Source organism: Bufo gargarizans, chromosome 6 (assembly GCF_014858855.1).
Source record: "Bufo gargarizans isolate SCDJY-AF-19 chromosome 6, ASM1485885v1, whole genome shotgun sequence".
Lineage (NCBI taxonomy): Eukaryota > Metazoa > Chordata > Amphibia > Anura > Bufonidae > Bufo > Bufo gargarizans.
Window position 1 is genome coordinate 349,030,149 of NC_058085.1, and position 248,064 is coordinate 349,278,212.

The following is a 248,064-nucleotide window of genomic DNA, read 5'->3' on the forward strand; positions in this document are numbered from 1 at the left end:
ATACACAGTATAATGAGGTTACAGGGTGGCCTAGGATACATCCCGAACCCTTATATGAAACTCTACTATAATACAACACATATATATATATAATGCTATGAGGTTACAGAATGTCTTTTGGATTTTCATCCCGATCCTCATAGGAAACAGTATGTCCATACAGTCTCTGGCTTCAGGACTTTGTTGGAGCTAAGTCCTGAGCCTCCTACGATTGACTTCATGAAGCTCTGTCTGGTTCTGGTTTAGTTGGTCCGCAAGTCTCTTGACCCTCCTGTAGATTAGACACAGTCCCGTGTACATGATGATTACCAGAACCAGAAGAACTATCACCGGATGTATCAATAGGTTAAAGAAGGATGTTGCCTTGGGACTGTAGCCGAACAGACTTTCCCACCAGGAAACTTTGGAGTCCTTGTCCAAGGCGGTAGTGATTGCCGTTATTTTGTTCTTGTCGTGCGTCAGTTGGATGGTGGCCCGTTTCTCAGTTTCTCAAAGATTCTGAAGTATTTCGTCTTCTTGGCTGAAGTCTAGCAGGAGGTGTTTGCGCTCTATCCCAAAACCAAGAGGAATCCTCTGGAGTTTCACCGGAACGTCAGGGCGGATGTCGAGTCTCTTCTCCGGGGTGATTGGTGTCCTTCCTTGTAGTTCTGCGACATCTAAACCTAGGACAGGACTAAGGGTGAAATACGCTCCAGGGAGGAGTTCTCCTCTCTCGGTGCAATTAGTCCCATAAATGGTATAAGACATATTTTGCCTTTGGTACCAGCACCAATACCTTTGTCCTAAATATCTAGGGGAGGAGGGTATTGGGCTGGCCTTCATCTCACAGGACCCCTCGGTGCTCCAACATTGGTGTCTTAACACTCGTTCCTGACTACCCTGACAGAGGATGGCATCCTCTTTCTTCCAGCATCCCTCTGTGTCTAACAGATAAGGATGGCCTCCCTCATAGGTTAGAACGTCCGAGGGGAGCTGTGGATGAAGCACCGTCTGGTTATTTATGACAATCCCTAGGTTAACTGCACTGTAACCCTGTCTAAGATGACCAGATACAGGAGCCAATGATGAAGCAGTGCAAGTAAGATTCCTACAGCCAAGCCACTGTACTACCCACCAGTTGGTGTGATTGGCTGCAAAAGGAGATATAAGAGGACTTACCCGTTGGCGGAGGTTAAATGGGAAGTGGCCGCCGTACAATGATGATACAATATGTTTAAGGTTGCCCGAGAGTTCACTTTGGACTTGCGTACACGCCAGAGAGAGCTGAGCTCTATCCTGTTCCTCCAAGAGACCCACAACTAACCTTCTAAACTTCTCCTGTAATGCAGAAGATAGAGAGGTAGTGGCACCTATGTGCGAATGCTGCAAACCCTCTAAGACGTGGTTTACATCAAGCTGGGTCTCGAATCCTTCTCCGGCGTGTCGCGCAACATCCCCAAGTTTACCTCTCAGGACTTCCATGTCCATAGTGTTCAGGGCGCCCACTCCCAATGCACCTCCGCCTAGTCCCATGGCTATCAGATCTGTTCTTCCCCTTTGATTCCTGTGTATGAGATCGTCCTTTCTTACCTCTTGCCCCGCCTCTATCCAACCTCTTATCATGTCAATTTGGTTCCTCACAAATTCCCCACATCTGTGATCCCATTGGTCGACTCGGAAGTCATCTACGGAAATTCTCCAGGTAAATAGGACGAATTTTGTCCCTGTGATGATCTTCCCTGGGGATGACAGTTGAGGAGCTATAGGATCTGCCAATTGATGGATAGGGGCGTTGCAAGAGTCTAAATACATTTTTACAGGTTGGAGACCTGTTGCTTCATAGGGGATCCTCACCACTGTTACACAAACTTGTCCTCAACCTCTGAACGGATACCATTGGTCACTTTTCCTACGGGTTTGGATTTAGATAGTGTAACGGAACGCCTGGCACCCCGACCGGGTACCTCCGTCGATAGATGCTCCTAGTGCTTTCCGAGGACTCCAAGCACTCCACTTGACACCGTACGCCCTGCAGACCCCACGAACCGCCGTAGCTTGGTTGGGGTCTCACCGTCCTCCACCCACGCTGGACCTACGACAAGGTTCCAGGCTCCAGTGGGTGAACCTCTCCTACAGCCAGAGAGCAGGAACAGCTCTTACAAGAGCTAGTAGTTATGCAGGGGGAGTATAGCAAATCTTCAGCGTATAGCAATCCCCCAGTTTGATCAGTTATCCAAACACCAGTCTCAACATGATGAAGGATAAAACAGGAACACTTTATTGAGGGCTACCCGCCCGTATTTATGCAGGTCCCCATCTGGTGGACACGCCCACAGGGGACCAGAATGGAGACTGCGACACACCGAACAGATACAACACAATCCCCACAATGCATCATGGTTTCCTCCTCTCTGCCCCAGAGACAACCGAGGAATAATCCAATTATCTCTCAGGACAAAGGGGAGATCGCCAATACACATGTGGGGACAACAGGACAGACATCACCATTTAAACACACAATGTCACACCCTCCCAGCAACCACAGATATTTAACATATTCCCAGATAGCTCAAGTCTGAGTGCATATCATTAGGCGAATGGCACTCAGACCACACGAATACAATTAAACTAGCCATCTGGGTACCCTCACATAACAAAATACAATTCAAAAGACAGATTTAAGCTGTGCAGCCAGGCCTGTCTTCTTTAAAGTTAGTATGAGCCATAATCCTGAGGCAGGAGGCTGGCAACCAGCCCCCTCCAAAACACCGTGGCGAGGTTGGTTTCGTCACACATCTCCCCCTTCCAGGGAAGACTAACCAGATACCTGACCTCACGGTCAGTACCTGCGTTAGTCTGGCAGTCCAACCACAACCCCATACTGGCTCTGTTCTGTATGTCGCCAGCTGTTGAGTGGGCATCTGCGACTCCTTGCTGCCTTGTGGTTCTCCAGCTTGGAGCTGTAGGTACTTGGTGGGCAGAGGCCGACTGCGCTCTGCCCAGATGCCAGCTCTTCCGCGGGGGTAGCCTGTGGAAAGTCCGGCTCTGAAGAAGAGGGTAGGGGAGGGCAGAGGCCGACTGCGCTCTGCCCAGATGCCAGCTCTTCCACTGGGGTAGCCGGTGGGGAGTCCGGCTCTGGAGAAGAGGATAGGGGAGGGCAGAGGCCGACTGCACTCTGCCCAGATGCCAGCACTTCGGCTGGGGTAGCCTGTGGGATGTCCGGCTCTGGAGAAGAGGATAGAGTAGGGCAGAGGCCGGCTGCGCTCTGCCCTGATGCCAGCTCTTCCGCTGGGAAGAAATGAGTGGGTAGCGCAGGCTCATCCCCTGCCCCCAGAACTCTGTTGGGAAGTAGCTGGGAAGGGGAGGGCTCGCTTACCTCCTCCTCCTGGTATCCCTGCGGAGATGGATGGGGATCTGGACCGACTGTCCAGCATCCCTGTAGGACTGGCACCGAGCCCGCGGTCTCATCTGCGCCCATGCAGAGGGGCTTGTGTTCCCCTTTCACCGGTATCTCCGGCTGCTGGTGGAAGGTGAGGCCGGTTGCCTCTCCTCCCCAGGACTCTGGTTGCTGTAAGGCAGAGGGACCCCGCATCTCCTCCCCCTGGAACTCAGGTTGCCGCTGGGGAGAGAGACCGGTTGTCTCCTCTCCCTGTGATATGCACTGCCGCTGGAGATCTGGGTAGGCGGCCCAGCATCCCTGTAGGGCCAGTAGAGAGACCTCGGTCCCATCTCCACCTGCCATCTGTGGGTCCTCCCAGGACCAGTCTGTGAGGTCCCTCAACATTTGCGAGTCAGGATCACCTGCGTCCACACCTGGCAACTCTGGCTGCTGCTGAGGGTCTGGGCCAGCATCCCAGCATCCCGGTGGAGAGCCCTCGGTCCCGTCTCCACCTGCCTGTTGTGGTTCCTCACAGGACCAGTCTATGAGGACCCCTACCTCTGTAGCTGGTACTGAAGCAGGGGATACTTCAGTCGGGTCTTCCCAGCTGTAGGGTTGTATGTCTGGGGCTGCCACCCAGCTCTCTGGCAGTGTATATTGGGACCGAATTGAGCTGAAGAGGTATTGGTAATCCTGCTCCAGCTCCCACTCCTTTGTCACTAGAGATGCCAGGTCTTGTCTCACCTCTCTCGCTGTAGCCCAATCATGCATAGCCTCCCTGTAGTCATAGATATCCCAGAACTGGGACCCTCCAGCATCTCCGAACTCCGGTTCTGCAAAGGCCTCAAACAACAGGCCAGGGCCATCATAATCCTCACCCTCGGGTCTGTCATGCTCAGCCATCCAGGGAGAGTGCCGAATCACATACCACCAGAGTGCCTGGTAGGCGTCATCTAGCCAAAGCTCCTTCCATACCAGGCTCTCCAGTTCTGTCACCCACTCATTCAGGGGCTCCTCTCCCAGAAGGGGCATTCGCAGGGCCACTCGCATCCGCAACTGCTGCTCCTCACTGGGGAGACACTCGCCCCGCCGACGCTGTACATCTTCCAGGGACTCGTGCCAGACGCCTTTCCGGACTGCATCTCTCCAGTCCGGGTCATCATCCTCCTCGTAGTGGAACGCTGTTCGAAGACTAGCCGATTCCATCCTGCTGTAGCCAGGGGCGCTGTACGGATACTAGCGTTGCCCTCAATATACTCCACGAACGGTGTCTCCGAGCTGCTTCTCCTCACACTAGGACGCCATCCCAATGCTTGCCACCACTGTAACGGAACGCCTGGCACCCCGACCGGGTACCTCCATCGATAGATGCTCCTAGTGCTTTCCGAGGACTCCAAGCACTCCACTTGACACCGTACGCCCTGCAGACCCCACGAACCGCCGTAGCTTGGTTGGGGTCTCACCGTCCTCCACCCACGCTGGACCTACGACAAGGCTCCAGGCTCCAGTGGGTGAACCTCTCCTACAGCCAGAGAGCAGGAACAGCTCTTACAAGAGCTAGTAGTTATGCAGGGGGAGTATAGAAAATCTTCAGCGTATAGCAATCCCCCAGTTTGATCAGTTATCCAAACACCAGTCTCAACATGATGAAGGATAAAACAGGAACACTTTATTGAGGGCTACCCGCCCGTATTTATGCAGGTCCCCATCTGGTGGACACGCCCACAGGGGACCAGAATGGAGACTGCGACACACCGAACAGATACAACACAATCCCCACAATGCATCATGGTTTCCTCCTCTCTGCCCCAGAGACAACCGAGGAATAATCCAATTATCTCTCAGGACAAAGGGGAGATCGCCAATACACATGTGGGGACAACAGGACAGACATCACCATTTAAACACACAATGTCACACCCTCCCAGCAACCACAGATATTTAACATATTCCCAGATAGCTCAAGTCTGAGTGCATATCATTAGGCGAATGGCACTCAGACCACACGAATACAATTAAACTAGCCATCTGGGTACCCTCACATAACAAATACAATTCAAAAGACAGATTTAAGCTGTGCAGCCGGCCTGTCTTCTTTAAAGTTAGTATGGGCCATAATCCTGAGGCAGGAGGCTGGCAACCAGCCCCCTCCAAAACACCGTGGCGAGGTTGGTTTCGTCACAGATAGATAGACCCATTGTGTAGCACCCTTCATCTACTGCCTCGCAAAAAGGCCATCTAAACGAACCATCTATATTGATGTCAAAGTTAATATCCCTGCCACTGGGGTCTTTCCAATCGGAAGACACATACCTACCCCGGTATTCCTCATTCATAGGGGTACCGTCCATCCATACATCCACTGTAGGGGTATCCACCCCATTACACACTAAATCCCAACTCCAGGGATTAGTGTCCAAGGTTACCATCTGGGTATCTTGTTCCCAGTGGGCATAGGTGACGAAATAATATCCAGTCACCTCCTGAACACAATTGTCTCTCATGATGATCATAAAAGACCGTATGGATGGAGATCCCTTTAACTGAGCATACCTGAGATCCTTGGCATCTGTCCGTACTTTTAAAATGGTGGCTCGGTAAAAGCCTTCCAGTTTTACCGGACCACTCTGGTCATTCCATAGGGCCTGGCCAGAGTTACTGCAGTTTAACTTTATCATCATTATACTGGTTCGTATGTAATCTGTGGACACATGTCCCTGAACCTAACTGGATTCCCTAGTGATAATCATCTGGGAATCTCTTAACCCCTTAAGGACCGGGCTCATTTTCACCTTAAGGACCAGGCCATTTTTTGCAAATCTGACCAGTGTCACTTAAAGTGGTGATAACTTTAAAACGCTTTGACTTATCCAGGCCATTCTGAGATTGTTTTTTCGTCACATATTGTACTTCATGATACTAGTAAAAAAAAGTCAAAAAAATTAATTTTTTTGCATAATAAAATACCTAATTTACCAAAAATTTGGAAAAATTAGCAAATTTCAAAGTTTCAGTTTCTCTACTTCTGTAATACATAGTAATACCCCAAAAAATTGTGATGACTTAACATTCCCCATATGTCTACTTCATGTTTGAATTATTTTGGGAATGATATTTTATTTTTTGGGGATGTTACAAGGCTTAGAAGTTTAGAAGCAAATCTTGAAATTTTTCAGAAATTTACAAAAACCCAATTTTTAGGGACCACTACAGCTCTGAAGTCACTTTGCGAGGCTTACATAATAGAAACCGCCCAAAAATGACCCCATTCTATAAACTACACCCCTCAAGGTATTCAAAACTGATTTTACAAACTCCGTTAACCCTTTAGGTGTTGCACAAGAGTTATTGGCAAATGGGGATGAAATTTGAGAATTTCATTTTTTTGCCTAATTTTCCATTTTAACCCATTTTTTCCACTAACAAAGCAAGGGTTAACAGCCAAACAAGACTGTATCTTTATTGCCCTGACTCTGCTGTTTACAGAAACACCCCATATGTGGCCATAAACTACTGTACGGCCACACAGCGGGGCGTAGAGTGAAAGGTGCGCCGTATGGTTTTTGGAAGCCAGATTTTGCTGGACAGTTTTTTTGACACCATGTCCCATTTGAAGCCCCCTGATGCACCCCTAGAGTAGAAACTCCATAAAAGTGACCCCATCTAAGAAACTACACCCCTCAAGGTATTCAAAACTGATTTTACAAACTCCGTTAACCCTTTAGGTGTTGCACAAGAGTTATTGGCAAATGGGGATGAAATTTGAGAATTTCATTTTTTTGCCTAATTTTCCATTTTAACCCATTTTTTCCACTAACAAAGCAAGGGTTAGCAGCCAAACAAGACTGTATCTTTATTGCCCTGACTCTACTGTTTACAGAAACACCCCATATGTGGCCATAAACTACTGTACGGCCACACAGCGGGGCGTAGAGTGAAAGGTGCGCCGTATGGTTTTTGGAAGCCAGATTGTGCTGGACAGTTTTTTTGACACCATGTCCCATTTGAAGCCCCCCTGATGCCCCCCTAGAGTAGAAACTCCATAAAAGTGACCCCATCTAAGAAACTACACCCCTCAAGGTATTCAAAACTGATTTTACAAACTTTGTTAACCCTTTAGGTGTTGCACAAGATTCAATGGAAAATAGAGATATAATTTCAAAATTTCACTTTTTTGGCAGATTTTCCATTTTAATATTTTTTTTCCAGTAACAAAGCAAGGGTTAACAGCCAAACAAAACTCATTATTTATGGCCCTGATTCTGTAGTTTACAGAAACACCCCATATGTGGTCGTAAACTACTGTACGGGCACACGGCAGGGCGCAGAAGGAAAGGAATGCCATACGGTTTTTGGAAGGCAGATTTTGCTGGACTGGTTTTTTGACACCATGTCCCATTTGGAGCCCCCCTGATGCCCCCCTAGAGTAGAAACTCCATAAAAGTGACCCCATCTAAGAAACTACACCCCTCAAGGTATTCAAAACTGATTTTACAAACTTTGTTAACCCTTTAGGTGTTGCACAAGATTCAATGGAAAATAGAGATACAATTTCAAAATTTCACTTTTTTGGCAGATTTTCCATTTTAATATTTTTTTTCCTGTAACAAAGCAAGGGTTAACAGCCAAACAAAACTCATTATTTATGGCCCTGATTCTGTAGTTTACAGAAACACCCCATATGTGGTCCTAAACTACTGTACGGGCACACGGCAGGGTGCAGAAGAAAAGGAATGCCATACGGTTTTTGGAAGGCAGATTTTGCTGGACTGGTTTTTTGACACCATGTCCCATTTGAAGCCCCCCTGATGCACCCCTAGAGTAGAAACTCCAAAAAAAGTGACCCCATTTTAGAAAGTACGGAATAGGGTGGCAGTATTGTTGGTACTAGTTTAGGGTACATATGATTTTTGGTTGCTCTATATTACACTTTTTGTGCGGCAAGGTAACAAGAAATAGCTTTTTTGGCATGTTTTTTTTTTTGTTATTTACAACATTCATCTGACAGGTTAGATCACGTGGTAATTTTATAGAGCAGGTTGTCACGGACGCGGCGATACCTAATATGTATACAATTATTTTTATTTATGTAAGTTTTATACAATAACTTCATTTTGAAAACCAAAAAATTGTTTAGTGTCTCCATAGTCTAAGAGCCATAGTTTTTTCAGTTTTTGGGTGATTATCTTGAGTAGGGTCTAATTTTTTGCGGGGTGAGATGACAGCTTGATTGGCACTATTTTGGGGTGCATATGACTTTTTGATCGCTTGCTATTACACTTTTTGTGACGTAAGATGGCAAAAAATTGCTTTTTTTACACAGTTTTTTTTTTTTTTTTTTTACGGTGGTCATCTGAGGGGTTAGGTCATGTGATATTTATATAGAGCCGGTCGATACGGACGCGGCGATACCTAATATGTATACTTTATTTTTATTTATGTACATTTTACACAATGATTTTATTTTTGAAACCAAAAAAAATCATGTTTTAGTGTTTCCATAGTCTAAGAGCCATAGTTTTTTCAGTTTTTGGGCGATTATCTTGAGTAGGGTCTCATTTTTTGCGGGATGAGATGACGGTTTGATTGGTACTATTTTGGCGTACATGCGACTTTTTTGATCACTTTTATTACCTTTTTTGGGAAGTAAGGTGGGCAAAATTTCAATTTTCTCATAGTTTTTATTTTTATGGCGTTCACTGTGCGGGGAAAGTAACATGACCATTTTATAGATCAGGTCGTTACGGACGCGGCGATACCTAATATGTGTAGTGTATTTTATTTTTTTAATTTTTATTCAGTGATAAATGTTTTTTTTTTTATCTTAACTTTTTTCACTTTTTATTAGATTTTTTTGACCCAGACCCACTTGGTTCTTGAAGATCCAGTGGGTCTGATGTCTGTAAAATACAGAACAGAACCTATATAGGGTTCTGCACTGTATTTTACTTACACTGAACAGATCTATGCTTTCAGCACAGATCTGTTCAGCACCATGGACAGCAGGACGCCTGATCAGGCGTCCTGTTGCCATGGGAACCTTCCCCGTCTGCTCAGTTATGGTCAGAACTGCGCAGACGGGGAAGGGTAAGGACGGGGTTCTGGGGGGGCTGTCTGGGGGCTCTCTCCTTCTCCCATCGGGGGGCTGCAAAGGCACAGCAGCCCCCCGATCGGAGAGGGAGGGAGCTCCCTCTTACTGTTAACCTTTTCCATACAGCGGTCCGTACGGACCGCTGTATGGAAAGGGTTATACGGCTGACATCGCATCAACGATGTCAGCCGTTTATACCAGGGTGCCAGCAATGTGCTGGCACCCTGGTATACCCACTGTACACCAACGATTATGCAATGGGAGGCGGGCGGGGGATCGCGATCCCGCCTGCCGCACCGCCCGCCTCCCGCAACGCCCCCACTGCATGCGACACCCCCCCTGCACCTCCCGCCGCCATCAAATCATACAGGGGTGCAGGGGGGGGTTAACAATATTGATTTCGGGCACTCTGAAGTTTCTGATCCCCGCGGTCAGGGACCGCGGGGATCAGAAACGGCAAAAAGCGCAGCAAACCGCAGGTCTGAATTGACCTGCGGTTTTCTGCGATCGCCGATACGGGGGGGTCAAATGACCCCCCCCTGCGTTGTTACGGGATGCCGGCTGAATGATTTCAGCCGAAATCCCGTTCCGATTAACCCCCGCGGCGCCGGAGTTACGGTTTTAAGTCAGGACGTACCGGTACGTCCTCGGTCCTTAAGGACTCGGGAAATAGGGCGTACCGGTACGTCCTCGGTCCTTAAGGGGTTAACATACAAAAAGCTTTTAGGGTGCCCTTTACCGGAATGGGTCTGTCAAAATATGTCCTTACCCTCAGCCCATCTTGGCTATCCCTCCTTATGAAGGTAGCTTTAACCCCTTAGGGACACAGCCTTTTTACACCTTAGGACCAGGCCATTTTTTGCAAATCTGACCAGTGTCACTTTAAGTGCTCATAACTTTAAAACGCTTTGACTTATCCAGGCCGTTCTGAGATTGTTTTTTCGTCACATATTGTACTTCATGACACTGGTGAAATGAAGTCAAAAAAATATTTTTTTTTGCACCAAAAAATACCTAATTTAACAAATTTTTGGAAAAATTAGCAAATTTCAAAGTTTCAGTTTCTCTACTTCTGTAATACATAGTAATACCCCCAAAAATTGTGATGACTTTACATTCCCCATATGTCTACTTTATGTTTGAATTGTTTTGGGAATGATATTTTATTTTTTGGGGATGTTATAAGGCTTAGAAGTTTAGAAGCAAATTTTGAAATTTTTCAGAAATCTTCAAAATCCCACTTTTTATGGACCAGTTCAGGTTTGAAGTCATATTGTGAGGCTTAGATAATAGAAACCTCCCAAAAATGACCCCATCTAAGAAACTACACCCCTCAAGGTATTCAAAACTGATTTTACATACGTCGTTAACCCTTTAGGTGTTGCACAAGAGTTATTGGCAAATGGGGAAGAAATTTGAGAATTTCATTTTTTTGTCTAATTTTCCATTTTAACCCATTTTTTCCACTAACAAAGCAAGGGTTAACAGCCAAACAAGACTGTATCTTTATTGCCCTGACTCTGCCGTTTACAGAAACACCCAATATGTGGCCGTAAACTACTGTACGGCCGCACAGCGGGGCGTAGAGTGAAAGGTGCGCCGTATGGTTTTTGGAAGGCTGATTTTTATGGACTGGTTTATTTACACCATGTCCCATTTGAAGACCCCTGATGCACCCCTAGAGTAGAAACTCCCTAAAAGTGACCCCATCTAAGAAACTACACCCCTCAAGGTATTCAAAACTGATTTTACATTCGTCGTTAACCCTTTAGGTGTTGCGCAAGAGTTATTGGCAAATGGGGATGAAATTGGAAAATTTCATTTTTTTGTCTAATTTTCCATTTTAACCCATTTTTTCCACTAACAAATCAAGGGTTAACAGCCAAACAAGACTGTATCTTTATTACCCTGACTCTGCCGTTTACAGAAACACCCAATATGTGGCCGTAAACTACTGTACGGCCACACAGCGGGGCATAGAGTGAAAGGTGCGCCGTTTGGTTTTTGGAGGGCTGATTTTTATGGACTGGTTTATTTACACCATGTCCCATTTGAAGACCCCTGATGCACCCCTAGAGTAGAAACTCCCTAAAAGTGACCCCATCTAAGAAACTACACCCCTCAAGGTATTCAAAACTGATTTTACATTCGTCGTTAACCCTTTAGGTGTTGCGCAAGAGTTATTGGCAAATGGGGATGAAATTGGAAAATTTCATTTTTTTGCCTTATTTTCCATTTTAACCCATGTTTTCTACTAACAAAGCAAGGGTTAACAGCCAAACAAGACTGTATCTTTATTACCCTGACTCTGCCGTTTACAGAAATACCCAATATGTGGCCGTACACTACTGTACGGCCACACAGCGGGGCGTAGAGTGAAAGGTGCGCCGTTTGGTTTTTGGAGGGCTGATTTTTATGGACTGGTTTATTTACACCATGTCCCATTTGAAGACCCCTGATGCACCCCTAGAGTAGAAACTCCCTAAAAGTGACCCCATCTAAGAAACTACACCCCTCAAGGTATTCAAAACTGATTTTACATTCGTCGTTAACCCTTTAGGTGTTGCGCAAGAGTTATTGGCAAATGGGGATGAAATTGGAAAATTTCATTTTTTTGCCTTATTTTCCATTTTAACCCATGTTTTCTACTAACAAAGCAAGGGTTAACAGCCAAACAAGACTGTATCTTTATTACCCTGACTCTGCCGTTTACAGAAATACCCAATATGTGGCCGTACACTACTGTACGGCCACACAGCGGGGCGTAGAGTGAAAGGTGCGCCGTTTGGTTTTTGGAGGGCTGATTTTTATGGACTGGTTTATTTACACCATGTCCCATTTGAAGACCCCTGATGCACCCCTAGAGTAGAAACTCCCTAAAAGTGACCCCATCTAAGAAACTACACCCCTCAAGGTATTCAAAACTGATTTTACATTCGTCGTTAACCCTTTAGGTGTTGCGCAAGAGTTATTGGCAAATGGGGATGAAATTTGCAAATTTCATTTTTTTGTCTAATTTTCCATTTTAACCCATTTTTTCCACTAACAAATCAAGGGTTAACAGCCAAACAAGACTGTATCTTTATTACCCTGACTCTGCCGTTTACAAAAACACCCAATATGTGGCCGTAAACTACTGTACGGCCACACAGCGGGGCATAGAGTGAAAGGTGCGCCGTTTGGTTTTTGGAGGGCTGATTTTTATGGACTGGTTTATTTACACCATGTCCCATTTGAAGACCCCTGATGCACCCCTAGAGTAGAAACTCCCTAAAAGTGACCCCATCTAAGAAACTACACCCCTCAAGGTATTCAAAACTGATTTTACATTCGTCGTTAACCCTTTAGGTGTTGCGCAAGAGTTATTGGCAAATGGGGATGAAATTGGAAAATTTCATTTTTTTGCCTTATTTTCCATTTTAACCCATGTTTTCTACTAACAAAGCAAGGGTTAACAGCCAAACAAGACTGTATCTTTATTACCCTGACTCTGCCGTTTACAGAAATACCCAATATGTGGCCGTACACTACTGTACGGCCACACAGCGGGGCGTAGAGTGAAAGGTGCGCCGTTTGGTTTTTGGAGGGCTGATTTTTATGGACCGGTTTATTTACACCGTGTCCTGTTTCAACCCCCCTGATGCACCCCTGGAGTCGAAACTCCCTAAAAGTGACCCCATTTTGGAAACTACGGGATAAGGTGGCATTTTTTGGGGGAGTATTTTTAGGGTAAATATAATTTTTGGTTGCTCTATATTACATTTTTGTGAGGTAAGGTTACCAAAAATTGAAATTCTGATATTTCATCTCCATTTGCCATTAACTGTTGAGGAACACCTAAAGGGTTAATAAAGTTTGTATAATCATTTTTGAATACCTTGAGGGGTGTAGTTTCTTAGATGGGGTCAATTTTAGGGAGTTTTTACTCTAGGGGGGCATCAGGGGGGCTCCAAAAGGGATATGGTGTCAATAAAAAAGGCCATCAAAATCGGCCTTCCAGAAACCATGTCGGTCCTTTCCTTTTGCAGCCTCCCTTTTACGGATACAGCAGTTTACGACCACAAATGTGGCGTTTCTGTAAACTGCAGTATCAGGGTAATAAATTTTAACTTTTGTTTGGTTGTTAACCCTTGTTTTCTTACCGGAAAAAACGGACTGAAATGGAAAAGTGCCAAAAATAGCGGTTTTGGCACCGTTTTTTTGTTTTTTTTTAACCGTGTTAATCTGGGTAGTTAGGTCATGGGATATTGTTATAGAGGAGATTCTTACGGACACGGCAATATCTAATAAGTCTACTTTTTTTTACAATTATTTAGGTTTTTGACTATATTATCTTTTTTGATACAACTTTTTTTTTTGGGTATCTCTAAAGTCTAAGTGTAATTTTTTTAATTTTCTTTTAGCCAATTATCTTATGTGGGGGCTCATTTTTTGCGGGATGAGCGGACGGTTTTATTGGCACTATTTTGGGGGCTATATGACTTTTTGATCGCTTGCTATGAAACTTTTTGTTATGTAAGGTGACAAAAAAAAATTTTTTGCACCTATTTTTTATTTTATTTTTTTACTGTGTTAATCTGGGGGGTTGGGTCATGGGGTATTTTTATAGAGGAGATTCTTACGGACGTGGCGATACCTAATAAGTCAACTTTTTTTTTACAATAATTTAGGTTTTAGACTATATTATCCTTTTTGATACCCTAAAAAAAAAATTGTATCTCTAAAGTCTAAGAGTCATTTTCAAATTTTTTTTTTATCTGATTATCTTATGTGGGGGCTCATTTTTTGCGGGATGAGATGACGGTTGTATTGGCACTAATTTGGGGGCTATATGACTTTTTGATGGCTTGCTATTAAACTTTTTATTATGTAAGGTGACAAAAAAAAACTTTTTTTGCACCTTTTTTTTTTTTCTGGACCGTGTTAATCTGGGGGGTTAGGTCATGGGGCATTTTTATAGAGGAGATTATTACAGACGCGGCAATACCTATGTCTACTTTTAATAAATTATTTTAGTTTTTTTGGGTGTCTCAAGTCTGAGAACCATTTTTTTTTTTATCCCATGTCAGTCCTAAATTGGGATATAAATTTAGTACTCCATGGAAGTGTGATACTCCCTGAAGCAACCGTCAATGCAGAGGCCCGGATGATCGGGGCATGTGTCGCACTGAGTAGTCGTGTCCTTCCGTATCCCCCTCCTGCGACACACTCTGCACTTTTTTTGGGTTCGTCCCTTCTTTCCAGTATGGGGGACCACACCTGGAAAGTGTTGGCCAGGGACGATCCGGGCGCCTACAGTTCCCGAGGTACTCCGGCCTGCTCTTTCCCGGTCCGAAAAGATCAGGGCCTTGAGGACTGCCTCATAGAACTGCAGGAATGTCCCTGTGCTGCCAGCGCTTCGGGATAGTACAAAAGAGTTGTACATGGCAACCTGCACCAAGTAGACCGCAACTTTTTTGTACCATGCCCGGGTTTTGCGCATGGCGTTATATGGCTTGAGGACTTGATCCGAGAGATCAACTCCTCCCATATACCGATTGTAGGCGACGATACAATCGGGCTTGAGGACCGTTGCCGCGGTACCTCGCACAGGGACAGGGGTGATGCCGTTACCATGAATTGTGGACAGCATAAGGACATCCCTCTTGTCCTTATACCTGACCAGCAACAGGTTTCCAGTGGTAAGGGCACGGGTCTCACCCCTGGGGATGGGTACCTGGAGGGGGTGGGCAGGGAGGCCGCGTTGATTTTTCCGCACGGTCCCACAAGCGGACGTGGATCTGGCGGCAAGGGACTGGAACAAGGGGATACTGGTATAAAAGTTATCCACGTACAAGTGGTAACCCTTATCCAGCAGTGGGTACATAAGGTCCCACACGAGTTTCCCGGTAACACCCAGAGTGGGGGGACATTCTGGTGGTTGAATCCGGGAATCTCGCCCCTCGTACACACGAAATTTGTAAGTGTACCCTGAGGTACTCTCACAAATTTTGTATAGCTTCACGCCATACCTCGCCCGCTTGGAAGGCACATACTGGCGGAAAATGAGTCTCCCCTTGAACGCAATGAGAGACTCATCAACCACGACCTCCCTTCCAGGTACATAGGCCTCCATGAATTTGGCCCCAAAGTGATCGATGACCGGCCGTATCTTGTACAGACGGTCATGGGCAGGATCACCTCGGGGTGGACATGCTGCATTATCGGAATAATGCAGACATTTCCTGATGGCCTCAAACCGGGAGCGTGTCATAACCGTACTGTAAAGTGGGGTCTGATATAGGACGTCCCCACTCCAGTACAGCCTGGCACTGGGTTTCTTGACCAGGCCCATATGCAGCACGAGGCCCCAAAATGTCCTCATTTCGGCTGCACTGACCGGCGTCCAGCCACCGGGCCTGGCCAAAAAGGAGCCCGGGTGTTGAGCGACGAACTGTTGGGCGTACAGATTCGTCTGCTCCACCATCAGATTTACCAGTGAGTCACTGAAAAAATGACAAAAAAAGTCATATTCAGTGTAGCCCACTGTGGAAATCTGGATTCCTGATTGGCCTACAAAATCAGGAATCACGGGCTCGTATCGCTCTGGGCTACACCAGACAAGTTCACCGGCAGGGTGCTCCGGTGGATTTAACTGGTGGGCCGGGAAACCAGTACGAGCCCCAGAGCTGCTCGTACTAGTGTGGGCCACAGGGTCCCTAACATGGCGGTCCCCTTGCTCCGCCTGGCGGCGTCTCCGCCGCCTTGGGGGCTCATCATCATCGCTAGATGATGAGGAGGATGCGGATGACAACAGGAATGTGGGGTCATCCTCATCCTCACTGGGACTCTCGGACTCGGAGGCAAGCTGGGCGTATGCCTCCTCGGCCGAGAACGTCCGGCGGGCCATAGGGGAGTGTGTGTCTGCGTGTATATGTGCGTGTGTGTAACTCTTTATTTGGTGTGCGTGTGTGAGGGGGCACGGGTGTTCACGAACTCACCCTAAAACTAACAGAAAAAATAAAATAAAACTAACTAAAAAAAGGGCAAAAAAGTGAGGAAAAAAAATTCAAAACTGCTGATCAACCGTCCGAAGTTGATCAGCGGTGGGGTGTGCGATGCGCTTACAGTGGCCGGACGCTAAGTGCCGGTCACAGTCAGCGAACTCAAAAAAAAAAAAAAAAAAAAAAAAAAAAAGCACCCCAAAAAAGGTGGGGGGGGGGGGGAGGCAAGTGGCAGGGGGAGGGGGGCAAGTGGCAGCACCCCTGGGGGGTCTAGGGTCACACAGCTGTGCTGTGGACCCCAGACACCCTAACTAGGGTGATGCAATAAAAAGTAAAAAAAAACTAACTTTCCCTTTTTTTTCCCTGCCTAACCCAAACTTTCCCTATGCTGTCCCTATGTACCTGATGGGGTGCTGGGGCACAGATCGGGTCCTGGGGGCACAGATCAGGGGTGCTGGCAGCGATGGCGGACACAAGCAGGCAGCTCCTCTCTCCTCCGGCGCTGGAACACAAAAGGAGGAGGAGAGGGGCGCCTGCCTCTTTTGAATCTGCCGCCGCACCGCCCCCTGACCAATCAGAAAGCGATCCTGAGTGGTGATGTCACCATCACCACTCAGGATCGCTGGATGGTGATTGGTGGAGTGAAATCACACCACCATCACCATCCTGTTCCGGGTTATCGGGTCTTCAGAGACCCGAATAACCCGGAAACGCAGAAAACCGCAGGTCTGAATTGACCTGCGGTTTTTTGCGATCGCATACATGGGGGGGTCACCGGACCCCCCGACGCATTTGCCCCAAGGGCCTGCTCAATGATTTGAGCAGGCACGGGGTTCCGATCGCCGCCGGCCGCGCGGCGGTGATTGAAAATGCACAGGGCGTACATGTACGCCCTGTGTCCTTAAGTACCAGGGCACAAGGGCGTACCTGTACGCCCTGTGTCCTTAAGGGGTTAAGGATATACCAGCCACTATACTCTGCACCCGTGACATCTTCGGGACTCAGAACCCCCTCCTTGGTACACAACACTGTGGTAGTGTTGGCTTCCACTTGTTTGTAAGGATGCAAGTGAGGGTCCCTAGACACCCATCTGAAGGATCTCATAGGAGTAGGGTCAGAGTCCCGAAAATGTCTGAATTCTTTGAGGCAGAGGGCATGTAAATCATGTTGTATGGCAGACACATTCTCCACAGGGGTATAATGTTGAATTACACCTTGGGCGAAACTCTCCCTCTGGAAACCATACAGATACCACTGTCCTGGTGTAAAGGAAAAGTTCTCGTATGGTTTCAGGATTTTGCCCTCCAAACATTCCACCATTAAAAGGCCGGGTTTATTCATAGATATGTCAGCCATATCATTATTAACTCCCAGGCCCTCCCCCGAAGAGGTTGAGCCTGCCATCATCATGCTTACCACCAGTGCCACAAGTTGGGGATATGCCATGTTCAGAAGATTTCTATATCTTTTCAGGCTAGTCGTAACCTTGGTGAGTCTCCCTCCCGTGATCTGTTAATTCAATGTGAATGTAATTAGTTTCATGGATCCACCCTCAACCCACCAAAACCTCCCCCCCCCCCCGGTCACCCAACTCTGCGAGGGTTATGTTATTGAATTGGGGAGGCTCGGGTGGCCTTGGCCTGGTCGATATGGATCCATAAAACTCCCTGCCGCCTATGTGACTTTTTCTTGGTCGTCATCGGCCTTTGCACCTTTAGCATGGTGTCACCCATTACTTCAAGGACCTGATAGGGTCCTTCCCAGTTTGCATCCCAGGGGCTGGCCCGACGGAAGATTTTCACCATCACCAGCTCTCCTACAGAGGGCATTGGCGTTTCCCCCTGTAGATACGGTCTGTGTAGCCGTATTGCTGCATGAGGCAATAACTCCTTCAGGTTTAGTTGTACCTGTTGGAGAAACAGGTCTCTGGCGATGGCGTTCTTCACTGGTTCTGACACTAGGGGTTCATTGGGCAGGCATAGGGGCATTTTGCGTCCGGTCATTAGTTCGAACGGGGTGATACCGATACTGGTAGCCTCGGTAGCTCGGATTCCCATTAGCACGGCTGGCAGAGAGGTTACCCATGAGGAACCTTTCTCCAGTAGTGCTTTAGAAAGTCGTGTTTTTATGGTCCGGTTCATCCGCTCCACGATGCCCGCAGACTGAGGGTGGTAAGGCACATGAAACCTTTGCTTTATGTCTAAAAGACCACAAAGCGCTTTCATTACCTTACCCGTGAAATGGGTCCCTCTGTTTGACTCTATCAATCTGGGGATACCCCATCGTGACAGAACCTGTTCCCAGAGAACACGGGCAGTGGTTGTAGCCGAATCGTTAACCGTGGGGATGGCTTCTACCCACTTAGAGAAGACATCCACTACCACCAGTGCGTAACGATAGTTACGACTTCCTGTTGGTAAAGGTCCTATAAAATCTATTTGTAGTGCGGACCACGGACCATCTGCAGGAGGAACTCGCTGCAACACCGGCTTCAGGGCTGACACCCTTGGGTTAACCTGAGCACATACCAGGCACTGTTGTGTTACTTCCTCTACTGTGTTGGACATTCCCGGCCAGTATAATTTGTCTCTCAGGAGAGACAAGAGCTTATCCCGGCCCAGGTGTCCAAACAGTTGGTGGTTCAATCTGGTTAGCTATGCTTGCAGATGCTGTGGAACCACGGGAAGAGGAAGTTGCTGTGTACCGGTATCATAACACAGGATCCCTTGCTGTATTGACCAGGGATGCTGTGGAGATGTGAGGTGTGTCATTAGAAAAGGATCTTTTGCTTGTTCCTCCTCAAATGACACCGGGCCTTTACTCAGGTTGGTACGAACTGCAATCTGGTAGGCAGGTAGCGGCTCAGTGTCTGTTTCCTGAAGTATCCCAGATACTGCTGCTAGTTTGGCCAATTCATCCGCCTTGTTGTTACCTAGCGTCAAAGGCTCATCCCCTTTCTGATGCGCAGGGATTTTTATGATGGCTGCTTCCGCCGTGTGTGCCATGCCCCATTCTCAAAGTTCTTTCAGGACCAACAAATGAGCCAGAGGTTTGTTTTGGCTATCCACAAATCCTCGTCTTTTCCATGTGTCCAGGTGCAGGGTGAGAGAACGAACTACATATGAACTGTCGCTATATATAGTTCGTTTTCCTGGGGGTTGAAGAAGCAAGGCTTCCTTGACCGCCTCCAGTTCCGCCCGCTGTGCCGACATGTGACCTGGTAACTTGACAAGATTCTGGGTACCTGTGGTCTCATCCAGCACAGCAAAACCTGTGACATAGGTCCCATCCATGAAAAATCGAGAGCCATCAACAAAGATGACTCTGTCTCCTGGATGTTTATCAATCCTGAAAATTAGTGGCGCGTTGATATGCGCTGGTTGGCCACAGTCATGTTCGGTGCCAGCTAGGTTCAGTAACTGGGACAGAACATACTTGGCTTTGTGGTTCACCTGCAGACTCCGGCCACTGAGATCCATAATCCACCTCCCGAATCTATGTTGGGAGACTCCAGGGAGTGTATCACGGAGCAGGAGGGCCAATGGAGAGTGTGGAGTCTGCAAAGTGAGGGGCCTGAAGCCTACAATATGCTCGGTGGTTTTAACGGCATAGTGTATGGCTGCCAGTTGTTTGGCACACTCATCGAACCCTCGTTCAACAGGCGAAAGTAACCTGGAGAAGTATCCCAGTGGTCTAGTGTCATACCCTATCTGCTGTAGGAGGACCGCTGAGATAGACTCCGTCCCTGCATGTGCCTGTATGGCTATTTCCCCTTCAGGATGGGGGGTGGCCAATACAGGGGCAGAGGAGAGGTCCCTTTTCAAAGTAGAAAAGGCTTCTTCCTGTGTATCAGACCAACCTTTGATTGAAGGGTCTTCTCCTCTGAGGAGTTCATAGAGGGGTTTTGCTTTGGCAGCAAAATCCTCTATGAATTCCCTCATGAAATTAGCAACTCCCAGGAATTTTCTCAAATCCTGTAGAGTGCCCGGCCTAGGTAACTTTACCATGGCTTCCACTCTGGCTGCCACGATTCCTTTGGCTCCAAAATAAATTTGGACTCCAAGGACTTTTCGCATTCCGGCCGTGAAAATGCACTCAGAAAGGCCGCCAATGCCTGGTGAAAATACGTGGGACTACTGTGGAACCCCTGGGGGAGTACACCGAACATGTACTGTTTGTCCCCTACTGTAAAGGCAAAATTGTACCTACAGTTTTCAGTGAGTACAATTGAGAAGAACCCATTGGCAACATTTATGGTTGAGAATATGCGACTTTTGCCGCTTATTATGGTCATGATGTCGGGAGTCTGTGCCACCACTGGAGCGGACATTGGGGTGTATTTGTTGAGGACTCGGAGGTCTATGGTGGGCCTCCATGCATTGGTGTCCTTTTTCTTTACTGGCCAGAGGGCATTGTTGCATTTAGAATTGCCCTCTATGACCACCCCCCTAGTTTTCAATTCTTGGACGGTGTCCAAAATTGAATGGGTGGCTTCTGGCGGAAAGCGGTATTGGCGTTGAGGTGGAGGGTCGGGACCTTGTATGTCCACCTGAACTCCAATCAGTCTGCCACAATCGTTTTTTCCCTGGGCCCACAGATCAGGGTACTCATACACAATAGGCTCAAGGTCTGGATTATGCGAGATCTCAGGCCATTTGTGTTCAAGTACTTCAGTAGAGTCATCTACTGTTGGCAATGGTGGTCCCAGAAACTGGCGTTGGATGATCAACACCTTGGATTGTCTGGGACCCTTCCATACAATACTATTGGCCAGATCTAGGATCCACCCATTTTGTGTCATTACGTCGGTTCCAATAATGTTGTCAGAACCGGGGTAATACCACCTGGGGATCCTAAGGGTCGTGTGACTAGTAATCTGGACAATTACTTCCTCTATTCTGTGGGCCTTCACCCCCCATTGTTGGTGGTCAAATCCGATCACCACACACTGAGGGCTGTTGGGATGTAAATCGTGTTTGACATTGGTAATGGAAATTTCCGCACCAGTGTCAAGCATGATTTCGGCGTCCTGATTTTTGATTTTGGCTTTTATGTGGGGTCTCCCTGAAGAATCCAGTATGATGGGACATACTGGCGCCAGATCTTTAGGGATCCCTGATCTTCAATCAATTTCTACCAGACTCCCAGTAGGTACCTGTGAGGTACATACTGCCACTTGTGGGTTCTTACTATAGACCCTTAGTGTGGATTCCAGGGATTCCACACTCCTTACCGAACGCGCTGGGTCTTTCACAACAGCCACACGTTTTGGTGTCTGGACCTGTGAATGTCCCAGATATTCCCCCACTGGTTTGGCATAATTAGGTTTCATCTTGAAACCGTTATTATTGCCCGTTCTCTCAGGATTTGTCCTGTTATTAAGTGACCATTGTGGACAATTCCTCTTTATGTGCCCGTATTGTAAACATAGGAAGCATCGAATGCCTCCTATCCTTTCCAATGGCAGGGCCGTGGGGCGTATAGCTGAATTACCTTTTGTGTGCTGTACCTGTTCATCTTGAGATGTATCGTGTACAGGCGCACGCTCCGTCACTTTGACGGATTTCTTATTGAGCAGTGTATCCTGTCTGCACTGCTCAATAATCATAGCAGCATCCGTGAGGGATGGCTCCCTGGCTGCGCTCAACCGGATTGCAGTGTCAAGGTATGGGAATTTCTCCACAAACATACGTATCATACCCTGTGGAATTCCGATACCGTGATCCTTTGTAACCCTTCTATACATGGCTTCAAACCGACTACACATAGACAAAGGTTCGTCATGTATAGTGGGTTTGAACTTGGACAGGATATCTGGAGTGACGTCCCAATGGCCCGTTGCCAGTCTCATGAGTATGGAGAGACGTTCCTCCTTGTCATAAAACTGTCCATTCATGGGTTGCGTCCTCCCCGTTACCTCATACCTTTAGTTTAGGTGTGTAGGTAACCATAACTTGAATAACTCCATGCGATATTCGTGAGCCACTGAATACTTGTTACAGTGACCCTCGAAGATATCACATGAAGTAAACGGATCTACACTGGGATCATATTTTGTGATCTCCTTGCAAATCCGTAACAGGAAGTTTATCCTTTCCGTACTGGAATGTTAGGATAAAAATCTTCCTGTCTTTCCGGACACGTTGGTGGATTGGAAGTGGTAAATGGCCAACCACTTTCCTCTCTCCAATCGTTGTCCTGTTCCTGGACTCGGTTGCTACCCCTATTCTCCCTGGGTGTTTGGGTGAAAGGTAGCGTCCGTTCCACCTGTCCCCTGGTGTCTACTGCGTCGGGTGTTTGATCAGACCTTGGCACAGTCGCCGCTGTCTCCCAATGTGCTATTCCCGAAACACAAACCTGTTTCGTGGGCAACATGCTGTTAGCACCAGGCCGTGACAGATTCGAGATGACCTGCTGCAAATCGGCAATGGTTTGCGTTTTTGCCGCCAGGTCCTCTCGAAGTTGAACAATCATGTTATCCATAGATACCGTATTGTTCCTGAACTGATTTATCTCAGTGTACAGTCTGAGCAGTTCCTTATCCATGTCAGAGTAGAAACTCTCCTTGTCCGAGAGTCTAGACTCTAACATGCAAATCTCCCTGCCCCTCTCAACCGTACACTGGGACTTCTCTTGTAGTTGTGTTTGTAATGTGTGTAACTGTTTAATGTTCTCAACACAACAATTGCAGTGAAAGTTTGCAGTGTTGGAAACTTCCTCTGCCTTTGTTGTAGTGTTAAGTGTTTCAAGATGTTCCGGCTTCCAAATGATATCCTCAAAGGTGTGAACCAATTTTGCTAACATTTGGAGCTGTTTTTTGGTTTTTTTAACCTCTTCAGGACACATGACGTACCGGTACGTCATGATGTCCTGGTACTTAAGGACACACGACGTACCGGTACGTCATGTGTTGTTCCGATCACTGCCGCCCGGCTGGCAGTGATCGGAACAAGGTGCCTGCTCAAATCATTGAGCAGGCACCTAGGCTAAATGCGCGGGGGGGTCCCGTGACCCCCCCATGTCGGCGATCGTAACAAACCGCAGGTCAATTCAGACCTGCGGTTTGATGCGCTTTTTGCCGTTTCTGATCCCCGCGGTGCGGGAGGCGTCTAGTGGGTATACCAGGGTGCCAGCACATTGCTGGCACCCTGGTATAAACGGCTGACATCATTGATGCGATATCAGCCGTTTAACCCTTTCCATACAGCGGTCCGTACGGACCGCTGTATGGAAAAGGTTAACAGCGCAGGGAGCTCCCTCCCTCTCCGATCGGGGGGCTGCTGTGCCTTTGCAGCCCCCCGATGAGAGGGAGAGAGTCCCCAGGCAGCCCCCCGAAGCCCCGTCCTTACCCTTCCCCGTCTGCGAAGTTGTGGCAGACGGGGAAGGTTCCCATGGCAACAGGACGCCTGCTCAGACGTCCAGCTGTCCATGGTGCTGAACAGATCTATGCTAAAGACATAGATCTGTTCAGTGTAAGTAAAATACAGTACAGTACAATATATTGTACTGTACTGTATTATACAGACATCAGACCCACTGGATCCTCAAGAACCAAGTGGGTCTGGGTAAAAAAAAGTGAAAAAAAAAGTAAAAATCAAAAAACACATTTATCGCATGATTAAAAATGAAAAAAATAAAATTCCTTACACATGTTTGGTATCGCCGCGTCCGTAACGACCTGATCTATAAAATGGTCATGTTACTTTACCCGAACGGTGAACGCCATAAAAATAAAAAATTAAAAACTATGATGAAATTGAAATTTTGCCCACCTTACTTCCCCAAAAAAGGTTATAAAAGTGATCAAAAAAGTCGCATGTACACCAAAATTGTAACAATCAAACCGTCATCTCATCCTGCAAAAAATGAGACCCTACTTAAGATAATCGCCCAAAAACTGAAAAAGCTATGGCTCTTAGACTATGTAAACACTAAAACATCATTTTTTTGGTTTCAAAAATGAAATCATTGTGTAAAACTTACATAAATTTAAAAAAAGTATACATATTAGGTATTGCCGCGTCCGTATCGACCGGCTCTATAAAAATATCACATGACCTAACCCCCAGATGACCACCGTAAAAAAATAAAAATAAAAACGGTGTAAAAAAGCAATTTTTTGTCATCTTATGTCACAAAAAGTGTAATAGCAAGCGATCAAAAAATCATATGCACCCCAAAATAGTGCCAATCAAACCATCATCTCATCCCACAAAAAAGGAGACCCTACTTAAGATAATCGCCCAAAAACTGAAAAAGCTATGGCTCTTAGACTATGTAAACACTAAAACATCATTTTTTTGGTTTAAAAAATGAAATCATTGTGTAAAACTTACATAAATTTAAAAAAAGTATACATATTAGGTATTGCCGCGTCCGTATCGACCGGCTCTATAAAAATATCACATGACCTAACCCCCCAGATGACCACCGTAAAAAAATAAAAATAAAAACGGTGTAAAAAAGCAATTTTTTGTCATCTTATGTCACAAAAAGTGTAATAGCAAGCGATCAAAAAATCATATGCACCCCAAAATAGTGCCAATCAAACCATCATCTCATCCCACAAAAAATGAGACCCTACTTAAGATAATCGCCCAAAAACTGAAAAAACTATTGCTCTTAGACTATGGAGAAACTAACATTTTTTTTGTTTTAAAAATGAAATCATTGTGTAAAACTTACATAAATAAAAAAAATTGTATACATATTAGGTATCGCCGCGTCCGTGACAACCTGCTCTATAAAATTACCACATGATCTAACCTGTCAGATGAATGTTGTAAATAACAAAAAAATAAACTGTGCCAAAAAGGTATTTCTTGTTACCTTGCCGCACAAAAAGTGTAATATAGAGCAACCAAAAATCATATGTACCCTAAACTAGTACCAACAAAACTGCCACCCTATCCCATAGTTTCTAAAATGGGGTCACTTTTTTAGAGTTTCTACTCTAGGGGTGCATCAGGGGAGCTCCAAATGGGACATGGTGTCAAAAAAACAGTCCAGCAAAATCTGGCTTCCAAAAACCATATGGCGCACCTTTCACTCTACGCCCCGCTGTGTGGCCGTACAGTAGTTTACGGCCACATATGGGGTGTTTCTGTAAACGGCAGAGTCAGGGCAATAAAGATACAGTCTTGTTTGGCTGTTAACCCTTGCTTTGTTAGTGGCAAAAATGGGTTAAAATGGAAAATTAGGCAAAAAAATGAAATTCTAAAATTTCATCCCCATTTGCCAATAACTCTTGTGCAACACCTAAAGGGTTAAAGAAGTTTGTAAAATCAGTTTTGAATACCTTGAGGGGTGTAGTTTCTTAGATGGGGTCACTTTTATGGAGTTTCTACTCTAGGGTTGCATCAGGGGGCTTCAAATGGGACATGGTGTCAAAAAACCAGTCCAGCAAAACCTGCCTTCCAAAAACCATATGGCGCACCTTTCACTCTACGCCCCGCTGTGTGGCCGTACAGTAGTTTACGGCCACATATAGGGTGTTTCTGTAAACGGCAGAGTCAGGGCAATAAAGATACAGTCTTGTTTGGCTGTTAACCCTTGCTTTGGTAGTGGAAAAAATTGGTTAAAATGGAAAATTAGGCAAAAAAATTAAATTCTCAAATTTCATCCCCATTTGCCAATAACTCTTGTGCAACACCTAAAGGGTTAACGAAGTTTGTAAAATCAGTTTTGAATACCTTGAGGGGTGTAGTTTATAGAATGGGGTCATTTTTGGGTGAGTGTCATGAAGTACAATGTGTGACGAAAAAACAATCTCAGAACGGCCTGGATAAGTCAAAGCGTTTTAAAGTTATCAGCACTTAAAGTGACACTGGTCAGATTTGCAAAAAATGGCCTGGTCCTAAGGTGTAAAAAGGCTGTGTCCCTAAGGGGTTAAACATTCTGCGTTTAATGCAGAGTTTATCATGAGCGTATGCCTGGTCCAATAAAGTGGACCATAGCAGCTCAGTGGATTTGTACGTGGTGGGGATGATGGGGTTGTATGTGCTATGTTTGCTGAGGTGTTGCAGTGTGGAGAAGTTCATACTTACTTTTTGGCGAGAGGCCATCTTCATTGGTGTCGTTGTTCGTTGTACTGTGTTGCTGCGTGGAGGAGGTCCTTCAATATTCGGAACGTCTTCTCCCGACCAGCCAGACAACTTTTGCTTTAATTATGATGGTTCTCTCTTCAGTTCAGCGTGTAAGGGAATCAGAAAATATTAATATACAAAAATCAGAAAAGATTTTAGATTCTCTGCTGTAGAGATTGCTCTGTGTCTAGTTCTGATTTGAGAAAAACCTCTCTACCTGTCCGAACCTTCAGGCTATGGATGCTCAGAATCCACTGACCGCGTCCTTCCTACCTGATATTTCACAGTGTAAGCGATTTCTCTCCCCAAAACCAAACACAGATACAAACTCCCAGCAGTGGGCCTGGCTCGCCAATGTTAAAGGGGATATTAATTACTGATATTTATGCCAATCTCAATAATTAATATTCATAAATAGGCGTAATCGTCTTATGATAACTCCGCCTATTTATGCCTTAATGAGTAACAAATCACTGCTGATTGCCTTACGCTAATCACCAACTACCCTAACTGCATGCGCCTTACTGACTACTGCTAGTAATCACACGTTACACAATAGGTACAAATGACACAGTATTTATTAATCCTTACAGAATACACAGGTAATACAGTGCCAACAATATACTACCTCTACTGCGGCGATTCCTTGCAAATATAAAGGAATTATTATGTTTATAACTATATCTATCTATAACAAGTGGATAGATATATATTGTTATAACAGCGCACTACAATATAGATACACACACTAATACAATACACTAACACGGTTTTAACTACACTAACACAGTCCCAAATCCACCCCAAAATCTATCTATAATTAATGACAATACACATTCATACACTTTAACAGCAGCCCACCTGGACGAGCCCATAGACAAGGGCTAATATATATATATGTATATATGTCAAGGCATATATACATATATATTTAAATATGACACTTCCCTCAACAGAAGTATTGTATACTGTCGGCTCTGCTTCACTTTTCAGAGAGGACAAGCTTATTGAAGACAGTCAGCAGCTACTGCCTAGCCCAAATTTGGAGGAGAGATCCTCTGCTTCCTTCTTTACCGCGGACAAGTAGCAACGATGAGTCACATGGGAGCAGGTGTTCTGAATGGTTGGGGATGCGGCCATGAGCCTTGTGATGGTGACATCAGTGACGTGCAGACAGTAGTGGATGATGATGTAGCTGATCGCATGTGGGAGCTGAGTGAAGAGGGGGTTCATCATCATTATCAAGGAATGAGAGTGGCAGTTTGCCTGTGAGACAGCAGCAGGGAGGCAATGTGCGGCTCAGCCAGCAGGGTCTAAGCGTGAATGTGAGCCAGGAGAGTGGAAGCAGTGTGAGATCTGGAACAAAACGTGGCCAGGGTTGACCTTCTGCTACTCAGGAGCGTATCTGTCAGGAAACAAATAGCGGCTGTCAGCACGGAGTAGTGGGGGTAAAAAGCCATACTCACTTTTTATCAAGTCGCCGAAGGACGTCAGTGGGGCCGTATGTATAATCTGTGGGCAGAAGTTAAAGTGTGGCCAGGGTGCCCTGCGTCAACACATGGAGTGTCACCATGAAGTCGTCTGGGAAACCAGCGGTGCTAATGTTGTGGTTCAGCCTGAGACATCTCCTACCGGTCTGCACCCCTTTTCCAGCAGTCAAGGCTCTACCACCTCAGCAGAAGGTAGCTGTTTTTCCTTCCCATCATCTACTGGTCCTGATGCTCCTCCTCCTCCTCTTAACTCATTTCGCCAGCAGTTGATCACCGAGTCGATTGCAAAAAAGCAACAGCACGCATGCTCTCATCCAACGATGCAGAAGCTGAATGTGCTCCTGGCCAAGTTGCTGTTACTACAATCCCTCCCTTTCCATGTGGTTTCTGTCCTTTAAGGCCCACTGGGTAAATGTGGTTCCTGCCCAGGGACACCAGCAGCTTAGCTAGGTGATGGCAATACCATCTCTGCATTCTCAAGCTGTGATTCCTGTGCCAATGTCCTCCTCTGTCTCCTCTTCCTCAAACTTGTCCTCAGCATTGAATGTAGGCCCTGTTTGGAGTGGTCCTCCAGCATGCCACCTATGTAGAGCACAGAGGTGTCACGCTGTTCTGTGCCTGACCTGCCTGAGTCACACTGGAGAGGAACTGCCCCCCGTCCTTCAACAAGAAATCGAATCCTGGCTACCTCCTTGCCAATAGAAGATCGGAACCATAGTCACTGATAACGGGAAGAACATTCTGAAGGCAATGTGTCAAGGAGGGCTGACCCATGCACCCTGCGCACATCTTTAATCTGGTTGTAAAGTGGTTTCTGAAGTCTTCCACCCAACTGGAAGACATCTTGAAAATGGCCAGGAAACTTTGCATGCACTTCAGCCACTCTTACCCTGCAAAACATGCCCTCCTTGAGCTGCAAAGACAGACTGGTTTTCCCCAACATCATCTCATATGCGATGGTTCCACACGTTGCAACTCCACCCTCCACATGTTGGACCGACTATATGAGCAGAGGAAGGTTGTGAACAATTTCTTGATGATGCAGGTGGACAGGAGTACTCTCCTGTGTAACTTTGATGTTAGCCAGTCGTAGCTCGTGCGTGACACCTGCCATTTGCTCAGGCCCTTTGAGGAGACCACTTTATTTGTCAGCTGCCAGGACTACGCCAGGATCAATAATGTCATTCCACTCCTTCTGTCCTGGAGCAGATGCTGATAAATATGGCTGGCCAGGGGACAGGAGATGTGTGCCTACATCTCATGAACTAGAGGAGGAGGAGGAGGATGAGGAGAAGGATGTTCACACACAAGAAATCTGGACAAGTGACAGGAGAGGAGCATGAGATGATGGAGGGCGATGAGGAAGACCAGGAAGATGACCCCGACACACTGTGGCAGTATGCAGTGGAAATGGGGGCAGGGAGTCCCTCTGATTCCCTTGGGCAAATGGCCAGATGCATGCGAAGCATGCTGAGTTGCATGTGTAGTTACAGCCACATTATACCTATTTTGCAGAGGAATGACTACAGGTTCTCCACCATGTTAGACCCTCGCTACCGGTCCAAAATGGTTATCTTTTTTCCACCTGCTGAGAGGGAGGATGAACTCAACTACTATCGAGACATCCTATGTAGTCAGTTGGTCGCTGCCTATGTGAGCCATTGCCCTTCCTCATGAAAGTCTGACCGAGAAACCCTCTGCACTCACGCTACACTTCCATGACTTTTGGAGGGGGGGGGGGGGGGGCAGGAGCAGCACCAGCTCCATCAGCAGCAACTTAAGTCTTGAATCTCTAATGAGCACTTTTCTTCACCCACCTATTGAAGAAACCACCCAGCAGCAGCAGTACATGGAGCAGAACATGTACCAGCAGGTGGTGGCATACTTGGAGTGTACTCTGTCAGATCCAAGATCCCCTGGACTACTGGGCAGCCAAACTTGAATTGCAGCCGCAACAAGTTGAGTTTGCCCTGGGCGAGCTTTCCTGCCCAACCAGTAGTGTGGCATCAGAGTGGGTGTTTAGTGCAGTGGGAGGCATAGTTACTCCAAAGAGAAAATCACCTTTCAACAGAAATGTTGAGAGGCATGGATCAGCCAGGATTTCCACACACCAGTGCCTGATGCATCAGACTAGATCATTCTGGCAACCACACCAAAACATTGTGAAAAATGGCCCATTACTCTGGCCACGTGCTTTATTATTCTGATGCTGCCATCTGTCTGATGCGACACACCTGCTGCCATCTTCTCCTACTGCCACCATCTTGAGCTGTTACTGTCGCTGCTCTTTCCACCCGCACCACTCTGTGACGGGGCCACTATGTTGACCCCTTATGCTGTTGCCACTTTCACCACTCTCTGACTGGGCCACTATGATGACTCCTCATGCTGTTGGCACCCTTACCACTCTGTGACTGGGCCACTATGTTGACTCCTCATGCTGTTGCCACCCTCACCACTCTCTGACTGGGCCACTATGATGACTCCTCATGCTGTTGGCACCCTTACCACTCTGTGACTGGACCACTGTGTTGACTACTCTTGCTGTTGCCACTCTCACCACTCTGTGACGGGGCTACTAGTGTCACTGTTTGGCGTTGTTGACATCACAGTTTATTTTGACGTTCTCCTGATCTGTCAGAAGAACTGAAAAATCAAAACCACAACAGATCCTTACTTTTGAGTATCCATAAGGCCTCTATCCCACAGTCAGTGTTTTGCATCAGGATTTTCTCATGATTTGAAAGCCAAAAGCAGTAGAGGGTCCATAACACAGAAGACATGCAAGTACTTCCTTGACATCATCACTATTTTGGACCCACTTCTGTTTTTTTTTTTACCTTACCAATACTGATCAATTATTTATAGTGGAGTTTGAGTGGGTAACACAATAGCTTATATGTCAATCAATGTGGACACACCAACAACAGTGAGATGAAAGTGCTCTTTTCCAATCTGGTAGAATCAGTGTGTTAACACACCAGGTTGTCTAGCAATCTATGTGGAAACAGCAGACCATGTTAAAAGAGATTTTTCTATAGTAGAATCTTGGGCCACTGCACGGTTAAGTACATTATACCCGACACTAACATTGACCTGTAAGGCTAAATTCACACTTCAGTTATTTGGTCAGTTACAGTAATTCCAGCACTTACTGCATAGTGAGCCAAAATCAGAAGCCAATCCTACTCTCAAATAAGATATGAAAAGATCTGCCCGGTTCTGTATTTTGGACCCATAAATGACCAAATAAGTGAAGGGTGAACTGAGCCTAATAGGGACACACGCTAATGCACGCACATCCATATACTGTATGTGACCTGCCTGGCATACTGATGCACAGTAACTGTTTTACTACCAGAAAGGACTAGCTATGCATGTTGCTGCAATACACATTGAAGTACATTTTTGGGGAAAATTCTGTGAAACATCTGAATCAAATTTTTTAAAACTTTGCTCATCTCTAATCCTCACATTACCACAGTCTGTCCTGTCCATCCCCTCTGTACTTCATGTCTTCTCATGAACTCCATTCCTACAGAGATTCAGCTTAAGATCTTATCAGCTGTATTCAGGTTCATAATCCCTGACAAGCAGAGCAGAGAGGAGGATGAGACAGCTCTTTGGCTCATAGTTCTGAAGTAACTTCTGTGTGATTAGGACAGGTCTTGTGTGTACTAATAGGACGGCAGCCATTTTATTTCTCCTACTGATTGCTCCCTGGACAAAACAAGCCATTATAACTAATGAAAGGTATTTGGGAATATATTTAGGATAAAGTAATATTTAGATATTTTCATTTTCTTAATTCCCAAAGAACCCCTTTAAGCTCCATTATCCATTTCTGTAACTGGTGGCCATATCTGGATAACAGACGGCAGGAAGGATGTTATGGCATATTTGGAGTCAGAATTGTCTTATATTACAGAGAACACATTGATCTTAGATCTTTTGGATATAACTGTAAATATTTTATTTATTTAGGTTTTCTACAATGGATCCAGAATGGATCTTCTTTACTGAAGACTGTAGTCCTCTCATCATTACGGTCACATTATAGTGATCCATCGTCTTTAATTTTTGGATTCTGTGCCTGGAATAAAAGTGAGTATGTCAGAGCCATCTTATGAAACAGAAAAAAAATTCCTTATGTTATTCCTCATCATCAAGACGTCAGGTTTTATCTCAATCACATTATAACTTATTCATCCTAAATTCTCCAAACTTGTATTTGACCACAAAATGTATTTTTCATCAGCAGAAAAGAAGTCAGTGGGCCTCATATATCAAAACGGTCTTTGCTGCCCATAGGAACCAATCACTGCTCAGCTTTCATTCTTTAAACTGCTCTGGTAAAATGAAAGATGGGCTCTGATTGGTTGCTATTGACAACAAGACAAGTTTTCTTTTTGACAGTTTTGGTAAGTCTGCCCAAATGGTATCAGCAACTGACAATAACTAGCTGACAATATTGACTAATACAAAATATAATGTACAGTAAATTTACCTCAGAAATAGTCTCAATTTATACCTTGAGAGACATATTGGCCCTGATTTACTAATTCTAAAGATGGCGTAAGCTTAGACAAGTTGTCCAGGCCTGCACTAGATTTATCACAGGGGCTTAGACTGGATGATAAGTTTGGTGCAGGGACATACACTTTTCTCCAACCAAATACTAAATGTATTTCTATAGTGAATATGACGTAAAAATTAAGCAATTCTGCTTAATTTCCAGGGCTTACAACTTCCCTGTATTTCAGTAGTAGTGGTCGTGCTTGCACACTATAGGAAAAAGTGGGAGCCTATGCGCGTTCTCACAGTCAGAGAGGCCAGAGCTTTTTTTCTATAGTGTGAAAGCACAACCATCGCTTGTGGATTGCAGGATGGATTGTAAGTGCCTTGTATTCACTATCCCAGATAGTAAGGATAACCTGCCACAAACTTGTGGCAGGATTAAATTGTAAGTCTTGTTAACTTGCTGCAAACATTCTCTGGCAAGTTGTACACTTGCAGAGAACTTGCAGCACAAGTTCTAGTTGACACTTTTTCAACTTGCAGCAAATTTGCTTGGAAAGTCTCTAGCAAGAGCAAAGTTGCAGTAGCGAGTCTACAGCAAGAGCTCTGCAAGTCTCAGTGAGTTTTGCAAGTCTACGGCAAGAGCCCTGCAAGTCTACGGCAAGAGCCCTGCAAGTCTACGGCAAGAGCCCTGCAAGTCTACGGCAAGAGCCGTGCAATTCTACGGCAAGAGCCCTGCAATTCTACGGCAAGAGCCCTGCAATTCTATGGCAAGAGCCCTGCAATTCTACGGCAAGAGTTTTGTACCTCTCAGTTTTTATAGGGCCTATTCACTAAAAAGTAAAGAGGTGAATGTCAGGTGAACTGCAAAATCCAGCCCAAAGTGACTGAAGTAGAAGAAATAATCTTCTATTCAAATATTCAACCTACTTTGGCCCATATTTTTCCATTTCTCTGACAATTCACCTGGATTCACTGAGTGCCTTGAGATAGAACTGATCTAAATAAAAATTATCATTAAAACATAATAAAATCAATACATAACACTGCATTATATCTTACAAACTTTTTTTATTATGTTGAACAGTTAACAAAACATGAAAAATAATTTTTACTAAACCAATACTAACATGGTACAAATAGGTACAATAAAATGGTAAAAATAGATAATTTCTGTCCTATCGGCTTGATTTTGGAACTGGCCTGGTAAAATAAAAACAAAAACAATTATTACATATCACCAAAATTCTTTTCTACAGCTAAACAGTACTATCTAACAGTAGCGCAATTTTTGTTTTACATAAGTATTTTAATCAATAGACACATTAACTCTTAGATGCAACTAGTACATGATTAGGAAATTGGCAGTCCTAAAGGAGAACTATGGCATTAGGGCTTTTCCACATAGTTCTCCTTAGGGTAACGGGAGGACACAAACTAGCGTCCTCCTGTCACCCTAAGCTCAGTATACAGCAAGCTACAGCTCTCGGTATACTGAGATGCCACATTATACCGCAGAGACGCTACAGCTAAAGCGGATCCTGACAATTATGTCTGGATCCGCCCATCTGCGTGAGTGACAACTGGTTCTGTCAATCAAGAGGCAGAGTTAGCTATACCCGCCCCCTCCCCCGTCCTTTCCGCCAGTCAGTGCTGAAGGATCGGAGCAGGGAGGGGGGAACCCAGTCCCTCCCCTGTCACAGCAGAGAGCCCATTTCCTGATCTACTGAGCCAACCTGTGACAGTCCCATTGTCATAGGTCGTCTAAAACTATAAGGAGGGTGAAAATTAGTCACCTCATAGTTCTTCTTTAAATTAGCTAAGAGGGGCTGGGATCCTAATAATATCCACTTTGGCCTCAAAACTCATCTTGGTTCATGCTCTACTCTTCACTTAGAGCAGTGGTTCTCAACCCAATAGTAGGTCGCAACCCAAAGTTGAGGGCAGGGCTGCCTGAGACAAAAATAGGTTTGGATATTTTGAAGTAAGCAGGCCAATCACATGGCCCCCAACAGTCCCCACCTGGTCACAATCTGAGGGCAGGGCCAAACAGCACAATCAAGGAGCAGGGCCATTCGCCTAAAGCGGCCGACTAATTACAGGGGACTCTATATATACACAGTATATATAGTGTTGACTCTATAGTTGGCGCATATAGTAGTGGCTCTATAGGGGACAAGCAAGTATAGGATAAATATGGGTCCTTGACGCATATAGTAGTGGCTCTATAGGGGACAAGCAAGTATAGGATAAATATGGGTCCATGGTGTATAAATGAGTGTTAAGTAAGCAGCAACCCTTGAAAACGAAATATTATAATATTACCACTATATTAATATTACTAATTTCTACAATGGTGTTACTTAGTATTTGTTGCCTCCAAAGCTGGCTAGTTATTTTTGACTGGCAAAGCCTGTCCTCAAAATCATAGGTGGACTGTTCAGTTGAGGTCTAGCCTAGCAAACCTACAATGGGTTTCCAAGAGTGGAAGTGAAAAAGTAGAGAGCGGTAACAACCTTGATGCTATGTTCATGATCAGCCATACTTTGAGCCTTCTAGCACCCTCAGCCATGCCCAATACCAGCCCCGGGGACGTGTACTACCTGAAGAGCCTGCAGCCTGATCTGGAGCAGCAGCACCCCAAGCAGCACCAACATTTCCTCCTCATATCCTGCCCACCTCCATCTTATATTCTGGCCCCTGTGTGTCTCCTAAGTCAGCCCCATGTCCCCTCAGTCTGGTCCCTGTGTCTCCCCTCAGACTGCCCCCCCCCCCCCGCATCTCATTTACTCCAGGAGTAACTGGTATCCGGTGATTTATGTCAAGTCAAGCACAGTGTCCCGCACAGTGTTTCCCGATCGGTTTAGATGGAGGTCTGATGTCCGCCGCTGGTATTGGGCTTGAGTGGCTCTTCTCTTTGTCTGCTCTGTGGCTCCAGTTATCTGAGAGCACAGAGCAGGCCATTTTGGCATAGCAGGCAGGGTCGATCAAAATCAGGATGATTGAGTAGTGACGGGACCTGCCCCCAGGGCAAGTGCCCGGTATGCCCAATGGCCAGCCCAGCCCTGGTTGAGTTGGTCACCAGTGGTTTGTGCTGTGCTTACTGAGAGCCCCTTCAGCCTCCTGCTAGAGCAGCAGTATCAGTACTCTGGCTGCGCGGCAGCTGGGGAGGATCGGAGAGAGAGGGGAGCAGGCGGATATTGTACACTACATCGTTATATCGGGAGTGGCATGAGTGAGTGTCAGCACTATATAGTTGTGTGTACATAGAGCACACTATATGAGCCCACACCAGCCACCAGATAGCTCACACTTGCCTTTTTGCTGCATAGCAGGGGACCACAAACCACAGACTGGATACGGAACAAGTAGCTGGTCCTTCCAGACCACAATTGCCAGTGACACCCAGGGTCCTCCTCTGTTCCCCACTGAGCACAGGAGGATGGAACAGTAGCTTTCGTCCTCTCCAGCCATAGCCAACTCCCCCTCACATGCCTCTCAAAGCAGCTCCCATGCGATTAATGCACTCTACTGCACGCCTCATGCACTACTTTTTTTTTAACCTCTTCACACTGAAATGGATGGTATTGCAATACCATGCATTGAGGTTGAACACATTGCCCTTAGGAGGTTCATTTGAGGTGCCAGGAGTCAACATAACGGAGCACTCTCATGGGGACAACCAACGCCAATGCAACTCCAATGTGGACAACAAATTATTATGTGCCCCATATAAAAATTGGCTGCCCCCTTTTGCAATTATTTAAGGGAGCACACTGATGGTTACAGCTAATGTAAGCTGGCACTCTGATGTGGACAACTAATTATTGAAAGGGGGGTGTGCATACTGATTGCACCTAGAAGGGCGGTGAGGTGGAGTCCGTGCGCTATGCACTCTCACTCCTAACCCTCACCCTTGCATTGAAAGGAGGGATGAGTAAGTGTTGTCATTCTTTGACAGAACGTGTGTTACTGCCAGGATCAGCAAGTGAAAATCCAATTCGAAATCATGCTAAACTCTCAAGCATTTTAAAATAGGAAATACAGGCCCTGAAGTAAATTTTATTTAAAACGAATGCAATAGGCATCAACTGCTCTACATACAACAGCTTTTCTACTGTACAGGCCCTTGGTGCCCTAGGGCACATCTTGGTGCACATTTTCCTGACCCTATTCTACACTGCGGCACAGTGTCTGACGAAGGTATTCTTGCCGAAAATGTTCACATGCTTTATGGCTGCATGTTAAGCCACATGTGCTAAAATAAAATAACACTTCTGATCAATTTCAAAATATCTTGGTGTGATTTATTACAAGGGACACCAGTTCTGCAATATGGAAGGCTGCAAGGAGAGTTGGACTCCTGCTGCCTTACTGAGATTGCCTTTCACAGTGCAGAGCAAGCTGGGAGCGATAGTGCACTGAGCTGATGGGATAAGCAGAATTTGTGCAGCCTGTGGGGGCTATAAGTGCCCACATGCCACTGGTTGAAAGAACAGCTGGAGCAGAGAAGGGTGCCTTGTTCAGCCTGCCATCATTCCTGTGCAGCATTCTAGTACTGAAAAGGTAGTAGTGTTAGTGTAGGGTCCTGCTCAAAAGAGTATACCTTGTCCTGCTGGCAGACTTCATACAAACCGGATTCCCAAAAAGTTGGGACACTATACAAATTGTGAATAAAAACTGAATGCAATGATGTGGAGGTGCCAACTTCTAATATTTTATTCAGAATAGAACATAAATCACGGAACAAAAGTTTAAACTGAGAAAATGTACCATTTTAAGGGGAAAATATATTGAATCAGAATTTCATGGTGTCAACAAATCCCCAAAAAGTTGGGACAAGGCCATTTTCACCACTGTGTGGCATCTCCCCTTCTTCTTACAACACTCAACAGACGTCTGGGGACCGAGGAGACCAGTTTCTCAAGTTTAGAAACAGGAATGCTCTCCCATTCTTGTCTAATACAGGCCTCTAACTGTTCAATAGTCTTGGGCCTTCTTTGTTGCACCTTCCTCTTTATGATGCGCCAAATGTTCTCTATAGGTGAAAGATCTGGACTGCAGACTGGCCATTTCAGTACCCGGATCCTTCTCCTACGCAGCCATGATGTTGTGATTGATGCAGAATGTGGTCTGGCATTATCTTGTTGAAAAATGCAGGGTCTTCCCTGAAAGAGATGACGTCTGGATGGGAGCATATGTTGTTCTAGAACCTGAATATATTTTTCTGCATTGATGGTGCCGTTCCAGACATGCAAGCTGCCCATGCCACACGCACTCATGCAACCCCATACCATCAGAGATGCAGGCTTCTGAGCTGAGCGTTGATAACAACTTGGGTTGTCCTTGTCCTCTTTGGTCCGGATGACATGGCGTCCCAGATTTCCAAAAAGAACTTCAAATCGTGACTCGTCTGACCACAGAACAGTCTTCCATTTTGCCACACTCCATTATAAATGATCCCTGGCCCAGTGAAAACGCCTGAGCTTGTGGATCTTGCTTAGAAATGGCTTCTTCTTTGCACTGTAGAGTTTCAGCTGGCAACGGCGGATGGCACGGTGGATTGTGTTCACTGAATGGTTTCTGGAAGGATTCCTGAGCCCATGCTGTGATTTCCTTTACAGTAGCATTCCTGTTTGTGGTGCAGTGTCATTTAAGGTTCCGGAGATCACGGGCATCCAGTATGGTTTTACGGCCTTGACCCTTACGCACAGAGATTGTTCCAGATTCTCTGAATCTTCGGATGATGTTATGCACAGTTGATGATGATAGATGCAAAGTCTTTGCAATTTTTCGCTGGGTAACACCTTTCTGATATTGCTCCACTATCTTTCTGCGCAACATTGTGGGAATTGGTGATCCTCTACCCATCTTGGCTTCTGAGAGACACTGCCACTCTGAGAAGCTCTTTTTATACCCAATCATGTTGCCAATTGACCTAATTAGTGTTAATTGGTCTTCCAGCTCTTCGTTATGCTCAAATTTACTTTTTCCAGCCTCTTATTGCTACTTGTCCCAACTTTTTGGGGATTTGTTGACACCATGAAATTCTGATTCAACATATTTTTCCCTTAAAATGGTACATTTTCTCAGTTTAAACTTTTGTTCCGTGATTTATGTTCCATTCTGAATAAAATATTAGAAGTTGGCACCTCCACATCATTGCATTCAGTTTTTATTCACAATTTGTTTAGTGTCCCAACTTTTTTGGAATCCGGTTTGTACTACAATGCTTGGATCTTGGATCTGTAATAATACATAGCTCTTTTAGAATAGGACAGTTTTCTCAGATGGGAAGCATGTCCCGTCAACAGGGCTGGCTCCAGGTTCATGTGGGCCTTTGGGCGATAAATCCAAGTGGGCCCCCTTGAGGCATTTTTTTACATTTACATGTCCCCCTGTGGCTCCCTCACGGTATAATGACCCCCAGTGGCCACAATACAGTATAATGACCACTGGTGGCCCCTCACACAGTATAATAACCCTCCAATGCCCCCTCCTACACACAGTATTTATTTTTATTTTTTTCTTATAATTTTCCTTTAATTAATATATCAAAACATTACAGAATAGAAAAACAGAATACAGTTTCCCCCCCCCAACCCCCCCCCCCCCCCCTGCCTGTGGTGCGTCAAAATAGAACCCCTATAAATAAAACAGTTTGACCTCAACTAATCAATCCTCCAACCACCCCATATCTTAATCCACTGATCCTCAGCTTCCCTCTGTTTGTACATAATTTTCTCATAATTTTTTACCTTATCAATTAAGTTTATCCATGTATTTATATCTGGAGTGAATCGAGCAAACCAGGTCCGACTGACCAAGACTCTAGCCAACATCAATATTCTGCTCAGGAAGATCTTTTGATACTTGTGATTATTTAATTTGGAAAGATCATTAAGCACAAATACTTGTGGTTCAAAAGGGATTCGAACTTTTAGTTTATACATAATACGATTATTAATATTATTCCAGTAGTTTATAAGTTCTGGACAAGTCCATATCATATGAAGAAAGTCCGCTCCTACAGAGTCGCATTTAGGGCAGTTAGACGTGTCTCTTAACCCACATTTATTCATCCATAGGGGAGTGATATATAATCTATGGCAAATATAAAATTGTATTAGAACATGGTTGAAGTTCTGGGATAGTGAAACTAAGTTAACAAAAATATTCTCCCACCCTTCTATTTGTAAGTTCGGACAATCCACCTCCCACGCTTTTTGTCCTGGTGACTGTGTATCACTAAACCGTGCCTTAAGTAATAACTTATATATATTTGAAATTTTTATTCTAGACAGTGTACCCCCTACCCAATCATTCAAAAAAGATGAATTATCTATATTCAACACCCGTTTATCATCCAAACTGGATAGTACTGAGCGCAATTGAAAATACCTAAACCATGAAAGGTTTCTTATATTATGTGTCATCTCTATAAATGGTTTAATTTCTCTATCTTTAACTACCTGTGAGATATACAGAATTTTATTCTTCTGCCAAAATGTGTCAGCTGCAATATCATCTAGCCTTTGTAAATATAAATTATGCCAGAGGGGCGTAAATGTAAGTGAACCCTTAACCTTCAACCATGTCCTAGTTGTAGCCCACACTTTCAGGAGTAATTTTATAGTCTCTCTGTAGCCTCGCTCATAACTCTTCAATAGACCAGATTCCAACAAGGTAAAAATGTTATTGTGGGCATACCTAGTTACCAACTTCCCTAGCAATGCACTGTTCTCTGATTCATAGCACCTCAATAGCTGGGCTGCAATAAAGTACCCTTTAAAGTAAGGGAGATTTAGACCCCCACACTCCACTGGTTTGTACAAATATTCCAGCTTTATTCGAACTCGCTTTCTTCCCCATATTAAATCATTAATTATTCTTTCCATGAGTTTAAAATATTTATCTTGTATCCAAATAGGTGTATTCCTGAGCACGTAAAGAAATTGTGGTAGTATCACCATTTTAACTAGTGAGACTCGGTCAGCTCTGGATAGGGGAAGTCTCAGTCAGATCCCTATTTTAGCTCTAGTCTTTACCATTATGGGGATCAAATTAAGTTGTACAAAATTTTCAACCCGAGGCGATATAGTCAAACCCAAGTATTGAAAAGTATCAACAATGTCCAACTGTGTCACAAGAACCTCTTTCTGTGGCAGGGGGTCTATTGGCATCAAACTGGTCTTGGCCCAGTTTATAAGAAGACCAGACACCTCACCAAATGTTTTAACCATTTGAATAATCCTAGGAAGAGTAATTTCCGTATTGTCTATAAAAAACAAAACATCATCTGCATATAATGAGATACGGTCTTGTATTCCTAACGTACCAAATCCTTTAACCTGATCATCTGCCTGATGGCCATCGCAAGGGGTTCGATATAAATATCGAATAACAAGGGGGATAATGGGCAGCCCTGCCGCGTACCTCTATTTAAATCAATACTACTACTCAGGATTCCATTAAGACTCAATTTTGCCCTTGGAGATCTGTACAGTAACCTAAGAGTACGTATAAACTTTTCCCCAAAGCCCATCCTTGCGAGAACCTTCCAGAGGAAGCGCCACTCCACCCTGTCAAAGGCCTTGGAGGCATCCAATGACAGGATGGAGCGAGTGGTCCCCCCAGGGGCCTGAATATTAGAGAAAAGCCAATGTAAATTATGATGTGTGCCCTTGTTCTGAATAAAGCCACTCTGATCCGGATGGACAATAGAGGAAATGACCCTAGAAAGCCTTGTAGCCAGGACCCTCGCAAGAAGCTTTACATCTGCATTAAGCAGTGAGATTGGTCTATAAGATTCTAAATCTAAAGGGTCCTTGCCTTTTTTTGGAATTAATATTATTATAGCCTCTATCATTGAATCTGGCAGCTTCCCATCCTTCATTGATTCAGCAAAGACCTCCAGCAGTCTTGGAAGAATACAATCCCTATATTTACTATAAAATTCATATGGAAGCCCATCTGAACCAGGAGTGGAGTTCTCCTACACACAGTATAATGACCCCACAGTGGCCCTCCATTCAGAATAATAACCCCCAGTCACCCCCACACTGGGAGTTATACTGTATAGGGATCATTATACTAAATGGGGGCACTGGGGGTCAATATACTGTGTAAGGGGCCTGCACAATCTAATGATCCCCTAGTGGCCCCCTCACATACCTATCATTGCTGGAGCCCATGGGAGCCGGCGGTCCTGTCATTCACTAACCTCCTCTCCTCTGGCCCACTGCAGCAGTGAGACACATGTCACAACGTCACCGCTGGGCCGGGCCTGGAGGAGAGAAGGAGCTGTGCAGTGATGTAGCTAGAACTGACTGGTCCCCACAGAAAATTTTAGCAGCCCCCCTCCCAGTGTGTTCACATCATGTTTTTCATATTGGTTTTATGTATACAATGTGCATCACTCCAGGCATGTGTTAATGTATATATTTTTGTCAAAAATGTCATGTGAACCCAGTCCTAGTGTCAGAATAAGCCCCAGTACACAGCGGAGGGGAGGCCACCATGTACTGACAGAGCGCTGCCTGGTCATGGTGGTCAGGGGTGAGGACTGTGTCCCAAGGATCATTTATCTACTGGGAAATACAAGGCACAGTATAATACACTAGAATTATAAGATATGAAGAGATTAGCCCTACCCCCGAATAATAATACAATTAGGGGGCATTTATTATACAGAAATACGTCTATGTTAGGCGTATTTTTTAAACAAATTGAGGAGCAAAGGTCCTTAGCACCGCAATTTGCATATTTTTCCTGTTCATGCATCAGGTCTAATAAAGCGTTGTGGGCAGGGAAAGGGATGCAGTTATGGCCATCCAGTTATTGGATACCACCGCCATACAGTGATAACACCGCCATAGGGGCACTGTACAGGGTGTGTTAAGAGGGCACAATGCAGGGTATAAATGGACACAGTACAAGGTAAGGGGCACAGTACAGGGTGGGGGGCACAGTCACATGACCCTGTGACATTAGAAGGTTGAGATGCCCCCATAATAACAGGCATAGTAGTGAGACAGGGGCACGGGGCCCTGGATGCACAGGAAGGGTGGACACAGCAAGTAGGTGGAAGGGGCCCTGAGGGGGATTCATATAAGAAGTAGGGGCAGGAGGTCTGTGCAGGGCAGCAATAGGAGACAGGAAGGTGCAAGCTGCAGTCTCTCTCCTCAGACAGCACGCTGCAGTCTCTCTCCTCAGACAGCACGCTGCAGTCTCTCTCCTCAGACCACACGCTGCAGTCTCTCTCCTCAGACAGCACGCTGCAGTCTCTCTCCTCAGACAGCACGCTGCAGTCTCTCTCCTCAGACAGCACGCTGCAGTCTCTCTCCTCAGACAGCACGCTGCAGTCTCTCTCCTCAGACAGCACGCTGCAGTCTCTCTCCTCAGACAGCACGCTGCAGTCTCTCTCCTCAGACAGCACGCTGCAGTCTCTCTCCTCAGACAGCACGCTGCAGTCTCTCTCCTCAGACAGCACGCTGCAGTCTCTCTCCTCAGACAGCACGCTGCAGTCTCTCTCCTCAGACAGCACGCTGCAGTCTCTCTCCTCAGACAGCACGCTGCAGTCTCTCTCCTCAGACAGCACGCTGCAGTCTCTCGCCTCAGACCACACGCTGCAGTCTCTCTCCTCAGACCGCACGCTGCAGTCTCTCGCCTCAGACCGCACGCTGCAGTCTCTCGCCTCAGACTGCACGCTGCAGTCTCTCGCCTCAGACAGCACGCTGCAGTCTCTCTCCTCAGACAGCACGCTGCAGTCTCTCTCCTCAGACTGCACGCTGCAGTCTCTCTCCTCAGACAGCACGCTGCAGTCTCTCTCCTCAGACAGCACGCTGCAGTCTCTCGCCTCAGACAGCACGCTGCAGTCTCTCGCCTCAGACAGCACGCTGCAGTCTCTCGCCTCAGACAGCACGCTGCAGTCTCTCGCCTCAGACAGCACGCTGCAGTCTCTCTCCTCAGACAGCACGCTGCAGTCTCTCTCCTCAGACAGCACTCTGCAGTCTCTCGCCTCAGACAGCACGCTGCAGTCTCTCGCCTCAGACAGCACGCTGCAGTCTCTCGCCTCAGACAGCACGCTGCAGTCTCTCGCCTCAGACTGCACGCTGCAGTTTCTCTCCTCAGACAGCACGCTGCAGTCTCTCTCCTCAGACCCCACGCTGCAGTCTCTCTCCTCAGACAGCACGCTGCAGTCTCTCTCCTCAGACAGCACGCTGCAGTCTCTCTCCTCAGACAGCACGCTGCAGTCTCTCTCCTCAGACAGCACGCTGCAGTCTCTCGCCTCAGACAGCACGCTGCAGTCTCTCGCCTCAGACAGCACGCTGCAGTCTCTCGCCTCAGACAGCACGCTGCAGTCTCTCGCCTCAGACAGCACGCTGCAGTCTCTCTCCTCAGACAGCACGCTGCAGTCTCTCTCCTCAGACAGCACGCTGCAGTCTCTCGCCTCAGACAGCACGCTGCAGTCTCTCTCCTCAGACAGCACGCTGCAGTCTCTCTCCTCAGACAGCACGCTGCAGTCTCTCGCCTCAGACAGCACGCTGCAGTCTCTCTCCTCAGACAGCACGCTGCAGTCTCTCTCCTCAGACAGCACGCTGCAGTCTCTCGCCTCAGACAGCACGCTGCAGTCTCTCGCCTCAGACAGCAGTTCTGTATAGAGGGGGGGTGTCTGAGTCTATCATATCATGCTTAGTAAATCCATGATTTCTACCTCACTGAACTTTATATCAGACCTCAGTTTCCACTCATCTTACCTCACACCACTGCCAAAGTTAATGTAAAATGGCTGCCAAGACCAATGAAAGAAAAATCTTACAGCAGGAAGCATGGAAAGAATATTCAGCCACAGTGACCCCTGTGGTGGGATGACTATTGCACACATAACTTAACGAGAACTTGCAGCAAGTTTGCAAAAGCAGGTTAATCTAGAGACTTGCAGAGCAGACTTGCTGCAAGTTTGCAACATACTTGTGAAGCTTGGCAAGTCTGGCAATAGCTTAGCAAGTCATTTTCAAACTTGCAGCACAATTACTTGCTATCTGGGATATGTCTCCATGATAGATTATATTTGCTGAAGTGAGACAACCCCTTTAACCGCTTGCCGTCGCGCTAACGCCGAAAGGCGTCATCGCGGCGGCTCTCCCAGGTCACACTAACGCCAATAGGCGTCATCTCGCGAGACGCGAGATTTCCTGTGAACGCGCGCACTCAGGCGCGCGCGCTCACAGGAACGGAAGGTAAGCGAGTGGATCTCCAGCATGCCAGCGGCGATCGCTCGCTGGCAGGCTGGAGATCCGAATTTTTTAACCCCTAACAGGTATATTAGACGCTGTTTTCATAACAGCGTCTAATATACCTCCTACCTGGTCCTCTGGTGGTCCCTTTTGTTAGGATCGACCACCAGAGGACTCAGGTAGGTCAGTACAGTCGCACCAAACACTACACTACACCCCCCCCCCCCCGTCACTTATTAACCCCTTATAAACCCCTGATCACCCATGATCACCCCATATAAACTCCCTGATCACCCCCCTGTCATTGATCACCGCCCTGTCATTGATCACCCCCCTGTCAGGCTCCGTTCAGACATCCGTATGATTTTTACGGATCCACGGATACATGGATCGGATCCGCAAAAAGCATACGGACGTCTGAATGGAGCCTTACAGGGGGGTGATCAATGACAGGCGGGTGATCACCCATATACACTCCCTGATCACCCCCTGTCATTGATCACTCCCCTGTAAGGCTCCATTCAGACGTCCGCATGATTTTTACGGATCCATGGATACATGGATCGGATCCGCAAAACACATGCGGACGTCTGAATGGAGCCTTACAGGGGGTGATCAATGACAGGCGGGTGATCACCCATATACACTCCCTGATCACCCCCCTGTCATTGATAACCCCCCTGTAAGGCTCCATTCAGACGTCCGCATGCGTTTTGTGGATCCGATCCATGTATCCATGGATCCGTAAAAAATCATGCGGATGTCTGAATGGAGCCTTACAGGGGGGGTGATCCGTGACAGGGGGGTGATCACCCTGATTACCCTGATCACCCCCTGTCATTGATAACCCCCCTGTAAGGCTCCATTCAGATGTCAGCATGCGTTTTGTGGATCCGATCCATGTATCCATGGATCCGTAAAAAATCACGCGGATGTCTTAATGGAGCCTTACAGGGGGGGTGATCAGGGACAGGGGGGTGATTACCCTGATTACCCTGATCACCCCCTGTCATTGATAACCCCCCTGTAAGGCTCCATTCAGACGTCCGCATGCGTTTTGTGGATCCGATCCATGTATCCATGGATCCGTAAAAAATCATGCGGATGTCTCAATGGAGCCTTACAGGGGGGGTGATCAGTGACAGGGGGGTGATCACCCTGATTACCCTGATCACCCCCTGTCATTGATAACCCCCCTGTAAGGCTCCATACAGACGTCCGCATGCGTTTTGTGGATCCGATACATGTATCCATGGATCCGTAAAAAATCATGCGGATGTCTGAATGGAGCCTTACAGGGGGGGTGATCAGTGACAGGGGGGTGATTACCCTGATCACCCCCTGTCATTGATAACCCCCCTGTAAGGCTCCATTCAGACGTCCGCATATGTTTTGTGGATCCGATCCATGTATCCATGGATCCGTAAAAAATCATGCGGATGTCTGAATGGAGCCTTACAGGGGGGGTGATCAGTGACAGGGGGGTGATCACCCTGATTACCCCCTGTCATTGATAACCCCCCTGTAAGGCTCCATTCAGACGTCCGCATGCGTTCTGTGGATCCGATACATGTATCCATGGATCCGTAAAAAATCATGCGGATGTCTGAATGGAGCCTTACAGGGGGGGTGATCAATGACAGGGGGGTGATCAGGGAGTCTATATGGGTGATCACCCCCCTGTCATTGATAACCCCCCTGTCATTGATCACCCCCCCCCACCCCCCTGGTAAGGCTCCATTCAGACATTTTTTTTGGCACAAGTTAGCGGAAATTTTTTGTTTGTTTTGTGTTTATTTTTCTTACAAAGTCTCATATTCCACTAACTTGTGTCAAAAAATAAAATCTCACATGGACGCACCGCACCCCTCACGGAATCCAAATGCGTAAACATTTTTAGACATTTATATTCCAGACTTCTTCTCACGCTTTAGGGCCCCTAAAAAGCCAGGGCAGTATAAATACCCCACATGTGACCCCATTTCGGAAAGAAGACACCCCAAGGTATTCCGTGAGGGGCATATTGAGTCCATGAAAGATTTAAATTTTTGTCCTAAGTTAGCGGAAAGTGAGACTTTGTGAGAAAAAAAACAAAAAAAAATCAATATCCGCTAACTTATGCAAAAAAAAAAAAATTCTAGGAACTCGCCATGCCCCTCATTGAATACCTTGGGGTGTCTTCTTTCCAAAGTGGGGTCACATGTGGGGTATTTATACTGCCCTGGCTTTTTAGGGGCCCGAAAGTGTGAGAAGAAGTCTGGGATCCAAATGTCTAAAAATGCCCTCCTAAAAGGAATTTGGGCCCCTTTGCGCATCTAGGCAGCAAAAAAGTGTCACACATGTGGTATCGCCGCACTCAGGAGAAGTTGGGGAATGTGTTTTGGGGTGTCATTTTACATATACCCATGCTGGGTGAGAGAAATATCTTGGTCAAATGCCAACTTTGTATAAAAAAATGGGAAAAGTTGTCTTTTGCCAAGATATTTCTCTCCCCCAGCATGGGTATATGTAAAATGACACCCCAAAACACATTGCCCAACTTCTCCTGAGTACGGCGATACCAGATGTGTCACACTTTTTTGATGCCAAGGTGGGCAAAGGGGCGCATATTCCAAAGTGCACCTTTCGGATTTCACCGGCCATTTTTTACAGATTTTGATTGCAAAGTTCTTCTCACACATTTGGGCCCCTAAATTGCCAGGGCAGTATAACTACGCCACAAGTGACCCCATTTTGGAAAGAAGACACCCCAAGGTATTCCGTGAGGGGCACGGCGAGTTCCTAGAATTTTTTATTTTTTGTCACAAGTTAGCGGAAAATGATGATTTTTCTTTTTTTTTCTTTTTTCCTTACAAAGTCTCATATTCCACTAACTTGCGACAAAAAATAAAAAATTCTAGGAACTCGCCATGCCCCTCACGGAATACCTTGGGGTGTCTTCTTTCCAAAATGGGGTCACTTGTGGCGTAGTTATACTGCCCTGGCAATTTAGGGGCCCAAATGTGTGAGAAGAACTTTGCAATCAAAATGTGTAAAAAATGGCCTGCAAAATCCGAAAGGTGCACTTTGGAATATGTGCCCCTTTGCCCACCTTGGCAGCAAAAAAGTGTGACACATCTGGTATCGCCGTACTCAGGAGAAGTTGGGGAATGTGTTTTGGGGTGTCATTTTACATATACCCATGCTGGGTGAGAGAAATATCTTGGCAAAAGACAACTTTTCCCATTTTTTTATACAAAGTTGGCATTTGACCAAGATATTTTTCTCACCCAGCATGGGTATATGTAAAATGACACCCCAAAACACATTCCCCAACTTCTCCTGAGTACAGCGATACCAGATGTGTCACACTTTTTTGCTGCCAAGGTGGGCAAAGGGGCACATATTCCAAAGTGCACCTTTTGGATTTCACCGGTCATTTTTTACACATTTTGATTTCAAACTACTTCTCACACATTTGGGCCCCTAAATTGCCAGGGCAGTATAACTACCCCACAAGTGACCCCATTTTGGAAAGAAGACACCCCAAGGTATTCCGTGAGGGGCATGGCAAGTTTTTAGAATTTTTTATTTTTTGTCGCAAGTTAGTGGAATATGAGACTTTGTAAGAAAAAATAAAAAAAATAAAATCATCATCATTTTCCGCTAACTTGTGACAAAAAATAAAAAGTTCTATGAACTCACTATGCCCATCAGCGAATACCTTAGGGTGTCTACTTTCCGAAATGGGGTCATTTGTGGGGGTTTTCTACTGTCTAGGCATTGTAGAACCTCAGGAATCATGACAGGTGCTCAGAAAGTCAGAGCTGTTTCAAAAAGCGGAAATTCACATTTTTGTACCATAGTTTGCAAATGCTATAACTTTACCCAAACCATTTTTTTTTTGCCCAAACATTTTTTTTTTATCAAAGACATGTAGAACAATAAATTTGGCGAAAAATGTATATATGGATGTCGTTTTTTTTGCAAAATTTTACAGCTGAAAGTGAAAAATGTCATTTTTTTGCAAAAAAATCGTTAAATTTCGATTAATAACAAAAAAAGTAAAAATGTCAGCGGCAATGAAATACCACCAAATGAAAGCTCTATTAGTGAGAAGAAAAGGAGGTAAAATTCATTTGGGTGGTAAGTTGCATTACCGAGCAATAAACCGCTAAAGTTGTGGAGTGCCGATTTGTAAAAAAGGGCCTGGTCACTAGGGGGGTATAAACCTGTGGTCCTTAAGTGGTTAAGTAAAAACGAAACAAAACAAAACTTCTATATTCTTCTTTTGCTACCGTACCTTGATTTGTGTTACTTTTGTCTTCTCCGCTGCAAGGGGAATTGTATTCTGTAACTGCATGTTCATCTGAAATATAAGAAAGTATTAAAAACAGAAACTTGACCACTTTGTAAATGCAAAAAAGATTTAAGCTTCTATCAATGTAATATCACATTGCTGGTATGCACCAAGAACCAGTAAGGGCGGGTTACCCTTTGCGTTATGGAATTCCGTTATAGGGTTCCGTTATAGCAGTTATAATGAAATATAATGGAATTTTAAGACAGAAGGTAAAACAGAAGTCTTTAAGAGGCATTCCATTTTGCTCCTGTCAATCAAGACTATTTTTTCTGTTATGTATAACGGAACAAAACTGAACCGTTATTTGTGGCCATAGACATGTATTAAAGGCTTCCGTTTTGCATTCTGTCCTAAAATTCAGTTTTATTCCATTATAACAGAATTCTATAGCGCAAATGCGAACCCGCCCTTACTTGTTAAATATCCATATTGAGTGATCAAACTTTATAATGGGGCATAATTGTACAATATTGTTCACTGCTGCTTTGTTATAGGAGCATAATAACAAAAAGAATGATCCTGATCTATCAAAAGGCAAACACTAGCACCGCCTTTACGAACTCCGCTGACTTTAATGGAGTTTATTAGGATGGAATTTTATGGGAAAAAATAGTGCATCATGCTGTGCTACTCTGTTCAGCTTTATGTGCGGAACCCATGACAGAGACTCCTAGCCTACGACACAGATGTGGACACAGCCGAAGAAGAAGCTTGAGATGAGGAATATTATTTTCTGTTTAAAGAGGGCCTGTCACTTCTGACATGTCTGTTTTGTCTTCCCAAAAATATATCTATTCTGGAGCAAACTCTACACTACTCACAAAAAAGTAACGATATTTGGCTTTCGTGTGAAATTTATGGAAAGCGTAAAAAGTTCTCGCTACAGTGATATTATATCATGAAAGTAGGGCATTTAAGTAGAAGCAGCAATAGTGATTTCCTCATCTCAAACAATTTATTGAAACAAAAGCCAAAAACAGTGATGGGTATACCCCCACAAACAATGTCAATGTCTCAAAACTTGTCATAGGGCCTTGAGCATCAATTACAGCTTGGCAATGATGTCTCATGCTGTTCACAAGTCGACTTATTGTCTGCTGAGGCATGGCATCCCTCTCTTCTTGAAGGGTGGCCCTGGGGAACAGAGTTACAAGCCTCTACACGGCGACTCAGCTGATCCCATAGGTTTTCAATGCGATTTAGGTCTGGAGAAAGTGCAGGCCACTCCATTTGAGGTACCCGAATCTCCAGCAGCCGTTCCCTAATGATGCGACCTCGAGGAGGTGGCGCATTGTCCTACATAAAGGTTAAATTAGGCCTGTGTTGTTGATGCAGAGGCACAATGACTGGATTAATGAGGTTATTCAAGTAGTATTGGCTTGTCACTGTACCAAAGTGTAGGGCAGTTCTGTATTGACTAGACACACCTGCCCACACTGCAACACCATCACCACCAAAGGCTCGTCTGGTGACAACAGTGGCTGATTCATATCGCTCTCCTTAATGTCTCCAACATCGTTGGTGGCCATCATTTCTGCTCAGCATGTATCAAATTTCGCGTGAACAGCACAGAGGTCCACTGGTCCCTCTTCCAGCATAGATGTTTTCTGGCCCATGCAAGACGATGACGTCTGTGTCTGATGGTGTGGTCAGGTACGCTTGCAGGTCATCTAGCAAGCAGACCATGCTGATATAGATGGTTTCGAATGGTCTGACGTGACACTTGAGTGTCTCTTAGTGTTGATCGAGCACTAAAGTGCTTGTGTGCTCTACCGAGCACAATGGAAGTCAATGGGAGAACCCCCTGCACCCCCTGCTCAGAAGAGAAGAGAGTGTCTGGTTCACAAAAAAAAGTTAAAAATTGCACTGTTCATGAGTAGTGTAGATTGCGAATATTCTAATCGCGAATTTTTATAGCGAATTTTCCATGCAAATAGTTTTTCAGCTGAAAAACAAGGCAGATTCTGCTCATTTGCATGTCTTTCCCATATGCCCATATTTATGCAAATGAGTTTACATGACAAAACTGTATAGAAAGGTTATTCAATATTATGTTAGGATAATCAGAAAACTGTTTGTCACCCTAATGATATTGATCTAGGTGCGCAGGTCCACCCAAGCCATCCAACAGATATGAAGCAGCTTTGAGGCTTATTGGCTCTCAGTCAGATGAGAGCTGGTTTGGAATGTCTCATAGTGCACAAGGCTGCCATTGTAAGGTATGCTGACTGTATCTGTCTCATGGATAGATTGGGCACATACCTGGCTTTTGGCATATAGCCTTTGTGTGGTTGTCTATTGTATGTCATAGGTAATGGGAGTTCAAGATGCATCCAGCCATTCTCCTAATGCTGTTTCCAAACCATTTTGATGGGGTTTCCATCAATTTCTAGCCTTTTTTTATGAACCAGACACCCTCTCTTCTTCAGCGCAGGGGGTGCCTGGTTTGCTGCTCGGGTCTCCTATTGACTTTCATTGTATTAAATTGTACTTGAGTACACGCAGTATTCGGCCAAACACTGCGATGTGCTCGCTCGATACTAGTGCCTCTCACTTCCATTAAATGTGCTTGGAGTTGTGTGACATTTATCATCCGGTTCTGCAGGGTATTGTTCGCAATGAAGCGGTCATCGGTGTGGGATGGGGCCAAAGGACGTTTACTTCTATGCCTTTATGAGACTTTTCCAGTCTCTCTATGTATCTTTGTTACAACCTGCTGAAGATACTCTGTGACACTCTAAGGCCCCTTTCACACGGGCGAGTTTTCCGTGCGGGTGCGATGCGTGCGGTGAACGTATTGCACCCGCACTGAATCCTGACCCATTAATTTCTATGGGGCTGTGCACATGAGCGGTGATTTTCACGCATCACTTGTGCGTTGAGTAAAAATCACACCATGCTCTATATTGTGCGATTTTCACGAGACGCAGGCCCCATAGAAGTGATTGGGGTGCGTGAAAATTGCATAGCATCCGCAAGCAAGTGCGGATGCGGCGCGATTTTCACGCACGGTTGCTAGGAGACGATCGGGATGGAGACCTGATCATTATTATTTTCCCTTATAACATGGTTATAAGGGAAAATAATAGCATTCTGAATACAGAATGCATAGTAAACTAGCGCTGGAGGGGTTAAAAAAATAATTAAAAATAATTTAACTCACCTTAGTCCACGTGAATCACCATGGTAAAAGATCATGTGACGTACCATGTGATGACCGGAGTGACGTCATCAAAGATCCTTTACCTGTATTTAATGCTCACCACAGGTCCTATTCAACAAAGGAGGCACAAGGAGATGCCGGGCTTCGCGATCACGTGGACTAAGGTGAGTTAAATTTTATTTTATTTTTTTAACCCCTCCAGCGCTAGTTTACTATGCATTCTGTATTCAGAATGCTATTATTTTCCCTTATAACCATGTTATAAGGGAAAATAATACAATCTACGGAACACTGATCCCAAACCCGAACTTCTGTGAAGAAGTTCGGGTACCAAACGGGCGCGATTTTTTTCACGCGAGTGCAAAACGCAATACAATGTTTACCCTCGCTCAGAAAAATCACGGGTGTTCCCGCAACGCACCCGCCTCTTATCCGGGCCAAAAATATGACGCCCGTGTGAAAGAGGCCTAAGGCTACTTTCACACTTGCGGCAGAGTGATCCGGCAAGCAGTTCTGTCGCCGGCATGATGATCCAGCAATCTGCATGCAAACGGACAGCATTTGTAGACGGATCTGGATGCAGATCCGTCTTAGAAATGCATTGCAAGAACGGATCCGTCTCTCTTGATGTCATCTGGAGAAACGGATCTGTTATATATTTTTTCACATTTTTACCGGTCTGCGCAGACCAGAAGGACGGATCCGGGATTGCGCTATTTTTAATGCCGGATCCGGCACTAATACACTTTAATGTAAATTAATGTTGGATCCGGCATTCCAGCAACTGATCCGGAGTCTTGGACGGAGATAATACAGCATGCTGCGGTATTTCCTCCGTCCAAAACGCTGTTCAGTGACTGAACTGAAGACATCCTGATGCACCCTGAACGGATTTCTCTCCATTCAGAATGCATGGGGATAAAACTGATCAGTTATTTTCCGGTATTGAGCCCCTAGGAAGGAACTCAGTGCCGGAAAAGAAAAACGCTAGTGTGAAAGTACCCTAAGCTCAGTGGCCACTTCTGTCTGAGAACATCCTGCTTGAAGCCTCGCAATGATGAGGTACTGTTGATCAATTGTTAGGTGCTGTCTTGGTCTCATGATGACAAAATGTAAACAGCATGATGAGGAGGACTGTTTAAATACCAATTCTAATTGAACCAGGATTCATGGATCAAACACATGTTGTGAACTTTACCATTAGCTCCTTGTTAGAGAACAGCAAGTTGTGCAAAAAGTACTGAAACATTGAACAGTTGGACATGTGTATTCAAATGTTTAGGGAAGGTCAACTGTAAAGGTTAGAGTGCATTTTAGGTTCATCCTAAAATTTCACCCACAAGCCAAATATTCATAACTTTTTGTGAGTAGTGTACATTGTCTTGTACTTATTATTTCTGCTAAAAGTTTATGTATTTTCTAGGTATGAGCGAACCCGAACTGTATAGTTCGGGTTCGTACCGAATTTTGGGGTGTCCGTGACACGGACCCGAACCCGGACATTTTCGTAAAAGTCCGGGTTTGAGTTCGGTGTTCGTCGCTTTCTTGGCGCTTTTTAAAAAAGGCTGCAAAGCAGCCAATCAACAAGCGTCATACTACTTGCCCCAAGAGGCCATCACAGCCATGCCTACTATTGGCATGGCTGTGATTGGCCAGTGCAGCATGTGACCCAGCCTCTATTTAAGCTGGAGTCACGTAGCGCCGCCCGTCACTCTGCTCTGATCAGTATAGGGAGAGGTTGCAGCTGCGACGTTATGGCGATATTAGGCAGTGATTAACTCCTCCAAAAGACTTCATTCAGTGATCGATCTGCAGCTGTGGATGATTGAACTGCTGCTATTCAATTGCTCACTGTTTTTAGGCTGCCCAGAGAGTTTTTCATTCACTTTTTTCTGGGGTGATCGGCGGCCATTTTGTGTCTTGTGGTGCGCCAGCACAAGCTGCAACCAAGTACATTTAACCATCAATAGTGTGGCTATTTTTTAGCTATATCCTACATCAGGATGAAGCTGTCACACCAAGTGCATTTAACCATCAATAATGTGGTTATTTTTTGGCCATATACTACATCAGGGGCAAGCTGTCACCAAGTGCATTTAACCCTCAATAGTGTGGTTGTTTTTTGGCTATATCCTACATCAGGGTGAAGCTGTCACACCAAGTGCATTTAACCATCAATAGTGTGGTTATTTTTTGGCCATATACTACATCAGGGGCAAGCTGTCACCAAGTGCATTTAACCCTCAATAGTGTGGTTGTTTTTGGCTATATCCTACATCAGGGTCAAGCTGTCACACCAAGTGCATTTAACCATCAATAGTGTGGTTATTTTTTGGCCATATCCCAGTCTAATTCTGACTGTAAACGTATACCTGTCACCCAGCGCCTAAATACTAGGCCTCAAATTTATAGTCAGCTAAATCTGTGGTTATCGCTGTGGCTGGGCAAGTTATTTAGTGTCCGTCAAAGCACAGTTTTTGTTCTGGGTTGAAATACAATTCCCAATTTAGCAATTCTCTAAATTAGTGGTTTCTGCTGTATCAGGCCTACTTTAAATCCATCCCTAAAAGGGTATATCAGAATCAAGGTGCTGATAGGGTCATTCTCAATAACTTGACACACACGCTACTGTGCATATCCCAGTCTAATTCTGTCCATAAACGTACACCTGTCGCCCAGCGCCTAAATAATAGGTCTCAAATTTATAGTCAGCTAAATCTGTGGTTATTGCTGTGGCTGGGCAAGTTATTTAGTGTCCGTCAAAGCACAGTTTTTGTTCTGGGTTGAAATACAATTCCCAATTTAGCAATTCTCTAAATTAGTGGTTTCTGCTGTATCAGGCCTACTTTAAATCCATCCCTAAAAGGGTATATCAGAATCAAGGTGCTGATAGGGTCATTCTCAATAACTTGACACACACGCTACTGTGCATATCCCAATCTAATACTGTCCGTAAACGTACACCTGTCACCCAGTGCCTAAATACTAGGCCTCAAATTCATAGTCAGCTAAATCTGTGGTTACTGCTGTGCCTGTATTAGTGTAATACGGTACCTAAATAGATAGGCAGATAGTGTTAGGTGTCTGTAAAAAAGGCCTGAATTTGAATTCAATACATTGGGCCAAATAATATTTTTGTTGTTGTGGTGAACGATAACAATGAGGAAAACATCTAGTAAGGGACGCAGACGTGGACATGGTCGTGGTGGTGTTAGTGGACCCTCTGGTGCTGGGAGAGGACGTGGCCGTTCTGCCACATCCACACGTCCTAGTGTACCAACTACCTCAGGTCCCAGTAGCCGCCAGAATTTACAGCGATATTTGGTGAGGCCCAATGCCGTTCTAAGGATGGTAAGGCCTGAGCAGGTACAGGCATTAGTCAATTGGGTGGCCGACAGTGGATCCAGCACGTTCACATTATCTCCCACCCAGTTTCTGCAGAAAGCGCACAGATGGAGCCTGAAAACCAACCCCATCAGTCTGTCACATCACCCCCATGCATATCAGGGAAACTGTCTGAGCCTCAAGGTATGCAGCAGTCTCTTATGCTGTTTGAAGACTCTGCTGGCAGGGTTTCCCAAGGGCATCCACCTAGCCCTTCCCCAGCGGTGGAAGACATAGAATGCACTGACGCACAACCACTTATGTTTCCTGATGATGAGGACATGGGAATACCACCTCAGCACGTCTCTGATGATGACGAAACACAGGTGCCAACTGCTGCGTCTTTCTGCAGTGTGCAGACTGAACAGGAGGTCAGGGATGAAGACTGGGTGGAAGACGATGCAGGGGACGATGAGGTCCTAGACCTCACATGGAATGAAGGTCGTGCCACTGACTTTCACAGTTCGGAGGAAGAGGCAGTGGTGAGACCGAGCCAACAGCGTAGCAAAAGAGGGAGCAGTGGGCAAAAGCAGAACACCCGCCGCCAAGAGACTCCGCCTGCTACTGACCGCCGCCATCTGGGACCGAGCACCCCAAAGTCAGCTTCAAGGAGTTCCCTGGCATGGCACTTCTTCAAACAATGTGCTGACGACAAGACCCGAGTGGTTTGCACGCTGTGCCATCAGAGCCTGAAGCGAGGCATTAACATTCTGAACCTTAGCACAACCTGCATGACCAGGCACCTGCATGCAAAGCATGAACTGCAGTGGAGTAAACACCTTAAAACCAAGGAAGTCACTCAGGCTCCCCCTGCTACCTCTTCTGCTGCTGCCGCCTCGGCCTCTTCTGCTGCTGCCGCCTCGGCCTCTTCTGCTGCTGCCACCTCGGCCTCTTCCTCCGCCTCTGGAGGAACGTTGGCACCTGCCGCCCAGCAAACAGGGGATGTACCACCAATAGGGATGAGCGAACTCGAACTGTATAGTTCGGGTTCGTACCGAATTTTGGGGTGTCCGTGACACGGACCCGAACCCGGACATTTTCGTAAAAGTCCGGGTTCGGGTTCGGTGTTCGTCGCTTTCTTGGCGCTTTTGTGACGCTTTCTTGGCGCTTTTTGAAAGGCTGCAAAGCAGCCAATCAACAAGCGTCATACTACTTGCCCCAAGAGGCCGTCACAGCCATGCCTACTATTGGCATGGCTGTGATTGGCCAGAGCACCATGTGACCCAGCCTCTATTTAAGCTGGAGTCACATAGCGCCGCCCCGTCACTCTGCTCTGATTAGCGTAGGGAGAGGTTGCAGCTGCGACAGTAGGGCGAGATTAGGCAGATTAACTCCTCCAAAGGACTTGATTAACTGATCGATCTGCAGCTGTGGATCATTGAGCTGCTGATCCTCAATTGCTCACTGTTTTTAGGCTGCCCAGACCGTTTGTCAGTCACATTTTTATGGGGTGATCGGCGGCCATTTTGTGTCTTGTGCGGTGCTGCGACCAAGTGCATCCAAGCTGCGACCAAGTGCATATAACCCTCAATGGTGTGGTTGTTTTTTGGCTAAAGCCTACATCAGGGTGAAGCTGTCACACCAAGTGCATTTAACCAGCAATAGTCTGTTCATTTTTTGGCCATATACTAAATCAGGGGCAAGCTGCGCCTGTCACCAAGTGCATTTAACCCTCAATGGTGTGGTTGTTTTTTGGCTAAAGCCTACATCAGGGTGAAGCTGTCACACCAAGTGCATTTAACCAGCAATAGTCTGTTCATTTTTTGGCCATATACTAAATCAGGGGCAAGCTGCGCCTGTCACCAAGTGCATTTAACCCTCAATGGTGTGGTTGTTTTTTGGCTAAAGCCTACATCAGGGTGAAGCTGTCACACCAAGTGCATTTAACCAGCAATAGTCTGTTCATTTTTTGGCCATATACTACATCAGGGGCAAGCTGCGCCCGTCACCAAGTGCATTTAACCCTCAGTAGTGTGGTTGGTCAAGCTGTGACACCAAGTGCATTTAACCAGAGCTATTTGAAATCTATCCCTAAAAGGGTATATAATATTCAAGGTGCACATTGGGTCATTCAGAATAACTTCACACACACCCGCTACTGTGTATTTCCAAGTCTAATTCTGTCACTAAACCCATACCTGTCACCCAGCGCCTAAATACTAGGCCTCAAATTTATATCCCGCTAAATCTCTCGTTAACGCTGTCCTGTTGTAGCTGGGAAAGTTATTTAGTGTCCGTCAAAGCACATTTTTTGTTCTGGGTTGAAATACAATTCCCAATTTAGCAATTTCATAATTTAGTGGTTTCTGCTATATCAGAGCTATTTGAAATCTATCCCTAAAAGGGTATATAATATTCAAGGTGCACATAGGGTCATTCAGAATAACTTCACACACACGCTTCTGTGCATTTCCAAGTCTAATTCTGTCACTAAATCCATACCGGTCACCCAGCGCCTAAATACTAGGCCTCAAATTTATATCCCGCTAAATCTCTCGTTACCGCTGTCCTGTTGTAGCTGGGAAAGTTATTTAGTGTCCGTCAAAGCACATTTTTTGTTCTGGGTTGAAATACAATTCCCAATTTAGCAATTTCATAATTTAGTGGTTTCTGCTATATCAGAGCTATTTGAAATCTATCCCTAAAAGGGTATATAATATTCAAGGTGCACATTGGGTCATTCAGAATAACTTCACACACACCCGCTACTGTGTATTTCCAAGTCTAATTCTGTCACTAAACCCATACCTGTCACCCAGCGCCTAAATACTAGGCCTCAAATTTATATCCTGCTAAATCTCTCGTTACCGCTGTCCTGTTGTAGCTGGGAAAGTTATTTAGTGTCCGTCAAAGCACATTTTTTGTTCTGGGTTGAAATACAATTCCCAATTTAGCAATTTCATAATTTAGTGGTTTCTGCTATATCAGAGCTATTTGAAATCTATCCCTAAAAGGGTATATAATATTCAAGGTGCACATTGGGTCATTCAGAATAACTTCACACACACCCGCTACTGTGTATTTCCAAGTCTAATTCTGTCACTAAACCCATACCTGTCACCCAGCGCCTAAATACTAGGCCTCAAATTTATATCCTGCTAAATCTCTCGTTACCGCTGTACTGTTGTTGCTGGGCAAGATATTTAGTGTCCGTCAAAGCACATTTTTTGTTCTGGGTTGAAGTACAATTCCCAATTTAGCAATTTCATAATTTAGTGGTTTCTGCTATATCAGAGCTATTTGAAATCTATCCCAAAAAGGGTATATAATATTCAAGGTGCACATAGGGTCATTCAGAATAACTTCACACACACGCTTCTGTGCATTTCCAAGTCTAATTCTGTCACTAAATCCATACCGGTCACCCAGCGCCTAAATACTAGGCCTCAAATTTATATCCCGCTAAATCTCTCGTTACCGCTGTCCTGTTGTAGCTGGGAAAGTTATTTAGTGTCCGTCAAAGCACATTTTTTGTTCTGGGTTGAAATACAATTCCCAATTTAGCAATTTCATAATTTAGTGGTTTCTGCTATATCAGAGCTATTTGAAATCTATCCCTAAAAGGGTATATAATATTCAAGGTGCACATTGGGTCATTCAGAATAACTTCACACACACCCGCTACTGTGTATTTCCAAGTCTAATTCTGTCACTAAACCCATACCTGTCACCCAGCGCCTAAATACTAGGCCTCAAATTTATATCCCGCTAAATCTCTCGTTACCGCTGTCCTGTTGTAGCTGGGAAAGTTATTTAGTGTCCGTCAAAGCACATTTTTTGTTCTGGGTTGAAGTACAATTCCCAATTTAGCAATTTCATAATTTAGTGGTTTCTGCTATATCAGAGCTATTTGAAATCTATCCCAAAAAGGGTATATAATATTCAAGGTGCACATAGGGTCATTCAGAATAACTTCACACACACGCTTCTGTGCATTTCCAAGTCTAATTCTGTCACTAAATCCATACCGGTCACCCAGCGCCTAAATACTAGGCCTCAAATTTATATCCCGCTAAATCTCTCGTTACCGCTGTCCTGTTGTAGCTGGGAAAGTTATTTAGTGTCCGTCAAAGCACATTTTTTGTTCTGGGTTGAAGTACAATTCCCAATTTAGCAATTTCATAATTTAGTGGTTTCTGCTATATCAGAGCTATTTGAAATCTATCCCAAAAAGGGTATATAATATTCAAGGTGCACATAGGGTCATTCAGAATAACTTCACACACACGCTACTGTGCATTTCCAAGTCTAATTCTGTTAGTAAATCCATACCGGTCACCCAGCGCCTAAATACTAGGCCTCAAATTTATATCCCGCTGAATTTGAATACAATACATTGGGCCAAATAATATATTTGTTGTTGTGGTGAACCATAACAATGAGAAAAACATCTAGTAAGGGACGCGGACGTGGACATGGTCGTGGTGGTGTTAGTGGACCCTCTGGTGCTGGGAGAGGACGTGGCCGTTCTGCCACATCCACACGTCCTAGTGTACCAACTACCTCAGGTCCCAGTAGCCGCCAGAATTTACAGCGATATATGGTGGGGCCCAATGCCGTTCTAAGGATGGTAAGGCCTGAGCAGGTACAGGCATTAGTCAATTGGGTGGCCGACAGTGGATCCAGCACGTTCACATTATCTCCCACCCAGTCTTCTGCAGAAAGCGCACAGATGGCGCCTAAAAACCAACCCCATCAGTCTGTCACATCACCCCCATGCATACCAGGGAAACTGTCTCAGCCTCAAGTTATGCAGCAGTCTCTTATGCTGTTTGAAGACTCCGCTGGCAGGGTTTCCCAAGGGCATCCACCTAGCCCTTCCCCAGCGGTGAAAGACATAGAATGCACTGACGCACAACCACTTATGTTTCCTGATGATGAGGACATGGGAATACCACCTCAGCATGTCTCTGATGATGACGAAACACAGGTGCCAACTGCTGCGTCTTTCTGCAGTGTGCAGACTGAACAGGAGGTCAGGGATCAAGACTGGGTGGAAGACGATGCAGGGGACGATGAGGTCCTAGACCCCACATGGAATGAAGGTCGTGCCACTGACTTTCACAGTTCGGAGGAAGAGGCAGTGGTGAGACCGAGCCAACAGCGTAGCAAAAGAGGGAGCAGTGGGCAAAAGCAGAACACCCGCCGCCAAGAGACTCCGCCTGCTACTGACCGCCGCCATCTGGGACCGAGCACCCCAAAGGCAGCTTCAAGGAGTTCCCTGGCATGGCAATTCTTCAAACAATGTGCTGACGACAAGACCCGAGTGGTTTGCACGCTGTGCCATCAGAGCCTGAAGCGAGGCATTAACGTTCTGAACCTGAGCACAACCTGCATGACCAGGCACCTGCATGCAAAGCATGAACTGCAGTGGAGTAAACACCTTAAAACCAAGGAAGTCACTCAGGCTCCCCCTGCTACCTCTTCTGCTGCTGCCGCCTCGGCCTATTCTGCTGCTGCCGCCTCGGCCTCTTCCTCCGCCTCTGGAGGAACGTTGGCACCTGCCGTCCAGCAAACAGGGGATGTACCACCAACACCACCACCACCACCTCCGTCACCAAGCGTCTCAACCATGTCACACGCCAGCGTTCAGCTCTCCATCTCACAAACATTTGATAGAAAGCGTAAATTCCCACCTAGCCACCCTCGATCCCTGGCCCTGAATGCCAGCATTTCTAAACTACTGGCCTATGAAATGCTGTAATTTAGGCTGGTGGACACAGACAGCTTCAAACAGCTCATGTCGCTTGCTGTCCCACAGTATGTTGTTCCCAGCCGGCACTACTTCTCCAAGAGAGCCGTGCCTTCCCTGCACAACCAAGTATCCGATAAAATCAAGTGTGCACTGCGCAACGCCATCTGTAGCAAGGTCCACCTAACCACAGATACGTGGACCAGTAAGCACGGCCAGGGACGCTATATCTCCCTAACTGCACACTGGGTAAATGTAGTGGCAGCTGGGCCCCAGGCGGAGAGCTGTTTGGCGCACGTCCTTCCGCTGCCAAGGATCGCAGGGCAACATTCTTTGCCTCCTGTTGCCACCTCCTCCTTCTCGGCTTCCTCCTCCTCTTCTTCCACCTGCTCATCCAGTCAGCCACACACCTTCACCACCAACTTCAGCACAGCCCGGGGTAAACGTCAGCAGGCCATTCTGAAACTCATATGTTTGGGGGACAGGCCCCACACCGCACAGGAGTTGTGGCGGGGTATTGAACAACAGACCGACGAGTGGTTGCTGCCGGTGAGCCTCAAGCCCGGCCTGGTGGTGTGTGATAATGGGCGAAATCTCGTTGCAGCTCTGGGACTAGCCAATTTGACGCACATCCCTTGCTTGGCGCATGTGCTGAATTTGGTGGTGCAGAAGTTCATTCACAACTACCCCGACATGTCAGAGCTGCTGCATAAAGTGCGGGCCGTCTGTTCGCGCTTCCGGCGTTCACATCCTGCTGCTGCTCGCCTGTCTGCGCTACAGCGTAACTTCGGCCTTCCTGCTCACCGCCTCATATGCGACGTGCCCACCAGGTGGAACTCCACCTTGCACATGCTGGACAGACTGTGCGAGCAGCAGCAGGCCATAGTGGAGTTTCAGCTGCAGCACGCACGGGTCAGTCGCACTACAGAACAGCACCACTTCACCACCAATGACTGGGCCTCCATGCGAGACCTGTGTGCCCTGTTGCGCTGTTTTGAGTACTCCACCAACATGGCCAGTGGCGATGACACCGTTATCAGCGTTACAATACCACTTCTATGTCTCCTTGAGAAAACACTTAGGGCGATGATGGAAGAGGAGGTGGCCCAGGAGGAGGAGGAGGAGGAGGAAGAGGGGTCATTTTTAGCACTTTCAGGCCAGTCTCTTCGAAGTGACTCAGAGGGAGGTTTTTTGCAACAGCAGAGGCCAGGTACAAATGTGGCCAGCCAGGGCCCACTACTGGAGGACGAGGAGGACGAGGATGAGGAGGAGGTGGAGGAGGATGAGGATGAAGCATGGTCACAGCGGGGTGGCACCCAACGCAGCTCGGGTCCATCACTGGTGCGTGGCTGGGGGGAAAGGCAGGACGATGACGATACGCCTCCCACAGAGGACAGCTTGTCCTTACCCCTGGGCAGCCTGGCACACATGAGCGACTACATGCTGCAGTGCCTGCGCAACGACAGCAGAGTTGCCCACATTTTAACCTGTGCGGACTACTGGGTTGCCACCCTGCTGGATCCACGCTACAAAGACAATGTGCCCACCTTACTTCCTGCACTGGAGCGTGATAGGAAGATGCGCGAGTACAAGCGCACGTTGGTAGACGCGCTACTGAGAGCATTCCCAAATGTCACAGGGGAACAAGTGGAAGCCCAAGGCCAAGGCAGAGGAGGAGCAAGAGGTCGCCAAGGCAGCTGTGTCACGGCCAGCTCCTCTGAGGGCAGGGTTAGCATGGCAGAGATGTGGAAAACTTTTGTCAACACGCCACAGCTAACTGCACCACCACCTGATACGCAACGTGTTAGCAGGAGGCAACATTTCACTAACATGGTGGAACAGTACGTGTGCACACCCCTCCACGTACTGACTGATGGTTCGGCCCCATTCAACTTCTGGGTCTCTAAATTGTCCACGTGGCCAGAGCTAGCCTTTTATGCCTTGGAGGTGCTGGCCTGCCCGGCAGCCAGCGTTTTGTCTGAACGTGTATTCAGCATGGCAGGAGGCGTCATTACAGACAAACGCAGCTGCCTGTCTACAGCCAATGTGGACAAGCTGACATTCATAAAAATGAACCAGGCATGGATCCCACGGGACCTGTCCATCCCTTGTGCAGATTAGACATTAACTACCTCCCCTTAACCATATATTATTGTACTCCAGGGCACTTCCTAATTCAATCCTATTTTTATTTTCATTTTACCATTATATTGCGGGGCAACCCAAAGTTGAATGAACCTCTCCTCTGTCTGGGTGCCGGGGCCTAAATATCTGACAATGGACTGTTCCAGTGTTGGGTGAAGGTGAAGCCTGATTCTCTGCTATGACATGCAGACTGATTCTCTGCTGACATGAAGCCAGATTCTCTGTTACGGGACCTCTCTCCTCTGCCTGGGTGCCTGGGCCTAAATATCTGACAATGGACTGTTCCAGTGTTGGGTGACGTGAAGCCTGATTCTCTGCTATGATATGAAGACTGATTCTCTGCTGACATGAAGCCAGATTCTCTGTTACGGGACCTCTCTCCTCTGCCTGGGTGCCGGGGCCTAAATTTATGACAATGGACTGTTATAGTGCTGGGTGACGTGAAGCATGATTCTCTGCTATGATATGAAGACTGATTCTCTGCTGACATGAAGCCAGATTCTCTGTTACGGGACCTCTCTCCTCTGCCTGGATGCCTGGGCCTAAATTTCTGACAATGGACTGTTCCAGTGTAGGGTGACGTGAAGCCTGATTCTCTGCTATGATATGAAGACTGATTCTCTGCTGACATGAAGCCAGATTCTCTGTTACGGGACCTCTCTCCTCTGCCTGGGTGCCGGGGCCTAAATTTATGACAATGGACTGTTATAGTGCTGGGTGACGTGAAGCATGATTCTCTGCTATGATATGAAGACTGATTCTCTGCTGACATGAAGCCAGATTCTCTGTTACGGGACCTCTCTCCTCTGCCTGGGTGCCGGGGCCTAAATTTATGACAATGGACTGTTATAGTGCTGGGTGACGTGAAGCATGATTCTCTGCTATGATATGAAGACTGATTCTCTGCTGACATGAAGCCAGATTCTCTGTTACGGGACCTCTCTCCTCTGCCTGGTTACCTGGGTCTAAATATCTGACAATGGACTGTTCCAATGTTGGGTGACGTGAAGCATGATTCTCTGCTATGATATGAAAACTGATTCTCTGCTGACATGAAGTCAGATTCTCTGTTACGGGACCTCTCTCCTCTGCCTGGGTGCCGGGGCCTAAATTTATGACAATGGACTGTTATAGTGCTGGGTGACGTGAAGCATGATTCTCTGCTATGATATGAAGACTGATTCTCTGCTGACATGAAGCCAGATTCTCTGTTACGGGACCTCTCTCCTCTGCCTGGGTGCCTGGGCCTAAATATCTGACAATGGACTGTTCCAGTGTTGGGTGACGTGAAGCATGATTCTCTGCTATGATATGAAGACTGATTCTCTGCTGACATGAAGCCAGATTCTCTGTTACGGGACCTCTCTCCTCTGCCTGGTTGCCTGGGCCTTAATATCTGACAATGGACTGTTCCAATGTTGGGTGACATGAAGCATGATTCTCTGCTATGATATGAAGACTGATTCTCTGCTGACATAAAGCCAGATTCTCTGTTACGGGACCTCTCTCCTCTGCCTGGGTGCCTGGGCCTAAATATCTGACAATGGACTGTTATAGTGCTGGGTGACGTGAAGCATGATTCTCTGCTATGATATGAAGACTGATTCTCTGCTGACATGAAGCCAGATTCTCTGTTGCGGGACCTCTCTCCTCTGCCTGGGTGCCGGGGGCTAAATTTATGACAATGGACTGTTATAGTGCTGGGTGACGTGAAGCATGATTCTCTGCTATGATATGAAGACTGATTCTCTGCTGATATGAAGCCAGATTCTCTGTTACGGGACCTCTCTCCTCTGCCTGAGTGCCTGGGCCTAAATATCTGACAATGGACTGTTCCAGTGTTGGGTGACGTGAAGCTTGATTCTCTGCTATGATATGAAGACTGACTCTCTGCTGACATAAAGCCAGATTCTTTGTTACCGGACCTCTCTCCTCTGCCTGGGTCTAAATATCTGACAATGGACTGTTCCAGTGTTGGGTGACGTGAAGCATGATTCTCTGCTATGATATGAAGACTGATTCTCTGCTGACATGAAGCCAGATTCTCTGTTACGGGACCTCTCTCCTCTGCCTGGTTGCCTGGGCCTAAATATCTGACAATGGACTGTTCCAATGTTGGGTGACGTGAAGCATGATTCTCTGCTATGATATGAAGACTGATTCTCTGCTGACATGAAGCCAGATTCTCTGTTACGGGACCTCTCTCCTCTGCCTGGGTGCCGGGGCCTAAATTTATGACAATGGACTGTTATAGTGCTGGGTGACATGAAGCATGATTCTCTGCTATGATATGAAGACTGATTCTCTGCTGACATGAAGCCAGATTCTCTGTTACGGGGCCTCTCTCCTCTGCCTGGGTGCCTGGGCCTAAATATCTGACAATGGACTGTTCCAATGTTGGGTGACGTGAAGCATGATTCTCTGCTATGATATGAAGACTGATTCTCTGCTGACATGAAGCCAGATTCTCTGTTACGGGACCTCTCTCCTCTGCCTGGGTGCCGGGGCCTAAATTTATGACAATGGACTGTTACAGTGCTGGGTGACGTGAAGCATGATTCTCTGCTATGGGACCTCTCTCCAATTGATATTGGTTAATTTTTATTTATTTTATTTTTATTTTAATTAATTTCCCTATCCACATGTGCAGTCTCTTTGCTCTGTTCTAGGCAGAGGAATGAATATTGCTCTGTGCAGGCACCAACTCCAATGCAACCACACTGCTGACCATGACTACTTAACCACTGGCTAATTCTTTCCACCGTTTTATATACACATCTTACCAGTCTCGTAGTAATCGTAGATCTTCATTATGGCTGGTTTCAGGTCCTTTACTTTAATATCTTGTTCAATGAAGAATGAAAGGTTGATAGAATCCTGCCCCAGCTACAAGGAAGAAAAGGATGCAGCTGTGAACATGGCTGACCATCAGTGATGTACCTACCATAGAGACAGACCATGGGACTGCTATGAAGCTCAGAAGGAGGGGGGCCCTGCACTAAACTTCTTCTCCCATTGGTATATTCACTGCATTTGAAATTCTACAGTGTTCATTGTAACTGTATTAAATCCTATGATCTGAGCTCCCCCTAGTGGTGGCCACAGACAGCCAACTTTGTAATGGAATGGAAGCAGGACATTCATTAGGCTACTTTCACACCAGCTTTTTTGCTGGATCCTTCATGGATCAGCAAAAACACTTCTGTCATGATAATACAACCGTCTGCATCCGTTATGAATGAATCCAGTTGTATTATCAATGACGGATCTGTCTCTAAAACCATTGTAAGTCAATGGGGGACGGATCTGTTTTCTTTTGTGTCAGAATAAACGGATCCGTCTCCATTCACTTACATTGTGTAGTCTTGCTCTGCATCCCAGGATGCACTCAAAAACGCAGCTTGCAGCGCTTTTGTGTGCGTCATGGGAACACAATATTCCGTTCTCTTCAGTTTAGTTTTGCCCTATTGACAATGAATGGGGACAAAACGCAAGCGTTATCCCCCGCTATTGAGACCCTATGACAGATGTCAGAAGCAGAAAGGGAAAACACTGGTGTGAAAGTAGCCTAAATGTATTATGTGAGTTTTTGGAAAAAATATGGTGGTCAGAATAAGAGTCATATTTATGAAGCACGTATTCCACTTTTTCTGACATTAAAGTCAGATAAAGCAGGTAAAGCAGAGTGTGGCTATAATTCTTTTTTTTCTATAAAAAATTTTAAAAAATTGTTAACTCATCAGAAATCTGGGAAGTCATACTTTATGTTTCATATTGCATGGGAGGGTTTGATGTATGTGTACTGGGAAATTGGGTGGGACAGGAAGACCCAGACTAAGTTTTGACCACGGTGAAAGAGAAAAGTAACAGTTATTAGAAGACAGACAAGCATTACTGTAATTGGCCTATAAAGTAATCAAAATGTCTGTGATCTAACCTCCTCCAGATACAGGGTCACCATATCCATCTGGATGTCACTTCTCTTTATCAAGTTCTCCTCCAACTGTGAAAAAAGAAGGCAGCAGATATAAGTCTAGGCGATGATTAAAGAGGAGCAAATCTTGACCAGGCAGTGCAAATGTCATCACACCTGGTCCTGTCAATCAAAGTGCAGAGGGTGCGGCAGTTGCAGAGAGAGCAGAGCCTCTAGGTGTAATGGTAACGCCCCCTTTGCTCCTAGAAGCTCATTTGCATATAATAAAACATCATTTTTCTCAGCAATGCGGACACATAAGAACATGGGACCAACACAGACGTCTTCAGCTGCCAAGCACACAGGTAACAGGTCAGCCAGTGTCATAGGTACAAAACTGCTGACAGATGCATTTACATTTTCAAAATGTGAATCTCCAACTGATCAATGTATTTGTCTCTTGTTATGATATCATTGGAGACTAGTAGGGTCTAAAACTGACCACACAAATTAGGTGAACCTGCAAATTTGACAGGATTGCTAATGGATATGTGAGAGGAGCGGATAGTCCTCTGATATCGACTATTATGGAAAAGAAGGATCAGCCATGCTGGAATTCAACATAAGCGGGGTCAGAGACAGCTTATTCCACTCTCCCCATGTTCGGACAATATAAGGAGTCGGGAGAAATAGGTGAATTAGCTCATTTGGCAAACAGCCTTCTTTATACGGATGTACAGTATACAGCTTTACATGGCTTCTACTGTGCTTCCTTATGCAGGCAAATTTATAGGAAGTCATACAATTTTTTTCCTGTGGGATTCTGTGTGAAATCTGATGAAGCCACATGAATGCGTAAGAATTTTTCATGAAAAACTTTGGCATGGTCCATCGGACTATATCTATACAGATGTGTTCTCCCTAAAAGCATTTCTTCTAGAGAAGACTGTCTCAGAGGCTGTGTACTAAATAATCCATCAAGCCTCCGTGCACTGTTGAACATGTTGTTTGCATGAGCTCCTAAAGGGTTGGTCCAGGTTTTATTTTTTAAAGGGCTTTTCTGGGATTTACTGTACATATTGATGACTTCATAACAGGTCATCAATATGAGATTGATGGGTGTCCAACTCCTGGCACCTCCACCAATCAGCTGTTTGTGGTAGCCGCGGTGCTCACCGGAGCTCACCGCGGCGCCGTCCATTTGATATCGGCTGTGCTTCGTATCACAGTTCGCCCCCATTCACTTTGAAGCTGTGCCTAGGCCATGTGACTGATGATCACTGGCCTAGGAAGAGACCTAAGCTCTCCAGGACCACCGCAGCCTCTTCCTACAGCTGATTGGCTGATTGGAGTCAGACCTTGACGATCTCATGCTGATGAGGATAGGCCATCAATATGTAAATCTCAGAGAACTCCTTTAAATCCCCTGTGTCTGGAATACCTGTGGAGAAATCCAACTGGAATGGAGAAGCAGGGAGCGGGTGAATAAGGCTTTCTCCATAGGTATTTCAGGCAGGGGGCCAAATAAAAAAAATAAAAAATTGGGCAACCTCTTTAAGCTACTGTAATACTCATGTTGAGGTAAGTGACAATGAGAGGTGTGAAAGATGAACTTACTTTTCTCACTGAGCTCTTTAGTGGAATGTATCCAGACAACATCTTCACATCAATAACAACCATATTGGATTTTTGCCTAGAACCTGTATATCTACAGTAAAATGAAAAATACAAAAAAGTAACCACAAGGTCATTAATATCAAAGCGACAAACGTAAGTGTAGAAAAATGATTGTATGACTTAGCACAGGGGCGTAGCTATAGGGGAAGCAGGGGAATTGGCCCCTTCAGGGCTCCTTTGACAGTATTATACAATGACATTATATACAGTAACACTATAGGAAACAGGATGAAGCGGCTGCTGGGCCTCGTCTGATAAGCCACAGGAGTGAGGGTTGCAAAGTTGTAGGGCGGGGGGGGGGGGGCAGTCATTTCTAGTTAAGCCACTGACTTAGCATATACATGTATAGCACAGTAGATGACACTCACCGAGCAGTGATTGTGAGCTCCAGTTTTGTCATTGATTCTTCTGCACATTCATTTGATTGAACCTCCACTTTAATTGCAAAGGTTTCTTCTTGTCTAGGTGGAGGAACGTTGTATCTCAGGACTGTCTGTGAGATTAGGAAATTGAGTTTAGATAAATGTACAGTATGTGGTAGATCAATACCGAAGAACTTGACAAAAATTCTACTTACTTGTACATAGACACAACCGCTTCCTGAAGATGTCACCGTATACTCTCCAGGTACTGTTGGCAGCGATGTACTCTGCAGAAGTAGCCTGTTATTGTTATTTACGCGGAACTGCTTCATAAATTCTGTCTTGGATGATACTGTCACAGTCACATCTCCTTTGTCACTGAAGGTGGCCTCTGCATACTTGGCCAATGCCTGAAGAGCCACCACTGTGTCCTGTAGAGAAAAAGTACTATGTTGACATTTGGTGAAAAGTTATTATATGTTTCTTTAAGTTGAATGGGTGTATACTGTACTTTTGGAAAAAAGTTTGTCATGAGATTGACATTTATAGGTCTCCATTATTTAAATGGCTTACCCTACAAAAATTAATGTAATGAAAAGTACATTTCAAATGAAGTATTATTGTAATAGGTTTTTGTATGTACATTACACTTTCCTCTCTGGTAGCGCCCCCTGCTGTTTCTCCTGTGTCTAACATTCTGGTCCACCTTCAGTTGGAGGACTGACATGCTCAGTATCTTCCCTGCTCCCTTACTTAGTGAAGCAGGCCAAATCCCTTTCATTCAATTTTAAATTCATGAGAATTTATGGCTATATCTCTCTCTAGACAGTGGAGAAGGAAATGGTAGGTCATTGGATACGCTAGAGCTCTTTATCAGTAAATTCGCTGGAGCTGGCGATAAAAGGGTTAACAAAAAATGACTTCAATGCACTCTTGGAAGGTGCTTGGCTGTCTCATAGTGATGAACTGCTGCTCACCCACAGAAAGGGAAGAAACAAAGCACAGCATATGAGAACCGATAAGGCTGACAATTACACTGGAGAGAAACATTTTTTGCATTGCTGTAGTTAAAATAATGCTGTGCAGTACTTCTGATGTCTCTTTTTTTTTTTTTATAGGATAACCCCTTTAAGGATGACTTGTCCATTACCTTCCTGCATAGTGTGGCAGATGTATCAATGGTTTTACTCTTGCAAAATATAGTGTAACCATATTTTGAAATTGCTTTGGAAAATGTGGGGAAATATAAAGTTCCTTTAAATTGGAGTCATGCAGTGTGCCAGCGACCCAATGCATAAGGGGTTAAAATGTCTCTTTTAACCTGTGTAATGTGTATGGTCTACCCTGAAGACTGTGAATAGAATTAACAGACCCATGAGAACAGTTTGTAGGTGGCGCTGCTCTACCCATTCCCTCCTTCGAGGGGTTGCAACTTAGGCTAGGTTCACACCTGAGTGTTTTACAGCGCGTTCCTACGCGCTGTAAAACGCTCAACAGGCAAAAACCAATGTTTCCCTATGGGCATGGTTCTCACCTGAGCGTTTTACAGAGCGTACGAACGCGCTATGAAATGCCCTACGCCCAAGAAGTACAGGAGCTTCATTGGGGCGTATTGTCGCGGGTAACACCTCTGTTTTTCATTGTACGCCTCTGTGGTCAATAGCAAGAATGTGCGTACGACGCGCGTTTCCAAAATACAAAAACGCCCCAAAATACGCCTCAGAAATGCTCGATATAAATGCCTGTAAACAGCGCTTATCGAATACGCTCAGGTGTGAACCCCGCCCAGGGCCGGTGCTACCATAAGGCAGACCAAGCGGCCGCCTTAGGGCGCACCCTGGGGGAGGGCGGAAAAATGTGACATGGAGGGGGAGAAATGTGACATGGGGGTCTGATGTCTGACATGGGGGTCTGATCTGAGGTCTGATTAACATTGGGGGTCTGATTGGGGCTGTGAGCTGAGGTCTGATTAACATTGGGAGTCTGATTGCTGGTCTGACCTGAGGTGTAACGGAAAATATTTTTTTCCTTTTATCCTCCTCTAAAACCTAGGTGCGTCTTAGAGGGCAAAAAATATGGTCCTTAAACCAGCCATTGTCTAAAGCAGAGAAAAGATACCAGGACCACAGAGAGGAGAAGCGTGGGGGGGGCGCCAAAATGTAGCTTCGCTTGTGTTGGCAAAAATCCTTGCATCGGCCCTGACCCCGCCTTAGTGAATTAATTAGAGCAGTGTGAGTGAGACAGAGAAAACATAGAAGCAACAGGGCAGCCATGGGAAGTGAGACCAGCGAGCTAAGGGATTTAACTGAGACAGAGCCCGATACCAGCCTCTGAGCGAGCAAGTGAGACATATCCTGGAGTGTATACAGCCATAAAGGAGAGGTGCATGATGAAGACTATAGAGTGTTGTGCTGCATTTAAAGAAGAAAGAGAGAGATTTAAGAGAGAGCTATTGCACCCCTTTGGTGGAAATATGAGAGAAAGTGCAGATATATTGCAGGATTGACTCATAGAGATAACAATCGGTCTGTTATTTCCATATTTGCAGTCCCCAGGAATTGAGACATTTAGATCTGCCAATCTGTGAATAATCAAGGTTGAACCTACTGCTGTGTAATGAGACAGTGGATCCACTGTGCCAACTAACCGGTTCGACTTTAGGCTGAACCTAAGGCCATTAGGTTCCTCCTGGTATTCACAAACCCCTGTATAGGGATGTGGACTTTGCTGTAGCAACCATCCACTACCTCCTGGGATAGTCCTGACAGGTGACCTATGGGGGTGACGGACTCCAGTGCAAGCACTGGGAACTCAGGATAGCAAAAATGCAGGGAAACGCAGCAGCAGTCTGAGGGGCAATAACTAGAACTTTAAACAGTTTTTTTGGGATTCAGGCAGTACACTGAAAATGTAGATGAGGTAGATGACACAGGATAGGCTTGAGGGCATGGTAGGGGTGCAAGGCGCAGGCAGGCTGGGCACTTGACAGGAGCACAGACAGGGCAGACAGGCTGGGAACTGAACTGAAACACGAACAGAACTGAACAGGAAGCGTGGGAGCACACAGACAGGATGGGTACAGGACTGGAACAGGGTAGAAACACAGGCAGGAATAATGCAGGATAAACACAAGCAAATCACAGAAGTACTAGACTATGATACACCATCGCAACTTGTAGAGGACATGGGTGAACAGGGCACTGGGTGGCATGGTGAGTGATGTGGTGTCTGCATAACACTGTGAGAACAACATGTATTTGTACTTTGCCAACCTCTTCGGTAAAGAACTGTTATTTTTTGTAAAGTCCTTTATCTGCTGTAAAGTCCTTTAGAGTCTACCTGACTTGCCACCTAACACCTACACCAACGGCACCCCAAACCATCCCCAAGCAGGAGACAGTCACCAGGGTGTGCTCTGAGCGGAAGAAAGGCTGTGCCCCTTCCTTCACTGTGTGTGCTCTGCCCAGCGAGAACCAGAGAACGATCACCCCCGTGAGTACTACTACTACCATCCTACACCACAGCCACCACTTCTATCCTCTGCACCCCAACGCATCCCCTGCGGGCCACTGATCACCACACTCATTTACCATTAATGTCCATCAATTTCCAATGTGGCCATATTGATCAATGTGTCCTCAAGGCCATGGATGGAAATATACTGGTGCCATTGGCACACTGTGTGTCAGGATTAATACATGTCCCATATGATAATCATTTATTAACATGCATTGTCATGGATGAACTTTAGTAAGTTTTACTTATATCATTACTTTAATCATTATAGGAATTGTAAATCTCAATAAATCCCAGTTTTAGATGGGTTTCTTCATTAATTCAGACGTAGTTTGTTGGTGATGGTACAGAGGGAAAGGGAACCACAGGAAGTTGACATGTCAGTATTCAGAAGGTAACATGGAAAAAATCAGGGAATACAATCTGACCAGACAGTACAGGATGTTACAATGTTGGTAATTACTATGTAGAAACCTCAATGGAAATAGCAGACTCTTTTTATAACTGTGTCATAGTAAAACATAATAACTTCTATACCTGTGTAGAAGAAAATCCTCCATATGGATTCTGTTGTTTGCTCAACCAATTTACAATCTCTGAGCCTTTGACTAAATCTTGAGTTGGACCAGAAAGGACGGCTAGGAGCACATATGAGGTCATCTCCACCTCTGCTGATGGAGCTCGGGACCAGTATGAGTCTTCAGACTGAGGTTTGGACAAACGTTCCCAATGCTGCTCACGATCTATTAATAATAAATTGTTAGTATGTAGGGAAATATTGTCTTCATAACACCTTGCTGACCATCTCTAAAAATTGTCAACGTGAATACATTTTACCAAGAATATAAAATGTGCTCAAACAACATACAGTATGTACAAAACAAGTATAGACAGATAAACCTAAGGCTACTTTCACACTAGCGTTTTTGGTGGATCCGGCAGGGATCAGCATAAACACTTCGGTCACTGATAATACAACCATCTGCATCTGTTATGAATGGATCCGGTTGTATTATCTTTAACATAGCAAGGGTGGCTCTGTCATGAACACCATTAAAAGTTCAATGGGGGACGGATCCGTGTTCTATTGTGTCAGAGAAAACGTGTTCTGTCCCCATTGACTTGCATTGTGGATCACGCCGGATCCGTTCTGCTCCGCATCCCATGATGGAAAGAAAACTGCAGCATACAGTGGTTTGTTCTCCGGTATGGGAACGCAACTAAATTGTCAATGTGGGACAAAACATTGTCAATGGGGACAAAACGGAAGCGTTTTTCTCTGGTATTGAGATCCTATGGCGGATCTCAATACCGGAAAAGAGAAACGCTAGTGTGAAAGTAGCCTAAGATATGATAATGTGGTGTTTGTAAGGACTAAATTCGTTTTTTAAATTTAAGTCATCTGTGGCTAATGAAACATTTCCATTCGGGAGATATTCACATTGGAATATACATAATTTCATGTTCTCAATTAACCCCATACCAAATATTGGGTGTAGTTTGCATTTTGCTGATGAGGGTACTGAATGCATAACTCTTTGTAAAAGGATAAAGAAGAGGAAGGTAAAGAAGGACAGGAATGGTGGTTATATATGGTAAAAGTAAGATAAATAATTAAAATTAATTAAAAAAAACAATATAAATAAAATTACTATTTTAAATCTAAGTAAAACATATTAAAATACATAATTAAAATACAATAAATAAATAATACACATGCAATAAATAATATACAATAAGCAAAATAAATGAATAAAATAAATAAACTATATACAATACTAAAAATGAATAATTAAAAAATAAATAAGTATAATAATATAATATAATTAAAATATAATACAATAAATAATATAAATTCAATACATATATAAAACAAATACATAATTGACATAAACTAAAATAAATAAATAAAATAACTAAGAATAAATAAGCAAGTAAATAGGGGAAAAAAATGAAGTAAATGAAATAAAAACAACATTTTAAAGCAATTTAAAATGTATAAATAAAATAATAATTGTTAGTGATTGCAATTAAGTCATGAGACCACCTTTATTTTCAAAAGAATGAATGTTAAAACAATTCATAGTTTCCTGTACCTATTTACTATGTGCCCTGACTGAAAGCCACATATAGATAATCAAGAAAATAAAATGCCCCCTAAAAATTTTACCCTATTTTTATTTTACTATGTTATGAGGACATTAGTGTCCTGATGTCTTGGCATAATTACCCATTTTTTGCAATTACTAAAAAAATATAAAATCTATACATTTAATTTAGCCTCTATTTCTGATGGGATTTGAACTCTACAACCTTCTACATTACAGCCCAGAATGTTAACCACTACACTATAGATCTGCATGGCTAGTTACTTAAAAAAAATAAAAAAAATTTGACTTCTGCTGTATAGGAATACTTACTATCGAGCACACGCGATATTCGGCCTGAGCATACTCGCCCAACACTACTAACTATATATTTTTTAAGTGAGATGGACTAATATAATACACGCGGACCTAGAGCTCGTGGGGCTATTATTCTCACAGCATTGATCTGCACTGCTTTTTAATTATTATTTTCCATATTCATGTATTGTATGTCTTTTTGGATATGACGCAATAAAGAAGGTCTTTGTATTACATGTGTGGTCCCAGATAGTGATACTATATTCCTTTCTCAGCTCTGTACTCATAACCAGGGCTGCCATCAGGGGGGTACAGCCGATACCCCAGTAAGAAGCCCAGACCCTGGGGGGGGCCCGGGCAGTTCCAATGTTCATTTGTCAGTGACTTCAGTTGAACTTTATTGCATCGCTAGAGGGGGCAATTGATTATTCCTTGCTAGTGATGTCCAGTTCATGAGCGAATCATTCATTTGAATCGATTCAGTTCACTGAACCGGAGGAGTCGATTCCTCTGACCGAGCCGATCCGAGTGAAGCCGCTCAGTCTGAGTCAGTGAGTCACAGCACACAATAGCAGAGCCGCTGGCAGCAGGGAGGGGAGGGGCTCGGGAGGAGTGTAATCTGATCCTAGAGTGGAAGCTGCTTCTGCCAGCCCCTCCCCTCCCCGCCCACCAACCAATCAGACCTGAGTCAGTGAGTCACAGCACACAATAGCAGAGCCGCTGGCAGCAGGGAGGGGAGGGACTCGGGAGGAGTGTAATCTGATCCTAGAATGGAAGCTGCTTCTGCCAGCCCCTCCCCTCCCCGCCCACCAACCAATCAGAGCTGAGGCAAGGCAAGCACTAGTCATCCACAGATTCCTCATAACAGTGTGTCATCCACAGATCCCCCATAACAGTGTGTCATCCACAGATTCCTCATAACAGTGTGTCATCCACAGATTCCTCATAACAGTGTGTCATCCACAGATTCCTCATAACAGTGTCATCCACAGATTCCTCATAACAGTGCGTCATCCAGAGATTCCTCATAACAGTGTGTCATCCACAGATTCCCCCATAACAGTGTGTCATCCACAGATTCCCCCATAACAGTGTGTCATCCACAAATCCCCCATAACAGTGTCATCCACAGATCCTCCATAGCAGTGTCATCCACAGATTCCCCCATAACAGTGTCATCCACAGATTCCCCCATAACAGTGTCATCCACAGATTCCCCCATAACAGTGTGTCACCCACAGATCCCCCATAACAGTGTGTCATCCACAAATCCCCCATAGCAGTGTCATCCACAGATCCCCATAACAGTGTGTCACGGCTGAGGATGGGGAAAAATCCTCAGCCTTGCGATGCCAGATGATGTTATGGCTCCTCGGCCAGGACAACAGGATTAGGGAGCAGGTCACCTCCTACAGCGTCCCTAACCTGACCCTAACTCCTATCTGCATGGGCCGACCTTAAAGGTAGGAGGACCCATGCACAGGAACCTAGGAGCCCTGACTTACCCTCCGTCCGGTCCCTAGCTAGGAGTCAGGGTAAGACAACCTACTCCTTCTAGGCACGGAGGAGCAGGAGTCTCAATGGCCAAGCTGCTGGAAAAGGGGGGACATAAACAGCTCTATGGATATGGCAGGTGAACAAGGAGTTCCACCTACCTGCCACCGCCTTGCTGACTGGATCCCTGTGTTGGCAAGGGGAAGATCACAACGCATCCACACACAGGGACCCAGATCCATAGCTGCACAAAATCACATGGGAAACATCAAATAGACATCACACATAACTGGACATAAACTTAAATGTGACATAATGGTTATGACCACAGTGGTGGCTCTCACTGGCAGGTAGAAAATACAGGAGGCTGCTCCAGCAAAGCATGGCTGAAGCAACCTCCAGACCAGGGAAAACAGTGAGGCTTTATAGGCCAAGAAGCCACACCCCACAGTCGGACACACCCAGTGACACACACACTGGGAAGGGAGTTAACACTTCCAGCACCAGAGAAGGGAAACACACATTAAAGGGAAAGTGTCCAACTCACTAACACACACTGTGGCTGTTGCCGCAGGCAACGACATGGGTGGCACTCATGTCCTGGGAGTCAGCCCGAAGGCCGGGACACTGCCACCACATGTACATCATACCAAACGTTGCCACGGGCAGCCACACTGAAAAGATGTCCGTGTGCAGCAAACATAAAACACAGTGCACACCAGACATACAAAAGTGCATACACACACAACTCCAAGGGAACCGCACACATCACTGTTGTCCGCGGCAACCGCACTTGAGGCAAACAACAGCATGCCTCAAGCTGCAGTTGAAACAACAACCCAAACCGCGGGCAACTGTATGCGGCTCCCAAGGAGTCACGGCCATAACCGCGGCCGTGACACAGTGTCATCCACAGATTCCTCATAACAGTGCGTCATCCAGAGATTCCTCATAACAGTGTGTCATCCACAGATTCCCCCATAAAAGTGTGTCATCCACAGATTCCCCCATAACAGTGTCATCCACAGATTCCCCCATAACAGTGTGACATCCACAGATTCCCCCATAACAGTGTGTCATCCACAGATCCCCCATAACAGTGTGTCATCCACAGATCCCCCATAACAGTGTCATCCACAGATCCCCCATAACAGTGTGTCATCCACAGATTCCCCCATAACAGTGTGTCATCCACAGATTCCCCCATAACAGTGTGTCATCCACAGATTCCCCCATAACAGTGTGTCATCCACAGATTCCCCCATAACAGTGTGTCATCCACAGATTTCCCCATAACAGTGTGTCATCCACAGATTCCCCCATAACAGTGTGTCATCCACAGATTCCCCCATAACAGTGTGTCATCCACAGATCCCCCATAACAGTGTGTCATCCACAGATCCCCCATAACAGTGTCATCCACAGATCCCCCATAACAGTGTGTCATCCACAGATTCCCCCATAACAGTGTGTCATCCACAGATTCCCCCATAACAGTGTGTCATCCACAGATTCCCCCATAACAGTGTGTCATCCACAGATTCCCCCATAACAGTGTGTCATCCACAGATTTCCCCATAACAGTGTGTCATCCACAGATTCCCCCATAACAGTGTGTCATCCACAGATCCCCCATAACAGTGTGTCATCCACAGATTCCCCCATAACAGTGTGTCATCCACAGATCCCCCATAACAGTGTGTTATCCACAGATTTCCACATAACAGTGTGTCATCCACAGATCCCCCATAACAGTGTGTCATCCACAGATTCCCCCATAACAGTGTGTCATCCACAGATCCCCCATAACAGTGTGTCATCCACAGATCCCCCATAACATTGTGTCATCCACAGATCCCCCATAACAGTGTGTCATCCACAGATCCCCCATAGCTGTGTCATCCACAGATTCCCCCATAACAGTGTGTCATCCACAGATTCCTCATAACAGTGTGTCATCCACAGATCCCCCATAACATTGTGTCATCCACAGATCCCCCATAACAGTGTGTCATCCACAGATCCCCCATAGCTGTGTCATCCACAGATTCCCCCATAACAGTGTCATCCACAGATTCCCCCATAACAGTGTGTCATCCACAGATCCCCCATAACAGTGTCATCCACAGATTCCCCCATAACAGTGTGTCATCCACAGATTCCCCCATAACAGTGTGTCATCCACAGATTCCCCCATAACAGTGTGTCATCCACAGATCCCCCATAACAGTGTGTCATCCACAGATTCCCCCATAACAGTGTGTCATCCACAGATTCCCCCATAACAGTGTGTCATCCACAGATCCCCCATAACTGTGTCATCCACAGATCCCCCCATAACAGTGTGTCATCCACAGATCCCCCATAACTGTGTGATCCACAGATCCCCCCATAACAGTGTGTCATCCACAGATCCCCCATAACTGTGTCATCCACAGATTCCCCCATAACAGTGTGTCATCCACAGATCCCCCATAACTGTGTCATCCACAGATTCCCCCATAACAGTGTCATCCACAGATTTCCCCATAACAGTGTGTCATCCACAGATTTCCCCATAACAGTGTGTCATCCACAGATTTCCCCATAACAGTGTGTCATCCACATATTCCCCCCATAAGAGTAAGTCCTCCACAGATTCCCCCCATAACAGTACATCATCCACAGATCCCCCCATAACACTAACAGTAAACCTTGTGCTTTTTTTTTTTTTTAATGTGCCAGGGGAAGATTGCGAGGGCAGATTAGAACAGGTAGTGTAGTTAGTGTTAGTGGAGGGTCCTGCTTAAAAGAGTCTACCTTGTCATGGTAGCAGGCTTCATATTATTTGGTCAAAAATGAATTCCTTATTGAAATCACTGATTATCACTTTTTACTGTCTTTGTAGTTGTAAAAAAATTATGAAATTGGGGGTACGTCCTTGGGGGTGGAGTCAGGACGGATTCTAAAGGGGCGGGGTAGGAGGGGGGGCCCAGGCCTTGAGCTGTGTAAGGGGCCCCAAAATTTCTGATGGCAGCCCTGCTCATAACACCACTATTCAAGCCACTATTCCTTGGCCAGCATATTTAAATGCACAACTAGGACAGGAATCAAAATTTTGGCCACCAGATAATAGAAAGTTTAAAGGGAATGTGTGATCAGAAAATGACCTGCTGTTTAAATCACTTTTTTATGTTAAACATATTTTTAAATAATTTTTGATGATATTTTTAATTTTCCATAGCAATTTTTATATTTAAACAAAAACAAAAAAATCCTGTTTTTGCACTGGACACTATGTCTAATAATAGGCGCCTTTTGGTCTGTACAGATCACTTTACTGCAGTTAACTCATTTAATCCTGCCTGTAATGATATCTCCTCTGTTTTACAGGCTGATGATCGTCAGACTTAAATATTGTGCAAACATTCATGCAGTCGTGGTTTAATGCTATGACCTTATGTCTTTTCTTGGCATGTCGCAGCCATAAATTGTGGCCTCTGACCATGCCTGACCATGCCAAATTCAGCTGATAAAAAAAAAAAATCCCCTTTGCTAGGGTTCATCAGTCCGCTTCTGAGGTTTCTGTAGCTGGGTCTGAGCAGCACCCATATGCATATCACTTACTTCTTCTCACAACTTGTGCCTCAAGTTTGTCCATCATCGCCTCCCTGAGCTTCGTGTCTCCAGACAAAGTAAAGGCATAGGCCAACAGAGCCTGGCTGTATACATTAGTGACAGTCTCAGCTGCTGTCCTCAGGCAGGACACAGCATCTCTGACCATAGGATCCTGAAAGACAAGTGTTTAGCTTATTAGGGTATGCCGGTGACATGACTAGATCATATTTTAATAGCCAATAGTACATTTCCTCTTTCACCATATATTATCCATTTAATTTAGAATAAGTCTTGACTATCATGGTTTTTATATTGTCAAGCTGATTAGGATATGGGGCTGGCGGGAATAGAGGTTCTTCAGATCTCATAGCTGTTGTTTGTGATTCTCAATGATTCTGTCGTCATTTCTGTAATAATATCCAATAGCCATATTTCCAGTGAATAAAGTCTGACAATATGACAAGATCCAGGTGGCCTATGGAGACTTACAGGCTATTCTCCATGGGAAAAAATTATCAAAATTAGCTCTCCTTCAGAAGGAAGAAAACAATGTCATATCAGCCAAACCAGAGAAGGCTGCTTCAGGGATCTTACCACTCATCAGTACATCTCATCTGGGGCGAGAACCCAGAAACAGCTGTCTACGGCTGTCAAATAGCTGTCGAATAGGTAAGGGTCCCATCTATGGGAGCCAAACACACCCTGAGAATGGAGGAACCAAGAAGTGAGCAAATGGAAATATGTTTGGAAGTCCCACAGAGCTCAAAAGACCTCAAAAGGCTACCTCTCCATGTAGACTCCTTTGTGTGGGGCTGTCTGCCTTGGCATATAGGTGGTTAGAAGAGACGTTTATGAGAAGACAAGTATTTATATCCAATTAAAATCATAATTCCACCCTCAATTGTAATCTGCGTTTCTAAGATTGGTGGAAAGAAAAAGGTTTGGTACCGTGTTAGCCAGTAGTGAGAAGTATTGATGCTCTCCAAAAGAGAAACAATTAATAAAATAAATTTGACCTTTTAATTGCTAACTAAAATAAATGATGGTATAAGGCAAGCTTTTGTGACTCTGAAGTCCCTTATTTAGGCCAGAAATGATGGAAAACATCTAAATGCCTGCCACATCTTCTAAATATCCACCAACTCAACAAAGATATTTAATGATTTGCACCCATTACCTCTATTAATACTCCAGCCTCCAGCAGAGCTATGGTAACATACGTAGAGAGTGAGACTTCATCTGTTACTCCCCCCTGGAAGAAAACAAAGTATTCTGCATGAAACCACATTTACCAGCGAGGTATAGAAGATAACAGAAGAAACTACTCAAAGTGCAACATTTTCCGGCTAGGTTTACTGCTGCTAAAGCTCCAATTTATAGCATATGTTGAAATATAACAATGTATAAAAAGTTAATTCCACTCCTTCTTCTATATCAGTGGTGGCGAACCTATGGCACAGGTGCCAGAGGCAGCACTCAGAGCCCTCTCTGTGGGCACCCACGCCCTGGAAAAAGTCTATGGTGTCCCAATATGTCTTAGACTTTTCCTGCCATTCATCAGCACAGGGCGCACTATGAACAGCACAGGCAACGCATTAAATGTAGGCAGGATATTATGGCTTAATAATAAAGTACATGGAAGATATACTATATTCGTATTCAGGTTAAAGGGAACCTATCACCGGGATTTTGGCTAGCTCGCACATCCGCAATACCCAGTCCCCATAGCTCTGTGTGCTTTTATTGTTAAAAAAACGATTTGATACATATGCAAATTTAACCTGAGATGAGTCCTGTACGTGAGATGAGTCAGGGACAGGACTCATCTCAGCAGGAGAAATGCTAGCACAGGCTTCCAGTATCCGTAGTTTCAGGTGCTGCACAGCATATGCTGTGAAGATACGAGATGTGCAGCACCTGAAACTACGGATACTGGAAGCCTGTGCTAGCATTTCTCCTGCGGTGTTGCTATCAGTGTGTGAAGAGTGGGAGAAGAGGGTTGCATTGACAATCCAACACAATGGGCAGCACATTGAACACATTTTATAAGTGGTCAGAAACTTGTAAATAACTCATGAAAGAAAAAAAGTTACGTTAAAACCAAGCACACCATTGTTTTTCTTGTGAAATTCCCAATAAGTTTGATGTGTCACATGACCCTCTTCCTATTGAAAAAAACAAAGGTTGGATTCAAAATAGCCGACTTCAAAATGGTCACCATGGTCACCACCCATCTTGAAAAGTTTCCCCCTCACATATACTAATGTGCCACAAACAGGAAGTTAATATCACCAACCATTTCCATTTTATTAAGGTGTATCCATATAAATGGCCCACCCTGTATAATAGATGCTACATGATCACACATATCACCACTATACCTTCATAGCGTTATTAAAAAGTCGTCCTACACTCCTAAAGCAGCCATTGACTTGTTGGTTTTTCTTCAGCCAGGAGAAAGAATGTTTAAGGTGGTTTTCATCTATGAAGATGTATGGCCGAGCCTTACTGAAGGACTTCACTACAAAGGCAGTCAACCTGAAAGGAAATAAATATAGAGTAAAAAAAAAGACAACGAAAAATATTCTACAGTTTTCAAAGCTCCTGGATCTGAATACTTTTGTAATTGCATTTAATTAAAAATTTTGCATAGCCACTGAGTTATTCAATAAAATGTATCTGTGTAGTTTTTTTCTTATTTCTTTCACCTGCTCACTGAGATGGCCGCACATGCTCAGTTTCATCCTTCAACTGCCTCCTGAGCTGTGATAGGGAGAGCTGAGACACGCCCCCTGAGCTGTGATAGGGAGAGCTGAGACACGCCCCCTGAGCTGTGATAGGGAGAGCTGAGACACGCCCCCTTAGTTGCAGCAGAACAGACACTCCCCTTGAGCTGCCAGCTTGATATAAATCTAGCAGAGCAATGAATGGGGAGATCTCTGGATCCACGTGAGGTACAGGGCTGGTTCTGGCTTTGCAAACAAGATATTGTCATGTACTATGTGATGCCTGATTTTCATTTTTTACATTAAAGGAGTATTCTCATTTTAATGATCATACCTTATTTCATTAAGTATGTGCCAATGATCATTTTTGCCAATATAAACTATTATTAAATTTCTACCTTTCTAGGCCAAATATTGTGGATTGCACCCCAGTGTTTGATTTGGTCTCCCCTAGAAACGTCCACCTCCTCTGGAGCGAGTCCCTGGGCCGCGCTCGCGCATAAGCTCCTCTTCTTTCTTCTTGCCTGCCGCTCAGTTATCACATGAGCGCGCACGCAGCCCAATGCCGCGCATGCCCAGAGTGTTGCCGCTTCACAAACAGAGCCGGCGCATGCTCTGTATGCAGCGGCCGTAGAGGGAGAGAATGGTGGAGGAGGAGGGGAGCTGTCAGCCTTCAGCAGAGCAGCCCCGATCAGTGAATGGTGAGGAGAACGGGGCTCAGTGAATGGTGAGAATGGGCTGTGCTGCTCTGTGTAACTGTGCCAACCCCCCTTTCAGGTGGTGGAGGAGGAGGAGGAGGGGAGCTGTCAGCGTTCAGCAGCGCAGCCAGGGTCAGTGAATGGTGAGAACGGGCTGTGCTGCTCTGTGTAACTGTGCTGACCCCCCACCTTCAGGAGGAGGAGGAGGTCAGCTGTCAGCGTTCAGCAGAGCAGCCGGGATCAGTGAATGGTGAGGAGAATGGGCTGCTCTGCTGTGGATAACTGTGCCGACCCCCCCTCCCTTTCAGTTTCATGGTTGGCCGAGTGAAACCCCATGCTGGCAGCTGATGTCAGCTGTTAACCCCTTCCATCCCATGGTCCGTAGGGACCGCTGTATGGAAGAGGTTAACAGGCATGGAGCTGCCTCCCCCATCAGGCGCTGCGCTGCTGTGTAAGCCCCGATGGTTACCATGGCAACCGGACGCCTTCACAGGGATCCGGCTTGCCATGGCATAAAGAGTAGTTTCACACTTGCGGCAGGATGGATTCGTTCCGCCTGCTATTTAGCCGGACCGCCGCTCCGTCCCCATTGACTATAATGGGGACGGGAGCGGAGCCCCGGCAGTGCGCGGCGAGAGGCCGCCGGACGAAAAGTACTGAAGGTCCAACTTTTTCGTCCGGCGGCCTCTCACAGCGAACTGCCGTGCTGCGCCGGAGCTCCGCCCTCCTCCCCATTATAGTCAATAGGGACGGAGAGGCGGCACGGCGAAATAGCGGCAGGAGGGATCCGGCAGGCTGTCCTGCCGCTAGTATGAAAGTACACTAAGCCTAATCAGGCTCTTGCTAGGAAGAAAGGAGCCTGACCAGGCTAAGTGTAATAGAAAATACACTGCAGTACACTATACAGTGTACTGCATTGTATTATAGAGGCATCAGACCCACTGGATCTTCAAGAACCAAGTGGGTCTGATTAAAAAAATAAAATAAAAAAAATATTAAATAAAAAATAAAGTGTTTTATAAATAATAAAATAAAATAAAGGTTTCACATGTAAAAAAAAAAATCCGAGGTAATTAAAAAATTTTAAAAATAGAAACAAATAAATAAAATAGACATATTAGGTATCACCGCGTCTGTAAAAATCATCTCTATAAAAATATCCCATGAACTAACCCGTCAGATGAACACTGTAAAAAAATAAAAATAAAAGCAATGCCAAAAAAGCCATTTTTGTCACCTTACATCACAAAAAGTGCAACGCCAAGTGATCAAAAAGGCGTATGTCCCACAATTTGGTACCAATAAAACCGTCACCTCATCCCGCAAAAAATTAGCCCCTACATAAGAAAATCGCTAAAAAAAAAGAAACTATAGAACAAGGAGATATTAAAATTGTATTTTTTTTGTTTCAAAAATGCTATTATTATGTTAAAGTGAAATAAATGAAAAAAGTATACATATTAGGTATCACCGTGTCCGAAACAACCTGCTCTATAAAAATATCACATGACCTAACCCCTCAGTTGAACACCATAAAAAAAACTGTGCCAAAAAGCCATTTTTTGTCACCTTACATCACAAAAGTGTAATACCATGCGATCAGCGTATGCCCCCCAAATTAGTACCAATCAAACAGTTATCCCATATTGGAAAAAATTTATGCAGCGCGGAATCTGGATCCAGCTGCGCATAGAGGGGGTGTGCATTGGAGCGATCGGAGGAGAGTGCAGGGACACGGGGACAATTTTATTTAGTGGCAGGACTGTATTGAAAGCTGTTCAGCGACAGTGCTTGTGGGGGAGGGGGAAGACAGATGTAGCAAAGCTGTATGTGCTTGGGGGAGAGATAAATAGACAGATGTAGCAGGCTGTATGTGCTTGGAGGAGAGATAAATAGAGAGATGTAGCAGGCTGTATGTGCTTGGGGGAGAGATCAATAGACAGATGTAGCAGAGCTGAATATGCGGCAGTTCAGACAAAGTGTTGTTGGAATAGAGAAACACACTGATGTAGCAGTGCTGAATATGCCGCAGATCTGACACAGTGCTGGATGGAATAGAGAAACACACTGATGTAGCAGAGCTGTATATGTGGCAGTTCAGACAAAGTGTTGTTGGAATAGAGAAACACAACGGATGTAGCAGAGCTGAATATGCAGCAGTTCAGACAAAGTGTTGTTGGAATAGAGAAACACACTGATATAGCAGAGCTGAATATGCCGCAGATCTGACACAGTGCTGGATGGAATAGAGAAACACACTGATGTAGCAGAGCTGTATATGTGGAAGTTCAGACAAAGTGTTGTTGAAATAGAGAAACACAACTGATGTACTAGGACTGAATATGCCGCAGATCTGACACAGTGCTGGATGGAATAGAGAAACACACTGATGTAGCAGTGCTGTATATGCCGCAGATCTGACACAGTGCTGGATGAAATAGAGAAACACACTGATGTAGCAGAGCTGTATATACCGCAGATCTAACACAGTGCTGGTTGGGGAGGAGAAGATAGATGTAGCAGAGCTATATATGCATCTATACTGATAAAAGGTCTATGGTTTATACACAACTGTAGTAGAGCTGTATTGGAAAAAATCTGCATCAGTGCTGGTCGGTGGGGGATGGTCATGTTTTATGGGAGTCAAAAGAACAGATCATATGGCTACTGGCTGACATGCTTGTGGGCTAATGTATAGTAGTGAATTATTGTTTTGCTGCACAGAATGGATTTGTAAAAGATAAGACAGGTTCTATGTGTAAAACTGTATTAGACTGCAGGACAGTGACCTTTTACTGTGTAAATAAACTGACCAGTGCTCTCTGAATGACATTCCCCAGCAGGGGGAGGGGCCTCACACTCTGCAGGCTGCTACACTGATGACTCATACATTTCACATGAACTAGCACGCAGGACTCAGCTCTCAGTGTGATGTCATAAGGAGGCGTGGCCGGCCTTCACTCTAGCTGCCTAAGCCCGCCCAGCCTTAGCAGCAGAAAACCAGGAAGTTAATTCTGCTGTAACTGCAGCTCTGGCTGATTTAGCAAGATGGGAATACCCCTTTAATCATGGGATAACCCCTTTAAGTTGAGCTCCTTCAAAAAAAAAACCTTGATGAAGTTGAAATGTTGGTCTGTTACACATTTAAAGGCTATATAAACCTTTTTTTTTTATTATTATTATTGTATTGTATTAATTTAGAGCTAAAAATATTTTTTTTAATTGGTCTTTATTAAAAATGTTGAGCCCCTTTCTCTATTTAACCTTGAGATTCTCTAGTACCAGGCTCTGTATTTTTACTGTTTCCCATCAGGCAGCTCAGCTGACGGCTCCTTATCTCTAATCTCTGACCTTATAAACACTCATTATAGGTCAATTCTTTTCTGACTTATAAGAATATGGCTTAAACAAGTGTTTATGACCTTTTAGTAATTTAGAGATAAGGTTTATTTGATGACCAGCACAAAGTGAAAGTACAATTTACATAGCCAGATACGGTTAACCCTTCGTGATAGAATGGCTGAAAAGTTTTTGAAATGAGCAATTGAAAAAACTATTTTTAGCCCAAAATGAGTAAAATAGAATCATAAAAAAAATTGCCCCCTAAGGTGTACATAGCATTTAAATGCTCTCATTTTCTGACCAATTTTCGTAAGAGTCATTGATAAGATAAATTACATTTCAATCTATTGGTTGTATAAAAGAAAATGGCAGCTATAAAATACCCACGCAGCCAGTGATAAAGAACCCTAAATCAAAATAATTGTGAAAACAGAGTTCTTGGTCAGTTGACTTACTTTGAGCACCAATGCCATTGTCTACATTCTTACCAGGTGTTTCCACTGCTATCACTTTTCCCAAACGCACTGTATGATCCATCATCACGTTTATAAGTCAGTTCTCTCTGATATCCTAAATGGAATTACAGTTTAAAAAAAAAAAAAATCTAATTTCAAAATATGGAGCAGAAGTAGCCAATTCTACAATGTATACAACACAGGACAATTGAAGAATAAAATATGATAATTGTCTTCCGTTAAAGAGGATTGTTTTTGGGCTAAAGCTGATATTATGATAGGACATGTAAAGAGGAGTGACCTCCTCCAAACATGATCACGACTCAGGACATGATCAGAACTAAGTATTGTAATTTCTTGTTTGAACTGTTTTTAAAGAGTAACTAAACTTTTGTATACATTTTTGTGAACATGTCCCATAACAGTTTTTGTAATATAGTTTATTCATGTTTTTTGTAATTTTAATACACTTTACCCCCCAAAGCGCACTTTTCGTAGTTCACTTAAAATCTACTTCTCTGTACACCACTGACTGCTGAGTAGTGTATGGAGTACACATTTTATCAATGGGGTCGCAGCTGCAGGGAGTATGGGCAGGACGGAGCGGGCTCCTGCTTCTGCCTGCTTTGTTAAGCTAAAAGTCCTGCATGTCAGCTTTTACCTTAGCGGAGCAGGCAGAAGCAGAAGCCCACTCCGCTCAGCTAATCCTGGCATAGTACATGGTTACAGGGTACTTATGTGCTATGCCAGGATTTAATAAACCTCCGCGGGGCACAGGCAGGAGCAGCAATACGCTCTCCTGCCCGTACTCCCTGCGCTGCGGCCCCATTGACAAAATGTGTACTCCGTACTCTGGACACATGTTGTCTGTCACTCTTGACAATTAAGGCTACTTCCACACCGGTGGCACTACAATTCGGCTGCCTGTTTCGGCAGACGAAGCCGGGAATCGGCCGTACACAAACCTGAGCATGCAACAGTTTGTGTTCGTGCAATTCTCAGCATTTTTGTTGGAATGCAGCCGAATCTCCACCGGACCCCATATACTTAGTGGGGCCTGAGAGCATTCCGGTTGCATCCAGCAGTGCCGGATCCGGAGAATTCTGACAGGCTGTGTTCTGCCAGACAGCCTACCAGAATTCAAGTGTGGAAAGCAGCCTAAGAGTTGTATGATGTGCACTTATCTATATTACTATGGCCATCTTCATGGATACAACATCTAAAGGTAACTATATAAATTCAGTCACTCACCGCTCTCCAGAAACCTAGTAGCTTTGTTTTTAATTTCACTATTTAGTTGATGAGTCTTCTCCAGATACTGAAGAATAAAAATGTTGGGGGCAAATAAGACCATGTTCTGTTCACCACATCCATATGGCATGGCCAGAAGACGGTCCAAATTTTGCATTGCCGTGCCCATTAGATCTCCTGTTGGAATTCAACTGGTGGTTAAAGGGTTCTCTAGACTACAAAAATATACCTGAAGTAACCTAAACAAAACTATACTTACTTTAATATGGTCTCCTAAAATCCCCCCATACTGATCTCTAAGACCATGACCATGTTTTATAATAAAGGATTTATCCAGGAAAAGATATTTATGACTTATCCTCAGGATAGTCATCAGTATCAGATCTGTGGGGTAGCAACACCCGGAACCCCCGACGATCAACTGCTAGAAGAGGCCTTGAGCACCTCAGCCTCTTCCTACAGTAGGTCAGTTACATCACTGTACATTGGTCATGAGGCCTAGTTGCAGCTCAGTCCCATTGATGAAAATGGAGCTGAGCTGCAATACCAAGCTCTGGCACTATACAATGTATGACACTGCTCTTGGAAAGCTGTTGGGGGCCTGCATCGCTCACCAGAGGTGCCAGGACTTGGACCCCCGCTGATGTGATATTGATGACCTATCCCAGAAGATCAGTCATGCAGCCCTCCTCTGTCTGGTTGTAAGACAAGTGGCTGCAGCAGGACCCTCTCCCTCTACCCTGCCTACAGGAGGATAAATAGATGGTTTAGCCCCACCCCTTTTCTAACCCTCTCTTCCTCAACTGACCATCAGCCAAAGATGGAACAGATCAGGAAGAGATTAACACCAATGTTCTCTGTAGCATTTATTCAAAACTGATGTGATAATGATGACCTATCCTAAGGATAAGTCATCATTATCTTTTCCAGGATAACCCCATTAACTCTACAGTAGACTAAAAACCCCATTCCAACAATTCCAACTGGGACCTCCATTATGGTGCCAAGTTTTCAATCCTGGATTGTAAAGTCTGAGATATGTTTCTTCCCCAACACCCTCCCATGAACCTTAGACCAATTCCCTAACCCCAAATTTGCCACTACTACAGTCTCTCTAGAAAGGTCAATCCTGCCCGCTATAGCTGATGGGATAGAGCCACTGATGTTTTGTTTATCTAAAGTTCACAAATTAAATTATTCCTATTATTTGGGTATTGTAATTCAGTTTTACCAATTACTACAATGTTGGCTCTTTCAGAATCCTTCAGAATGTTTTCAGGAATCTTCAATGAAATCTCTTCCACTTTAGAATCATCTAGGACAAGAGGAGAAATATAATGTATGAAATAACACACAGCAATGATGGCCAAAACTATAACCATAATTGAGGCGAACATGTAACCTAAATTACATGGGTTTCCTTGCTTGACTTGACTAAGTGGTATGTTTCGTCGGATGCTATGCTGCTTCTAGGGTAGAATAGATCTGTACCTGCAGCACTTGATGGAGCTTGGTATGGCAGCACATGGAGGCCATGCAGCGAGGCCCTGTGGTGCCAGTGTAGAGGATGGGAATGGCCCCGATGAAGTGTTGTGTCCTGGTAAACTCCCTCAGGCCATCACTCCCTGGGGTCTGTTGCAGTGAAAGCTATGGTACTCAAGAAAGAGGCCAGAGTTAACTGTAACAGGTCTGGGGTGCTACATCAGGAGCTATTTAACTTCTGAATGCTGCCATTTAGGCTATGTGGATTTCTGTACATATATGTTTTGGTGGAAAAACAAAGTCATTAATGTAATTAAGTTTCCATTTTTACCTTCTCCTCGACTGCACAGTAGAGCGCTGTATGATTTCTCCTCCATTAGTCCCCCTGGCTGAACAAAACACAAACATACATCTCATAAGAAGAAGATAAAACATGTCTTTACATTTAGCATAGGCCACATGTAAGCTGGCCATACAAGTGAGATAGTTGTTGGCCAAATGCTGCACCTCTGTCACCCAAGAACAAAAGGATTGGGCAGTTTAAAGCCAACATGCTTGATCCTTATGTCCCCCAACATCAGCTGTCGGGTGAGAGTTAGAAGGATCCCACAGACATTAGATGTTCAGCGTGTTCAGCCACATAGATCTAATGTGCATGGGCAGCTTTAGGGATTACACACATGGCTAGATGACGGATCTCCATATTTTGACTTTGGAGACTGTCGAGAAAAAATTGATCATGCTTCTTCACATTCCATTTTAAGGAAGCGTTGCCTTTAGGGGAGTAAACAGTACCTCATGGAGGCTTTATGTGCAGGTTAGGACATTGTCATGAAATAGCATAAAATGTTTCAAACCATGAAACTAACCTGAACAAGCAATGGCTTTACCACCGTATCGATGCTTCCCTGTTTCGGGACAATAGGGACCTCATTTTGGCATAAATCTTGTGTGTCCAGAGCTTCTGTTGTTACAGTGACGTTCACATGCCCTGAATATAGCAATAAAAATAACATTGTAAGTAAAACAAGAGGGAATCTCATATCTGGATAGCAGGACTGGCAGTACTCTGGTACCCAACGTGATACTTTATACTATTAGTTCTCTTCTATATGATCTTAAAGTTTACAAATGATCATACAATTATAATCAGACGGAATAGCGCTCAAATTACCGTGCCAGCGGCAGTGCCACACAAAGCAAATGTCATCTTGCTGTGTTTAAAAATACCGGCATGCAGTGACCAATTAATAGCTTCTTATATAAAATAATCTTATTTATAATAAATATATGAAGAAATCTTCCTCCTTGTCCCAGGAGATCAGTCATGCAGCCCTCCTCTGTCTGGTTGTAAGACAAGTGGCTGCAGCAGGACCCTCTCCCTCTACCCTGCCTACAGGAGGATAAATAGATGGTTAAGCCCCACCCCTTTTCTAACCCTCTCTTCCTCAACTGACCACCAGCCAAAGATGGAACAGATCAGCAAGAGATTAACACCAATGTTCTCTGTAGCATTTATTCAAAACTGTTTGGGTAAGAACCATGCATAAAACCCTGCAGACTGACAAACAGTGGGGTAGCTATCTCTCTTATGTTCTGTATCAGTAAAGTTTTTTTTTGTGGATCCTAGATATTGATGATCTATCCTCAGGATAGGTCATCAATCTGACACCCGACACCCCAAACTATTGGCTGCTATCAGGTGCCAAAATCCCCCCCCCCCCCCACAGCAGACAAAGCCGGAAGTAGACAGCTACAATATATAACATTAAACAACTTAGGAACATATTCTGAATAATAATATTTTTTATGTTTCTAGTCACTTCTATTTCCTGGATGTAAGTTCCCATATGCTCTGTGCATTGAATACCAAGCTCCACCATATAAAGAGTGCTCCTGGATGGTTGGCGGGAGTGCGCCCTTACAGGTTCTTTTGATGAAGCAAAACTATGGCTAACAGAGGAACGTACAGTTCCCACCTCTGAGATAGAGACGGTTGGTGAATAAAACTCTGCTTATTGTGAAGACATTGAGTGCCACGGTCTTCTCTCCATCTCCTAATCTCTTGGAACTCGACGGGCTAGGGTTCAACACTGTGGGCACTGCCACAGATTGTATCTACTAAAAGTAAATTAGTAAGTGGTGCTGTCTCTACCTCAAACTATTTTTTGTCGTACAGTTTCCACCTCTGGGAGAACTGCAAACTAGAGATAAAGGAAAACGGCTAAACATGACACATAGAAGTCATATAGTGGCCAGAAATCATGTTATTTCTCATGCATAGGCACTATGCGATTGAATAATGCAGAGTTTGTTGAGAGGTTAGGTAAGCTTTAACTGTATGAATGCATGAAGAAGCAGACCAACAGCAGAGTAACTATACAGTCAGTTCTGACCATTTTAAACCATCTTTGCTGAGTTCCTAGTCCATGCTGCATGGATCCCTGTGTTTGCAGCAGCAGGAATTTACAAGGTGGAGCTGCTCTCAGGACGCCCAATTAAGATTCTGAGATAGTTGAAAATGAAAACAATGTTCTTTTGAAATGTCCTTATTTGAATTTATTAGTTTAGTAATGAATATTTTAATGTGATTGGTTTTAGTTACCATGTCCGCATATTTATGGTGAAATATTAAACACTCTGCTTCCTATATTATACCTAATTGCATTTAAAGCAATAAGCTGTTTGTTAAGATCTTTTGAAACTGCTAGAAATTAAAGGACTATTATCCTGTCACGGGCAGCGGATGTGAACCCACTGTGCAACGGACTGGCTGTACCTTGGAGGGGTATGACTAAGCGGCTACCTGTTTTTTTCTAGAGCCTATGATGGTGAGGATAGACTTGGCCGTTAGGGTAGTTGCCAGGTACCACTCCAGGGCGGTCCCAGAGTCAGTAGCAGCTGGTCCAGGCAAACCAGGAGGTACCTGCAAAGGTACCGACAGTACATTCGTGGTTAGACAGGCAGGGTCGTTACCAGGAGCGACAAAGACAGGAACTGGAGGAAGAGGCAGAGACAAAGTCGAGAAAAGCAATGGATCAGGGCAGGCGGAACAGGAACGAAGTCAGACAATCCGGGTCGGCAACAGGAGGAGCGATGCAAGCAGGCAGGGATGAGACGAAGAGCGTAGTCTAGGAACGAGGCACGTAGTCAGGAACACAAGTGGTAACAAGCTCAATTGCACAGGATAGGACCTTGAGGCGCTTGAGTAGAGGGCTGAGCCAATTAAATACCTCCAGGAGAGCCGGGGTAGGTCAATGGAATCACCTGACACAACACAGCCCCGTCCAAGGAGTGATGCATACAGCAGCATTTTGTGACCGATATTGTTTAATTAGACCTATAAACAGCCTATACCTATGTACAGCCTACAACTATATATTGCAGTACATAGGTGTAGACTGTATATAGATATAGGCTGTATATAGGTATAGGCATATCTATCTAGCTACCTATCTCATATCTATCTATCCCACAGGGGTTATATTGTTCGGCACGGTGTAACCTCCAAACATTTGCTGTACAGTATACATTATAATCCCTGTAACATGCTATACAATACACATTATAATCCATACACCATGCCGTTCAATATACAGTATAACGCTGCCTTCCCTGCGATAATCACTCCTTAAGCAGCCTCCGGAAGTTGAAGCACTGTGTGCAGTGAGCGCTTACTTCCGGCGGCTGCTTCATAAGTGATTATCGCAGGAAAGGCAGGTTAGTAAGTGTACCGGAGCATGAGATTTCAAAGAAAATCATGAATATACATATTATTTTAACTCCTAAGACGCCTGTGGCCACCGGGGGAGCACGGGAGGCAGAAGCACAGCGCCCGCACAGCCTGTCTCCCCTATTCAAATAGAAGATGGATGGCCCTTGGCAACGCCCACTTCTGAGAGCGCTGCTAAGGGCCATTTCAGCCACAGTTTACTACAAAAATTAAACGTTTTGGCTAAATAAAGTATATTACAAAAATGTTATCTATCACTTGCCCTACACTTTAGCAAAAAATAAAATAAAAACTTTAAATGGCAGTTACACTTTAAGCTTTACATGAATACGGTATACTTTACAGCTGTGTGCGGTTATGTACATGTACATACCTCCTATGAATGGTAGGGGAGGTAGTGGGGGGGGGGGTGTTGGCAGGTTGGGGGGGGCCACGGGGGGGGGGCCCATGGATTAGTTTCGCACCATGGATTGGGTGTACGACAATGGCTGTTACAGTACCCCCCCCTTACGCCCCCTCTTCTTAAGTCCACGGTGAGACAGAAAACGATGAAGATCCGGAGCCTGAATGTTCTCCTGCTGCTCCCAGGACCCCTCCTCTGGACCTAATCCCTTCCAGTCCACAAGATAATAGGTCCTCCTTTCCCGCTTCTTAACGTCCACTATGTCCTCGTCAACATTCTCAGCCACTGGAATAGGTCTAGAAGGAGCCTTTGAGAAGCGGTTAAGGACCACTGGTTAAAGCAACGACACAAGGAAAGCCTTGGGAATGCGTAGCGAAAGAGGCAGGCGCAACTTGTATGCCACCTCGTTGATCTTCTTCAAGACTTCAAATGGTCCAAGGAATCTCGGAGAAAACTTTAAACTGGGGACTCTTAAGCAGATGTGTTTGGAGGAAAGCCATATCTTTTCCCCAGAGGAGAACTAAGGTGGTTTCCTTCATCTCTTGTGCACATTGGTCTTCATGCGGATCACTGCTTTATCGATGCAGGCCTTGGTGTTACTCCAAATCATCAATAAATCTCTGAAGGAAGAGTCAGCAGCAGGAACCACGGCAGATACAGAAACAGGAAGAGGAGTACGGTGGTGTTGACCATAGACAACAAAGAATGGCGAGGATCCAGTAGACTCACTAGTGTGGTTGTTGTAGGAGAACTCTGCCCAAGTGTCATGGTCTTACCTTCTGGCTGTTCTCCTTCGTTTGACATGTGCTGGCGGCCATCTTGGTTTCTGGGTTTCTTGTAGCCTCCCACCCTGCGGCTTCTCCTTCCCACTGGGAGGAGCTGGATGCCTAGCTCATATATATAGGAGGTCTGTGGCTTCAGTTCCCTGCTTGGTCCTCCTGTGTTCACATGCTTCCAAGACTGCTGCTGCTTCTGGTTCCTGATCCTGGCTTCGTCTGACTACCCTGCTGGTTCCTGATCCTAGCTTCGTCTGACTACCCTGCTGGTTCCTGATCTTGGCTTCGTCTGACTACCCTGCTGGTTCCTGATCCAGGCCTCGTCTGACTACCCTGCTGGTTCCTGATCCTGGCTTCGTCTGACTACCCTTCTGGTCCCTGACCTCTGGCTTCGCAAGACCCTGCTTCGGTTTAGCCATCCGTTTGGACTTTTGCCTCACAGCTTGATTTTCAATAAAGCCTTCTTATTTCCACTTATCTCTTGTTGTACGTCTGGTTCATGGTTCCATGACATTAGGACCAAGCCATGAATTCTGACGGTACAGGGCCATCCTCGCTACCTACGCTGGTTGCCAGACTTGATCAGCAGGATCACCTGTTGGGTCGGTTCGCTGTGGCGTTGCAAACCCTGCTTGAACGCACGGCTCATTTAGCTTCCGTTGCCGATGGGTCGGTTGTCGCTCCTGGGCCCGCTCCTACTGCCGCTCCGGTTGTTGCGCCAGAGTCTACCCCGACACCTGTTGCTGCGCCTGCGGTGTTTCGGGGTATGACCGGTTCTGCCCCCCTTCCACAGCGCTTTGGGGGAGAGCCAAACCAGTGCCGAGGTTTCCTTAACCAGGTGGGCATTTATTTCGAGTTGCTGCCACATGCCTTTCCCACTGAGAGATCAAAGGTGGGCTTCTTGATCTCGCTGCTCTCGGACAAGGCCTTGGCCTGGGCCAGCCCTTTATGGTAGAACAACAATCCGGTGGTTGCCGAGTTTTCCGGTTTTGTTGCTTCTCTTCGGAAGGTATTCGATGTGCCGGCTCGTGCCGCCTCTGCTGCGAAGCTCCTTATGTCCATCAGACAGGGTTCACGATCCATAGCTGAGTACGCCATTGAGTTTCGTACTCTGGCAGCAGAGGTGGGCTGGAATAATGAGGCTCTGGTCGCTGCTTTCTCTCATGGTCTCTCGGATGCCTTGAAGGATGAGGTTGCAGCTAAGGACCTACCAGTGGAGCTTGAGTCTCTTATTTCTTTCCTGATTTTGATTGACACCAGACTCAGGGAGAGACCTTCTTTTAAGGAGAGCCTGCGGAGGCCTTCTAACAGATTGGCGCCTACGTTTGCTGTCCCACCCGTGCCTCCCTCTCCTCCCACGCCTCCTGGGGATGACTTGTCTGGGGGTGAACCCATGCAGCTGGGGTTTGCTCGCCTGTCCGAGGGGGAGAGGGCACTCCGGAGACGCGAGGGCCGATGCATGTACTGTGGTCTCGGTGGGCATTTTTGGTTGGCATGCCCGAACCGTCCGGGAAACGCTCGCACCTGAGATCCTGCCGGGGGCAGATCTTGGGTGGAGTCTCCTCGTCCCCGGTTTCCCGTGTTGACAAACCACTGATTACTGTTGTCCTCTCCTGGGCCGGGGCCTCGGTGACGACCCAGGCGTTGGTGGACTCTGGTGCTGGTGGTTTGTTCATTGATAGCGTGTTCGCTGCCGCTAATTCCATTCCTCTGCAGCCTCGAGGTTCCCCACTGGCTCTTGAGGCGATAGACGGCAGACCCCTTCTGCCGCCACACGTGACTCATGAGACCCTTCCAGTGGGGATGGCCATTGGTGCCGTTCACAGAGAGTCGGTCTGTCTCCAGGTTATTTCGTCTCCACACTACTCGGTGGTCCTGGGGTACCCCTGGCTCCAGAAGCATAATCCGACTTTCGATTGGAGATCGGCCGAGATCCTCTCGTGGTCACCGCAGTGTGGGGCCAGTTGCATACATGGGTCTGTCAAGTTGCTTTGTACTTCCTCGGACTCTCTGTTGCCTCCTGAATACGAGGAGTACCGGGATGTATTCGATAAGGTGCGTGCGGTTGCCCTACCTCCGCACCGCCCATACGATTGTGCCATAGAGTTACAATCTGGTGCCGTTCCTCCTCGTGGCAAAGTCTATCCACTGTCAGTAGCGGAGAATGAGGCCATGGAGGAGTACGTGAGGGAGGCACTTTCACGCGGACACATTCGCAAATCCTCGTCCCCGGCAGGGGCTGGATTTTTCTTTGTGAAAAAGAAGGGCGGTGAGTTGAGGCCTTGCATCGATTACAGGGGTCTCAATCGCATCACGATCAAGAACGCTTACCCGATACCATTGATTTCCGAGCTGTTCGATCGCCTCAAAGGGGCCACGGTCTTTACCAAACTCGACCTGAGGGCGGCATATAACCTGGTAAGGATCAAGGCGGGCGATGAGTGGAAGACCGCGTTTAACACCAGGACCGGTCATTATGAATCCTTGGTTATGCCCTTTGGGTTGTGCAATGCGCCCGCAGTCTTCCAGGAATTCATCAACGATGTTTTCCGTGACCTGTTGCAGCAATGTGTGGTGGTCTATTTGGATGACATCTTGGTATATTCTGAATCCATGGAGGTCCACATTCTGGATGTCAGACGAGTGTTGCAACGGTTACGAGAGAACAAGCTGTTCGGTAAGCTTGAGAAATGCGAATTTCACCGATCCCAGGTAACCTTCTTAGGTTACATCATTTCCGCTGAGGGGTTCTCCATGGATCCTGAGAAGGTTTCGGCTGTCTTACAGTGGCCCCAGCCCAGTGGTCTTCGTGCCCTGCAGCGCTTTTTGGGCTTCGCCAATTATTATCGGAAGTTCATCAGGGACTTTTCCATGCTAGCCAAGCCTCTCACGGATCTGACCAGGAGGGGCAGTAATCCCCAGGTCTGGCCGCTCGAGGCCATCCGAGCTTTTGAGGCTCTAAAGTCCGCCTTTGTGTCGGCTCCGATTCTGTCGCACCCCAACCCTGGGTTGCCTTTTGTCCTCGAGGTGGACGCGTCTGAGACGGGAGTAGGCGCCCTTCTGTCTCAGCGTAGAACACCAGAGGGTCCTCTGCTTCCTTGTGGGTTTTACTCCCGGAAACTGTCGTCCGCGGAGTGCAACTATCAGATTGGTGACAGGGAGTTATTGGCCATCGTGCAGGCCCTTAAAGAATGGAGGCACTTGCTCGAGGGCTCGGTGGTTCCGGTTCTCATCCTGACGGACCACAAGAATCTGACCTACCTCTCTGAGGCCAAGAGATTGACACCACGTCAGGCCAGATGGGCTCTGTTCTTGTCACGTTTTAATTACGTGGTCTCCTACCTACCCGGTTCCAAGAACATCAGAGCGGATGCCTTATCACGGCAGTACTCCGAGCTGTCCGGGGAGGAGTCGATTCCGACTTCAGTCATACCTCCGAATCAGATCCTGGCCGCCATTCGCACCAGCCTGACTTCTCCCCTGGGTGTGCAGATTTTGGCGGCTCAATCTGGTGCTCCCTCTGGGAGACCCAACGGCAGATGTTTTGTGCCTGAGGAGTTGCGCACTCGGTTGTTGCGAACCTACCATAACTCCAAGGCCGCGGGGCATCCTGGAAAGAATCAGCTGTCCTGGGCTGTTTCACGTCTGTTCTGGTGGCCTTCTCTACGTTCCGACATCGCCGAATATGTAGCGGCATGCTCTGTTTGTGCCCAGAGCAAGTCCCCTCGGCACCGTCCGTTGGGCCTTTTGCAACCCATAGCCACCGGGGAGCGTCCATGGTCACACCTGGGGAACGATTTCATTGTGGACCTCCCTGCATCCCGAGGCCATACGGTCATTCTCATGATTGTGGATCGGTTTTCCAAAATGTGCCACTGTGTTCCTCTCAAGAAGTTACCCTCTGCACAAGAGTTGGCCACGATTTTTGCCAGGGAGGTCTTCCGGTTGCATGGTTTGCCCAGGGAGATTGTGTCGGATCGGGGGAGTCAGTTTGTGTCCAGGTTCTGGCGCTCCTTTTGCTCCCAGTTGGGGATTCACCTCTCTTTCTCCTCGGCCTACCACCCTCAGTCCAATGGGGCCGCAGAACGATCCAATCAGGCCTTGGAGCAATTCCTTCGTTGCTATGTCTCCGATCACCAAGACAATTGGGTTGATCTCCTGCCGTGGGCTGAGTTTGCCAGGAACACGGCGGTGAACTCTTCCTCTGGGACGTCTCCCTTCATGGCCAATTATGGGTTCCAACCTGCCGTGTTACCGGAGGTATTCTCTCCCCAGGATATTCCGGCTGTGGAGGATCACCTTTCCGTTCTACGTGCTTCTTGGGTACAGATCCAGAGGTCCCTTGAGGTCTCTGCTCAGCGCCAGAGACTCCAGGCTGATCGCAGACGAGCGCCCGCTCCTTCCTACCAGGTCGGAGACCGCGTATGGTTGTCCACCCGCAACCTCAACCTTCGAGTGCCTACTCCCAAGCTGGCGCCTCGCTTTGTTGGTCCCTTCCGAGTGCTTCGCAGGGTAAACCCGGTAGCCTATGCCCTTGCGCTTCCTCCTGGCATGCGGATCTCCAACGTGTTTCACGTCTCCCTGTTGAAGCCACTGGTGTGTAATCGTTTCACTTCCTCGGTTCCTCGGCCTCGTCCGGTCCAAGTGGGCAATCGTGAGGAGTATGAGGTGAGCAATATCCTGGACTCGCGCCTGGTCCGCGGTCGGGTGCAGTTTTTGGTCCATTGGCGTGGTTATGGTCCAGAGGAGCGTTCCTGGGTTTCCTCCGCAGATGTCCATGCTCCTGCCTTGCTCCGAGCCTTCCACGCACGCTTCCCTCAGAAACCGTTCCTTACTCCGCGGAGGAGGGGCCCTTGAGGGGGAGGTACTGTCATGGTCTTACCTTCTGGCTGTTCTCCTTCGTTTGACATGTGCTGGCGGCCATCTTGGTTTCTGGGTTTCTTGTAGCCTCCCACCCTGCGGCTTCTCCTTCCCACTGGGAGGAGCTGGATGCCTAGCTCATATATATAGGAGGTCTGTGGCTTCAGTTCCCTGCTTGGTCCTCCTGTGTTCACATGCTTCCAAGACTGCTGCTGCTTCTGGTTCCTGATCCTGGCTTCGTCTGACTACCCTGCTGGTTCCTGATCCTGGCTTCGTCTGACTACCCTGCTGGTTCCTGATCTTGGCTTCGTCTGACTACCCTGCTGGTTCCTGATCCAGGCCTCGTCTGACTACCCTGCTGGTTCCTGATCCTGGCTTCGTCTGACTACCCTTCTGGTCCCTGACCTCTGGCTTCGCAAGACCCTGCTTCGGTTTAGCCATCCGTTTGGACTTTTGCCTCACAGCTTGATTTTCAATAAAGCCTTCTTATTTCCACTTATCTCTTGTTGTACGTCTGGTTCATGGTTCCATGACACCAAGGTAATAGTGATACCCAGTTGTTGTAACATAGTAACACATAGTACATAAGGCCGAAAAAAGACATTTGTCCATCCAGTTCGGCCTGTTATCCTGCAAGTTGATCCAGAGGAAGGCAAAAAAAAAAGAAAAACCTGTGAGGTAGAAGCCAATTTTCTCCACTTTAGGGGAATATAAAATTCCTTCCCGACTCCAATCAGAATAACTCCCTGGATCAACGACCCCTCTCTAGTAGCTATAGCCTGTAGTATTATTACGCTCCAGAAATACATCCAGGCCCCTCTTGAATTCCTTTATTGTACTCACCATCACTACCTCCTCAGGCAGAGAGTTCCAGAGTCTCACTGCTCTGACCGTAAAGAATCCTTTTCTATGTTTGTGTACAAACCTTCTTTCCTCCAGACGCAGAGGATGTCCCCTCGTCACAGTCACAGTCTTGGGGATAAATAGCTGATGGGATAGATCTCTGTACTGACCCCTGATATATTTATACATATTAATTAGATCTCCCCTCAGTCGTCTTTTTTCTAAAGTGAATAACCCTAATTTTGATAATCTTTCAGGGTACTGTAGTTGCCCCATTCCAGTTATTACTTTAGATGCCCTCCTCTGGACCTTCTCCAGCTCTGCTATGTCTGCCTTGTTTACAGGAGCCCAGAACTGTACACAGTACTCCATGTGTGGTCTGACTAGTGATTTGTAAAGTGGCAGGACTATGTTCTTATCACGGGAATCTATGCCCCTTCTGATGCAACCCATTATCTTGTTGGCCTTGGCAGCAGCTGCCTGACACTGGTTTTTGCAGCTTAGTTTGCTGTTTATTAAAATTCCTAGATCCTTTTCCATGTCAGTGTTACCAAGTGTTTTACCATTTAGTATGTACGGGTGACTTGCATTTTTCCTTCCCATGTGCATAACTTTACATTTATCAGTGTTAAACCTCATCTGCCACTTATCTGCCCAAGCCTCCAATCTATCCAGATCCCTCTGTAGTAGTATACTGTCCTCATCAGTGTAAATTACTTTACACAGTTTAGTGTCATCAGCGAAAATTGACACTTTACTATGCAAACCTTCTACAAGATCATTAATAAATATATTGAAGAGAATAGGGCCCAATACTGACCCCTGAGGTACCCCACTAGTGACAGTGACCCAATCTGAGTGTGTACCGTTAATAACCACCCTCTGTTTTCTATCACTGAGCCAGTTACTTACCCACATACAGATGTTTTCTCCCAGTCCGAGCATTCTCATTTTATATACTAACCTTTTATGTGGTACAGTGTCAAATGCCTTGGAGAAGTCCAGATATACGACATCCATTGATTCACCGCTGTCAAGTCTAGAACTTACCTCCTCATAGAAACTGATTAAATTAGTCTGACATGACCGATCCCTCACAAAGCCATGCTGATATGGCGTTATCTGCTTATTTCTGTTGAGATGCTCTAATATAGCATCTCTCAGAAAACCTTCAAACAGTTTACCCACAACAGATGTTAAACTTACCGGCCTATAGTTTCCAGGCTCTGTTTTTGGCCCCTTTTTGAATATTGGCACCACATGCGCCATGCGCCAATCCTGTGGGACATTCCCTGTCAGTATAGAGTCTGCAAATATCAGAAATAAGGGTCTGGCTATGACATTACTTAATTCCTTTAGGATACGGGGGTGTATGTCATCCGGTCCTGGCGATTTGTCTATTTTAATCTTTTTAAGTCGCTGATGTACTTCTTCCTGGGTCAGACAGGACACTTTTAATGGGGAATTTATTTTTGCATTCTGCATGTCATCTGACAATTTATTTTCCTCAGTGAATACATTGGAGAAAAAAATATTTAACAGCTTTGCTTTCTCCTCATCGCTCTCTGCGACTTCCCCCTCATTACTCTTTAAAGGACCGACACCTTCAGATTTATACTTTTTAACATTTATATAATTGAAGAACATTTTAGAGTTAGTTTTACTCTCTTTGGCAATTAATCTCTCGGTCTCTAGTTTGGCCGCTTTTATTTGTTTTTTACATGTTCTATTTTTTTCCTTATAGTTTTTCAGTGCTTCCGTGCTCCCCTCCTGTTTCAGTGAATGATATGCTTTCTTTTTGTCATTTATTGCTTTCTTTACAGTTCTGTTTATCCACATTGGTTTCTTTTTGTTCCTTAACCTTTTATTACCATACGGTATGTACCTCTCACAATGAGATATTAGAATGTTTTTAAAGATATCCCATTTTGTGGCTGTATTTTTATTTTTGAGGACTTTGTCCCAGTTAGTTTGGCCTATGGCCTCTCTTAGTTGGCTAAATTTAGCTTTTTTGAAGTTTGGTATTTTTGTTCCTCCCTGTAGAAACGCTCTTTTGAATGATAATTGGAAGATTATTACTTTATGGTCACTATTTCCCAAGTGTCCCCCAACCTGCACGTCTGTTATTCTGTCGGGCCTATTGGTTAATACTAAGTCCAGTATGGCCGTCCCTCTAGTCGGGTCCTGAACCAGTTGGGAGAGGTAATTGTCTTTGGTTATTGCCAAGAACCTGTTTCCCTTATGAGATATACAAGTTTCAGTTTCCCAGTCTATATCTGGGTAGTTGAAGTCCCCCATAATAACCACCTCATTATGATTTGCCGCCTCGTCTATCTCGTTTAGTAGTAGATTTTCTGTGGACTCTGGTATATTAGGTGGTTTATAGTAAACTCCTAAAAGTAATTTATTGTTGTTTTTAGCTCCATGTATCTCTACCCACAGTGACTCCACATGTTCATGTCCCTCACTTATATCTTCGCGGAGTGTGGGCTTTAGACCGGACTTTACATAAAGGCAGACCCCTCCCCCTCTCCGGTTTTGACGATCCTTTCTAAGCAGACTGTAACCTTGTACATTAACCGCCCAGTCATAGCTATCATCCAGCCATGTCTCAGTTATTCCCACTATGTCATAGTCCTCCTCACACATCACTAATTCCAGTTCACCAGTTTTATTAGTCAAGCTTCTGGCATTAGTATACATACATTTGAGAGGTTTATGTATATTTTTTACCCTACACCTTTCCTTCTGAACTGTTCTAGTCCCTCCTTCCATTCCATTGTGTTGCGTTGAAACAAAATGTCGAAGGTAGTTCTCCAATATCTGATTAACCAGCTCTACTTGCTCGTTGGTTTGGGGTTGATAACCGGAAGATAGGTCAAGATTTATTTCAAGGAGACGACAGAGGGCTCTCCAGAGCTTGGACGTAAATTGAACTCCTCGATCGGAAACAATATGTCCAGGCAAGCCATGTAGACGAAATATATGTTTTATGAACAGCTTGCCGAGTTCCGCAGCCGAGGGTAATCCAGTCAATGGAACGAAGTGCGCCATCTTGGAGAAGCGGTCCACAATCGCCCAATTCACAGTACATTCAGCTGGAGAAGGCAGATCAGTAATAAAGTCCATGGCAATGTGTTGCCATGGAGCATCAGGAATGGGTAGAGGTAGCAACAGGCCTGGAAATTTTATTTTGAGCACAGACAATGCAGGCTGAAACATAGTCACGTACGTCTTTGGATAATGTGGGCCACCAGTAGTGGTGAGACAGTAGTTCAGTAGTCTTGCGGATTCCGGGATGACCGGCCAGTTTGGAGTTGTGTCCCCATGACAGAATGCTTTTCCTTTTGGCAGAGGGTACGAATATTCTCCTGGGAGAAATGTCTCTTCTCAGGACAGGAGCCACCGTGATGAAGCGAGCAGGATCTATCATGTATTGAGGCTCCTCCTGCTGGTCAGAAAAATCTAAAGATCGGAAAAGAGCACCTGCCTTGATGTTTTTCTCAGCCGGGCGGAAGTGTAACTCAAAGTTAAAATGGGAGAAGAAAAGTGCCCACCTGGCTTGGCCAGGGTTCAGACACTGAGCTGTCTGCAGGTACGTGAGATTCTTGGGGTCAGTGAAAATAATTAATTGATCCTGTGCTCCTTTCAATAGATAACACCACTCCTGCATGGTGAGTTTTATGGCCAGGAGCTCTCTGTCCCCAATACAGTAGTTCCTCTTGGCGGGAGAGAAGAGCTTGAAGGAAAATCCACAAGTGAACATCTTGCCCTTGGAATTCTTTTGCAGTAAGACCGCACCAGCTCCTATGGAAGAGGCGTCCACTTCTATAAAGAATTGGTGGGAGACATCGGGATATCACAGAATAAGTGCAGATGCAAAGGAGCTCTTTAATTGGACAAAAGCGGCCTATGCCTCAGGAGGCCAGTCTTCGGCATTCGCCCCTTTTCGAGTAAGAGTGGATATCAGAGACGTTAGGGAGGAAAAGTTCAGAATATACTGCCGATAAAAATTGGCAAATCCTAGGAAGCACTGTATAGCGTGCAGCCCCTGTGGACAAGGCCAGTTCTTTACCGCATTCAGTTTTACAGGATCCATCTGTAATCCAGCATCCGAGATGATGTATCCAATAAATTGTACTGTCATTTTCTCGAAGGTGCATTTCTCGAGTTTGGCATAGACTCTATTCTCCCTCAGGCGCTGTAAGATGTGTCGTACATGCATTCGATGAGTGGCCAAGTCTGGAGAGTAGACAGTATATCATCCAGATACACAATCACGCAGGTATAGAGCAGGTCCTGAAATAACGCAGCAGGAGCATTGCATAAACCGAAGGGCATGACGAGGTACTCATAGTGTCCATTACGAGTGTTGAAAGTGGTCTTCCACTCATCACCTTTTTGAATGCGGACCAGATTATATGCGCTGCGCAGGTCAAGTTTGGTGAAGAATCTAGCTCCATATCTAGAGGATATCGGTTTTTCACTGTGATCTTATTCAGACCTCGATAATCGATACAGAGACGCAAAAAAAAAACCCGGCCCCGGCTGGTGAAGTGGACTTACGAATAAACCCCCTTTCAAGATTCTCCTTGATGTTGTCGGTCATTGCCTGAGTCTTTAGGAGTGAGAGTGGGTAGACTCGACCACTAGAAGGGGTAGCACCGGGAAGAAGATCGGACAGTCATATAGACGATGAGGAGGAAGAGTCTCAGCATCCTTTTTACTAAAGACGTCCAAGTAGCTGGCATATTGCTGCGGTAGCTCAAGCAGGTCTACTGGTACCGTAGGCGGCGAGGCCGGTCAGACCTCCACTAAGCAGGTGGAGTGACAAGATGATCCCCATCGCAGAATCTCACCAATTCATTCACCAATTGTGTCTTCATTCACCAATTGTGTCAGTCCACAATTGGTGAATGAAGACGTAGCCAGGGTAGCCCAAGAATAATGGGATTCATAGAGACTGGCAGGACATAGAAAGAGATCAGCTCTGAGTGCAGAACCCCTATTTGTAGTTTGAGAGGCACAGTAACAGTGAGTACTGGTTCAGGAAGAGGTAGTCCATTTACTGAAACCACTGACAAAGGCCTCTCCAGCCGGATGGCGGGAAGCTGATACTGATTAACCAGCGCTTGTTGAATGAAGTTACCGGCTGACCTAGAGTCCATGAATGCCGGCACGGATAGCGTAACTCTCTTGTAAGAGAGAGTCACCGGAATGGAAAGTTTCGGAGAGGACTTCTCCTGGTCTAGAACCACCTCTCCAACTGATCCTAGACAATGACGTTTCCCGGCCTCTGAGGAGAGTTACGCAAAAATAGACCTTGCCTCCACAATAAAGACATAGATTCTCCGCCTTGCCACGTAGATGCTCTGGGTCAGTTAAATGAAGGCGCTCAATCTGCATGGGATCTGTTCAGGAGGAATGGATGCTATTGGAAGGACCATCCCAGAACAACTCCAGTTGAGCCTCATCATTCCACGCAAGTTTAGCCGCTAGGGTACAGGAACTGGATGGCGTACTGACCCACAGACGCGGATCCTTGATGTAGATGTAGCAGAGCTGAGGCAGCGGAGGACGTACAACCCGGCTCCTCAAAGATCATCCGGAAGGTAGTCAAGAACGACTGCAGATTAGTCGTCTCTGGACCTACACATTCTGAAATAGGATTTGCCCACACGAGGGCCTCATCAGACAGCAGCGATATGATGAAGGCAACCTTGGACCCTTCCGTGGGAAACCTCTGCCCATGTAACTCGAAGTTGCTAATAGTGTTGAGCGAGCATACTTGGCCGAATCCCAGTTCGGCCCGAGCATCGCTATGCTCGGAACATGGCGGTACTCGGCTGAGTGCATGTGCTTGAGCGCAATGCTCGAGTCTCCTTGCCGCACAATTCGTGGCTGCTAAGCAGCCAATAAACGTGCAGGTAAGTACTGCCCTCACTGTAATGCCAGTAGCCATGTTGGCTACTGGCATTACAGTGATTGGCTGGCCAGAACGATTCATTGGGTGCTATATAGCACCCGCTGACGCGTGTTCGGCTCATTCTAAGTCAGGGAGAGCTGGGGATAGGAAGGGACAGAGAGTGTAGGGAGTGTAATCAAATATTATAAGTGTACAAAAACGTTTCAGAGACCCAAAAGTCCTTATAAGGACTATTGTATGTGACAGCAGCAATATATTTTTGTAGCACAACCTGCGCTAAATTGCTCAGTGTTAGGGAGAGCTGTGCAAAGAAAGTGACAGACAGTGTAGGGGGTGTAATAGAAAGATTTTTATACAAAAAACTTTTCAGAGACCCAAAAGTCCTTTTAAGGCCCCCTGCACACGGCCGTGTTTCACAGCCGTGTGCGGGCCGTGGAACCGCGGCCTGGATCCCTCCTGAGAGCAGGAGCGCAGGGCGTCACTGGTTGCTATGACGCCGTGCGCTCCCTGCTGCCGGCACAGTACAGTAATACACTGGTATAGATCGTACCAGTGTATTACTGTATTGCGGCGGCAGCAGGGAGCGCACGGCGTCATAGCAACCAGTGACGCCGTGCGCTCCTGCTCTCAGGAGGGATCCAGGCCGCGGTTCCACGGCCCGCACACGGCTGTGAAACACGGCCGTGTGCAGGGGGCCTAAGGACTATTGTGTGTGACAGCAGCTATATATTTTTAATATATAGTGTAATAGTCCACTGCGGACAGTTAAATTGTCCGCGCCACATCTCCTGTTTAAAGTGTGCGCATCCCTAAAATATCAGTGACATCCAGTGCACTTTTTCGTAGACGGTGTTTGCTGCGGACTGTTAAATTATCCGCACCACATCTCCTGTTTAAAGTGTGCACATCCCTAAAATATCAGTGACATCCAGTACACTTTTTTCGTAGACAGTGTTCGCTGCGGACTGTTAAATTATCCGCACCACATCTCCTGTTTAAAGTGTGCACATCCCTAAAATATCAGTGACATCCTGTACACTTTTTCCGTAGACAGTGTCCGCTGCGGACAGTTAAATAATCCGTGCTACATCTCCTGTTTAAAGTGTGCGCATCCCTAAAATATCAGTGACATCAAGTGCAGTTTATCCTTAGACGGTGTCCACTGCGGACAGTTAAATTATCCGCGCCACTTCTCCTTTGTAAAGTGTGCGCATCCCTAAAATATCAATGACATCCAGATCACTTTTTCCGTAGATGGTGTCTGCTTCTGACAGTGACCTGACCAGGCCCAGATCTGCTGTGTAACGTGTGCGCTTATAACATTTTTCTCTGACATAAAATAACATTTTTCAATAGACGGTGTACGCTGCGGACAGTTAAATTATCCTCGCCACATCTCCTTTTTAAAGTGTGCGCATCCCTAAACTATCTGACATCCAATGTCCTTTTTCCATAGACGGTGTCTACTGAGGACAGCGATATTACCTGCGCTACATCTCCTGTATAACGTTAACGCATCCGAAATATCAGCGAAATTCATTCAGTGCAATTTTTTATTAGCCGGTGGTGACAGCGACATTACTTGCGCTATACCTCCTGTATAATGTGTGCGCATCCTAAATATCAGTGACATTCATTCAGTTACATTTGGTGGCAGCAGCGACATTACAAGCACTTTTGGCCAGGGACGCTACATTTCCCTGACAGCACACTGGGTGAACGTTGTGGAGGCCATGAGCGAGTCGTACCCTGGGATGGAACAGCACAGGTGCTACCGACTCCAAGGATTGCGGGCCCTACTTCCATCAGAGTTTCCGCCGCCACCTATGTTAGTGGCTGAAACCTCCCTTCTCCTCTTCCGTCTCCTCCTCCACTTCCACCTCTGAATTATTACCTTGCAGCACCAGTCAGCCATCGGTCAGTAGCTGGAAGCAGTGTAGCACTGCAGTGAGAAAGCAGCAACAGGCCGTGCTGAAACTTATTTACTTAGGTGACAAACAGCACACCGCCGCAGAGCTGTGGCAGGGGATAAGGGACCAGACTGAGTTGTGGCTCTCGTCCACAAATTTTTTTAAATGGTCAGCTCGGCAGCAGGCCCTCGTCCACAATTTTTTTTAGATGGTCAGCCTGGCAGCAGGGCCTCACCTACAATCTTTTACAGGGTCAGCTCACCTCCTGATGACGACAGCAAAGTCTTGCCTGTTGGTACTCTGGCACACATGGCTGACTTCATGTTAGGCTGCCTTTCCCACGACCTGCACGGTATACGCATTTTACACAACACGGATTACTAATTGTTCACCCTTTGCGGCCCCCAGATACAAAGAGAACTTATTATCTCCAATTCCTCTGGTGGAGAGGACAAGCAAAACGGTGCTATACCAGAAGGTCCTTGTGGAAAAATTGCTCCACATTTTAAAGGGCTGACATACAGTGTATTTTTTGCGTAGACGCTGCGAACAGTGTCATTACCTTTGGTACCTCTCCTGTATAACGTTTCCTCATCCTACATAACAGTGACATTCCCTGTAATTTTTTATTACTCATTCCAATAACAGGGCCTCTTAAGAGTTCTGTATTGTTATTTATCGTCACTACCTCCCCGAGTTGGTAGTGTGTAATTTGCCAGCACCCCCCCCCCCTCCCTTTGCCTTCCTTGGATGTGGTAGCCGTTTCTCAGGCTCCCTCTCCGGAATCGAACAGTGATTCCCCGTTATTCATGATCACCATGTTAGGCACATAAAAGAACATTGAAAGTTGATAGGGAGACATCCAAATGGATCATCGGCGTCATGGGGATGTGCGATCAGGCAGAAGTTATCTAGAGTCAACAAAGCGGCAGCAGGCCCTTACCCATAATGTTTGCGACGGTCAGCTCACCTGCAGGTCCTCAACCATATTTTTTTTCGATGGTCAGCTAAGCAGCAGGCACTCTCCCATAAAAGTCTGGTCAACACAATCCTCACCGCCGGGGGTCATGTAACTAATTAGCACGGAGGAGTCTCGTTGGTTGGGTGAGGTTTGACGTGTTGAGTCGAATTAAGCCGCAGGCTCCATCCTGGTGGTGCCCCCCTGTCAATTAGTTTAAGTTTCAGCTTTGCAACCATACTCCCCCGGAGCCAAAACATTCTTGGCAAATGCTTTTACAGTGGTTTGTCTTGTGGCGGTCCACGAATTTCACCTCTAGCGGCGCAATACGGATGCCACCGGCCGTCCTTCTTAATCATGGCCCCAGTTCCAAAAATCAACAACATTTTTGGCTTAACTTGCCCTTTATATACAAGTAAATATACAGGAAAGAATGTTTCCTATACATTTTTCCTCAAAAATCAATTTTTTTCTTCGGTTTGGTGCGTATTATTGTCAGTCTGTAAAAGTGGCGTACTATTTGGACAACATCGTTCCCAGCAGCGACCTATGAGGCCAAGATGCATCCAAAACATCCTCCCCATGCTGTTCCAGAACCATTTTGGTGGCGTTTCCATCAATTTCTGACATTTTCCTATGAACCAGACACCCTCCCCTCTTCAGAGCAGGGGGTATCTGGCTTAATGCTCAGGTTCTTCCATTGACTTCTATTATACTCGGGTGCTCGGTCGAGCACCCGAGCCCCCGAGCACCAGAGCATTACGGTGCTCCATCAACACTACTAACTTTTAATTTTTAAATTTTAAATAATCAGCAGGCACTCACCATCTGTATTTCACACATATATAACACATTTATTATTTAAAATATTAAAATAATAAAAATCTTAAAAATGATGGATAACAATATACATTAATTTGTGGATAACAATATACATTAATTTGTACACACAATATAGAATATTAATATATTAATATGTATAATGGATAATTGCAATAGAGTCAATTTAGAAAAATTCGAGTAAATATTCCAATAAAACGATCGATTAAATAGTCAGATAAAAAAATCGGATAAATAATGGAATAGCTAGCAGAGAAATGTCCATACAATATTTCTTATAATTTTCGAATAATATACGAATATATCTTTAGAAATTCGCTGAATATATTTGTCTTCTTATTCATATAGGCAGTCCAAAAGTATTCCAATGTTAAATCAGTTGTAGAATGTTCAATTATTCAGTCCTCCATATATTGCCTTAATTTATACCATATGAGATCTGATATTCACAATAAAATACTGCAGTTATATAGTTCATCAGTGGGTGATTTTCGAATTAATAGTTTGATATAAATAATCTTATTATAAAATTCGCTTGTGCTTGCTGTGGAGGCGTCCCTCTCACAGTTAAGCTAACTCACCCAGGTCTACAGCTCTTGTCTTATATGGTGTGCTGATTTCCTTCAGCTGTCAGCATCTCATGGTATCAAATGGAAAAAAGATGAAGTTGTTGGAGGTCTTGTATAGTCCTTACTTTTTCGATTCTTTGATCCTTAATCCTGCAGGATAGTATGATTTATAGTTTGGTTCCTTTAATCCGCCAATCCGCCAGACGCGTTTCGAGGTGACCTCACCTCTTCCTCAGTGGCAATAAGAAACCTTCTAGTTAGCTTAACTGTGAGAGGGACGCCTCCACAGCAAGCACAATCAAATTTTATAATAAGATTATTTATATCAAACTATTAATTCGAAAATCACCCACTGATGAACTATATAACTGCAGTATTTTATTGTGAATATCAGATCTCATATGGTATAAATTAAGGCAATATATGGAGGACTGAATAATTGAACATTCTGCAACTGATTTAACATTGGAATACTTTTGGACTGCCTATATGAATAAGAAGACAAATATATTCAGCGAATTTCTAAAGATATATTCGTATATTATTCGAAAATTATAAGAAATATCGTATGGACATTTCTCTGCTAGCTATTCCATTATTTATCCGATTTTTTTATCTGACTATTTAATCGATCGTTTTATTGGAATATTTACTCGAATTTTTCTAAATTGACTCTATTGCAATTATCCATTATACATATTAATATATTAATATTCTATATTGTGTGTACAAATTAATGTATATTGTTATCCACAAATTAATGTATATTGTTATCCATCATTTTTAAGATTTTTATTATTTTAATATTTTAAATAATAAATGTGTTATATATGTGTGAAATACAGATGGTGAGTGCCTGCTGATTATTTAAAATTTACTTACTGGTTGAGAGATTGGGTGAATCACTTACAGCAGAGCACCATCACCGTGGTATCAAATAGAGTGAGCCGCTATAATTTACAATTTAAGTATATAACACTACTAACTAACTAATAACACTGCTGTCTCTCTCAGATCTGCAAAATACTGCATACAAGGGCTGCTGGGCAGGTTGCTATATACTAAAGGGGTAGGCAACTTTCCTATTGGTTGCTAGGGATATTGCTAAGCTCAGACAAAGACATTGCAGCCTTGTCATTGGCCCACAAGCAAGAAGGGAGGTTACTGAAAAAATCTAGAATATTCAAAATTACAAATATATATCACTATTTTCTAAATATTTGCAAATTCTCGAAGTGCCGTCATTCGCAATTAATATTCGTGATTTGAGTATTTGCGCCCAACACTATGAGAGACGGTATCCAAGGGAGCAGCAACATTTTGCATAATCAGCATCAATAAGTCTTGTCATTCACTGCATCAATACGTCTTGTCATTCACTGCTTAAATTCCTGTAAGAGATCATGACAGTGGTCTTGGGATGACCAGCGGGGTCCATGACCTCAGAGTACTGTCACGGGCAGCGGATGTGAACCCACTGTGCTACGGACTGGCTGTACCCTGGAGGGGCATGACTAAGCAGCTCCCTGGTTTTCGCTAGAGCCTCTGATGGTAAGGATAGACTTTGCCATTAGGGTAGTTGCCAGGTACCACTCCAGGGCAGTCCCAGAGTCAGTAGCAGCTGGCCCAGGCGAACCAGGAGATACCTGCAAAGGTACCAACAGTACAGGCGTGGTTAGACAGGCAGGGTCGTTACCAGGAGCGACAAAGTTACCTCTTGCTGTAAGATCTGGCGCGTGCGCACAGGGCTCTGCCTGATGTGCCCGTGCCGACTTCTCGATTTGGCTTTTTAAAGCGAAGTGCGCATGCGCCGGCACTTCGCTCAACCCAGGTATGACCTGCACTCTGGCGCGAGCCTCTCAGAGCCCTGTGCGCACGCGCGAGATCTTACAGGAGGAGGAGGGGGGAGGGAGCGAGAGCGAGAGGCGGCACAGAGGATTAGGAGGCGGTGCAGGAGTCTGGAAAGGCGGCGCTGGGCACGAACGGCGGCGGGTGCGGCCGGCACCTTGCATCCCTTGACATCCCCTTGGGCACCTTATTTCTTTGAGTGACAGGTTAGTAAAACCTGTTTTTTTTAGCAAAATAAGGCTACGGATCACATTTAGAAGCCCACATTAGGAATCCTGATGAGGCCCTGAACATCAGCATATGTTTAGCTGACAGGGATGAAACCTGGTGACAGAATCCCTTTAAATTAGAGTACATGTTCACTTTTCATTCTTACAGGGATAGAGTTAAATGTTCAAATTCTGTCTGCTTGCATCTGCCACTAGTAGGAGGTAACCGCATATGAATTTATTCAGCTGCCGTTCAAGCTGTAAAAATCAGTGCGCATTGAGCTCCACCTAGTGGCAGTTGCAGGCTATCCGAATATTAAAAGTAAGACTGACTATTGGGGCTTGTTCACATAACGGATCTCTATGCAGATTTTGCATTCAAATCCATGCTGAATATTCCACCTATGGAGTCACTGTGGGTAGAAATACATGGAGGCAAAACAATAATACTATAAGGAGTTTATTATAAACTCCCTAATATACTAGAGTCCACAGAAAACTAAACAAGATAGAACGAGGCGGCAGATCATAATGAGGTCGTTATTATGGGGGACTTCAACTATCCAGATATAGACTGGGAAACTGAAACCTGTATATCTCATAAAGGAAACAGGTTCTTGGCAATAACCAAAGACAATTACCTTTCGTCGACCAGGCTAAGGCCTTACAGAACCGGTTCTTGGACAGGGGATATCCCAATAAGGTCCTTAAACAAGCCTATCAAACTGCACTAACAGCAAGTCGCCCCGACCTCCTAGTACCTAAAATCAGAAAGGAGGAGACGGAAAAGAAGATCCGCCTTATTGCGACTTACGATGACGCGTCAGGGCAAATCAGGGATGTCCTCCGAAAACACTGGCCTGTCCTATTGATGGACCCTGAGATCAACAAAGTAATTTTTAATTACCCACAAATTACTTTTAGGAGAGGGAGCAGCCTAAAAGATATGCTGGTGCACAGCCACTACACCCCGGCGACACAAGCAGCGACGTGGCTGGATCGCAAGATCAGTGGCTGCTATAGGTGTAGTGGCTGTGTAGCTTGCAAGATTCTACAGAGCAGTAAGACCTTCCACAGCTCGAATTTAGATAAGTCCTTCATTATCAAGGACTTTATCAATTGCCGCACACGCGGTGTCATATACAAGATCACATGCGTGTGCGGACTCGAATACATCGGCAAAACCAAGAGGGAGTTGCGTAGACGCCTAGGAGAACACCTGGGCGATATCACGAACGAACGCGACACCCCAGTGGCCCGACATGTTAATGAACACCATGGTGGAGATTTGAACTGCATCCAAGCCATTGGAATCGATAAAATCCCACCACCAATACGTGGCGGTGATTGGGACCGTCTCCTACTTCAAAGAGAAGCACGTTGGACTTTCCAATTGGACACGGTATCCCCCAAAGGTTTGAATGAGTCCCTCCACTTTGGCTGCTTCCTTTAAAGAATACCCCTTTAATCTGCTGTTTTTTATATAGATTTAATTATAAATATATATCTAAAACTGCCTCACCCTGCCCCATTAAATTTCGGCTGCATGGGAGACATGGGATGCAATACCCATTAATTGCTTGGTGTCACTGTATGCCGACTACTGTTAAAAAATGAAATCAACAAGACCGCAATAAATACCACTAAATAATTCATGTTGTATACCCACATCAGGGTTTTTGAGTGAATATGTTGGACACGTGTTCCGCTGCCCACAGATCCACTCCTATGCGGAGCTTATATATCGATACGCCCGTATATACGGACAAGGAAACACATATTTCCATGTTTTGTTCATATTCCTATATTCGTAGGTTCATATTGTGCGCCTGCATAACATATACTAATCTGTCCGGCGCTCAATGTATACTCTATCTTTCTTATTTTTCTGCATGTCGCTGGTAGCAGTATCTGACTAACGACATGTAAATAAAACAACAGCACCTTTTTTAATGCAGCCCCATTGTGGGAGTAAAGTCATCAGTACGATGGTCTGCTGATACAATAAATATAAATATTGACCTATGGAGGCTGCATACTGGAATTCAATAATTATCTTCATGCATTATGGCCTGAATATATCATTTCAGGCACTAATGCGATGATATTGAGAATGTAATGTATACGTACTATTGCGCATGCCCAGCGTCCATTCGGCGTGTGGGCATGAGACGCAAAGTAAGGGCAAAACGTCATCACCGCCCGCCGCCGCACTAAGGAAAGGGCTGACGTCATTACGGCGTGCGACGTGCCGATATCCCGGCGCGAACCTTCAAAAGAGCGGACGCATACACCTCCAGACCAGGTAAGACATATGCCTGCGGCACCAACCTGTGCACTACAAGAGGACAAGGGGCGCTTTCATCTGTCCCCCTTCTCTATCTTTATTGCGGCTGTGCACCTATCTGTGCGCTCCACTTTACACTGTGGCTGTGCACGTACCTGTGCGCTCCACCTCAGTGACAGAAGGGAGGAACCCTTATTTTACCGGTTTCCTCTCCTTCATTCCCGTTGCCGGTTGCACACCCACCTGTGCGCCTTATTCTATAGGAGAGCCACCATCTCTGGTGACCCTCTTTTTCTATTTTCCGGCCCTTAGAAATTATATCCCCTGATGAGGGGAGGGGTGTAGTCCCCTACCCCAGAAACGTGCATGTAGGGATCCCTGTAGGGCCTTTTTAGGGACCACAATTCCAGGGCTAGGTTCCAGACGGGGGCCCAATTAGTGGGACACCCCGTGGCTAGTCTTGGAGGCTTATTGTAGGGCTGTGAGGGCCAATTAGGGATAGAAAAAAGGAAAAAAGGAAAAATCATCGTTTTTATTCCCTCTACATACCCTCCAACTGCCGAGAAGGACCACCCTGCCTGATTAAGACATAAAAGAACACAGGTGCCTGGAGTACATCTCACCTGTACGGTAGGACACCTGGTGGTGTGTCTTTTTCTTTTCAAGCGGTGCCGCCGTGCACCTATATGCTGTGGATGTATGAGTGTGCAAGATATAACACCGATATATACATACATCCATGTCATTATTTTTGTTGTGTTTGTCGTTGTGCATATAGTCCTTTGTTGTTTAACATTTGTTATATGTCCACCCTGATGTATCAGATATTGGTGCCTGTGTGTACCAAATCCGACAACTTGTGGCTTGAATACTGATGTATACCACTCTACAGTCATGTGAAAAAATTAGGACACCCTTTGAAAGCATGTGGTTTTTTGTAACATTTTTAATAAAAGGTTATTTCACCTCCGTTTCAACAATACAGAGAGATTAAAGTAATCCGACTAAACAAAGAAAACTGAAGAAAAGTCTTTTCAAGATCTTCTGTAAATGTCATTCTACAAAAATGCCTATTCTAACTGAGGAAAAAGATAGGACACCCTTGCCCCTAATAGCGAGTGTTACCTCCTTTGGCTGAAATAACTGCAGTGAGACGGTTCTTGTAGCCATCTACCAGTCTTCGACATCGGTCTGAGGAAATTTTACCCCACTCCTCAATGCAGAACTTTTTCAGCTGTGAGATGTTTGAGGGGTTTCTTGCACGTACAGCCCTTTTCAAGTCACCCCACAGCATCTCAATGGGATTCAAATCTGGACTTTGACTTGGCCATTCCAGGACTCTCCATTTCTTCTTTTTCAGCCAATCTTTGGTTGATTTACTAGTATGTTTTGGGTCATTGTCATGTTGCATGGTCCAGTTCCGCTTCAGCTTTAATTTTCTAACTGATGGTCTCACATGTTCTTCAAGCACCTTCTGATACACAGTAGAATTCATCGTGGATTCTATGATGGTGAGCTGACCAGGTCCTGCTGCAGCAAAGCAGCCCCAAACCATGACACTTCCACCTCCATGCTTCACAGTTGGTATGAGGTTCTTTTCTTGGAATGCTGTGTTTGGTTTACGCCAAACATGTCCTCTGCTGTTGTGTCCAAATAATTCAATTTTGGACTCATCTGTCCAAAGAACATTATTCCAGAAGTCCTGGTCTTTGTCAACTTTATCTTTGGCAAATGTCAGTCTGGCCTCGATGTTTCTCTTGGAAAACAAAGGTTTCCTCCTTGCACACCTCCCATGCAAGTTAAACTTGTACAGTCTCTTTCTGATTGTAGATGACACTTTAGGGTTTTTGGAGACCTCTTTTAGCATCTTGCGGTCTGCTCTTGGGGTGAACTTGCTGGGGCGACCAGTCCTGGGCATGTTGGCAGTTGTTTTGAAAGCCCTCCACTTGTAGACTATCTTCCGGACAGTGGAATGGCTGATTTCAAAATCTTTTGAGATCTTTTTAAATCCCTTCCCAGACTCATAGGCTGCTACAATCTTTTTTCTGAAGTCCTCTGACAGCTCTTTTGCTCTCACCATGGTGCTCACTCTCACTTCAACAGTCAGGAGCACACCAAACTAAATGTCTGAGGTTTAAATAGGGCAAGCCTCATTCAACATGCAGAGTAACGATCTACTAATTATGTGCACCTGGTGTGATATACCTGTGTGAGATCTGAGCCAATTTAAGAGGGAATACATGTGAGGGTGTCCTATCTTTTTCCTCAGTTAGAATAGGCATTTTTGTAGAATGACATTTACAGAAGATCTTGAAAAGACTTTTCTTCAGTTTTCTTTGTTTAGTTGGATTACTTTAATCTCTCTGTATTGTTGAAACGGAGATGAAATAACCTTTTATCAAAAATGTTACAAAAAACCACATGCTTTCAAAGGGTGTCCTAATTTTTTCACATGACTGTAATTGTCTAGACCTTTAATATCACGTGTGGAATACATCAGTCATTTCACATTTTCTGCCCTTGTGGACTTCTCAGTATTGCTCTCAGTACAAATCCCGTTATTGTGGGATACTGCGATTAATCTAAGATTACCTACCCCTTTATTTTCACCTTGAGGAACAAAATCTCATTTATCTTATAAGAGCTATAATAAAAGCTAAGTTTTAAATCTATCCAGATCACTAAAATACGATTTCAAAGTTTATTATAAACTCCCTAATATACTAGAGTCCACAGAAAACTAAACAAGATAGAACGAGGCGGCAGATCATAATGAGGTCGTTATTATGGGGGACTTCAACTATCCAGATATAGACTGGGAAACTGAAACCTGTATATCTCATAAAGGAAACAGGTTCTTGGCAATAACCAAAGACAATTACCTTTCCCAACTGGTTCAGGACCCGACTAGAGGAACGGCCATACTGGACTTAGTATTAACCAATAGATCTGACAGAACAACAGATGTGCAGGTTGGGGGACACCTTGGAAATAGTGACCATAAAGTAATAACCTTCCAAATGTCATTCAAAACAGTGTTTCTTCAGGGAGGAACAAAAATACCAAACTTCATAAAAGCTAAATTTAGCCAACTAAGAGAGGCCATAGGCCTAACTAACTGGGACAAAGTCCTCAAAAATAAAAATATAGTCAAAAATTTGATATTTTTAAAAGCATCCTAAAATCTAATTGTGGGAATAAAAGGTTAAGGAACAAGAAAAAACGAATGTGAATAAATAGAAGTGTAAAGAAAGTAATAAATGACAAAAAGAAAGCATTTAAATCACTAAAACAGGAGAAATCTGACAATAAATGGTTTTAACGCAAATAACACCAAATGTGAACGGCGTGTATTTTTCTCTTTTTCTATAGAAATATGACAAGAAGCGCTTTTAGCGCAAATAACACCAAATATGAACAGTGCCTATTTTTCTCGTATTGTACTGAACTGACAATAAATGTTTTTAGAGCACATAACACTAAATGTGAACAGCATCTATTTTTCTCGTACTGTACTATAATAGGGCACTAAACGCTTTCACCATATATACTGTAGCTGCAGAAGTGAACAGAGTATACAGTATATTTCTCTTTTTCCACAGATATAAGCTACTAAAGGCTTTTCAACGTAACACTTGCACCCCTACAACAATTTGCTGGAATGACAGAGCTGTATAATGGCTATTTGGTTCCCAAATAATCTTTCCCTGCACTTGTAAATCATATTTTTTCCCAATGATGTTTTCTGTATGACTCTCCCTAGCCCCTGCAATGTCACGATGCTGTGAAATGATTCCTCCCTATCCTTATCGTGCACTTATAAAGCGCTTTATTTTTCACTATGTTTTCTTTATCACTCTCCCTAGCGCCTGAAACGTCTGTTCCTGCACTTAGATAATGTGAAATGATTCCTCCGTATCCTTATCGTGCACTTAGAAAACGCTTTTTTTTTTTTTTTTTACAATGAGGTTTTATTTCACTCTCTCTAGCACCTGCATAAACGTCTCTGTCCCTGAACAAAGTACGATGGTGAATGGCAGAATCTAAGATGGCCGCCGTATTTATAGGTCTGTGACATCACCGGGCTGGCTGGCTGCTGATTGGCTGCATGCATGGCAATATGGGTCATCCCGCCTTTCCAGAGTTCCTTGCCCCATGTCCTTACACGTGTAGCCGCCATTTTAGCCACCATTGTAGCCGCCATGTTAGGAAAAATTGCGATTCGTTACCACGAAGCGAGAGGAAATTTGCATTCGTTCAGAATTTTTCCTGAAATTCAGAGCTAATTAGACTTTGTCCGCTTCGATTTGCTCATATCTACCTAAAATGTTCTTCAATTACTGTATATAAATGGTAAAAAGTATAAATCTGAAGGTGTCGGCCCTCTACAGAGTAATGAGGGGGGAGTTGCAGAGAGCGATGAGGAGACAGCAAAGCTATTAAATATTTTTTCCTCCACTGTATTCACTGAGGAAAAAAAAAAGTAAATTCCACATTAAAAGTGCCCTGTCTGATCCAGGAAGAAGTACAGCTGCATCTAAGAAAGATTAAAATAGACAAATCGCAAGTACCAGATGGCATACACCCCTGTATCCTAAGAGAATTAAGTAAGTAATGTCATAGCCAGACCCTTCTTTCTAATATTTAAGGACGCTATACTGACAGGGAGTGTTCCACAGGATTGGCGCATAGCAAATGTAGTGCCAATATTAAAAAAGGGTCCAAAAACAGAGCCCAGAAACTATAGGCCGGTAAGTTGAACATCTGTTGTGGGTAAACCGTTTGAAGGTTTTCTAAGAGATGTTAACTTGGAGTACCTCAATGAAAATAAGCAAATTGTCACAAGCAGACAGCTGAGAAGCTCTGACAGAGGCCTTGCAGAACCTCCCCCTTGAATTCTCTTTGTTGTGCTGTTCAGTTCCTCATCTCGTTAGCCTCTCTCAGCTGTCATGGAGTTGAACTGATTGCATCTCTTTAAATGCCGCCCTATAATGCATTACTGGGCGGCTTATATTACTTCCTGGAGTGTGTCTGCATGCTGATCTATTTCCCAGTCTGCTTCAAGATAAGTGTTACTTTCATTTGTGATTTTATGTTTGCTGGATCCCAGGTGACCCTGACTCCCTCCGTGTCTAGAGTAGGGAGCCGGTGGTCGTGTCCCCTCACTATTGTAGGGTGTTCAGGGGTTATATAGTCGAGGTTCGTGGATATGCAAACCTCCACCTCTGGGATCTTTGCATAGGCTGAGCTGAGTCAGGGAGAGTGCCAGGTCTTATGCAGGGGTCTCCCCTTTCTTCCTTAGCTTTGGATCCAGTGAGACATATATACATTTTGCATTGTCTTGTTTCCTGTACACCTTCCGTGACATTATAAGCCGCCAAAACCGTCTCAAGCCTGGATCCGGTTTCACTTTTGGCTGAACGCCTTCAGGGTCTTTCTTTGGAGGTAGCTGATCTCCGCAGGACTTTTTCTCAGCTTCAAGTGACCGGTTCAGCTGGCGTTCATGGAGTTTGTTCTGAGCCTAAGATCTCGCTCCCGGATACGTTTTCCGGGGGTAGTGAGAATTTTGTGCGTTTTAGAGAGGCTTGCAAACTCCATTTTCGCCTTCTTCCCCATTCTTCTGGTGATGAGGAACGGAGGGTGGGGATCATTATATCGCTGCTCAGGGGTAACGCTCAGTCCTGGGCCTTTTCGCTGCCGGAGGGGGCACGGCCCCTCCGTTCAGTGGATGAATTCTTTTTAGCCCTGGGTCAGATATATGATGATCCGGATCGTATTGCTCTGGCTGAGTCTAGACTACGTCTATTATGCCAGGGTAAACAATCCGCAGAGATATACTGCTCAGAATTTCGGAGATGGGCAGCTGATACTGGTTGGAATGATGCTGCACTCCGAAGTCAATTTTGCCATGGTCTTTCAGAGGGATTGAAAGATGCATTTGCCTTTCATGAAAGGCCTATTTCCTTGAACTCTGCTATGTCTCAGGCCGTTCGTATTAACAGGCGTCTTAGAGAGAGAGGAGAGATCACTCCTTCCTGTCATACTCAGTCCCAGGACACTGCAGCGGTCCAACCCTGTGCGCAGGGGTCTCAGTCGCTGTCAGCCCCTTCTGAGCAGGAGCCCATGCAGCTGGGGTTGATTGCTTCTGACAATAGAAGATTCAGCCCGCATGGGAGGGTTTGTTTTTGTTGTGGAGGTATAAATCATTTGGCAAATGTTTGTCCCTCTAGGAGATTCAGGCAGTTCTCTGGGTGTAATAAAGAAACAAAGAGGAAAAAATCTTTTAAAAATGTTCCGTCTGTTACTATTGGCAGGGTTGAGGCGGAAATTGAAGGTTTTCCGTTTGCTTGTAGTTCCCGTTTTGTCCTGCCTGCTAGGGTGGCGCTAGAGAGCAAGAGCATTTATTTGTGAGATTTTTGTGGATAGTGGAGCAGCGGTCAATCTCATTGATAGTCAATTTGCAATAACTCATGGTTTCCAGGTGTGCACTTTGGGAAAGGATATTCCTGTGTTTGCTATTGATTCCGCTCCACTTTCTCAGAAATCATTAAAGGGCATAGTTCACAATATCCGTTTAATTGTGAATGATGCTCATGTTGAGGATGTCTCATGTTTCGTCCTTAGCGGTTTGCCTTCCCCTCTAGTGTTAGGGCTACCCTGGCTCACTAAACATAATCCCACCATTGATTGGCAAGCGAGGCAAATAAATGGTTGGAGTGACTTTTGCTGAGAGAATTGCCTCACGACATCTGTTTCGGAGGTTGCTACTAAGACTGTACCATCTTTTCTCTCTGAATTTTCGGATGTTTTCTCTAAGAGTGGAGTTCAGGATTTGCCCCCGCACAGGGAGTACGATTGCCCTATTAATCTCATCCCAGGCGCCAAGCTGCCTAAATCTCGTTTATACAATCTTTCCCAACCTGAAAGGATCGCTATGCGTGCTTATATCTCTGAGAGTCTGAGAAAAGGACACATACGACCCTCGAAGTCACCTGTTGCCGCTGGTTTTTTCTTTGTTAAAAAAAAAGATGGTTCTTTAAGACCATGTCTGGATTTCAGGGAGCTGAACAGTATCACTATTCGTGATCCTTATCCGCTTCCTCTGATCCCGGACCTGTTTAACCAGGTTGTTGGGGCTAAAGTCTTTTCCAAATTAGATCTAAGAGGGGCATACAACCTGGTCAGGGTCAGAGAAGGGGACGAATGGAAGATGGCCTTCAATACCCCTGAGGGCCATTTTGAGAATTTGGTTATGCCTTTTGGTTTGATGAATGCTCCAGCCGTTTTTCAGCATTTCGTGAACAGCATTTTTTATCATTTGATGGGAAAATTTGTATTAGTGTATTTGGATGACATTTTGATTTTTTCTCCTGATTTCAAGACTCATAAGGAACATTTACGTCAGGTCTTGCTCATCCTGCGGGAGAATAAATTATATGCGAAACTGGAAAAATGTGTGTTTGCGGTTCCAGAAATTCAATTTCTGGGGTTTCTTCTCTCCGCTTCTGGTTTTCGCATGGACCCCGAGAAGGTCCGCGCTGTACTTGAGTGGGAGCTTCCTGAGAATCAGAAAGCGCTAATGCGGTTTTTGGGCTTTGCCAATTATTACAGGAAGTTTATTTTGAATTATTCCTCTATTGTTAAACCACTCACTGATATGACCAGAAAGGGGGTAGATTTTTCTTCTTGGTCAGTAGAGGCGCGCAAGGCTTTTTCTAATATCAAGGAGAGTTTTGCTTCCGCTCCCATCTTGGTGCAACCTGATATTTCTTTACCCTTCATAGTTGAGGTTGATGCTTCTGAGGTGGGTGTGGGGGCGGTCTTGTCTCAGGGTTCCTCTCCTGCCAAATGGTGACCGTGTGCCTTTTTCTCGAAAAAACTCTCCTCCGCAGAGAGAAATTACGATGTGGGAGATAGGGAATTGTTGTCCATCAAGTTGGCTTTTGAGGAATGGCGCCATTGGCTAGTGGGAGCCAGACACCCTATTACCGTATTTACTGACCATAAAAATCTGGCCTATTTGGAGTCAGCCAAGCGTCTGAACCCGAGACAGGCCAGACGGTCTTTGTTCTTTTCTAGGTTTAATTTTGTGGTCACGTTCCGCCCTGGAGTTAAGAATGTGAAGGCAGATGCCCTGTCACGTTGTTTTCCAGGAGGCGGGAATTTTGAAGACCCGGGTCCCATTTTGGCTGAAGGTGTGGTGGTCTCTGCTCTCTTTCCTGAATTGGAGGCAGAGGTGCAGGCAGCCCAGTCAGAGGCTCCTGATCTTTGTCCTCCTGGGAGGTTGTTTGTGCCTCTCGCTTTAAGACACAAGATTTTTAAGGAACACCACGATACGGTCCTTGCTGGGCACCCGGGGGCAAGAGCCACACTGGATCTCATCGCTCGGAGATTCTGGTGGCCTGCGCTTCGTAAGTCGGTGGAGGGTTTTGTGGCAGCCTGCGAGACTTGCGCTCGTGCCAAAGTCCCTCATTCACGGCCATCAGGTCCTCTCCTTCCCTTACCCATTCCTTCCCGTCCTTGGACACATCTGTCCATGGACTTTATAACGGACCTGCCTCGTTCCTCGGGGAAGACTGTGATTCTGGTGGTGGTGGACCGTTTTAGCAAAATGGTGCATTTCATCCCTTTTCCTGGTTTGCCCAATGCTAAGACGCTGGCGCAGGCATTTATTGATCACATTGTCAAATTGCACGGTATTCCTTCAGACATAGTCTCTGATAGGGGTACGCAGTTTGTTTCCAGATTCTGGAAGGCTTTCTGTTCTCGCTTGGGGGTTCGGTTGTCATTCTCTTCTGCTTTCCACCCGCAGTCGAATGGCCAGACAGAGCGCGTCAATCAGAATCTGGAGACATATCTGCGCTGTTTTGTGGCGGAGAATCAAGAGGATTGGTGTTCTTTTTTGTCCCTTGCTGAGTTTGCTTTAAATAACCGTCGTCAGGAGTCCTCTGATAAGTCACCATTTTTTGGTGCATATGGGTTTCATCCGCAGTTTGGGACTTTCTCGGGAGAGGGGTCTTCTGGTTTACCTGACGAGGACAGATTCTCCTCGTCTTTGTCATCTATTTGGCAAAAGATTCAGGATAATCTAAAGAGCATGAGTGAGAGATATAAGCGTGTGGCGGATAAGAGACGTGTGCCTGGTCCGGACCTGAATGTTGGTGATCTGGTGTGGTTGTCTACCAAGAATATCAAATTGAAGGTTCCCTCCTGGAAGTTGGGTCCTAGGTTTATTGGGCCTTACAAAGTCCTGTCTGTCATCAATCCTGTTGCCTACCGTCTTGATCTTCCTCAGACTTGGAAGATCCATAATGTTTTTCATAAGTCCTTATTGAAACCTTATGTTCAACCCATTGTACCCTCGCCTTTGCCTCCTCCTCCGATTATGGTTGATGGGAGTCTTGAATTTCAGGTCTCTAGGATTGTGGATTCTCGTCTTGTCCGCGGTTCTCTTCAGTACCTTGTTCATTGGGAGGGTTATGGTCCTGAGGAGAGGATGTGGGTCCCTGTGACGGACATTAAGGCCTCTCGTCTCATCAGGGCTTTCCATAGGTCCCATCCTGAGAAGGTGGGCTCTGAGTGTCCGGAGTCCACTCGTAGAGGGAGGGGTACTGTCACAACCAGACAGCTGAGAAGCTCTGACAGAGGCCTTGCAGAACCTCCCCCTTGAATTCTCTTTGTTGTGCTGTTCAGTTCCTCATCTCGTTAGCCTCTCTCAGCTGTCATGGAGTTGAACTGATTGCATCTCTTTAAATGCCGCCCCATAATGCATTACTGGGCGGCTTATATTACTTCCTGGAGTGTGTCTGCATGCTGATCTATTTCCCAGTCTGCTTCAAGATAAGTGTTACTTTCATTTGTGATTTTATGTTTGCTGGATCCCAGGTGACCCTGACTCCCTCCGTGTCTAGAGTAGGGAGCCGGTGGTCGTGTCCCCTCACTATTGTAGGGTGTTCAGGGGTTATATAGTCGAGGTTCGTGGATATGCAAACCTCCACCTCTGGGATCTTTGCATAGGCTGAGCTGAGTCAGGGAGAGTGCCAGGTCTTATGCAGGGGTCTCCCCTTTCTTCCTTAGCTTTGGATCCAGTGAGACATATATACATTTTGCATTGTCTTGTTTCCTGTACACCTTCCGTGACACAAATAATGCCATATCAGCATGGCTTCATGAGGGATCGGTCATGTCAAACTAATTTTATTCAGTTTCTATGAGGAGGTAAGTTCTAGACTTGACAGTGGCGAATCAATGGATGTCGTATATCTGTACTTTTCCAAAGCATTTGACACTGTACCACATAAAAGGTTAGTATATAAAATGAAAATTCTTGGACTGGGAGAAAATGTCTGTATGTGGGTAAGTAACTGGCTCAGTGATAAAAAACAGAGGGGGGTTATTAATGGTACACACTCAAATTGGGTCACTGTCACTAGTCGAGTACCTCAGGGGTCAGTATTGGGCCCTATTCTCTTCAATATATTTATTAATGATCTTGTAGAAGGCTTGCACAGTAAAATATTAATTTTTGCAGATGACACCTAAATTGTGTAAAGTAATTAACACTGAAGGATAGATTAGAGGCTTGGGCAGAGAAGTGCCAGATGAGGTTTAACACTGACAAATGTAAGGTTATGTACATGGGAAGGAATAATGCAAGTCACCCGTACATATTAAATGGTAAAAACACTTGGTAACACTGACATGGAAAAGGACCTAGGAATTTTAGTGAACAGCAAACTATGCTGTAGAAACCAGTATCAGACAGCTGCTGCCAAGGCCAATAAGATAAAGGGTTGCATCAAAGGGGCATAGATGCCCGTAATGAGAACATAGTCATACCACTTTACAAATCGCTAGTCAGACCACACATGGAGTACTGTGTACAGTTCTGGGCTCCTGTGAACAAGGCAGACATAGCAGAGCTGGAGAGGGTTCAGAGGAGGGCAACTAAAGTAATAACTGGAATGGGTGGACTACAGTACCCTGAAAGATTATCAGAATTAGGGTTATTCACTTTAGAAAAAAGACTGAGGGGAGATCTAATAACTATGTATAAATATATCAGGGGTCAGTACAGAGATCTCTCCCATCATCTATTTATCCCCAGGAAAGTGACTGTGACGAGGGGACATCCTCTGCGTCTGGAGGAAAGAAGGTTTGTACACAAACATAGAAGAGAATTCTTTACAGTAAGAGCAGTGAGACTATGGAACTCTCTGCCTGAGGAGGTGGTGACAGTGAGTACAATAAAATAATTCAAGAGGGGCCTGGATGTATTTCTGGAGTGTAATACTTTTACAGGCTATAGCTACTAGAGAGGGGTCGTTAATCCAGGGAGTTATTCTGATTGCCTGATTGGAGGAGGGAAGGAATTTATCCCCCTAAAATTAGGAAAATTGGCTTCTACCTCACAGTTTTTTTTTGCCTTCCTCTGGATCAAGGCCGAACTATATGGACAGATGTCTTTTTTCGGCCATATAAACTATGTAACTATTTTACTATGTATTGTCAATGGGAATCTTTGGGGCTGTTCATACGGCCGCTGATAATTATTTGTACGCAGATTTTCAACATGTCCCTCCTTGGTGGTTTCCACATGGAGACTGCTTGCAAACCATGGTAGGTCACAATGGGTTCATTGAATGGGGATTACGGACAAGCGACATTCAAAATGCATTTTTTCCTGTGCATATTTTGCCATGTGAACGTGCCCCTAGAATGAAATCAACAGACTTCAGTGCCTAGGAATGTTTTGGCAAGGCCTGATTGCAGTGGCATGGTCTGCCTCTTTGGTACTATAGATTTGTCACGGATATCGGATGCTAAGGAATTTGCAATTTGTTTTTGTTTTTAGATGTAATTGCAGTAGTCTTAGTCTTTAGGGTACAACCACACGGTCAGGATTCCTGATGCAGGTTTGAAAGCCAAAATCAGGAGTGGATCATAAAAGTAGAGAAAGTTTAAAGGATGGACACAACTTCTCTCTTTTTGAATTCTCTCCTGGTTTGGGCTTTCAAAACTGCATCAGAAAACCTGACCATGAGAAAATAATCTGCAATTTAGAACATTACCCAGTTTGGAGGCTTTAAGGTTCCAGTAGAAGGTTTTGCTCTCATCTACACAGAGGCAGCTGCTATATTGGCAGTCATCACATGGCCTCTCTTCCAACTCTGCAGATGGTATAAGTGTAGTCCTAACCTGTCAATAAGAAAACATACTCTGAAAATAAATTGAATTAGACTATAAACAGTTTATTATGCTACTTTTTATGGAGTTTAGAATTTGAGAGGTATATATATAATTGATAACACATACAGTACAGACCAAAAGTTTGGACACACCTTCTCATTTAAAGAGTTTTCTTTATTTTCATGACTATGAACATTGTAGATTCACACTGAAGGCATCAAAACTATCAATTAACACATGTGGAATTATATACATAACAAAAAAGTGTGAAACAACTGAAAATATGTTATATTCTAGGTTCTTCAAAGTAGCCACCTTTTGCTTTGATTACTGCTTTGCACACTCTTGGCATTCTCTTGATGAGCTTCAAGAGGTAGTCACCTGAAATGGTCTTCCAACAGTCTTGAAGGAGTTCCCAGAGATGCTTAGCACTTGTTGGCCCTTTTGCCTTCACTCTGCGGTCCAGCTTACCCCAAACCATCTCAATTGGGTTCAGGTCCGGTGACTGTGGAGGCCAGGTCATCTGGCGCAGCACCCCATCACTCTCCTTCATGGTCAAATAGCCCTTACACAGCCTGGAGGTGTGTTTAGGGTCATTGTACTGTTGAAAAATAAATGATGGTCCAACTAAACGCAAACTGGATGGAATAGCATGCCGCTGCAAGATGCTGTGGTAGCCATGCTGGTTCAGTATGCCTTCAATTTTGAATAAATCCCCAACAGTGTCACCAGCAAAGCACCCCCACACCATTACACCTCCTCCTCCATGTTTCACGGTGGGAACCAGGCATGTAGAGTCCATCCGTTCACCTTTTCTGCGTCGCACAAAGACACGGTGGTTGGAACCAAAGATCTCAAATTTGGACTCATCAGACCAAAGCACAGATTTCCACTGGTCTAATGTCCATTCCTTGTGTTCTTTAGCCCAAGCAAGTCTCTTCTGCTTGTTGCCTGTCCTTAGCAGTGGTTTCCTAGCAGATATTCTACCATGAAGGCCTGATTCACACAGTCTCCTCTTAACAGTTGTTCTAGAGATGTGTCTGCTGCTAGAACTCTGTGTGGAATTGACCTGGTCTCTAATCTGAGCTGCTGTTAACCTGCGATTTCTGAGGCTGGTGACTCGGATGAGCTTATCCTCCGCAGCAGAGGTGACTCTTGGTCTTCCTTTCCTGGGGCGGTCCGCATGTGAGCCAGTTTCTTTGTGGCGCTTGAGGGTTTTTGTGACTGCACTTGGGGACACTTTCAAAGTTTTCCCAATTTTTCGCACTGACTGACCTTAATTTCTTAAAGTAATGATGGCCACTCGTTTTTCTTTACTTAGCTGCTTTTTTCTTGCCATAATACAAATTATAACATTCTATTCAGTAGGACTATCAGCTGTGTATCCACCTGACTTCTCCACAACGCAACTGATGGTCCCAACCCCATTTATAAGGCAAAAATCCCACTTATTAAACCTGACAAGGCACACCTGTGAAGTGAAAACCATTTCAGGTGACTACCTCTTGAAGCTCATCAAGAGAATGCCAAGAGTGTGCAAAGCAGTAATCAAAGCAAAAGGTGGCTACTTTGAAGTACCTAGAATATGACATATTTTCCGTTGTTTCACACTTTTTTGTTATGTATATAATTCCACATGTGTTAATTGATAGTTTTGATGCCTTCAGTGTGAATCTACAATTTTCATAGTCATGAAAATAAAGAAAACTCTTTGAATGAGAAGGTGTGTCCAAACTTTTGGTCTGTACTGTACATTATCCCTGTACCATGACATTACTGTGTGTTTGTTATCCCTGTACTGTGACATCACTGTGTTTATTATCCCTGTACTGTGACATCACTATGTTTATTATCTCCATATTGAAACATTACTGCATTTTCCCTATATATGACACCATTGTATTTGTTATCACTGTACCATGACATCACTATTTGTTAGAAATGTAAGGGGTTACCCCACTCCTGGCACCCGCATTGCTTCTGATTTCCGCACGGCTGCCGCTGTATCTCTCCGTCGTGCAGATCAAAACATCCAGCGAAAGGGGATCAGCCAATAGCAAGACGCGACGGGTATAAGCCTCACTAGCATCGCAGGTGACGCTAGGGAGGTTCGTTCTCGTCGCGGCCTGCTATTGGCTGCTCCCCCCATTGCAGGATGTTTTGATCCGTGTGACGGGGAGATGCAGCGACGGCCGTGCAGCGATCAGGAGCAATGCGGGTGCTGGGGAGCTGGGTAAGTATAACTTATATGAGGAGCCCAGGCATTAGGGGGGTCATTATAGGAGTTGGATAACCCCTTTAATGCCAAAAATGTGCTCCCCAATGGAGCTATAGGCATCTGTCTACTCCACCCGCCTCTCTTCCTAGCCACAATAATGGCAATGCTCCTTCCAGCAGCATTTATAAACATTAAACCTGCTGCTTATTATTATATGACAGAACATGTTGGTTTTTACCTTTATACACTGTTTCAAATAGTTAAAAACTGTGGATTTAAGAGTGAAAGTTTCTCCTCTGATCACTGAATATGGCAAAGTGATGTCCACAAAGAAAGGTTGGAAAACTCGAAAAGGTACAGGCGAAGCAAGCCCAAAACCTCCAGGACCCGTACAAAAAGCCCCACCATGCCAGTCCGTGATGGTGTCAGGAGCTGTGTCATGGAGAATGCCAATCCCAGAGTCCCTAATCCAAGCAGATTGGAAAGAAATAACAGGAAATTATTCTTGTAGAAATAAGTAAAGGGCTAAAGTGTGAATTATTCTCAGGGGCATAAACAGAAATAATAGGGCTCCATAGTAGAGCTCAGTGTGGACTCCCCTCCCCCCCTGCACCAAGTTTTGTATATATGAAGGAAACACTCCCAGAGTTTTTCATAGAGTGCAAAGTTTCGGACAATTACAAAACAAACACAAATACATAAACAAATAAATAATTGCAATATACAGTCACTCTCTATCTCACCCATTTTACCTGAAGTGGAGCATGTTATTCATAAATATGGAGCTCATTCTGAACACCATTTTTCTCAATGTATTTGCACCATACAACGGGCATAAATACATGGATCAATATCCCCCATTCAGCTCCATACATTACACTTACATCTTACTCCACGTTTACATATGTCCAAAGTCACTTTTGGCTAAGTCAGATTTATTAATGGTCCTTTAAGGCCTCATGCACACGACCCGTTGTTTTATTCCATGTCCGTTGTGCTGTTTTTCGTGATTTTCTGCGGACCCATTGACTTTCAATGGGTCAGTTGAAAACTCGGCTAATGCACCGTTTGCCATCCGCGTCCGTGATCCGTGGTTCCAGTCCATCAAAAAAATATAACCTGTCCTATTATTTTAGCGGAAAACTGTTCGCGGACCCATTCAAGTCAATTGGACCGCTAAAAAACACAGAGGCACACAAGATTGTAATCCGCGTCCGTTTTTTTCCTATCATTTGCATGGCAAACCTGTCTTAGACTTTTTTTTTTACTTTCCTTTATGTCTGGTGGTCCTCCAAAAATCAAGGAAGACACACGGAAACAAAAACGGAAACGGATCACGGAACAACGGAACCCCATTTTGCGGAACGGAACACAACAACGTTCGTGTGCATGAGCCCTAATACTGTGATAAATGTGGTTTGACGGTAGCAGTTTATCCCTCAGTAAGCGGCTTTACAAAAGTCTCACGTCTTTAATAAAAAAAGTTGCATGTTCTATTAAAAAGTCGCATAAGATAAACATGGTCCTCACTGGAGTGAAATTGCAAAAAATTTTGAGACTTTTTTAAATTGTCGCAATAGTAAATCTGTCTTGAGATTCATTTGCACAAGAAAACACGCCCACTTTCAGAAAACTGGTGAGCGTAGCGCAGAGCCAATAAAAGTTGCACATTTTTGCGCAGTTTTAGTGATTGTGCAAAAATGTGCGACATTTTCACTCCATTATTTTGACTTGAGCTAATGATAAATCTGGCCCATAGTGTATTTGTAAAACTAATTGTCTGAAGCCACCACTAGGGGGTGCTCAGTGCATAGGAATTTATACAGTTACCAAGGAAGCTGTAAAATGTATTTTGTAGTGAACTCCTTCTAGTGGTGGCTGCATGACAATGCGGAGTTTTCACGTTGGGAACAGAAGGAGATCAGCGTCTGGGGCATGGAGTATGGGGTTATAATGTGCAGTGCACTACTGTACCCCTTTAACAAGTTATATGTGGGTGCTAGCCAGTCACAAAATTATTTGACATAGCAACAACATCAACCACCTCTAACAGTCTTCCTCTCAAGCGTTTGCACAGATATAGTTACAAGCAATTATTAGAAAGTCTGTCACAGTCTGTCAATTCCTTGTAGTTGCAACAAAAGCCAATTCCCCCCAAATATTTGGTTATGGTTAAAAAACAGAGGAATGTCTTTATTTCCTCCCCTGCAGTAGCCAAATAGTCGGATGAAGGTGCATTACCCGACAGCTTCCAGTTTCCAAATCCATGTTTCAGGGAAATAATGTCTTATCACTGACTTCTGCTTTTTGACAGGAATTATGTTTGATGTCTCTATCTGGACATAATCCTCCTCGTCCTCAATCTCTGCCTCACACACAATATATTCATAGTCTAAGGAAAAAAATAATTGACAATGAGCAATTTAGAAAAATGAATGAAAAGAATGTAGGTAGTGGGAACTGTAGTTAATATGTCACGTAATGGACTCATGCAGGGGCCATATTCACTATGGATCCTGTAAAAATAAAACCCATGGACCAGATTAGAGATAAGTGAATTACCATATCTACTCTATAATCCACTTAAACCATTTCTAGCCAACATGACCATTTAAATAGTAGATTTTTCACATTCTTAGGGCTCATGCACACGACCGTATGCCCTCCGAGAGCGGGCCATATGTCCCGTAGCGTCATACATCGTGCACACGGGAGCGCACAGCATCAAAGGTTACTATGATACTGTGCGCATCGGGCGGCTGCGGGACTACTGCCCTGCACTCATATAATCATATGAGTGCAGGACAGTAGTCCCGCAGGCCGCCCGATACGCACAGTATCATAGTAACCTATGATGCTGTGCGCTCCCGTGTGCACGATGTATGCCGCTCTGGGACATATGGCCCTCTCACGGACCGTATGTCTCAGAGGGCATACGAGTCGTGTGCATGAGTCCTTAGGCTACATGCACACGACCTTTGTGTGTTTCACGGTCTGCAAATCGCGGATCCTCAAAACACGGATGGCGTCCGTGTGCATTCCGCAATTTGCGGAACGGCACAGACAGCCATTGATATAACTGCCTATTCTTGTCTACAAAACGAACAAGAATAGGACAGGTTATATTTTTTTTTGCGGACCACGGAACGGAACCACTCCGTGTGCTGTCCGCATCTTTTGTGGCTCCATTGAAGTGAATGGGTCCGCATCTAAGCCGCAAAATCTGCGGACCAAAACAACGGTCATGTGCATGAGCCCTTATCCATAAATATTTCTATCTGATGGTAACTATTAACCTTTTGTATTAATTCTTATTTTGCTGAAATTTTATGGCTTTTCCAGTTTTTAGCTATTAAAATCCTAGCTGCGGTTAATATCTTTTTAATCACCTATATATTTCTAGTAGAACTATTAAACCCAGATCTAACAAGGCTATCTCTGGTGTAGGAGGGCATAAACTCAATATTTATTCAAAAACATCCGACCAATATCGGGTCAGTCTAGGACATTGCCACCAGACCCAAATTTTGAGAGCTAAAGAATATATTGCACTAGAAATGGAACATGCACGCCAATACTCCTTCCAAACAGAAAAGAATACTGTGTCCCTGTGTTACGCTTTTCTGAATGATATGTGCAAGTCTTCTTCCAAAAGGAAAAAGAAAAAATAATAATGAAAAAACAAGTGTCTAAAGGGAAAATAACCCTAGTTAGCTGAGTGGTCTTTGTGGGGTTTTGGGGGTACTCTTTCCCATTAGGCCTAGTATGCATGTGTAGTATTGCAGTCCAGCTAACTGCTGCTCTGTATTTCTGGGAAAATATATCCAAACTAGAATATCTTACTCCTGCTGGCATCAGAAAGCCTCAGTGTTCTTTTATTTTTAGAAGGAAAGCTAATTTGCATATCTTTGGGTATCTGGGAAAGATATTCAAATTAGCTGTTTATCAACAAAAATCAAAAACAAATAAGAAAAGAACAGTATGCCTGTCTGTGATGCACTCAGAACATATGCCAATATGCATATTTGTTTCCCAGAAATGCAGAGCAGCATTGTATGTCAGTATAGGTTGGCACTCTTTCCTATTGGTAGTTCACTATTTATTCAAACAAGCTTTGGTATTATTACTAGTGATGATCGAGCACCAAAGTATTCGGGTGTTCGGGCCGAACACATTGCTATATTCGTGTGCTTGGCCGAGCACCCGAGTATAATGGAAGTCAATGGGAGACAACCAGACACCCCCTGCTCTGAACAGGGTAGGGTGCCTGGTCCATTGGAAAAGGTCAGAAAGTGACAGAAACACCACCTAAATGGATCGGGAACAGCATGGGGACGATGTCTGGATGCATCTTGGACTCCCAGGTCGCTGCTGGGAACCATGTTGTCCGAGTTGTACGCCACTTTTACAGACTGACAAAAATACACACAAAACATACCCTCTAAAACATTAGTGGCTAGGGCCTGCTGGTGAGCTGACCCTGTAAAACATTATATGCGAGTGCCTGCTGGTGAGCTGACGCTCTAAAACATTATATGCGAGTGCCTGCTGGTGAGCTGATGCTCTAAAACAGGGATGCTCAACTTGCAGCCCTCCAGCTGTTGTAAAACTACAAAAACCCACCATGCACTGCTGTAGCCTGATAGCTGTAGGCTGCCCAGGCATGATGGGAGTTGTAGTTTTAGAACAGCTGGAGGGCCGCAGGTTGAGCATCCCTGCTCTAAAACATTATATGCGAGTGCCTGCTAGTAAGCTGACACTCTAAAACATTATATGCTAGTGCCTGCAGATGAGCAGACTCTGTAAAACATTCGGATAAGCTTATCTGTTCTAATGCCACCAGCAGCACTAAATACACGCTCAGACAAAACGCTGGCGGCAGGGCAGGCCAGCACCTCCAAGGCGTAGAGCACAAGTTTGTGTCATGTGTCCAGCTTGAACACCTAGTAGTTGTAAGGCACTGAAGGATTATTTAGGACGCTGACACGGTCTGCTATGTACTCCTTTACCATCTTCCAAAACTTTTACCTCCTTATACCACGCTTCAGGGTGAGGTTGCTGGTGGGGTGTCATGAAAGTGTCCCATGCCTTGGAGAGTATTACCCTGCCTTTGTTGGAACTGCTGTGTGTTCCTCTTGTCTCCCTTCCTCGGTTGCCTCAGGAAGTATGGACTCTGCCGCCAGCGTTGTCAGATGGAATATTTTGGAGCAATCTCTCAACAAGTACCTTCTGGTATTGCACCGTTTTACTCGTCCTCTCCACCACAGGAATGAGAGATGAGAAGTTATTTTTGTAGTGGGGGAAGAGAAGGGTGAACACCCAGTAATCCGTGTTGTCTAAAATGCGTAGAACGCAAGGGTCGCGGGAAAGGCAGCCTAATATGAAGTCAGCCATGTATGCCAGAGTACCAACAGGCAAGATGTTGATGTCGACATCAGGATGACTCTCCATCTCCTCATCCTCCTCTTCTGCCCATCCACGTTGAACAGATGGAATTAAAGTTCCATGGGTACTACCCTCTGTAGCAGAGGCAACTGTCTCCAGCTCCTCCTCCTCCTCTTAATGGTCCAATTCGCGCTGAGAAGACAAACTGTGGGTGGTCTCGCTATCACCCTGTGTAATGTCCTTCCCCATTTCCTTGTCTGCCACATTCAGAGTGTCGTCCTTAATTGTGAGCAGCAATCGTTTGACTACACACAGCAGTGGGATGGTTATGCTGTTAATAGCGTTATCGCCACTAACCATCTGTGTGGATTCATCAAAGTTTTTTAAAACCTCACAGAGGTCTGACATCAATGCCCATTCGTCGCTTGTGAATAGTGTCAGTTGACTCGAAAGGCGATGACCATGCTGTAGCTGGTATTCCACAATTGCCCTCTGCTGCTCACAAAGCCTGGCCAACATGTGACAGACTGGCTGAAGCTGTGGACGATTTGCGGAAATGGGCACACATGCGGCGCGCCTTCACTAGTAGCTCTGGCAAATTGGGGTAGGTTTTGATAAACCGCTGAACCACTAAGTTTAAGACGTGGTCTAGGCATGGGATGTGTGTCAGGTTGCCAAGCTCCAAAGCTGCCACCAAGTTACTGCCATTGTCAGACACAACCATGCCTGGTTATAGGTTGACTGGCGAGAGCCATAGCTCGGTCTGGTCCCTTATACCCTGCCACAGCTCTGCGGCGGTGTGCTGTTTGTCTCCTAAGCAGATCAACTTCAGCACGGCCTGTTGACGCTTACCCACAGCTGTGCTACACTGCTTCCAGCTAGCTGATGGCTGACTGCTGCTGGAGGTGGAAGTGGAGGCGGAGGAGGAGGAGAAGTGGGGGTTGGAGCCAGTAACATAGCTGCTGATAGAGACCCTGATGGACGTAGGGCCCGCAATCCTGGGCGTGGGTAGCACCTGTGCCATCCCAGGGTACGACTCACTCCCGGCCTCCACAACATTCCCCCAGTGTGCCGTCATGGAAATGTAGCGTCCCTGGCCACCAGTACTTGTCCATGTGTCCATGGTTAAGTGGACCTTCCCAGTAACTGCGTTGGTCAGGGCACGGGTGATGTTCTGGGAAACCTGCTGGTGTAAGGCGGGCACGGCACACAGTGAAAAAGAGTAGTGGCTGGCGACTGCATACCGAGGGACAGCCGCCAACATCAGGCTGCGGAAGGCCTCAGTGTCCACAAGCCTAAATAGCAACATTTTAAGGGCCAGTAATTTCGAAAGTTGCACATTTAGTGCTATGGCCTGTGGGTGGGTGGCTGGGTATTTGCGCTTGCTTTCAAATGAGTGTGTTATGGACATTTGGACGCTGCGCTGGCACAGGGAAGTGGGTGTTGCTGCTGATGGTTCATGCAAAGTTCCAGGTGCAGGGCAAGGGGCATCTGGGCCTGCGCCTTCGACAGGGGATTGGCCAGCAGTGCGTAACACAGGAGAAGAGGAGGCAGTGGTGTGACCCGCAGACACAGATTGTGGACCCAGGAGTTCAGCCCACTTATTACGGTGCTTGGATGCCATGTGGCGGATCATGCTGGTGGTGGTGAGGTTGCTAGTGTTCATGCCCTGGCTCATTTTGGTACGGCACAGGTTGCAAACTACCACTCTTTTGTCGTCTGCACTTTCCTCAAAAAAGCGCCAAACTGCGGAACACCTGTAACATTCCAGAGTATGTCACTAAAACTCTGTTCCCCTGCTACATGATGTTAAAGTGTAAATGTATTATCATCTTGTGTAATCTGACATTACATCTGCCTTATCTGGATTTTCCATGACTGTTTTATGTAAATTGCTGTAATTGTTTATGTCCACCAGTAGGTGGCGGCAATATATAGGCAGTCTATAGGACAGTTTAGTATATCTAGACCGAATAGTCCATTCCAGTCTAGGCTCCCCTGTATGAACAGAAGTGGGACGTTCCCATGTCCTGTATCATGAGGAGGAGTAGGAAGTCTAGGGGAGTGTACCAGCCACCCCTGTTGGGGTATGTTGTGTGGATAGGAGCTCCCAGTTACAGGGATTCCAACCCTGGATCCAACCTCGGCTGAGGTTCAAGATTCATCTTCCCAGCCTGAGTCGTCTACCTCAGCTGAACGACCAAAGAAGCAACTTCCACAGAACAATAGATCTCCAGGAAGAAGACACCATACCCTGCGAGCTGTCCTGTGAGTACAGATCCCAAGACCAGGAGAAGATAAGTACCTCCTCAGCTAGTCAGGCTCATAAAGCAGAATATAGATAGAGCAGAAGATTAATACCTGCCAAATCTATAGGAGTATGTACCAGATGCAGAATAGATATAAATTCCTGCCATATATTGCCAAAACATGCTAGGACCTAAGACTATTGTTGTTACCTTGTATGGATCAAAGCTGCCACTCAGTAAAGACAAGTTGGACTTTATTGTCAGATTGGATCTCAATTATTTCATCAAAACTCCTATTAACAACACTCAATTTGTTGCATGTGAGCCAGGATACAGGAGTCCAGCCGTACCAAGGTAGGATACACCATTGACACTGCATAGAGACATTATCCCCCCTCTGGCATTCCTCACCTGGTATATGAGCTATACCATCTTAAAGGGCCCTGCTACAGTACCTGCGCAAGCTGCAACTGGCGCCACGAACTTATACACATATAAAACTGACCCACTGCATAGCAACCCCACTGGCCCAGTGTCCTGCTCATTGCACACCTACCCCTTGGCATAGTAGATATACGCATGGGGGTGCTCAGTGTAATGGTTGCGAGCCTGTTTGGTGTGGGCCGACTTCTCCCTTTTGCAACCCCACTGACTCTTCCAGCCTGTTGCGGTGCTGCGCATCCCTCCCCCTCTGTACTGCTGTCCTCGCTCAGCTTTTCACCTTTCCATGTTGGGTCAGTGACCTCATCGTCAACCACCTCCTCTTCCACTTCCTCACTCTGCTCATCCTTTTGACTTAACCTAACCACAACCTCAGTGATTGACAACTGTGTCTCATCATCATCCACCTCGTGAACGAATGATTGCCGTTTACCACCGTCATCTTCTTGAGACTGTGAAGACTCAAGAGGTTGGGAATCAGGGCACAATATCTCAGGTCCCTCTTCAAGCGTGCTGGGCGCGAGGGCCAAATGTAATAGTGGCGCTGGAAAGAGCTTCGGAATATCTGAGTGTGGAATCACTTGTTTGGCAATCCTCTCCATGGTGGGAGAAAGGATGATCAGAGTGAGGCTTGGTTGAGCAGACTCTTGGCTACAGAGACTGGACTTGGTGGAAGAGAGGGTGGTGCTTAACCGACTGGAAGCATTATCTTCAGCAATCCAACCGACCAACTGTTCGCACTGGTCCGACTTGGACAGTGTTGTCCTGCGCCGCCCAGCTAAGTTGGACATGAAGCTGGGTACGGTGGATGTTTTTTTTTTATTTCTGGTGCACTGGCAGCAGGCACAGTTTCATTGCGCCCAGTGCCACGGCCTCTGCGTGCACCATCAGCATCACGCCCACTTCCCCGTCCCTTAGTGTTTACCTTCTTCATATTAATGGTTTTGTCACTAGATGTGGCGCATATGGTTTTACAGTTCGCTAAAGACACAGTTTTTGGATGCAGGAGAGTATATGTCACAGAAACCCACAGAATATGGATACTAGATTAGGCCCATATTTATGGAATTTCCCCTAAAGAAACAGTTTTCAGATGGAGTACTGGAGTACACGGATGTGTATTACACGCACACACTACAGAGACAGTAGATGAGGACTGGCCCCTGATTATTTAAATTTACGCTAAAAAACCTGTTTTCGGATGGCGTACTGTATATGTCACAGAAAGCCACACACTATGGACACTAGAGTAGGCCCAGATTATTTAAATTTACGCTAAAGAAACTGTTTTCAGATGGCGTACTGTATATGTCACAGAAAGCCACACACTATGGACACTAAAGTAGGCCCAGATTATTTAAATTTACGCTAAAGAAACTGTTTTCGGATGGCGTACTGTATATGTCACGGATGTGTATTAAACGCACACTATAGACAATAAATGTGGCGCTGATTATTTGAATTTACACAAAAAGAAAGTTTGCGGATGATGTACAGTATATATCACTAATAGGTATTAAAGAAAAATATCTTGCTTCTGTCAAACACACTCACAGTAGTCCTTAAAAAGACTTTGGGGTCTTTGAAAAGCTTTTGGTAGTAAAAACAGCAAATTTCTCTCCCTGCACTATCTGTCCCTTCCTCAGCACGGATGTCCTCGAGACTGATATATTTAGCGCAGCTAAAAATATATTGCTGCTCTAAAACACACACAGTAGTCCTTAAAAGGACTTTTGGGTCTTTGAAAAGCTTTCTGCGATTAATAACTGAGAATTTCGCTCCCTACACTGCCTTTCCCTTCCTACCCTCTGCTCGGCCTGACTATGACTGATCCGAGCACGTGTCATCAGGTGCTATATTGCACCCAATGACACGTTGCGGCCAGCTAATCACTGTAATGCCATAAGCTAACATGGCTACTGGCATTACAGTGATGGCAGTACTTACCTGCAGGTTTATTGGCTGCTTAGCAGCCGCATAACGTGCGGGGAGGGGACTCAAGCATGGCGCTCGAGCACATGTGGTAGCCGGCCGAGTACCGCCATGTGCCAAGCATAGCGATGCTCGAGCCGAACCGGTATTCGGCCGAGCGTGCTCGCTCATCACTAAATATTACTGTTTTATGGTAAATAGATTTATTAGCATCTATGGTGAAATAAATGTACATATATACATACAGTGCTATTGACACATAAAAACTAAACTACCACTGACAATCCCCTCTCTATAAAGAGACACTGTCACCTGGATTTTACTTACTGAGCTAATAACATCACCACATCAGTCTCCACAATGTACATTAAAATATACTAGTATTACTGCCCTGTGTCTTTTATTTTGTCTATAAAATCGTATTTTTAAATATGCAAAGTACCTCAATAAGGAGCCCAAGGGGACGTCCCTCCAGCAGTTGGAGCCCAGCCGCGCCCATTACTTCGGAGCCCAGCACCGCCCCACTGCTAATTTATTCCCTCCACTTCGCTGACGTAATTTTTTATCTTTTTATTTTTTATTTTTATATTGAAAGGGCCCTGTGATTAGTGAAATTATATATGGTAATTCTTATATTTTTTGTGCATTATTTTGCATATCGCACAGTATATACATCCACATACATGAAAGAGAGGAGATTGTCAGTGAGAATTTTATGAGTCAATTGTATGTGCATTTATTTTACCCATACACATGAGAGAACATTAACTAATCTTAACTAATAAATCTATTTATAATAAAGAGTTAATAATGATACCAAAGCTTTGTTTCAGTGCATAGTGAGCTGCCAATAGGTGAAAAACCAACAGGTATTGAGATATAACCTTTTTCTCCATTCTGATACTGGAGCACCCACACAATTTATACTCACAGAGCAGCATTAGGCTACTTTCACACCAGCGTTTTTGCTGGATCCGTCATGGAGCAGCAAAAACGCTTCCGTTCTGATAATACAACCGTCTGCATCAGTTATGAACGGATCCGGTTGTATTATCTTTAACATAGCAAAGACGGATCCGTCATGAATAGGGATGAGCGAACTCGAACTGTATAGTTCGGGTTCGTACCGAATTTTGGGGTGTCCGTGACACGGACCCGAACCCGGACATTTTCGTAAAAGTCCGGGTTCGGGTTCGGTGTTCGTCGCTTTCTTCGCGCTTTTGTGACGCTTTCTTGGCGCTTTTTGAAAGGCTGCAAAGCAGCCAATCAACAAGCGTCATACTACTTGCCCCAAGAGGCCATCACAGCCATGCCTACTATTGGCATGGCTGTGATTGGCCAGAGCACCATGTGACCCAGCCTCTATTTAAGCTGGAGTCACATAGCGCCGCCCGTCACTCTGCTCTGATTAGCGTAGGGAGAGGTTGCGGCTGCGACAGTAGGGCGAGATTAGGCAGATTAACTCCTCCAAAGGACTTGATTAACTGATCGATCTGCAGCTGTGGATCATTGAGCTGCTGATCCTCAATTGCTCACTGTTTTTAGGCTGCACAGACCGTTTGTCAGTCTCATTTTTCTGGGGTGATCGGCGGCCATTTTGTGTCTTGTGGTGCGCCAGCACAAGCTGCGACCAAGTGCATTTAACCCTCAATGGTGTGGTTGTTTTTTGGCTAAAGCCTACATCAGGGTGAAGCTGTCACACCAAGTGCATTTAACCAGCAATAGTCTGTTCATTTTTTGGCCATATACAAAATCAGGGGCAAGCTGCGCCTGTCACCAAGTGCATTTAACCCTCAATGGTGTGGTTGTTTTTTGGCTAAAGCCTACATCAGGGTGAAGCTGTCACACCAAGTGCATTTAACCAGCAATAGTCTGTTCATTTTTTGGCCATATACAAAATCAGGGGCAAGCTGCGCCTGTCACCAAGTGCATTTAACCCTCAATGGTGTGGTTGTTTTTTGGCTAAAGCCTACATCAGGGTGAAGCTGTCACACCAAGTGCATTTAACCAGCAATAGTCTGTTCATTTTTTGGCCATATACAAAATCAGGGGCAAGCTGCGCCTGTCACCAAGTGCATTTAACCCTCAATGGTGTGGTTGTTTTTTGGCTAAAGCCTACATCAGGGTGAAGCTGTCACACCAAGTGCATTTAACCAGCAATAGTCTGTTTATTTTTTGGCCATATCCCAGTCTAATTCTGTCACTAAATCCATACCGGTCACCCAGCGCCTAAATACTAGGCCTCAAATTTATATCCAGCTAAATCTGTCCCTAGTGCTGTAGCTGGGCGAGTTATTTAGTGTCCGTTCAAGCACATTTCTTGTTCTGGGTTGAAATACAATTCCCAATTTAGCAATTTCATAATTTAGTGGTTCCTGCTATATCAGAGCTATTTGAAATCTATCCCAAAAAGGGTATATAATATTGAAGGTGCACATTGGGTCATTCAGAATAACTTCACACACACCCGCTACTGTGTATTTCCAAGTCTAATTCTGTCACTAAACCCATACCTGTCACCCAGCGCCTAAATACTAGGCCTCAAATTTAAATCCCTCTAAATCTCTCGTTACCCACCGCTGTACTGTTGTTGCTGGGCAAGATATTTAGTGTCCGTCAAAGCACATTTTTTGTTCTGGGTTGAAGTACAATTCCCAATTTAGCAATTTCATAATTTAGTGGTTTCTGCTATATCAGAGCTATTTGAAATCTATCCCTAAAAGGGTATATAATATTGAAGGTGCACATAGGGTCATTCAGAATAACTTCACACACACGCTTCTGTGCATTTCCAAGTCTAATTCTGTCACTAAATCCATACCGGTGACCCAGCGCCTAAATACTAGGCCTCAAATTTAAATCCCTCTAAATCTCTCGTTACCCACCGCTGTACTGTTGTTGCTGGGCAAGATATTTAGTGTCCGTCAAAGCACATTTTTTGTTCTGGGTTGAAGTACAATTCCCAATTTAGCAATTTCATAATTTAGTGGTTTCTGCTATATCAGAGCTATTTGAAATCTATCCCTAAAAGGGTATATAATATTGAAGGTGCACATAGGGTCATTCAGAATAACTTCACACACACCCGCTACTGTGTATTTCCAAGTCTAATTCTGTCACTAAATCCATACCGGTGACCCAGCGCCTAAATACTAGGCCTCAAATTTAATTCCCTCTAAATCTCTCGTTACCCACCGCTGTACTGTTGTTGCTGGGCAAGATATTTAGTGTCCGTCAAAGCACATTTTTTGTTCTGGGTTGAAGTACAATTCCCAATTTAGCAATTTCATAATTTAGTGGTTTCTGCTATATCAGAGCTATTTGAAATCTATCCCTAAAAGGGTATATAATATTGAAGGTGCACATAGGGTCATTCAGAATAACTTCACACACACCCGCTACTGTGTATTTCCAAGTCTAATTCTGTCACTAAATCCATACCGGTGACCCAGCGCCTAAATACTAGGCCTCAAATTTAATTCCCTCTAAATCTCTCGTTACCCACCGCTGTACTGTTGTTGCTGGGCAAGATATTTAGTGTCCGTCAAAGCACATTTTTTGTTCTGGGTTGAAGTACAATTCTCAATTTAGCAATTTCATAATTTAGTGGTTTCTGCTATATCAGAGCTATTTGAAATCTATCCCTAAAAGGGTATATAATATTGAAGGTGCACATAGGGTCATTCAGAATAACTTCACACACACGCTTCTGTGCATTTCCAAGTCTAATTCTGTCACTAAATCCATACCGGTCACCCAGCGCCTAAATACTAGGCCTCAAACGCAGCCGCCTGTCTACAGCCAATGTGGACAAGCTGACGTTCATAAAAATGAACCAGGCATGGATCCCACAGGATCTGTCCGTCCCTTGTCCAGATTAGACATTAACTACCTCCCCTTAACCATATATTATTGGACTCCAGGGCACTTCCTCATTCAATCCTATTTTTATTTTCATTTTACCATTATATTGCGAGGCTACCCAAAGTTGAATGAACCTCTCCTCTGTCTGGGTGCCGGGGCCTAAATATATGCCAATGGACTGTTCCAATGTTGGGTGACGTGAAGCCTGATTCTCTGCTATGACATGCAGACTGATTCTCTGCTGACATGAAGCCAGATCCTCTGTTACGGGACCTCTCTCCTCTGCCTGTGTGCTGGGCCTAAATTTATGAAAATGGACTCTTACAGTGGTGGGTGACGTGAAGCCTGATTCTCTGCTATGATATGAAGACTGATTCTCTGCTGACATGAAGCCAGATTGTCTGTTACGGGACCTCTCTCCTCTGCCTGGGTGCTGGGCCTAAATATATGCCAATGGACTGTTGCAGTGGTGGCTGACGTGAAGCCTCATTCTCTGCTATGACATGCAGACTGATTCTCTGCTGACATGAAGCCAGATTGTCTGTTACGGGACCTCTCTCCTCTGCCTGGGTGCTGGGTAGTGTTGAGCGCGAATATTCGAAAAGCAATTTTTTTTCGCGAATATCGCAACTTCGCGATTTCGCGAATATTTCGAATATAGTGCTATATATTCGTAAAAACGAATATTCGTTTTTTGTTTTCCCCCCCCCCCCCACAAAATTACAGTACACATATAATTGATTGTTTCCCAAAGGTCCAACAGCTCAGATCTTACTCACATTGCCTAGAAAGTGATTGAGGCGCGAATCTTCGTAAGGCGATGTTATTAGCGCACATGCGAATATCGGCACGTCCCAGAACAGAGGCAAAGGGCTTTGCATTCATACATTAGTGAATTGAGTTGCGAATCTTCGTAAGGCGATTTTATTAGCGCACATGCGAATATCGGCACGTCCCAGAACAGAGGCAAAGGGCTTTGCATTCATACATTAGTGAATTGAGTTGCGAATCTTCGTAAGGCGATTTTATTAGCGCACATGCGAATATCGGCACGTCCCAGAACAGAGGCAAAGGGCTTTGCATTCATACATTAGTGAATTGAGTTGCGAATCTTCGTAAGGCGATTTTATTAGCGCACATGCGAATATCTACACTTGTCCCAGAACAGAGGCAAAGGGCTTTGCATTCATACATTAGTGATTGAATTGAGCTGCGAATCTTCGTAAGGCGATTTTATTAACGCAAATGCAAATATCTACACTTGTCCCCAGAACAGAGAGGCAAAGGCCTGTGCATTCATATAGTATAGCACCATATTCGCGAATACGTAGAACTTCGTAAAATTCGATTTACGAATATTCGTATTTTTTATTTTACTTTCCACCTTACAGATTACATTGATCTGTACTCTGTCAACTACTGTCATCACCCCCCACTGTATCTCGATTGATTCCCAAAAGTCTCACATTCCCTAGAAAGTGATTGAGGTGCGAATCTTCGTAAGGCGATTTTATTAGCGCACATGCGAATATCTACACTTGTCCCAGAACAGAGGCAAAGGGCATTGCATTCATACATTAGTGATTGAATTGAGTTGCGAATCTTCGTAAGGCGATTTCATTAGCGCACATGTGAATTTTGCATAGCATATGTATTATGCGATAATTCGAATTATCGCATATGCGAAATAATAACGAATTTGAATAATCGCGAATATTTTACGAATATTCTTTCGAATATTCACAAAATTTCGCGAATTCGAATATGGGACATGCCGCTCAACACTAGTGCTGGGCCTAAATTTATGACAATGGACTGTTGCAGTGGTGGGTGACGTGAAGCCTGATTCTCTGCTATGACATGCAGACTGATTCTCTGCTGACATGAAGCCAGATTGTCTGTTACGGGACCTCTCTCCTCTGCCTGGGTGCTGTGCCTAAATATATGCCAATGGACTGTTGCAGTGGTGGCTGACGTGAAGCCTCATTCTCTGCTATGACATGCAGACTAATTCTCTGCTGACATGAAGACAGATTCTCTGTTACGGGACCTCTCTCCTCTGCCTGGGTGCCGGGGCCTAAATATCTGAGAATGGACTGTTCCAGTGGTGGGTGACGGGAAGCCAGATTCTCTGCTATGGAACCTCTCTCCAATTGATTTTGGTTAATTTTTATTTATTTAATTTTTATTTTAATTCATTTCCCTATCCACATTTGTTTGCAGGGGATTTACCTACATGTTGCTGCCTTTTGCAGCCCTCTAGCTCTTTCCTGGGCTGTTTTACAGCCTTTTTAGTGCCGAAAAGTTCGGGTCCCCATTGACTTCAATGGGGTTCGGGTTCGGGACGAAGTTCGGATCGGGTTCGGATCCCGAACCCGAACATTTCCGGGATGTTCGGCCGAACTTCTCGAACCCGAACATCCAGGTGTTCGCTCAACTCTAGTCATGAACTCCACTGAAAGTCAATAGGGGACGAATCCGTTTTCTGTTGTGTCTAAGAAAACGGATCCGTCCCAGGTGTAGGAAATGCCGAGTGGTATGTTGCGCTTACATTTTTTGAAAAATTTGCTCATCTCTAGATCCGACCTCAATTAGAGAATAATAAAATCTTCCCATCATGTGCATGCTACGTATGCATTAAGTGGCCTCATAAGCTATGTCCACAGCAGAAGGTGCCAGCTGTGTAATAGAGCTGGCACCCAGATGCAATGAGTTGGATTGGAGATGACTCCAAATCCCATCATTTAAACCCTTACCCTGGGTTCACACCTGAGCGTTCGCGATGGAGCGCTCTGTATGCGCGATTGTACCGGCGTCTACAATCGCGCATACAGAGACAAGCGAACGCCCATTGTCGCGCGTTCCCGAAAGTCTATGTACGGGAACGCGCGACAAAATGCCCCAAAGAAGCTCAAGAACTTTTTTGAGCGTAGGGCGTTGTAAAACGCTCAAGTGTGAACCAGGGCCATAGGGAAGCATTGGTTTTCATGTGTTGAGCGTTTTACAGCGCGTTTGAACGCGCTGTAAAATGCTCAGGTGTGAACCCAGGGTAAAATACACAGCATCTGAGCATTTAGACAGAGAGCAGGGCTCCCTCTGTCCCTGAAAATACTTTTGCAGTCTTTGGTATGATCAGAGGCTTGCATCTCCAGACCTTTACCCTAAGTTCACACCTGAGCGTTTTACAGCGCGTTCAAACGCGCTGTAAAACGCTCAACACATGAATCCCAATGCTTTCCTATGGCCCTGGTTCACACTTGAGCGTTTTACAGCGCGTTTGAACGCGCTGTGAAACGCCCGACGCATAAGCAAGTTCAGGATCTTTTTTTGGGGCGTTTGACGCGCGTTTGGGCCATAGACTCTATGGACAACACGGCTGTCAATCACCCAAACGCGCGTCAAACGCGCGTTTACTATTACAAAAAACGCGCATAAAAACGCGCGACTAAAATGCGCGTTAAACGCGCATATAAAATACGCTCAGGTCTGAACCCAGGGTAAGGCTGGTTTCACACCTGAGCGTTTCTCAAACGCGCGTTTTACGCGCGTTTCTGTCGCGCGTTTTTATGCGCGTTTTTTGCAATAGTAAACGCGCGTTTGACGCGCGTTTGTGTGATTGACTGCAATGTTGTCCAATGAGTCTATGGCCAAAACGCGCGACAAACGCCCCAAAAGAAGCTCAAGTACTTGTTTATGCGTCAGGCGTTTTACAGCGCGTTCAGACGCGCTGTAAAACGCTCAAGTGTGAACCATTCCCATAGGGAATCATTGGTTCTTGCCTGTTGTGCGTTTTACAGCGCGTAGGAACGCGCTGTAAAACGCTCAGGTGTGAAACCAGCCTTAGGCTGGTTTCACACCTGAGCGTTTCTCAAACGCGCGTTTTACGCGTGTTTTTGTCGCGCGTTTTTATGCGCGTTTTTTGCAATAGTAAACGCGCGTTTGACGCGCGTTTGTGTGATTGACTGCAATGTTGTCCAATGAGTCTATGGCCAAAACGCGCGACAAACGCCCCAAAAGAAGCTCAAGTACTTGTTTATGCGTCAGGCGTTTTACAGCGCGTTCAGACGCGCTGTAAAACGCTCAAGTGTGAACCATTCCCATAGGGAATCATTGGTTCTTGCCTGTTGTGCGTTTTACAGCGCGTAGGAACGCGCTGTAAAACGCTCAGGTGTGAAACCAGCCTAAAACGCTCAGGTGTGAAACCAGCCTTAGGCTGGTTTCACACCTGAGCGTTTCTCAAACGCGCGTTTTACGCGCGTTTTTGTCGCGCGTTTTTATGCGCGTTTTTTGCAATAGTAAACGCGCGTTTGACGCGCGTTTGTGTGATTGACTGCAATGTTGTCCAATGAGTCTATGGCCAAAACGCGCGACAAACGCCCCAAAAGAAGCTCAAGTACTTGTTTATGCGTCAGGCGTTTTACAGCGCGTTCAGACGCGCTGTAAAACGCTCAAGTGTGAACCATTCCCATAGTGAATCATTGGTTCTTGCCTGTTGTGCGTTTTACAGCGCGTAGGAACGCGCTGTAAAACGCTCAGGTGTGAAACCAGCCTTAAGGAGACTAAGAAGTACAGTAAAAAAAAAAAATATGTAAGTAAAAAAAAAAGAAAAAGCACAAAAATATAAAAATTTTAAATTACTCCTCTTTACCAATTTTACATATAAAAATAAACAATAAAAGTTTTTTTTTCCCATTTTCCTATACACCGGTTTTGATAAATCTCCCCCACTGTCCCCTGTAGATATCCAATCTTTCCGGTATTGAGTTCCGTCCTAGGGGCTCTATACCAGACAAGAACTGATCAGTTTTATCCTAATGCATTCTGAATGGAGAGCAATCCGTTCAGGATGCACCAGGATGTCTTCAGTTCAGTCTTTTTGACTTTTCAGGGCGGTTTTATCTCCGGCCAAAAAACTAAACACTTGCCTGAATGCCTGATCCGGCATTTTTTTTCCATAGGAATGCATTAGGGTACTTTCACACTAGCGTTTCTTTTCCGGCATAGAGCTCCGTCACAGGGCCTCTATACCGGAAAAGAACTGATCAGGAATATCCCCATGCATTCTGAATGGAGAGTAATCCGTTCAGGATGCATCAGGATGTCTTCAGTTCAGTAGTTTTGACTGATCAGGCAAATACGGTTTTATCGCCGGCCAAAACAACTGAAGACATGTCTGAATTTTTCCCATAGGAATGTATTAGTGCCGGATCCGGCATTCAAAATACCGGAATTCCGGATCCGTCCTTCCGGCCTGCGTATGCGCAGACCGGTAAAAATGTGAAAAAAAGTTACAAGACGGATCCGTCTGTCCGCATGACAAGTGGAAAGACGGATCTGTCCTTGCAATGCATTTGTGAGACGGATCCGCATCCGGATCCGTCTCACAAATGCTTTCAGTCAGCGGCAGATCGGCGGATCCGGCGGACAGTTCCGACAACGGAACTGCCCGCTAGATCACACTGACGCAAGTGTGAAAATAGCCTTAGTATCGGATCCGGCATGCGCAGACCTTTAAAAATGTGGAAAAAAAAAAATACCGGATCCGTTTTGCCTGATGACACAGGAAAAAGGATCCGGTATTGCAATGCATTTTTCTGACAGATCAGGCATTTTTAAGACTGATCAGGATCCTCATCAGTCTGAAAAATGCCTGATCAGTCAGAAAAAATGACATGCGTTTGCATACAGTTTGCCTGATCAGGCAGGGAGTTCAGGCAACGGAACTGCCTGCCGGAATCAAACAACGCAAGTGTGAAAGTACCCTAATGTATTGTGATTGTTCATATTACCTCCTTTGCTGACTTGATTCATTCTTCCATCAGATTATACACTGCTCGTATCCTGGGGTTATGACCACCTTGCGATCCAGCAGTGGTGGTGGTGCTTGTACACTATAGGAAAAAGCACCTATGCTCACTCCTGCACCTGAGAGACCAGTGTCCTTTCCTATAGTGGGCAACCACGGCCACCGCTACAGCATAGATAGAAGGTGGCCAGGACAGCACCTGTCCAGTACATTTTCCAACAGTTGCTCGGTTACGAGGGCATTGTAGCTGGCTCTGTTATATAGGCACCGTGCTCTGTTCTGGGAACATAACATATAGAAAGGGAATTTACAATGTACTGGTGTACCCTCAGGAGGGGGCTGTTGTATGAATCCACTTCCTTTTTTAGGAGATTTACCTATTCTTGCACTTGTCATGATTTTTAGGCTCAAGTTCTGTAAGAAGAAAAGAAAAAATGATTTGCCTTTTTTCATATCAAAAATACAATACTGTCTATTCATGCATATGCTATATGAAACCTGCTAGATGAGCAGTCCTGGGTAACCTTAAAGTCACTTACAAAGGTTGTTTGGGCCCTGAAAACAAATAATGGGGATGGCCGGACAGGGTATGTGAAAAAAGAAACTCATTCACTTGCTCTGGTTGTATCACTTTCTGCAATGCGTCTCTGTTCCCAACTGGCTGGAAGTGTGAGATGCTGAGACCCCGGCTGACCCCTTGCCAGCCAATCAGTTACCCTAGGGGTGACATATGCATACTTGGCACATAACTTTCCCAGGCAGGCAGCGACCATAAGTGGCAGGAGCAGAGATGCTATGACCAACCATCCCCATTTTTTTTTGGTGGTGGGGCGGACTATCCATTTAAAGGGGTTTTACAAGATAAGGATAGATTATTGGCAATTATCAGATTGGCGATGGTCAGACATCTGGCTCCCCTGCCCATCAGGTGTTTGAGGTAGTTGCAGTGCTACTGTGAGCGCCGCAGCCTCTTCTCAGTGTACCAAGTACAGCACCGTCTATGTCCATTGCATAGTGGGTGTGCTTGGCAGCCCTATTCACATGAATCGGACAAAGCTGCTTCTAGGCCACGTGACCCATGAACATAACGTCATCAGAGGGCACGGCCTCTTCCAACTGCTGATTGGTGGGGGAGCTGGGTGTCAGACCCCTACAGATCTTGATGAGCTATTCTGAGGATAGGTCATCAATATCAAATCTCAGACAACCTCTTTAAGCCACTAGAGGGAACTTCTGATGAAGCACTGTTGTCTGCCCTGTTATGGAGGGCACTGAGACCTGCTATGTTATATGCCAATGGTGCTGAGCCCTGGAGGAGCCGGAGTGGAGAATAGGACTGGTAGTGGTCCTGATGAAGTATTGTGTCATGATGTACTCCTGCAGGCCACTGAACTCTGGGGATCGGTGCAGTGGAAATATAGTATTGAAGGATGAGGCCAGAATACAATACAATGTACAACTTCAAATACATTTAATAGCACCAGAATTTGACTGCAGTCTTCTCTGGTACCAGTAAGGATTATGGAGGCAGGTTGGATGTCTTTAAATGAGCACTTAGGTTCTACTGGCTTAGTAAAGATCTGGGTGATGGGTGTCTTAGCCATAGTCCCTCACCTCACAGCAGTGTCTTCAAATGCTTGATTTAGCTGTTCACTGTGCTGTGGCACAAAGTTAGCTGTCTGGGCCCGAGCAACGAGATCTCCAGCTTCAGCACGACTGCACCAGGAAAGAAGCGCTATGAAGCCACGCCCCATGGTGACATGACAGCATCCTTAGCAACAGGATGCAATGCTCTGTTTCTCCCCACAGCTGGCGTGTGCTGGTGGAAACTAGCAGTGGGCTGATTGCTCAGGTGTTCTATTCCTGTGTGCTGTGTTCTGACTAATGGAGTATTGACCTATCAGATTATGATCCTGGAACTCAATGTTCTATTTAAATGCCTTCCTGGCCAGATAGTATTGCCAGTCATAGATTCTTACTCCCTAGCTGTGCTCCTGGTTCTGTTCTGTGTGTGTTTGGATTGGTAATTGAATTGATCTCGGCTTGCCTTTGAACACTCTCTGTCTCGTGATTTAGTACTGTGTTTCCTGTCTGGTTATGACTTTTGCTTTGTGTAGTTTATTCTGTGTGTGTGTGTGTAAGTCCTGCACCTAGTAGAGTAGGGAATGTCGACCAGTTGTGGACTTGCCGTCTAGGGCTTGCACTGCATGTAGGCAGGGAAAGTGGGCTGGGTTACAGTTAGGGTCCACTGTCTGTGTGTTCCTGCCTACTGTGCTTACATGCCGTATCTCTTCTCAAGGATTTACTTGAGGGTTAGGATAAGGTCTCTATCTCTAGAGAATCAGTAGCAGGAGCCCTGACGTGTTCTTTGTCTCCAAGAAGGGAGGAGCAGTGTGGTTAGCCCTGTTCCTGTCAAACTTTGCCAATCATTACTTACTGGTAATAATGGCCATACATAAAAAAATACATAACATACAATACATAAGTATTTACAATTTGTTGTACCCCCAGGTACAACTATTGAAAAAAAGATTATAGCACTATATTAGCTAAATTGCTCAATATTCATTATTTTTTTTAATATTCGCTATATTGCTATATATTCTTGTTTTAGAATATTACGAATATTCGAAAAACTAATATATTCAAAATAGTGCTATGACTCATTGGCCCACAAGCAAGAAGCAGGGAGGAATCATGTTTTTGCTCGGCAATTTAAAAATTCGCAATAAAAATTCGCATAACATTTGCATACTACGCGATCGTTACCTTGTCGATTTTTCGAGTAAAAAAATCGTAGAATATAACGAATATTCAAATTTGCAAATATTCTACAAAATATTTGTGAACTATCGCGAATTCGAATATGACTACTGCTTCTCATCACTATTCCCTATATACTTGAATAAAAGACATAAAATATATATAAAGTCAATAAATGTACCTCAAAATAGGCGCACACATCACCTTCGTTCCAATCTCCTTCACTAAAATCGTAAGATCTTCTCGATTTACATTCCGTTTCATCCACAACTTGTCTGTTATATGTATGTGAACTGGAAATTGGGAAAAGATCAAAAACCTTGGGAAATGAAATGTGGAGAATGTGATTAGCAGAGCGAGCAGGATGCTGGGACCAACTTCACTTATTTGTGCAGGTAATGTGGCTGACCTCACGTGCTTACATCTGTTAACAGAATAAAAAAAGACTGTGCAAATTAATTACTTTAGTAGCGGTTAGCTCATTGTCTGGTTTCATCAGTACCACACTCTTATCCACCACTCGCAGACCACAGAGAGATCCAGGAGCAGCCTCAACCTGGAGAGACACATCTGATTTTGGAAGAACTTCACCCGGGAGGAATTTGACTGATACCTGTCAATAGAGAGAAATTATACACCATAGCAGGACTGCAAAGATACAATGTACTCAAAGAACTAACCTCACCATATGAATACTAAGATCTGAGACCCATAGGAAATCCCCACAGCCTACTCCGTTACATCACTTTCTCCCACCGAACAGCCCCATCATCAGGACATTAGTTATAGCTGCCAAAGGTGGACTAAAGCCAACTATACATATTAATTAGGGATGAGTGAATCGACTTCGGATAAAACATCTGAAGTCGATTTGCATAAAACTTTGTTCCATGACTGGACGGAGCAGGAGCATTTATTGAACATTTTCTTGCGATCCTTTGATCTTCATTTGTCTCGTAACAATTGATAAAGTAAATTTATTGTGGGTCTAATCTTAATACTGAGGAGAGAATCAAACTCATTTTGTTTCCATTCCTGAGAGAGATCCCTAGAAAGATTTCTACAGTAATTCTTAACTTGCAGAAACGGTAGGTAGTTAGATCCCCTCAATCCCCATCTTTCCTCCAGTTCTTGCAGCGTGGCCCAGCGATTTTCTCCTTCTTTAAACACATCCCCCAATTTTGTTACCCATTTTTGTATCCATTTCTGAAAGAGTTTGTCATTACTACCCGGCTCAAAACCAGGGTTACGCATCAATGGTAAATGTTTGGAAATCTGATATGATAGATGAACGTGTTTCCTCAGTATCTTCCATGCTAGTATTGTGTCCCTTAGAAACAGTGACCTTTTTATTGAGGTCGGAAGGCCCGGGCACTTTTACTGTAAACTAGAAATTGACAGTGGTCACACAGAACTAAACTGTAAGTCAGGTAGAGAGTCTACACCTTGTAAAATGGTGCAACAGCCTAATCCCCATTTGTCAGAGTTCAAAGTGATAGCACAGAGCAGCGCCTCTCACCTGTGGACGAAAGAATTAAAAAAACTGTCCCTTTGGAAGACCAATCGCAGGTGTGACCATCACAGAGGCCTAATTTCAGGAGATTGCCCCCAAGATTTAATCACTATGCAATATACTCCAACGTTGCCTAGATAGCAACTGTAAATCTAGTGGAAGAAGATGTAACCCGTGCTAGAGGGCACTACATGAGAGGTACTGGTTCTCAGGTGAAACACAAGAAGTGGGTAGTCTGATGTAAGGCTGTGTGTGCAGAGAGCAGAGGAGAGTGTGGTGCTAGAGCACAGAAGAAAACCAGAAGGTACATAGTGTACTCCAGAGCACTGGAGATTGCATGGGGGTTGCATCATCCCAAGTTCAGTTAGGTAAATAAAAGGTATCAGAGAGTCAGAAACTGCTGAGAGTGGCAAGTCATTGTGAGAAGCAGCAAATCAATTGACATATGTCTGCAGAGGAGTTCAGCAAAAAGCAGAAGGCACCTGGTATGCCAATGCTTTGATTAACTAAGACATCAGAGACTGTGCTGTTATATTTGAGCACTTAGTCTGTGATGAACTATAGAGACTTTTAAGTAGAGATGAGCGAATTTCTCAAAAATACGATTCGGCCGGTTGAGCGAACTTTCCGAAAATATTTGTTTCGATCTGAATTTATTTGCGGCGAATTGCATTAAAAACAGCTATTTCCTGGCTGCAGAGAGCCTGTATAGTGGCGTAGAACACTGTGCCTTGCAGTAACACGCATAGGGAGTCTGCAGTGGTAGTGAAACAATACCGTGAGTCAGTATGACATGAACATGACAGGTGTCGCTCTTAGAATCACTGCACACTTCACTTATTTGGGCAGTCACGGGGCCAAAACTGACCAAATGACTCAAGTGTGAACTCATCCTTACAGTTCTTTAGCGCCAGGTATAAAGAACCGTGCTGAGGCCCAAGATCCTACTGTAGTGTGAAAGCGCGCACTCCTTTTACACCGTCATCAGCTGATTCCACATAGATGTCTACAAACCTGTTCTATTAAATGCTTATACAACTAGAGCCCCCCTGACAGAGTGGAGAGGGTGTCAGCAGTAAGTTTGTGTTGACGTCACTGATTATTTCGCCCTTCCTCTAATTCGTCAGAACAATATCCCCCCATAAAACGGATCTTGTTTGTTGAGCATCAGCCTTCACTCGGTCAGCATTTGGTCAGTAATCCATCAGTATTGCTAAAGCCCAAAAAAAACAGGAGTGGATCCAAAACAGAGATGACACGTGAATGGAATATTTGCATGTCTTCTGTGTTTTGTACCCACTCCTGCTTTTGGCTACCAAATCATAAGCCAATTCTGATGGGACCATACAGGACTTACAGCTGCTACACAGACAGGATCCATTGTGCATCTCATTTTTCCTTCCTTCTGACAGATCAGAAGAAGGGAAAAATAAATGATGTTGTCAACCAGGCCTAAAAGGCAAAATAGTAGCCCAGTCATGGAGTAGGGGGGGTGGGAGAACAGCTTGAGAAGTCCACAGAGTTGCCCAATGACATAGTGTTGAGGTAACAGCACATGAGCAGACCACAGAGTGGCAAGGTCACATAGCGTGGAGGTGGCAGCAGCAGCAGCAGCATGAGGAGGCTAAAGAGTGGCCCAGTGACATAGTGTTGCGTTAGCAACAGCATGAGGATGCTACGGAGTGGCCCAGCGACATAGTGTTGATTTAGGAGCAGCATGAGCAGACCACAGAATGGCAAGGTGACATAGTGTGGAAGTGACAGCAGCAGCATTAGGAGGCCACAGACTTGGCAAGGTGACATAGTGTGGAGGTGGCATCAGCAGCATGAGGAGGACACAGTGTTCCAGTGACATAGTGTTGAGTTAGCAGCAGCATGTGGAGGCCACAGACTGGCAAGGTGACATAGTGTGGAGGTGGAAGCAGCAGCAGCATCATGAGGAGGCCACTGAGTGGCACAATGACAGAGTGTGGAGGTGGCAGAAGCAGCAGCATGAGGAGACCTGAGTGGTGAGACCACAGAGTGACCCGGTGACAGAGTGGGGAGGTGGGTGGCACTAACAGTACCCGCTGACGATGGTGGGTGTAATAAAGAGCACTTGGCATCAGATGTGTGGCATCCGGCGGCTGGCAGCATCAGAAGAGTAGGTGAGGCAGGCAGCCAGAAGAAACCAGTCTCTTTTGTCAAGGTTTGGGTGAGGTAGTATGGATGATCTAATCTGATGCATCAGGCATTGGTGGGTGGAAATCCTGGCTGATCCACGCCTGATTCATCTTCAGAAAGGTCAGTCTCTCTGCATTGTGGGTGGACAGGCAAGTTCTCCTTGGGGTAACTATGGCCCCTGCCGCATTAAACACCCGCTCTGATGCCACACTACTGGCTGGGCAGGACAGCTTTTCTAGGGCAAACTCGGCCAGTTGTGACCACAAATCCAGTTTGGCTACCCAGTAGTCCAGTGGATCTTTAATGCAGAGTGGCAAGGTGCTGTCCAAGTATGCCACCACCTGCTGGTTCAGGTTCTGCTACAGGTTTAGCTGCTGCTGGTGAGTAGTTTCTTCACTAGGCGGGTTAAGAAAGCTGCTCATCATCGACTGTAGACTCAAGCTGCTGCTGATGGAGCTGGTACTGCTCTATGGCCCACAACCCGCCACAGCAGCCATGGCAGTGGAACTAGAGAGCAGAGGGCCTTCCCGGTAAGACCTGTGAGAGGATGGACGATGGCGCAGATATGTCTCTATAGTAGTTTAGTTTGTCCTGCCTCTCAGCAGGTGTATAAAAGGCCCCCATTTTGGACAAGTAGCGAGGGTCCAACAAGGTGGAGAGCCAGAAGTCATTCCGCTGCCGAAAGGTGACAATTTGGCTGTCACTACCCAAGCAAGTGAGCATGCAGCGGGCCATTTTCGCAAGTGACTCGGAGGGACACCCTGCCTCTATCTCCACTGCATACTGCCACGGTGTTCCTGGGTCATCTGCCTCGTTTTCCTCATATTCCTCTTGCTCCTCTGGCTGCTCCTGCTCCTCCTCTACTGTCACCTGTGCAGAAAAAACACCTATTTTGCTACACATTGCTTGTGCTCCAATGTCCACGTCCTCCTCCAGTTCAGCCCCCACTGGTCTCATGTGGCTATGAGATGTAGGCGCCACGTCTCCAGTGCCCTGACCAGCCAGGTTTACCAGCATCTGTTCCAGGATATAAAGCAGTGGAATGACGTTCATCTTGTAGTCCTGGCGACTGACAAATAACGTGGCATCCTAAAAGAGCCTGAGCAAATGGCAGGTGTCACGCATGAGCTGCCACTGGCTGACATCGAAGTTACACAGGTGAGTACTTCTGTCCGCTTGGATCAACAAGAAATCGTTTATGGCCTTTCTCTGTTCGTACAGTCGGTCCAACATATGGAGGGTGGAATTCCAATGGGTGGAAACGTTGCATATCAGCCTATGTTGGGGGACACCATTCTTGCGCTGCAGCTCAAGAAGGGTGTGCTTGCCGGTGTAAGAGTGTCTGAAGCGCATGCAAAGTTCCTGGACATTTTTAGGATGTCTTGCAGATGGGTGGAAGACTTCAGCAACTGCTTGACAACCAGATTGAACACATGCACCATGCAGGGCGCATGGCTTAGCTCTCCTTGACGCGGCGCCGACACTATGTTCTTCCCGTTGTCGGTCACCATGGTTCCGATTTTGATTTGTCGCAGAGAAAGCCAGGATTCGATTTCTTGATGAAGGACACGGAGCAGTTCCTCCCCTGTGTTACTCCATTCGCCCAGGTAAACGAGGTGTAGAACAGCGTGACACCGCCATGCCATTCACATGTGGTATGCTGGAGGATCACTGTCAATTGTCCCTGCAGTGGAGGCTGAGAACATGGTGGTCGATGAGGTGGCAATGGTGGACATTGACGCAGGACCAACGGCGTGAGAACGTGGAGGCGGAAGTGGTGTCACCTGGCCAAATTGCTGGTTTGGCTGGGCAGGAACCACATTCACCCAGTGGGCCATAAAGGTCATATATTGTCCTTGACCGTAGTTACAGCTCCACACGTTGGCGCTGCTGTGCACTTTGGCAGACACCGACAGGATCAACAACTGGCCCACCTTCTGTTCTAAATATTTGTGCAGGGCTGGTACTGTTTGTCAAAGAAATGACAGCTTAGGACTCTCGAGCTCGGCTCGGCACAAGCCATAAGTTCTCTGAAAGGTGCAGAGTCCACCACTTTGAAAGGGTGGGACTGCAGCACCAGCAACTTAGCCAGGAGCACGTTGAGCTTCTGCGCCGTTGGATAAGTGTGCGCATACTGTTGTCTCTTGGCAATCGCTTCGTGGATCGATTGCTGATGGAATGACTGACGAGGAGTAGGAGGGCAAGGAGCAGGAGCATCAGGACTGGAAGATGATGGAAAGGACAGACAGCTCCCTTCGGCTGAGGTGGTGGAGCCTTTACTGCCTGAAACCGGGTGCGTGCCACTGGGTGATGCAGCGGTTGCTGCGGCAGGCTGGACCACCATATTGGGGATGCTGCAAACGTTGACGCAGGGCCGTGGTATGAACATTTGCACCCTGTCCCTACTTCACCTTCTGCCCACAAATTCGGTAAATGGCCATGTACACCTTCTCCGGCGGCTTAACAAAAAACTGCCACACCACTGAGTAGGTGATTTTATCCCCAAAACTCCACACTGACTGACTTCTACTGCCGCTGCAACACTACTTTTTGGGCAGGTAGGCTCCTGCGAAGCTTCTGACTCCCCGCCACGCTACCAACTTGCTGGCTCTGCCGCTGCCTCACACGCAATCTGCTACCCTCTTCTCCCGATGACGATGAAGCCCCTTCATCACTTGGCTCCCAATTGCATTTGGCTACATCATCGAGTACTGTCTGCACGTCACTGATGTCCTCCTCAACGGTCTCTGAGCCAGCAGCCTGACTGCTCGCAACACCAGCTCCCACGCCACTCTCCTCATGACTACTTGCCCGCCTACCGGAGGAAGCGACGAATGTCTCCTCCAGATCTTGGCTGGGCAGTAGCTGCTGATTGTCCTCTAGTAGCTTGTCCTCGCTGTATAGTGGAGCTGAGCCCACAGCATATAATACTTCCCTGGCTGAGGGAACAGCAAAGGACAGAGGCTGGTTGAAGACAGGTTAGGGCACTGGGCCTGCTCCCGGACAATGCCAACTAAGGGCTGTATCTGACAAACCCACTGACTCTTGGCTGGGGGAGTCTGATTTCACTTGGGACAAAGTGGATGACCGATTCAACCATTCAAGAACCGCTGCGTTGCTGGTCAAAACACGACCGCTAAATGACATTGGGAGCTCAGACCTATCGAAGTGACCCCTGCTGCCACGCCCCCTTACTCTGCTGCAAACTGTGCCTGCGCCAGAAACATTTAGGTATGTGCCCCTCCCCTGTACAGAGCCTGTCACTTCTCTCTCTGACATACTGTTAGATCAAATAAGTAAATAAAAAGGAAATTAATACACCCCAAAAAAGGCTGTAATTTTGTCACTTCACCACACAACAGCAAATAATACTTTTTTGCCACTAATACACGCCAAAAAAGGCTTTAGAATATATAACTGCACCACTGAATGGCAAATAATATTTTTTTTTGCTACTAACACACGCCAAAAAGGGCTGTAATTTTCTCACTTCACCACACAACGGCTAATAAGCCTGTTTTTTTAGAACATAAAACTGCATCGCTGAATGGCAAATAATACTTTTGTCATTTTCTCACTTCACCACACAACAGCCAATAAGACTTTTTTTTTTTACCACTTATACACACCAAAAAAGGCTTTAGAACATATAACTGCACTGCTAAACGGCCCCAAAATTTAGTTTTGCCACTAATACACGCCAAAAAGGCTGTCATTTTGTCCCTTCACCACACAATGGCTAAGAAGCCCTTTTGTTTGCCACTAATACACGCCAAAAAGGCTTTAGAACATATAACTGCACCGCTGAACGGCAAACTTTTTTTGCCAATAATACACCCCAAAAAAGGCTGTAATTTTCTTACTTCACCACAGCTAATAAGCCCTTTTTTTCTCACTAATACATGCTAAAAAAGCTTTAGAACATATAACTGCACCGCTGAACGGTTTTTGCCACTAATACACGACAAAAAAGGCTTTAGAACATATAACTGCACCGCACAGAGAACGGTTTGCTGGCATTACAGAGGTATCATCTATTGCAAACCTGAAAGCAGCAGTATAATGGCAATTTGGATCCGCAGTCAGTGCAGCAAGGTGTAATAGGATCAGGGCCGTCTTTAACAAGGGGGCAAAAGGGGCAGCTTCCCCGGGCCCAGTTGCTCCTGGGGGGCCCAAGGCAGCTGCCTCTTGAGCCCTGCTAGCCACTGCCCCGGGTGTCAGGCTGTCAGCTACACAGGGGGTGCTGCCATGCCATGCCTGCCGGCACTCCAGGCAGCGTACTGTGAGAGCTGTGATTCTCTAGGACCTTATATGACATCATCACCATGTGACCAGTAACCTAGCAATATTACTGGTCACATGGCTATGAGGTCATCAAGGTCCTTTCTACCAGGAGTGTTGCTGTAGAAGTTTGCCTTAACTGTGGAGCTGTTTTTGTGAAGATTACATCAGAAAAAGGTGACAGTGGCTGTTATGCTAATATACTGTAAACTACTGTATAGTGGGGTGCTGTATAGTGTGGGGGCCTGTATACTGTGGGGGGCTGTATACTGTGGGGGCCTGTATACTGTGGGTGCTGTATATTGTGGAGTGCTATACTGCTGTACTGTATACTGTGGGTGCTGTATATTGTGGAGTGCTATACTGGTGTACTGTATACTGTGGGGGCTGTATACTGTGGGGGGCTGTATACTGTGGGGGGCTGTATACTGTGGAGTGCTATACTGCTGTACTGTATACTGTGGGGGGCTGTATACTGTATACTGTGGGTGCTGTATATTATGGAGTGCTATACTGCTGTACTGTATAGTGTGGGGTGCTGTATCGTGTATAGTTTGAGGTGCTGTATACAGTGAGGTGCTATTCTGCTCTACTGTATACTGTGAGGTGTTGTATACTGTGGGGTGCTGTATACTGTGGGCTGCTATACTGCTCTACTATATACTGTGGGGTACTGTATAGTGTGGGGAGCTATACTGCATACTGTGTGGTGCTGTATACTATAGGGTGATATACTGCATACTGTGGTTTGCTGTAAACTATAGGGTGCTGGGGTGCACTGTAACACTAGGGTGAGCCGAGCCCTGGTCTCCTTCCTGCAGAGTGGTGCCCACTTCCAGCCTGAGCCCAGCTGCCCAGAACACTGATCCTGAGCCACTGGAGTCTTCAGAACTGAAAGTATTTATAGTCATTCACTGTACTCTACCAGATGTGTGGATTTTTGTGTGTGTGTTGTGGTGGAGGGCGTGATTGCCTGGTAAGGTGTGGGAAGGTGGGATCCAAGGGGCCCAAGTCAATTTTTGCCCAGGGTTCAATCAATATTAAAGACGGCCCTGAATAGGATTATTCCTATAATGCAGGCTGTACACTCCCCCATTGAACCCTGTTCTGCTTCAATTCTGTGGAATAATTCCTCCCTATCCTTTTCCTACACTTCTAATGATCTTTCCCTGAACTTCTATTCAGCTAAATAAAAGTTTTCAAGTCTTTCCGAGCGCTGTCCCTAGCGCCTGCTGACGTCTCTCCCTGTGATAAGTACACTGGAAAATGGCAAAATCCAAGATGGCTGAGGGTATTTATAGGGCTGTGACATCACAGGGCTGGCTGGCTGCTGATTGGCTGCATGCATGGCATTGTGGGTGATCCCTCATTCCCAGAGTTCTTTGCTCAATGTCCTAACACTTGCAGCAGCCATTTTAGGTTCGAATCAAATTTTCCCTGAAATTCGGATCAAATTCCACTTCGTCAACTTCGATTCGCTCATCACTACTTTTAAGGGAGCCGGGAACCTAAGGACCATGAGCATACTTAATGGTGACTTGTGTTATAAATGTATTTCAGATCAGTTATTCTCTAGGTTATTAAAGAAATGAAAGGTTAACTTGTGGTGCAGCGATGAATAAAACATTACTGTTTTCAAGTCTGACACATTTCCTACATCATCCACAGCCAGTCCCACCATCTTACACGTTATTTCCAATACTTTTTATTTTCAGGGTATATCATTGCACTCACTTTATTCCTGAAACATTTCTCCATGTTGAATTGAACAGAATCTGCTGCAGCATCTTGATTAGGAAACAAAATGTAACCAAGAATGCTAGAGGTTGGTGCCATATCTGTAGTCAGAGGAAGCTTGAGTACCACGTCACCACGTTCATCTGGACAAATCAGAAATGAACAATGAAGTCTGGCCTGAAGGTAATTTAAAATAACCAAAAAAATGAAGTATGAATAATGTTAGTACAAGACTTTAAATATAAAACGCGCTGAGCGTAAAAAAACGCTAAGTCTAAAGAATTGCTCTAGAGCTGTGATGCCCAATTGACAGTCTGGAGGAAGCAATTACCTTGTTGTGTCCCCTCAAAGGATGGCAGATTTATATGGACTAGTACCTTCTCTAGGATATCTGTAAATCCCGAAGAATGTAAGATTTTTTCAGTTTTTATCTCTGTTATGGTGGCACTACTCTATCTTTTTAGCACATAACAAGAAGTACTGAGGGCACCGTCCTCCCACCTGGGTATTGAAGGAACACAGTCCTGGCCTGATCCGACCATCCAAGAAATCGGGGTGCAGAGCTTGAACAGAATAAAATGGAGAACAAGATACAGAGATAAGCCGCACTCACCATTCGTGTTCACGCTTCTTTATTATAGGGCATGTTGCGGGGGCAGACTCACATGGAGTATCAATCCACAGCGACGGCCGTTTCGCGGTATGACCGCTTCCTCCGGCTGTTTGATCCACTCTGGGAATCAAGTGTGTGCTAGTTTATAGCATCATATGGGGGAGGGTCAGCTGACCCATCACTCAAACACCCCTGATGCTACACCCCCTGCACACACCTGAAACACAGGTGCATTGATACATCAGTGCAAGTTTAAGTTTAAAAACAATACTGACACAAATGAAACAAGAGTTACAAAAAGTGACACATAGTCTGCGAATAGTATCTATACACATGGAGGGGTACATAAATATAAATGAAGGGGATGCAAAAGTTAATGCAATAATGTGTAAATACAAAAACGTATAAACATATGCGCAGTGACTAAAGATAATCTAAGATATATACATAGGAGAATCATATTTAAATAGCGTTCTATTCAATGAATGCTGCCAAATCATTGCGTTCGTTTAAGCCTAAACAACCTGTGGCATCCGTTTTAATAATATACCGAGCCTCCTTCTGGAGCAGGGTACGGTGTCTATCGCCTCCGTGAACTGGTGGGGGGACATGTTCTAAGCCCGCAAATCGCAAGACATTTGCGTCTCCCCCATGTTCGCACCGTACATGCTCAATTAGGCAAGTACGTCCCTTGCCTGTTTTAATTGAGTTACGATGTTCTCGTACCCGCTCCATTAAGGATCTCTTGGTTTTTCCTATATAGAAGGATCCACATACACAGATTAACACATAGACTACGTACGTCGTTCTGCAATTGATAAATTGGTGCACGCAGTGTTCCAGACCTCCAAAGAAAAAATGACGGCCTCTAAACATGTATCCGCACAGGGAGCAGTCACCACAGCGATGGTTGCCAACCGGCTTGCCGAGTGACAACCAATCGCGCGGTTTCTGCTCGCTGTAACGACTACGCACCAGGATGTCTCTAAACGTGCGACATCGTTTAAAAGCTAATATGGGTTTCTGATCTGTGAATTCACGCAAATCATCCTCTGCCTTTAAGATTTCCCAGTTATTTAATATTGTTTTCTTTATATAGTCTGCCATAGGACTATGCTTGAACACAAACACAAATCTATCCTTTTTCTCTGCACCACTGTCCATCCCACTTTTTCTTTTCCTGCGTTTCATTAGTGATTGTTGTGTGTAGGTTTTAGCCCTCACTAGGGCTGTATCTAACTGCTCTGGTGGATATCCGCGCTGGATCAATCTGTTCCTCAGTTCATCCGCCTGTTTCAGGAATATTGCATCCTGACTGTTGATGCGTCTAAGTCTTAAAAACTGTCCATAAGGGACTGATTTGGTTACGCTACGTGGATGATAGCTCCCATGGTGCAGCAGGGTATTTGTGGCAGTGGGTTTGCGATACCCTTCGGTATGCAAGGCACCATCTTCTACAACAACACGAACGTCCAAGAACTCGACGGTCGCCCCCCCCAAAATTGAGGGTGAACATCATGTTCATGTCGTTCGCGTCGTTAAGATGTGCCACAAAATACTCGCACTGCTCCTGTGTACCCGACCACACCATGAAGATATCATCCACGTAGCGCAGAAACAGACGTATGTGACTGATGAAAGGGTTAGACGTTGAGAATATATATCTATCTTCGAATCTGCCCAGGAAAATATTTGCAAAGGTACACGAGACAGGCGTCCCCATGGCCGTTCCAAAGATTTGCCTATACCACTGGTCACTAAAGAGAAACGTATTGTTTTCCAAAATGAACAAAAGTGATTCTTCTACAAATTCACTGAACTTACAGTCCCTTCCCAAATGTTCAATAAGTTCAAGAACTGCGTTTACACCTCCACGCTGTGGAATCCGGGTGTATAGATTGACCACATCCAGGGACACCAAACTCCAACCCTCCTGCCACTGGAAGCCATCAAGGGCCAGGAGGAAGTCGTTGGTGTCACCGAGATACGTGGGAAACCTAAATAAAACAGGACGCAGTAACCAATCTAGGTACCTCGACAAGGGTTCAGTCACTGACCCAACCCCCGCCACAATAGGACGTCCAGGGGGATGGGTCAGTGACTTGTGCACCTTAGGGAGAAAATACCAAGAGGGTCTATTCGGAAAGGAAGGAACCAATTTGTCAATGGTAGATCCATGGAGGACACCTGCCTCAATGTACCTCTGCAACAGGTCCACCAATTTGGACCTAATTTCGGGAATGGGATCAGAGAGTAATTTCTTGTATGTCAAACCATCATTCAACTGTCTTTCCGCCTCAGTGACATAAAAATCACGTGACATAACAACAACATTACCCCCCTTGTCCGCCGGCTTGACAATGAGGTCCGAGTTACGCAGCCATTGTATGGCAGTAAGTTGCCTCTTATTCAAATTCTCCTTCTCTTTTGGATATATTAAGGCCTTTGTATCTCTCAGAATCCTCTTATAAAATACATCAATTATCGAGCCGGCGGGCATAGGGGGGCAAAAAGAGGATGGAATACCTCCTCTGAAACTGCTATGTGGGGTGGGTGGTGCAGAGTCAGGGCTTAGATCCATGTCTGCCAAAAATTCTAGACAGGCTATTTCTTGTGCATTAAAGGGTTCAGAGATATTGTAACCCAGAGGATCAATATCCACAGGTTTGTCTCCTTCCCTTGTAATATACTGGGAGGCCGAGGCCTTATTGAAATGCTTCTTTAAATACAGCTTGCGTACATATGTATGTATTTAAAGAAGCATTTCAATAAGGCCTCGGCCTCCCAGTATATTACAAGGGAAGGAGACAAACCTGTGGATATTGATCCTCTGGGTTACAATATCTCTGAACCCTTTAATGCACAAGAAATAGCCTGTCTAGAATTTTTGGCAGACATGGATCTAAGCCCTGACTCTGCACCACCCACCCCACATAGCAGTTTCAGAGGAGGTATTCCATCCTCTTTTTGCCCGCCGGCTCGATAATTGATGTATTTTATAAGAGGATTCTGAGAGATACAAAGGCCTTAATATATCCAAAAGAGAAGGAGAATTTGAATAAGAGGCAACTTACTGCCATACAATGGCTGCGTAACTCGGACCTCATTGTCAAGCCGGCGGACAAGGGGGGTAATGTTGTTGTTATGTCACGTGATTTTTATGTCACTGAGGCGGAAAGACAGTTGAATGATGGTTTGACATACAAGAAATTACTCTCTGATCCCATTCCCGAAATTAGGTCCAAATTGGTGGACCTGTTGCAGAGGTACATTGAGGCAGGTGTCCTCCATGGATCTACCATTGACAAATTGGTTCCTTCCTTTCCGACTAGACCCTCTTGGTATTTTCTCCCTAAGGTGCACAAGTCACTGACCCATCCCCCTGGACGTCCTATTGTGGCGGGGGTTGGGTCAGTGACTGAACCCTTGTCGAGGTACCTAGATTGGTTACTGCGTCCTGTTTTATTTAGGTTTCCCACGTATCTCGGTGACACCAACGACTTCCTCCTGGCCCTTGATGGCTTCCAGTGGCAGGAGGGTTGGAGTTTGGTGTCCCTGGATGTGGTCAATCTATACACCCGGATTCCACAGCGTGGAGGTGTAAACGCAGTTCTTGAACTTAGTCCCTTCCCAAATGTTCAATGTCAGTTCAGTGAATTTGTAGAAGAATCACTTTTGTTCATTTTGGAAAACAATACGTTTCTCTTTAATGACCAGTGGTATAGGCAAATCTTTGGAACGGCCATGGGGACGCCTGTCTCGTGTACCTTTGCAAATATTTTCCTGGGCAGATTCGAAGATAGATATATATTCTCAACGTCTAACCCTTTCATCAGTCACATACGTCTGTTTCTGCGCTACGTGGATGATATCTTCATGGTGTGGTCGGGTACACAGGAGCAGTGCGAGTATTTTGTGGCACATCTTAACGACGCGAACGACATGAACATGATGTTCACCCTCAATTTTGGGGGGGCGACCGTCGAGTTCTTGGACGTTCGTGTTGTTGTAGAAGATGGTGCCTTGCATACCGAAGGGTATCGCAAACCCACTGCCACAAATACCCTGCTGCACCATGGGAGCTATCATCCACGTAGCGTAACCAAATCAGTCCCTTATGGACAGTTTTTAAGACTTAGACGCATCAACAGTCAGGATGCAATATTCCTGAAACAGGCGGATGAACTGAGGAACAGATTGATCCAGCGCGGATATCCACCAGAGTAGTTAGATACAGCCCTAGTGAGGGCTAAAACCTACACACAACAATCACTAATGAAACGCAGGAAAAGAAAAAGTGGGATGGACAGTGGTGCAGAGAAAAAGGATAGATTTGTGTTTGTGTTCAAGCATAGTCCTATGGCAGACTATATAAAGAAAACAATATTAAATAACTGGGAAATCTTAAAGGCAGAGGATGATTTGCGTGAATTCACAGATCAGAAACCCATATTAGCTTTTAAACGATGTCGCACGTTTAGAGACATCCTGGTGCGTAGTCGTTACAGCGAGCAGAAACCGCGCGATTGGTTGTCACTCGGCAAGCCGGTTGGCAACCATCGCTGTGGTGACTGCTCCCTGTGCGGATACATGTTTAGAGGCCGTCATTTTTTCTTTGGAGGTCTGGAACACTGCGTGCATCAATTTATCAATTGCAGAACGACGTACGTAGTCTATGTGTTAATCTGTGTATGTGGATCCTTCTATATAGGAAAAACCAAGAGATCCTTAAACTTGCACTGATGTATCAATGCACCTGTGTTTCAGGTGTGTGCAGGGGGTGTAGCATCAGGGGTGTTTGAGTGATGGGTCAGCTGACCCTCCCCCATATGATGCTATAAACTAGCACACACTTGATTCCCAGAGTGGATCAAACAGCCGGAGGAAGCGGTCATACCGCGAAACGGCCGTCGCTGTGGATTGATACTCCATGTGAGTCTGCCCCCGCAACATGCCCTATAATAAAGAAGCGTGAACACGAATGGTGAGTGCGGCTTATCTCTGTATCTTGATCTCCACTCTATCTTTTTAATTAGGTAAAATGTATGGAGGAAATGCTAGCATCAAGCAGGTCAGGCCACAGGCTCCAGCTATCATTTTAAAAGATAACTGTCATATTTTTTATTTTTATTTGCTAGTTTATTAGAGCTAGGCATGTATACCTGAGTTAGTCTGTCCATTATTGTCAAAAGATCTGTAATTACCTTATAATAACAGTTTTCATTAATGTCTCCTGTCCCTTTCCACTGGTCTCTTAAAAGACCATTGCTATGGCTTTTCTGACTTTGGCTAATCTTAAACAGAAGACAGAGGGGCGGTGTCACGGCTGAGGATGGGGAAAACTCTCAGCCGTGCGATGACGGAAGATGTTGGTCGCTGCAAGGCCAGGAATCAGGGAGCAGGTCACCTCCTATCAATCCCTAATTCTGACCCTGTCTCCTAGCCGTATGAGCCGACCCTGATGGTAGGAGGGTTCATACTCCGGAACCTAATCCTACTAGCCCTCAGGGTGGCCCTGGACTAGGAGCTGGGTAGACAACCTATTCCTCCTGGACGCAGAGAAACAGCAGTCTAAACTGGACAAGCTGTAAGGGGATAGAAACATGAACAGCCTATGAATATGGCAGGAGGATGAAAAGCACTTCCACACCTACCTGCCACAAACACACTGACTGGATCCCGTGCTCAACAAGCTGATGTCCACACCCAAACATAAATGGACACAGCACACACACACACACGCAGGAACCCAGATCCACAGGTGTATTAAACATGAAAGAGAAAACAACATCAACTAAACATCATGTATAACATTTATGACCAAAAGGGTGGCCCTCACTGGCAGATGGTAAAAGACCAGGAGGATGACTCCTGCAACATGCCTGAAGTACCCCTCAGACATCAGGTCTCAACTGAGGCTAAATAGCCCATGTAGCCACACCCACACAGACACACCCAGTGCACACACACTAAGAAGGAAATTAACCCTTCCCACACCAGGGAAGGGAAGACAGCCACTTAAAGGGGACTTGCACCCATAAATAAACCTCGTGCACAACAAACAGACACAAAGCACACCTACATAGACAGGTTGCCAGGTGCAACCGCATGCAATGACAGCGAGCAGCCTAGCAACCAGCTCCAGCTGCTACACTGCCAAGCACATCATGTTGCCAGCGGCAACCACACGTGAGGCAACATCCACAGAGCCCTCACCTGTGATTGACAACAAAAAGAAACCGCTGACAACTGCATGCGACCAAAGAGTCACGACCATAACCATGGTCGTGACAGGCGGTGCTCCACACTGCATAGCTGCATTAGTCTTCAGAGTGAGGAGGCGTGTCTCTCAGTAATCCAATCTGATTGGCTGGCAGGAAGCTGCTGGCTACAGCAAGTATGTATGGGAAGTGAGGGAAGTTAGTTTTGGCCTCAGAGAACTGGCAGAGGAGCCATCTTGAGAAGATCCTCATATTGTAGGATTCAAAACAGCCGTAACTAAGGGGAAAATTCAAGGAAAACAGTGGCATTTGAAGAAACTAGACATTGCTTTATGCATAATGCTGCTGCAGCAGTAACATATGCTAAAATAGATTTTTTTTTATAAAAACATGACAGTTATCCTTTAAGTGCCTGACAAGTAGGGATGAGCGAACCCGAACTGTATAGTTCGGGTTCGTACCGAATTTTGGGGTGTCCGTGACACGGACCCGAACCCGGACATTTTCGTAAAAGTCCGGGTTCGGTGTTCGTCGCTTTCTTGGCGCTTTTTGAAAGGCTGCAAAGCAGCCAATCAACAAGCGTCATACTACTTGCCCCAAGAGGCCGTCACAGCCATGCCTACTATTGGCATGGCTGTGATTGGCCAGAGCACCATGTGACCCAGCCTCTATTTAAGCTGGAGTCACATAGCGCCGCCCGTCACTCTGCTCTGATTAGCGTAGGGAGAGGTTGCAGCAGCGACAGTAGGGCGAGATTAGGCTGATTATCTCCTCCAAAAGACTCCATCCATTGATCGATCTGCAGCTGTGGATGATTGAACTGCTGCTATTGAATTGCTCACTGTTTTTAGGCTGCCCAGAGCGTTTTTCAGTCACTTTTTTCTGGGGTGATCGGCGGCCATTTTGTGTCTTGTGTTGCGCCAGCACAAGCTGCCACCAAGTGCATTTAACCCTCAATGGTGTGGTTGTTTTTTGGCTAAAGCCTACATCAGGGTGAAGCTGTCACACCAAGTGCATTTAACCAGCAATAGTCTGTTTATTTTTTGGACATATACTACATCAGGGGCAAGCTGCGCCTGTCACCAAGTGCATTTAACCCTCAGTAGTGTGGTTGGTCAAGCTGTCACACCAAGTGCATTTAACCATCAATAGTGTGGTTATTTTTTGGCCATATCCCAGTCTAATTCTGTCAGTAAACGTATACCTGTCACCCAGCGCCTAAATACTAGGCCTCAAATTCATAGTCAGCTAAATCTGTGGTTACTGCTGTGCCTGTATTAGTGTAATACGGGACCTAAATAGATAGCCAGATAGTGTTAGGTGTCTGTAAAAAAAAAGGCCTGAATTTGAATTTAATACATTGGGCCAATTAATATTTTTGTTGTTGTGGTGAACGAGAACAGTGAGGAAAACATCTAGTAAGGGACGCGGACGTGGACATGGTCGTGGTGGTGTTAGTGGACCCTCTGGTGCTGGGAGAGGACGTGGCCGTTCTGCCACATCCACACGTCCTAGTGTACCAACTACCTCAGGTCCCAGTAGCCGCCAGAATTTACAGCGATATATGGTGGGGCCCAATGCCGTTCTAAGGATGGTAAGGCCTGAGCAGGTACAGGCATTAGTCAATTGGGTGGCCGACAGTGGATCCAGCACGTTCACATTATCTCCCACCCAGTCTTCTGCAGAAAGTGCACAGATGGCACCTGAAAACCAAGCCCATCAGTCTGTCACATCACCCCCATGCATACCAGGGAAACTGTCTGAGCCTCAAGTTATGCAGCAGTCTCTTATGCTGTTTGAAGACTCCACTGGCAGGGTTTCCCAAGGGCATCCACCTAGCCCTTCCCCAGCGGTGGAAGACATAGAATGCACTGACGCACAACCACTTATGTTTCCTGATGATGAGGACATGGGAATACCACCTCAGCACATCTCTGATGATGACGAAACACAGGTGCCAACTGCTGCGTCTTTCTGCAGTGTGCAGACTGAACAGGAGGTCAGGGAGGAAGACTGGGTGGAAGACGATGCAGGGGACGATGAGGTCCTAGACCCCACATGGAATGAAGGTCGTGCCACTGACTTTCACAGTTCGGAGGAAGAGGCAGTGGTGAGACCGAGCCAACAGCGTAGCAAAAGAGGGAGCAGTGGGCATAAGCAGAACACCCGCCGCCAAGAGACTCCGCCTGCTACTGACCGCCGCCATCTGGGACCGAGCACCCCAAAGACAGCTTCAAGGAGTTCCCTGGCATGGCACTTCTTCAAACAATGTGCTGACGACAAGACCCGAGTGGTTTGCACGCTGGGCCATCAGAGCCTGAAGCGAGGCATTAACGTTCTGAACCTTAGCACAACCTGCATGACCAGGCACCTGCATGCAAAGCATGAACTGCAGTGGAGTAAACACCCTAAAACCAAGGAAGTCACTCAGGCTCCCCCTGCTACCTCTTCTGCTGCTGCCGCCTCGGCCTCTTCTGCTGCTGCCGCCTCGGCCTCTTTCTCCGCCTCTGGAGGAACGTTGGCACCTGCCGCCCAGCAAACAGGGGATGTACCACCAACACCACCACCACCTCCGTCACCAAGCATCCCAACCATGTCACACGGCAGCGTTCAGCTCTCCATCTCACAAACATTTGAGAGAAAGCGTAAATTCCCACCTAGCCACCCTCGATCCCTGGCCCTGAATGCCAGCATTTCTAAACTATTGGTCTATGAAATGCTGTCATTTAGGCTGGTGGACACAGACAGCTTCAAACAGCTCATGTCGCTTGCTGTCCCACAGTATGTTGTTCACTGCCGTCACTACTTCTCCAAGAGAGCCGTGCCTTCCCTGCACAACCAAGTATCCGATAAAATCAAGTGTGCACTGCGCAACGCCATCTGTAGCAAGGTCCACCTAACCACAGATACGTGGACCAGTAAGCACGGCCAGGGACGCTATATCTGCCTAACTGCACACTGGGTAAATGTAGTGGCAGCTGGGCCCCAGGCGGAGAGCTGTTTGGCGCACGTCCTTCCGCCACCAAGGATCGCAGGGCAACATTCTTTGCCTCCTGTTGCCACCTCCTCCTTCTCGGCTTCCTCCTCCTCTTCTTCCACCTGCTCATCCAGTCAGCCACACACCTTTACCACCAACTTCAGCACAGCCCGGGGTAAACGTCAGCAGGCCATTCTGAAACTCATATGTTTGGGGGACAGGACCCACACCGCACAGGAGTTGTGGCGTGGTATAGAACAACAGACGAGTGGTTGCTGCCGGTGAGCCTCAAGCCCGGCCTGGTGGTGTGCGATAATGGGCGAAATCTCGTTGCAGCTCTGGGACTAGCCGGTTTGACGCACATCCCTTGCCTGGCGTATGTGCTGAATTTGGTGGTGCAGAAGTTCATTCACAACTACCCCGACATGTCAGAGCTGCTGCAGTGCAGTGCGGGCCGTCTGTTCGCGCTTCCGGCGTTCACATCCTGCCGCTGCTCGCCTGTCTGCGCTACAGCGTAACTTCGGCATTCCCGCTCACCGCCTCATATGCGACGTGCCCACCAGGTGGAACTCCACCTTGCACATGCTGGACAAACTGTGCGAGCAACAGCAGGCCATAGTGGAGTTTCAGCTGCAGCACGCAAGGGTCAGTCGCACTGCGGAACAGCACCACTTCACCACCAATGACTGGGCCTTCATGCGAGACCTGTGAGCCCTGTTGCGCTGTTTCGAGTACTCCACCAACATGGCCAGTGGCGATGACGCAGTTATCAGCGTTACAATACCACTTCTATGTCTCCTTGAGAAAACACTTAGGGTGATGATGGAAGAGGAGGTGGCCCAGGAGGAGGAGGAGGAGGAAGAGGGGTCATTTTTAGCACTTTCAGGCCAGTCTCTTCGAAGTGACTCAGAGGGAGGTTTTTTGCAACAGCATAGGCCAGGTACAAATGTGGCCAGCCAGGGCCCACTACTGGAGGACGAGGAGGACGAGGAGGAGGTGGAGGAGGATGAGGATGAAGCATGGTCACAGCGGGGTGGCACCCAATGCAGCTCGGGCCCATCACTGGTGCGTGGCTGGGGGGAAAGGCAGGACGATGACAATACGCCTCCCACAGAGGACAGCTTGTCCTTACCCCTGGGCAGCCTGGCACACATGAGCGACTACATGCTGCAGTGCCTGCGCAACGACAGCAGAGTTGCCCACATTTTAACGTGTGCGGACTACTGGGTTGCCACCCTGCTGGATCCACGGTACAAAGACAATGTGTACACCTTACTTCCTGCACTGGACCGTGATAGTAGGATGCGCGAGTACAAGCGCACGTTGGTAGATGCGCTACTGAGAGCATTCCCAAATGTCACAGGGGAACAAGTGGAAGCCCAAGGCCAAGGCAGAGGAGGAGCAAGAGGTCGCCAAGGCAGCTGTGTCACGGCCAGCTCCTCTGAGGGCAGGGTTAGCATGGCAGAGATGTGGAAAAGTTTTGTCAACACGCCACAGCTAACTGCACCACCACCTGATACGCAACGTGTTAGCAGGAGGCAACATTTCACTAACATGGTGGAACAGTACGTGTGCACACCCCTCCACGTACTGACTGATGGTTCGGCCCCATTCAACTTCTGGGTCTCTAAATTGTCCACGTGGCCAGAGCTAGCCTTTTATGCTTTGGAGGTGCTGGCCTGCCCGGCGGCCAGCGTTTTGTCTGAACGTGTATTCAGCACGGCAGGGGGCGTCATTACAGACAAACGCAGCCGTCTGTCTACAGCCAATGTGGACAAGCTGACGTTCATAAAAATGAACCAGGCATGGATCCCACAGGACCTGTCCATCCCTTGTGCAGATTAGACATTAACTACCTCCCCTTAACCATATATTATTGTACTCCAGGGCACTTCCTCATTCAATCCTATTTTTATTTTCATTTCACCATTATATTGCGAGGCTACCCAAAGTTGAATGAACCTCTCCTCTGTCTGGGTGCCGGGGCCTAAATATATGCCAATGGACTGTTCCAATGTTGGGTGACGTGAAGCCTGATTCTCTGCTATGACATGCAAACTGATTCTCTGGTGACATTAAGCCAGATTCTCTGTTACGGGACCTCTCTCCTCTGCCTGGGTGCGGGGCGTAAATATCTGACAATGGACTGTTGCAGTGGTGGCTGACGTGAAGCCTCTTTCTCTGCTATGACAAGCAGACTGATTCTCTGCTGACATGAAGACAGATTATCTGTTACGGGACCTCTCTCCTCTGCCTGGGTGCTGGGCCTAAATATCTGACAATGGACTGTTGCAGTGGTGGCTGACATGCAGACTGATTCTCTGCTGACATGAAGCCAGATCCTCTGTTACGGGTCCTCTCTCCTCTGCCTGGGTGCTGGGCCTAAATATATGCCAATGGACTGTTGCAGTGGTGGCTGACATGAAGCCTGATTCTCTGCTATGACATGCAGACTGATTCTCTGCTGACATGAAACCAGATTCTCTGTTACAGGACCTCTCTCCTCTGCCTGGGTGCCGGGGCCTAAATATCTGAGAATGGACTGTTCCAGTGGTGGGTGACGTGAAGCCAGATTCTCTGCTATGGGACCTCTCTCCAATTGATATTGGTTAATTTTTATTTATTTTATTTTTATTTTATTCATTTCCCTATCCACATTTGTTTGCATGGGATTTACCTACATGTTGCTGCCTTTTGCAGCCCTCTAGCCCTTTCCTGGGCTGTTTTACAGCCTTTTTAGTGCCGAAAAGTTCGGGTCCTCATTGACTTCAATGGGGTTTGGGTTCGGGACGAAGTTCGGATCGGGTTCGGATCCCGAACCCGAACATTTCCGGGAAGTTCGGCCGAACTTCTCGATCCCGAACATCCAGGTGTCCGCTCAACTCTACTGACAAGTAATCATTAATTCATACATACATAGCTACTACAACCACAATTCATTGTTCAAAACCAACATACAGTAAAGTGCTCAAGTAATGCCACCATTTACTACTAATTCTACTATTATATTAGTAAACATATGGTAGAGTACATAGGCAAATGCATGCTGATACACAATCACATAAATAGACAGTATTAGTTATCTGTGTCTTATCAACTGGGGTCCCTATAGAGATAGTAAAGTTATGTAATTTCTTACCTTTATCTATAATTCCTAATGGTATTTCCAGCTGTCCAGAGTATTTTATAGAAAATCTCGTAATGACCTAAAAATGAAAATTTGTAAGATTAAGTACAGTAAAAAATATAAGTTGGCTGATTAAACCTTTATATTTGGCAGCTTTAGAGGGAGGGACCCCTGTTGAAATTCCCAGCTGTTATCATCAAGGAAAGCTAGATATATCTACAGCAGGGACCAGCAACCTCTGGCACTCCAGCTGTTCTAAAACTACAACTCCCACAATCCTCCTTTCAATTCTGAGGGAGTTACAAGAAAAGCTGAGTAAATTTGAAGGCTGGGAGTTGTAGTTTCACAGCAGTAGGAGTGCTGAAGTATGCTGACCCCTGTCCAACAGCAACATGTAGTATTACATGGAAACCACTGAAGTCGATGAGAAACTGTCAGGTCCAACATGCATTCCAATCTGTCAGCAGCAGGTTATGGAGCAGGAGGAGCTGAGCAGATTGATACATAGTTTTGTAGCAAATTATTCAGTACAACCTTATGAATTTAAATATCTGTTCTAGAGATGGCCTTGCATTTCGTCCGGCGGTCGTTTTGCGGCGCCATATTCTTTTGCATTGCACCGAGCTTTGACCCATGACACATCCATCAGGTGGGACAGGACAGCCAATTGAGACGTTTCAGCACATGAACACACCCCCACCCTATAAAAGAACCCGATCTGGCAGCCATTTTACATTCTGTGTTTGGCCAGTGTAGGGAGAAGTTGGGACAGGCTGTTAGGGCGACCAAATGCTAGCTAATAGGGCCACAAACGTCCTTTTAAGGACAGGTATAGGTGTGCTATCGATAGGTGTGATATAACTAGAATATACTTTCTAACATAGAAAGTTTATTATGGTGCATTTGTATTGTGCAGCAATTGTGTGCGGTTCTGCTGCGATACTGCAGCTATATAGAGGGACAAGCGCTATTGGAACAACTATTTGCAACGGATGTGATATATGTACCTGTTACCCCCCAAAAACTGATTGAGGGGTGTGATATACTTTCTTCCACAAAATACTGATTGAGGGCTGCAATATACCTGCTGCCCCAAATAAACAGGGTGGTGTGATATAACTGTTGTGGCAAAAATAAATAAATTGAGTGGTGCGATATACCTGCTTCCACAAAATACTGATTAAGGGGTTTGATATACCTGCTTCCACAAAATATTGATTGAGGGCTGTGATATACCTGCTTCCACAAAATACTGATTAAGGGGTTTGATATACCTGTTTCCACCAAATATTGATTGAGGCCTGCAATATAACTGCTTCCACAAATACTGCTCTTCTCTAGACACTTAGGCACAGGGTCATTTTGAAAATGACAGGCAGAGGAAGAGGCATGCCGTTCAGCAGGGGTGGTAGGGGTCGGGCAGGTGCACCAGGCTGGAGCCTAAGTGAGAAGTTGCAGAAGGCGCGTGCGATTACTTCAAAGGGCGCACCAGAGTTGTTTGAGTGGCTCACTCACCCTTCCGCTTCTGCACCCTCCTCATCCTCTGTATCTGAACCCTACTCACTCACTCTCTGCTGTGTGCACCCCCAAAAACACCAGAACCACCACCAACATAGCCCCTTTACTGGAGTCAGAGGAAATTATTTTCCCATTCATTCCCAGACCTTACCGATGCACAGCAATTCTTGACATCGGATGAGGTAGCAACGGCCACCACCCAGCGGTCTGACGACAGTACCCATATCAGCCAAGGCAGGGAGGTCCCCGCTGTTGCTGCCTACTCTGAGATCTCAAATGTCAGTGGTGGTGAAGCTGACGATGATGATGTGTTGATGTACGTCACGTGGGTGCCCACAAGAGAGAAAGAGGAGAGAGAAAGGGGAGTTCAGAGTGAGAGATGGAGCAGCAGAGAGGCAAAAGAAAGAGAAGAAGCAGGCAAAGCTCGCAGAAGCGAGAAGCCCCTGGACTACTGGGTGTGCAGGCTTGACCTGTGGCCATAGCTAGCACATTTTGCCATGGAACTCTTGGCTTGCCCCTCTTCAAGTGTCCTGTCCGAAAGGACGTTCATAGCAGCAGGGGAAATCGTGACCGATAAGCGCACTAGCCTAGCTCAATGTGGACTACCTCACATTTCAAAAAATGAATGAGGCATGGATCTGGCCTACAATAAAATTGTTAACCAGTGACCGCCTAATGTACCTCCAGCCACATAAATCACAAGTTCTTTTCGGTCAGCTGAATGCCTAATTTTTTGGGCCTGTGCTCCAGTGGCCTACAGTAAAATTTTTATCCAGTGACTGCCTAATGTACCTCCAGCCACATAATCACAAGTTATTTTCTTCCAGGTTAATGCCTAATTTTTAAGGCCTGTACTTCAGTGGCCTACAGCAAAATTTTTATCCAGTGACCGCCTAATGTATCTCTAGCCAGGGCCGGTGTCAGCACCCGGCAAACCCGGGCAAATTCCGGGGCCCACTGCTCCTGAGGGGGCCCACTGAGCTGCTATGACCACTTCCATCAATACAGATGGAAGAACTCATTGCTGGCATTTCACTTACGCAGTACCCCGCTGGTGGGCCCTCTGAGTCACATAAGGCTTCCTGCTTCAGAGCTTCAGACACTCTTCACTCCATTCAGCAGAGCAGCAGGTTACCTTACCAGCTTCAGACACGCACAGTTTGTCATTGAGTCTGCACTGTGACTGTCTCTTCTTTGTGGGACAGGAGGGGGAGGGGAACTCTTCGAGCTGCTGCTGGATTCTGCTTCATGCTATTTAGTTGTTTTACTGCTTCATTAAGTAGTTTACCTCCATGACACCTGCCCCCCCCCCCCCATATCCTGTCCTATCTCATCCTCATGGATCCCCTTGTGTCTCCTTTCCTCCCTCATGTATCCAGAGCTCCTGTTCCACCCTCCTATTTCCTGTTGTTGCCCTGCACAGACCCTCCTGCCACTACTTCTTGTATGAATCCCCCTCAGAGCCCCTTCCACCTACTTGCTGTGTTCACCCATCCTGTCCATCCAGGGCCTGGGCCCCTGTCTCACTCCTCTGCCTCTCATTATGGTGGAGTCTGAACCAAATTCACCATAAGGACCTTCTAACATCACAGGGTCATGTGAATGTGCCCCCCACCCTGTACTGTGCCACCCACCCCGTACTGTGCCACCCACCCCATACTGTGCCCCTTACCCTGTACTGTGCCCCATTATACCCTGCATTGTGCCCTCTTACCACACCCTGTACAGTGCCCCTAGTCATTCCCTGTACTGTGCCCTCTTATACCCTTTTATCCAGTCACTGTATGGCGGTGTTATCCGGTCACTGTATGGCGGTGTTATCCGGTCACTGTACAGAGGTGTTATCCGGTCACTGAATGGCAGTGTTACCCGGTCACTGTACAGAGGTGTTATCCGGTCACTGTATGGCGGTGGTATCCAATAACTTTATGACCATAACCGTATCCCTTTCCCTGCCCACGCCACCTTTTTTAGACCTGTCATGAGCGGGAAAAAGATGCAGATTGCAGTGCTAAGGACCTTTACGCCACATTATGTGTCAGAAATACGCCTAATATAGACATATTTCTATATAATAAATGACCCCCTAATTGTATTATTATTCGGGGGTAGGGCTAATATCTTTTAGATTATATAGATTCTAGTGTATTATACTGTTCCCTGTATTTCCCAGTAGATAAATGATCCTTGGGAAACACAGTCCTCATCCCTGACCAGCAGGACCAGGTAGCGCTCTGTGTACTGGTGCTTATTCTCATACTAAAGTTGGGTTCACATCCCATTTTTGCCATCCATTTAATGCATCCCAAAAATGTATACGTTAACAGATGCCTAAGACTGATGCCGTACAGTGGCGTCCGTTCTCCATTGCAAAAAATATGTGTTAACGTATGCATTTTTTTACTGGACTCTGCAGGATACAAAAACATGGAGTGCTGTACATTTTTATACATGAAACCGATAGGAAAAACATGCGCGGGGGGCGTACTAAAATTTTCTGTGGGGCCCAGTCAGTTCCAGCTACATCACTGCACAGCTCCTTCTCTCCTCCAGGCCCGACCCAGCAGTGACTTCATGACGTGTGTCTCACTGCTGCAGTGGGCCTGAGGAGAGAAGGAGCGCAGGGAGCTGCGGTTAGTGAATGACAGGACCGCCGGCTCCCCTGCGCTCCAGCAATGATAGGTATGTGAGGGGGCCACTGGGGGTCTTTACACTGTGAGGGCCCCTTACACAGTATAATAACCCCCAGTGCCCCCCATTTAGTATAATGATCTCCAATGACCCCCCATTTAGTAGGATGACCACTAGAGCCCCCATTCAATATAATGACCCCCCAGTGCCCCCTCCATATAGTATATGCAGCCACTGGGGGTCATTATTCTGAATAGAGGGCTACTGTAGGGTCATTATACTGTGTGTGGGGACACTGGGGGTCATTATACTGTGTTTGGAAGCATAGGGGGGTCATTGTACTGTGTGAAGGGCCATTAGTGGTCATTATACTGTATAGGGGCCACTGGTGGTCATTATACCATGTGGGAACAATAGAGGGACATGTAAATGTACAAAAATGCCTCAAGGGGGCCCACTGGGATTTATTGCCCAAGGGCCCACATGAACCCGGAGCCGGCCCTGCCTTCAGCCACATGTTCTTTTCTGTCAGGTGAAGGCCTAAAAACGTTCTAGGCTCCAGCAGGGCACATTTTTGAGAGTTTCCCTTTAAGACGCATAAAAATGGCCCCTGATTAAAATACATATTTATTGTGGGAATTTTGGTCATTGATCCCCCTCTGGCATGTCACTGTCCATGTTGTGGGACTATTTGTGCACTTCTAGTAAGTATTTGGTGGCTGCAAATAGGACCTGAAGGTTTTTCAGGTTCGCCTGCCATTAAAGTCAGAGGGTCCCGCCACAAACGCGCAGTTCGCGAACATTTGATGCGTTCGCAAACCATCCCGGCCGATGTTCGTCCATTACTAATCTGTTCTTTCTATTTTTAGGCATCCAGTGAGTGGTCGTAGTAAGTGATTGACAGCTACTGTATTTCTGGATGCACATTCATACAGGGAAGCCTGTCAATCACTGCTAAGACTGCACACTGGACTCCAGTCCTAAGCATAGAAAGAGAAGGGATTTCAAGCATTAAATTACAAGTTATAATTACAATTATATTTCAAACTGCTCAGCTCCTCCTGTTCTATAAAATGACTGTGGTAGATTAGATAGCATTTTCAATATGACTGGTTCCGTTTAGAGGCATTATATACTACAAAGAATGTGGGTGGTTTCAGCCCGCACAACCCTGTATGCAGGTGCTCATTGCTATGGCGAAATACAGATACAAACGCAAAAACACAAATGCAATCGCACTCTGGTGCTCATTGCATACAGGGTTGTGCGGGCTGAACCCCCCACATTCTTTGTAGTATATATTGGAGGCGTGGCGATCTCCATGCAGCCATGCACACCTGACCAGTTATTTTGCCCTGGCGGCTGGTTTTAAAGTCAGTATAAAACTGAGTCTGCTTATATTGCACCTACCAGTAGCCATTTTGGCTCCAGGAGAAGTATATCGTGGGCTCAGCATGCATGTTGGTACTTGCATCCCTGGATCCGATGAAAGCTGTTATGGCACCGGACGGGGTTAAAAGCAGAGTGTGCCTGGCGTGCATGCTGTACCTGCGCTCTCTGGACTTTGTGTGGCTGTCGTGGCCCACAACAGGTAGGAACTAGTGTTAGGGACCACTCATTAAGGCGACCTTGACGTGGTGAGTGGCTTATTACGCTTTGGCCAAAATGTACACCAATGCCTTATTCAACATCCAGCTTAAAGGCAGGGCAGAGTGCTGGTTTGCAGAGTGCGATTGCATTTGTGTTTTTGCGTTTAGAGGCATTGCCCCATCTCACTGTCTTACCTCCTTTGATATTTTTGTGCTTGCTATTTCCTGGATATTGAGCCAGGTTGATGGTCACGTCTCTTACCTGGTGCATACATGCTTTGGATGCTGCCAATACCATTTTTTTTAGAAGCATCAGGGTTTAGCAGCTGTGTGAGCTCTGCAGTTCTGTTGAACAGCTTTGCCCTCAAGATGTCCCAAAGAACTCAGTGGAGCTGCTTAGTGTTGTGGATGAAAGGCAGGAGATGTAGGTTCAGTGGTTGGTAGATGGTGCTGGAGTCAGTGACCAGGCCAGTTGTAGAACATAGACAAGTCTCTCTTTACTAAAGTGCAGAATGGGAGTTGTAGTACATCCAGTAGTATTAAACACTGTTCCAAACAATTCAAAGTGCAAATCTTCCCAGATAGCATTGTTTGGATTTAAGCAACGATGGGGGTTGTAGTACTCCTCCTTTCTATGTTTCCAAAATCTCTTTCTGCAGAAACTAAAGCTGGCAATAAAGTTCTTGTGATGTAAATGTGTCTATATTTCCCAGCTGAGGGGCACAGGATTGGGGTCCATTCACACGTCCGCAACGTGTTTTGCGGATCCACAAAACACGGACAGCGACAATGTGCGTTCCTCATTTTCGGACTGCACATTGCCGGCACTAATAGAATATGCCTATTCTTGTCCGCAATTGCCTATTCTTGTCCGAATATGCCTATTCTTGTCCGGACAAGAATAAGACATGTTCTATTTTTTTCGGGCGGGAACGGAATTGCGGACCCGGAAGTGCGGGTCCGCAATTCCATGTCCGGGCAGCACAGCAGAAATTAATGTGTCCGAGATTCTGTTCTGCAAAATGCAGAACGAAATTGCGGACGTGTGAATGGACCCTTAGGATGAGGACCAGACTGTGTCCAACTGTGAAAAGTGTATTAGTAATGTTCCTCTCGCAGTAAAGTCTCCATCAGCCTTAAAAAGCAAATACCTTATACACTGACTCCAATGCTCAGCCATGCAGAATCAGGACCTTCTAGGTTCTTTCTTTCTCTCTCTGGTGTACTGTAAAGTAGGGATGGCTTTCTTGATGTACACATATCAGTGATTTTCTGGGACGTAGGCCTAGTCCTCTGAGGAGTGAGCACATGTAGCTTCTACCACTTCCTCAGTTAACACACTACTGGGGGTGGAGATAAGTCTATCTCCAAGATTTCTACAAGGCCTGAGTCAGGGTAGTTAACCCCTTGCAGATCCATACAAGACCATATTGGGTAATACAATGAATTCAAGTTCATTAATTAATATCATTCAGCAAAAACTAATTGCAAATACCCGATTCTGGGCCACTGCATCATACTTCAAGGTATATAGTGTACAGCTAACTACCATTACTACTGCATGTATACTGCTTTCTACCATACTAATGTACTGTACTGCTCTCTTCCCATACTAGATGCATGGTACTGCATGTACTGCACTGCTCTGTACCTGTAATACATGTACTGCACTCTATGTGCACCACATGTCTCTACCTGTACTACATGTACTGTATTGAACTTTACCTGTCTGACATGCACTGTACTGCTCTCTACCTGTACTACATGTACTGTACTGCACGCTACTAGTACTATATGTACTGTGATGCTCTGTAGCTGTACTGTATGTATTCTAATGCACAAATCCATAAATGATCCTTATAGTTTCAAAGCACCAAGTGTGTTTATTCGCCAAAAAGCATCATAACAAAGTGATGTTTTGACTCTAGTGAGTCTTTTTCAAGGCTTGAATAGACACACTTGGTGCTTTAAAACTATAAGCAGTGCTGCGGATCATTTGAGGATTTCGACTTTGGGACTCTTGAGCCAATCAGTTCTTTGTATGTATTCTAATGCACTCCCTATTTACTGTATGTACTTAGAAGTATAAGTTTGTTTTTGCTTTTTTGGAGCAGCTTATTTTTCTTTGATCTTTTTTTTTTCTCTGATTTGTGGTTGAAACTTTGGGGGGAATTTATCATTCTCCCACGCCATTTTTCTGGCTTCATAAAGTTGCAAAACCAGCTTATGCAACTTTTAAAATTCCATTGCAACTTTTGTAGTTGCATCTGGCAGTTTTACACCACCTTCGCCAGGTTTCCATAAAGGGTGTGTGATGATGCTGGAGCGTGGACGTGGCTGTTGGCATTCATCATTATTTATGTCAGAATATTTACTGCCATAGATTTCAGTCTGGCGCATGGACTGCTGGAAAGGCATTTAATAAATGATGAGGCCTGCTCCGCGTCAAACATTAAATGCTTCCTCCAGCAATGCAGGTCCTATCACGCCGGTCTTAATAAATCAGGGCCTTAGTCTTTGGATGCAAAAAGTTATGTCCCATGTTATATTTTCTAGCTAATATGGTTGTTCCATTAAATCCTGATGCAGCTGGTATGGTAAAAATAATGCAAACATTTATTACTGAAATACCCATCTTTCCTTGGTACTCACCAGATAATGTAAATGAAGATGGCTGACTCCTTCCTGTAGTTGTTTTTGTTTGATGATATAATCAACCTTCACTTCTTGCTGCCCATCACATGGGAGGATAGCACCCGGAGGATGGATCTTAATAAAGCTGCTAATATCAGAAATAAAAGGTGATAATTCCAGGTGTGCAAACACATTGCTGGGAACTTTAGAGTCAGACTGATCAGGAGGTGTGTAGTCGGTTTGGTTTACAGTTGCCTGGAAGAAAAGTAATAAAATTGTTAAACGTATCTCTAGACATTCCTCCCGATCCAGCTCTTAGTTTCCTTAAGAAACAAAGTTTGCCTTATCATTCTTTTTTGGATTGGCTTATCTATATTTTTACTAGTTAAAACCAGATTCTTAAAAATATTATCTTTACATTAAAAAAAAAAAAATTCAATTATTACATTTTTCTGATTATTAATTCTATTTCCTGCACATGTTTGGGGGCAGCTACCTTTGTATTACTGCAGCTTCATGGACATGACTTCTATAGGTGGGGATGGCGGGCATGCTTTGTGGCAGAGGCCATTATGCAGGGAGGGGAGGAGGTAAGCCAAGACCTTGACCTGTTCTAAATGGTGAATCCTGTGTTATTTGCCTTCACCTTTATAATTGTTACATTTAAAAATAATAAAGAAAATCTGCCTGTGATGATAATGTAGTGACTGCTGAGAAGTGATCTCTACAGAATGTGTCAGCATATTATTATACATATTATTGAGGCTTTGTAACCAATTTCAGGATTTTATTTTACAAAATATAGATGAAAACATGGAAAACACAATACAATACATTTCTTTTAAAGGTCATCAGTGAGCGGGGCAGTGAAATATGGAAAATATGGAAGACAAGAGACGATAAGGAATGAATAGTATTAGATAAAACAAAGGAAGGAGGGAGTAGCATTTTCTGTTCTCATGATGTAGCTGTTTTCCATTGTAAGTTTTTGTTAAAGGGGTTCTGCACTTTGTTTAAACAGATGATCTATCCTCTGGATAGATCATCAGCTTCTGATCGGTGGGGGTCCGACACCTGGGACCCCCACCGATCAGCTATTTGAGAAGGCAGCGGCGCTCCAGTAGCGCTGCGGCCTTCTCGCTGTTTACCGCAGGCCCAGTGACGTCACGACTAGTATCACTGGCCTGGGCGGGGCTAAGCTCCATTCAAGTGAACAGAGCTTAGCCCTGCCCAGGCCAGCGGTACTAGTCGTGACGTCAGTGGGCCTGCGGTAAACAATGAGAAGGCCGCGGCACTGCTGAAGCGCCGCTGCCTTCTCAAACAGCTGATCGGCGGGGGTCCCGAGTGTCAGACCCCCGCCGATCAGAAGCTGATGATCTATCCAAAGGATAGATCATCAGTTTAAACAAAGTGCAGAACCCCTTTAATATAGAGACTTGTATTTACTTAATGGGTCACTGGTAGATGGATATTTACTTTATTGCTTAAGCAAAGAAATAGAAATAAATTAAACAACTGGTACATACTGTGCAGTATACTGTGCCCTTCCAGCCAGTAGTATCGTCTATATTGAAGGAAGCTATTCCATCTGGGCCTGTCACCAGGGGTTTGACTATTCTGTCAGGTTTAGAGCTACAATTGAGGTGGACTAGTTTTCCTGGGATGACGGTGTCCCTGGCATCCGATACTTTAACCTATATATTGAATGATAGAGGTGGTTAGCAGCAAATTGTTCACAACATTGATAGTGGACGATGTGTTGATGAGATCACTTGAGTAAAGATGTGATGTAGTGTAAGTCACCTGGATTCTCATTGGGATTCCTGGCTTGTAAGTGGTGTCGGAGCCAAAAATATAGACGTTAACATTTTCATCTAAGATTCTGGTGTCAGTTGTTGTTGATAACTCAATTCCTATATGAAGAAGGAACATTTATTAGTTATAACAAAAAAAACTGGCAGAAGACTTCTCAAGATGTTTACAATGGCAAGATGGACCATAGGGCAAGCAAAATGTTAATTGCAATCAAACCATCATTTTAAAGGGCTTCAAAAAAATACGCCTGTATGTATCTCTATTTAGGGCTTTTAGCTATTATAAAATAAGGTTCCATCCTCATCTCCTGGTCTAGCATAACCAGCTTGGTCATGAATCACATTATTTGAGTGGACTACAGCAGTGGTCCCCAACCTTTTTTGCTCCAAGGACCAGTTTCATGCAAGACAATTTTCCCAGGGACCTGGTGGGGTGTGGGGGGGTTCTGGCTGGGATTTAGGTGGTGGGAGGGTCTTAGGGGGGCGCTGGTCGGCGCTGACTGATTCACGTGCATAACAAAACACAAGGTGCAAAATAAAATATATAACACTATATAACGATTACATATATTACATTGATATTTCCCTGCCTTTATTTCAAGCTGACATGGTAACTATATCTGAATTGTCTGCACAAAACTGACTAGGGTCTAATGGCCACTGGTCTCTGCTGTACTGGTCTCTTCTGCACTGGTCTTTGCTGCACTGGGCTCTGCTGCACTGGTCTCTGCTGCACTGGTCTCTGCTGCACTGGTCTCTGCTGCACTGGTCTCTGCTGCACTGGTCTCTGCTGCACTGGTCTCTGCTGCACTGGTCTCTGCTGCACTGGTCTCTGCTGCACTGGTCTCTGCTGCACTGGTCTCTGCTGCACTGGTCTCTGCTGCACTGGTCTCTGCTGCACTGGGCTCTGCTGCACTGGGCTCTGCTGCACTGGTCTCTGCTGCACTGGTCTCTGCTGCACTGGGCTCTGCTGCACTGGGCTCTGCTGCACTGGGCTCTGCTGCACTGCTGATATTTTCAAGGTGACATGGAAGAGGAACTGCAGGTCATTCTCTTGCTCACTCCCTCAGATACTAGCTGAAACTGGATGCCGACAACCCCCCTCCCCCCTCGGGCCGTCATGTTTATTTCCATTGGTGGGGCAGTGGGACCTAACCAATTCCTCCCTCCCAAGCCCTTTTCAGCATTTTTATTGGTGGGGCAGTGGGACCTAACCCCCTTTTAAAGCATTTTCATTGGTGGCAGTGGCTGGCCGGCGTCACAGTTGGAAGCAAGGAACGCGCTGTGTGTGATGTGCGCGTTGGGCATGCATGTGCCTGGCGTCTCCGCTCCTTTGTATTGCCGTGGCCCGGCAAACAATCTTCCAAGGCCAGGTTCTGGGCCGCGGCCCGGCGTTTGGGGACCGCTGGACTGCAGTACATGTAATACTACAATTCACAAGACAAGCCCTCTGTTATTTAAAGAGAAAAATATCTATCACCTATCCACAGGTGATGAGACCCTCCACAGATCCCAAAAGCATGGGGTTGCCAAGTCCTCTCTCTGAATGAAGTGGTAGTGCGCATGTCACTCTACTTTATATACCCAGCATACATAACTTGTTCCTTTAGTAGAATAGCATAGGTGCTGAATGAATCTCCGTGTGATAAAAAAAGACATCACAATCTTTTGATTTAAAAAAAATCTTTTGATAAAAAAAAGGGGTTGTAGCCAGTTAAAAAATGAATGGGGATTTGTCACCAGTTTTCTGCTGCTAAGTTCTAACAGCTCCAGCACATGCCAATGAGTCCCTATAGTTTATAACCATATGAATCAGCGGCAGATGAGTGGGACAATTCAGAAGCTCATGAATATCAGGACTTGTTCGGTATGCACTCGAGCTGTTTAGTGGAAGATTTTATCAAAACATCTGGGTCAATCAAACAAAGTGACCCAGAATTTCGCTAAGGAGACCTGTGAGTATTTGCCCTTAGTTAGGACACTATAAAACTGGTGATTGATTCCCTTTAAAGAAAGCACCTATTGTGATCACCCGTTGCTCTTATTCTTATATTTACCAGATCCCCAGTGGTCTCTATTTCCCGGTCCAGGCTGTTTCAATAAGAATTTCTAGCTCAGCCAATCACTCCCTCAAGCAGTGACTGGCTGAGCAGGTATTTCCTGCATGTTGATATAGGACCAGGAAGTAGAGACCAGCACAAATATGGAAGCATCGGCAGGATATTGCACAGTTGCTTATAGCTTCTTTATTTTTTAATCTACTCTAAGTCCAAAATATTTTCCCTTCTGGATGAAGTGGTGGACTCTGCACCTTTTGGAGAACTGATGGCTTGTGCCGAGCCGAGGTGAAGAGTCCCAAGCCATCATTTTTTTGCCAAAAAGGCTGTACCTGCTCTGCACAAATATGTAGAACAGAAGGTGGGACAGTCCTTGAGCCTGTCGGTTTCTGCCAAAGTGCACAGCAGCTCTGACGTGTGGAGTTGTAACTACGGTCAGGGACATTGCATGTCCTTTACGGCCCACTGGGTGAATGTGGTTCCTGCACAGCCACACCAGCAACTTGGCCAGGTGTTGCCGCTTCTAACTCCACATTCTCACGCCGCTGGTCCTGCTACAATGTCCGCCTCTGCCTCCTCATCCTCCACCGTGTCCTCAGCCTCCACTGCAGGGACAATTCCCAGTGCTCCTCCAGCATACCACATGTGCAGGGCACGGAAGTGTCACGCTGTTTTGCACCTTGCTTGCCTGGGCGAATGGAGTTACACAGGGGAGAAACTGCTTTGTGTCCTTCATCAAGAAATCGACTCCTGGCTTTCTCCGCAAAAACTAAAAATCGGAAACATGGTGACCGACAATGGGAAGAACATTGTGTCGGTGCTGCATCAAGGAGGGCTGAGCCATGCGCCCTGCATGGAACACGTGTTCAATCTGGTTGTCAAGCGGTTCGTGAAGTCTTCCACCCATCTGCAAGACATCCTAAAAATGGCCAGGAAACTTTGCATGCACTTCAGCCACTCGTACACCGCAAAACACACCCTCCTTGAGCTGCAGAGGCAGAACGGCATCCCCTAACATAGGCTGATATGCGATGCTTCCACCCGTTCGAATTCTACCCTACATATGTTGGACCGACTGTACGAACAGAGAAAGGCCACAAATGATTTCCTGATGATCCAAGCGGACAGGAGTACTCCCCTGTGTAACTTCGATGTCAGCCAGTGGCAGCTCATGCATGACACCTGCCGTTTGCTCAGGCTCTTTGAGGAGGCCACGTTATTTGTCAGTCGCCAGGACTATGGGATGAACAATGTTATTCCACTGCTTCATGTACTGGAACAGATGCTGGTAAATCTGGATGGTCAGGGGACTGGAGATGTGGCGCTTAGATCTCACGGCCACGTAAGACCTGTGGGGGCTGAACTGGAGGAGGAGGAGGACATTAGAGCACAAGCAATGTATAGCGAAATGGGTGGTGTTTCTACACAGGGGACAGGAGATGAGGAGCAGGAGCAGTCAGAGGAACTACAGGGCAATGAGGAAGAAGAGGCAGAGGACTCAGACACACTGTGGCAGTATGCAGTGGAGATGGAGGCAGGGAGTCACTCCAAGTCACTTGCGCAAATGGCCCGCTGCATGCTCACTTGCTTGGGTAGTGACAGCTGAATTGTCACCATTCGGCAGCGGGATTACTTCTGGCTCTCCACCTTGTTGGACCTTGCTACCGTTCCAAAATGGGGGCCTTTTTTACACCCGCTGAGAGGGAGGAAAAACTGAACTACTATAGAGACATCCTATGTAGTATGTTGGCGGCTGCCAATCTGCGCCATCGTCCATCCTCTCACAGGGCTGACCAGGGGTGCCCTCTGTGCTCACATTTCACAGCCATGGCTGCTGGGGAGGGGTGGGGTGGTAGGAGCAGTACCAACTCCATCAGCAGCAGCCTGAGTCTAGAGTCGCTGATGAGCAGCTTTCTTCACCCGCCTAGTGAAGAAACTACTTACCAGCAGCAGCATCTAGACCTGGAGCAGAACCTGAACCAGCAGGTGGTGGCATACTTGGAGTTCACCCTGCCAGCCGTCAATGAAGAACTGCTGGACTACTGGGCAGCCAAACTAGATTTGTGGCCACAACTGGCCGAGTTTGCCCTGGAAAAGCTGTCCTGCCCGGCCAGTAGTGTGGCATCAGAGCACGTGTTTAGTGCGGCGGGGGCCATAGTTACCCCAAGAAGAACTCGCCTGTCCGCTTAAAATATGGAGAGACTGACCTTTGTCAAGATTAATAAGGCGTGTATCAGCTAGGATTTCCACCCACCAATTCCTGATGCATCAGTCTAGATCAGGTATGCTGCTGCCACCTCCAGACTCTGTCATTGTACCACTCTGTGGTCTCATCATATTGCTGCCACCTCCACACTCTGTCATTGTGCCACTTTGCGGCCTTCTGATGCTATCACCACCTACAGACTCTGTCATTGGGCCACTCTGTGTGTCTCCTCATGCTGCTGCCACTTCCACACTGTCATTGTGCCACTCTGTGGCCTCCTCATGCTGCTTTTACCTCACCACTATGTCATAGGGCCACTCTGTAGACTTCTCATGCTGTTCCCACCCTCCCCACTTCATGATGGCCACTATTTTGCCTTTCGGACTGGCTGACATCATCATTTATTTTACCTTTCTTCTGATCTGTCAGAAGGAAGGAAAAATGAGACGCACAATGGATCCTGTCTGTGTAGCAGCTGTAAGGCCTGTATGTTCCTATCAAAATTGGCTTGTGATTTGGTAGCCAAAAGCAGGAGTGGATACAAAACACAGAAGACATGCAAAGATTTCATTCACGTGTCATCTCTGTTTTGGATCCACTCCAGCAGGTGGTGGCATACTTGGAGTTCACCCTGCCAGCCGTCAATGAAGAACTGCTGGACTACTGGGCAGCCAAACTAGATTTGTGGCCACAACTGGCCGAGTTTGCCCTGGAAAAGCTGTCCTGCCCGGCCAGTAGTGTGGCATCAGAGCACGTGTTTAGTGCGGCGGGGGCCATAGTTACCCCAAGAACAACTCGCCTGTCCGCTTAAAATATGGAGAGACTGACCTTTGTCAAGATTAATAAGGCGTGTATCAGCTAGGATTTCCACCCACCAATTCCTGATGCATCAGTCTAGATCAGGTATGCTGTTGCAAAACTACAACTCCCATAATTCCCTGACAGCCTACAGCTTTCATCCTACAGAAGGGCATCGTGGGAGTTGTAGTTTTACAACAGCTGGAGGGCCGCAGGTTGAGAATGCCTGGTCTGGATCATCCATGGTGCCACACCAACACTTTGACAAAAGAGACCGGTTTCTTCTGGCTACTATTCTGATGCTGCCACCCACCTGATGCCACACATCTGATGCCAATTGCTCCTTCTGTCACCCACCATCTTCAGAGTTCACTGTTATTGCCACCCACCTTCACACTATGTCAACTTGCCACTCTGTGGCCTCCTGATGCAGCTGCCACCTCTACACTATGTCACCTTGCCACTCTGTGGCCTGCTGATGCTGCTGCCACCTCCACTCTATGTCCCCTTGCCACTCTGTGGCCTCCTCATGCTGCTGCTACCTCCACACTATGTCACCTTGCCACTCGGTGGCTTCCTCATGCTGCTGTCAAGTCCAGACTCTGTCATTGTGCCACTCTGTGGCCTCCTCATAGTGCTGCCACCTCCAGACTCTGTCATTGTGCCACTCTGTAGTCTGCTCATGCTGCTGCCACCTCCACACTATTTCACCTTGCCACTCTGTAGCCTCCTGATGCTGCTGCCACTTCCAGACTCTGTCATTGTGCCACTCTGTAGTCTGCTCATGCTACTGCCACCTCCACACTATGTCACCTTGCCACTCGTTGGCCTCCTGATGCTGCTGCCACCTCCATACTCTGACATTGTGCCGCTCTACGGCCTCCTCATGCTGCTGTCACCTCCAGACTCTGTCATTGTGCCACTCTGTAGTCTGCTTATGCTACTGCCACCTCCACATTCTGTAATTGTGCCACTCTGCGGTCTCCTCATGCTGCTGCCACCTCCAGACTCTGTTGTTGTGGCACTCTGTGGTCTGCTCATGCTGTTGCCACCTCCACACTATGTCACCTAATGCTGCCGCCACTTCCAGACTCTGTCATTGTGCCACTCTGTGGCCTCCTCATGCTGCAGCCACCTCCAGACTCTGTCATTGTGCCACTCTGTGGTCTGCTCATGCCGCTGCCACCTTCAAGCTCTGTAACTGTGCCACTCTGCGGCCTCTTCATGCTGCAACCACCTCTAGACTGTGTTATTGTGCCTCTCTGCAGCCTCCTCATGCTGCAGCCACATCCAGACTGTGTTATTGTGCCACTCTGTGGTCTGCTCATGCTGCTGCCACCGCCACACTCTGTAATTGTGCCACTCTGCGACCTACTAATGCTGCTGCCACCTCCAGACTCTGTTATTTGCCACTCTGTGGCCTCCTAATGCTGCCGCCACCTCCAGTCTCTGTCTTTATGCCACTTTGTTGTCTCCTCATGCTGCTGCCACCTCCAGACTCTGTCATTGTACCACTCTGTGGTCTCATCATATTGCTGCCACCTCCACACTCTGTCATTGTGCCACTTTGCGGCCTTCTGATGCTATCACCACCTACAGACTCTGTCATTGGGCCACTCTGTGTGTCTCCTCATGCTGCTGCCACTTCCACACTGTCATTGTGCCACTTTGTGGCCTCCTCATGCTGCTTTTACCTCACCACTATGTCATAGGGCCACTCTGTGGACTTCTCATGCTGTTCCCACCCTCCCCACTTCATGATGGCCACTATTTTGCCTTTCGGACTGGCTGACATCATCATTTATTTTACCTTTCTTCTGATCTGTCAGAAGGAAGGAAAAATGAGACGCACAATGGATCCTGTCTGTGTAGCAGCTGTAAGGCCTGTATGTTCCTATCAAAATTGGCTTGTGATTTGGTAGCCAAAAGCAGGAGTAGATACAAAACACAGAAGACATGCAAAGATTTCATTCACGTGTCATCTCTGTTTTGGATCCACTCCTGTTTTTTTTTTTGGCATTAGCAATACTGATGGATTACTGACCAAATGCTGACCGAGTGAAGGCAGATGCACCACAGACAGGATCCGTTTTTTGTGGGTTATTGTTCTGACGGATCAGAGGAAGGGCAAAATAATCAGTGACGTCAACACAAACTTACTGCTGACACTCCACTCTGTTAGGGGCCTCTACTTGTATAAGCGTTTAATAGAACAGGTTCTGTAGACATCAACATTGATTCCGCTGACGACGGTGTAAAAGGAGTGCACTTCTTCTTGGTGCTAACAATAACCTGTAAGGTTGGGTTCATACTTGAGTTATTTGGTCAGTTTTGGCCCCGTGACTACTCAAATAAGTGAAGTGTGCTGTGATTCTCAGAGCGACGTCTGTCATCTGCATGTCATATGGACTCACTGTTTTATTTCACTACCAAAGCAGACTCCCTATGCGTGTTACTGAAAGGCACAGTGTTCTACACCACTATAGAGGCTCTCTGCAGCCAGAAAATAGCCGTTTTTTTAAATGCAATTAGCCACGAATAAATTCAGATTGAACTGAGTTTTTTCAAATATCTCGGCGAGCCGGTGAACAGTGGCGTGCCCGGGGGCGGGGCTCACTAGTCTGCAGGAGGAGGGGGAGAGAAGCGCTGTGAGTGCTGTACAGTACTTACCCATCCTCCTGCTCGCTCTTCTCAGGGCCCGCGCTGCTGTGTCCAGGCTGCCTCAGGATGTACAGAGCCACTCTGACCTGACGCTGCAGGAGGTCAGCTGATCTCAGTGCAGCGCGGGCCCTGAGAAGACAGCCAGAACAGGAAGAGTGGTGGAGGTCTAATGGTGGTCTGGAGTGGTCTATGGGGGGTCTGGAGGTCTGACTGGGGCGATCCGGAGGTTTCACAGGGGGGTTTGGAGGTCTGACTGTGGGCGTCTGGAGGTCTGACTGGGGAGTCTGATTTGGGGTCTGGAGGTCAAATGGGGGTCTTATTTGGGGTCTGGAGGTCAAATGGGGGTCTGATTTGGGGTCTGGAGGTCTAATGGGGTCTGATTTGGGGTCTGGGGGTCTGACTGGGGTGTCTGGAGGTCTAATGGGGGTCTGATTGGGGGTCTGGAGGTCTAATGGGGGTCTGATTGGGGTCTGGAGGTCTCACTGGGCGGTCTGGAGGTCTAATAGGGGTCTGATCGGGGGTCTGGAGGTCTGACTGGGGGGTCTAGAGGTCTTCTGTTGGTCAGATATGGGTACCTGGAGGTCTAATGGGGTCTGGAGGTCTAGTGGGAGTCTGGAGGTCTGATATGGGGGTCCGGTCTGAGGTTTATGGGGGTCTTGTCTGAGGTCTAATATGTGGGTCTGGAGGTCTGATATTGGGGTCTGGAGGTCTAATGGGGGTCTTATATGGGGGTCTTATCTGAGTTCTGATATTGGTCGGGGTCTTACATAGAGGTCTAATGGGGGTCTGATCTGAGGTATAAAACTGTGGTCTTATATGGGGTCTGACATAGAGGTCTAAAGGGGGTTTGGTCTGAGATGGGGGGGATCTCATTTAAGGTTTTATATGGGGGTCTGATCTGAAAGGAAGGGGGGGGTTGTACTAGCACACAATATAAAGGGGTGTGTGGTACCACCTGTTTCTGCGGGAACGTATTGGGGAGCACAGTGGACACAGTATTGGGGATGGCAGGATGGGGAAGCTGGGAGGATGATGGAAAAGTAGGAAAGTAAGATGTCAAACTCTGCAGAGAGGGGGCGCGGCTAAAAGAAGTCACCATGGTGGTCTGGTCTAAGAGGAAAGAGAATATCTACATCAGAAAAGAGAAGTCACTGGATGTAAGAGGTACATATGTGGTGCTGTATGACCCGGTATGTTCTGTAGCACTGTATGTAATGTTTTCCAAGTATGTCTTGGAAGGGGTTGTCAGTTTTTTTTTTGCATGAGCGCTGCCTTCTCTGCTCTGTTTACCTGCTCATCACTGCAAATGCTACGGCGAGCAGGTGAACAGAACAGAGAAAGCAGCTCTCATATGAGCGCTGCCCTCTCTTCAAACAGCTGGGAGCACAGAGAGCATTACTAATGTGAAGGGGGCACAATGGGCATTTCTACTATGGGGGGGGGGCACAGAGCCAGAGGGCATTACTACAATGAAGGGGGCACAGTGGGCATTATTACTGTGAAAGGGGCACAGTGGACATTATTACTGTGAAGGGAGCACAATAGGGATTTCTACTATGGAGGAGGCACAGAGGGCATTACTAGCACAGTGGGCATTACTACTATTAAGGGGGCACAATGGGCATTATTACTGTGAATGGGGCAAAATCAGCATTATTACTATGAAGGGGACACAATTGGGATTATTACTATAAAGGGGGCACAATGGGGATTATTACTATGAAGGGGACACAATGGGGATTATTACTGTGAAGGGGCCACAGAGAGGACATTACAACTCTGAAATGAGCACAGAGAAGGCATAACTACTGTGAGAGGGCACACATCTGTACAAAACTACTGTGAAGGTTGTACAATGAGGGCAATACTACTGTGAGGGGTCCAACTTTTTTAAAGTATTGGGGGGGGTGCCAGAGAAAGGGCCCACCCCGGGTGCCAAACACCCTAGGCATGCCACTGCCGGTGAATCGAATTTTTTTTAAATTCGCTCAACTCTAAGTATGTACCTTACCTAATTAGATTTGGTGCTTACGTAATGGTTCTGCACATCATAGCTAGCCTTCAGAAATGAAAATATAGAATGATGAGAGCCAAATAGAAATGAAGTGTGAAGAAATAAAAGGCACCATTTTTGGGATCTGAAGCAAGTTTTTCATTGATTGAAATACTGAAGATATTCAATTAAAGGTGTTCTGCAGTTTGTTTAAACTGATGATCTATCCTCTGGATAGATCATCAACATCTGATCGGCGGGGGGCCGACACCCGGGACCCCCGCCGATCAGCTGTTTGAGAAGGCAGTGGCGCTCTAGCAGCTCAGCGGCCTTCTCACTGTTTACCTGTCCTTGCCAGACATCTGAGAAGCTCTGACAGACGTTCTTCAGAACCTCCTGCCTGAGGTTCTTTTGTTTTGCTTTTGTTTTGTCATCTCGTTTCCCTCTCTCAGCTGTCATCTAGTTGCACTGATTGCATCCCTTCTTAAACAGCTGATCGGCGGGGGTCCTGGGTGTCGTACCCCCGCCGATCAGATGCTGATGATCTATCCAGAGGATAGATCATCAGTTTAAACAAACTGCAGAACCCCTTTAAGTTTGTTCAACTGTATAAGTTATAATAATAATAATAATAAGCATACAACCTGTCCCCTCCTCTGTAATGGTTGCTGTCCCAAGCAATTTCATCTGCAGTATTCTTCTGTTTAGCTGAAAGGTATCCAGTGGCACTTGCACAGTTGAACATCCTGAGATATCCAGCTAGTTAAGTCACAAATGATTGCAGAATTACAATGGATGGTGTATATGCTACAAAAGCTCCTTAAATACACAAAGAACCAAAGATGCAAGTTATAATGAAACAGAAATTAACATGGCACCAAAAATGTGAACATTCTGCCTATATGTTCAGGGTTATCAAGCTAAAGGATCATGTGTGTTACAGACACTGACTGTAGAACCTCCGTGCCAACCAATGGATTTGGCTTTGGCGTAAACCTAAAGGCATTACCCTGGCAGCTCCCTGGTTTTTGCCCTTTAACCCCTGTACAGGGATTTAGTCTTTGCTGCAAGGAACGCATGAGGCTGCTACTACTTGGAATAGTCTCCGTGTGGTTGACTAGGTCAGAGACACCATTGCAAAGCACCAAGGGATCAGGCAAAACTGTAGAGTTTGTGCGACTCGGTGAAACAGTCCAAAGTTTAGGGCTTGCAGCACAAGATCAGTATGGTGAACAGGCATGGTCAGATCAGGCAGCAAAGAGTCAGAATCCGAGAATCCGGCAGAGGTCAGTACACGGGCAGACAAGCGGATTATGGCACCTTTGCAAGATTTAGCAAGCTACTGAAACCTATTACTCAAGCAATGGGTGAAACAGATCAAAGGGGAATTAACTCTTGCAGTACCTCATAGTGATGTGAGGTTCGCAGAATAATATCCCAAATACACACAGGAAACCGGCGCTCAAGACAGCTGCCAAAGTGACAAACATAGGTTTAATGGGGCAGTGCTTTTTGCATCCATATGTCTGTTCAGCAAAAAGATAGAATATGTCTGCAGAATGCCGACCATGGACCTATCAAAGTCAAAGAGGTCTGCAAGAAAATGCGGATGGCATATGGACCACATCCATATTTTGTGGATCTGCAAAATGGATACGGCCGTGTGCATGAGACCTTACACCAATAGGGATATAATGCAGTAAATATGAGATATGTTCTCCCTGTGTTTGCGTAGGTTTCCTTTGGGTTCTCGGGTTTCCTCCCACACTCCAAATACTGATAGAGATCTTAGATTGTGAGTAGAGTTGAGCGAACACCTGGATGTTCGGGTTCGAGAAGTTCGGCCGAACATCCCGGAAATGTTCGGGTTCGGGATCCGAACCCGATCCGAACTTCGTCCCGAACCCGAACCCCATTGAAGTCAATGGGGACCCGAACTTTTCGGCACTAAAACGGCTGTAAAACAGCCCAGGAAAGGGCTAGAGGGCTGCAAAAGGCAGCAACATGTAGGTAAATCCCCTGCAAACAAATGTGGATAGGGAAATTAATTAAAATAAAAATTAAATAAATAAAAATTAACCAAAATCAATTGGAGAGAGGTTCCATAGCAGAGAATCTGGCTTCCCGTCACCCACCACTGGAACAGTCCATTCTCAGATATTTAGGCCCCGGCACCCAGGCAGAGGAGAGAGGTCCCGTAACAGAGAATCTGTCTTCATGTCAGCAGAGAATTAGTCTGCATGTCATAGCAGAGAATGAGGCTTCACGTCAGCCACCACTGCAACAGTCCATTGGCATATATTTAGGCCTAGCACACAGGCAGAGGAGAGAGGTCCCGTAACAGAGAATCTGGCTTCATGTCAGCAGAGAATCAGTCTGCATGTCATAGCAGAGAATGAGGCTTCACGTCAGCCACCACTGCAACAGTCCATTGGCATATATTTAGGCCCAGCACACACACAGGCAGAGGAGAGAGGTCCCGTAACAGAGAATCTGGCTTCATGTCAGCAGAGAATCAGTCTGCATGTCATAGCAGAGAATGAGGCTTCACGTCAGCCACCACTGCAACAGTCCATTGGCATATATTTAGGCCCAGCACACACACAGGCAGAGGAGAGAGGTCCCGTAACAGAGAATCTGGCTTCATGTCAGCAGAGAATCAGTCTGCATGTCATAGCAGAGAATGAGGCTTCACGTCAGCCACCACTGCAACAGTCCATTGGCATATATTTAGGCCCAGCACACACACAGGCAGAGGAGAGAGGTCCCGTAACAGAGAATCTGGCTTCATGTCAGCAGAGAATCAGTCTGCATGTCATAGCAGAGAATGAGGCTTCACGTCAGCCACCACTGCAACAGTCCATTGGCATATATTTAGGCCCAGCACACACACAGGCAGAGGAGAGAGGTCCCGTAACAGAGAATCTGTCTTCATGTCAGCAGAGAATTAGTCTGCATGTCATAGCAGAGAATGAGGCTTCACGTCACCCACCACTGCAACAGTCCATTGGCATATATTTAGGCCTAGCACACAGGCAGAGCAGAGAGGTCCCGTAACAGACAATCTGGCTTCATGACAGCAGAGAATCAGTCTGCATGTCATAGCAGAGAATGAGGCTTCACGTCACCCACCACTGCAACAGTCCATTGGCATATATTTAGGCCTAGCACACAGGCAGAGCAGAGAGGTCCCGTAACAGACAATCTGGCTTCATGTCAACAGAGAATCAATCTGCATGTCATAGCAGAGAATGAGGCTTCACGTCACCCACCACTGCAACAGTCCATTGGCATATATTTAGGCCTAGCACACAGGCAGAGCAGAGAGGTCCCGTAACAGACAATCTGGCTTCATGACAGCAGAGAATCAGTCTGCATGTCATAGCAGAGAATGAGGCTTCACGTCACCCACCACTGCAACAGTCCATTGGCATATATTTAGGCCTAGCACACAGGCAGAGCAGAGAGGTCCCGTAACAGACAATCTGGCTTCATGTCAGCAGAGAATCAGTCTGCATGTCATAGCAGAGAATGAGGCTTCACGTCACCCACCACTGCAACAGTCCATTGGCATATATTTAGGCCTAGCACACAGGCAGAGCAGAGAGGTCCCGTAACAGACGATCTGGCTTCATGTCAGCAGAGAATCAGTCTGCATGTCATAGCAGAGAATCAGGCTTCACGTCAGCCACCACTGCAACAGTCCATTGTCATAAATTTAGGCCCAGCACCCAGGCAGAGGAGAGAGGTCCCGTAACAGACAATCTGGCTTCATGTCAGCAGAGAATTAGTCTGCATGTCATAGCAGAGAATCAGGCTTCATGTCAGCCACCACTGCAACAGTCCATTGGCATATATTTAGGCCTAGCACACAGGCAGAGGAGAGGTTCATTCAACTTTGGGTAGCATCGCAATATAATGGTAAAATGAAAATAAAAATAGGATTGAATGAGGAAGTGCCCTGGAGTCCAATAATATATGGTTATGGGGAGGTAGTTAATGTCTAATCTGGACAAGGGACGGACAGGTCCTGTGGGATCCATGCCTGGTTCATTTTTATGAACGTCAGCTTGTCCACATTGGCTGTAGACAGGCGGCTGCGTTTGTCTGTAATGACGCCCCCTGCCGTGCTGAATACACGTTCAGACAAAACGCTGGCTGCCGGGCAGGCCAGCACCTCCAAGGCATAAAAGGCTAGCTCTGGCCACGTGGACAATTTAGAGACCCAGAAGTTGAATGGGGCCGAACCATCAGTCAGTACGTGGAGGGGTGTGCACACGTACTGTTCCACCATGTTAGTGAAATGTTGCCTCCTGCTAACACGTTGCGTATCAGGTGGTGGTGCAGTTAGCTGTGGCGTGTTGACAAAAGTTTTCCACATCTCTGCCATGCTAACCCTGCCCTCAGAGGAGCTGGCCGTGACACAGCTGCCTTGGCGACCTCTTGCTCCTCCTCTGCCTTGGCCTTGGGCTTCCACTTGTTCCCCTGTGACATTTGGGAATGCTCTCAGTAGCGCGTCTACCAACGTGCGCTTGTACTCGCGCATCTTCCTATCACGCTCCAGTGCAGGAAGTAAGGTGGGCACATTGTCTTTGTAGCGTGGATCCAGCAGGGTGGCAACCCAGTAGTCCGCACAGGTTAAAATGTGGGCAACTCTGCTGTCGTTGCGCAGGCACTGCAGCATGTAGTCGCTCATGTGTGCCAGGCTGCCCAGGGGTAAGGACAAGCTGTCCTCTGTGGGAGGCGTATCGTCATCGTCCTGCCTTTCCCCCCAGCCACGCACCAGTGATGGACCCGAGCTGCGTTGGGTGCCACCCCGCTGTGACCATGCTTCATCCTCATCCTCCTCCACCTCCTCCTCATCCTCGTCCTCCTCGTCCTCCAGTAGTGGGCCCTGGCTGGCCACATTTGTACCTGGCCTCTGCTGTTGCCAAAAACCTCCCTCTGAGTCACTTCGAAGAGACTGGCCTGAAAGTGCTAAAAATGACCCCTCTTCCTCCTCCTCCTCCTCCTCCTCCTGGGCCACCTCCTGTTCCATCATCGCCCTAAGTGTTTTCTCAAGGAGACATAGAAGTGGTATTGTAACGCTGATAACGGTGTCATCGCCACTGGCCATGTTGGTGGAGTACTCGAAACAGCGCAACAGGGCACACAGGTCTCGCATGGAGGCCCAGTCATTGGTGGTGAAGTGGTGCTGTTCTGTAGTGCGACTGACCCGTGCGTGCTGCAGCTGAAACTCCACTATGGCCTGCTGCTGCTCGCACAGTCTGTCCAGCATGTGCAAGGTGGAGTTCCACCTGGTGGGCACGTCGCATATGAGGCGGTGAGCGGGAAGGCCGAAGTTACGCTGTAGCGCAGACAGGCGAGCAGCGGCAGGATGTGAACGCCGGAAGCGCGAACAGACGGCCCGCACTTTATGCAGCAGCTCTGACATGTCGGGGTAGTTGTGAATGAACTTCTGCACCACCAAATTCAGCACATGCGCCAAGCAAGGGATGTGCGTCAAATTGGCTAGTCCCAGAGCTGCAACGAGATTTCGCCCATTATCACACACCACCAGGCCGGGCTTGAGGCTCACCGGCAGCAACCACTCGTCGGTCTGTTGTTCAATACCCCGCCACAACTCCTGTGCGGTGTGGGGCCTGTCCCCCAAACATATGAGTTTCAGAATGGCCTGCTGACGTTTACCCCGGGCTGTGCTGAAGTTGGTGGTGAAGGTGTGTGGCTGACTGGATGAGCAGGTGGAAGAAGAGGAGGAGGAAGCCGAGAAGGAGGAGGTGGCAACAGGAGGCAAAGAATGTTGCCCTGCGATCCCTGGCGGCGGCAGGACGTGCGCCAAACAGCTCTCCGCCTGGGGCCCAGCTGCCACTACATTTACCCAGTGTGCAGTTAGGGAGATATAGCGTCCCTGGCCGTGCTTACTGGTCCACGTATCTGTGGTTAGGTGGACCTTGCTACAGATGGCGTTGCGCAGTGCACACTTGATTTTATCGGATACTTGGTTGTGCAGGGAAGGCACGGCTCTCTTGGAGAAGTAGTGCCGGCTGGGAACAACATACTGTGGGACAGCAAGCGACATGAGCTGTTTGAAGCTGTCTGTGTCCACCAGCCTAAATGACAGCATTTCATAGGCCAGTAGTTTAGAAATGCTGGCATTCAGGGCCAGGGATCGAGGGTGGCTAGGTGGGAATTTACGCTTTCTATCAAATGTTTGTGAGATGGAGAGCTGAACGCTGGCGTGTGACATGGTTGAGACGCTTGGTGACGGAGGTGGTGGTGGTGGTGTTGGTGGTACATCCCCTGTTTGCTGGGCGGCAGGTGCCAACGTTCCTCCAGAGGCGGAGGAAGAGGCCGAGGCGGCAGCAGCAGAATAGGCCGAGGCGGCAGCAGCAGAAGAGGTAGCAGGGGGAGCCTGAGTGACTGCCTTGGTTTTAAGGTGTTTACTCCACTGCAGTTCATGCTTTGCATGCAGGTGCCTGGTCATGCAGGTTGTGCTCAGGTTCAGAACGTTAATGCCTCGCTTCAGGCTCTGATGGCACAGCGTGCAAACCACTCGGGTCTTGTCGTCAGCACATTGTTTGAAGAAGTGCCATGCCAGGGAACTCCTTGAAGCTGCCTTTGGGGTGCTCGGTCCCAGATGGCGGCGGTCAGTAGCAGGCGGAGTCTCTTGGCGGCGGGTGTTCTGCTTTTGCCCACTGCTCCCTCTTTTGCTACGCTGTTGGCTCGGTCTCACCACTGCCTCTTCCTCCGAACTGTGAAAGTCAGTGGCACGACATTCATTCCATGTGGGGTCTAGGACCTCATCGTCCCCTGCATCGTCTTCCACCCAGTCTTGATCCCTGACCTCCTGTTCAGTCTGCACACTGCAGAAAGACGCAGCAGTTGGCACCTGTGTTTCGTCATCATCAGAGACATGCTGAGGTGGTATTCCCATGTCCTCATCATCAGGAAACATAAGTGGTTGTGCGTCAGTGCATTCTATGTCTTTCACCGCTGGGGAAGGGCTAGGTGGATGCCCTTGGGAAACCCTGCCAGCGGAGTCTTCAAACAGCATAAGAGACTGCTGCATAACTTGAGGCTGAGACAGTTTCCCTGGTATGCATGGGGGTGATGTGACAGACTGATGGGGTTGGTTTTCAGGCGCCATCTGTGCGCTTTCTGCAGAAGACTGGGTGGGAGATAATGTGAACGTGCTGGATCCACTGTCGGCCACCCAATTGACTAATGCCTGTACCTGCTCAGGCCTTACCATCCTTAGAACGGCATTGGGCCCCACCATATATCGCTGTAAATTCTGGCGGCTACTGGGACCTGAGGTAGTTGGTACACTAGGACGTGTGGATGTGGCAGAACGGCCACGTCCTCTCCCAGCACCAGAGGGTCCACTAACACCACCACGACCATGTCCACGTCCGCGTCCCTTACTAGATGTTTTTCTCATTGTTATGGTTCACCACAACAACAAATATATTATTTGGCCCAATGTATTGTATTCAAATTCAGCGGGATATAAATTTGAGGCCTAGTATTTAGGCGCTGGGTGACCGGTATGGATTTAGTGACAGAATTAGACTTGGAAATGCACAGAAGCGTGTGTGTGAAGTTATTCTGAATGACCCAATGTGCACCTTGAATATTATATACCCTTTTTGGGATAGATTTCAAATAGCTCTGATATAGCAGGAACCACTAAATTATGAAATTGCTAAATTGGGAATTGTACTTCAACCCAGAACAAAAAATGTGCTTTGACGGGCACTAAATAACTTTCCCAGCTACAACAGTACAGCGGTAACGAGAGATTTAGAGGGATTTAAATTTGAGGCCTAGTATTTAGGCGCTGGGTGACAGGTATGGGTTTAGTGACAGAATTAGACTTGGAAATACACAGTAGCGGGTGTGTGTGAAGTTATTCTGAATGACCCAATGTGCACCTTCAATATTATATACCCTTTTTGGGATAGATTTCAAATAGCTCTGATATAGCAGGAACCACTAAATTATGAAATTGCTAAATTGGGAATTGTACTTCAACCCAGAACAAAAAATGTGCTTTGACGGACACTAAATATCTTGCCCAGCAACAACAGTACAGTGGTGGGTAACGAGAGATTTAGAGGGATTTAAATTTGAGGCCTAGTATTTAGGCGCTGGGTCACCGGTATGGATTTAGTGACAGAATTAGACTTGGAAATGCACAGAAGCGTGTGTGTGAAGTTATTCTGAATGACCCTATGTGCACCTTCAATATTATATACCCTTTTAGGGATAGATTTCAAATAGCTCTGATATAGCAGAAACCACTAAATTATGAAATTGCTAAATTGGGAATTGTACTTCAACCCAGAACAAAAAATGTGCTTTGACGGACACTAAATATCTTGCCCAGCAACAACAGTACAGCGGTGGGTAACGAGAGATTTAGAGGGATTTAAATTTGAGGCCTAGTATTTAGGCGCTGGGTGACAGGTATGGGTTTAGTGACAGAATTAGACTTGGAAATACACAGTAGCGGGTGTGTGTGAAGTTATTCTGAATGACCCAATGTGCACCTTCAATATTATATACCCTTTTTGGGATAGATTTCAAATAGCTCTGATATAGCAGAAACCACTAAATTATGAAATTGCTAAATTGGGAATTGTACTTCAACCCAGAACAAAAAATGTGCTTTGACGGACACTAAATATCTTGCCCAGCAACAACAGTACAGTGGTGGGTAACGAGAGATTTAGAGGGATTTAAATTTGAGGCCTAGTATTTAGGCGCTGGGTGACAGGTATGGGTTTAGTGACAGAATTAGACTTGGAAATGCACAGAAGCGTGTGTGTGAAGTTATTCTGAATGACCCAATGTGCACCTTCAATATTATATACCCTTTTTGGGATAGATTTCAAATAGCTCTGATATAGCAGGAACCACTAAATTATGAAATTGCTAAATTGGGAATTGTATTTCAACCCAGAACAAGAAATGTGCTTGAACGGACACTAAATAACTCGCCCAGCTACAGCACTAGGGACAGATTTAGCTGGATATAAATTTGAGGCCTAGTATTTAGGCGCTGGGTGACCGGTATGGATTTAGTGACAGAATTAGACTGGGATATGGCCAAAAAATGAACAGACTATTGCTGGTTAAATGCACTTGGTGTGACAGCTTCACCCTGATGTAGGCTTTAGCCAAAAAACAACCACACCATTGAGGGTTAAATGCACTTGGTGACAGGCGCAGCTTGCCCCTGATTTTGTATATGGCCAAAAAATGAACAGACTATTGCTGGTTAAATGCACTTGGTGTGACAGCTTCACCCTGATGTAGGCTTTAGCCAAAAAACAACCACACCATTGAGGGTTAAATGCACTTGGTCGCAGCTTGTGCTGGCGCACCACAAGACACAAAATGGCCGCCGATCACCCCAGAAAAATGAGACTGACAAACGGTCTGTGCAGCCTAAAAACAGTGAGCAATTGAGGATCAGCAGCTCAATGATCCACAGCTGCAGATCGATCAGTTAATCAAGTCCTTTGGAGGAGTTAATCTGCCTAATCTCGCCCTACTGTCGCAGCCGCAACCTCTCCCTACGCTAATCAGAGCAGAGTGACGGGCGGCGCTATGTGACTCCAGCTTAAATAGAGGCTGGGTCACATGGTGCTCTGGCCAATCACAGCCATGCCAATAGTAGGCATGGCTGTGATGGCCTCTTGGGGCAAGTAGTATGACGCTTGTTGATTGGCTGCTTTGCAGCCTTTCAAAAAGCGCCAAGAAAGCGTCACAAAAGCGCGAAGAAAGCGACGAACACCGAACCCGGACTTTTACGAAAATGTCCGGGTTCGGGTCCGTGTCACGGACACCCCAAAATTCGGTACGAACCCGAACTATACAGTTCGAGTTCGCTCATCCCTAATTGTGAGCCCCATTGGGGACATTGGATGCTAATGTCTGTAAAGCGCTGCGGAATTTAGTAGCGCTATATAAGTGCATAGAATAAATAAAATAAATAAATATATACATCTCAAGAGAGAATGCGTCCACCTGTGGCCTGATATATATCAGCTGTTAACTGTTGATGATCTCATTGTTGCAATAGAGCTATATTTCTATTGGTACCAAAATTGCAGTGGTATAGACACAATGGCTAATTGTAGAAATATAAGAATTGTGGTTGACTGTAGAAGACCCAGCTATTCACTTAAATCCATGGTGAAGACAAACAATCTTATTGTTGATAAGCTATATAAAAGCTAATAAATGTATGTATGGAAAGGATAATAGCACATGAAGAATCTGTGGCTCTTTACCCACTGTAGCTGGTCGGCGGGCACAGCCTCACAATGTTACACCACACACTCGCTCATTTAACACAAATACATTGCAATAGATAAGGGTGAGCTGTTTACATAAGTTGTTTTTGTGATCACATTATCTTTACAAAGTTCCTGCTACTTTTTCAATACAACTTACTTCTCCTGTGAAGTCTACACAAGGAACATCAGGACTCGGGGTATAATAGTAAGGAACTTCCGTTTGACATACTTGAATCTTATAATTACCCTTCACTGGTTTCCCATAGGTGTACCTAATGGAGTAGAGACAGATCAGATGATCAGATAAAAAAAGACCTCTCCAGATTTTGTTTATAAAAAGCAAAATAATGAGAAGAATTCTGGGGGGATCATGTGTATGAAGGCCAGTCATTACCTAGGATTTTTTGGCCAGGGTGCAATGTACGCTGTTCCTATCTTAAGGATGGTGGAAGGAATCAGGTGGATGCAGATGTGACTTGTAACAGTGATTTTAATGATCTTATGTGGACTAACAATCTTGGCTACAGAGTTCACACAATTATTCCTTCTCGAGATACCTGAGGATAGACCATCAACATTTGATTCGTGGAGGTCGAGGGATCAACAACCTTCGGCACTCCAGCTTTTCTGAAACTACAACTCCCAGAATGCTCTGTTAACTTCTGTGGGATTTAGAAGAACAGCCGAGCATGTTGCATGCTGGGAGTTGTAGTTTTACGGCAGCTGGAGTGCCGAAGGTTGCCGATACCTGTCCTATACCCTCAGTGATCAGCTGTTCTGCAATAACTGCAGTAGCTCCGCTACCGACTGTAGGAGCAGCGCTGCAGTAACTAGCTCCGTCCACTACAGAAATGGTGCGGTGTACTGGAGCTTTTTATTAAACAAAGTCCCTTTTAGGAACCCTCGGGATATTATTATTATTGATACATCATTGGTCTGTTGAGACTTAGAATCCCTGTAGGGGTCCCTAACTAATGTTAAAAGTTATTTCTTTATTAGTTATTTATTTAAAATTAAGTTTGGAAGAAACACACACTCTACAGAAAAAATATATTAAAATTATCAGTGTCCGGTATTACATGGGATACATTCGGAGTATGTGGTTGCGTTCGCCTTTTGTTCAATACCACCCCTTTGTAGGTGCAGCTCCTCCCACTTATTATTATGGGGTAATGTTCATACTCGCAATCATCATGCTAATACTTTATTTGTGATCACATGCGGTGTAGTGACAGGGATATCGGGGCTCTCTGCTGTCCAACCTCTGTGCTCAGGTTAAACAAGCAGCTAACAGTGTTGGTAATCTTGTATCTATTTGCCTCTCACGCAGGGCTGCCTCTAGATCACTAGTATCACTCTCTCTGGGCTGCTTCCCTCTCTCTCTCTCCGCTTGACTTAAACTGACTCCTCTATTGTTTTCATAGAGGTCTCAGTTAGCACTATGATTGCTAGTGAGGCTCGCTCTACCACTCTCCTTTATGTTCAGTGCTGCCTCTGCAGCGTACTAATAAGCCGTTTCACCCTAACAGACCTGACACTGTTTAAAACACATGACGCTATACCACCCCTCCCGACATGTTTCGCCACACTCTGTGGCTTCGTCAGGGGATGTGGGGTATATGTATCCGCGCGCTCATCATGACCCTCCTATATGCTGTTCCAGGTCCCGCCCACCTGTCAGTGATCCCTTTCAGCCAATCACAGTGGCCACTTCCGTAAGGTCCTCAATCCACAACACCAAGTAGTTCACTGACGCACATCCTGTGCGCTCCTATCCTCCCCCTCGTGATTTATGACACTAGTTGTACACAGTCCATCGCGTAGATGAGAGGGCGGTTCCGATCTACCCAAAATAGGTGAGGTCATCACTTCTCTCCACCCTCTCTTCTCTCCACATTATCTCCTCCTCCATGCTTAAGTTGTTAACCCATTCCTGCCCCTTAATCGTGTCCTTCATGTATGCTATATACCATGCTACATGTATGGAACAATATAAGACATTATTTGTCTATAAATTGAGATATGTGTCAAAATGGGGCAATTAGAGTATTCACGGCATGGGGAAGGGTCTGTAAGACCTCTATCGATGGTCCATTGTCATTTTTATCAAGGTGTAATATGACCACTATATTTTGTTTTCTTCCATGGGGGTATGTTATGGTGTGTGTCTACGGGGGCAGGTCATCTAGCTAGTGATTGGAACTATATCAGGGCTGCCTGGGTCTCAGCCATCCACCGTACTTTGTACTTATCCAAAAAAGCATGGTGCTCCAGTTAGTCTCTGTCCATAGATGTCATACTGTGGCTGTCTCATTTAATATGGATAAGGTAACATTTTAGTAATTAAGCAGCGGTGATTACTTAATTCAGCTAGGGTCTAAGATGGTATTTCTCCTGGTTTGTTGTTTCAATATTTAGTAACAAAAATTGTTTTTATTTTATATTTATATTTTTATGCTTTTATTGTGCTATGTTAGATAAAGGCCGTATATGAGAACCCCTCATTTAGGCCACCCGGACTCATGGTCTGTAATCTGTGTATCCATCTGGCCTCCTCCTGCAGAAGTTTTGTATCTAAATTACCACTCCTTGGTCCTAGAGTTTCTTTCTCCAGTCCCCAAAACTTTAGGACCTCCAAATTCCCACCATGTACATACGTTATATGCCTATAGAGTGACGTATCTTTGCCTGTATTGATGGTACTAATGTGACCAGATATTCTGCGCCTCAGCTCCTGAGTGGTTTTGCCCACATATAATTTGGGACAATTGCATGAGGCGATGTAAATGATGCCACTACTTCGGCAATTGAAGAACTCTCTGCTCACATAAGTACGTCCATCCATGGGGTTTTTGAATTGTTTTACTTTGGGTAAGTATTTACAAAAAGTACAACTCCCGCAGGGAAAGGAGCCAGTGATACTAGACTTTAACCAACTGGTGCTTGTCATTTGTCTTTCAGGAAGAAAACTGTGGACAAGCTTGTCCCTCAAATCTGGTCCTCTCCTGTACGTGACGCTGGGATATGATGGTAGTACATCTCTCAGCTGTTCATCACTGGTAAGTACCCTCCAATGTTTCTTTAGAATCTTCATCACCTGTTGGTTGCCACAGTCATAGGTCCCAATGCACCTGATCCTTTTATCTTTTCCTTCTTTCCTCTGATTGATTGATTTTATAATCCTGAGATATTAATTCATCCCTATTTGTGCTTTTGGCACGGTTAAATGCCTTTTTAAGGCATTTACGTGGGTAACCCCTGCTCCTAAATCGATTATAGAGCTCATCAGCCTCTTTCTTAAACGTCTCTTCAGTGGCGCAGTTCCTTCTAGCTCTCAAATACTGCCCCGTTGGTATTCCTTTTCTCAATGCCACTGGATGCCAGCTTGTCCAGTGCAAGAGACTGTTTGTAGAGGTAGGTTTTCGAAAAATTTGTGTTAGGATTTGCCCATCCTTGTCCTTCTGGATCAAAAGATCCAGAAAACATATTTGATTAGGGTGGATTTCGAAGGTGAAGTGCATGCCTATGTAATTGTGGTTTAATCTATCCACAAAGGTGGCAAATTCGTCTTCCTCCCCCTCCCAAAATACCAGAACATCGTCGATGAATCGTCCCCAAAATAAAACGTGACTCGTGAATGGTGCCATGCTATCCGTAAAAACTATAGTGTCTTCCCACCACCCCAAAAACAAATTAGCAAAAGTCGGTGCACACGGAGTCCCCATAGCGGTACCCTTCATCTGTTGATAGAATGATACCAGTTGCAGAGAAAGTAATTGTGAGTTAAAATAAATCTTAGTAGTGATAAAATAAATTCATTGTGCTCCTGAAAATTAGTACTCTTAGTATCCAGAAAGTGCTTTGTGGCCTGAATGCCCAATTCATGGTCTATATTACTATAGAGGGCTTCCACGTCTAAACTTGCCAGGAATGTGGATGAAGATAAGGAAATTCCCCTAATTCTCGTAAGTACGTCGGTCGTATCTTTAATATACGAGGGGAGAGATGACACAAAAGGCCTCAATATCTCATCCACGTATTCGCTGGCAGGTTGGCTTAGGGAGTCATTACCCGAGACTATCGGGCGCCCCGGTATTGGGTGCTTCCTCTTATGCACCTTGGGTAGTGCATAAAAGGTGGGGATTGTGGGGCTTTTGTTGTATAAGAAATCCAGCTCATCTTTAGATATTAGGTTGTTTACTCTGGCTGTTCCCAGGATCCTTTTGAGATCCTCCAGATATCTCTTAGTTGGGTTATCTGATAGGGTCTGGTATATTTCTTTATCCCCCAATAACTTGTTCACCATATCTTCATAGTCCTTCCTATTTTGGATGACTATGTTGCCCCCCTTATCACTTGGTTTAACTATTATGTCTTTGTTGGCTCTCAATTCATCCAATGACTCGAGTTCTTCCTTTGTTAGGTTCCCAGGGCACAACTCCCTATTTATTCTAACCTTATTAATGTCATGGGATACCAACTGTACAAAAGTGTCGATCTTTTGAAACTGTGAGAAGGGGGGAGTCCATTTGGACCTTGGTTTAAGATCCGTTAATGGGGGTGTGATTTCTACACTAAAGCCCTCACTCTCCAAATGTAGACTCTCCAATATGTCTAAAGCTTGTTGCTCTTTCTGGATGAGTTTTCCAGTTTCTATATTTGTACTTGAAAATTGCTTGTGCAATGCCAATTTTCGTGCAAAAAGATTGATATCTTTTATCCAGTTGAATTTGTCAAAATTCGGTACTGGCGTAAATGTAAGACCTTTCTCTAATAAGGTAATTTGTGTTTCTGTGAGGACCTGTGATGAAAGGTTTATAATTTGGGTAGATTCAATATTCCCACTCTGGGCTATTTCGTATTGTATCCCCACTTTTCTTTGTCCCTCTGTTGGACATTGCTCTGTCCTAAACTGCCGGGTAGGTGGTGATCGGAGGTGGTGCAGGGGGTCGGACTTGCTGATCGGATATTGATGGCCTCATATGTAAATAGGAAATCAATATTAAAGTACCCCTTTAAAGGACTGTTTTTGTCTTTGTCAATATGAATGCTTCAATATTAGATTTTAGATGTTATTAGATATCTCGTATGTAAATGTATAGAATAGAGTTTTGATCCAGTCTGATCACCATTTGGGATCTCTCCCCCCCCCCCCCCCCCCCGGCTCTTATCCCCATCTTCTCCCATACCTTGGATGAACTTGATGGTCATGTGTCTTTTTTCAGCTGTACTATGTAACTATGTAGATGATGTTACTATATTTGTCTTACATTATATTCCAGAATGATTTACAGTCGGATAGGTAACATTTATTTTACCTGCCACACAATTGTAATGTGCATTTCTCATCAGTGATGACAACGGCTTTGGGAAAATGAAGGGTGACCTTAAATTTTGGCAGAACTGCAAAGACATATCAGAAAAGTCTGAGGAATTCAGAAATATTAATTGGAAGACATATTCACCTCTCCTGGCATGTCTGTTATAGTAAACACTGGCATTCCCCATGTAGTAACAATTCTGGAACTTCTCTTCATAGACCATTGTGTTGTTCCTCTGTTATTCCCTCTGAGTATTTAGGAATAAATTGGTAACTGGGTGTTACCTTTCCACCTTTTCAAAGGGGTGTGTCTCTACACAGTATGACACTGGCATCACTGATTGGACAGCATCAGATGTGCAGGGACACACCCCCAACTATTAACACACATTTGTAACTTATATGACTTATATAACATAGAAACAACTTAATGCAGTGTTATAAAAATGATGATCCATAATTAATACCTTATGAAAAGTAGAAGTATTGTCACGACCATGGTTATGGTCGTGACTCTTGTGGTCACATGCGGTTGTCAGCGGTTTGTTCTGTGTTGTCAACCACAGGTGAGGGCTCTGGATTTGTTGCCTCACGTGTGGTTGCCGTTGGCAACATATAGTTTGGCGGTGTAGCAGCTGGAGCTGGTTGCTGGGCTGCTCACTGTGTATGCATGTGGTTGCCTATGGCAACGTGTGTTTATATGTGTGCACTTTCCTTGTCTGGTGTGCACGGGGTTTATTGTGTGTGTATTCCCCTTTAAGTGGCAGTTTTCCCTTCCCTGGTGTTGGAAGGGTTAACTTCCTTCCTAGTGTGTGAACACTGGGTGTGTCTGTGTGTGGGTGTGGCTACATGGGCTATTTAGCCTCTGCTGTGATCAGTAGTCTGAGGGGTACTTCAGCCATGGCTAGCTGGAGTCATCCTCCTGTGATATACCATCTGCCAGTGGGGGCCACCCTTGTGGTCATACTGTCACAGCTGAGGATGGGGAAAACCCTCAGCCGTGCGATGCCAGAAGATGGATGGTCGATGTAAGGCCAGGACAGGAATCAGGGTCAGAATTAGGGATTGATAGGAGATGACCTGTTCCCTGATTCCTGTCCTGGCCTTACATCGACAATCCATCTTCTGGCATCGCACGGCTGAGGGTTTTCCCCATCCTCAGCCATGACAAGTATTTACTAGAATAGACATGCTAGGAGAGCCTATGGCCATTTTACGGCACTTTCTTAGAATACACCTTTTTACCATATTCTTCCACACTGAATGTATGGACCTTGTCCTTCACGTGGATCGAGTATTCTCCTAGCAGAGGCTCCGAAGAGAGAGGGAGGGAGAGCTCAGCAATTCCCTGAGTGAGGCTGACATTTAGCCACTGTCCGATTAGGTTCTTCTCTGGATCCTGAAACATAGAAAATCAAATCCATCATAGAGAAGTTTTTAGCCTACAGTTGTCCACCTCTTGTAAGACTACCACTCTCAACATACAGGCAAGAGTGTACACAGATCTCACAGGGCCCCATAGCAAAACTTAGTATGGACCTTGTGCCCACCCAATATTCTGGCACTTGTGCATCAATCATTCCCAGACAATGCAGAATGCATTAAGCAGAAGAAATTTTAATTACATATTTTTTTAAATTGTATTAAAAAAAAGTTGCACCTGGCCTCACTGAACTCTATGACAGTAAAAGGGAACAAGTGATTCATAAATATGGCACTCATTCTAAACACCAAATAAAAAAATGTACACTAGACAACTAGCATAAGCACATTGATAAATCTCCTTTTAGTAAGATGGCCGCCTGCAGCCATCACTAGGGGGAGCTAAATGCATCGGAATGAATGCAGTTACAATTGACTGAAATAGAAGCTGTAATAAGCTGTTTGCACTGAGCGTGCACTGAGTGTATGCCGTAGGTTATATTTTTTAATCAACTAGAGAGACACAAGTTGGAGACCATAACCCTAGAGGTCATCAATTAATTATATTGTGAAAAGTATTTATAAGGGCTCACAGCTTGTTTGATATGGAGACTTAATCAGACACCCATAGAGGTGCATGAGCTCTGTACATTCATATGTCTCCGATTTCATACAGAATCTTGCATAGGTCTTTTTCTATTGGGTGTCAAAGAAATCCAACGAGTACGACATGTGGCATGTTTCATTGGACTCCATAGTGGAAAATATCTGGTACAGCCTTACTCCACAACCTAAAGTAAATATACAGGCTCAGTGCACAAGTACATTAGGTTAATGTCAGCCAAACACGCAAATTTCAGTGGGACTGGACAACCATTTGATGTGTATGTAGGTGTTTCGACTTTCCCTCAAAGATGTCAGGGAAAATGAGGATCAGATTGTTACCTAACCTATTCATAAGGTTTTTGGCACATTATTGGCACCATGGTTAGAATTTTGGTATTCTTGTTTTCTTGTCATTTTCTCATTTCTGTTTATGACAATATGGCACTCTTCTTCCAATATTTTTCTGTGCATGTCATAATAAAAAAACTTGTGAGTGCGTTGTGCATTTTTAGTGTCATGCCATCTTTGGTGTTTGATGGAATTTGGAGACTTAGTATTAAACTGGTGGTAGAGAATTATTGTGGTTATGGTCCTGAGAATTTTAGTTGGTCTGGCTAATTTTGAAGGACCATTATATAGGAAGTAGTGGTAGAAAAACAGCCATTTTGTGATTTCTTATAGTGCGCCAAAGCCAGATCTCCAAGGATCATGGTTTATTGTTGGCTTCTGTTTGTTGAACCGGTAAGTAAAATTAGTGGTAGAGTGTTAAAGTTATTCCTTTAATTAATACAATTGTTGATGTTGCTAATTTTATCTAGTAAAATATCTAGGTGCCTCATCTTGAAAGTGTTTTGGTTTGTGTATTTAGAAGAGTTGAGGACAGCAGTTCATGTTTTTTGAGTATTTTCTGGATTAGTATTAATACTGGTCATGCTCTTCATATACAGTCATTCTCATCATAAACATTTGAACTTTTTCTAGAAATACATACCTGTAACTTTACGGCTGATAACTGCAATTAAAGATGAAACAAAACCTGTTAAGTTATTCGTTATGTAAAAAAACAAAAAAAGAAGATGCATACAGACCAATAAACAGCAAAGACTGTTAAGACATTCTTAATGTAAAAAGTAAATAAATAAAATGCATACAGACAAAAAAAAAAAAAAACATCAAAATTCCCAGATAAATTGACCTTTCATTTATTTAATGCCTTAGTGCCTGGCAATCTTTGTTGCAAGATCTAACTCTATACTCATCTAGGTATATTAGTATGCAGTTTTTTAAGGTTTTGCTGTTAAAATCAGTTGCTAACAATGGGGAGAGATAATGACAATAGTTTATCCAGCCAAGATACTGTGCATGGCTGTGCTAAGAGGTTTGCCATGACTACCAGTAAAGCCCTAGCTGGTCGAGTAAGACAAACCATTCAGGTTCAGCACCCAATCCTAGAACTAGGCAGTGGATTTAAGTCTGCTACTCAATGATTGGCAGTTGAGTTGCCTGGGATTTTGTTATCCTGGTTCCTGTGCTTTGTGCTATTCATTACAACTGCATCAGAATGCCAGGTAATATAATATGGGGAACGGGGGCACATCAAAAGTAGAACAAGAGTGCCGGCACACGGTGGAAATGCACAATATAATACACAGAAAAGAAAAGAATACCGAGATAGTAGCCGCACATCTATAAAAAGAAAAAAACATTTTTATAGATGTGCGGCTACTACATTGGTATTCTTTTCTTTTCTGTGTATTATAGAATGCCAGGTAATCTTACTGTGGCTTGTCTTCCAGATTAATCTGTTGTCTGCTGAATTGGCTTGTACTGATTCTCCTGGTATTCTAACTGTGGCCAGTTTCTGGATTAGCTCCTTGTCCACTGTTTTGGTACTATCCATCACTCCTGATTCTGACCCGATGGTCTACTACTGGATGCTCACCAGTCATTTTGGTAGGCCTGCTTCTAGTAACCTTACACCAGTTTTCTGCTACCTTACTCAGCAAACTTAACCTGAGCCGTTAGCAGCCAAGTTCACCCGGTCTAGCAGTGGCTGGTGGAAAAGAACCTAGGAGAACCCTTAGTTTCCTACCATCTATAGTGATTAGGAAGGCTGGTAGAAGTTTCTTTGCTGGCTGTGGTTCTAGATTGTGACCATAGTTTTCTGACAGATAATGGACTGGTTATTGTTGATTTGGTTATTTAACTGCTACTTCTTAAGTTGAGTCCACAAAAGACCACAAACATTTTACATTTGGCCCTAAAAAGCATCTTTTGTCTTTTCACACCCACGGCCATCTGTGCCAATGATATTACAGCTCTAGGTTCATTCCATCTTACCTGGTTCTTTCCTGGTTGGAAATTCTCATCCAGTGAGACAACTCTGAATTTTACTGTTAGAAAAAAAAATGCAAATAGGAATGTTTAGAATATTCAAAGTAGATTTTTATACGCCTCCATATAATTTTAGGTGTATTCTTTACCCTGAAATTGTATAATTACTGAAGATCTCGCAGCATGATGACATAATTCTGGTATAGAAGCCAGCAAGCACATTATGGATCCCAGGGGCGTATTGGCCATAGACCTTACAGGGAAATACTCCGTTGGGCCGAAGCCCAGGGGTCCAGCCAGTGGAAGTTTCTGGAGATGTATTTTGTGCTGCTGGCAGTATTTTGTGATTTTTGGCTCTGTTAGGGTGGTATAATGTGCCACAATATGGTATTCCTGGCCCTACCTTCTATTAATTTGGACCCAACTACAAAACAGGGCACTTTTAGTATTTTTTTCAGGGCCACTTCAAGTTCCCAGTCCCCCCTGATGGATCCGTAGGCACTCCTTTGACACAATTGAAATGACAGCTGGCTGGCCTGTTGCATGTGCGCTTGGCAAATGAAAGCATCTGCGTTGGTCCCATGTTCATATGTGCCCGCATTGCTGAAAAAATTATGTTTTTTTATGTATGCAAATGACCCTCTAGGAACAATGGAGGGTTGCCATTACTCAAAGAGTCCCTGCTCTCTCTAACCCTAACTGCTGTTCCCTCTGCATTTTTATTGAAATTCATAGGTACAAATCTGATGACAGATGGCCTTTATAACCCCTTAGTGACCAAGCACATTTTTTAAAATTGCATTCCAAGAGCTAGAACTTTTTTGTTTTTTTCATAAATGTACTTGTATGAGGTCTTATTTTTTGCAGGACAAGTTATAGTTTTTAATGCACCATTTTAAGTACATGTAATGATTGATTAAAGCCAGCCGTTTAGCTAAAACCCCCTTTTTTAAGTCAGTAAAAACACGTGTGGGTGGTCACTAATTTTTTTTTTTAAAGGGAATCTGTCACTATGAAAATGACTATACATCAATCTGCTCATCTGCTCCTGCACTGTAACATTTTACTTTTGAATTGAAAATCTATTCATAATTATAATTAAATATCTTTTTTCCCAGTTATGGTTGTTGAAAAAATGTGATTAAGATAAATCTGCATCAAAAGTTGTACATACATTACACACTGCTCACCTGGTACCCACTGGTCTCTACTTTCTGGTCCTATCTCAACACCCAGTAAATGGCAGTGATTAGTTCTGCTGGCATTTTCTGGGTTTCTGGAGGGGATCACTAAATAAGGGCTCTTTCACACCTGCGTTCTTTTCTTCCGGCATAGAGTTCCATCGTCGGGGCTCTATGCCGGAAGAATCCTGATAAATTTTATCCTAATGCATTCTGAATGGAGTGAAATCCGTTCAGGATGCATCAGGATGTCTTCAGTTCCGGACCCGAACGTTTTTTGGCTGGAGAAAATACTGCAGCATGCTGCGCTTTTTGCTCCGGCCAAAAATCCCGAAGACTTGCCGCAAGGCCGGATCCGGAATTAATGCCCATTGAAAGGCATTGATCCGGATCCGGCCTTAAGCTAAACGTTGTTTCGGCGCATTGCCGGATCCGACGTTTAGCTTTTTCTGCATGGTTACCATGGCTGCCGGGACGCTAAAGTGTTTAAGAAATTTAAAAGATTTGACACCTCATTTAAGCCAGAGAAACACTACATGGAGTTGGCAGATGGGAAAAGAACTTCCGGTGTAGCACTCAAGAGAGGCGACGCAGAAGTGTACCTAATGGACAGTAAGGGAAAACAAATGAGAACATTGCTACAAAACGCATTATTTATCCCCACATATCCACAAGACATTTTCTCAGTTGAAGCAGCAACAATGAATGGGGTGTCTGTTGAATTCCGACAAGATGACAGTATTCTGGCTTATAAGAATGGTACAAAGTTTATTATAAAGAAATATAACAGGCTTTACTATTTGGACACCTATAAGGGATGTGAAGACAGATGTTACGGTTGTTATGATATTCAGATATGGCATAAAATCCTTGGTCATTGTAATTACGATGATATCTTGAAACTACAGAATCTAGTAGATGGAATGAAGATCCAAGGTAAGGTTGATAAGTCCAACCTGAAGTGTGAGATTTGTACCCAAGGGAAATTTGCTCAGAGTAGAAACAGAGTCTGACACCCGTGCAAAATACCCACTTGAACTAGTACACACAGATTTAACAGGTCCTATAGAGCCAGTTGCAAAGGACGGATTCAAATACATCATAGCGTTCACTGATGATTATTCTGGTGCAGCATTTGTATACTTTCTGAGGAACAAGAGTGACACAGTTCTAGCCACAGAGAAGTTTATCGCTGATACTGCCCCCTATGGGACCATCAAGAGAATGAGGTCAGACAATGGTACCGAATTCACATCGAATGACTTCCAGTCACTACTCATAAAGAGGAGCATAAGACATGAGACTTCAGCACCTTACTCACCGCATCAAAATGGAACGGCTGAAAGAAACTGGAGAACACTGATAGAGATGGCAAGATGTATGCTAATAGAGAGCAAAGTACCAAAAGAGTTATGGACATATGCAGTGATGACAGCAGCTATGATTCGAAATCGATGCTTTAACAGTCGTTTGAAGCAAACGCCGTACAACATACTGACAGGGAAGAAACCAGACTTTTCAAAAATGAAGATTTTTTGTCAGAATGTTTTGCATACAAACATGATAAGAAAAAGCTGGATCCAAAATGCACAAAAGGAATTTTTGTAGGATATGACAAAAATAGTCCCTCTTATCTGGTGTATTACCCTGAAACTGGCAAAGTCTTCAGGCACAGACTAGTAAAATTCATTGAAAAGGATGTAATCGAGAAACAAACTCAGACTGAGCTGTTGGACAATAATGATGATGACTATGAGGAAAGGAGTGTAATTCCTGTATCAAGTCCAATGACTAAAGAGACCCCAGATTCTTTAGTGGAGATTGCAGAGGACAAAGATGGTGACCAGGGTACAAGATACCCTACAAGAAATAGAAAAACTCCTCAGTATTTAAATGACTATGTACTAGGATCTGTTCGTGATGATCAGGTACTGATGAATATAGATTACTGTTATAGAGCACATGATGTACCCCAGACCTTCAGAGAAGCCATGGAAACACCCCAGTCACAAAGTGGGTTAGATGCAATGAAAGAAGAGATGGAATCACTAAAGGAGAATGATACCTTCACATTGACCACATTACCAGAAGGTAAAAATTCAGTGGGGGGTAAATGGGTATATGTGATAAAAAGCAATGCAAATGGAACTGAAACGTACAAAGCCAGGTTTGTGGCAAAAGGTTATAGTCAAGTAAAAGGAACTGTCAATTTTGAACTATGCTACAGAAAATGTAAAGAGAACTTAAAACTAGAGGCGTATAGTGATGCCAGTTGGGCCTCAGACCAGATTGATAGGAGAAGCACAACAGGATATTGTTTCAGCCTGACTGAAAGTGGACCTCTGATTTCTTGGAAGTCAAAGAAACAACCAACAATAGCACTATCTTCGTGTGAAGCTGAATATATGGCATTAGCCGCAACCACACATGAGAGTCTATATCTTGCACAATTGCTAAGAGAATTGGACAGTGAATGTCAGTATGAGCCAGTAAAGATTTTTGAAGACAATCAGAGTGCGATAGAACCCAGTTTACCATCAGAGATGCAAACATATTGACATTAAATTTCATTTCCTTAGATCTGTTCTGAGTGAAGGCAAGATAGATCTTGAGTATTGTTCTACGGATAAAATGGTAGCTGATGTTATGACTAAACGAATAACAAAGTTTAAGCTTGATAGGTTTGTTAGTTATATTTTTGGAATATAGATAGTAAAATGATGTAACTGTACCAAACTATTTCTCATAAGCAGTATAAGAGCAAGTGGGGGTGTTAAGATATATGACATTTTTTCTATATGCCCTTATACAGCTTATCTATCGATCTACAGTCATATGAATATGTTGTCTGTTTGTTAACCAGAAAGTGTTTAAATAAAGTTGCACACACAAAGAAAAAAAAAAAAGAAAAGAGGCTGCACAGTAAGAAGCAGTGTGTGTTCCTGAGGTAACAAAAAGCATGGTGTCTGTGTAAATTTGTCCTCCATCAGAGATCTGCTGTAATCCACAAGATAAGTTCAGAAGCAACTTAATCCGGTTATCCTGTCTCTTAAGTAAAGAAATGGCAACACCGTCCGTGCGGCTCCCGGGGCGCTCCAGAGTGACGTCAGGGCGCCCCAGGCGCATAGATGACGTGATCGCATGGCACGTCATCCATGCACAGGGGGCGCTCTGACGTCATTCTGGAGCGCCCCGGGAGCCGCACGGACGGTAAGTATACTGCTCCCCCACTCCCCACTACTACTATGGTAACCAGGACTTTGATAGCTTAGTCCTGGCTGCCATAGTAACACTGAAAGCATTTTGAAGACGGATCCGTCTTCAAATGCTTTCAGTAAACTTGCATTTTTCCGGATCCGGCGTGTAATTCCGGCAAGTGGAGTACACGCCGGATCCGGACAACGCAAGTGTGAAAGAGGCCTAAGTAAAGACCAGGGGTACACACAAAGTATCAACACATGAATGGCTGGGAATCTGTCAGTGACACTTTCTTAATATTTTTTATTTTTTATGAGCCCTTTTAAAAAAAAAAAAATAATTGTCATTTTACATTGATATTATCTGATGGAATGTGCATGGATACTGACCAATTTACTGCCAGTTGAGAGTACAACCACATTCCTGAACTTCTCGCTTAACATGCTCAAACATATTACTAGGATCTTTAATGAATAAAAGTAAATCATTAGTATACGTGGATATTTTGTCTTCTCTTCTCCTCACTCCAAACCCCATGATGTTTAAGTAGTTTTCTGTTAAAATAGGCAAAGGCTCCATCACCAAAGCGAAGAGCAGCATAGAGACAGGTCTTGTCCCTCAGATGAGTGAGAAGGTATCAGATATTCAGCCCTTCAAGCTAATTATTGTGGTAGGGCCTGAATAAAGAAGACACACTTATCTAATGAAAGTTTCACCCTTTCCAAATCTCAGCATGGACCATAAAAACCCACTGTATAATCTTAAATGCTCCACTTTTATTTACTGCTCAGAGCAAATTGTTAATAATGTAAAATAAGTTATTTGTAAATTTACACATAAGAAATAAACCCTAGTGTCTCTCAAGTCAGCTCTGATTAAGTTTGTTGTTATATTGGCACCCCATGCCATCCTGCTCCTCTTGCCAGGCCCTGACATTGGCCTACGTACACTACTGGCGCTGCTGTCTCTGCCTGCTGGTTCCCGCTGGTCCTCCTCTGCCCTCCAGCATCAGGTCCTGCTGCCGGAGTTCTGTGTCCCCTGTTGCAGCCTACGCTGGTCTACCTGTTCTCTCCACTACTCACGTATGGGGCACAGGCTATCCGGAGTTTAAAGGACCAGTGTGCATCCTAACCTTCACCAGCCAATAGCTGGAAACCTGTGGATACTTAAGGCACCTTTCCCTGTTTCTAGATCCTGCAAAAGATGTTATATCAGCTTAGTTGCCCATGTCCTGATTTTTGCCCGTTTACTGGATTCTGACCCTCTGCCACCTGGCCTGACCTATGCCACATCACTGTACTCTGACTGTGCTGCCTGCCCTGACCTTTTGACTTCACACAAACTCTGCTTGCCCCCAACCTTGACTTTCTACTGACTACTAGTCTTGCCTGATCCCTCAGTGCTTTGCACTGGTGTCTCTGGCACCCGTGGGTCAGCTGTCAACCACACCGGGACTACTTAATAAGGTTGCGGTCTGGTGGATCACCTGCAGTGAAATCTACATCCCTGTATAGGGGTTAAAGGATGAATACCAGGGGACTGCAGGATAAGAGCCTCAGATTTAGCCCAAAATCAAACCAGTTCGTTGACACAATGCTTCCACCCACATTGCCCATAACAGTTGTCTCTTGCTGGACCTTTGAAGTCTATTATTATGGCAGATCTCTGATGGGATAGACTGAAGCTGGATGTAACTCAGGACTAGTGAAAAATAGGCTTACAAAGATAGTCACCTTTCACCACAGATTGTATTTGTAAAAAGATGCTCAAAAAACTAAATGCAGAAGGAAAATGATAACTTTTAAAATTCAACTTTCATTTAATAAAGTGAAAATAGTGTATATTGAACCACATTTACCAGTTTGCCCGGGTTTATAGATGGCTTTGTCTGTCTGGATAAAGGTTGCTGTTCGTTTGCCCTTTAGAAGAAGTTTACTTTTTTTGTAAATTGAATTGCCAGCATGGTTAATTGCAGCATGAATTGTAGCCACTTCTTCATTGCCATCTGACGGCTCCGGAACCTATAAACAGTCCACAAATTATAGATGCAGATACAGTTGCAGTTAGGATTACTGCATACCTCGTCCTAATACTAATTAGAAACTTACTTGCAATAAGATTTGCATAGCCTTAAAAATAATTAATACCAACTGTATGAGTAAGCACTGTATTCACTTGACCTTTGTAATAGGTTTGTAACTAAAGTTTGGCTCCAAATACTGAAAAAAAACTGATTTTGCATTTGGTTCCATGCAACAGGGTGAAGCATAATTCACATTTGCAATCTATTAATGCAATAAATAAAAAAATGAGGGAAATTTGCAAACGATCTCAACCATTGACTGCTATGACAGATTTTTTTTTTTTAGCAGATACAGTTAAATCCTAATACACTCCATTGATGGGGGTCCATTGGAGTTTATATTGTTATGGCAAGAATAGTGGTATTTTCTGCTCAGAAGTACCAGAAGGCCTAAATACAAATGAGAATCAAGTCTAAGAAATGAGAATTAACTTGAAAATGTTACCTGGAAAGGAATGCAGTGGAAATAAGTGTTTTCCTGAAGATTGCTTTCAAAAAGTGTTATGTTACTGGTTGTCTTTTGTAAGACCAACTGCACACTGGTTTCTCCCACCATGCCCACCATGTGTAGACAGACAAGTTCAGATTGTTTTGAATAGACTTCTGAGGGAAAGATGACGGCATAGCGCCTAGATAGCAATGGAAAAGAGGACTAATATTAGACATATAATGCAATTATACCTGGTCCATGGGCAGATTTAAAAATCACTAAAAGTAAAATAGCTGCTTAAATCAATCCAAGAGCCCCTGATCTGTTTGAAGTCACTGTGGCCAAAACTCAAGTGTTTAGAAGTTTTGACAATGCTGTGAACATGGGGTCATTATGTGGCACCTTTTGATGCACCCCGTAAAATTCCAAAGTTTGCCTTTGTGTATGCTCCCTAATCAGGAGCATACACAGATGTTATGGGGCCCGATCGGAAAACTTATTATGGATCCTCCTGCCCCACCTAGTTTCCCAGTACACTTGCGCCAATCATTCCCAGGCAATGCAAGTGGAAGTGCTTCATAACTACTGCGCTCATTCTAAACACCATATTTTACACCAGAAAATTGTCATAAATACAATGATACATCTCCTGCTTCCCTTCTATTGCAAAGCTGGCTGTCTGCAGCTCAGTGCATAGGAATTTATGCAGTTACAATTGACTGAAATGGAAGCTGTAATCATCTCTTTGCACTGAGCTCCTCCTAGTGGTGGCTGCATGTGTTTTCACATCGGGAATAAGAGTTCAGCGCTAGGCCCCCTCCCCATGGTCCCATAGCAGTTGCGTAGGCTCCACTGAAAGTATTTCACTGCCTTAATTGAACCTGGCCATCTTGTGACCAATTACTTTGCTGCCGAGTGCCCTCTACATGGACCCAGATCAGCTTTGACTTTTCACAGCCTATGGATTCCCTAGTTACAGTGCCAAAATTGCACTATAAATAAATACCATATTGTTTGCTTTATAAGACACACCTGATGATAAGATGCACCCCAGATTTTAGAGGAGTAAAATAAGAAAAAAATATTTTTCATTAGGCCTCATATCAGATCCTTAAATAAGACCGCAATATCAAATCCTCAGAGCAGATCCCAATATCAAATCCTCAGATCAGATCCCTATATCAAATCCTCAGATCAGATCCCATTTCAGGAACCTTACATCAGACCTCAGATTAGACCACTATTAGACCTCCATGTCAGTCCTCTATTAGACCTTCATGTCAGACTCTTATCAAGTCTCCATGTCATACCTCCATGTCAGATCTCCATAAGACCTCCATATCAGACCCCCATGAGACCTCAGATCAAACTTCCATGCCAGACCCCCATGAGACCCCAATTAAGTGATAAAATAAATAACTTCCCTTACCTCTCCTCCTCTGCTGCTCCTCTCTAGGTCCGGAGGTCTCTGTAGAAGTCATGCTCTCTTGTGTTCTCCGGCTAGTGCTGCATTGTTACCCTGCTGCGTGCAGTGTCAGGTCATAGTGCACGCACTACGTCATGACGCTGTACGTGGTCAGGACAGTGCAGCGCGGCCCCATGAAAGAAGACCAGGGAGGGTGGAGGGTGAGTACCCGCACAACTTCGCTCCCCGCACGTAATGCATACTATTGAGCACTTCCATAATAGTATTCTATTCTAGTATTCCCTTTTTTTTAGGTGGGTGCATCTTATAAAGCAAAAAATATGGCATTTATATATTTCTTTTACATATATACATATATATACCTGACCCACTCACCTGAAACTGTACACAAAACTGTACATAAAATAGCAAAAACTAAATGATGACAAAATTGCAAACTTTGTAGACTACATAGGCCTCAGGGATGAACACCTTGGAATACTTAAAAACACATTTTTAGTCGGGATACCATCCTATTACAGTGGAAAACCAAATTGCAGGGCCACCAGATTACCAATAAGTGAGCTACAATACAAAACAAAACAAGAAAATTGTCGGGTACCTGTTGTAACCTACACCCCAATCTGGAAATTCTAAGAAGGGTTGCTCGAAGACTACATCCAATACTACACAAAGATGACCGCTTCCAAAATCCATATCTCCATATCCGCTACTTCTGTGCTATAGACAGGCCCCTAATCTTAAAAAACATCATTGTCAGAAACCACTGTCCTCTCCAACAACAGGAACATTCCCCTGCAAACAGACCAAATGTAAGACGTGTCCATACATAATGATCACATCAGAATTGCAAGATCCCAGGTACCTTCACCTGTGCCACACCAAATGTGGTATATTTGGGAATACAAGCTAATAATAACTTTTGACACACCTAGATCAGAATTGAATATGTCTCATGGATTTATATCCTTCTGCCGTACATCTCAGAGGATTGGTCACCATAAAATGCAATTCAATCTGAAAGCACCGTGTTCGGCTACTTTCACACTAGCGTTAAAGTTTTCCGGTACTGAGTTCCGTCACAGGGGCTCAATACCGGAAATAAAATGCATCAGTTTGGTCCTAATGCATTCTGTATGGAAAGCAATCCGCTCAGTATGCATCAGGATGTCTTCCGTTCTGTCCCTTTTACGGTATTTGGCCGGAGAAAATACAGCAACATGCTGCAGTATTTTCTCCGGACAAAATTCCGGAACAATTGCCGGATCCGGCATTAATTTCCATTAAAATGTATTAATGCCGGATCCGGTACCAAGTATTCAGGAAATTGCCGCATTGACGGATCCGGTTTTCCGGTCTGAACATGCGCAGACCTTTAAAAATGTGAAGAAAAATATATACCAGATCTGTTTTTTCTGGATGACACCGGAGAGACGGATCCGGTATTTCAATGCATTTGTCAGACGGATATGGATACAAATGATATCCGTTTGCATATGGATTTCCAGATCCGGCAGGCAGTTCCGGCAACAGAACTGCCTGCCGGAATCCAACAATGCTAGTCTGAAAGTACCCTTATAGAGCAGGAGAAAATTCAATAAAACCCGTAATTTAGACATTTATAGCTTTGCTTTTCCCACTTCCTGTGAATGCCTATTGGTACAGGGAGGAGGTGCTATCAGTGACTGACAGCTATCTCTCTATGCACACGCATTCGCCCAATACTATCAATCACTGATAACTCCTCCGTCCTGTACTGATTCTGTTTACGGGAGGTGAACAAAAAAGATATAAAAATCTATAAATTATAGGTTTTGATGAATCTTTCCCCCAAAATAAATACTGTATATATCATTCTGCTCAGCTTCTCCTACTTTATAACATGGCGCTTTCAGATTGCATTGCTTTTTTTGGTGGCAGGTCCTCTTTAAGGAAATGTGTCCCTCAGATGCCTGATGAATAGTGATGTCCCGAACTATTCGCCGGCGAATAGTTCCCGGCGAACATAGCTTGTTCGCGTTCGCCGCTGCGGCCGAACATATGCGATGTTCGGTCCGCCCCCTATACATCATCATTGAGTAAACTTTGACCCTGTACCTCACAGTCAGCAGACACATTCCAGCCAATCAGCAGCAGACCCTCCCTCCCAGACCCTCCCACCTCCTGGACAGCATCCATTTTAGATTCATTCGGAAGCTGTATTCACAGTGAGAGGAGGGAGAGTGTAGCTGCTGCTGATTCAATAGGGAAAGTGTTAGCTAGGGCATTGTTCTGTGTCCACAGACTCATCTGCTGTAAGGACAGCGTCCTGACAGCACCCCAAAAAGCCCTTTTCAGGGCTGGTACATCAGTGTGCTTTTTTTTTTTTTTTTTATATATATATATTGCAGTTGCCTGGCTGCCCGTGTGTGAGAGGCTGCAGGCTCAGTCACAGACAGCACGTGCACACCATTCATACAGGGTGTGACAGAAAATACCTCGCAGATAGAAAAAAAATCTATTTAATATTTTTCTGTGACATAATCACATTTGCGAGCTCGTGTGTGTCAGGCCCCCACAGACTGTATACTGGCTAGTGGCTAGGCCTCCACTCATACCGTTACAGGGTGTCATTCACTCAAATACCTTGCAGATAAAAAAATTATATTTAACATTTTTCTGTGATATAATCACATTTGCAAGCCCATGTGTGTCAGGCCCACACATACTGTATACTGGCTAGTGGCTAGGCCTCACTCATACCGTTACAGGGTGTCATTCACTCAAATACCTTTCAGATAAAAAAAAAATCTATAAAAAATTTCTGTGATATTATCACTTTTGCAAATTGCAAGCCCGTATGTGTCAGGCCCACACAGACTGTACTGTGCCCACTGCCCACAACTTATATAGGGTGGCACAGTACCTTGCACGCACAAACCACTTATCTAAAAAAAAATGTCAGGCAGAGGCAGGCCACCCCGCAGGGGCCGTCGTGGTCGTGGTGCTGTGATTTCCACTGGCCCTGGAATAATGCCCAGTGTTCAGAGGCCACGTACCCTGAACCCAAAAAATTCGGCGAAAATAGTTGACTGGCTTACACAGGACACCCAATCTTCAACAGCTTCCGCTAAGAACCTTGGCGCACCATCCTCCTCCAGCTCAGCTTTGGTCACCACTCTCCCGCCCACCGCCACCACCACCACTACCACTACAGCCACCACAGCCGCTTCACTTGGTCCCTCAGAGGAGTTATTTACACATCAGTTGGATGAAATTAGTGATGCGCAACCATTATTGCCAGGGGATCTAGATAACAGGGATATGTCTCAGTCAGGCAGCATTACACACATGGACGTACAGTGTGATGATGATGATGATGATGTTGTTGTACCCGCTGCTGCTTCCTTTGCTGTGTGATACAAGTGAAGTGGTTGATGATGACGATGTGTCCGTGGATGCCACGTGGGTGCCTGCTCGAAGAGAAGAAGAAGAGGGGGAAAGTTTAGAAGGAGGAGACGAGTTGGAAGCAGGGGGAGGTCGTCGCAAGGAGCTAGAGCTAATGTGTCCCTCAGATGCCTGATGAATAGTGATGTCCCGAACTATTCGCCGGTGAATAGTTCCCGGCGAACATAGCTTGTTCGCGTTCGCCGCTGCGGGCGAACATATGCGATGTTCGGTCCGCCCCCTATACATCATCATTGAGTAAACTTTGACCCTGTACCTCACAGTCAGCAGACATATTCCAGCCAATCAGCAGCAGACCCTCCCTCCCAGACCCTCCCACCTCCTGGACAGCATCCATTTTAGATTCATTCGGAAGCTGCATTCACAGTGAGAGGAGGGACAGTGCTGCTGCTGCAGATTCAATAAGGAAAGCGTTAGCTAGGGCATTGTTCTGTGTCCACAGATTCATCTGCTGTAAGGACAGCGTCCTGACAGCACCCCAAAAAGCCCTTTTCAGGGCTGGTACATCAGTGTGTTTTTTTTTTTTTTTATATATATATATATATATATATATATATGTTGCAGTTGCCTGGCTGCCCGTGTGTGAGAGGCTGCAGGCTCAGTCACAGACAGCACGTGCACACCATTCATACAGGGTGTGACAGAAAATATCTCGCAGATAAAAAAAAAATCTATTTAATATTTTTCTGTGACATAATCACATTTGCGAGCACGTGTGTGTCAGGCCCACACAGACTGTATACTGGCTAGTGGCTAGGCCTCCACTCATACCGTTACAGGGTGTCATTCACTCAAATACCTTTCAGATAAAAAAAAAATCTATAAAAAATTTCTGTGATATCACTTTTGCAAATTGCAAGCCCGTGTGTGTCAGGCCCACACAGACTGTACTGTGCCCACTGCCCACAACTTATATAGGGTGGCACAGTACCTTGCACGCATAAACCACTTATCTAAAAAAAAATGTCAGGCAGAGGCAGGCCACCCCGCAGGGGCCGTCGTGGTCGTGGTGCTGTGATTTCCACTGGCCCTGGAATAATGCCCAGTGTTCAGAGGCCACGTACCCTGAACCCAAAAAATTCGGCGAAAATAGTTGACTGGCTTACACAGGACACCCAATCTTCAACAGCTTCCGCTAAGAACCTTGACGCACCATCCTCCAGCTCAGCTTTGGTCACCACTCTCCCGCCCACCGCCACCACCACCACTACCACCACTACCACCACAGCCACCACAGCCACTTCACTTGGTCCCTCAGAGGAGTTATTTACACATCAGTTGGATGAAATTAGTGATGCGCAACCATTATTGCCAGGGGATCTAGATAACAGGGATATGTCTCAGTCAGGCAGCATTACACACATGGACGTACAGTGTGATGATGATGATGATGATGTTGTACCCGCTGCTGCTTCCTTTGCTGTGTGATACAAGTGAAGTGGTTGATGATGACGATGTGTCCGTGGATGCCACGTGGGTGCCTGCTCGAAGAGAAGAAGAAGAGGGGGAAAGTTTAGAAGGAGGAGACGAGTTGGAAGCAGGGGGAGGTCGTCGCAAGGAGCTAGTGGCACAGTCAGACAGCATATATCGGCACCCGGGGTCAGCCAGAGAGCACACCAATCAACGCATTCTGTTGCCACCACCAGAATGCCATCATTGCAAAGCTCAGCAGTGTGGCATATTTTTTTGTGTGTCTGCCTCTGACAACAGCGATGCCATTTGCAACCTGTGCCAAAAGAAACTGAGTCGTGGGAAATCCAGCACCCACCTAGGTACAACTGCTTTGCGAAGGCACATGATCGCACATCACAAACGCCTATTGGATCAACACATGATGACGAGTAGAAGCAGCACACAAGCTCAAAGCCACCATCCTCCTCCTGGTCCAGCATCTTCAGCCACGTCAACCACTGCTGTCCTCCTTGCCCCCTCTCAACCACCCGCCACTCCGCCTCTCACCTTCAGCAGTTCCATCTCATCTGCCCACAGTCAGGTGTCTGTAAAGTAAATGTTTGAGCGTAAGAAGCCAATGTCACAGAGTCACCCCCTTGCCCGGCGTCTGAGAGATGGCTTGACGGAACCCTTAGCCCGGCAGCTTTTACCATACCAGCTGGTGGAGTCTGAGGCCTTCAAAAAATTTGTCGCTATTGGGACACCACAGTGGAAGGTACCCGGATGAATTTTTTTTTTCAAATAAGGCAATTCCAAACCGCTACTCAGTGATTGAAAAGGAAGTCATGGCATCTCTGGCATACAGTGTTGGGGCAAGGGTCCATCTGACCACTGATACCTGGTCTGCAAACCACGGTCAGGGCAGGTATATCACCTACACTGCGCATTGGGTCAACCTGCTGATGGCTGCCAAGCATGGAATGCGTGGCTCTGCAGCGGAGTTGGTGACACTGCCACGACTTGCAGGCAGGCCTACTGCCACCTCCTCTACTCCTCCTACTCCATCCTCTTCCATAACCTCTTCGGCTGAGTCCTCTTCTGCTGCGGCGTCTGGCTGCACATCAACTGAATCCCCCCAGCTCCCCAGGGGCTATTCCACATCCCGGATACGACAGTGTCACGCTGTCTTGGGGTTGACTTGCCTGAAAGCAGAGAGCCACACCGGAAAAGCACTCCTGTCCGCCCTGAACGCACAGGTGGGCAGTGGTTGACCCCGCACCAACTGGAGATTGGCAAAGTGGTGTGTGACAATGGAAGCAAGTTGTCACATGTGCCGTGCATGGCACATGTGTTGAATCTCATCGTACAACGTTTTGTGTCTAAGTACCCAGGCTTACAGGACGTCCTCAAGCAGGCCAGGAAGGTGTGTGGCCATTTCAGGCATTCCTACACGGCCATGGCGCACTTTTCAGACATTCAGCGCCGGAGCAACATGCCAGTGAGGCGCTTGATTTGCGACAGCCCGACACGTTGGAATTCAACACTCCTAATGTTCGACCGCCTGCTCCAACAAGACAAAAACGTCAACGAGTATTTGTATGACCGGGGTGCTAGGACAGCCTCTGCGGAGCTGGGAATTTTTTTGCCACGTTACTGGACGCTCATGCGCAATGCCTGTAGGCTCATGCGTCCTTTTGAGGAGGTGACAAACATAGTCAGTCGCACCGAAGGCACCATCAGCGACCTCATCCCATTTGTTTTCTTCCTGGAGCGTGCCCTGCGAAGAGTGCTGGATCAGGCTGTAGATGAGCAGGAAGAGGAAGAGTTGTGGTCACCATCACCACCAGAAACAGCCTTGTCATCATCGCTTGCCGGACCTGCGGCAACGCTGCAAGAGGAGTATGAGGAAGAGGAGTCAGAGGAGGAATGTGGCTTTGAGGAGGAGGAAGACCAACCACAACAGGCATCCCAGGGTGCTCGTTGTTGTCACCTATCTGGGACCCATGGTGTTGTACTTGGCTGGGGGGAAGAACAGACCGTCAATGACATCAGTGAGGAGGAGGAACGGGAAATGAGTAGCATCCAACCTTGTGCAAATGGGGTCTTTCATGCTGTCATGTCTGTTGAGGGACCCTCGTATAAAAAGGATGAAGGAGAACGACCTGTACTGGGTGGCCATGCTACTAGACCCCTGGTATAAGCAGAAAGTGGCGGAAATGTTACCAAATTACCGGAAGTCAGAAAGGATGCAGCAGTTCAAAACCAAACTAAAAAATATGCTTTACACAGCTTATAAGGGGGATGTCACAGCACAACGGGAATCTAACAGGGGAAGAGGGGAAAGTAATCCTCCTCCTACCATGACCACGGCGGCAAGGACAGGACGCTTTACAGATGTGTTGTTGATGGAGGACATGCAGAGCTTTTTCAGTCCTACACATCGCCACAGCCCTTCGGGATCCAGCCTTAGAGAACGACTCGACTGTCAGGTAGCAGACTACCTCGCCTTAACTGCAGATATCGACACTCTGAGGTGCGATGAACCCCTGGACTACTGGGTGTGCAGGCTTGACCTGTGGCCTGAACTATCCCAGTTTGCGATAGAACTTCTGGCCTGCCCCGCTTCAAGTGTCCTGTCAGAAAGGACCTTCAGTGCAGTAGGAGGCATTGTCACTGACAAAAGAAGTCGCCTTGGTCAAAAAAGTGTTGATTACCTCACCTTCATTAAGATGAATGAGGCATGGATCCCGAAGGGACTGACAGTGGGGGATACGTTTGACTAACAAAAGGCCTGATGACATGCCTTGGCCTCAAAATGGTCCCCACGCTGCTGTATTTAATGTCTGCATACCGGATGACTTTCGTGAATTCTCCGCCACCAACTAGGGTTCAAGCCGCAATGTTTTAGTCACCTTTCTGCCTGGAAAACAGCTACAGCAGCGGCTGCAACAATACCTAATTTTTCAGGCATGTGTACATGCCTATATTTTCTGGCCTCTAGTCCTGCACTGTGGCTGCAAAAACAAAACAAAAAAAAGGCACATACATGTGTCAATTCCCCTTCGTGATCGGTACCTTGTTGTGGTGAAGGGGCTTGCGTATCACAGTGAAGCGATCATCACCTCTATGAGTGTGTTGGCAATGTTGCCACACCCCAGATAAGGCCGTTGCTTCATTATGATCAGACTAAAAGCGATCGGCTGGATAATTTTTCATAGAAAAAACATTATTTTATTTTTTATTTTTTTTATGTTGTATGGGTTTTTAATACATAAAATAAAAAATCATAATAAAGTCTCTTAATAGTTTATTAGAAATAATGCAGACAATTAAAAAAATCCCCATCAATTCCAATACAAAGCAAGTACAGAGCTCAGAACAAAATTATTTCAGGATGTCGTTAATTCGACAATGATTAATCAATTTGACACACGTCCCCGGATAGGGGACATAACAGGGATTAAACTGATGTCCCCGTTCGAAAAATCAATTTAATAAATGGACCCCAGATTGGGGACGTTACGTAACAGGGATTAAACTGATGAGAATAGTTCTACAGAAAATACCACTCATATAGGGTGTGACAGTAAATTGCACGGCGCAGACGCAGTGACCGTGGGGTGGATTCAAACAAAGGGGAGGGAGCCAGCGTTTTTTTAACCATCTCCCCATTCGAAAAATCAATTCAATTCACCTTTCGGGGACCCTTAGTGTTGTACGTGGCTGGGTGGAGGAAGAAACTTTCAATGACATCAACGGGACATGGCTATCTTGGTATCCAACCTTGTGGAAATGGGAAGTTTGCTGTTGGGCAAATGGACTGTTTGCGGTTGTTTGCGGTGCATTAAAAGGGGAGTTTGGTCTGTCAATGTCTGTGAAGCGGGCGTAACCCTTACACTACCTGATCGATACAACATCATACCTAATTGTATACACACACTGGATGTTTTAAACCACGTTGTTCCAAAAAAATTAGGATTGTTAGGTGATTTATGCCCTTTATGGATTATGGTGGTTCGCCCGTTCGAACATTTGCAGAAATTTGCGTTCTCCGTTCGCGAACAGAAAATTTTATGTTCGCGACATCTCTACTAATGAAGAGGCCTAAGTACGTATTTTAAGTTAACCATTAAAAGGTATCAACCACTGAAGAATCTCGACTTTTATTTTTTCCTAGGCTTCTATTTACTGGCCAACTTAGTACAAATATATTTTTTACTTTTTCAAAACTAAATGGAAACCCATTACACAATTTACTTGAGTTTGAATTAGTTAAATAAATAATTAAAGAAATATCAATAAATGTTTTATTTTACTTTTTGCACAATTTAACCTTATTAAAACATAAAACAAAAAAGAAAAAAAATATAATGCAAAAATCACTTGGGTAGCCCAAGGAATCAAAATGTTGGAGCATTGTAACCACTACAGGTAAATTAGAACACTCTGAACATTAAACGGCATTGATACAGTTTGATACATAAATTACAATTGAGAACACAGTGTTTCTGTAATGACCAGAGGGTTCAGCGGTCGCCTGGTGGAGCGCCATAAACAGAAAACAGCAATAGTAGATGTTTGACGCAATGACCACCATTTGAAATAGAGACACATGGTAATGTAGGTCAGTAGTACTTACAAGTTAGCATCGCATAATCCATAGAAAATGACTATGATCAGTCCAGTGAGCGACAACATTGTTCACAAGATGCCGTCAGTGTCAACGACTATATATTCCAAAAGTCCAAAATCCTATTTCCTTGTCGTCCTACAGCAGCAGCACCCACAGGGATTTCTAATCCTCCTGAAAATGTAGGACAGGAGATGTCAATTAATCAATTTAACACAGCTCCTATAAAACTGCCTACCTTAGTCCCTCCTATTGTGTTTTTTTCTGTCCTTCCTGGGAAAGGACATCCTTCTGGAGAAGGGGAGATGTTGGGAAGTATTTTGTTCTATTTATGATCTTGCTTTCCCTCCGCTATTTCTTATATAATTAGGAGACGCTAGTTCTGGCGCTGCATTAACTGTATAGGCCTGCGGCTCCTAGGTAACTAAGCATCCCTCAGATGGTTCCACCTCCCCCCGCTGGCTGCGTGTGTCTTGTGCGTGTGCCGCCTAGCAGGGAGAAGGGAGGGAGAGATAAAGGTTGCTGGCGTCCATCATTCAGCGCTGCTCTGCTGCGCTTTTGCCACGCTCCCACGAGGTAAGTAATCCTTGAGAATGTTGGTTTTACCTCCGGAGATCTCTGCTGTGTTGCGGAAGCAATCTTATCTTGCTAGGACCAGTGAGTGAGATTCAGGCTGGCCGGGCTGCAGGGAGTTGCTGCCATCTAGTGGTAAATTTCACTCACTCACAATACAGTTGTGTTAGTATCCTTATTCAGTGGTGGTTTCTCTGTTCTTAAACTTTCTGCATAATAAAGGAATTAAGTTAGTCATTTTAGAGCAGATTAAACTAATGCTTCTCTGCTCTATTATAGAAAAATGTCTCACGGTTCTGAGGATAGAGCCCCCACCACAAGGAAGTCCGCTGGGAAGCGAAAACATATGTCTTGCAGATCATGTAACACCCCCCTGCCAGATGGCAGTGAATTTTATTTCTGCCTAAATTATCTAATAAAGACATGTTATTATGGATGAAGGACTTTGTACATGATGCGTTTAAGCAGTTCAAAGACAATGAAACTGAAGCTTCTCAGACAGAGTTAAGACCGGCAGCTACTACTAGAATGGATTCTTCTCCCAGAGAGTCCGACATGTTTGAGGAATATAGAGTCATAGACGAAGTTAACTCCTCAGAATCAGAGGAGAGTGATCAGGAAATAAATTTATTTCCGTTGTAAAGAATGTCAAAATTGTTCAAATCTCTTGTGCCCGAGTGTGTAGTGCAGACTGAAATAGTCGGTGAGGACGGTATCCCTAAAAAATCTAGAGCATTCACAGTTGACCCCTTAGTGAAGAAACTTATGGTCAACGAGTGCAAGACACCTGATAAGGGGCCAATATTTAATAAAAGGTTCAAGTCCATGTATGTGATTGACCAAGAAGAGGAGAGACAGTGGGGAGAGCCCCCCAAGGTTGACGTCGCTGTTTCAAAGCTGTTCAGACGTACATTGGTTCCAAGTGAAGATGGCTCTAATTTTACAGACCCAATGGATAAGAGGATAGAGAATGCCCTACGCCGCAGTTATCTCACGGCCTCAGGGCAGTCTAAAGCAGCACTTGCTTCTTATGCGGTTGCCAAGAACCTGAGATCATGGCTTCTCCAGATGGAGGAGGACATAGATAAGGGGGTACCTAGAGATGACATCTTATTATTTTTTAAGAAGATAGCTCTGGCCTCTGACTTTCTTTGTGATGTGTCGGTACAACAAGCAAGATATGCTGCAAGATCCATGGCATTGTCTACTACAGGCAGAAGATCCCTATTGATAAAGCCTTGGGGGGCAGATGCCCACTCGAAGAGTACACTGTGTGCCATGGAATACTGTCCAAATAAACTCTTTGGGCCTGAGCTAGACACACTCATGGAGAACTTGTCAGACAAAAAAGGTAAATCCCTTCCTTATCTTTCCAGGAGAAAGTGGTTTTCTTCCTTTCGCACAGCCAATAGAGGCACGGGACGCAGAAGATCAGATGGAGGAGAAACATCCGTGTCACGAGGAGGTAGCTCCAGAGGAGCCTCTACACTGTGGGGAAGAGGCCGTGGAAGAGGAGCTCCACCCCCCAGATGCAAGCTGGAATTCTGACGCCAAAGGTATGCCTGTAGGGGGCAGATTGACCTACTTTCATAAAGAATGGGAGAAGGTAGTAAAGGATCAATGGGTTGTAGATGCCGTAAGAAATAGCTATCGTATAGAGCTACAGGCCAGGCCCCCAGACAGGTATGTCATAACACAAAGGTTAAAAGGTCAGAAGCAATGCCTAATAGAACAGGCTATAAAGGAGTTCATTCAGATGAATGTTCTGGAACCTGTTCCGGAAGAAGAAATCTTCCAAGGAGTGTATTCAAAGGTTTTTCTAGTTCCAAAGCCTCAGATGAGGTGGAGAACTATTGTAGACCTAAGGTATCTCAACAGATTCATACGCAAGAAGAAATTCCGTATGGAGACAGTTCAGTCCGCACTAAGTCTACTGGACCCAGGAGATTACCTTGCCACAATAGATTTAAAGGACGCGTATTTACAGCATCCCCATTCACAAGGGTTACCGAAAGTTCCTTCGCATCGCAGTCTTCTTAAGGGGACAACTACATCACCTGCAGTTTACGTCTCTCCCGTTCGGGATTTCGTCAGCCCCATTCACTTTCACAAAGGTGATAGCGGCAGTAGTAGCAGGCTTCAGAGAATCGGGAATAACAGTAATCCCATATTTGGACGACTGGCTGGTGAAGGGGTCAAGTGTGGAGATTCTCAACGCACATCTCCAGGTAATATTCGACAGACTCCAGTCTCTAGGCTGGTTAGTCAATACAGAGAAATCCAGTATCAGACCAGCCCAGCAGAAGCAGTTTCTGGGGTTTATCCTGGACACCAAGGCAATGACTGTTTCTCTTCCTATGAACAGGATGAATGTTCTGCACCAGAATATACGATTGTTGAGACAGATCAGACCGATTTCCCTTCGTCAGATGATGAGGACGCTCGGTCTCATGACTGTTGCCAGCCAGGCAATTCTGTGGGCAAATTGGCACACGAGGCAGTTACAGTGGGAGATACTACAGAAATGGGACAGAGACAACAATTCTCTGGATCAAATGACAATAGTCTCAAAGGAGACAAGAAACTCCCTGAGGTGGTGGATGGCTGTGAACAATGGCAGGACGTTTGCCCTTCCCGTATGGACCGAAATCGCAACCGATGCTTCAGCTACAGGTTAGGGTGCCCACATGAAGGGGCAGACGGTGAAGGGTACTTGGACCCCAGTAGAGAGACTAATGTCGTCAAATCTCAGAGAGATGAACGCAGTCTACAATGCTCTAATGCAGTTCCACCCTATGGTCCGGGATCAAGCCATAAAGATAAAATCGGACAACAAAACCACCGTTGCGTACCTAAATAGCCAGGGAGGTACCAGATCCTTAGCCCTCCTCAAAAGAGGCGGAACGGATCTTCGGATGGGCAGAGGCCAATATCCAACAGCTGTCAGCTGTATACATCAGAGGGAGGAGCAATGTAGTAGCCGACAGACTAAGCCGTGACTTACCCCTTCCGGGAGAATGGTCATTGGACCCACAAATATTTGCGCAGCTCATGAAGCGCTGGGGGCGTCCCCAGATAGATCTAATGGCTACTCGGAACAATGCAAAGGTTCCTCTATTTTGCTCCCTATTCAAGGGGGACAACCCCTGTAGGTTGGATGCCCTCTCAGTCCCGTGGGACTTCACACTGGCCTACATATTTCCGCCCATACCTATGATCCCAAAGGTCTTGCAGAAGATCAGATGGGACCAGGTCTCAACAATTCTAATCTGTCCGTACTGGCCCAAGAGGGCATGGTTTGCCTCACTGGTGGTGATGAGCAAGAACACCCTTTGGAAGCTCCCACAGATTCCGCACCTGGTGACGCAGGGCGACAGATGTTGTCCGCATTTACGCCACCTGCAGTTGACAGCATGGATGTTGACTGCCCCCTTTTAATACAAGAGGGCTTGTCCGAGGCAGTTATAAGAACCCTGCTACAATCCAGAGCAGGCTCTACAAATAGAGCTTACCTAAGAATCAAGAAAACCTTCAATCTTTGGTGCGAGAAGAATGGAGTACCCTCTCAGTCTCCTACTATTCAGGATATTTAGAATTTTCTGCAGCAGGGGTTCGAAAAAGGCTTGAGGCCTGGCACGATTAAAGTCCAGATATCAGCCCTATCAGCTGCATTGGGAAGGAGATTATCACAGGAGCCTCTAATACAGAGGTTTGTCAAGGCGGTAAGGAGGCTTAAGCCACAGGTCTTCGACCCGATCCCAAAGTGGGACCTCTGCGTGGTTCTAGATCAGCTTTGCAATGCTCCCTTCGAACCACTTCAAGAGTCAGAGATAAAGTTTTTGTCCCTCAAGGTCTGTTTTTTAGTGGCAATCACTTCAGCCAAGCGGGTCAGTGAAATTCAGGCCCTGGCATGTGCTGAGCCTTACACAATTTTTCTTCAAGATAAAGTATTGCTGAGGACTTTACCTTCCTTTCAACCGAAAGTTCCTTCTTTTACGAATCTAAATCAGCAGATTGAGTTGCCCGTTTTTTTCCCCGGATCCGGTTTCAGAGGAGGAGTGTAGACTTCACTCCCTGGATGTGGGCAGAGCATTAAAAATATATGTCCAGAGAACAGGACAGTTTAGGAAAGACAGACCACCTGTTCATATCATATTCAGGGAAGAACAAGGGGGAAAAACTAAAAAAAGCCTCAATATCCAGATGGATACGAGAAGCTATCACTATCTGCTATGAACTTAATGGATCAGAAGCGCCAAAACCCATAAGGGCTCATTCAACTCGCGCTATAGCCACATCATGGGCAGAGAAAAAATCTGTCCCCATAGACCAGATCTGTAGAACAGCGTCCTGGAGCTCGTCCAACACGTTTGTGAAGCATTACAGACTGGATATGAGACAAACAGGAGAGATGGCTTTTGGCAGAGCGGTAATACAGTCTGCGGTATAATGGAGAGCCCTCCCTGTAGGATTACTTGCTAAATCCCCGTGGGTGCTGCTGCTGTAGGACGACAAGGAAAGTGTAATTTTTCTTACCGTAAATTCTCTTTCCTTTAGTCCAAAGCAGCAGCACATACTTGCCCACCCAATAAAGTGATTGTTGAAACTTACCTTGAGTGTTATTTTTTTATTTGTTTATTATGACTGGAAGTTCAGTTGGAAGTACACAATAGGAGGGACTAAGTTAGGCAGTTTTATAGGAGCTGTGTTAAATTGATTAATTGACATCTCCTGTCCTACATTTTCAGGAGGATTAGAAATCCTCGTGGGTGCTGCTGCTTTGGACTAAAGGAAAGAGAATTTACGGTAAGAAAAATTACACTTTCCTGCACACGGCCTAGACATAAGTCAAAGCATTACAAATATTTGTTGACCTCTTCAAGGTTTTTGGTGGGTGGAAGAGATGGGACAATTTTGACATAAGTAAACAAAGGAATATGCTTTGTTCCATTTCCAGTTCCTGAGAAAAGGGATGTTTCCACATTGTAGATAATAGCTGAACCCAAATATTCCAGCTATCTGTAACTACAGATCTTGAGGACTCCTTTTGCTCAGTTGTTGATGATGGCCATGGTACTATGCTAAAAGACTTTTCAATATAATATCTTCATCATCCTTGGTCCATTGACTCCCCCTCCCCCCGCCTATTTCTGTGTCCTGTCACCAGTCCAATGTTTACAGGTGACTGGACTGAAGTTATTGGTGTCCCTCATGATTAGTGACATTATTGGAGATGTCCCTACAGAAAAGAAAATATTGCAGATCACTTCCATGGTATTGAACTGGACAGCTGTGTTTTTTGGGTCTGTTGGGTGGGGTGCTCCATTACTGGACAAAAGGCCCCCTGTATCCTTCAAGTGGTTTTTAACCACTTACAATGTGTTCCTGTGCCACAGGCCATGGAGGCTGTGTGTGAGCTGTTATTGTGAGTTGTTCTATGAGCTTTATAGAGACCGTGGAGTCATTTATTATCAGAATCGAGATCCAGGGATATCCGAAAAAATCCACTCCAAACCAGGTTTTTTCACATACTTTGACCACTATAAAGGTGGGGCATGAATAGGGGGATGTTAACCACTGATGAAGGGGTCACTGCTCTAAAACCCCGAAACGCGTCTGGTACTACCCCCATTTGGAAAGCACATTGACAGAACGAGGCAGGTATGGACATCATCTCATGAAATATATAATCGCCTAAGAAGAAACCTCTACTGCACGAACGATATCCTGCGTCATTACAGGACCACGTGTGTTTAGAGGCTTGGCGCGAAATTCAAAATTAAACAAAACAGCCCTTGAGACCGGAACCCTAATCTTCAAAGAAGGGATACCGCGTCGAGGGCACAAAGTCCATTTAAAAGACCTCCCGGTAAGACTGTGCTTATTCCTTTCAAATTAAAGAGATCGCATTTCTGTTGAAAAAACAGCGGGACGCCGCTGTCTGCATTCAGTGAGAGGGACGCCGCTCCATATGCTATTGACTTTCAGTGAATAACATTTGATGATTAATCTCGATTTGAGTTAAAAATCAGACAATACCTGACACATTGTTTGAACACTCGAAAAACCTGATGTTTATTTCCTTACAAATTTTATCGTATTGAATTTTCTTATCGAATAACATCTGACTGTTGATCTCGATTTGTGCAAAAATTAGATAGTACCTGGCACATCGTTTGAACACTTGAAAAACCAGAAATTTTATCATATCGAATTTTCTTATTTTGAATTTTACTAGTTAATTCCACTTTCGAATATTTATATCGAATATTGCATCTGGTCGATCATTTTACCACTTGTCTTAGTGTGATTCCTTTTAAACCATCGGAGATTTCACAGATTATTGGTTTTTAGGAATAACATTATCAACTGGGATCCATATATTTATGTATAAAATTGTATTGTTTTTACTCGAGACCCTTTTTTTAGTTATCAACACTGTTATTTATTGTTGTTTCAATTTGAACTACATTATACTATTGACTTTTGAATAACCATTTATTGTCCTATTTTTATCAATAAAGATCCCATTGCTAAAGAGAGTGCCCTACTATTATTTATTCATTTATTATCAGAATCTGTTGCAGATTCGATTGCAAAGGGGATTCGCATACAAATCTGCGACTTTTTCCTGCTCACATCTGCGACTTTTTCCTGCTCACGTCAGGTCTAAAAATGTGCGTGCGGTGGCCCATGTCTTTTATGATTTTCTATGCCTGTTTTTTAGTCGTAGAAAATTGTCTAAATGTATGCCAGCAGGGGAGCTGGCGTAGATTTAGACAGGCGGTGGATACGCCAAAGTTATGTAGAGGCCTGGGCCTCTGCATAAAATCAGAGCATCCACCGTCAGCTAAAGTTTTTTTTTGTGCTTTTCCATAAGTACAGTCGTGGCCAAAAGTTTTGAGAATTACATAAGAATTGAAAATTGGAAAAGTTGCTGCTTAAGTTTTTATAATAGCAATTTGCATATACTCCAGAATGTTATGAAGAGTGATCAGATGAATTGCATAGTCCTTCTTTGCCATGAAAATTAACTTAATCGTCTTGTTAAGGCCGAATGCACTCGGCCGTGTTCCACGGCCGAGAGCGGTCCGTGGTAACACGGCCTGGATTCCTGTTCAAAGCAGGAGTGCACAGCGTCATTGGCTGCTATGACGCCGTGCACTTCCTGCTGCCGCCGCAGTACAGTACCAGTGCATTACCGTACTGCAACCAATGACGCCGTGTGCTCCTGCTCTGAACAGGAATCCAGGCCGTGTTACCACGGACCGCTCGCGGCCGCGGAACACGGCCGTGTGCATTTGGCCAAACTCAGGTGAGAATGTTGACGAGCACAAGGCTGGAGATCATTATGTCAGGCTGATTGGGTTAAAATGGCAGACTTGACCTGTTAAAAGGAGGGTGATGCTTGAAATCATTGTTCTTCCATTGTTAACCATGGTGACCTGCAAAGAAACGCGTGCAGCCATCATTGCGTTGCATAAAAATGGCTTCACAGGCAAGGATATTGTGGCTACTAAGTTGCACCTTAATCAACAATTTATAGGATCATCAAGAACTTCAAGGAAAGAGGTTCAATTCTTGTTAAGAAGGCTTCAGGGCGTCCAAGAAATTCCAGCAAGCGCCAGGATCGTCTCCTAAAGAGGATTCAGCTGCGGGATCGGAGTGCCACCAGTGCAGAGCTTGCTCAGGAATGGCAGCAGGCAGGTGTGAGCGCATCTGCACGCACAGTGAGGCGAAGACTTTTGGAAGATGGCCTGGTGTCAAGAAGGGCAGCAAAGAAGCCACTTCTCTCCAAAAAAACATCAGGGACAGATTGATCTTCTGCAGAAAATATGGTTAATGGACTGCTGAGGACTGGGGCAAAGTCATATTCTCCGATGAAGCCTCTTTCCGATTGTTTGGGGCATCAGGAAAAAGGCTTGTCCGGAGAAGAAAAGGTGAGCGCTACCATCAGTCCTGTGTCATGCCAACAGTAAAGCATCCTGAGACCATTCATGTGTGGGGTTGCTTCTCATCCAAGGGAGTGGGCTCACTCACAATTTTGCCCAAAAACACAGCCATGAATAAAGAATGGTACCAAAACACCCTTCAACAGCAACTTCTTCCAACAATCCAACAACAGTTTGGTGAAGAACAATGCATTTTCCAGCACGATGGAGCACCGTGCCATAAGGCAAAAGTGATAACTAAGTGGCTCGGGGACCAAAACGTTGACATTTTGGGTCCATGACCTGGAAACTCCCCAGATCTTAATCCCATTGAGAACTTGTGGTCAATCCTCAAGAGGTGGGTGGACAAACAAAAACCCACTAATTCTGACAAACTCCAAGAAGTGATTATGAAAGAATGGGTTGCTATCAGTCAGGAATTGGCCCAGAAGTTGATTGAGAGCATGCCCAGTCGAATTGCAAAGGTCCTGAAAAAGAAGGGCCAACACTGCAAATACTGACTCTTTGCATAAATGTCATGTAATTGGCGATAAAAGCCTTTGAAACGTATGAAGTGCATGTAATTATATTTCACTACATCACAGAAACAACTGAAACAAAGAACTAAAAGCAGTTTAGCAGCAAACTTTGTGAAAACTAATATTTGTGTCATTCTCAAAACTTTTGGCCACGACTGTATATAATATCTATATCTAAATATCCTAATTATAGTGGATTTCATTAGACCTATAAGAGGCTATATTGTTATATGTTATGTATTTTAAAGATGGCCGAGAGAAGTTCATGGAAAGGACACAGTTCATAAGATTTCTTCTCATGAATGTACCAGTCTGAGAAGAGGCATTCTTGTCTCCTTATAGTTTTATTACTAAGATTAGGATATTTTCTAGATGCAGCTGGTGCTAATTACTATTAATGAAGCAGAAAATCTGTAATATCTATATACACATATAATCAACCTTAGTTTTGTTTGTATAAGAAAATCAGTAGGACCTATGTATGTTTTATATTGAATATTATGAAGGATGTTTGTATCTGTTATCATACATACATTTCTCAATAGGAATGCGTGCATTCCTTGAGTATAATCAAAACAGTTTAAGTATAAACCTTGTTAATGAGTCTCTGTCTAGGGAAAGACTAACCATTAGGGTTGAGCAAAGTAAAGTTTGGGTTCGGACCGAACTTTAGTATTTTTGGACCCCGGACCTGAACTTTTCAGTAAAAGTTCGGGTTCGGTGTTCGGCGAGTTAATGTCGCTTTTTGAAAGGCTGCAGAGCAGCCAATCAACAAGAGTTTAGCTCGTGTGCCCTTAAAAGCCATCACAGCCATGCCTACTAATGGCATGGCTGTGATTGTCCAGTGCAGCATGTGACCCAGCCTCTATATAAGCTGGAGTCACGTAGCGCTGCACGTCACTCTGCTCTGATTAGTGTAGGGATAGGATGCTGCTGCTGTGAGGGAGAGAATAGGACAGAATCTTTAATCTGAAGTGCTTGTTAACTCAGCGATCTACCTAGATTTTTTTTGTGGGTGCAGTGCACAATCTTTTTACCCTGCCCTGAGCCCAGTGACCCAGAAAAATAACTTTTATCCGTCTGTTAGGTGGACGGCAGCGGCCATTTTATGCAAGTGTGACAGTCAAATAGAAGCTTGAAATACAGCAATTATATTTAGGGTTTAAAAAAATCATCCATTTTTGGCAAGACCCTACATCTGTGGCCTTTGCAGCATTTGTCTGTGTGCAATTTAAGCTTGAAATACTGCAATAATTTTATGGGTTTCAAAAAACACCAATTTTTGGCAATACCCTCCATCTGGGGCCTATGTTGCATTAGTCAGTGTGCAATTTAAGATTGAAATACAGCATTAATTTTCTGGGTTTTAAAAAACACCCTTTTTGGGCAAAATACTAAATTTTACAGCCCTTGTTGCATCTGTCAGTGTGAAATACAAGCTTTAGATACTGCTGTCATATTCTGTAATTAAAAAAACACCCATTTTGGGCGAAATACAGAATTTTGCAGCCTTTGCTGCATCTGTCATTGTGACATATAAGCGTTAGATACTGGTGTTCTATTGTGTTATTAAAAAAACACCAATTTTGGGCCAAATACTAAATTTGCGGCCTTGGCTGCATCTGTCAGTGTGAGATACAAGCTTGAAATACAGCAATAATATTCTAGGTTTAAAAAAACACCCATTTTGGGAAAAGTACTTAATATTGCAGTATCTGTCAGTGTGAAATTAGATACTGTTGTTCTATTCTGTTATTGAAAAAAAACACCCATTTTGGGCAGGATCCTAAATTTGAGAAATACGAGGAGAGCGTCAAATAAGGGACGTGGCCCCGGTCGTGGTGCTGCTGGTGGAGCTCCTGTTGCAGGGAGAGGACGTGGTCGATCTGTGCCAGCTACACACACAAGTGAAACACCTTCCTTAGGTGCGAGTAGGCGACAGAATCTTCAGTGGTATTTGGTCAGGCCTAATGCGGCTCCACGAAGGGTGAGGCCAGAACAAGTACAGGCGATAGTAGATTGGGTTTCTGACAGTGCCTCCAGTTCCTTCACATTGTCTCCCACCCAGTCTCCTGCTGAAAGATCAGAGTTGCCACCTACAGCCGATGTCCATCAGTCTTTCACCTCACCCCCTTGCAAATCAGCCAAGCAGTCTGAGCCCCAAGTCACGCAGCAGTCTCTTCTGCTTTTTGATGACTCTGCTAGCAGGCTTTCCCAGGCCATCCACCTAGTCCTGCCCCAGAAGTGAAACAGATTGAGTGCACTGATGCCCAACCACTTATGTTTCAAGATGAGTACATTGGAGGACCACCGCAGCACTCGGATGATGATGAAAAACAGGTAGCAACTGTTGTGGCTTTCGAAAGTGTGGAGGGCAGGGGTGAAGACTGGGTGGAAGATGATGTGGAGGACGATGAGGTCTTTGACCCTACATAGAATCAAGGTCATGCGAGTGACCTATGTCGTTCGGAGGAAAAGGCGGTGGTCGCACAGAGCCACCAGCACAGCAGAAGAGGGAGCAGGGTGTGGTTATCCCCTAGACAGTATGCCTGCTACTGCCCACCGCAGCAAGGGACCGAGCACACAAAAGCCAGCTCCAAGGAGTTCCCTGGTGTGGCAGTTCTTCAGACAATGTGCTGATGACAAGACACGAGTGGTTTGCATACTGTGCAATCAGAGCCTGAATCAAGGCATAAACGTTCTCAACCTGAGCACAACCTGCATGACCAGGCATCTAAGTGCAAAGCACGAGCTGCAGTGGAGTTGACACCTCAAAAACCAAGAAAGGTCTCTGGCTCCTCCTGCTTCCTCTTCTGCTGCAGTCTCGGCCTCTTCATCCACCTCTGGAGTGGCAGTGGCACCTGCCACCCCGCAAACAGAGGATCTGCCAGAAACACCACCACCTGGGTCACCAAATATCTCCACACTGTCCCACGGAAGAGTCCAGCTCTCCATCTCCCAAACACTGGAGCGGAAGAGGAAGTACTCACCTACCCACCCGCGATCCCTGGCTCTGAATGCCAGCATTTCAAAATTACTGTCCTTTGAAATGCTGTCATTCTGTTTGGTGGAGACGGAGAGTTTTAAAAGCCTTATGGTGGTGGCTGTCCCACAGTATGTCATGCCCAGCCGCCACTACTTTTCAAGGCGTGCCATCCCTTTTTCCTGCACAACCAAGTAGGGGACAAAATCAGGTGTGCACTGCGCAACGCCATCTGTGGCAAGGTCCACTTAACTACGGATACGTGGACCAGTAAGCATGGTCAGGGACGTTATATCTCCATAACAGCACACTGGGTAAATGCAGCGGCGGGTAGGCCTGAGGCTGATAGCAGTTTGGCGCATGTCCTTCCACCACTGAGGATTGCAGGGGGCTTCAGTTTGCCTCCTATTGCTTCCTCCTCCTACTCCGCTTCCTCATCCTCTACCGGCTCCTCATCTGGTCAGCATAACACCTTCACCACCTTCAGCACAGCCAGGGGTAAACGACAGCAGGCAGTTAAAAAAATTTCTGTTTGGGGGACAAACCCCACACCACACAGGAGCTGTGGATGGGCCTTGAACAACAGACCGATGAGTGGTTGGTGCCAGTGAACCTCAAGCCCGTCCTGGTGGTTTGCCATAATGGGCGAAATCTCGTAGCAGCTCTGGGACTAGCCGGTTTGACGCACATCCCTTGCCTGCTGCATGTGCTGAATTTGGTGGTGCAGAGGTTCCTTAAAAATTACCCCGATTTGTCAGTACTGCTGTAGAAAGTGCGGGCAGTCTGTGCGCGCTTTCGGCGTTCTCACCCTGCTGCTGCTTGTCTTTCAGCCCTGCAGCGTAACTTCGGCCTTCCTGCTCACTACCTCATATGCGATGTGCCCACAAGGTGGAACTCCACATTGCACATGCTGGCCAGACTGTGCGAGCAGCAGCAGGCGATATTGGCGTTTCAGCTGCAGCACTCACGGGTGAGTCGCTCTGCGGAACAGCACCACTTCACCACCAATGACTGGGCCTCCATGCGAGACCTGTGTTTCTTGTTGCGCTGTTTCGAGTACTCCACCAACATGGCTAGTGCCGATAATGCCGTTCTCAGTGTTACTATCCCACTTCTATGCCTCCTTCAAAAAACGCTGCTGGCGATGATGGAAGAGGATGTGGCACAGAAGGAGGAGGAGGAAGAGGGATCATTTCATAGGGTTTCCGGCCAGTCATTCTCAAGTGGCTCTGAGGGTGGGTTCCTGCACCCACAAACGCCAGGTACACAATTGTCCAGCCAGGGCACAGTTCTGGAGGATGACAAGGTGGAGGATGAGGAGGAGGAGATGGAGGAGGAGAAACCGTGTTCACAGCAGGGTGGCACCCAAACCAGCCCATGGCCATCACTGGTGCGTGGGGGGATACAGAGGACACAGACGATACACCTCCCATAAGGGACAGCTTTTTGTTGCCTCTGGGCAGCCTGGCACACATGAGCGATTACATGCTGCAGTGTCACTGCAATGACCGCCGAGTTGCCCACATTCTAACTTGTGCTGATTACTGGGTGGCCAGGCTGCTGGATCCCCGTTACAAGGACAACGTACTGTCCTAAATTCTGTCACTGGAGCGTGATCGTAAGATGCGCGATTACATGTGAGCGCTTATAGACACGCTGCTGGTGGCTGGTGACAGCGGGAGCACAGTGAAATCACAAGGCGAAGGCAGAGGAGCAGGAAGAGGTCGCCAACGCAGCTGGGGCACCACCAGCACCTCAGAAGGCAGGGTTAGCATGGCCGAAATGTGGAAAAGCTTTGTCAGCACACCACAACAACCAGGACCACCAGCTGATATGGAACGTCTCAGCAGGAGGCAGCATTTCAGCAACATGGTGGAGCAGTATGTGTGCACACGCCTACACGTACTGAATGATGGGTCTGCCCCTTCAACTTCTGGGTCTCCAAATTGGGCACATGGCCTGAGCTTGCCGCTTACGCCTTGGAGGTGCTGGCCTGCCCTGCAGCCAGTGTATTGTCTGAACGTGTGTTTAGCACGGCAGGGGGCGTTATCACGGACAAGCGCAGCAGTCTGTCCACAGCCACTGTGGATTAGCTCAAGGTCATTAAAATGAACCAGGCATGGATCCCACGGGACTTGTCCGTACCTTGTGCAGAATAGACATGTATACCGGCCTTAACTAACCATTGTTAAACTACAGAGCAATTGCTCATTGTTTTATTTTGGATATTTCCCCCTCTTTTGGAGTGTAACATAGTAACATAGTAACATAGTACATAAGGCAAAAAAAAGACATTTGTCCATCCAGTTCGGCCTGTTATCCTGCAAGTTGATCCAGAGGAAGGCAAAAAAAACCCTGTGAGGTAGAAGCCAATTTTCTCCACTTTAGGGGAATATAAAATTCCTTCCCGACTCCAATCAGGCAATCAGAATAACTCCCTGGATCAGCGACCCATCTCTAGTAGCTATAGCCTGTAATATTATTAAGCTCCAGAAATACATCCAGGCCCCTCTTGAATTCCTTTATTGTACTCACCATCACCACCTCCTCAGGCAGAGAGTTCCATAGTCTCACTGCTCTTACCGTAAAGAATCCTTTTCTATGTTTGTGTACAAACCTTCTTTCCTCCAGACGCAGAGGATGTCCCCTCGTCACAGTCACAGTCCTGGGGATAAATAGCTGATGGGATAGATCTCTGTACTGACCCCTGATATATTTATACATATTAATTACCCTAATTAGTGTACCCTAATTAAAAAAAAATAAAAAATTTAACCTAAAACCAGTGTTGGCTACCTCGTCCTCCTCCACCGCCACTTCCACCTACACTGCTACGTCCACCGCCTCCTCAAACTCCTACTCCATAAGGACTTCCACCTCATAAATCAAGTAATTTCAGTAATTTGGGAAATTCACCAATTTTTGGGTGTGATATACCCCTGCTCTACCTAGTAGACAGGTAACATTTCATTAATTTGTCTGTTACATTTTTGGGTGAAATTCACCAATTTTTGGGTGTGATATACCACTGCTATACCTAGTAGACAGGTAAAAACATTTCACTAATTTGTCTGTTACATTTTCTGGTGAAATCCACCAATTTTTGGGTGTGATATACCACTGCTATACCTAGTAGACAGGTTAAAAAAAATCACTAATTTGTCTGTTACATATTCGGGTAAAATTAACACATTTTTGGATGTGATATACCACTGCTGTAGCTAGTAGACAGATAACAACATTTCACTAATTTGTCTGTTACATATTCGGGTAAAATTAACCAATTTTTGGGTGTGATATACCACTGCTGTA

The 248,064-nt window shown here is 45.5% G+C and overlaps 1 protein-coding gene across 6 annotated transcripts; it reads right to left on the reverse strand.

Moving 5' to 3' along the window:
- Positions 1-31,965: 31,965 nt before the first annotated feature.
- On the reverse strand, positions 31,966-233,366 carry LOC122940143 (alpha-2-macroglobulin-like). 6 transcript variants are annotated; one of them, XM_044296537.1, is made up of 37 exons: positions 232,736-232,760; positions 228,107-228,185; positions 221,847-222,030; positions 221,177-221,339; positions 214,946-214,998; positions 213,597-213,617; positions 211,823-211,976; positions 210,576-210,660; positions 205,415-205,529; positions 195,595-195,709; positions 185,225-185,334; positions 184,948-185,115; positions 183,440-183,676; positions 175,062-175,128; positions 162,109-162,254; positions 152,881-153,030; positions 152,599-152,736; positions 149,981-150,068; positions 132,219-132,369; positions 130,216-130,441; positions 127,642-127,768; positions 91,278-91,399; positions 90,740-90,797; positions 90,158-90,241; positions 88,927-89,103; positions 87,709-87,790; positions 82,836-82,992; positions 81,632-81,706; positions 80,464-80,626; positions 73,496-73,701; positions 69,658-69,873; positions 69,449-69,573; positions 69,021-69,111; positions 67,428-67,493; positions 66,274-66,376; positions 49,047-49,112; positions 31,966-32,100 (listed from the first exon to the last, which is right to left on the reverse strand). In XM_044296537.1, the coding sequence occupies exons 1-37, from the start codon at positions 232,755-232,757 to the stop codon at positions 32,081-32,083; spliced, it is 4,410 nt and encodes a 1,469-aa protein (XP_044152472.1). In that variant the 5' UTR covers positions 232,758-232,760; the 3' UTR covers positions 31,966-32,080. The 6 variants fall into 6 exon arrangements, with proteins under 6 accessions (XP_044152472.1, XP_044152470.1, XP_044152471.1 ...); XM_044296535.1 differs by lacking the exons at positions 31,966-32,100; positions 228,107-228,185 and adding exons at positions 33,590-33,728; positions 232,965-233,194 and having other exon boundaries at positions 232,736-232,900; XM_044296536.1 differs by lacking the exon at positions 31,966-32,100 and adding an exon at positions 33,590-33,728 and having other exon boundaries at positions 150,032-150,068.
- Between the last annotated feature and the right edge of the window lie 14,698 nt (positions 233,367-248,064).

Coding starts and splice junctions, on each gene's coding strand:
- LOC122940143 (XM_044296534.1), bottom strand. CDS start 232,757: ATGGATTATGCGATGCTAACTT. Junction 214,999..221,176: donor CTATAAACCCGGGCAAACTG/GTAAATGTGGTT, acceptor TTTTTCTAACAG/TAAAATTCAGAGTTGTCTCA. Junction 89,104..90,157: donor AGCCAACATTGTAGTAATTG/GTAAAACTGAAT, acceptor GAATTCCAACAG/GAGATCTAATGGGCACGGCA.